This window comes from Anolis carolinensis, chromosome 2, assembly GCF_035594765.1.
Source record: "Anolis carolinensis isolate JA03-04 chromosome 2, rAnoCar3.1.pri, whole genome shotgun sequence".
In the NCBI taxonomy this organism is placed as follows: domain Eukaryota; kingdom Metazoa; phylum Chordata; class Lepidosauria; order Squamata; family Dactyloidae; genus Anolis; species Anolis carolinensis.
In genome coordinates, this window is record NC_085842.1 from 40,123,527 (window position 1) to 40,411,884 (window position 288,358).

A 288,358-nucleotide genomic window follows, 5' to 3' on the forward strand; every position below is an offset into this window, starting at 1 on the left:
AAATTACTATGTAGCATTACTGCATATTAAACTACTCTTTCTGTGAAATTTGTTGTATAACATGATGTTTTGGTGATTAATTTGTAAAATTATAACCTAATGTGATATTTAATAGGCTTTTCCTTAGTCCCTCCTTATTATCCAACATATTCGCTTATCCACTGCCGGCCAGTTTATGTTGGAGAAGTGAGACTCTATTGCACTTTGGCCACATCATGAGAAGACAGGAAAGCTTGGAGAAGAGAATGATGCTGGGCTGGGACAAGAGAAGGTAACTGAAACATTAATGCTAGCTTCCAACTGACAAAAGACTCTTGTCACACCGTGGACTCTCCAGAGATATATATATATTTCCTTTCCTTGCCTAGTTTATCCATGCCTCACAACTTCTGAGGATGCCTGCCATAGATGTGGGCGAAACGTCAGGAGAGAATTCTTCTGGAACATGGCCACACAGCCCGAAAGACAACCCGGCAGGCTGTTAGGAATTGACGTCCAGAACACCTGGAGGGCCGAAGTTTGCCCATGCCTGTTTTAGAAACACTTCAGAAACGAAATCCCTCAGTTCTGTAATGACTTTTGAACCACTTTTTAAATGGACTGCACATCCCTGCTGCCTACAGAGGGACTCCGTTTGAGGCCGGGATGGGACGGGCACCCACCACCAAGCCCTGTTGCGCGTCAAGGGCGTTCTTTGGTGCGCTTCCTGCGGGAGAGAGAGCGAAGCTGGCTTGGAAGCGCATGAAGTGAAGACGGGTGGGTGCCAGGGGTGCTGCTGCCCTCGCTGGCGGAGACTCCAGGTCTTCCCTCTCCTTTTGGAGGCAACCCCAGCGTCGGGGTGCCTTGCTTCTTCCTGAGCGGCGTCGCCTCCTTTGCTGGGGAGGGAAGACGCGCCTGCTGGCACTTCGGGGAGAGAGGAAGAGGAAGCGCGTCCTCCTCGGCGCGGCAAGAGCCCCTCCGCCTGCCTGACCCCCTCTCTCTCTCTCCCTCTCTCCCCGCCCAGCTCCCGAGCGGTGGTTGCGCGCAAGCTGCCTGGCTGGCTGGCTGGCACCTCTGCTCTCGCGTCGCCCTCCTTCCCGTGGCTCTCAGGGGCCCCTGGGCACCGCCTCCCGCCGGGCTGAAGTTTGCACGCCAACAAAGCGCCGGGCAGCCATGGAGACCGTCAACCAGGTGAGGAGGAGGAGGAGGAGGAGGAGGGGAGGCGGAGGAGCGGGAGGTTGCCCCCTCTCCCCCTTCCCCGAGGGTCAGCCCTTGACTCCCGCTCTGTTCTTGCCTTCCAGCTGGCCACCAAAGGCAGGTTCCAGGCGGTGAAGGAGCCCTTGGCGTTCCTGCGGGTCCTGGAATGGGTAAGTCGGGCGGGCGAAGGAGAAGCAGGTGCCTTGGTCGGGGAAGGATGTCTTGCCGGCACCCCAGGTTGCTTGTTGTCCAGAGGTCCTGTTTGAAGGGTCGCTTTGCAAGCCAGTTGGGTTGGAACCGTCCTGTTGGATGTCCCTAGTATGGAGGGCGATCTTGCGCCCGCCTGCCTTGTTTTTCTCCTGTGTTGAAGCCCAGCTCCACGTTTCCCCTCCCCTTTTGGAGAGCTTTTCCCAAGGAGGACTTCCAAGGGGCTCGCCAATCTCTCCCTTGAAAGAGTTCTCTGTGACTCTTTGGGCCCTTCCACACCGCCATATAACCCAGAATATCAAGGCAGAACATCCTAGGGTCCTTCCACACAGCCCTATATCCCAGAATATCTGTTATCTGAGTCCACACTCCCATACATTCCAGTTCAAAACAAATCATATGGGATTTTCTGCCTGGATATTCTGGGATATAGGGTTGTGTGGAAGGGCCCCCAATAATATCTGCTTTGAATTGGGTTATTTGAGTCCACACTCCCATACATTCCAGTTCAAAGCAGATCATATGGGATTTTCTGCCTTGATATTCTGGGATATAGGGTTGTGTGGAAGGGCCCCCAATAATATCTGCTTTGAACTATGTTATTTGAGTCCACACTGCCATATATTCCAGATCAAAGCAGATCATATGGGATTTTCTGCCTTGATATTCTGGGATACAAGTCTGTGTGGAAGGCTCCCCATAATATCTGCTTTGAACTGGGTTATTTGAGTCCACACTCCCATACATTCCAGTTCAAAGCAGATCATATGGGATTTTCTGCCTTGATATTCTGGGATATAGGGTTGTGTGGAAGGGCCCCCAATAATATCTGCTTTGAACTGGGTTATTTGAGTCCACACTGCCATATATTCCAGTTCAAAGCAGATCATATGGGATTTTCTGCCTTGATATTCTGGGATACAAGTCTGTGTGGAAGGCTCCCCATAATATCTGCTTTGAACTGGGTTATTTGAGCCCACACTGCCATATATTCCATTTCAAAGCAGAGAATGTGAGATTTTCTGCCTTGATATTCTGGGATACAGGGTTGTGTGGAAGGGCCCCCAATAATATTTGCTTTGAACTGGGTTATTTGAGTCCACACTGCCATATATTCCAGTTCAAAGCATAGAATGTGGGGTTTTCTGCCTTGATATTCTGAGATACAGGGTTGTGTGGAAGGGCTCCCAATAATATCTGCTTTTGGGTTATTTGAGTCCACACTGCCATATATTCCATTTCAAAGCATAGAATGTGAGATTTTCTGCCTTGATATTCTGGGATACAGGGCTGTGTGGAAGGCCCCCACAATATCTGCTTTGAACGGGTTTATCTGAGGCCCCTTCCACACAGCTGAATAAAATCCCACATTTTCTGCTTTCAACTGGATTATATGGCATTCTGGACTCAGATAACCCTGTTCAAAGCAGATATTGTGAGATTTTCTGCCTTGATGTTCCAGGTTATATGCTGTGTGGAAAGGACCTGAGTCCACACTGCCATATACAGTAGAGTCTCACTTATCCAAGCTAAACGTGCTGGCAGAAGCTTGGATAAGTGAATATCTTGGATAATAAGGAGGGATTAAGGAAAAGCCTATTGAACATCAAATTACATTATGATTTTACAAATTAAGCACCAAAACATTATGTTTTAAAATAAATTTGACAGAAAAAGCAGTTCAATACACAGCAATGTTATGGAGTAATTACTGTATTTATGAATTTAGCACCAAAACATCACAATGTATTGAAAAAATTGACTACAAATACATTGACTACTAAAAGGCAGATTGCGTTGGATAATCCAGAACGTTGGATAAGCGAATGTTGGATAAGTGAGACTCTACTGTATTCCAGTTCAAAGCAGATCATGTGGGATTTTATTCAGCTGTATGGAAGGGGCCCCAGACAAATGCAGGCAGTCCCATTTACAAATGACATATTGATTTGAGCCATGGCAGTTGAACGTGGTGTTCAAACCGCATGGCCACAGACCCAAAATAAATATATAGCATTGGTTTTTCCCAATTGGGAGCAGAAGGAAACCTCAAGGGACTGGCCTTGACCTGGAATTCAGTTTCTTTGGAAGGAAATAAGGGGAAATTGGAAGAATTTGCCTACTATGTGATCTAACTGTGCTTACAGATGGACTAAGGGACATAATATTTTTATTACAAGCAGTCCCTAAGTCACAAACATCTAAATAACAAATGACTCATTGTTAAAAACAGGGGTAAGACAACAAGAAGTAAGAGGAATCTACCTTTTAGAAGGGAAATTCGCTCCTGGAAAAGTTAAAAAGGGAAAAATGTCTCCACTGAAACTTTCCCGCCAATCCTTGTTTCCACAATAAGCCAATTTTTTCAAGGTCCACTTGTCACAGGGACAGATTTTCTGGGCTCTATGGCCATGTTCCAGAAGCATTCTCTCCTGACCTTTCACCCATATCTTTGGCAGGCATCCTCAGAGGATGTGAAGTCTGTTGGACACTAGGCAAGTATATCTGTGGGAGAAAAGAACTCTTGCCTGTTGGAGACAAGTGTGAACTTTGCAACTGACCACCTTGATTAGCATTGAATAGCCTTGCAGTTTCAAGGCCTGGCTGGTAGCTGCCTGGGGGAATCCTTTGTTAGGAGGTGATTATCTGGCCCTGATCGTTTCTTGTACCAGTAGTTAGATTTTGTTCATTTTCATGGTTTCCTCCTGTCTGTTGAAATTGTCCACATGCTTGTGGATTTCAAGGGCTTCTCTATGTGGTCTGACATGGTGGTTGTTAGAGTGGTCCAGCATTTCTCTGTTCTCAAATAATATGCTGTGTCCAGGTTTGTTGATCAAGTACTCTTCTATGACTGACTTCTCTGGTTGGATTAGTCTGCAGCGCCTTTCATGTTCCTTGATTTGTGTTTGGGAGTTGCAACAGACCTCACAACCATTGAGAATGCCTGCCATAGATGTGGATGAAACGTCAGGAGAGAATGCATCTGGAACATGGCCATACAGCCTGAAAAACTTGCAGCAACCCAGAATTGGAGGAGTTTGCCAACTATCTGATCTAACTGGATCTACATATGGACTGAGGGGACATAATATTTTTATTACAGGCAGTCCCCTAGTCACAAACATCCAACTTACAAATGACTCATAGTTAAGAATAGGGGTGATACAACAGGAAGTGAGAGGAATCTACCTCCAAGAAGAGAAATTCACTCCTGGAAGAATTTTGGGGGGGGGGGATGTCTCCACTGAAGCTTTCTTGCCAATCCTTGTTTACACAACAAGCCAAATTTTTCAAGATCTACTTGTCACAGGGACAGATAGTGAGGTGAAATCTGGGTTGCTGTGAGTTTTCTGGGCTCTATGGCCATGTTCTAGAACCATTTTCTCCTGACATTTCACCCACATCTATAGCAGATATCCTCAGAAGTTGGAAACTAGGCAAGCGGGGTATGTATATCTGTGGAATGTCCAGGGTGGGAGAAAGAACTCTTGTCTGTTTGAGGCAATTGTGCATGTTTCAATTGGCCACCTTGATTAGCATTTAATGGCCTTACAGTTTCAAACCCTGGCTGCTTCCTGCTTGGGGGGAATCCTTTGTTGGGAGGTGTTGACTGGCCCTGATTGTTTCTTGTCTGGAATTCCCCTGTCTTCTGAGTGTTGTTCTTTATTTACTATCCTGATAGCCAGATTTTGGTAATACTGGTTTCCAGATTTTGTTCATTTTCATGGTTTCTTCCTTTCTGTTGAAATTGATCACATGCTTGTGAAATCTTCTGAACAGAAGCACAGACAGCAAAACAAACACCACAGGGGTAGCATAGGGAAGGATTAATACCCCTGGTGTTTGGCTGGAGCTACACTTAAAAGATGTAGCTGTTCTGATTTTCATACAAATTCAGCTTAAGAACAGACCAACGGAACCTATCCTTTTTATAACTTAGGGGCTGTCTGTAGAGACAAACTCTCTCTTACCAAATTTCTTTCTGTCTTTCTTTTTCTCTTTTATTAAAACAAAGCTCCAGGTTTCCCTTCTCTTTCTGAGAGCTCCTGGCTTCTCCAAAGGAGAACCTCCAAGGGGCCCCAACCTCTCCCTGAAATATTTCTCTGACATTCCCTAATTGGAGAATAACCTAGGGACTAGGCAAACTCTCTCCATGTCCAAATGTCGTCCCCCCCCCATTTATTAAAACAGGTCCAGCTTCCCCCCAAGGTGGCAACCTTTGCTTTTCTGGAAGATTAACTTTCAGGGCGGCTCCAACCTCTCCCTAGAAATGTTTCCTGATTAGATAATCATACCCCTTCACAGAGGCAAATATATCCTATATACTTATGGGCAAGTGTAGAAATTTCAGGCGAAAACCTGGGTCAACTTATGTGAATACAGTATCAAATCTGTCCTACAAATTCATATATAAGTTTGGAAATTTTAATCAAGAAAATCAACCCCAAAAACCTGGCTCAATATTCACAAGTCAGTGTGAGTACTGGACCTTACCTCTTATTTTAATAGGAACCATTCTCTTCTCTGAGTAGAGTACAAAGTGTAAGAGATTAAACCATCTCAAGAGAACCTAAGAGAAGCACCGACCTGGGCTACTCTTTCTGACATGGTGCCACTTCTGGCCTTTTTGATGTCTGGGTGGAAAAATTGTGGCATTGGCTGGCCCTCTAGGGTGGAATTGGTGCTTACCCTTGGCTTATATTGTGCTCATCATATCAAAATATATACGTTTAGCCCCCAAACTTAACCTCACCTTATACATGAGTATATAAGGTACTTCTTCTAGAGCTTGGCATACAGGTTTAATGATCAGATGGTGATTGTTGTAGATGAAGATGGGAATAGTGGAAAGTGCGAAGTCACTAGAATCCTGGAATTGGAAGAGAGAGATGTGTTCCCCAAACTGTAAGCATTTGATGGTGTTTATAGACATATGCTTTTCCTAGAAATTACCTGGAGCAGGAATACTGAGATATTGAATTGGGATCCATCCTTGCAGGTTTGTCACACCTGTCCCTTCCTGAAGGCCTGCATGCCAATCCACTTTGTTGTGCTGCCAGTGTGCAAAAGTACAGTAAATGAAGGGATGGTAGTAGTTGTTGATGAAGCTGGGAATAGTGGAAAGTTTAATGTAAAGTAAATACAGGAATTGAATCAAATTCTGATCTTTTAATTTCCCTTCTAAGCACCCTCATTTCCATTGATAATTTGTCAGAATTTGATTCATATGGGTCGGTTTTCATTAAATGCATCTTAGAGAGTGACAAGGGAAAACAATACAACTTCATTGGACAGGAATTCTGGATATGCCATTTGTTTATTTGTTTATTTATATATTTATGACAAAGGAAATGATACTTGTTCAGGCCTAGGTGGTAGGTCTAATGGTTTGTAAAATGAATGTTATTTTGTGTACTGTTTATACTGAATGTTGTTAATGTAAGTGTAAAAAACAAATACATTTTTAAAAAAAAAGTAAATACAGGAATTGGGGGAGAGAGATGGTGTATACAGGTAGTTCCCAAGTTATGAGCAAGATAGGTCCTGTAAATTTGTTCATAAGTTGAATTTGTATGTAAGTAGGAATGGGTACATTTTTAATGTGCCATATATGCGTGTGTGTGTAGTTTTGGGTAGCATAGGGAAGGGTTAACACCCCTGTGGTGTTTGTTTTGCTATCTGTGCCCTTGTTCAGAAGATTTCACCACACTTTCTGTCCCTGTGATAATTGGATTTTCAAAAATTTGGCTTGTTGTGGAAACAAGGATCAGTGAGAAAGCTTCAGTGAAGCTACCTTTTCCCCATGATAACCCTTATATGAGTAAATTTCCCTTCTGAGAGTTAGATTTTTCTCTCAGCTCCTGTCGTCTCACCCCAATTCTTAACAATGAGTTATACATAAGTTGAACGTTTGTAACTTGGGGTGCTGCCTTTATATATTAACTGGAGAAATAATTATATGATGTTGAATTGGGATTCATCCTTGCTTATGGATACAGAAATTGAGAGAGGGAGAGATAGGTTTCCCCACTATAAACATGTGATGGGGTATATAGCAATTAGCTGGGAAAAGAGTAATGAAATGCTGAACTGGTATCCATCCTTATAGATTTATCACAACTGTCCCTTCATAAAGACCTGTATGCTAATTTGCTCTGCCGTGCTGCTAGTCTAAACACAAATACAGTACATGGGTCTACTTCTCTATCCTACTCACTTTTTGAGCCTTCTTCCAGCTTCTTTTAACCAGATGAATAGTATATTAGATCCCAGTTTCTGGCATTTTTTCATTTACTTGGTTTCTTTGATTCATTTATGTACAAAACAATTAAATGAAGGGGTTTTCTTCCTTATTTCTATTAAATCCTGCTCTTCCTTTTGCCTACTTCCTCTTGTGATGCGTTTAGCAAAAGCAGTCTCTGAGTCTGAGTGGTAAATTGAGGCAGATAATTGGTTGGTGGAATAATGTCAGGGTTTGTTTCTCTGATCCTTATTCAGAGTGAAATCTGCAGGTCAAATGACATCCATTGCCAGTAGGTCTGAAGGAGGAGGAAGAACCTATCTGAACGGAAAGTTCAGATCATGTCATGGAGGATTAATCACATTCCCACTAATGTTGAACAGCTAGGAAATTATGTAATATATACATGTGTTGTGCATGTGTGTGCGTTTACACATATTTAGAACCTTTAGATGTGATGTTGATATATGCAAAGCTCTTTGAGGAAACAATACATTGAGAATCTTTTTTGTCCCAATATGCACTTGGTGTTAAATGCAACGTCTTGAAACATGTTTGTACATGTGACCATATTTTCGTCTAGTTTCCAAGATCTAGTACTCTGCATGAATAACCACTTCGCCTCTTCCCCGATTGTGAGAATACATTGTCGTTCTAATACCCAAGTCCTTGCTAAAGAAAGATACAAATGCCATTGATAATATTGTGATTTTTTTCCACCCCCCCCCCCTTTCCCCAACTATACATCCTTCCTCAATAGTGTGATTATGGGATACATAAAAATGATTTTCAAAAAGTTTTGAATTGTTCGGTTGGAGCAGTCTGTCAGATCCTTGAAAGTTTAATGGTCCCAAAGCTTTATCAATGAGTAATGCTGCATGGTAGTGGCATACATTAATATATTGTTGGAATGTGTTATGCACTACATCTGAAGGGAACCAAGAGTGTGAGAAGGAGAAGCTCCAGAAGTGAGCATTCTAACTGATAGTTGAAATTAGAATCAAAACAATATGTAACTGATGTAATTAAGTTGTGGTGATGGATTTATCAACTTTACTGGGATTATTTATTAGATAAGTGTTGGTGAAATAATCAATTTTTTTTATTTTTTCCCTTTCAATCTCCTATATTTGCTAGTGTTTATATGTACCCTGTTTTCCCGAAAATAAGACAGTGTCTTATATTAATTTTTTCTCCCAAAGATGCACTAGGTCTTATTTTCAGGGGATGTCTTATTTTTCCACAAAGAAGAATTCACATTTGAATTTTTTAAACATGAAATTTTATTATCTACTGTACAGTAGTTGTCATCACAAACCAGCATAACCAAACTGAATCCTTTCAAGAATTTCTATATTATATTTTATTGCTATACTGTTTTTAAATTACTGTTTTAAATTACTGTTCGTATGTAAATTTATGTTGTTGTTGGGCTTGTCCCTGTGTAAGCTGCCCTGAGTCCCTTCTGGGAGATGGAGGTGGGATACAAGAATAAAGTTATTATTATTATTTCTTGTTACTACCTTTATTTCCATGTACAACAATCTATGATATGTACATTTACCGATCCTGCATGCTTCCAAACAAAAACTTTGCTAGGTCTTACTTTTGGGGGAGGCCTTATATTTAGCAATTCAACAAAACCTCTACTAGGTCTTATTTTCTGGGAATGTCTTATTTTCAGGGAAACAGGGTATATATGCTAGTGTTTAATATACATAATAAATAAAAAAGAAATTTAACGTTTAAAATCAAGATCTTTTTCAAAATAAGAAGGCCTTTCCCAAATAATGTTGTAGAAAATTGGTTAACTCTGCAAAGTTTGATTCTGAACTGTATAGTCTGGGCTCCTGAGCAAATGGAGTCTTGCAACACTGGCAAGTGTGGAAATATGTGGATCTTGCAATCCACCGAGACAGTAGCTTTATATAAGATGTTGTTTTTGTACATGTATAGAAAGAGCTGGAGGTAGGAACCTCCACTTGATAATTGGGTACGTCTGCATAGTTGTAATTGTTTTTTGCTATGAGGTTATGAAGTCCCATGTGATTAAATATCCCAGGAAAGAAGGATTTCCATTGACATGGATTTTATAATTGTGTTCCTTTGAATTCACTTCTTGGTTCTTTGCTGACGTCTTCTAATAATGCTGGGAGATCAGGAGTAGGTTGCTGGCATGTCTGTCCCCAGCTCTCTCTATGCACTGAGATTCTCAGCTTGGGAGGAGGGGCCTGGAGATGTTGTTGGCTGATGCTGAGGCATTTGGGGCATGGAAATCCAACAACACAGGAGAGGCCTTAGCAAGGCTGGATGACCATGGTTGGAGCAATTTCAAAATTCTGCCCTCCTTTATGCACTTTTTAAAATGAACCTTTGATACTAGAGGTAAAAATAACATGGAAAGATTGCTACACATAAAAAAGAAAAGCTCTTTAAACATGCTCCACTGAAATTGAATTCAAGACTAGCAATATATGCATGTAAAAAGAAACAACTAATGTAACAATACCAATAAATGAAATTAATCAACTAGTCTTGTGTAAGTAAACAAAAACATTTTCAGCGTTCTAGTTACCAGTTGAAATCTTCTTCCAGAATCTGTCCAGCAATGACTTTTTCTTCATTCAGTTTCCAATTTTCTTATGACTTCTGTGTTAGTAGCAAATTCTATTAATCTATGTTTCAACACGCTGGAGGTAACTGGCAAGGCTAACGTATATGCTCTTGCACTTTATGTGCTGTCATTCAAACATGCATAGTTAAGGATTTTGGAGGCAGCTGCTTTCTACTTTGTCTGTTGTATGCAGGTACATATGGCTATAGTAGGATTGGATACAGGAAAATCCCACTTTCTCCACCTGGATTTATTGCAGACATCCTGCAACTGAGCATGGTAGTTTATTTCTCTAGCCTTCCTTTACCACATCTTAGCTAAACAAGTAAGAAATTTGGGGGCTGGGCAGGCAGGGCCAGCCCCACTATAGAGGCACCTGACGCCGCCGCCTCAGGCGCAGGCCCGGGGGGGGCGCCATCAGGCTGGGCGGGAGGCGGGGCACCGCCCTGACGGTGCCCCGCCTCCCGCCCAGTGCGCCCTGGCCCGTCTGGCCTTTTCTAGCTGGCCAGACTGCAGCGGAGGTCCCTCCAGGCCGCAATCGCGGCCTGCAGGGACCTCCGCTGCAGTCTGGCCAGCTAGAAAAGGCCAGACGGGCGAGCGGGAGTAGCGTGGGAGGCGGGGCCAACTCTGGCGCCGCCCCCCCGCCCCAGCGTGCCCTGGCCCCGCCTCCCATGCTGCGTGGGAGGCGGGGCCAGGGCACGCTGGGCGGGGGGCGGGGCCAACTCTGGCCCCGCCTCCCTCACTATTTGCCCTGGCCCCGCCTCCCACGCAGCGTGGGAGGCGGGGCCAGGGCACGCTGGGCGGGGCCAGGGCGCGGGAGGCGGGGCCGGTGGCGGGGGCGCTTTTCAGCACCCCCACTTCACATTCAAAAATATCTCCGGCCGGCCCTGTGGGCAGGCATAAAAAGCCTTTGTAAAAAGAAGATTCACTGTCGGAGTTTTGCTAACTGAGGTATTCCTATAGTAGTATGGAAATTAAATACAGAAAATACAAAGTACACCGGTTTTCACACAAGAACCTAGTTTTAGCCTTACAGCTTCAGTGAGACTATCAATCTGACCCCATGCATTTTAATCAGTTAATCAAGTAACGTACAAAAATGGTGATGGCCACAGAAGCATCAGGAAATTCAGGAAGTGATGGAAAAGAAAAAGCATTACTGCCAGGAGCAAGCTACAGTACATCATTTTCCTTCAATATGGGGCTTAGAGCAATTGCACCATTGATAACTCAGTCCTACTCCTTGGTTGAAAACTACTGCTGTATGCTTTAACAAAAGCTGATGGCTGAATAGGACTAATTTCAGTGAAAGAACTGCTTTTGGTCAGGGTAATCACTTCCATTGAACAGCAAGTGAATGTCTGTCTGTTGCTGCAGCAGGTGGATTTGGATCTTTATTTGTTCTATACTACAGTATACCAATATAAAGCTATTGTGCATCAAGGATCTACATACTGAGTCTTCTGGAGTTATTAGAATATGTGACGTCTCCTGCTGTTTGGGCAAGGAGGAAAGACCCTCATGGTGACCATGAGTGACTGGCTTAGGAAGAAATTGTGAGATTCTTGTTCTTTGAATCCTATGAGCTTCATTTTGTTTTGTGTTATATCAAATCTACTGGAATTCATGATTATAGTGGCATACATGGTTGTTGCTACTGTTTGCCTTCAAGTTGTTTGTGACTATAGCAAGTCTAAGGCAAACCTATAACAAATGGTAAGATTTGTTCAGAGACTCCTTGCTTGCCTTATATCTACCATTGCTTTCTTCTGAGGCTCTTCTCCTTATTATTGTCCCTCCCCATCCCCTTCTCTCTCTACCATAACCTTAGAAAATTGGCTTCATGATTTTTGGGGCCTGCAGTGAATCCTGGAACATTTTCAAAGTTGAACTACATCCTCTCCTCCTTGGAGGTGTCTGTGGACAACGTTGGCTCTTCAGCTTAGAAATGGAGATGAGCACCAACCCCCAGAGTTAGACAAAACTAGACTTAATGTCAGGGGAAAATCTTTACCTTTACTATCACCACATATAGAAAAAGCTGCACATCTATTTACCAGAGAGTATTGGGTTATACAGGATGAGAAAATACAATTGATTATTAAACCCGAAGCTCACAATTTATACTTTGAAGAAGACATGCTTCCATAGCTGTGTCTATGCCGGGGTGAGAAAAAAATATAGTGTTTTCCTTGTTTCTGAGGAAATTCAAATCAGTGTGTTCTGGGGCATTTCAAATTGAGAAAGAGACAAATGTTCACACATATTTACCATGGACTACTTTCTTAGTAGGTGAAGAAAGTAGGAGGTATGTCTGTCTTAATCTGTCATGCCCACATACACTTTCTTCACCTGCAAAGCAATCCCTGGAATTGTGATCTAGAAGAGTGTGAGATAATTCAGAGCAGTGGAAGGAGGCCATAACTCCAAACAGGTACTACAAGGATGATTTGTTGGCATTTAGATGCCTCTGTCTGCTTTTTGGTTTCTTATCATCAGTATCCTGCATCAAAATGCAGTGTGTGCCGATTTTCACCCCTCAATAGGTATCGTGTTATGGGTCTGTGGATTTTGACTAAACTGTGAGTGGGGCAACCTTTTGGTTCAAAGCTTAATTTTGTCATTAACACCTGGGCCCAGTTTAGTCTGGAATGGTTTGAACTCTTTGTTTGAATTGAAATTCAGTAATGTGGATTATTTATACTTGGAAACAAAATGGTTGTAAACTTTATTTGCTTTTTTCATATCTGCATAACCAGTGTTTTGCTTTGCACCTATTATACAAATACATTTTCAAAAATAGTTTTTAAATAGTTGACTGCTCAGTCTTTCTAATTAATGCTTATTTTGTCTTGACCCTCCTTATAGTGGGTCACTTTCCTACAGCTTCTTGATGACTCCCACTCTACATTTTAAGAAGTACAGTAGAGTCTCACTTATCCAACATTCGCTTATCCAATGTTCTGGATTATCCAATGCATTTTTGTAGTCAATGTTTTCAATACCTCGTGATATTTTGGTGCTAAATTCGTAAATACAGTAATTACTACATAGCATTACTGCATATTGAACTACTTTTTTGTCAAATTTGTTGTATAATATGATGTTTTGGTGCTTAATTTGTAAAATCATAACCTAATTTGATGTTTAATAGGCTTCTCCTTAATCTCTCCTTATTATCCAACATATTCGCTTATTCAACGTTCTGCCGGCCCATTTATGTTGCATAAATGAGACTCTACTGTACATCAAAAAAAAAAAGACAACAAGCAGGCAGACAAACAAATATAACACCACTACTAAGGTATGCTTTGCTTGTTCAGTCAAAATGGCAAGCATAGAGCATCAAATATGATACTGATAGTGATAATACAAATGACAGTTCACTTGAGAAGAAGATGCTTCTATCAGCAATCCTAGTAATTCAAAGTGATATAGTTTGGTTCTTTCATGTGGAAAGCATCAAATTGTGTATTCCTGCATGGCATATACATCTGCTGTGCAGATATTAGAGATGTGCACAATTTTTTCCTTCGTTTCCTTTGTGCTACTGTTTTGTTTCGATCGTTCGTCTACACAAAACGAATGATGACATTTTTGTAGGAAACGAGAGGCGAGATGAAAATGAAAGCCGCACAGTTACTGTGCTTGCTTTCGTTTTCCTTTCGTTTCTGCCCTTTAACAATAAGCAGGTACTGACAGAGGGCTGCTTTCCCATTACAGCTAATGTGTACCAATGGGTGTTAATAATAATAATAATAATAATAATAATAATATAATAACGATAGCTACTCTGGGACCTTAAGCTGAGTCTGGGAGAAGAGTGCCTCCCCATTACATCTGATGTGAGCCAATGGGTGTCAATGATAACATTATATTTATATATCGATATCTCTATCTATCTATCTATCTATCTATCTATCTATAATGATAGCTACTCTGGGACTTCTTGGTGACTCCCAAGAAGTCTGGGAGAGGAGTGCCTCCCCATTACATCTGATGTGAACCAATGGGTGTTAATAATAATATTAATAACAATAGTACTCTGGGGAAGACAGAAACATTTTAAAAGTTGGTGGGTTAAAAGGGGTCGAAATGCCCTCTGTGTGGCGATTTTCACCCCTCTAGCCCAAAAACCGAGGGGGGGGGGTGAGCCTCAGAAGCCCTCCCATTGCCGCCAATGGCACGAAAATTTTTGTGTTTTTCGTTAGCCAGATGAAAATTCATGTTGTATATGCGGCCCATTTTCGTTAGCAGGAACCAAATATGAAAATGAGACGACATGAATGAAACTACACAAAAAACCCCCAAAAAACCCAGCAATTCCATACAAAAGCACAACAATAGCAGATATCCCCCCCCAAATATTCCTGGACAGCAGGGGGCTGAACTGGATGAAATCTTGTGGTCTCTTCTAACTCTATGTTTCTACAAAATCTTCAGACTCAAATAGAACTGTCTCGAAAAATGCAAGGGATTTGCTGCTGTTGTAAGTGATACATTATTTTAATTAATGAGGATATCTAATAGAAATTAAATTTAGTAATTTGTTTGCTCAACGAAATGGGCAAGAAAATTATCACGTTTTCTTTGCTTCACAGTACAAATTAGACTTGCAACAAAATAGTAATATTTGTGCATTATAATTTGAATAAATATGCTGGTTGACAAGAATTGCATGCATGCACATATACAGTAGAGTCTCACTTATCCAACATAAATGCGCCGGTAGAATGGTGGATAAGCAAAAATGTTGGATAATAAGGAGGGATTAAGAAAAAGCCTATTAAATGTCAAATTATGTTATGATTTTACAAATTAAGCACCAAAAACATCATGTTTTACAACAAATCGACAGAAAAAGCAGTCCAAATGACGGTAATGTTACATAGTAATTACTGTATTTATGAATTTAGCACCAAAACATCGCAATATATTGAAAACATTGTCTAAAAAAACATTGGCTACTAACAAATTGACTACAAATATAGAATTGCATAAAATGAACTTACAGTAGCAATGTTGTTGGAAATTAAATCCATAAAAAGTTCAGTCCTTGCTGCGTAGAGAAACAGCCGTGGATCGGGGCAGGAGGCAAACTGTGTTGGATAATCCAGAATGTTGGATAAGCCAATGTTGGATAAGTGGGACTCTACTGTACAAAGAGAAACTAGATGTGTTTTAAAAAAACCCAATCATATTGAGGTAAACTGTACATCCAATGATGGCTGAGTCACTTGGATTGGGGTGGAGTTTGCATTTACTAACTACCAGGCTGCATTTCCTTATCTGAAATACAGACAGACTCAAAAACTAGGGATGGGCCGTGTTAAATTATTTGTTGCTGCAAAGAAGAACAAATAATTTAATCATTTTCTTTACTCACTAACAGACTACTTAGTTTCTGAAGAAGCCTTGTGGAAGGAGAAAGCCACTGACAGCAAGGTGGGGAAGGGGGCTGTCCATATGACATCAAGATGGTGGAGGGAAGACAAGTAAAGACCTGTAGGTTGTAGCTTTCCATGGTCCTCAGCTGATTCTCTTTTTGCCTATTTGGCACATGACATTGAGAGGATGGAGGAGCTGGCAGACAAGGATCTGTAACGATAGCCTTCCAATATCCTTTCCTGGTTCTCTCATACTCATTCATTGTGTGATATCAGGAAGATTTGGACAGAAAGCAGGCACAGTTCTGGAGGCTGTAGCCTTCCAGGATCCTCTGCTGGTTTCTCCATCCCACAGTATTGAGAGATAGGGATAATGCAAGCAAGGATCTGGAGACTATAGCCTTACAGGGTTCTTTCTTGGCTCTTCTTCAGCTGCTTGTAATACAACTTTGGAAAATAGTGCATTTGAAGAGAGGGAAAGAATCAAGAAAGACACTGATGGAGCCCTTACATCCTTTTTTTTCACCAAGTGTGTGCATATTTTTCCATCCTTCTCATAAACAGAAAACTACTCAAATTATTAAACTAGCAAGAAGGATAAATAGCATATTATTCATGAGGCATGAATCTCGTTGATACTTTGCAATCATGGTATTATATAAAGGGATTGTGTGAGGTTACTAAAGTTTTCTTCCTGCATTCCTTTACCTGTTTGCTATATTTGGCTGTACATAGCAGACTTTGAAAAAACAGTGATGATATTTGGGCACTTGTTAATTGTCATGAATTTGGTCTTAGAGCCTTTCTTATTTCCAAATATTCTCTCTCTATGAATAGTCTAACTCAGTGGTTCTCAACCCATGTATCCCCAGGTGTTTTGGCCTACAAATCCCAGAAATCCCAGCCAGTTTACCAGCTGTTAGGATTTCTGGGAGTTGAAGGCCAAAACATCTGGGACGGATGTGAATGAAATAAAGGATGGGGTTGGATGAAACTCAACCACTTTGAAGTGTAAAGCTTTTTTATACCTTCTATGTGTATAATAACATGCTTGTAAAATGATTAGATAGCTTGCTTGAGACAGGAAACCCATTTTGTTATTTGATTGTCCTGGGAGGAACTTTGGCCTTATTAAATCTTCCAAAATTACTGCTTCAAAAAATAGAATAAAGCACTGTATCACCCCTTTCTCCCAGTTTATATTCTGTTCCTTTTAGTGCTAAAGGTCCTTAGAAAACCATAGAATTGTGACATTAAAACACCTGATGGTTTGTTATCTTAAATATACTTTCACAGATTGACCTTTTACTAGAAACAGGCTGAACAATTGTTGGAAAACATTATTAATCACCTAAGTGACAAAAGTCTATTTGAATCAGCCTATACATCACTGCTTCTCTTAGCGCAATGTTGGGATGCTGAAAAATCTGGCAACGGTAAAAACTTTCTGAACTTCACCTAGTCTTAGACATTTATACAAATCTGTTTTGAAGTGTTTGTAGTCGATCTCTGTTTTGGCTTCCTGGGGAAGAAGGGACTTCCAGAGTCGTGGAGCAGCCATCCAGAAGGCCTGCTCTCTCATTACAACCAACTGAGCTAGAGATGGGACCAAGAGAAGGGCCTCTCCTGAAGATCTCAGGACCAGGGCAGGTTCATACAAGGGATGTGGTCAGCCAGATAGCCTGGACCTAAACCATGAACCATCTAGAGCTTTAAAGGTCATAACCAGCACTTTGAATTTTGCCTGAAAACAGACTGGCAGCCAGTGGACCTGTTGCAACAGAGGGGTTGTCCACTCTCAGTAGCCAGCCCCAGTTCGCTACCTGGCTGCATCTCTTTGTACCAGCAAAAGTTTCTGAGCATTCTTCTGAGGCAGCCCCATGTAAAGCACATTACAATATCCAGATGGGATGTAACTAAGGCATGTATCACTGTGGCCAGATCTGGCTTCTCAAGTAATAGGTGTAGTTGACACACACGTTTTAATTAAACAAAGGTCCTCCTGGCCACTACAGATAACTGGGCCTCCAGGTTCAGCGCTCTAGGAGGACTCCGAAACTGGGGACCAGTGTCTTGAATGGGAGTGTGACTCCACCCAGCACATGCTGGATTCCTATTCCCTGGTCTGCCTTTTGATTGACCAGAAGGACTTCTGTCTTGTCTGGATTAAGTTTCAATTTGTTTGTCCTCATCCAGTCCATTACTTATTACAGATACTGGTTTAGGATCAGGGCAGCTTCCTTGGCTTTAGATGGGAAGGAATAGTTGGGTGTCATCTGTATATAGGGGCTCCATACTCTAAAATTCTGAATGACCTCTCCCAGTGGTTTCATGTATATGTTAAATAGCAAGGGGGACAAAATGGAACCACGAGGAACCACACAGGTCAATGGCCAGGGGTTTGAACAGGAGTTCTCCAGCACCACCTTCTGGGTTCATCCCCCAGGAATAGAGCCACTGTAAACAGTGCCTCCAAATCCCATCCCAGCCCAGGAGGATACCATCATCGATGGTGTTGAAAGCCACTGAAAGGTCTAGAACAACCAATAGGGACACACTCCCCTGTCCAGCTCTTTGCCTAGGTCAGCCACGAAGGCAACCAAAGCTGCCTCTGTCCATAATCTGTCTTCAGCTTGTTCAGCTGTATTTCATAACAAAGGAAAACCAGACTGTTTAGCAAGCTTTACAATTTCTGATTAGTTATCAGTGCACTTAAAAAAATGTATAGCTATATTATATGCATATATACCCTGGGTTATGTAAAAATATCTTGGGCCTAAAGGATTCTGAGTGGAAAAGTTTGTGAAGCCCTGCTATAGATTATAAATACACTTACTGGTAAGCAAACTCCATTAAACTAAGTAAACATGTTTAGGATTACATTTTAGTTTTTCTGTTAGTTTCTATTTACAGTTCTGTTTTATGTATTTACCTTTCCATATAATAAGTTTAGAATCCCAGCTTCACTTTTCTGGCTTAACTAAGATGTCAGAAGAGCTGAAATTTAAATTTTAAAATAAGAATTTAGCAGCATTGGCTCATTTTGTATGTTGCTGTAGCAAACTCTACATCAGTTGAAATCCATTGGCACATTTACTGAGAAAGAACAGTCCAATTATACTCTTAATTGCCAGATTTACAGCTGTTTCTTTTTGAGTGCTAAATGGCATGTGATATGACCAGTTCTCTCCTCTCTATTTTTTTTTTTAAGTGCTGATTGCTATTTTATCAAGCTGGTTATAGCTGTTAGCAGGGTTGTGCTTTTTCTTTGCTAGATGCTACTGTGTAAGACACTGAACCATTCAATTTTTAGTACAATGGAACTTAGTACAGTAGAGTCTCACTTATCCAACATAAACGGGCCGACAGAATGTTGGATAAGTGAATATGTTGGATAATAAGGAGAGATTAAGAAAAAGCCTATTAAACATCAAAATAGGTTGTGATTTTACAAATTAAGCACCAAAACATCATGTTATACAACAAATTTGACAGAAAAAGTAGTTCATTACACATTAATGCTATGTAGTAATTACTGTATTTACGAATTTAGCACCAAAATATCACAATGCATTGAAAACATTGACTACAAAAATGCGTTGGATAATCCAGAATGTTGGATAAGTGAGTGTTGGAGAAGTGAGACTCTACTGTAGTTGAGATTCTAAGACAAATCAGAGCTTTGTATTAGCACCTTTGCAAAAGAAAATTGAACTACTGTACACTGTTTCTCCCAAGGTCCTAAAAACCTGCATTGGAAGCACTTTGTCAGTTCAAAAAAATTGGACGAATTTAGGATCTTCCTTCTATGGGCTTTATTCACAATAGGTGCCTGCATCCAATTTTGAATGGTCACCTCCTTACTGCATCAAAGCTCATGTCAAGAAACTTGGATGACCTTTCATCTTCTTAAGGGTGCATGGCCAGAACTTGAAAAAGTTCGTATTTGTTTTGTTTTGCAACTCTCAGAATTGTCTCAGGGCCCTTCCACAGAGCCCTATATCCCAGAATATCAAGGCAGAAAATCCCACAATATCTGCTTTGAACTGGGTTATCTGAGTCCACACTCAAATAATGTGGGATTTTCTGCCTTGATATTCTGGTATATAGGTCTGTGTGGAGGGGCCCCCAGCCACTCTGAGCAGGTGGAATTGTAGTGTTTTTTTCATTCAGTAAAATCTTGCTGCTCCTTGAAATGAGTCTCCCAACAATGAGCAAAGTGCATTTACCAGCTTGGTTTCTTCATCACACTTACTAAAATAAGTGTCCTAGGATGCTTCAAGCCTTTTCGGAGATGAAGCCCCACACCAGCCATCATGTGATGTCATGTGACTTCTGGCGGAGGCATCGCCCCAACCTTGGACACTTCCTCCCAAAACACAGAGACCTTTCCATGTTGTGCTGGCTCAAATGGAGCCAGCACACTTCTGCCCAGTTTGGCCAACACTTCCTCCGTGTGATGGACATCATCCCTTGTGCCTGCTGCTTATTCACACTTGCTGGTGAAACAGTACAGGGGAGGGAGCTCCCCCATGTGATAAGGTCTTTGGTTTCTACTTGCCCTTTTTTTACTGTTTCTGTCTCTGGGTAAGTTAACACTGTGGTTGTTATACTTCAGAATTAATCTGATATGGAGTATATACATTTATTTTTAACTACATTTTATTGATTATTGCACATGAGCTTTATTAACTATATAACTCCTCAGTTTAATTCTTTGTTTACAAGACAATAGTTGTAATACTATCCATATTATCACAGATTGCAGGCCTTTCATCGATATTGGAGAACCTGTATCATCTTTGGAGTCCACTCTATTCTTGTGTGAAAAGACAAAACATTGTTTCTTTTACTCATCTTGTAAAATGGTAAGCAGTGGAAATGCATAGGGATCTTGTAGCACTTAAATACTAATAGAATAAAGTTAGTACCAAAATCTGTCATAGACTGGGGACTTTATTACATGGAGATGGCGAATCGGCATAGTAGTAGCATAACATCATGTGACATATGTTGCCAGTCTATGACCTTCCCACGATGAAGCCACCAATAGCTCTGGTCACACCACATTTGCAGGACTTAGGTTGTACAGTCAGTCTGGAGACTAGTCTGGCAGCATCCACAAAAAAACGTATTAACCTTTAAATAATAATGATAACGATGATGAAAGGTGGCACAGTGGAAGGGTGGAGTTACATTGCCCACCCAGAAGTGTGGTTAAGACAGCTGAGGGCCCTTCTACCCTTCCCTAAAACCCGAGAGGAAGTGGGTTACAATTACCCACTTCCTCCCGGGTTTCAGTCCTCATATCCAACCCAAGCCCTGGGTTTTCCCTTGAGGGATGTCTAGATGCTATCCCAGGTCTACCAAATGTTGACCCGCAATAGCATTTAGTCTATTCTAGGGCTGTAGCCAAGGGGGGAGGGGGGTTAGGGGTTCAAACCCCTCCCCCCCCCCCGAAATTTTTCAAGTTTTAAATAAACCTGATTTACTTATGAATTTTACCTGGTTAGCCAAATTCCCATGAGTGTCCACTGAAGTTTATCTGTTTTGAATGTCCACTGAAGTTTATAGATGGAGCCTGATTTCTAAATTATTTTGCGTTATGGAACTACTCTTCATGATTTGCTTTAAAAAGTTGCAAACCCCTGAATTTTTTTTTCTGGCTACAGCCATGCTTCTAGCCCCCCATCCCCCCTCCAAAAAAAAAAACTACTAGAGGGGCCTGTTGGCAGCACAATCCTCCTGATGTGCAAAATGGGGGGCTGGAGGGGAGGGGGTGGCCACCCTCACACTTCTTCTCACCCCAGGAGCCCAAAGAACCAAGATGGTCCGGGACTGCAAAAGGAGTCCTGGGAGTCAATCCCCACAGGCCCAGCACCTGGAAAGATATGGACTTTAGTATGGTGGTGTCCAGAAAATAGACTTGTTCTGTTGATAGTTCCAGGCTGATGACTGATGATGGGGTAGAATTTGTTGAAATTTTAATGGAATATTTTGAGTGAGTCTTTTCCATGAATCCAAATTATGAAGATACTATCCATGCACCTCAGGTAGAGGAGAGGGTGCAGGAATTAAGAAAGCATTGTTTTAGATCAGCCATGATGATGTTGCCATATTACAGAAGACTTAGGCAGATAGAATTAACCCAAGTGGTTATGTGTGTATTATAGTCTGAAAAGATGTAGACATTTCTAATTGTCTGAACTTGATTAAAACTTTGAAGATTCTGCATTTCAAAAATAAGAACTAGCATGGTATAATGATTTAAGTGTTGGGCTATGACTCTGGAAAGCAAAAGTTCAAATACCCGCTAAGCCATGGGAGGTAACACTCTTCCAGCCTCAGAGGAAGGTAGTGGCAACCTCCTCCTAATAAATCTTGCCCAAAAAAAATCTTAACATTGTAGGGACTTAACAAGAAGAACAATTCAAAAGCACAATAAGAACAATAATGATGTGCCATGATGGCTTTGCGTGCTACATAAGCATAGTCTCCCACATTTTATTTTTTAAAGTATTTTCATTTGCAGGATAATTTTAAGCAATTTTACTCTGGGGCTTAATTTTAGCCAAGTGTGTTTAGGATTGCGAAGAAGTGGGCTGTGTTTTTTAGAATAAAAGTTACGATTTTATTGTGAGATATCAGATTTACTAATTTTTAAGTGTTTGTTGATGACTTAAATAAAACCTGTCAGGCATGTAGCTTTTGATCTAAATAGCTATCTTTGAAAGAAAACAGTAAGCAAAAATAGAACAGGCAGAAGGCAGTTAGTGGATCAACCCGTGATTTTCTTACATCTGGGTAAAACATCTTTCCTCTTCAATGTTGCCTTCACTCCATTCTTTCTGTTCTCCTTACCCTCTTTAATATGCATTTCACTTTGTCTTGAGGCAGAAATTGCAAACTCTTTAATGTACAGATAATGCCAGTGTATTTATCTTCCCATCTGTAGCTGAAACTTATTTTGGAATCATATCATGGCAGTCTTCAGATAATCAGAGCTGACAAGCCTCAACTTTCGGCATAAATCAGCATAAGCAATGGGAAAATTAGAGCAATACTGTATTCTAGGAACACAAATACCCTTTTTGGGTTGGTATAACACATAGAGAACGAATTTTCCAAACTATTTTTTTTGTTTGGGGAAGATTCATGTTCATCATTTTCTTGTGCTCTGCAAAGAAATGTACTCATTGTATGGGGTGGGATAAAGGTTTTCATAAATTTCAATAGGTTTTTAAAGCCTCAGCCAGAATATTGAGAAGCTGCTAAATTAACATGGGCTGACTAGAGTATGCAACATTAATTATCTTCTATTTTTCTTGTTTCATGTATTTATTTCCAGACTCTCTTGAAGGAGGCAATTTTGATTTTAGTGTTTAAAATAGTATAGGACTCAGATATTTCAGGGACTTCACATATACTTAGTTTAATACTAGAGGATGTGCTTTGTGACTCACCATCACCTGAATTTGTTATGAGTAGTAGAAGCAAGGCCTTTATGTTTATGGCATTTGGAATGCAAATCCTTCTTGGTTCAAACTATGTTTCCATTTTAACATGGGTTAACATGTGTTTTTTTCAGAGGGTGAATTTGAGAGTGATTGGGTATACTCTCTCTAATTAAATGAGTTATTGCTGATCTTATTTTGTTCTAGTTTTCTTTCTATTTTGCTTTCTTTTTTATTTTCCACACACTATTATGACATCAAGAGAGAAGCCATCTGAGAATTAGAAAAGTTATGGCTTTCCACAATCCTCTCTTGGCTCCCGTTTGCTCACTTTGTGTGCAAAATTGAAAGCCAAACCAGGATTGGTAAAGCTATATCCTTGCCACCTTAGAGTTGTTTCATGGTAATACAGAAGTTGTCAGAGACCACAGTAATCATCCTTTATGGGCTGCATGGGAGGGCTTTCCGCTCCCATCTCTATCAGATGTATGATTGGTCAGGATACAGGAGAGATCCTACTCAATGATTGCTCTCTCATTGCAGAATCTCTTCCGTAGGAGGATAGATTAGCCCCCTTCCACCCCACTTTCCTTTTGCTAGCATGCAAAGACCATTTTATTTAAATATGGCTGAATGTGGAAGAAAATTCTGTCAGTGATATGTTCTGTATTTTTATCTTCTGTTTTAAATGTATTGTTTAAACGTTTGTACCATAGATTGTTTCAACCATAGTCTATTTTAATCTAAAGTGCAAAACATCATGTGCCCCACATTGGGAGAAGGGTGAGATATAATTACAATACAATATAATATCATTTGCACTCATGAAAAGCAAATAACAGCATAAAGGTCAAATTGACTGTATTGAGTAATGAAAACAGTGGATTGAGCAAGTCTCAACATTTTAAATGCTCAGAGGGCATATCTTTTGATTTCTCGGTGGTCTGTTCTTGACATTACGAGTGGCATGTTCAAATCAAAGGGTCTCTCCAAACTCTCGGATTCTATGCTTCTATTATTATTATTATTATTATTATTATTATTATTATTATTATTATTATTATGACACAGCAAACAAGATATATATGCTGGATTTCATATCACAAAATCACAAGTCGAACACTTCCCAAGTGTCTAGGACTGTGTGATGTATTTTCGGATGATGCGCGCAAATCCCAGCAGGGTGGCCTTTTGCAGTTCAATCTTGAGGTCCTGATAGCGGCTGAGTTTTTCCTTTTGTTTTTTGTCAATGCGACTGTCACCTGGGATGGCAACATCAATGATCCAAACCTTTTTCTTTTCCACAACTGTGATGTCTGGTGTGTTGTGTTCCAGAACTTTGTCAGTCTGGATTCGGAAGTCCCATAGTATCTTTGCAGGTTCATTTTCCAATACTTTTGCAGGTTTGTGATCCCACCAGTTCTTTGCTGCTGGCAGGTGGTACTTGAGGCATAAGTTCCAATGGATCATTTGGGCCACACAGTTGTGCCTCTGTTTGTAGTCTGTCTGTGCAATTTTCTTACAGCAGCTGAGGATATGATCAATGGTTTCGTCAGCTTCCTTGCACAGTCTGCATTTTGGGTCATCAGCTGATTTTTCAATCTTGGCCTTAATTGCATTTGTTCTGATGGCTTGCTCCTGGGCTGCAAGTATCAGGCCTTCTGTCTCCTTCTTCAGGGTCCCATTCGTGAGCCAGAGCCAGGTCTTCTCCTTATCAGCTTTTCCTTCAATTTTGTCAAGGAACTTTCCATGCAGTGTTTTGTTGTGTTGTTATTATTATTATTATTATTATTATTATTATTATTATTATTATTACTTCTAATACCACTAATAATGACTAATGCTATTAATATTAATGTTGCAGTGATTATTTTATCAATTTACAGTACTCCCAAGCCTTTGAATCATCAGGTAATATTGCCTGCTGAAGGGTGCATACATTTTGGAAAGGCACCTTGCAGTTTCTTCTGAAAGTGCACCTGCCAAATGCTTGAAAAAATCCAGATTGTCAGTTTTGTTTTGTTCTGCTTAATGTGATGCTCTTCATTTTTTTAAAAAAAAAAAATCCCAGAGTAGCTTTAAAAAAGCAATAACAAAATTAACAACAATAACATTGAAAGTCTCTGACTAGATAAAAATGAATGTAGCTGGTGTCAGTGATTCGTACCCTTTCAATTATGGTCCCATATCTTTATCAATCACCCCTAATGGGGAGAAAATGGGCTGAAGTTCTGCTGGCTTTTAAAAAATTCTTACATCCATTCTGTTTTAGGAAGATTGTCAGTGCTGTGGGAGAATGTGTGGGGTGATGGCAACTATTAATGATTTTGGCTGCCTTGGGGGTGTTGCTGATTACAACAAATAATGTGTGACCTGGTGGATTTCAGTTCTGATATATTTGAATTTTAATGCTAGCTACTTGGAGAGCTTAGTAGGGTTTAATAATCAGGATATAATTTTAAAAACAAATACTCTTCCTTTTGGTTACTACATGCTAAACTAAAAATATCACACAATTCTGACTAGCAGATAACTAGATTGTGCCTCCATTTCCTAAATCTCTGCAATTATGTAAACAAATAAATGATGCCTTCCTGCCTTTACTTAATAGGTGACCTTCTTTAGTGTTCTGCAGGCATTGTCTCTTTCCATTAGTAGATGGCTACATCGTAAAGCTTCTTGAAGGCTTACAGCTGTGTATTGGATGACACTTGTACGCAAAGACCTTGCTTTTCTCTTTCTGGACATTAACCTGCCATTTTATGCAGTACTACAGACCCTCACATACACATAACCCACTTCTGAGTGGTGAGAAGTGTTTCAGTTCATCTATTGATCAGTTTTTAAAAAGTAGGTCATTGGGGATTTATGGTTCCTTTATGCTGCCAAGCTCATTTACACTGCATTTGAATGTCAAGATAAAGCAAGAATTCTTGGGAATGAAGGGTGTAATAGTGCATACTCCCAGGTGTTAAACTATACATCTTCGCCTGTGGTCTTACCTCATATGAGAGAAATATGGTGAAATATATTATAGGCTTATTTATCTGCTTTATTGGGGGGAGACAAGCCAGAGTGCCATGTTCAGACATCTCGGTAATCAAGCCTTGAGTCCCCTCCAGGGTGAAAAAGGCAGGATATAAATATGGTAAATAAATTAATAAAGATATATGTTTTCTTTAGGCAAGGTGGGAAAATAACACATGAAGAGTAAGGGGGTATTTCAAACTCTAGTTATTGATGACATTATCCAAGAATTGGATCAAAATGCAGTTTGTTCAAACTGCCACCAAAATACACCAAAATGTGGGAGTTTGCTCTAATTCCTCCTACTTTCAGCTCATGATAAGTATGGACTTCTGATAGAAGTGCCAACTTATGAAAATAGGAAAGAACTCTTGTCATGTCATGCTTGTGAGTTTTCTATAGGGATATGATTGGTCATTGCGGGTGGAGGAAGGCACTGAGCTAGAAAGGCTTTGATAAAAATTGATAATATATTTTGAAGCTTTGAAGCAGAATAACATACAGATGTGAGGTGAGACACTGCTAGTTCCAATCTTACTTTAACCTTTGTTCCTGTTTTTCCAGTTTAATTGGATACTTTTCCATTTTTGTACATGAAACAATCAGGGCCAGCTAACACCTCCCTAAGAAAAGATTTCCCCAGGGAAGAAGCAGCCATTACATGCTAATCATTCTGGCTAATTGCAGCATTCATACTTGTCTCCAACAGACAAAAAAAAGGAACAACCAGAAATATTGTATATTCACAAGCTTTAGGAAATAACATATACTAACTACCACGAATTCCTCAATACTTTATTTCCCATACCACCACACGTGGCTGGGCACAGCTAGTTTAATATATACATGAACAGATAGGAGTTTTGCAATAATGTGTCATCAATATGCAAATGACACCCAGATCTAATATTCTTTTTAACCCCAATCTAAGGAGTCTGGGTGTTGGCTTTAAATCAGTGCTTGTCATGAGTAATGGAGTGGATGAAGGTGAATAGTAATAATAATAACAACAATAATAACAATGGCCAGGAGTTCTTTTGCACTTTTAAAGCTTATTCACCAGCTGTAATCATTCAAGAGTTGCCACCAGAGTGCTATTTGGAACAAATTACAACGACATAGGACAGTGATTTTCAACCTGTGGTTCCCCAGATGTTTTGGCCTACAACTCCTGGATATCCTAGCCAGTTTACCAGCTTTTCGGATTTCTGTGAGTTAAAGGCCAAAACATCTGGGGACCCACAGGTTGAGAACCACTGGCATAGGGCAATACCCTTCCCCTGTAGAACACCTGGCTCCCAGTTTGTTTCTGGGAATAGTTTGGAGTTTTGGTTATCACCCATAAAGCCCTACATGATTCAGATCCAGGCAACCTAGTGGACTCTATTCTGCCCTGAGAGCATCAGGAGAGGACCATTAAGTGCAAAGTGTCAGCGAATGAGATAGTGGTCAAAACCATTCTGGGCCCGATCATCCCTAAGGTAAGTGGTTACTGTAGAACTGCCCTGAATTCCATCATTTTCACAAACACAATTGGTGGGCATATGAGAGAGGACCTCTCAGCAGCTGCCCCTCAATTCTGGAAGTCACTTCCCAAGAAAGTCTAAATTACCCCATCCATAGTATCCGCCAGTAGGCAGGCACAACTTTTCATTCCAACAGACTTTTAATAGACAGTGTTTGAAATGAACTGATTAGGGAGTGGCGTCTTGTTTTAAAACTGCACTATTTTAATAATCTTTTAATTCTTTTATTCTTATTAGAGATTTGTAGTGCTTTAATACTGTGATTAATATAATTCTATTTTAATGTTAACTTTTGTTTATTTTTAATGGTATTGTTCTTTTAAACTCTAAGCTGCTTTGAGTTCCAATTTTGTTGGGACACATATTCCGGTAAATATAAAAAGAGCAACAACTTTGGGTTGATTAAATAGGTTTAGGGCAATCACTACTATTTCAGTTTATTTTTTGTAATATGCTAGATGTGATTGTACTGGCCTTATTTACGGGGCATGGTTGCCTTATATCAGTGATTCTCAACTAGTGGGTCCCCAGATGTTTTGGCCTTCAACTCACAAAAATCCTAACAACTGGTAAACTGACTGGGATTTCTGGGAGTTGTAGGCCAAAACACCTGGGGACCCACAGGTTGAGAACCACTGCCTTATATGACGATAAGTGAAATATTTAGCTTTGTTGGAATAATGTGTTATCCCTTTCTTAGAATCATGTTCTAAGGAATATCATAGGGTTCTTTAACTATTTTAACCCAACTGTTAATTCAATAGTAAATGTAAATATATGATTAAACATACTCAAATATTAAATTTGTGATTAGTATGATTGATTGATTTTGGTCTAACTCCACTTTAACACAAAACATTGGATCCATAGTTATGACTCAGTAACTGAGTAACTCCTACTGACCCTTTCCCCCAATCCTGAAAATTAACATTTTGCTACTGTTGTTGTAATAACATTATACATATCAAAATAATGGTAACATCTTAATACTTGATTATATTACTAAGCTGTAATTTCCCTTAAAACATATCTCTTCTACATAGAAAATAAAATATACTCCCCTCTTTTAAGACTAACTATAAAAAGAAAAAAAGCAAGTAAAATTGAGTTCCCATATAATCTCCCTAAAGACCTTATCTTCAATAAAGTGGCTTCTTCTTGTTACTACTTTTTCTATTTTCTATTTCTAGTTTATAGTCCTGTTTCTATTATATTTAAGCTTCAAATCTCATAAGTGTCTTCACATTTTCTTTCTTCTTTTTAAAATGTATAAGGGGTTTATCATTTTAAAAAGTTTTATGAACTTTTTTTATCATCATTGATAATCCATTTCAGCCAGTTATATCATTTTTAAAGACCAAGCTCCTCCTGATGGGAAATATGTATTTTTCTACTTTTGAGCATAAAGTTTTCTTGCAGCTAGAACCATGCAATGTATTCATTTATATTTCAGATTTTTAGTTTGTTTATGAGGCAGGCCAAGTTAAAACAAGATTGTATTTAGATCTACTGTGATCTTGAAAATATCTTGTATCAAGTTTTGAATCAAATTCCAAAATTTTATTTTATTTTGCTTTGTCAGAAGTTTACCATATATGGTCAAAGGTACCCTCATACGTTTTACATTTCCATCAAATATTTCGTTTACAGTACATCTTGGTTAATTTCGTTGGAGTCAAATACTATCTATACAATATATTATAGAAATGTTCTTAAAGATCCACAATTAAAATATTTTTAGATCACATATTTCAGTTGCTGGGAGGAGTAGCAGAAACATCTTCTTTCTCATGCCTTGATGGGAAACTGAACAGACCTCCATGACCTCATCTAGTGGCTGGCTCTTAGGATGGGCTATGGTAGCATTTATAAAGTTTCACAGCAAAATAGTGTGGCACTGAATACACTAAAGTTACAGATCTGTTACTTTAAGGACCCTTCTACACTGTCATATAACCCAGATTATCAAAGCAGATAATCCATATTATCTGCTTTGAACTGGATTATCAGAGTCTACACTGCCATATAATCAAGTTCAAAGAAGATAATCTGGATTTTATATGGCAGTGTAGAAGGGACCCTAGTTAGGACTCCATTACAGCAACCCCACCCCAGAACGTTAGAAGTCCTCATCATTACATATCAAGAATTAAATCATCAAACACACAGCCCGGAAAACTCGCAGCAATCCAAACAATCGTTTTCTGAATTCTCTAAAGAGATCTGATTTATTGCCATAATTCCACTTCAAATATTTCAGCTGGCAGAGAGCATACATCAAACACTGGGGAGTCTCGACTGTTGCAAAGCTTAAGTATCTATTTTGCTAGGAGCAAACAAATCTGTGACTTTTGACTTGAGAAAAGATACAACTCATCAATTAAGCATTACATTGAGCAAACAAGAAGTTCTGGAGGAAAAGAACAAAGAAAAGCAAGGTAGGAATGTAATATTTTAAGTGAAATTTTGAACATGTTAAATGTTAGGAGTCCAGTGTTTTTCCTAATACAGTAGAGTCTCATTTATCCAACATTCGCTTATCCAATGTTCTGGCTTATCCAACGCATTTTTGTCGTCAATGTTTTCAATACATCGTGATATTTTGGTGCTAAATTCGTAAATACAGTAATTACTACGTAGCATTACTGCGTATTGAACTACTTTTTCTGTCAAATTTGTTGTATAACATGCCGGCCCGTTTATGTTGGATAAGTGAGACTCTACTGTAATACTATAAAATCCAGTTTTGCATTGTGAAATACTTTGTTCCTGTAAGGGTTCTTTGCCCCAACTGTGTTGCTGTGGGTTTAGTCTTCTCTTGAAAGAACATGCCAAGATGCACAGGGGCTGAATTTACCATACGTCTTTATTGTTAGGAATAAAGGAGTCTAGAACTACCGCCCTTCTATATAGGGCCTTAGCTACAATATCATAAATCACCCAAGAGCCCTGGTGCCTGGTACTTGCCCTTTCCCATATACCAGAGCCCACCTTCTCCCAAGTCAGGGCAATTGACTTTTTTGGCCGGTAAATGAGTCCTTGGAGCATCCTGTCCTCCCTTTTGGCCATAGGTCATGTGCTTTATGTCAGTACTGGGATGGGTGGGGGCTGATAGTTGCATAGCATGAATGATCATGACAGTTCCTTTATGACGATAAAACCAATTTGGTTTAGAATTGACATATCTTCCTACCATCCCAATTTGACAGGGAAAATCCCAATTAATACTTTGCCTTTTTATTTTTTTTTCCAGCTGTTTTTAAGTTATCTTAGTTCACTGTCCCTGGTGGGCAGTGTGTTAAAGCGCTGAGCTGCTGAACTTGTGGACTGAAAGGTTGCAGGTTTGAATCCAGGAAGCGGAGTAAGCATCCGCTGTTAGCCCCAGCTTCTGCCAACCTAGCAGTTCGAAAACATGCAAATGTGAGTAGATCAATAAGTACTGCTCCGGCAGGAAGGTAACGGCGCTCCATGCAGTCATGCCAACCACATAACCTTGGAGGTATCTACAGACAATGCCAGCTCTTCGGCTTAGAAATGGAGATGAGCACCAGAGTCGGACACGACTGGACTTAATGTCAAGGGAAAACCTTTACCTTACCTAGTCCACTGACAGATAATCCAGGTTATTAAAGCAGAAAATCCAAGTTATTTGCTTTGAATTGGATTATCTTAGTCCACACTGCCATATAATCCAGTTCAAAGCAAGTAATATGGATTTTATACAGCTGGGTAGAAGGGGCCCTAGTTTCTTTTTCCTCCTGTTGTCCCCTTCCTTTTTGTCCTCAGGTTCCTTCAACCGCTACAAATTCAGTTCATAATGGATTGCTGTGAGTTTTCCGGGCTGTGTGGCCATGTTCCAGAAGCATTCTCTCTTGACATTTATGGTGGGCATCCTCAGAAGTGTGAGGTCTGTTGAAAGCTAGGCAAGTGGGGTTTATAGATCTGTGGAAAGTCCAAGTTGGGAGAAAGAACTCTTGTCTGTTTCAGGCAAGTGTGAATGTTGCAATTGATCACCTTGATTAGCATTTAATGGCCTTTGACAACACATTGAATTCATAATGCAAACAATATTTAACTCAAAAGAGGAGAAGGTGAAATCTTGCCATTCCCAGTAGGTTCAGAGAAAAGCACACTTCTGCAGCCTTTCCTAGTTTGTATCTCCTTCCTCATTAATGACTTTTGCCATCTTGGCTAATATTGTTTGGCTTCATATGTCCTAGATTTCATCTCTGAAATATTGTAGGATATATAGCACCTTAAGGTCCAAGTGTTACTTCAGTGGAGTGGATATCTGTAGAATTATAGAGTCATATATTTCTGTTACAAATGAGAAGTAGTGGTCTGTTGTGTGTACATAAGGAAATAGAAATGTTATTTATTTGTTTGTTTACAAAACGTTAATGTTCTTGATTGTTCAAACCTTGTATTTGAAACAGTTCAACGTATTTTGGAGTATTACTAATTTTCATATTTGAAGGAAGCGAAATCTCTGAAGGTTGGCAATAATGCATTTTCATTTCTTTGTGTTTTGCCCATGCTTTATCAGCGGTAGCCAGTGGCTTTTCCCTTGTCCACATTTCATATCTATAAGCTTAATGAGAATATCTATATGCCAACACTAATTGAGCAGACAATCACTCATGTCCAAAATAAATGTTTCCAATGAAATGGCAATTCTCTTTCTCTCTCTTCTCTACCATACACCCCTCCCCCATGTAAACATATTTTTTCTAAGTGAAAAGTGGAATATACTGTTGTTAACAGCTTTTTAAAAAGAACCTCATAGATAAAGTATAGTAACTCTCATGAGACATCATTTCATGAACAGCCCTCATGTAGTTTTGCAAATCATCTTGTATGGAAATAATGTCAGAATGTGTTCAGGCTTTTTTCAAAAATTAAACCATGTGAAGGCAGGAGTCATGGCTTTAAAAGTATGCAGTGTGTTAGTATATGCTGACTGTGTTGTTGTGAGTCTTCCGAGCTGTATGGCCATGTTCTAGAAGCATTCTCTCCCGATGTTTCACCCACATCTATGGCAGGCATCCTCAGAGGTTGAGGATATGGTGACTATTTCCTTCCCTTTTCATTTGAGCTACTAAAATTGGGAATTGATAGTTTCACCTTCTCTATGAACCAGTGGTTTAAAAACTGAGATTTGGAAACCATCTTTACGCAAAGTTTAAAGCTGGATCTGGGTTCTGGCTTGTTTGGACACATTGCTTGCTTGGATCTTACATGCTCTCTGGAGATCAAGTGTGATGTAGTGGTTTGAGTGTTGAGACTGCAACTCTGGAGACTAAGATGTGAGTCTCTGTTTAGCCATGGAAATACACTGTGTGATCCTGGGTAAGTCAAATTCTCTTAGCCCCAGAAAACCTTTTGATGTAGTTGCCTTAGGATTACAATAAGTAGGAAATGACTTGAACCTGTACAATAAAGAAAGAAGATACATAAGATTACTTTTCATCTAGTACACCATTTTATATGTCTGTTTATATATTTTTTAAAAAAATTATTGCTTGAATTGTCATGAGAATATAACAAATGAGCAATGGTGCTGCCTTAGCAGTGTAACTTTGCGCCTACTCTTGACTAATTGTCTTCATTATCCAGCTGTTGAGAATAAATTATGCTGGTGTACATGAAAGCATGCAAGTAGACAGATAGGTTGATGGGTTATTTAGCAATCATGCATGCATTTTCAATGTGGGATGGTTTATGTAGTTAGTTTTGCTTGTTGCTTAGTAACCTGAAGCCAAAGCTGCATTCCAGAGTTGATGGCACCATTTTAGGGGTTTTGCATGTGATGTGGGGAAATGGGAGTATACTTCCTGGAGACTTACAGGAAGTGACATATGCCTTTATAATTTAGGGCATAAAAGGACAGACTTTATTTTGTTCTCCTTTTTTGTCTCTCTTTGGCTCTTCATGCTCTTCCTGTCATGCCATGCTGATGTTACTTCTTGTTAAGAGATATGTAGTATCCTGAACTGTATTCTTTTTTGGAACTAAGATGTTTTTACCTGTATGACCATCATCATACAAGATTGTGAGTAAACATATTTTTACTATTTTACTTTTGATGTCTCTGATGCTTATTTTATATGCATGGCTCTTTAAAGGGAAAGGGAGGCTGGCTATTTTGCTTTTTCTCACCTCTGCTCACATAAACCCCTAGTCTTCTGCGTTTTTGCTACTCTGCATCAATATCTAACCATATTGGTATCATAATCCTAACAGGTTATGAATATATTCCTAATATAGGTGTGTTTATATACAGTGAGTGTGGTGGTATTTCTGAAACTTTTGTAGTTTTATTGCTATCAATAGGCCCTTCTACCTTCTTTTACATTTAGAAGCCTCTACTCCTGGCTGATTGTTTAGCTGAAATTGCTACTTTGGAGCCTTGCTTTGGGTGCATCTACACTGTAGAGTTGAAGCAGTTTGACACAACTTTAATTGCCATGGCTCAATATTATAGCTTGGTGAGGCACTAGCACTCTTTGATCTTGTAAAACTACAGCGCCCATGATTCCATAGCATTGAGCCATGATAGTTGAAGCGGTGCAAAGTGCATTTAATTCTACACCAGGTCTGCACAATATATGGCCCATGAACCGCTTGCTCCTCCTCCGTTTCCAGCCTTGAAACATTAAACTATTTTCTGTAAGAGAATGTGAGTTGCTGTGTAGTACAGATATTTCCCCCTAATTTTGAACACTCGTATCTATAATGTGAAAGCAATTAGCCTGGTCTTGCTAAATTAGTCAGACACTGATACTTTGCAATGGCTACATCTAGGGAAATCAGTATTGATAACTTGTGTCTGTAAACACAATAAAAATCAATATGATCTGTACTTAGAAAAACCCTAACCACAACCATGTAAATTACCAGCCTTTTAGCTTTGTTGAAACTACTGGACTGTCAGTTTGATTTTATTACAAAAGAAATACCTGATGTAGCAGGCAGTCCTATGGAACACTGAGTTTGAAATGCATGATTGGGGACTTAATGTACAGGGAAAGTAGGGACAAAGAGGTGAAAGAAATGTCCTTTGAGGTTATAAAACAAAATTATTGAGATCGCTTTCACCTAACAGAAAGGTTCATAGCAGCACTTCAAGTCTAGACTTCAAAATAATTTTGTTTCCGTGCAATATGTTTTTCTGCTTCCTTACGCTACACTTAATGTATTGTAGTTATGTATGTTTCCTTAGATGAACTAAATCCTTAGCATTCTGTGACGTCAGAATTTTAGATGAATCCTAAATTCTCCCTATGACTCACAGAACAGTTTAGTGACTGTACGAGAACTGATATTTGTATAGAATGTAATCTTTTTTATGTGGAGTTTTGGCATGGTTCATATTGCTATGATCACATAAACTGAAATATTACTTATGTCTAGTCAATATAGTCTTGGTGCTATAAGAGAAAGTAGTGTGTTATAAAAATATCATGAAAATGTTAGGTGAACATTGAACTTTATTTGGGAATAGACTTAATTTGGGACTCATGACTCTGAGTTGAGTAATGAAAGCAAATGGTCAATACTTTAAAGCTTAATGAAGAACAGGGATGAAACAGCAAACTGACTAGAATATAAGATGTAGAAGGGCTGATAAAACAAAGCATCCATGACAGTAATGACCAGTTGACATCTCTTTTGTGACGAGGGCGGCAGTGATGAATTTGCTGATTTGGAGATGATTTCTGTATAGGCTTGTTTAAGGTAAGTTAGGAATGGGGGATTTGGAACAGAAATAGTGGATAATGATCATTACTAATGTCTAGTATTGGATAAATACCCGTATTGATAATTGATGGGAACATAACTGTAAGATTCGATTTCAGTTATTAGGAACTTTACAATGAAGAGTTCTTGTATGAGGGAAGGATGAGTAGATTCAATAGGTTGCTTTAGTAATAACTGCTTAAGGGGAGATTGGAACACATTTTTTATTTTTCTTTGTTCTTTTCTACCTGTATCCATTTTTTCTTTTCCTTCTTTAGTCTCCTTCTTTTCTTGTTTTGTCTTTTTGTTTTTATGTACTATTTTATATATTTGCAAAACTTTAAAATAAGAATATATAAGAAAGGAATATGAGACGAAGAAAGGCAGTTTAAATAAAGCATGTCTTTCACTAGCAGAAGTGTCAGTTAGATAAGAATCTCATTTGTGCACAAAAGGGCAATTCAGGATCTAAGCTATTTTGAAATAATGTTTAGAAATCATGAGCGTGATTTACAGACAGACATTGTTTCCAGTTCACTTGTATTAGCCTTCCTCTTTTACTTGTCCAATATTTGCATTGCTTGGCCAGGACTGTTACTATTGGTTGCTTTTGTTTTTCTTCCAGTTTTGCTTTACCTTAATTTCCTCCTGGTTACATTGATTTATTGCTCTTGTTTGTTGTCAAACATTAAATCAACGAAAATTGCAAACTGACACTATAGCAATGAATATTAGGGAGACAATTCTGAAAATGTTCTGGGGAAGGGTGTAGATATTGGGAATGTGCTAGTAGTAAAAATAGTGTGTTTCCCCTTCTGGTCAAGCTCCTGAAAACCTAATGATTACTCACAAAAATAAATATTTATTTATTTTCCTTCCTCTCTGCTTTCTGCTGCTGGTCTGATGTCAAGAAAACTTCTTAAGAAGGAAAGGGATGTTGAGACATTATAACACAGTTACAGCACTTCAGGCAGTGAGGTTTTAAGACAAACGTCAAATAAAGAGAGACTTGGCAGGACTGAAAAGTTGTTTGTTTTCGAAAGATAGTGGCGCTTGCAGGAATCTGCCAGACTGGCTGACTTCATCCTAAACTGGCAGATGCAATGAAGGACTGTAATCTGACATTTTCCTGTGTCTGATTGGCAAGTGATTTCTCCAACTGCATATTTTCCCCCTATATACGTGCAAAACTGGACCAGCTGAGGTTTAAATAGGTGGGCATGTGCTAGGATGGTAGATGAAGATAGTAGAACTCATAGTAAGACATCTCAACTAGGTCCTTCCATCCTTTTCCTTCAGAAGTTCTAGTTCTCTTTGCTGTGGCATCTAGAGCAGAGCTTCTTAACCTTTTCCACTGTTGACCCCAGGTAAATAGATATATAAAATAGGTATAAAATAAAACATTTACTGATAATAATAAATGAACATTTGTAAGGCTTGCTAAACAGGCTGGTTTTCCTTATTGTGGAGTACAGTTGGAGCTTTTTCTGCAGACTCCACTGTAAATACTACAAGTTGTAGCGAATAGATTTGTGTAAATAGGTGGCATTCAGAAGCTTTTTACTGTTGCCAATTTTTATGACCCCAATATTGAACTAAGTAGACCCCATTTGGGGTTGGGACCCACTGTTTAAGAAGCATTGATCTAGAGGGGAAAGGTGATCAAAAAAGCCAAGATAATTGAAGAAATTCAGTGTGGTAGGGACCTCAAATTTCCTGACAGTTTTCACTGAGCAGTTCTTGCTCTTTTCATGCAAAAATGGTTGAACAAGATGTCCCTGACACTGCCTGGGGTAAGATTTGCCTTGGTCAGATCTTCAAAGGAATGAAGAAAAACAGAAATATAAGGCTGATTGGGATAGAGGTGCAAAGTTTGATTGACTGAGGAATGAAAGAGTTAACAGTTTAACAGCCCACTTAATATTTCAGGCCCAGGTTAGAACTTCTTTTCCTTTTCCTTCTATTGCAGAACCTCTCTGTGCCATGGGGGGTTTTGCAAGTAGGGCACAGGTCTGCAATGGGCTAAGGGAATTGTTTTCTCCCATGTCTGCTGGATTAGATGGCTCCACCGGTGCATATCTGGCATGAGATGGGTCCACAACTTGATGTCCGCTGATTTCATAATATATAAATTAAATATTAATAACGCTAGCAATGTCAATACATCTAATCCCACATTTGTAATGATTTTCCTAATTATTTCAGATTATTATCGTGTTGCTGCTTCTACCAAGAATTTGAAAATTTTCCAGTGGCAGAAAAAAATTAAGCCGGGGTAATTAGGAGAACATTTTGACAAATACACTTGATGACATCAGAATTTGGATTTATGAGAACTTTGGGTTCAGCTGCAGAGTTTTACAGGCACAAATGGGAGTGGTTACTAAAGCTGAATATCCTCTAATGGGGCCGGTTGCTATTTGCCAAGGGGTAAGGCCTAAACACCATAAAGGTACTGGAATCCATTTGATCTTGGAAGCTAAGTAGAGTCAGCCGTGGTTGGGCCATGTGGGAAATTACCAGAGAATACCAGGTGTTGCAGTGCACTGCTTCATAAACTGTTGGTCCCAATCCCAAATGGGGTCCCCTTAGCACAGTGGTTCTCAACCTGTTTTGGCCTTCAATTCCCAGAAATCCTAACAGCTGGTAAACTGGCTGGGATTTCTGGGAGTTGTAGGCCAAAACACCTGGGGACCCACAGGTTGAAAACTATTGCCTTAACACCATGTTGGGGTCCTGAAAAATTTGGCAACAGTAAAAGTTTCTGAATGCCACCTAGTGGGTGTTTTAGACCTTTACACAAATCTGTTGTGCAGTTTTTTCAGTGGACTCTACAAAAGTTGTTTCATAAAAAGAAAAATCAGCCTGTTTAGCAAGCCTTTCAAACGTGTTTTTTCAGTAGATATTTTATTTGTATACCTATTTTATATACCTATATTACTTAGGCGATCCCTCGTTGTCCAAGGATGATTGTCTTCCAGGTATAATGTTCTGGCGGTGGGTACGTAGGTGACTGTGGAGTCCTATTCTTGACCAACATGTTCTTCCACAGTGAAGACATCAGTTTCCGGATGGAAGGTTGTCCCGGTCAGAGTTGACTTGACACGCCTTCCTCTTGACATGTTTCTTTCTTTCACCCTCCATTTGTGCCTTTTCAAATTCCACAGCACTGCTGGTCACAGCTGACCTCCAGCTAGAGCGCTCAAGGGCCAGAGCTTCCCAGTTCTCAGAGGCTATGCCACAGTTTTTAAGGTTGGCTTTAAGCCCAGATTTAAATCTCTTTTCCTGTCCACCAATATTCTGTTTCCCATTCTTGAGCTGGGGGTAGAATAACTGCTTTGGGAGACTGTGATCAGGCATTCGGACAATGTGGCCAGTCCAACGGAGTTGACAGCGTAGGAGCATCGCTTCAATGCTAGTCTTGCTTCTTCCAGCACACTGACATTCCTTCACCTATCTTCCCAAGAGATTTGCAGGATTCTTCGAGGCAACAGTGATGGAATCATTCCAGGAATTGAGTGTGATGTCTGTAGATGGTCCATGTTTCACAGGCGTAGAGCAGGGTTGGGAGGACAAGCACCTTGGTCTCCCTATGGATGTCCCGATTCTCACACTCTCTGCTTCATTTGGAAAAATGCTGCACTTGTAGAGCTCAGGCGGTGTTGTCAATGTTGACTTTTGTTGAGAGGTGGCTGCCAAGGTAATGGAAATACCTATATACCCATGGTCACATAAACAGTTCTTGGGCTGAAAGTGGTTATGAGTGGAAATCCCTGCTGTAGGATATATTTCCGAGGAAGGAACTGGCAAAACCACTGCCGAATATTTCCAGTTTAAGAAAATTCTATGAAATTCATGGGGTCAGAATAAGTCAACAGATGACGTGAAGGCACATATGTGGATTAGTATAGAAGGTAGATTTCAAGCTTTTAATTGCTTTCTGTGAGCCACATTATTTTATTTATGTCCTGCCTTCTTGGCAGCTCCTTGATGTAAGGTTCTGTCCTATTTTTTGAGCTCTGCGCTGCATATTTCTAAATAACAATATACAGTGATTTTTTTTGGGGGGGGGGAATATAGGTTTGACAACCAAAAATCTTTTGGGAGATCCTCTGTTCATCATGATTATTAAAAAAGAATGTGTGAGAGAAAGACTGATACTTGCACACTAAGCACAATCTTTTCTTCTGTCGCTTCAGCACCTTCCCAAGCTGCTTTATTTCTTTTCCTGTTCTTTAGCCTGGAGGGCAATTGGGGGGGGGGGGGATTTCAAAAGATAGACACCATATATGTAAGAGCAATAAGATAAAGACACAGCGCATACCCGGTACTTCTTCTCATCCTTGCTGAAGATCTTGCTGGAGCACATGTCTGCCACAGTTAGGAATGTTTTGATTTGGTTGAGCATTTCCAAGTGCTTCTCTCCAGTTGGTCAGTTTCATTTGTGAGTAAATGTTAGAAGAGAAATAGTTCTGTCCTCTTTTTACCTTATAAGATTCTCATTAAATCAAGAATTTATGGAGTCTCATGAGACACACATCTCTTTCGGAAGGTACAGTAGAGTCTCACTTATCCAACGCTCTCGATTATCCAACGCATTTTTGTAGTCAATGTTTTCAATACATCGTGATATTTTGGTGCTAAATTTGTAAATACAGCAATTACTACATAGCATTACTGCGTATTGAACTACTTTTTCTGTCAAATTTGTTGTATAACATGATATTTTGGTGCTTAATTTGTGAAATCATAACCTAATTTGATGTTTAATAGGCTTTTCCTTAATCCCTCCTTATTATCCAACATATTTGCTTATCCAACATCCTGCCGGCCGTTTATGTTGGATAAGTGAGACTCTACTGTATATTATTCTGCTTTGTTCCACATTCTTTCATTCCACAGAGTAAAACCTCCCCCACTTAGTCTGAATTGCCTATTCAGCCAAACTATTTAAACATTGCAATATAAGCTGCAGTAACCCATTTCAGCACACAGCTCTCCCCAGGGGTTCTTTTTGTTTTTAATTTTTATTTTTATTTTCAAATATAGTGCACAATTAAAAACGGGGATAGGTGCAAAAAACACAGGGACAAGGGAAAAATACAAAAAAAAATAAAGAAAGAAAAAAACAAGGAAAGGGGAAGTGAGGGTATAAAGAAAAGAGACGGGAAATGAAGGGATGGGAACGGGAAAAAGGGGCTCACATTACAGGAACAAAAACATAACAAACACATAATAACAGGGAACTACAATCTAAAAGGAAGTAGAGCTTCCATTCTTCAATTATCTTGATGTATAACACTGTATTCAAATTCTCTTTTTCCAAATAAACACCATTATTTAAACTATTACAAATCAGATTTCTTAATATATTCTTCCAGTTTACTCCAATTTGTCCTTCTAGTAGGTTTTCCATTCGTATCTTTCAAAAGGAATGTAAGTTTGTCCATATTTTGAATTTCTTCTATCCTGTGTATCCAAAGATCTTTTTTTGGAGTTTCCTCCGCTTTCCACATTTTCGCGAAAGTCATCCTAGCAGCTGTGGCACAATATGTGAATAAAATATCATTTTTGTCAAATTTAGATTCATTATCTGTAATCCCAAATAAATAATATTCTGGTTTTAGTGGGAATTTCCTTTGTAATATTAACTGTGTTTCTTGATGGATCATTTTCCAATATTTTTTTGATTTTTCACATAACCACCATAAATGATAATACGAGCCTTCCTGAGTTTTACATTTCCAGCATCTCTTATCATAATTTTTATACATTAAGCCTAATTTTTTTGGTGTCATGTACCACCTGTGGAATACTTTCAACCAGTTTTCTTTTAAGTCAGAGGCATATGTATACCTTAACTTTTTGTTCCACATCTCTTCCCATTCTATTAGTTTGATTGATCGTCCAATATTTATAGCCCATTTTATCATACAATTTTTAATTCCCTCAGTTTCTGTTGCCCACTCTAATAATATAGTGTAAATTCTGGAAATTGTTTTCTTCATATTCATCATGATTTTATCCCATAGATTATCCGCCACGCTGAAACCCAATTTTTTATCCTTATTAAATTGTTCTTTTAATTGAGTGAATTGAAACCATGATATACCCGGAAATTTCTCCTTTATTTCTTCTTGGGATTTCAATTTATAACCATCTTTATTTTTACTCAAAATATCCTTATATTTTGGCCAATTTGTCCAACCTAGTATATTTCTTTGTTCAGCTTCCAAGGGTGAAATCCATAATGGAATCTTGTTATTGTAAAAGCGCAATTTGTATTTTTCCCAAATTTTTATTAAGGCTGATCTAATAAAATGGTTGCTGAAGTTTTTTTCAATTTTCCTTTTATCGTATCCAATATATGCGTGCCATCCACGTCGTAGGTCCATTCCTTCTAAAGTCAATATATTTACATTTTCTAAAGTTGCCCAATCTTTTACCCATTGTAATGCACTGGCTTCAAAATATAATTGCAAATTTGGTAATCCGAAACCACCTCTTTTCACCAGATCTGTCAAAATAGTATATTTGATTCTTGGCTTTTTATTTTTCCAAATAAATTTAGCTAACGTTTTATTCCATTCTTTAAAAATCTTATTATTTCTAATTATTGGTAGATTTTGGAATAGAAAAAGTAATTTGGGTAGCACATTCATTTTTATAATTGCAATGCGACCTAATAGATGTTTAAGAATTGCCATTGTTCCAAATCTTTCTTTATCTCTTTCCATTTTACCAGGTAGTTGTTCTCCAATAGTTTAGCGTTTTTTGTTGTTATCCAGATACCTAGATACTTCAATTTTGTTACAATTTTTATATCCGTCATCTCTTGTATTTTCAACTGATTTTTCTTACTCAAGTTCTTACCAAGCATTTTTGTTTTTTCTTTGTTTATATAAAATCCCGCTAATTGACCAAAGTTCTCAATTTTCTGTAACCATTCTTGTATTTGACTTCTGGGTTCTTCAATTATACACATAATATCATCTGCGAAGGCCCGAATTTTAAAGTCTTGATTTCTAATTTTCAATCCTTTCAATCGATCGTCTTGCCTGATACTTCTGATTAGAATTTCAATTGCAAAAATAAAGATTAAGGGTGACAGCGGACACCCTTGCCTCGTTCCTTTACTAATTTTTATTTCTTTCGATTGTTGTCCATTTATTAATATTCTAGCAGCTTGTTTGTTATAGATTGACTCTAGCGCATTTAAAAAATAATAACCTAAATCCAATTCTTTGCCCAATAATTTAAAAAAATTCCAATTTAATTTATCAAAAGCTTTTTCAGCATCTAAGGACATCAACACTACTTCCTTTTGGTGATGAAGCTCATAGTATTCAATGGCATCAATTATACATCTAATATTATCCTTTAAGTTTCTCTCTGGTAAAAAACCATTTTGTTCTATTCCAATCCATTCATTCAAAAAAGTTTTAAATCTGTTTGCCAATATAGCTGTAAAAATTTTGTAATCTGTATTTAAGAGAGAGATAAGTCTATAATTACATACTTCTAATTCATCTCCTTTATCTTGAGGTATTGTTATTATATCAGCTTTGGTCCACGATTCAGGAATTTTTTTCTCCTTCAGAGCAGCATTCATTATCTTCGTTAGCCAGGGTAGCAATTCATCTTCCAGAATTCTATAAAAATATATAGGAAAGCCATCTGGCCCTGGTGCTTTATTGGGATTCATTGTTTTCATCACTTTCCTAATTTCTTCTTTTGTTATTTCCTTATTTAATTCCTCTCTCTGGTAGTCCGTAATTTTCTGAAGCTTTTGCTTGCCTAGATATTCCACAATTCTTTCTGGGTTAATATCTTCATCTTTATATAGGTTAAGATAAAGCTCTTCAAATTCTTGCATAATGTCCTTGTCTGACGTCAAAGTCATCTTCTCTTTCTTTATTTTTGTAATTAATTGTTGCTGCTTTCTTTTTCTTAACTTCCGCGCTAGCCATACTCCCGGTTTGTTAGTGTTCTCAAAATTGTATTGTTTTATAAATTTTAATTGATTAGCTGATCGCTCTAATTCCAAGCTTCTTTTGTTATTTTGCAGGCATCTAATTTGATTTACTAAGTTAATATTTGTTGGATTTTCTTTTAACTTTCTCTCAGTATTGTTCAGGTCTTCATTAATTTTACTTAATTTTTGAAATTTCACTCTGTTTTTCTCAACTTTTTGCTGGATAAGGTGACCTCTAATTACTGCCTTATAGGCATCCCAAATCACTTGGTCTGTAGTTTCCCCTGTTGCGTTTACCTCAAAGTATTCTCTTGTCAATTTTTTTTATTTCTAATAATATCTTCCTCTTTTTTGAGCAAATTGTTATCTAATCTCCATCTTTGACTTGCTTTCTTATGATTAATTCTCAAAAGTAATGGACTATGGTCTGACTTGTCTCGGGGTAAAATATTAATTTCCTCTACTTTTGTGCACAATGAATTAGACAGCCAGATCATGTCGATTCTCGACCAAGTTCTATGCCTATGGGAATAAAAAGTATAATCTTTTACTTCCGAATTGTTCATCTGCCAAATGTCTTTTAAATCAAACTCTTCTTTCAATTTCCTAAAATTTTGTGGGATAAGTCTTGTCTTTTCTGCTTTTTTTTTTTGTCACCTTGCTTGTATACTTTTTCATCTCCATTATGCCATTAAAGTCCCCTAAAATGATTAAATGATCAAATTCCGACCCTGTAATTTTTGCTCTGAGTTCCTTTACAAATTTAGTTTGTGGACCGTTGGGGGCATAAATGTTACAGATGAGTATCTTTTGTTGTTCAATTGTAATTTGCACTGCTAGCATTCTGCCTTCTAGGTTTTTGAATTATAATGTCGCCGGAATGTTATCCTTTATATATAATACCACCCCTCTCTTTTTTTTGATATCTGAAGAAAAAAATCTTTACCGAGAGTTCTATTTATCGAATGAGAACATTGCCTTTGTGAAATGTGTGTTTCTTGTAATGCGATAACATCAAATTTTCCCTTTCTTAATTGTGACATTATTTCCTTCCTCTTACTTGGTAAATTTAAACCGTTCACATTGTTAGAGTAAAATTTTAATTGTCTAGAAAGGTTACCTCTATCCATGTCTAGCTTCTTCCACGGCTTCTACTTCATGTATTTCTCTTCCTTCTTCCATTTTCTCTTCATCCTCCAACACTATCACCGGTTCCCTTTCCACCTCACTTTCTTCCTCTTCCTCTTCATCTTCTATATGCAATTGTTCTGGTGTAGCAATCAATGTTCCTTCTTTATTTTCTTTTATCTCTTTTGGGGACTGAAGCCTGGCTCTTTTGGGTTCTTTCCTTTTGGTAGACGAGGTCGGAGAGGGTTCAGGAGGGTTGTTTTTTCTCTCTCTCATTAATTTCTGGTAAAAGTCTTTTGCCTTCTCTACGTTGTTAAGCCAATGTTTCTCTCCATACCACGTTGCCATCACTCCCTCATTTCTTTCCCACCTAAATCTTATTTTCTGTCTTTTAAGTTCATCCATGAGAAAAAAGTATTTTTTTCTTTTATCCAAGGTGGACTGGGGAAATTCTTTTAGTACAATTATTTTCTTGCCTTTATAACAAATAGGATTTCTGTTATTATTTATCAGAACTTCATCTCGGACCCCTTTTTTTACAAAATTTATAATAGTATCTCGTGTTGCCCGATTTCTTCTCGAAAAATTTGTTTGGATTCTGAATACTCTATCAACTTCATTTTCTACGTATTCTTCCTCTCTCTGGAGTAGATCTGCTATCATTTTTATTACGATTTTCCTTATGTTTTCTCCTGATTCTTCTTGTATATTACGAAATCTCAATTGAAAGTCCTTCTCATTTAGTTCTGTTTTCTCCTGTAATTTTTCTATTTTAGTATTTTTATCCTCCAGCCCATCTACTCTCTTTTGAAGTTTGGAGTGTAATTTAGAAATTTTTAAATTATCAGATTTCAGATCATTTATGTCTTTATGAGTTTTTGCCATTTCCATTTTCAGAAGGCCAATCTCCTCCTTAATCTCTCTCTTCATTTCCAACATCTCTTGACACATTTCTCTTTGTTGTAAAGAATGCTTGTATAATTAAAGTTGGGACTCTTTCTGATATTCTGTTTGCTGCTCTGCCAGTTTCTGGATCTCCTGCAATATATGTTTAAGATTTACTTCCTCTGCTTGAGAAGCTCTTCTACCCAGGCCTTTGTATTCTCTGATGTCCTTTTCAAATTTTTGTTTTGCTCCCGCCATTTTTTTATTTTATTTAAGGGAATTCTTTCCCCCTAAATATTAAATTTAATTGTGATTAATTGATGATATTTTTTAATTTAATTCAAATTTAAATTCAATTATTGATATTATAATTGTTTTTGTAAATTAATAAGCTAAATAACCAGGACCATTTGATGTATAGTTATCTAATTACAGTATTATTATTTTAATTTCCACCATCTATTCCTTTATATATAATTTGCTCACAATTCTAATTGTCTTGGGACTTAAAGTATATTATTTTGCACTTCTGTTGCTATCAAATGAGGTGGCTGATTCTCTAATAAAATCAATTAATAACCTTAGTTCCAATCTATCAGTCTTTTCCAAAGTTCCCTTCTTCTATTTATTCTTTAAGTTTCACTTATTCGATATTTTCTGGTCCTTCTGTCCGTGTAGCCGTATTTCTGTCTCCTTTTATTGTTTTTGGCCCCCTCTATATGTTCTCTTCTGTGGCACAAATAACCTGATGCCACTTACATTCAGAGATTCTCTGTTGGTGGGGGGTGTCTTCCTTTACGATCTTTTTCTATGATTCCCGATCTTCAGTCCTCCACAGTGTTACTACAAAACTTCCTCCAAAATCTCAGTCTAAATCACTCAGTTGCGGACAGCCCACGGACTCTAAAGGCCGATGCACCACTTAACCTTCCATTGCTGCAAACTCCTTCGCCCTGTGGTGCTTTCAGACCTTCTTCCTTTCCGTAGCTTTTCAGACTTTAGATTGTTTACACGAAGGCGCTCTAGTCATAACAAGATACCATTCAAGGTTAGTAAAATGGCTCACTTGTCCTTTCGGGTTCCCAGTTTGTTTTCTGGCTATATTTATATCTCACCTTTCATTTCCATTTTCAAGTTTGATACAATTTTAATGCAGCTAATAACACTCAATTGACTTGAGTTTTAATTCGAATTTTAAAGGGAAAGCCCAATGGAGATCTTGGATTAATCCCGGCTATTCTTTCTTTATTTCTTATTTTCCAATCAAAGTAAGATTTATTCGCTCTTCTTTTGCTACCAGACCCGTTCCCCTCGGTCTCCCTGAGGGTCGGATCTACGGTGCAACGATGCGATGGTGTTACAGTTAATCAGTTAATCAGTTTTGTCTCTGAAGCCTTAATGTTATGGTTTTAGTTCTCTGATTTTCTTTAAAGTTACATATTCTTCATTTTGAGCATTTAAGCAACGGATAGTATTATAGCGAGTACTACTCACAGTTCCCTTTTCTATTCTTGAGTCTTCTCTTTGAGACGCTTTTAAAAATGAGCTGGGCTGGCAGTTAGTGTGGGCTTTGCGCCTACTGCCGTTATCGCGATCCGCGCTCCCTCTGCGACCGGACCCGTTCCCTCGGATCTACACCCGAGGATCGGATCTACGGTGCTTTCCGGGCCTTGCGTCCCTTCTCACATCAATCCGCGAGAAGAGGGGAGTCCAAGACTCTACCCGATCGCATTGATAATGGAGGCTTGCCAAGAGCCCTCAGCAAGTCCATCCTGCCGCCATGAGAGCTCAACCGGAAGTCCTCCCCAGGGGTTCTTGATATGTTTCAGTTTCCTCTTGAATTGGGATGTAGGGGAAATAGAGCTTTTGGATCATCGAAATTCACTTTTATCTAAACTTTCAAACTACATAGGTTCCAGTACTTCTTATATACATCCTAAGGAAGATGTCAATTTATCTCCACAAACTCACAGCTACTACTGCAAGAAGGGGAAGACTTCAGAAAAGATGTTTGACTAGGTTGGTTCCTTGGGTACCATCAAAAGGACTGTTGGGGAGGAAAAGCTAATGAGGTCCCTTGGCAAAGAGCCTGGGTTTCTAAGCTCAAAAGTTATTTTTTTAAATAGACTACGAATAGAGTAAGGATGCAGCCACACTGTAGAATCAATACACTTTGACACCACTTTAATTCCCATATTCAAAGGAAATGCACCCTCTAAATAATAAACTCTAATAAACTCTAAGTAATTATGAATGAATTTATATTAAATATCTTTTCCAAGCAATCTCGCAATGCCAGCATATTGCCTCTCTATCTTATGCCATTCCAATAAAGCTAGGCAGGCTGTGTCCCCCCCCCCCCCCACCAAGACAGTCTTAATCAAATCACCTTTGGAAAACTATGTAGCTCTTGGACATGTGTACTTGGTCTAACTAATACTCTAATAATGGATCAGGAAAAGCTTATTGTATGCATGGGTTCTAAGCACACCCCATTCCCATTGATAAAATCTCTCCTGTACTCATGAATTGAAACCTCTTTCCATTAATAAATTCCTATTTCATTGAGAAACTTCCTGATATCATTGAGGGCTTTTTTCCAGCTTACATTTATACCATCTGGACTGTCCACTGTTGGGAATTAGTATATGTGTTGTGGACGATGCTTAACCCATTGAACTGTTGATCACCTGCAGTTTGCTTATTGTCCATTGGACTATCCCTTTGTGTTTACCTGGACTGAGCCATTGAGTCAATCACAGACTCTTTTACATATTTCCTCACTGCATTCCTGATTCTCATGTGGGTCTCTCAATAAACATAGAATTCAAACTGGCAAATGAAAGCTCCTTGAATTTCCCGCCACCAAAAGAACCAAGCACAGAAGCCATTTCACTGAATTTCCAGCCAATGAGAACTCAGATCCTGGCTGTGCCAGTTTTTAGCCAATCAGAGGCTGCCGTGGGGATTCTGAGTAGTTGTAAAAGTAAATAGTAGGCTTGCTCAAATAATTCGTTTTCCCCGTTAACCGTTATTAATTCGTTATTTTCGTTTGTTTTGAAGCAATTTTGAAGCATTGGTTGTCCACACGTCTGGATATCGCGGTTTCGAATCGCGAGAGGCCGTTTTTCGTTATGTTGTCGTTTTTTTCGTTAGGAAAAAAAAGCTTTTGCAAATCACCCAAACTCCCACCATTCAGGCCCTTTCCTTTTGCCCCTCAGCAAAAGGGGCGTCACGGGCTCAGCCAATGGGAGGGGGCGAGGGGGAAGGAGGCTGAGGAGGAGGAGGAAGACGGAGGGGGGAAATGGCCGCCGCCGCCGCCTCGCCTCAGCTCAGGCCTGGTGTCTCTCTGTGAGGCGGGAAGGCGGCGGATGGAGCCGGGAATGGAGAGACCGAGAGAGACAGAGAGGGGCCCGGCGGTGAGGTTTTGACGTCTGTGCGAAGCTAGGCAAGTGGGGTTTATATATCTGTGGAAGGTCCAGGGTGGGAGAAAGAACTCTTGTCTGTGGGAGGCAAGTGTGAATGTTGCAATTGGTCACCTTGATTAGCATTGAATAGCCTTGCAGCTTCAAGGCCTGGCTGCTTCCTACCTGGGGGAATCCTTTGTTGGGAGGTATTAGCTGGCCCTGATTGTTTCCTGTCTGGAATTCCCATTTTCTGGGTGTTGTTCTTTTACTGTCCTGATTTTAGCTTTTCTGTAGCTAAAAATGCATATAAAATTGATTCTATAGGGAGGATAAATGATTGGATTTCAACTCCTACAGCTTGGCTTTCTCTGCCAATAATGGTACCCATCTTGGATATTGTAAGGGATTTATTATTATTATTATTATTATTATTATTATTATTATTATTATTATTAGACCTTGCTCCCAGGAAGGTGCCTTCGCTGTGGCTCCCAACTTATCTATCTACCTTTCCACATATTCTCCACATTGTGTGTATGTGTATGTATATTATATATACATGAGCCCCGATGGCGAAGTGTGTTAAAGCACTGAGCTGCTGAACTTGCAGACCGAAAGGTCCCAGGTTCAAATCCCTGGAGCAGAGTGAGTGCCCGCTGTTAGCTCCAGCTTCTGCCAACCTAGCAGCTTGAAAACATGCCAATGTGAGTAGATCAATAGGTACCGCTGTGGCGGGAAGGTAATGGCACTCCATGTAGCCATGCCGGCCACATGACCTTGGAGGTGTCTATGGACAACACTGGCTCTTGGGCTTAGAAATGGAGATGAGCACCAACCCCCAGAGTCAGACATGACTGAACTTAACTTACCTTTACCTATACACACACACACACACACACACACACACACACACACACACACACACACATTATGCAGGGACTATATATATATTATATATATATACACAGTATATATCACACACACACCAATTTAACAAAGTTTCAGCCACAAAAACAAAGTTTCTGAAGTAGAACAATGACTTTCACAGTAAAGACAACCCAATTTAACAGGAAATAAGACTTTCAAACCAGGAACAGATTTCTGCAATTATTAAAAAATGGTCTATTATAAAAGCTATGAAAATTCGCCAAAAATCAGAGGATAAGGGAAATGTTCCAAATTTTGGTGAGCTATCAGTGTTAAATGTGTTCTACCACTGTACCAAGTTGGAAGAAGATCACTCAAAAAATGAGGGTGGGAGAGTCCTGTAAAGTCCTCTCCCTCTGTGCTGTTTTTGGGGATTGCGCATGCGCGTCCGCCATTAACGAATTAATTTAGAAAATAACGAATTTTCGTTAATTTCGAATTTTTTGGGGGGCCAAATTCGGAAATACCATCAGAAACGAAAAGCTGCCCCCCTCTAGTTTTGAAACGAGTTTAGAATCAAATTTTTGGTGGATCGATCAAGCCTAGTAAATAGATATGCTTTGTATATTTCAATGCTTTATGTCAGTACTTTGGGTACTAATCTGCTGTTATCCTCTTTGGCCATTGAGATTAAAAGACCCCTGTTTTTGCATTCACTCCTATATATTTTCAATCAACCTGTGTGTTGTTGAAGGCTTTCATGACTAGAAACTTTAGGTTGCTGTGCGTTTTCTGGGCTGTATAGCCATATTCCAAAAGCATTCTCTCCTGATATTTTGCCCACATCTATGACAGGCATCCTCAGAGGTTGTGAGGTTTGTTGGAAACTAGGCAGGTTTATATATCTGTGGAATGTCCAGGATGGGAGAAAGAACTCTTGTCTGTTTGAGGCAAGTATGAATGTTGCAATTGGCCACCTTGATTAGCATTGAATGACCTTGCAGCTTCAAAGCCTGGCTGCTTATTGCCTGGGGGAATCCTTTCTTGGGAGGTGTTAGCTGGCCCTGGTTGTTTCCTGTCTGGAATTCCCCTGTTTTCTGAGTGTTGTTCTTTATTTACTGTCTTGATTTTAGAGTTTTTTAAAATACTGGTGGCCAGATTTTATTCATTTTCATGGTTTCCCCTTTTCTGTTGAAATTGCCCACATGTTTGAGGATTTCAGTGGCTTCTCTGTGTAGTCTGACTTGGTGCTTGTTAGAGTGGTCCAGCATTTCTGTGCCTTCAAATAATATGCTATCTCCAGGTTGATTCATCAGGTGCCCTGCTTTGGCTGATTTCTCCGGTTGAATTAGTCTGCAGTGCCTTTCATGTTCCTTGATTCGTGTTTGGGCATTGCATTTGCTGGTCCCTATATGGACTTGCCCACAGCAGCATGGTATACGGTAGACTCCTGTAGAGGTGAGCTTATCTTTTGCTGGATGTAGCATTAGTTGGATTTCCTCAGCGGGTCTGTAGATAGTTTGTAGGTTGTGTTTCTTCATCAGCTTACCTGTGTGGTCACTGGTTCCTTTGATGTATGGTAAGAACACTTTTCCTCTGGGTGGATCTTTGTCCTTTCTTGTTCTTGGTCTTGCAGCTCTTCTCATGTCTGTGGTGGAGTATCCATTGGCTTGCACAGCTCAGTTTAGGTGGTTCAGTTCACCTTGGAGGAGGTGAGGTTCACAGATTTTTTTTGCACTGACCACAATTCATGAGTATAGGTGAAAATACAGGCCAAGCGACATCATAATGTGGTCAAGTTGCATAAAGTTATTAATAAGAAAGAATCCATGAACTTGGAGAAGCAAAACAAAAATATCACAAAAATACAAATATAAAATTTCTATTTCTATAAGCTTGATGGGATAAGTTTTTACTTGATGGCAGAAGGAGACAAAGGAGGAAACCATCCTAACCTCCTTAGGAAGGAGGCTCCAAAGTCTAGAAGTAGCTATCAGGAGGGCCGTCTTCCTTGTTCTCCCCAAATGTACCTAAGAAGGCTTTGGGTCAGAGAGAAGAGGCTCTCTTAGAGATCATACAGTTCTAACAACCTCATATAGATGAATGTTGTTGTTGTTGCTGTGGGCTTCCAAGTTCTTTATGACTTATGGCAACACTAAGAGGAACCTATTGGAATATTTTCTTCTCAATATTTTTTCAGAGGAGGTTTGCTGTGTCTTTCTCTGAGGCTGAGTAGGTATGACTTGCCAAAACTAACAAAATGAAGTTCAACAGGGACAAATGCAAGATACTTCACTTCGGCAGAAAAAATGAAATGCAAAGATAGAGAAAGGGGGATGCCTGGCTCGATAACAGTATGTGTGAAAAAGACCTTGGAGTCCTCGTGGACAACAATGAGCCTACAATGTGATGCGGTGGTGAAAAAAACCAATGGGATTTTGGCCTGCATAAATAGGGGTGTAGCGTCTAGATCCAGGGAAGTCAATCAACCCCTCTATTCTGCCTTGGTCAGGCCACACCTGGAATACTGTGTCCAATTCTGGGCACCACAGTTGAAGGGAGATGTTGACAGCTGGAAAGATCCAGAAGAGGGCAACTAAAATGATCTAGGGTCTGGAGAACAAGCCCTATGAGGAGCGGCTTAAAGAGCTGGGTATGTTTAGCCTGCAGAAGAGAAGGCTGAGAGGAGACATGATAGCCATGTACAAATATGTGAGGGGAAGTCATTAGGGAGGAGGGAGCAAGCTTGTTTTCTGCTGCCCTGCAGACTAGAATGCAGAACAATGGCTTCAAACTACAGGAAAGGAGATTCCATCTGAACATTAGGAAGAACTTCCTCACTGTGAGAACTGTTCAGCAGTGGAACTCTCTGCCCCGGACTGTGGTGGAGGCTCCTTCTTTGGAGGCTTTTAAGCAGAGGGTGGATGGCCATCTGTCGGGGGTGCTTTGAATGAGATTTTCCTGCTTCTTGCAGGGGGTTGGACTGGATGGCCTGTGAGGTCTCTTCCAACTCTACGATTCTATGACTCTATGATTCTATTAGATCACTATGGGTTTCCATGATTGAGCAGGAATCTGAAGCTGGTTTCCAGAATTCAACACTCAAACCACTTCATACCTCCTCTCATATAAGGAGATAAAACTCTTCAGATAGCCTTGACCCAGGCATGATTTGTTTTGTTTTGTTTTCTGCATACAAAACATAATGCTATACTTTTGGGAAAGTAATCTTTCACATGCCAGTCTCTCTACAATGTTCTGCTCTTCAAAGTAACAGCACAGCAGAAACAAAACCGGCTCACAGTAGGTACCTCCACCAGCCAAGACACATTTATATAACTAAATCAAATTATAGTATGTGAAGGACAAAGCTTCCAGAATTTTGCCTGATTAATTGTGTAGATTAAAAGGAAATAGTGTGCATGAGAGAGACGATTTGTTCACATAGCTTAGAGGTGGAACACATTTTGTAGAACAGTGCAGAATTAGCTTTTAAGTGCTTCATTGAAGTTTTTCTTTAATTATTTCATTATGCTCAGAAGAAACATAGTGGGTGAATCAATATGCTTAATTATAACATCTAAATGCTAAGAAATTAGTGAACGGACTCTTACTTCTCTTGGGAGGGAGGATTAATCTTCCTTTACTCAATTTCAAATGCCTTATGGAAAAAATATGAAAAGCTTATCACCTAGGAAACATATGGTCTTAATCGCATAGGTCTGGCACGTACTTACTGTAGATTTTCAGGCAGGAAAAGGGCTTTTATTTAACCGGTCTCTTCAGAAGTGCAAAAATAGGCAGGTTACCATATCTTTTTATATTTATTTTGGAAATTAGGGAAAAAAACTGATGCAAACAAGCAGTCTGTATAGTTGATTACTGTACTTAAGGAAGAGATAATAATACGCAGGGATTGGGCTTTTTTCTCTTTTTTGGTGAATGAGGGTACTTTAAGCTTTAGTATTTGTTTCAAGAATAACCTTATAACTGTAAGCAATACCTGTCTTCCCCCATTTTTTTATAAAAAAGTTCAAAAAGTTTTATTCATTATTTTATTTCATTGGTCAACATATGCATAATATTCCAAGGCCCAAGGTTAAATCTCATTTATTTTGAGTGATTTAGGTATGCTCAGCCTTTCTCAGTGATATTGATATGATATTCATGGGAACACTAATGTTTCCTGTTGAAATCCATGGGTCTTAAAAATGATGAAGACTGGCCATGTTTGAAGAGTATGGTGGATTTCAGAAATATCACAGTATAAGTCAACACAGTGATGTTGATCATAATACTATATTGGAGAGGTAGGGTTTCCAGGATTGATGTAAAATTTAGTCAGTGCTTTGTGGCCTTGGTAAAGAATGGTTCTTTATTCCTTTCCCAGTTAGGGCCCATCTACACAGGTCACATGGATAGGCTCAGAGGTGAATGGTCTTCATGATGTCCATATGGCGCAAAGGGTCCATTTGTTGGCTTGGTAGCCTTGTCCCATAGCTGGAGCAACAAAGTGATCAGAAAAGGGAAGGAGGAAAGAAGGGAATGATTTGTCCTTTCCTCCCCCCCTCTCTTTCATATTGCTTCATTGCGCTGACTATCATCACTAGAGGTACTGAGCAGCAACAACTACCATTTTCATGCCTCATGGTCACTGATAAAGCCAGATTGACACAGACAAGGTAGGGTGGTTGACTGGTGCCTGTACCACTGGGTCATGCAGATGCCATCCAGCTACTGGGCGAGTTCACATGTGTGAACACCAGCCAGCCCAAACCGGCTTGGTAGCTGGCTCTGTGGACTTCGGCAACACTGATCTGGAATATCCAACTTTGCATCAGCGTTGCCATTTGTGGTATCCATAGATGGCCCCTTAGTGTCTATTCTCCTGAGGCTTCGAAGTGTTGTTGTTGTGTGTCTTCAAATTCTTTCTTACTTATGGAAACCCTAAGATGAATGTAACAATAGGTGTGTGTGTGTGTGTGTGTGTGTGTGTGTGTGTGTGTGAGCACACACACACACACACATGCAAAATGTGTTCAGAAGGAGTTTGCTATTGCCTTCTTCTGAGACTGAGAGCATATGATTTGTCCAAGGCCATCTGGTCTGTCTCCATGGCTAAGTGGGGATTCAAACCATGGTCTCCAAAGTTATAGTCCAACATTCAAACTACTACATCACTTTGGCTCTTTCTTTTACATCGTGCTTCTGAGTAGAACATTTCTACCCCACTTTTCTCTATCCTGAAGGGGACTCAAATTTTATTATAAACATTTAGTTGCATTCGCGCATAATCATTCTGTGAATCATGCTTTTTAATATGAAAATGAAGGATTTCTAGCTTGCAAATGTAAAGGAAATGTAGGATGTGGGAACTATTATGGAATACCTTGTAAGCACATAGGCACAGAGGGGTTTTCCCACTTCCACAGAGGTTTTGAGCCCATAACCCAAGCAAACGTGAAGGACTGACAGTCTTTGATTTCTTCATTACCAAACGCAAAATCAGCTGGACAGGATTATGAATATTTTTGCACATTTTTTCCAGTCCTTTGCTTTGTATTTTAGGGAGAAAAACAACAAGCTTGGGCTTTCCATCAAAACCTCCCATTTTATCCCAATGGTTTTGTGTAGAGACAGTGTGTTTTGTGTGTGTGACATTCTGAGCAATGCAGCATGCTTTATTTTTGAGACCCCTAGTTTCAAAGGGATCCTTAACTGCAACAGTTGTTAGTAAGCAGAGAATATCCCATGCTTCTCGGTTTCTTTGCTGTTTCTCACTGGGGCAGTTCTCGCCAAGCACTTTCTCCATCTGCATGCATAAGCCCCAACATATACCATATGGTTGAGATTCCCCAAGGCCCAACATTCCCAAGAGCCAAAGCTGTAGGAGCAGAAGGGAAAATGCACATAGAGTGCAGAAAGAAGAAAAAATAAAAAACTTAATCAAGATATTTCTCTCGGCGTGTGCATTTATGTATTTGTTTAGAACACACAGAACATCAGTAAAATGGTTCTGGTGTTACTTTTATATAGAATTTCTCTGTACTTTGCATTATTTTCTTATTTTCAAATATACCCTACAGTTTTTTTGGTTGAACAACGGTATCAGCTCATATACTCTGAGTGTAAAATAAATACGTTATGTATGGTGATTTGCTAGCATCTAAGCATGATCATGAACCTTATGTGCCATACAGAAGCAAGGGCAAGGACTTTATAGTATAAACTCCTGCTAGAACACCAGTTTTTCTTGAGCTACAGTTCTCATTATTCCTGGCCATTGTCATATTGACTGAATCCTATGGAAGCGTAGCTCCCCCCAGTCCTGCAGCACAAGATGAAATATGAAGTTCCAGATAATAAAGTGATGTCATATTTTGTTCATTTTCATAGTTTCCTCCTTTTTGTTGAAATTGTTTACATGCTTGTGGATTTCAACGGCTTCTCTGTGTAGTCTGACGTGGTGGTTGTTAGAGTGGTCCAGCATTTATGTGTTCTCAAATAATCTACTGTGTCCAGGTTGGATCATCTAGTGCTCTGCCAGGGCTGACTTCTTAGGTTGAATTGATCTGCAGTGCCTTTCATGTTCCTTGATTCGTGTTTGGGCAATGCTGCATTTGGTGGTCCCTATGTAGACTTGTCCACAGCTGCATGGTATATGGTAGACTCCTGCAGAGGTGAGAGGATCCCTCTTGTCCTTCGTTAAACATAGCATTTGTTGGATTTTTTTAGTGGATCTGTAGATAGTTTGTAGGTTGTGTTTCTTTATCAGCTTCCCTATGCAGTCAGTGGTTCCTCTGGGTGGATCTTTGTCCTTACTCTCGTGGCTTGTTCTTGGTCTTGAGGTCTTCTGGTGTCTGTAGAGCCGAGTTTAGGTGTTTCGGTTCCCCTTGGAGAAGGTGGGGTTCATAGATTCTTTTTGCACGGTCTGCCAGGGCTTTAATTGTGCTTCTTTTTTTGACTTGGGTGATGGTTGGAGTTTTTATGTACTGTAGGTGCCTTATCCATTTGTGTAGGTCGTCTGTAAACTGTGTGGTCCAATTGTTGACTGGATTTACAGATGACTAGGTCATCTAGAAATGACACTTTTCCTTCAATTTCTTTTTTCCATGGTGAATTGGATGGTTGGTTGGAAGCATTTAAGGTGGTCCAGGAACTTGTTTAGTTCTTCCTCTCCATGGCTCCAAATGGTGAAGGTGCCATCCACATATCTAAACCATACAGTGGGCTTTTTTGTTGTTTCCAGGGCTTGTTTTTCAACGCGTTCCATGTAGAAATTTGCTATGACCGGGCTTAGGGAGCTCCCCATGGCTACTCCATCTTTCTGTTCATAGAATTCATTATCCGTCTGGTTTGATTGTTTACATTTTTCTTGATTTGATGGAGTTGCAAGTATTTGTTACATTTAGAATTCATTTTATATATACAGTAGAGTCTCACTTATCCAAGCTAAACGGGCCGGCAGAAGCTTGGATAAGCGAATATCTTGGATAATAAGGAGGGATTAAGAAAAAGCCCATTAAACATCAAATTATGTTATGATTTTACAAATTAAGCACCAAAACTTCATGTTATACAACAAATTTGACAGAAAAAGTAGTTCAATACTCAGTAATGTTATGTTGTAATTACTGTATTTACGAATTTAGCACCAAAATATCACGATATATTGAAAACATTGACTACAAAAATTCTACAATATCACGATATATTGAAAACATTGACTATATATATATATATATATATATACACACACACACACACACACACACATACAGTAGAGTCTCACTAATCCAAGCCTCGCTTATCCAAGCCTCTGGATAATCCAAGACATTTTTGTAGTCAATGTTTTCAATATATCGTGATATTTTGGTGCTAAATTCGTAAATACAGTAATTACAACATAACATTACTGAGTATTGAACTACTTTTTCTGTCAAATTTGTTGTATATATATATACACACACAGTAGAGTCTCACTTATCCAACATAAACGGGCTGGCAGAATGTTGGATAAGTGAATATGTTGGATAATAAGGAGAGATTAAGGAAAAGCCTATTAAACTTCAAATTAGGTTATGATTTTACAAATTAAGCACCAAAACATCATGTTATACAACAAATTAGACAGAAAAAGTAGTTCAATACGCAGTAATGCTGTGCTGTAATTACTGTATTTACAAATTTAGCACCAAAATATCACAATATTTTGAAATCATTGACTACAAAAATTCGTTGGATAATCTAGAACATTGGATAAGCTAGTGTTGATAAGTGAGACTCTACTGTATATATATATTTAAAAAAGTAAATGATGTATTATCCATTTCACTTCTTCCTGTTTTAAATTGTGGTTGGTTTGTGTGCCCTTTTGACTGTCTGTGCAACATGCATAAAGACCAGGGACAGACCAAAATAAAAAAGCTTCACCTGATTTTTGTGGCCATGAAAATCCGCTGGAGATAAATTTCTATTATCAAAATAAATTACGGTTTTTTCTCCAAATAATTTTCATTGAAGCTTGCAATAATGTTTTGATTTTGTATGATCGTGCATTGTTGTAAGCCTTTTATTGTGATGATTTAGACATTGATTTCTGGCATATGCCTGGCATGTAGCACACATGACTCACTGAACACCAGAATTACTTCTTGTGTGTAATTACTAAATGTTTTCAAGGAGGAAAAGCCCCCTCCCCTGCTTAAGCTTCTGAACCCTATTTGCAGTGGCAGCAAGAAGTAATTGCGCATTTTGCTGTTTAAAAATATTTTCATGCTTCAGAGACTGAATATAATGATAGAGACTGTATTACATTTGTGGGTAAGGCAGGGGTGAGGAACGTGTGGTTCTTCAGATGATGGTTGGATGGCTACTCTCACCAGCCTTAGCCTGCATAGGTGAGCTATTGTACCTGCCTGGGTTAAGTTATTACTTGCATCACTGAGGACAAAACAACATTTTTAAAAGACAGGAAGGAAGGATAATCAAAAATGCATTTGAGATCATATTCTATCAACATCAAGTTAGCAAAAGTGTTTTATTACTCTAACTCTATTCCAAAAATTAAAAAGCTATTTAGGATGCTAAGTTAACTGTGTACTAGGGCAAATCTGAGAGAAGACTGGCAAGAAAATGAGAAAAAAACATCTCTAAGGAGTCATGTGAGAATCAGTGTGGTGTTGTGTTTAAGCACTGGAGATCAAAGCTTGAATCCCCACCCGTCTACAGATTTACCTTGGGCAAGTCACATTCTCCCGTCCTCAGAGGAAAGCAAAGGCAAACCACCTCTGAAAAAATCTTGCTAAGGTGAAATTATAATAGGGTCGCCATAAATCAGAAACAATTTGAAGGCACACAACAACAAGAATGAGAATTATGCAGTTCCCCAAAAATGTTAGATTGTAACTTCTTGGGAGGAGAGCAATGATCAACCTCGATAAAATAGTGAAGAGTAGAGACATCACACTGGCAACAAAGGTCCACATAGTTAAAGCAATGGTATTCCCCGTAGAAACCTATGGATGTGAGAGTTAGACCATAAGGAAGGCTGAACAAAGGAAGACAGATGCTTTTGAACTCTGGTGCTGGAGGAAAATTCTGAGAGTGCCTTGGACCACAAGAAGATCCAACCAGTCCATACCCCAGGAAATAATCGGCTGCTCACTGAAGGGAAGGATATTAGAGGCAAAGATGAAGTAATTTGGCCACATAATGAGAAGACAGGAAAGCTTAGAGAAGAAAATGATGCTGGGGGAAATGGAAGGAAAAAGGAAGAGGGGTTGACCAAGGACAAGATGGATGGATGGTATCCTTGAAGTGACTAGCTTGACCTTGAAGGAGCTGGGGTGACGATGGCTGACAGGGAGCTCTGGCGTATGCTGGTCCATGAGGTCACGAAGAGTTGGAAGTGACTGAACAAATAACCAACAACAACAACAACTCCCAGCCTTTCTTACCAATACTTAGGGCTGCTGGTATTTGTAGTCCAAGGACATCTGGATGCAGGGGTGGTTCAACCCGTTAGGCCAAGTAGGCAGTTTCCGAAGGCGCCATCCTGTGGGGAGTGCAGTTGAGGCGCCTCTTGAGGCGCCTCAAAATGCCCCTAATGAGCAGCTTCTTTTTTGTCTTTTTCCCCCCCCTCTTCGCTGGGAGGGCGCACTCTGCCTCCTTCTCCCAGGCCCACGGCACTGAAGAGCCATCTCTGGCTTGAGAGATTTCACCAGGGATGATGGCTTTTGCACGACATGGGTGATGATGAACCCAGCTATATCCCAGCACCCTGATTCCAATAGGAGAGGCCAGAAAAGGAAACCCCGAATGAGCATTTCCTCCCTTTTGCTGACAATACTGTCCTGCTTCAGGGAAGAGTGAGTGGGCAGAAGAGACACAGAAGAAGAGCGGTCTTCTTGGCTCCCTTTGGGTTTCGTTTCTTCGTCCCAAACCCGGAGAAACGAAAGAGAAAAGGGAAACCCACCCAGGGCTCTCCCCCCTTCATGGGTCTTTCCCAGCCTTGGATTTGAGGAGCACAGCACGTGGTTGGCAGGAGCCCATCCTCCTCCTCCTCTCTTTCTTCTCCCAACCCACGCCAACTCCTTCCCAAAAGATCCCCACCCCAAGGAGATGCAGATCTGCGGCCGGATCAAACCGAAACAGAAGAGGAGAGAAGCCAGAATGCTGGAAAGAGGTCAGTCAGGCCTTGGATGGCCACCCCATTGTCTGGACTGGCACCCCAATAACTGGGCAGGAGACAAGGCATGGGCAAACTGGGTCCCTCCAGGTGCTTAAGCAGCTGAGGGGGGAAAGGAAAGGGCCTGAGGTTGCGAGGAATGATGGGAGTTGAAGTCCAAAACACCCGAAGGGCCCTGGTTTGCCCATTTCCTTGATCTTTGCACCCACCTGATTGCAAAGCTTGCATTGCCCCTTAAAATTTTGTTAGGCACAATCCATCTTCATTGCTAAACTGACTCTAGTTTGGAGATTGGATGGTCCTCTTTGGGCTTATCACTATTTAAGGATGACTAATTGATGGATTGAGGGTTTCTTTCCACATGTTCAATCAGGTTTGGACCTTAAGCTTTGGGGCTAGCTAGGGAAGAAACCCTACAAAGTTAAGATTCTTTGTGATGGTCTGCTTTAGAACCACTCTGCTCAAACAATAGGCTGTTTGTGTTGTCGATGACTACACCAAAAGGCTATTGGTGTTGTGATTGTTTCAGACTTATGGCCATGTTTCAAAAGCAACTCAATTGGCTTTTTGTGTTGTTGAAGGCATCCATGGCCGGAATCACTGGGTTGCTGTGAGTTTTCCGGGCTGTATGGCCATGTTCCAGAGGCAGTCTTTCCTGACGTTTCACCTACATCTGTGGCAGGCATCCTCAGAGGTTGTGACAACACAAAAAAAAGCCTATTGGGTTGCTGTGATTCTTTCAGGCTGTATGGCCATGTAACAAAAACAACCCAATAGGCTTTTAGTGTTGTCAAAGGCCTTCATGCTGCGAGTTTTCCGGACTGTACGACCATGTTCCAGAAGCATTCTCTCCTGACCTTTCCCCCATATCTATGGCAGGCATCCTCACAGGTTGTGAGGTCTGTTGAAATCGAGGTAAGTGAGGTTACACATCTGGACCTGAATATATTGTATAAGACTTCTATGATGATGATGATGATGATGTCCAGGGTGGGAGAAAGGAAGAACTCTTGTCTGCTGGAGACAGGTGTGGATTTTGCCATTGGCCACCTTGATTAGCATGTAATGGCCTTGTAGCTTCAAAGCCTGGTTGCTTCCTCCCTGGGGGCATCCTTGGTTGGGAGGTGTTACCTGGCCCTGATTGTTTCCTGTCTGGATTTCCCGTGTTTTGAGAGTGTTGTTCTTTATTTACTGTCCTGATTTTAGAGGGTTTTTTTTTTAATACCGGGGACCAAATTTCCTTTCGGTGGCCTTTTAATTCCTATGGATTCCTAAGGACCCTCAGGGCTCTTCCACACAGCCATATAACCCAGAATATCAAAGCAGAATAACCCACAATATCTGCTTTGAACTGGGTTATCTGAATCCACACTGCCCTATATCCCAGTTCAATGTTTGGTGCTAAATTCACAAATATAGCAATTCCTACATAACATTACCGTGTATTGAACTGCCTTTTCTGTTGATTTGTTGTAAAACATGATATTTTGGTGCTTAATTTGTAAAATCATAATGTAATTTGATGTTTAATAGGCTATTTCTTAATCCCTCCTTATTATCCAACATTTTCGCTTATCCAACACTTTTATTTTTCAGTGATTGGTTTTGAGGGGGGGGGGCGCCAAAATTCTGTTTGACTACACTTGAAAATTACCTAAGGCCAGCCCTGTCTGGAGGGCTGTACAATTCCCAGTCCTGACAGTCCAGGACAGATAAGTAGGAAGGGAAGGTACTTTAGGAAGCAATAATTATATTTTTACTGTCCTCTGTAGGTGTTTGTAACTGTTCTGTGCTAATAGTTTCATTAGTCGCATTTTTACGAGGAAGTGTTTTGAGAACAGTAATCCACCAAACAAAACCCAGAATTTCAGTAGGAATTTGTTTACTCAGTCTTTCATCTTGAAACTAGTGTATCTCCATTTATTTCAGCTTCATGTCTGGGCCTTGAAAACATGAAGTAAGTGGTAGTGTACTATTTGTGGCAGATCCACACCTAGAACAAGTCCATTTGTTAGAGTGCCCTGAATTAAGTGTACACAATTCAATATCCACAGTTTCATGTAGCCACATCCTACCAAAAAATCTGAGATAGAAATATACAGCTGCAAAAATATGCTTGTAATAGTGATACCTCATCTGTGCATCTGCTATAAATAATGATAAATGGCTAGGTAGTAATCAGTAAGTGACTGATTCTTGGTGGCAATTTGGAGCTGTTTCATTTAGCTCTTGTAATAGCATGTTTTAAGGGACCACAGCTATAAAAAGGAAATGCAAGCTAATGTTGTTCCTGTTCATTAGCCTGGATATATCAAATGTGACTTAAAATACTCAGCTGCCTATGAGACGTGAGTTGCCTCATCTGGACTAACAACATGGCCAAGTGTAAGTTCAGCGACTTATTGAGCTATGTACTCTGCACATCTTAAGACTTACCTCCTTGCTCCATCCTAGGATATGGGTGGATCTCATTTCCAAAACAGCTGTTACTAGAACTTCTAGTCAAATGCTGGAAATAAAGCATTTTAGTTATATAGCAGTGGTTCCCAACCTTTGGGCATCCAGGTGTTTTGGACTTCAACTCCCAGAAATCCCAGCCAGCTTACCAGCTATTAGGAACTGTGGGCACTGAAGTCCAAAACACCTAGAGGTCCAAAGGTTGGGAATCATTGTTATATAGGAACCTTTAGGGAATCCATTGGAGACTGGAGATGTAATATGAAATATATCATGTTCTATGGGCAGCCCTTGTCTTGTGTATGGCTGCATTTTTATACTGCTGAACAGTTATGGAGCCATATGAGATGGAAAGATTTTTGGAATCAAGTGAAGCATGGGTGGTATTTCTTTGTATTAGGTGCTGCTTACAATTATTTTGTGTTAGATGCTACTTAATTTTATTACAATTAATATATTGAATATTATAATAACAGCAGAATAATTTCTTGTAGACTGCAAAACTCACAGCAGATAAACACTAGCTGTTTCTAGTAGAAGTTACAAGTAGGCTTGCTAGAGTGAAAAGTGGAGAGACTTCCCGTACTTGCAAAGGTTGGATAGAAACAGGAATTTCGAGGTAAAGCTTCTTACCTGGTTGTGTGATAAAGAAACACAAGGTAAAATCTGCTTTTTAAAACACAGCAATTAAAGGTATAGCAGCCCTTTCCAATCTGGCAACCCTGATAGACACAAGATGGGTGCTTGTATTATCTTTCTAAATATGTTCACACATGCTACCAGCTGGAGATTGAACGAGAATGAATGAATGAATGAATGAATGAATAAAGACAAATGCTCATCAGTATCTTTAAGATTCATATATCCTGTCATGTAATGTAGTGATCACATTTGCCCTTAAGTTCTGGATGTAAGCTATTAAGTAGAATGATGTGGTCTCCTCAGGCAGTTAATGCAGAGGGGCAATTGTGAAGTTGGAGGAGAAAGCCTTAGCCTGGATCTACACTGCCATATAATCTAGATTATCAAAGCAGAAAATCTGTCTTTTATATGGCAGTGTACGTGGGGCCCTACATGTCACATAGGGACTATGGTGACTGGATAATTCTTGGTCAGTAGGAGAATGTGCCCAACTCCTCTCAAGAAGGTGGAATTAAATGAAGTTAAAGCTTTATCCATGACCGAAGCTTTATCCTTGGCCAAAGCCATAAACTTTATTCAACTCTACCTTCCTGAGAGGGGTTAGGCACATACTCCCACTGACCAAGGCCCCTTCCACACTTCCTTATATTCCAGGATCTGATTCCAGAATATCTATTTATCCTAGATTATAAGGCAGTGGAGACTCATATAATACAGTTCAAAGCAGATAATCTGGGGTCAGATCCTGGAATATATGGCAGTATAGCTCCAGCCTAAGAAAGAACCTCTCCAAACTCTGTTTGCTTGCCCTACAGAATTCTGCAGAGCAATAACCTATCTGCCATTTTTCTGCTCTGTCTTCTATTGTGCCCCTCACATCCCTTTTTAGGAAAACAACATATTTTGTGGGAGGAAATATGGGGAGCTTCATTCTACTGATGCTGTCATTGGTGCATTATGTTGTACTCCCACTCCTTATCTGGAAGCAGTTCTGGGGCTCCATGTACTGGCTGCTGCCATTTCTGTTCCCTGCACCCATCTTTCTTTGGCTTTCCTTGGTCTTTCAACAGGCTGGTAGTGAGGAAGCTGGCAGCTCTATCCAAGGAAAATCCAATCATGTCACTCTAGCTATGGCTGCATCCTCAGCCTCTTTTACTTCCTATCACCAAATTATTGTATCTGTTCAACCGGCGTGGGCTCTAAGTTCTGCCGGGTAGGCCCTCCTCTCAGTCCCACCACGATCGCAAGAGGGAGAGGGCCTTCCCAGTGGTGGCTCCCAGCTTTGGAATGCCCTCCCCAGGGAGATGAGGCAGGCCCCTACACTGTCTACCTTTCACAAGGACTTGAAGACCTGGATGTTTAAACAAGCTTTTGAGAATGCCTAGTCCCCTAGATGTTCTATGCAATTGTTGTGCACTCTTGCACTTTAATCCATGCCCTCGTCCCAAGGCTGCACCTTTGCACTTTGCACCTTTGCACTTATCCCATTCCCTTTCCCATTGTTTATAGTCTGGTTGTGTTTAGTTACTTACTGCTAGATGAGTGCTATTTTAATTGAATTTGAAATTGTTGTTTTATATGCTTATTGTTTTATTGAATTGCATTTTATATTTTATAAATTGTGACACTTCCCAAGTGTCAAGGACTGTTTGATGTATCAGCAAATAATGTGTGCAGACCTGAGCAGGGTGGCCTTTTGCAGCTGCCAGATGGTAATTTTGCCAGAGCCAATTATGTTGCAGCGCAGGCCAAGGTCTTTAGGCACTGCACCCAGTATGCCGATCACCACTGGGACCACCTTTACTGGCTTGTGCTAGAGTCTTTTTCCTCCTCCTTCTCCTATTATTATTATTATTGTTATTATTATTATTATTATTATTATTATTATTATTATTATTATTATTATTATTATTATAATATTCTGAAATTCTTGATGTGGCATGATGTAATAAGATTGTCTCTGTGGGTGAGTTTTTAGACCATGGCCCCTATGTGGGGCAGGAAGCAGAAATGCCACCAGAAAAGGGAAGATAGGATTCCTCCTTAGCAATACTTTAAAAGATTTCAAATGTCCCTCTGTGTCATATTTTTATTTCAACTATCTGTCACAGTGGCTCAGCCAAACACTCCAGGAGCATGGCAGCTATTCAGCATTCTTGTACATTGATGCCATTCAAGCCTCATCTCTGTGAGGCAGCCTTCTCTAGTGTCTAAGTATTTTAGGTGATTTTAAGTGACTTATAGGTTCAATTCTATTTTAATATTTATATGTTATAGATTATAGTTTGATATTTTCTGCTTTGGGTCTCAGTTAAGAGAGAAAAGCAAGATATAATTAGTTAAATCATCATCATCATCATCATCATCTTCATAATCCAGTACTCTCAAATCCCTGACATCCCCTGAGAACATCCATCTAAATCCAATTGAGTCACACCTTCCATTGTTGTCTGGAAGTATACAACTAACAAGTATGCCCCTCCTTGATATATCCTTTGGCTTTAGGATTCAGTAGTGTGTTCTGTAGGTCATCAGCCCATCTATGGGACTGGAGAATACTTCTCTTCACACCCATCTCCTGTTGGGTTGTTTATTTCTCCAATTGAGAAGAGTAAGTTGCAGCATCTGTGAAATATCTACTGGACCCAATCCACTTGCCCTTGTGAGACTCTTTTAGTAATAGCATCAGTTGGTCATTGGTTTCTTTATTTATGCAGTTGCTCCAGTTAGTCTGGATTTCTTCTATTCTTTCCAGTCCTGCTGGGATTTTTATTTTTTATTTTCCCAGTCTGTTGTGGGATCTGCTTTTCTCCCGACATCAAGTTCTGGAAGTGAAGGAAGTCTCTTCTTCCCAACTGGAATTGGGATCTCCACTTGACTCTGATGCCTGAAGAAAAAAGGGCTAACTCTTTCCTATTGAGTCTCTTGACCTGTAGAAACTTCACATGTAGAAGCTATAGATTTAAAAGCCTTTCTTACATTTCACCCTTCATTAAAAAGTGTGGGTAGATTTGAACACTGCAGTTCATTTTGTGGCCAACAGGAAACTGAAAGTTACTTGGGAAGGCCAAGAGCTTGAACACTGTTTCCATCCTAAATATCTTGGTGTCACCTTAGATCGAACACTAACATATAAGAAACACTGCATGAACACCAAGCACAAAGTAGCTGCATGCAACAACATCCTGTGGAAACTGAATGGCAATGCATGGGGTGCAGACCCACAATTAATAAGAACATCAGCCCTGGCCTTGTCTTACTCAACTGCTGAGTACGGCTGTCCTGTCTGGCACAAGTCTGCCCATGTGAAGCAGGTGGACATAGCACTGAACAAAACATGCAGAATAATCACAGGATGCCTTAAACCTATACCTGTTGATAAACTCTACAAGTTAGCTGGCATTGCCCCTCCTGACTTGTGATGGGAAGTTGCTGCTAACTGTGAGAGAAATAAGGTTGAACATTGTGAAAGCCATCCACTGCATGACTATCAGCCTCCTCCCAACAGACTCAAATCAAGGAAACTAAATAGTTTTAGACCAGAAACGGGCAACAGCAACCGCATTGTCCGTAGCTTTAAACAACTCCTCCTCCGTGCATGAGGCAGGACATTGTGGGCAAGCATACATATGCGGAGTTGTTTGTTCTGCTCCACAGTCACACAAGATGGAGGATTCCTCCAGGTAGTGCCACCTTGCCAGATTGTCTTTTGATCTGCCCACTCCACTTCTGAGTCTGTTCAGGGACTTCCAAGTTGCCCATTCTTGGTTTGCCCCTGGAGGAAGACCCTCAGTTAGAATTGCCAGGTTTAGCTGCCCAGAGGGACACCCTTGCTGCTGCTGGAGGAACATCAAGAGGAGTGGTGGTTCTCATGAAGCCCTTCCTTGATTTGAGTCTACTGGGAGGAGGCTGATAGTCATGCAGTGGGTGGCTTTCACAATGTTCAACCTTATTTCTCTCACCGTTAGCAGCAACTTCCTGTCGCATGTCAGGAGGGGCAATGCCAGCTAAATTGTAGAGTTTATCAACAGGTGTAGGTTTAAGGCATCCTGTGATTATTCTGCATGTTTCGTTTAGTGCTATGTCCACTTGCTTCGCATGGGCAGACTTTTGCCAGACAGGACAGGCGTACTCAGCAGTTGAGAAAGACAAGGCCAGGGCTGATGTTCTTATTACTTGTGGGTCTGCACCCCATGAGCTGCCAGTCAGTTTCCGCAGGATGTTGTTGCGTGCAGCTACTTTGTGCTTGGCGTTCGTGCAGTGTTTCCTATATGTTAGTGTTCGATCTAAGGTGACACCAAGATATTTAGGATGGAAACAGTGTTCGGGCTCTTGGCCTTCCCAAGTAACTTTCAGTTTCCTGTTGGCTTCACGGTTACGTAGGTGGAAAGCACACACTTGTGTCTTGGCAGGGTTAGGCTTCAGGTGGTTCTCCTTGTAGTAGCTGGAGAGATCTTTCAAGGCATTAGTGAGTTGGTTTTCAACTGTTTCGAAATCTTTCGCTTGTGTTGTAAGGTCAAGGTCATTAGCATATATAAAGCTCTTTGTGAGTGGTGGTAGTGGCTGATCCTTCGTGAAGATGTTAAATAAGGTCGGTGCAAGAACGCTGCCTTGGGGTAAACCATTCTTTTGCCTCCTCCATCTGCTTTTCCGGCCCTGAAACTCCACATAGAAGCTGCGGTTTTCCAGGAGGGTCTGGACAGTTTTTGTAAAGTCAAAGTCCCGGGTGATATGGTAGACTTTATGCAGCATTTTTCTATGTTGCACCGTGTCATAGGCTGCCGTAAGGTCCACAAAAACTGTTCCCGTAATGCAGCCTTTCTCATAGCCTTCCTCGATATGCTCAGTCAGATGAAGAATTTGACCTGTACAGTTTTTCCCTGGTCTGAAACCTGCTTGTTGTGCAATAAGCTTGGGTTCGATAACAGGTCCTAGTCAATTTAATAGCATCCTCTCATAGACTTTATATAGATGACATAAGAGGGAGATTGGTCAGTAGTTCCTGGCATTGGAGGCATCTTTACCAGGTTTTAAAATGGCAATGATCTTAGTTTTCCTCCATGCTCTGGGAATCTGTTTGTGTGCCAAGCATTGATTGTAGAATTTCAAAAGCCAGTTTTCAGCTTTGGGGCCCAAGTGTTTGATTTGCTCCATCATCAGGTCATCTAGGCCAGGTGCTTTACCAGTCTTACATCGCTTGATGGCTTCTCTGAGTTCTTTCAGGTTTAGAGGAGAAGACAACTGGTGGGTTTCAAGTTCTGGCACCCTGTTGATTTTCATCTTTACTCTGCTGCAGTTAGTTTTCCCATTCTGAATTAGCTGGTGAGCTATCTGGTCTGGTGTCACGTTTGCGTGTCCATGGTTGACCAGAGGGTCACTATCCAGGCGTCTCAGCAGTTGCCAGGCTTTTCGGCTACTCTTGGACATGTCAAGGTTCTCAAGCAGCTCTATCCAATGGGCAACTTGGAAGTCCCTAAATAGACTCAGAAGCGGAGTGGGCAGATCGAAAGACAACTTGACAAGATGGCACTACCTGGAGGAATCCTCCGCCTTGTGTGACTGTGGAGCAGAACAAACAACTTCAAATATGTATGCTTGCCCACAATGTCCTGCCTCATGTACGGAGGAGGAGTTGTTTAAAGCTACGGACAATGTGGTCGCTGTTGGCCATTTTTGGTCTAAAACTATTTAGCTGCTTGTGATTTCCTTTATTTCATCACTTTTAAATTTATTTATTATGCAATGTTTTGACACGAAATAAATAAATAAATTTTGTGGCAATATTTTATCAATTCTCTTATATGTCATGCACTCTGCGAGGCTGCTCTTTAATGTTGTTAGAAAGCTGCCACTGATTCAGAGTGTAGCAGTCAGTTTAATCTCTGCATCAATGATTCATCTGGTTCTGGTTTAAAATCGAAGTGCTAATACTTTGGAGTCTCAAGAAAGCCCCCTTTTATATTTTTGTTTCTTCACTTTAGGACGAAAACCTTTAAGCAATCCTCCTAAACTAGTCTTTTTGGGGGCAGCACTTAGGCTTTGAAACTACTTTCCGTACTATGTAGCAGATAGAAAGGGTTTTTCTTTTTTGTCACTTTAGGAGTGGTTTCTTGGAGTGTTATCTTTAGGGAAGGACAGAGACTCAGGGTCCTTTGACGCAACCATATAACCCAGAATATCAAGGCAGAAAATCCCACAAAATCTGCTTTGAACTGGGTTATCTGAGTCTACACTGCCACATATTCAAGTACAAAGCAGATAATGTGGAATTTTATTCAGCTGTGTGGAAGGGGCCTCAGTCTGCTAAGAAGCACCCTCCTTTAGCATATACATATGAGGGACTGTTCTGAATTTTTTGATGTACTATTAAATCTATATTTTAGTTTTAATAGCAAGTGTTCAGTATTAAAATTAGATGCTTTAAAATTTATTTTGTTCTACTAAATACACATTTAGAGGAGCTATATGAAGTTGTGACTTTCCTCTGTCTTGATCAAAAGAGAGAGTGAAAGAGGAGGAAGTGTGACAGAAGAACTCCCTGAGAATTGAGTTCAAAGGGGCTGATTGCCTTATTATGTTTATCATTGATGCATGCAAATTGAAAGTTTGAAAGATAGTTTAAGATATCTTAGAATCATAGAACTGGAAAAGACCACAAGGGCCACCCAGTTCAACCCCATGCCATACACTCTTTCAAGTACTCTTAAAAGATGGCCATCTTGTAGCTGCTTAAAAGCCTCCAGAGAAGGAGACCCCACCACACTCTGGGGCAGCATTTTCCACTGTTGAACATCTATGGCATGGGGTTGTACTGGAGGCATGCAAGAAGACTTCTGCTATCTAAGTTCTCTCATTGCCCTTACAGTAAAGAGGAAACACCAGTGTAAAGAGAATCCTTGTTTAGAGCAACACCTTTTTCAGCGGATAGTTCGGGCTTTCTTTTAGTTACAAACATTCTGTAATTCAGTCTTGTTTTGTTATTGTTTTCCTTCCAGGACTTTAATTTTCTCCTGACCAGCAATGTCATGCCCAGAGTGTTAATGTGGGATTTGTGTATTGGTAGTGTTTAAATGAAATTTGTGTCTTGTCTGTATTGCATACTGATTGATCATCCAGAGTGTACTATAGTCTGGAAAGAGTTAATTGTCAAGAAGCTGTGATGTCCTTGATGTGTGGCTGGAGCTGGGGAGTATCCAGACACAAGTGTTTGTACATTGCTGATTGCGTTCAGTTCTGAGTTGAGACGAGTGCTATCTGCCTAGAGTGAGAGTCAAGTCCTGTGTTGGTCCATTGTCTGCAAGCCTGTTTGTCTTTATTATTACTGCTTACAGTAAAACGATGTCACTTAGTTCTGCACTCCACTGCTTCCATCCAACTACTGCTGCGCTGCAAATTACTCTGACACAGAGCCCATGCTAGTGTGACATATATTGGAATGGGATGGGTAGGTGGGAGGGAAAGAAGCTATGAAGTTTTTAGCAATCATCAAGAGAGAAAATACTACATACAGAAGGATAGTTGGGATAGTTAGGTTGTAAGGTTTTAGTGAGTTTAATAAAGGTTTACAAGGATATTGATATCTGAGTTTTACTTATGACCAACATATATAATTTTGTATTGTAGTGTTATGATTTTGTGTGTGTGAACCTTCAAGTCCCCTGTTGACTTATGGTGTCCCCATGAATTTCATAGGGTTTTCTTAGGCAAGGGGAACTTGTTGTAATTCTCCTCTATGAATGTTTGAAAAGTGGAGCATAAATTTCAGATAAACTGACACTTAAAGAAAAAACATCAACATTCATAGAATAATAATGTACAGTAATCACAGAGCACATCTGACTGTTCCTGGTAGGCAATACTACTGTATTAATCTGTTTCTTTTATGTTCATTAGATAACTAGATTGGATCTTAATGGCTGAATTATTACACAATATAGTAATGGCTTGGCCATTGAACTATAACTCTGGAGGACCATGGTTCAAATCATGGCTTGACAATGGAGACCCACTGAATGACCTAGGGAAAGTCACATATTCTTAGTTTTGAACTGGGTTAGATAATCTGGGATAATCTGATAATCTGAAAACCTGGTGAAACTACTTGAAGAGCAAGAGTTTTTCCTGAAATTATCTGACTTAATTCCTGGAAATGTTCCCTCATCCTAGTCACTAGATCATACCCCCTCCCTGGGGTCTCAATTATACTGTGCTAACACACTCAACACTCTTTTGTCTACCTAGGTGGCACCCATTATCCTGACAGGAAGAAAACTATTTCAACACAATATCTGTCACCCAGACACAAGCCTTCAAATAAACTAATGATATTGTTGAAGGCTTTCATGGTCAGAATCACAGGGTTGTTGTGTGTTTTCTGGGCTGTATGGCCATGTTCCATAGCTAGTATCTATTATATACTTCACAACCTCTGAGGATGCCTGCCGTAGATGTGAGTGAAATGTCAGGAGAGAATACTTCAGGAACATGTCCATACAGCCTGGAAAATACACACAAACCAATGACAGTTTATTAAATTTTGCCCCATGCCTAAGAGCCAATTAGAAACATCAGCACCTTCTCCAATTACATGATGAATCCTAGCCAGCAATCTCTGGAGCCTATCAGTCTCTTTGTTTTGTATATTTGTCAAAGTGCTATAAATAAATTCATATGTTTACAATTGCAGTTATGTCAGTCTTTGGAGCACAGACTCTGTTGACATGGTGTTTTGGCCAAAGGAGAATAAAGCCTCTAATTTTTGCCTTCATTCCCTCTGTGTCTTATTCAATCCTTTGGGAGCGTGATACACCAGGCTCCAAACCTGCGGTCCTTGTGGTAGCTGAATTCACACAACAAATCTACAACTCCCAGGTTTCTGTAGCACTAAGCCATGGCATTTAATTAATTAATTAATTCTACAGCGTAGATGGACTCAGAGTTGAATTTCTTGTCATGGAATAGCACAGTTTCTCAAAGGAAATTGCACAGTTTTATATTTTCAACAATAGAATCATGAAAGAGAGACGCCTAGTGAGAAATACGAAGGAAAAGTGTTAGCTGAAAAAGGCTGGCTAAGCAGCTGTGTGTACCTTTTTAGTATGAATGAGAGGCAGAGGGGAAGAGTCCTGATTATGAAATTCTAGGTAGCAGCTGTGATGCACTTTGGAGAAGGAAAACCAGATGGTTAAGTGATTAACTTGTCTCCATGGAGATCACAGAAATCAGACCAAGTTTCAGAGATGTAATGAACATACTGGGTTCTGATTTTTTACACACACACATACATATATATCAGTAAAATAGTTTGATGTACCAGGTTTGTTTATAAGCTTTTTAAAGAAAATATAGTTGCTTATTTGACATGGTGCAGACAGCTTCAGTAAACCTTCTTGTCACAAACCTGTGCTCCTCCATCTGGGATACTTTAGGAAGAGATTGTTCCTCCAGCAAATTGTTACAAATTGCTGGATCGTACAGATGGGATGCTAAGTGTTGTCCTAGCAGAATGTTAAAGATTATGTCAAGGTTAAAAATGAATGCACATACTAATGCTGTATACATTTGTTTAATAGTTGCATAAAGTCAACAGTTAAGTCCTCAGCCGATTTCAAAATGCTAGTTTTAAAAATGATATTTTTGAAATGATAGTTGTTATTTATTTTAAACTATTAAATACTCTGTTTCTAGAATATATTAAGACGTTGTGCAACACATCTCACTGATGCTTCAGTTGTTTTTTTAAGGGAAGGAGTGATGCCTTTTTGGTGGTGGCACAGTCTTTCTGGAAATCTGTATCTAAATACCCTGTTTGACCTTTCAGGAAGTCCACAAAAAAAAACCTATTTAAGAAGATGTGGAATCATGTCCACTGTTGCATTCTGTTATGTAACTGGGATGGTTGCTTGATATGCTGTTTGGTTTTGGTAGCTTAAAATGTTGTAATTTTTAGTTGTATTTTGCAACATTAATCACAATGGCTGTCTTACTGAGTCAATTGCTGAGGTAAATATTTTAAAATAAGGGAATGATATGTACGTAGCTGGTTGCCCTTGAGAGGTGCAAATAGATTTTTTGTTTGTTTGCCTAACTGACCCCAAGGGAAGAGTGCTTTTGTAATAACACTGTGATGCTCGGACTTAGATTTTAAATTTCTGGAGGAGAAAATGAAGGGGGAAGCCAGAAGAGGATGAGTGCTGCATTCAGGAGATTAAGTACCACAACAGAAATTGACTGCTGGTACTTTAGAAGTCCTATCTTCTGAGCTGATTATTCCACATGAATTGGTCCAATCTTTGGGCTAAAACAGACATAATGACCACAATACAGGTGGTACACATACACACACATGCACAGATTAAGTATCCTTTATCTGAAATGCTTGGAAGCAGAAGTGTTTTGAATTTTTGGGTTTTTTTTTCGTATTTTGGAATATTTACATATTTGTAATGAAATATCTTAAAGATGGGACCAAAGTCTAAACACAACATTCATGTATGTGTCATGTATACCTGATATGCATAACCTGAAAGTAATGCTATACACAATATAATTTTTCTACAATTTTGTGCATGAAACAAAGTTTGTGCACATTGAACAATAAGAATTGAGGCTATCATTAACTCAGTCCACTGATCAGTCATATCTGAATTGGAGGTTCTAGCAGCTAATATTTTTATTTTAAAAACAGTGTGCCATTATAATTGTAATCAATTTCAGTATGACTGAAATGTCCCACAATCAAAAACTATGAAGATATGACTAGAGAGAAAGAAAATGCCATGCTCCAGCTGGAAGACTCCTCCAGTGGCCATATTTTCCTGCTTCAGTTTTTTTTAAAAAAAAGACACTAACTACAGACCTCATCCTCCAACTTCCTGATAAACTTGTCTAATATTACCATCGGTGCAGTCTTATGTCACTAAGTTTAGGACAATCTCATACTACTCTGTCAGGCCTGTGGCTCCATATCCTCCAACTCTCCCAATTTGGCAAGGACAGTCCTGATTGATTCTTTGTTTTCTCACTTTTTCAGCTGCATTTAAAATGTTCAATTTTCTCTCTCCTCTTTCTAGTGTCTCATTTTGTCCTAAGCATGCTTATTTTTGTGCAAGGTAAGCTCAAAGAGCAAAAACAGGTGAGATAGTAGAAGAGGGGGTGAGATCTTGCCCTTTCCACTGGACTCAGGCAAAAGCAAACTGCTGCACTTTCTCCTGACTTGTGTGTTCTTCGTCTTTTGCCATTTTAAGTTTTGATATTGCTTGATCACATGTGTTTTCATCTTTGAAGTGATGAAAAGTATGCTCATCCCACCAATTCATCCACCAAGCAGAACTATGGAATCTGTATTTTCCATTGAAACAAAACATTGAGACTTAGGGCCTCATCACATTGATGAGGTCCTCCAGATCGATTTCACCATGGTGAATCGGAGGGCAGTGGGGCAATTCCACATGGTAGCCCTGTTCCAAATGGAATAGGATAGGCTCCCGTGTTGCCGCCTCAGTGTTGTTGTATGTCTTTCGGGCTGTGTGGCCATGTTCCAGAAGTTCCAGAGTCTACTGGATACCATGCAGCTGTGGACAAGTATACATAAGGACCACCAAACGCAGCGCCCAAACAAGAGTCAAAGAACATGAAAGGCACTGCAGACTAATTCAACCAGAGAAATCAGCCATAGCAGAGCACTTGATGAACCAACCTGGACACAGTATATTATTTGAGAACACAGAAATGCTGGACCACTCCAACAACTATCATGTCAGACTACACAGAGAAGCCATTGAAATCCACAAGCATGTGGGAAACTTCAACAGAAAGGAGGAAACCATGAAACTGAACAAAATCTGGCTACCAGTATTAAAAAACTCTAAAATCAAAACAGTAGATGGGAACCAACACTGTTTATCATTCTGAACAAAAGTCACCAGTGAGGTGCCACAGGTTCTGTCTTAGGTACCAGTGTTGCTTAATATTTATTTTTATTTACTTAGATGTAAATCGAGGTAGGATAAATGAAAAGCTCAGGTATAGGATGGTTGACACTTGACTTGAAAGAAGTACATGTGAGGAAGATCTAGGTAAGTGTTAACACTGTCATGGATTTGCCAGTGTGATTTTGAGCTGCATCAACAGGAATACTATCCAAGGGAAGTACTAGTGCCACTCTATTCTGCTTTGGTCAGATCTCACCCAAAATGCTATATTGAGTGCCAGGCATCACAGTTCAAGAAGAATATTGATAATATGGAACATTTTAATTTATATCCTAACCTAATGTAAACACTGTATTGATGTGGATGGATGATTGTAAAGTGGGATTCTATACTGGTTGCTGACCATAAATAAAGATTTGATTTGATTTGACTAGAACTCAAATTAGTAGGTTCAATTACAAGAAAAAAGATCCCATCTAACTATTAGGAATAATTTATTTACTTAAGAGCCGTTCAATAGTGTAATCAATTGTGTCAGAGGATGATGGGCTCTCAAGTTTTGGAGTCTTTAATCAAAGGTTTGGTGAGCACTAAGAAGTGCACGTATTCTAATTTTTTGTCCACTAAGTGAATTATTTCAAACACTTTCTTCCATCTGGATTATCAGATGATTTTGTGCATTTACAATTATTTTCGCATTTTGGAAAAAGAACAAATGCTACAACATTTGTACTGAAAAGTGTATTGTGCACAAAAATGGAACTTAATTACCTGGAGCTATCCTTTACTCATAGCTTTTTTATAGGATACCCTACCTAGAAATGTTCATAATGGCCAAGATTTTGTTTAAAAATGTCAAACATTTTATAATTGTTGTGTGCAACCACATCTGCCTTCCTTTAAATAGCAATATTCCTTACCAGTCTTATATTATGTCAGTTTCCATTACAGGTTTCAGATTTGTACTTATACTTTTTGTCTTTTTGTTTGTGAACTAAACTAAAGACCTTTCTTTAAAACAGAAAGGTAGGCTATAAATAGCGCAAATAAAATTGAATAAATAGAAAATTTTCACTGTAAATGCCAGTGCTTTTATTTTTGCTCACTGAGTATTTGAGTTTATATATCTATATTCAGGGCCTGAAATGTTTGTGCTCTGGCAACCTTACACGCACACACATATATAGGTAAAGGTTTTCCCCTGATATTAAGTCTAGTTGTGACTGACTCTGGGGGTTGGTGCTCATTTCCATTTCTAAGCCGAAGAGTCAGTTTGTAGATACCTCCAAGGTCATGTGGCCGGCATGACTGCATGGAGCGCCATTGCCATCCCGCCGGAGCGGTACCTATTGATCTACTCACTAGTGTTGTGCTTTTGTATGGAATTGCTGTTCATTTGTGTAGTTTCATCCGTTTCATCTCATTTTCGTATTTTTACCACTAACGAAAATGGGGTGGCTATACGAATTTTCATCTGGCTTAAGAAAAAATGAAAGTTTTCAGACCATTGGCTGCAATTGGAGGGCTTCTGAGGCTCCCCCTCCCCGCTTGGTTTTTGGGCTAGAGGAGTGAAAATCACCACATAGGGAGGGCATTTCGACTCCTTTTAGCCCACCAACTTTTAAAACGTGTGTGTCTTCCCCAGATGCTGGTGCCTCACCAAAGTATAGATCCCAGGATTTTTTATAGTATTTAGCAATGACCATTAAAATGTGTCAGACTCCATTCATTCTACAGTGTAGATGCACCCTCTCTACACCTCTAGAACCAGCCTGCTATACCCTTGCTGCTTCTTTATACATGGGTATTGATCATAAACATTTTCCTCATTTTGCTGCTGTAATACAGCTGAACATTTTTTCTAAGTATTAGTTTCTAATAGTATCTACTTTTTAATATTTTAAATATATTGTGCTACATTTTTTTTACTCATGAGCTATATTATCTGTGGTATAGACAGGTAACTGTAATTGGTCCAGAGGCCAATATTGTATTCCTACCATGGATCACAGCACCTCCAAATTTGGAGATTTGTTCATCCAAAATCACAAACTGGAAATGACTAGAAGTTAATTACCTGCTTCTTTATTTTAGCTGTAGCAGTGGTTCTCAACTTTCTGAATGCCATGACCCCTTAATACAGTTCTTCATGTTGTGGTGATTCCCAACCATAGCATTATTTCCATTGCTGCTTCATAACTGTAATTTTGCTACTGTTATGATTTGTTATATAAATATCTAATATTCAGGATTTACAGGGTGTTTGAAAAAGAATTCCCTATTCACCATTTGAATTAAATGGTGAATAGGGAGTTCTTTTTCAAACACCCTGTATTTTCATTCACTGGACCAAATTTGGCAAAAATACCCAATGCGCCCAAATTTGAATACTGGTGGGGTTGGGGGGGGATTGATTTTGTCATTTGGGAGTTTTAGTTGCTGGGATTTATAGTTCACCTACAATCAAAGAGCATTCTGAATTCAACCAATGCTGGAATCGAACCAAACTTGCAAGAGGGCTTTTGGTGAGAGGATTCACCATCTGTTTCCAAAAAGAAAGAGAAGGACAGGCGGAGAGATCTTCAGCCTTCTCTGCCAAAGGGGTTCCTTAAGACCATTAGAAATACAGTAGAGTCTCACTTATCCAACACTCACTTATCCAATGTTCTGGATTATCCAACACATTTTTGTAGTCAATGTTTTCAATACATCGTGATATTTTGGTGCTAAATTAATAAATACAGTCATTACTACATAGCATTACTGCGTATTGAACTACTTTTTCAGTCAAATTTGTTGTATAACATGATGTTTTGGTGCTTAATTTGTAAAATCATAACCTAATTAGATGTTTAATAGGCTTTTCCTTAATCCCTCCTTATTATCCAACATATTCACTCATCCAACATTCTGCCGGCCCGTTTATGTTGGGTAAGTGAGACTCTACTGTATGTGTTTTCTGATGGCCTTCGGTGACTTCTCTGAAACCCCCCTCACAACACCCCCCCCCCCGGGGTCCGGACCCCCAGGTTGAGAAACACTGAGCTATAGGAAGAAGAGCCTTGTATTACAATCAAATATAAGATTTTCTCTTTTATATTACAGCCAAGGTAGAGAAGCCTTTCTTCACATTTCCATAATAAAAGTATACCTACCCTCCCATAAAAGCCAAATTAAAACTAAGTATACAAGACCAGGTCTAAAACTGTATGCAAATATAAAGATGCAGGCATGGGAAATGATGCACACAAGGGAATTCTTACTTACTGACTTGTGTGAGATGGGACAAGTCTTAAAGTATCCTGGCCCTAAGCCACTTAGTGCTTTAAAGGTTAAAATGGGCACCCTGAAGTAAGGATTTCTCTTAATCAACATAAGCTCTTTGAAGCAGGGATGTTTTGTCTCCCCAGGTGTCCGTATCTTGAACAGATCCGTAAGGGAGTTTGTTTGAAAAGGATGATCTCTCCTTTTAACTGGAGGCTCGGGGATAAGCTGCATATTTTGCCTTGATCTTTCTTTTCAATGATGCCCAAATCACTTAGCCCTCTTAACCTTGCCTCTGTGAATGCATGCATAATGAAGGTGTTATTCTGGCCTATTTACTCTAGAGGCAATCAGGGCATAATTCAATGTTGTAGAAAGGCAATGAATATCAGTGTTGAGGAGAAACTTGCAGGTAGCAGAAGCTGGTAAATAGAAACCTCTGTGGAAAGAGTTCACAATCTAAGCATGATTGGATTGGTTAATTGAAAGGGAAATAATAATAATAATATGGAGGAGGAAGATTTTGTAATAGGAATGTGAGCAGTTCATACGCCTTTTATTTAGTTATTTACTCATATGCCATCTTTCTCCTGGAGTGAAACCCAACATGGCTCACAAAAAGAATAAGCTTGAACCTAAAAAAATGAAAAACACAGTTAAAATCATCACTGTAGGTTTTAGCATATGTAGGGGATGGGGGCTATAGGGAGAACTGGGAATTACTATTTTTTATGCAAGTAGTGGTATTATGTGGAGGAGCCCCAGTGGCGAAGTGTGTTAAAGCACTGAGCTGCTGAACTTGCAGACCAAAAGGTCCGAGGTTCAAATCCCGGGAGCGGAGTGAGTGCCCGCTGTTAGCTCCAGCTTCTTCCAACCTAGCAGTTCGAAAACATGCCAATGTGAGTAGATCAATAGGTACCGCTCCAGCTGGAAGGTAATGCACTCCATGCAGTCATGCTAGCCACATGACCTTGGAGGTGTCTACAGACAATGCTGGCTCTTCGGCTTAGAAATGGAGATGAGCACCAACCCCAGAGTCAGACATGACTGGACTTAACGTCAGGGGGAACCTTTACCTTTACCTTAGTGGTATTATGTGATTTCAGCTCTGCTAAACTGTGGGTTCAGGGGCCTTGGGTGTCTCACTTCCCAGAAGGCCGAATGAGACACAGAGGGGTTGAAGGCAAAATCAGAGGTTTCATTCTCAATGGCTGGAAAGTATGTTAGTAGATAGCTCTCGAAAGAATTGGCATCCCTCAGTGCAAACATGCAGAAATATTTATAGCACCTTGACAGCAGTTTGAAGTAAAGGACTCCTCCTGCCCTGAGTGTCGATTGGTCCAGGTTGTAGCAGGCTAGGATTTGCAGGATGGTTGGCTGGGATGCGATGTCTGACATTGTTGTCAATTAACCTTCAGGTTTGTAGGGAAATTTTTTAAAAATGTCATTGCTCAGTTTGATGTTTTGTGGCCGTTACTGGTTCTGCATCTAATGGGGTATGTGAAGGAAAGAATGTGGATGGATTTGAGGTAAGGGAGGCTAATGATGGCAGTTTCCATAGCCTGGGGGGGATGAGACAGTAGTCTGTGCTGATGAGACAATGGGCAGCAATATGTTAGTCAGCCTGAATGGGTCCCCACGATGACCTTTGGTTTGACTTCATTGTTAAGTGCATAGAGACATTGTTAGGGAACTCTGGCATGTATGGGGTTATCTCCTGAAGACCTAGGTGTGGTGGGAAAACATTCTAATGAACTTAATGAAAGGTTACTAGCAGACAAGGAAAAATTCAATGCATACTGTCTATATATCTCAATGGAGCCACAGATAATAATTCAAAATTTTGGGGTCCAATTTCTCAATAACAGTGGGATTCAGAAGAAGTCAACCATTGGGTCTTGTTCTATATGTGCATGTGCACAAATATCTATAAGAAAGATGTAGATTTTGTTATTGCTTATTTTTCTTGAAAGCATTTTTAAGCAAAGGAAATTATTAATATAATACATTAATAATATATTCTTGGAAGGAAAATCAGCTGAAAGTGGGTAGGATGTTCAAAATGTTGCGGGTGGCTATTTGCAACGTAGTATCTGGAAGAGCTTCTTAGGTACTGTGCAGCAGATGCCCATGCCACTACCTTAACCTCAATCCAAGTGGGAAAACGTGTTGATCTGCTATGGAAATAATCACTCCTTCTCTCCTAATCAGTTTTATTTAAGAGTTTTATTTATTTAAGTTAAGACATGGCTCTTTGACCCAGGCTTCAGAAATCTGGTGCAGCAACAGATATGAAGATATGGAACTGACCAATGAAACAGCCTGACTACGATCTTGGATTACGTGATTTACTCTGTTAATTATTATAATTGTGTTTTAATTGTATTTTAGTGTTTTATTATTTAAATGATTGTTTTTGTACTTTTGTTTTTAAAGGCATTGAATCATTGCCACGTTGTGAAGCCACCTTGAGTCTCCTCTGGGGTGAGAAAGGCGGGGTAAAAGTATTGTCAATAAATAAATAAATAAATAAATGGGGAAATATGTGGTTTTGGGAGAATTTGTTGGCGTGATGTATTGTAGGTGCATTCTAGTTGGCTTAGAAATCAACCTGAGAAAAGAACAGCATATGGAAAGGTTATGTGGTGAAGCAGATAGTACATTGGACTTGACCTATAGGTGTGAAGGAAAGAATAGCAGAAGGGAGTGGATGAAGCTGATAGCAAGTGACTTGTGTGAAAAGTGAAGAAGGAAGGTTTGCACGAGAAGAGGGAAAAGAGCCTGATATAGGGCTTTGTAACTGCAGTAAAAAATAGAAGGCTGCAGGTAATCAGTGTAAAACTTGTATTGTGGAGAGAACAGAATGAACAAGATTGATTTGAAAGCGCTGTCACATCATACTTCCAGGGCTAATACACAAATTAAAACTTGTTTATACATCAGCCCATCATCTTGATATCCTTGTTGGTACATATGAAAACATGGATTTCTACAACAGAGTGGGGAATATCTTTGGTTTATCAGATTACATTTTTTTCATGACTAGAAACTCAGGATCAATTAACCAGAACCACAGACAAAAAACAGTTATGGATTAAGCTGCCGAGATATACCTGAGGTTCCTGGTGAGGATAGTGCCTGGTGGGGATGTTTTATATATAACTATGGTGTGATGTTCTATTGTCTTTGTCTGTGACTGTATATGCTTAATGTTCCACCCTTTCATGGAAAAGGTGTTATAAAAATAAATATCATACTCAGCTGTCCACTTTCACTGGGATTAGGAGCAAGAACCCCAGTGAAAGTGAAAAACAGCTAATAAACACATTGCTAATTCTTTTACTGGAGAGAACACCTATTTTTTTTTACTGGCAATAACACCAATTTTTTACTGGGGGAAATTTCTAGGTCCTTCAGCATGACACTATGATCAGCTTCCACCAGAAGCTTAAAAATACCTAAAGAGATATCATGTCCATAAATCTCCAGGTCCTCCAGCATGGCTGAAGTTAGATGTACCATAGAGTCTAACAGGAGGACCTAGAGATTACTAAAGTTAACAAGGCATCATTTATTTCATGTAACAAAAATAGGATTCCTAATTATATGTGAAAATGATATTAAATGAAGGGTCTTAGAACTGATCCCTCTCGCAATATGCAGGGTTACTATCTTGGACCTACAGTAAAATGTTTTAACTACCATTGACCTGAGTTGTGCAATTAGATTGCAAATTAAACCCTCATCACTCTGGATGCCAATGAATTCTGTCCCCATCATACCTTAGCAATAGCTAGACTAAGTACTGCCATGGTCTGCAAAAGCACTGTGCTGTGTGTGTTAACTGGAAAATGAAGTGCATGAAGCCGATAGCCTGAGCCTGCAAAGACCTGGGGATTCAATTTGATACTGTTTCTGTTCTGCTGCTGCAGAACCAGTTTGGACAAGGGTTTCAGTGCTGGCTGAGTACTACTAGAGACCTTGCTATTTTGAGGCCTGTTTGCTCCTGGAAAAAGGACTGTTTATGGACTTCTGTAAGTGATCAGAGGGACCATTGTAAATACTACTGTTTTTTTATCTCTTGGAATCAGCAAAGTTCTTGTATTTTTGTTCTGCAAACCTGAGTGGCATGTTATTGTTCTGCGGGTGACTCTGGATTACAGGCACAACGTAACAAGTACAACTGCAGTGATCTGGACTTAGCAACATCTGGAGATGCTCAGTTTCCTCAGTCTTGAATCAAGCAATGGTAGGAAGGGATTGCACAGGCTATAATTTTAATGTTATCGTTCTTTTATCTATGGTGTATCTACAAGTGAAAGAGCAGGGAGAGGTTTTATTTATGCTCCATGAATCTATTTGTCTGGCTGTGGACGTTCGTTCCATTAAGCAAAAATAGATTTATCTCTTTTTACATCCACTGATTAATAACCTAAGTGACACTGTCTTCAATATATATGTATATGTATATCAGAATGAACTATTTATTGAGCATGACCTTTGCTCAAAAGGGTCCATGTTTTCTTTGAACTATCAGACTCTAATTTCAATCTGTTCATGCTAAAAATATAGCTTTCAGTGTAGCACTAAATCAGCTCTTGCTACAGATAATTGGAGCTTTCTTGTCCTGGGTATAGTTCAGCAGACACATCACACTTCTGGTTTTCATAATCGGATTGAGCAAGAGACGACGATGTTGAGGGAGGGGAATATCACATAACAAAATGAAGGACCAATTGTGCCCATTAGCACAAATGATTCACTGAGGATGAGGCATGAAACAGGGTAATGTTTTCATCCTGTTCTAGGTGAAAAAAAATACAAAGTAGAGCCCTGTTAAAAATGTAAAATTTATAGAATCACATTAATTTTCTGAGTAGGGAAATAATATATGATTTCCCTGTAAAGCAAGACTGAACAAAATAGGTTCTCCAGGTTTGCTAGTGACTTTTGCTTAAACTGAACCTGAATATGTTGTCGAAGGCTTTTATGGCCAGAATCACTGGGTTGCTGTGAGTTTTCTAGGCTGTATGGCCATGTTCCAGAAACATTCTCTCTTGACATTTCACTCACATCTATGGCAGGCATCCTCAGAAGTTGTGAGGTCTGTTGGAAACTAGGTAAGTGGGGTTTACATATTTGTGGAATGCAGCGTGGGAGAAAGAATTCTTGTCTGTTTGAACCAAGTGTGAATGTTGCAATTGGCCACCTTGATTAGCACTGAATAGCCTCTCAGCTTCAAAGCCTGGATGTTTCCTGCCTGGGGAAATTCTTTGCTGAGAGGTGTTAGATCCAGGTGGTCAGTTGCAACATTCTCACTTGCCGCCAACAGACAAGAGTTCGTTCTCCCACCCTGTGGTCCTTCCACAGATATATAAACCCCACTTGCCTAGTTTCCAACAGACCTCACAACCTCTGAGGATGCCTGTCATAGATGTGGGTAAAACGTCAGGAAAGAATGCTTCTGGAACATGACCATACAGCCCGGAAAACTCACAGCAATCCAGTGAACCTGAATACATGTTGTAACCCCTCCTCCTATAAATTGATGTTGACTTGAAAGTGCAGAACAACAAATAGGTGAAAGATGATTGAATGAAAACGAGACTATAAAACTTTCTTTGACACAAGCAAAGGTATGGTTTAAGAGTTTTCTTTTATAATGTCAATCCAATATTTGTTTTCACCCAGTTGAAAAAGCAGTCAGATTTTTGAGAGGAAGTTTTGCCTGCAGAGAACATCTTTTTAAAATCTTTATTTCTTGCAACCAGCAGCAGGCATACATATATCATTTCCATGTCTTTTCATACAGACTGTTCGCTTCGTGACATTTCTCCTGCAAGAGCTTCCCAATAAAATTCATGTGTCCCCAGTAGCATAAACAGTGGGACACGATGTATTAATGCTCTAATCCAGCATTTTACAGGGGCTGTGCCTTTTGTAACAAATTGGGAGATAATCATGAGATAAAGACATTCAGCTCATTGAAAGAATAAGCAAATTATAGAGTAGAATAATATCAGAAAGATGATCTCCAGTTGGATTGTATATTGACTGAACTTCAGTGAAATATTTATTCTTCTGGAAGCATGGCTTAACTTGGATTTCTTTAAATGCATGGAAGAATTGCCTGGATGTTGTTACACAAATGATAGATAATATTGATTTTATTTTAAATTACAGTTTACAGGAGCTGAAGGGAAATAAATTAATTTAAATGGATTGGCCTGAGTATATATATACATTCGAGTTTATCAAAACTGTCTCCTTCTCCCAAGTATAATTGTTAGTTTTCTGGTTAATGGCTTATTCTGTCCAGACATTTTCTGGAAGCCCCTTTTCTATTTCAACAAACAGGAAGCTGTTTTTATCATGTTTGTCAATAAGTAACTCTGAAATGTGGACAAAGCTAGTATAGTAGATGTACATTGTGCTATTCTCCCATGTTTTGAAACCCATTGAGGAGCAATACATTGTGAAGAATTGTGTGAGCATTTGAAGAAGTTGCTCAAATGATTTTGAGGGTTCTTCTCCTGGAACAAAGAGTGACACCCCCCCCCCCTTGTTTCCACTCCAACAAAACAGATGTCTTTAAAAGCAAAGTTGTTTTAATCCAGACCTACAGGAGTGATACTGGAAAAGGAAGCTGAATAAAGAGCAGCCTATATGAAATAGTGCTGGTGCTGGTGCTGGTGTGAACCAACATCCTCGGCGTGGCTTCCATCAAAATAAAACACTGTGGCAAACATTTGATGCCAGTAGTAACATATAACAAAAACAGATTCAATAAAATTAAAGTCACAAGTTAAAATAAACCAGCATAGTACATCTAAAACTTTACACATAATTTTTTAAAAACATTTTAAAAATTTCACTGAAAATAATTGAGCTAAGATTATGTGCAGCTTACAAATGAAGGCAGGTGTCCAACAATTTGGCGGAGGTATATATCAAGATGTAATTAATTGTCCTCCTCTCCATACGCTAAATGCATAAATGAGTTTTTAAGGAGAGGAAGGAAGGGGCCATTTTTAATTCTTTAGGGAAGGAGTTCCAGAGGCGGGGGGCGACCACAGAGAAGACCCCTTCTCTTGTTCTCACCAGCCGTGCCCGAGACGTGGGTGGGACTGAGTGCAGGGCCTCCTCCACTGATCACAGTGCTTGTGGTGGTCTGTATACGGAGATGCAGTTTTTCAAATAGTCAGCGACTTAACTGTTTAGGGCTTTATAGGTAATGACCAGCACTTTGTATTTAGCGTGGAAGCAGACCGGCAGCCGGTGGAACTGCCGTAACAGTGAAATTGTCAGCTCCCTGTATGGCACTCCAGTCGCCAATCTCTCCCGAACTATCTTCAAAGGCAGCCACATGTAGAGAGTGTTGCAGTCGTCCAGACACGAAGTAACCAAGGCATGGACTACTACGTATGGTCAAATCTGGCATCTCAAGGTATGGCTGCCTTTATAGCACCATAAGATTTGCCATCCAAAATATAAAGGCAAAATCTCGTAATGTTAATCAGTTAAACAAAAGACAACCTCACTCAGAACCATTATAGCAGAATGGTTAAAGAAAGATGTTACCATATATAATATGCCACAAAATATTCAGTCCTCCTAGCCTAACGTTTACTGTTAATGTTTATTTTTCTTTTATTTATTTTTGTTCCCTTTGTTTGTTATTTACTGAACTGCTTGTATTAAGTACATTAATGTTGTAAATGTCCAGCTACCTGTACACAAGCTGACAAAATGTTCAATCAAAAATAAAAATCAAGAAAAGGAAAAAGTTATAGGAAAGTTTTTTGGTCAAAAAATATAATCAGAGAAGTATTATTATACCACTATAATGCTAATATAAAGATATTTCTCCAAACATTTGAACTGACAACCTATCAGTACTTGTGACAGCTATCAGTATGCTAGGGTTTGTTTGAAACACATCTTTAAATGAAGCTCTCAATTTAAAAAGTCTATCCCTTTTTGGGGATTCTACCTGATGTTTTTCTTCACCTCCCTGCCTCTTTTCCTAACAGAAAGATAGAAAAAAAAACTCTTGGGGAGCATGTATTCTGCTCCAATTAAATGGCAATACTATGTATGAAGTGCTTCTGTAATTAAAAAATACTCCCACTCACTTGTGATGTCACTGTGATCTTGGGAAAATCAACCTATGTCTATCTGGCTAGCTTACGCTACAGAGATGTTGTGAGGATAATATGGGAGAATCCTCATACATGTGTTAATGCATTCTGACGTCTCTGACCTTTTAAAGAAGGCCTGCTGGTCTGCTCTGATACAGTGCTTTATATGCCCTGTGGCCTATTCTTGCTTGGACGCAGTGCAATAAAAATGTTGCTAGGTATCTAGGCATTAGAGGCTTTATGAGCCACACTTACAAATCATGATTTGGACTTTATTGGAGTGTTTTCACTACAATTAAGTGATAAAGGATAAATAACGTACTTTATTTTTGATAGCGGCAAATGTGTTTAGAATTTGTATTTGTGTGCGACAGATTTGTTTTTGAATATATTATTTAGGTTTTGTTTATGGAATGTGGTGTATTTGGATCTTCCTACTTTTGGTATTTAATCTTGCTTTACAATTGCTTCACACTCAGGATAGTTATGAAGGCTCAGGTACAGAAGATTTTTAGGCATAGACAAGATATGAGGAAGCAGAGGGAAGGCAATCAATGTAAACATTAATTTGATTTCAAATGCTCTAATGGAGAAGGCTGCTTCTGGATTTCCACATTGATTCTCCTGAATGGACAAACTATTCCTGCATAGCAGGAGGCTCTGATCAGCTTTGTCCCACTCTTTGACCATGGTTGGTCAACTCTTTTGATAGGGTGGTTCTGCCTTCACCGACATATCAGCAACCCCAGAGTAATGCAATTGAGCTGAGCTCAGCAAAGCCATGAGGATGAACCGGCTCCAGTTCTATTAGATTAACACGTCACTAATCTGATAGAAAATTGTTAACATATTAAAGCTGCTTAAATATAAAATGTTAGCTTGACACAAGAAAATTGTATGATTTAGATATATTAGCAAAGCTACTGGCCTAAGGCAATGCTGCATTAATAAACCACAACAACTGATCCTTAAATGTAATAGGATTGGAGGTTAGGGTTATTTGGACTCATTTTCTTTGTCTTGTAGTTTCTGGGCCTTTGGGGTACAAAAGATCCTCCTCCTCCTGCTGCTGTCTTTCTCCTATGCACACACATGCAAACACATGCACAGAGTGAAAAAAAAATAAAATTAAGTAAAATAATTAATTGGGGAGTCTTTGATCCTTTGTCTCCATCCTCTTCCATATGGTTTGCTCACAAATGCATTTTCATCCTCCAGTTATTGTTATAACTTATCCTGAGTTATAGGATTGTTGGGTCTCAAAGGATCCAGGCCTGGGAGATTGTCCAACTCTAGATGATGGCTCCTTCCCTGTAGCCTGGGCAATTGTAGATTGGATAGGAATATACATGTAAAAATTGTGGAGGACAGACAGCACCAAGCACAGAGAAAAGATGAATATTGAATCTAGGCAAAGACCTGTTGAACCCCAACAAGGATTTGTACAATCCACTTAATATGTCCAACCACATACCAGTGTGGCTGAGATTTCATCTGCTAGTATGATAACTGCATGTAATTCTATAGGTATGTAACCTGTTTACTGAGTGACTATTTATTTGTTATTATTTATTTATTTACCATGCTTGTGTCCTGTCTTTCTTAACCCTGAAGGGGACTCAAGGTGGCTTTACAAAGGCAACAATTCAGTGCCACATGTGTACATACATCAATGAATAACATTGATTTATGGTGACCCCATAAATGTAATGGGATTTTCTTAGGAAGAAATACTAAGAGGTTTTTTTGGTTTTTTTGTTTTGTTTTTTTGCATCTTCCTTCCCTTGAAATATGGCCTATTGCACCTGGTATTCATTGGCACTCTCTCATTCAAATACTAACTTGATCTGACACTGCTTTGTTTCCAAGATCCGATGGGATCTAGTGCCTTAATGGTATTTAGGTTGATTACAAGAGAGCATAAGTATCATAAGTACTGCAGTGTAACAACTAATTTAGGATCAAAGTTACAAATGTCCTCTAAATTCTTACTTGAACTCTCACCACAATCTCAGCTACCACTTAACTGAATTTGTATTCCTAATTGGTATTTATTTTTCTCTATTCCCATTCCCTGTCTCTAACTCTCCCAATCTATCAGTTAAACCATAAAGCCTTTTATTTTTATACATCCTCTATAGTACTCCTTCTAAGAATTCCAAGTAATGTTATTGAATGACTCTTTCAAAGGCAGACTTCTCTCTTCATCTTCTTCGGTATGGGATATAACCTTGGATCACAATTCTCATTCACCCAGATTGAAGAGATCCTTCTGAAGGTTTATAAGAGCAAATTGCAAGATCAGAGCCGATCTTTCTTGCCAATAAATACCTCACAAAAACCCTAAGATAATTACATTTAAATTGACAAGAGGTTAGACCCTTCCATCTCTAAGGATCTATGCTTCTGTGGACTCATTACTAGAAGCACCTTGTGGGAGAGAATAAAAAAACCTGTCTTCCCTCATTAAAATACACTGAGCAACTCAATAAGCATTTACTTGTCACCTGTTAGAGGTGAGTTTCATTATCTTTCAGGGACAAACATACACAGCAATTGAGGCAGGAAAGGCAAAGAGAAACAGATGGCCTCTGTGGTCAGAGATGCTTTATGTAACTCTTGTGCCATGGCACCAGGGGCATAAACCAAAGTGCTGTGGAAAGACAACAAGTCTAGCTACTCATCCTGAGCAGCACCTGTCACCTGCTTTCTCATCTCTTCAGCCTTTGCCAAGGGCAGGATGTCCTGTACCTATGGAATTGCTGACAGATGCCTGCCCAGCATTTTAAAAGAAAACCATGAAAGACATTTCTTAGGCAGCTCTTTTCCTTACATAAAAAGATAATCATCCATCCACACACACACACACACCCTCCTTTACATTTAACAAGACTTTAATTTCCTTTTTGGCCTCTTTATATATTTATAAACTATTATTTTAATTGATTGATTAATTAATTAATTATAAAAGCATGACACCAAGAACTGTTTAAATGTATTACACTGTGTTGTTCAGTAACAATTACATAAAGAAGTATTTTATACACATAGAGGGTTCTTGTTATCTGTCAGGTTTTAGTTCCAGAGCCCTCCTTGGATACCCTCCAAGGATATTCAAGCAGCATTATTTCCAATGGTGTAAAAGGGTGTCCTTTATATAAAATGGCAAAATCAAAGTTTGCTTTTTGGAAAAAAAATACTATTTTCAAACCATAGGTAGTTGAATCCATGGATACAGAGTCCATGGATATAGAGGGCTGGTATATAAGTTATTGATTATGTAATCTATCAAGATATATTTTTGAGATCCTAGAGGTGTATAGTCAGAAGGATTTCTTTTAATGTTAAAATAATGGAAACTTTCATTACATATGTTACATATCAGGAATTAACACATTAAGTTATAAATTAGAACTCTTTTTTTGATAGAGTTACAAGCTTAGTAGATGCAGGGAACGCAGTGGATATAGTGTATCTGGATTTCAGTAAGGCCTTTGATAAGGTCCCCCATGACCTTCTGGCAAACAAAATAGTCAAATGTGGGCTAGGCAAAACTACAGTTAGGCGGAACAATGGCTTCAAACTACAGGAAAAGAGATTTCACCTGAACATTAGAAAGAACTTCCTCACTGTGAGAGCTTTTCGGCAGTGGAACTCTCTGCTCCGGACTGTGGTAGAGGCTCCTTCTTTGGAGGCTTTTAAGCTAGGTGGCTATCTGTCAGGTGTGCTTTGAATGTGATTTTCCTGCTTCTTGGCAGGGGGTTGGACTGGATGGCCCATGAGGTCTCTTCCAACTCTATGATTCTAAGAGGTAACTTGATTAATGTTTTTTTTCTTATTAAAGAGATTGTTAGAATGTTAGCATTGATATTTCACTGGACTTAAGGTATTAATTCAGGTACTGATTAAATACACAGTATTAAGGGAAGATATCATTTAGTTGGCTGCTTCCCCAAAGCATAGTTTTCTTGCTTGTGATGGGAAACTATTTCTCCCTTCATCTCTCTCTTTTGGCCTCTCACAGTTGAAAGTTTGGATCAGATGAGCACCTTGGAAGAGGGCCTTTTTTCATTCCATGTGATCCTCCGATGTTCTACAGAAGGACCACATGGAGGTCCCTTAGATGTCCCAGTAATCTGAAATTTGAAGTTCTTAACATTGAGGCTTTCTCTGGATATACATGGGAATCAGTGGACCAAAGAAAACATAAGGAAAGCAGCTAATGTTATACGAGAGGGTGAAGGGGAATGCATGGTGGAGGGGATGAGAAATGGTGTTTTCAAACAGTCATACAACTATTTGTGTATTTTCAAGGCTCAAAACAGGGATGGAGCAAACAGTGGGTAATATTTTTTGTGGTTGTTTTTCATGTGATAATGTAAATTTAAACCCATGCTTAAAAGGAATTATTAGCAAATAACCTCCTTCTTTTAATATCAGTGTAAATAATATTACACTGATATCCCTTGAAAGGAACTCAACTGAAATATGTAATTGTTCCCAGGTGAACTATTAAATTGGAAGGCTGATCACAAGGTGCCAATCTTCAAACTGTGTGAGGGTAAAGATCCAGAGACCAGCTCCGAAGGACAGTTACTTCCCCTGATTGCATGATCCTCAGGAGCAGTTCCAGATTCGCATCTTTCACCAAAATGGGTGCCTAGGGTGCTTGCTGAACTTCATTCTTTCCCTCAAATCTGCCAATAAGGACTTACTTTAAGGCACTACCCTTATCCAATTTTAACTCCCCCCCCCCATGACAGTGCATAGTTCTCTCCGAACTATGCATTATAGTTGTCCTCACTTTTTATTTGCCAAATACAACAACGACAGTAATACATCTGGAATAATAATCTAGGAAAGCACATCTGAAATTATTCCAATACATTGTTCACAAAACAAAAATTGTGAGGACAAATTCACAGACCTGGAATCTTGAACCATGTTATAGCATACCTTTACCTATAGATTGGCTGCTGGGCAACCTTTACTAGCTGACTTCACTCTTCCAGACTCATTTTAGGAAATTTTATAATTATTACAATTTTTACTGGGATTTTACAGGTATTGTTGGCAAATTGGTTCGTGGGGATAATAAACGCCTCACTGGATCAGGGATTTTTCCCATCTACCTTAAAGCAGGCATTGGTTAAACCGATCCTGAAAAAGGCGTCCCTTGACCCGTCGGTTCTTAACAACTACCGGCCAATTTCAAACCTTTTTGGGCAAGGTTCTGGAGCGGGTGGTCGCCTCGCAGCTCCAGGGGTTCCTGACAGAGACCGACTATCTGGATCCATTGCAGTCTGGGTTCAGACCCGGTCATGGTACGGAGACGGCTTTGGTCACCTTGGTGGATGACCTCCGCAGAGAACTTGACACGGGGAGTGTGACCCTGTTGGTTCTCTTGGACATCTCAGCGGCTTTCGATACCATCGACCATGGTATCCTTCTGGGACGGCTCTCCGGAATGGGTATTGGGGGTGTTGCTTTGCAATGGCTCCGCTCCTTCCTGGAGGGCCATTCCCAGTTGGTGAAGCTGGGAGACTCCTGCTCGGACCCCTGGCCATTGACCTGTGGGGTCCCGCAAGGTTCTATTCTGTCTCCCATGCTTTTTAACATCTACATGAAACTGCTGGGAGAGGTCATCCGGAGTTTTGGAGTTGGGTGCCATCTCTATGCAGATGACACTCAACTCTACTACTCTTTTCCACCAAACTCCAAGGAAGCCCCTCGGATCCTTGACCGGTGCCTGGCCGCTGTGATGGACTGGATGAGGGTGAATAAGCTGAGACTTAATCCTGACAAGACAGAGGTCCTCTAGGTCAGTCGTGCGGCCGATCGGGGCATAGGGTGGCTACCTGTGCTTGATGGGGTTGCACTCCCCCTGAAGGCGCAGGTCCGCAGCTTGGGGGTCCTCCTGGACTCATCGCTGACGCTTGACGGTCAGGTGTCGGCGGTGGTCGGGAGGGCCTTCGCACAACGAAAACTTGTGCGCCAGTTGCGACCGTACCTCGTGAAGTCTGATTTGGCCATGGTGGTCCACACCTTAGTCACCTCCAGGTTGGATTACTGCAATGCACTCTATGTGGGGCTGCCCTTGAAGACAATTCAGAAACTTCAGTTGGTTCAGAGATCAGCAGCCAGATTAATAACAGGAGCAAATTATAGAGAGCGGTCAACCCTCCTATTTAAACAGCTCCACTGGCTACCGATAAGTTTCCGGGCCCAATTCAAGGTGCAGGTTATTACCTATAAAGCCTTAAATGGTTCAGGACCTGCCTATCTCCGTGATCGCCTCCTCTCCTACGAACCAACGCGAGCCCTGAGATCATCCGGGGAGGCGCTCCTCTCGCTCCCGCCTTTGTCTCAAATGCGGCTGGTGGGGACGAGGGAGAGGGCCTTCTCGGCAGTGGCCCCCCGCCTCTGGAACTCTCTCCCTAAGGAGATCAGGTTAGCTCCTTCCCTGCCCATTTTCCGCCGGGAATTAAAAACATGGTTGTTCCAGAGCGCGTTTGAATGAACAGGCCCAATACAGCTGGCATTAGAATACTTCTCTCTGTTTAAAAGCGTGCGGCACTTTATCACTCATTTCCATGACACAGCACTTTATGAAACCTGTCCCCGCTGGTTTGTTTTTCATTCTCTGATTTTATTGTTTGGATTTTAATGTATTTATTATTTATTTTGTGAATCGTTGGAATGTTTTTGGTCAAATGTCTTGTGTTGTTGTTTTCGGGCTTGTCCCTGTTGTGAGCCGCCCCGAGTCCCTTCGGGGAGATGGGGCGGGATATAAAAATAAAGTTTATTATTATTTATTATTATTATTGTTATTATTGTATTATAGTTTTTATACTTATGTCATGTATTTATACTTGCAATGCTTCTGTGAGTCACCCCGAATCCCCTTGGGGAGATGGTGGCAGGGTACAAATAAAGATTATTATTATTGTGGTCTGCCTCAGCCTCGTCCCAGCAAAACTAGAAATTGCAATAATATAAACTCTTGATTCCTACCAAAAATGGTTTTAAATTCTCAGATAAGATGCTTGTGTTAGAGGTAAATGGCACCCAAGGAAACTTCTGGAGGCAACCATCTTCCTTGAGGAGGGAGCTGTTTTTGATGATGGGTTATGAGAGTTATAAAAATGTTTTTAGGCACTGCATGTGAACTGTGGTGTGTTCTACAGCACTGGTAGGTAAAGGTAACGGTTTTTCCCTGACATAAAGTCCAGTCGTGTCCGATTCTGGGGGTTGGTACGCATCTCCATTTCTAAGATGACGAGCCAACGTTGTCCGTAGACACCTCCAAGGTCATGTGGCCGGCATAACTGCAAGGAGCGCTGTTACCTTCCTGCCGGAGCATGTTGTCGAACTGCTAGGTTGGTAGAAGTTGGGGCTAACCGTGGGCGCTCACTCCGCTCTCCGGATTTGATGACCTTTCAGTCTGCAAGTTCAGCAGCTCAGCGCTTTAGCACACTGTGCCACCGGGAGCTACAGCACTGGAGGATGGAGTAAAAATGTAAGAATAAAGTCATGTTTCAGGCATTCAATTTACAAATCTCACAGCTGTCAGTATAAATTTTTGGGTTTTAGATTTAATTTTAATCCTGCTGACTCTTCTGTACTAGCTTCATTATTTCTTTGGCTTTTAGTGTGTAAGCTTACAGTACTAAGTACACGTGTACTCAGAATTAAGCTCCATTGAATTAGAAGAGACTTTCATCCAGGTTAATGGATACAGGACTGCATTCTGAAACTGGATTATATAGCAGTATAGAATCATAGAATTGGAAGAAACCACAAGAGCTATCTCGTCCAACCCCCTGCAATTCAATCAAAGCACCACCGACAGACGGCCATCCAACCTCTGCTTAGAGACCTTCAGAGAAGGAAACTGAATTCCAAGGTAGCAAATTCCACTACTTAATGGCTCTTACTTTCAGAAAATTCTTCCTAATGTTTAGGTGGAATATTTTTTCCTGCAATTTGAATCCATTGCTTCTTAATTTAGTTTCTAGTGCAGCAGAAAGCAAACTTGCCTGCTCCTCAGTGTGACTCCTTTCAAATATTTAAACATTATTCTCACGTCCCCTCTCATCTTTCATTTCTCCAAGCTAAACATTCCCAGCTCTCACAGCCATTCATCATAGGGCTTGCTTTCAGATCTTTGACCACTTTGGTTGCTCTTCTCTGGACACATTCTAGGTTGTATTCCTTCCCAACCATAGTACTTAAGAAATATGGGACATTGATTTTATGTAGAGACACATTGGACTTTTCTGTGTCTGGCTTACTGCTAGGGTGTTTGCCATCCGATTTTTTAAAATTGTGTCAGAAATGACTTGAAAACATACGGCAAGTCATTTCTGGTGTGAACGAATTGCCCCCCTACAGAGACGTCACCTAGGGGACACCTGGATGTGTTACCATCCTGCTGGGAGGCTTCTCTCATGTCTCTGCAAGCTAGAGCTGACAGATGGAGCTCACCCATCTTGCGGATTTGAATTGGCAATCTTCAGGTCAGCAACCCAACCTTCAGACAGCATAAGAGTTTAACCCATTGCGCCACTGCGGCTGGCTATCAGAATGGACCATTGGGAATGGCCATGGATTTTGAGGTCCCTACCACTGTGTATTTCTCCTATTACCTTGGCTCGCTTAGTCGCTTCTTCCCTCTAGATCACTGTTTCTTAAACTGTGGGTGCTAAACCAAAATGGGGTCCCCTTAGCTCAATGTTGGGATCATGAAAGAATTGGCAACAGTAGAAGGTTTCTGAAGGCCACCCATTTATTCAAATCCGTTAGCTACTTCTTGCAATGTTTACAGTGGACTCTGCAAGTATATTCCACAAAAAGAAAAATCAGCCTGTTTAGCAAGTTTTTCAAATGCAGATGTACTATCATTAATGTTTGCTTTGATACCTATTTTATGTATCTATCTATTTTATATATAAGAGAAGGCAACCAAGGGCAAGATGGATGGATAATATCCTTGAAATGACTGGCTTGCCCTTGAAGGAGTTGGGGGTGGTGATGACCGATCGAGAGATCCATGAGGTCATGAAGAGTCGGAAGTGACTGAATGAATAAACAACAAATCTATACAGCATATCTGGCATCACATAAAAAACTCTCAGGTGGAAAGGGGTCGTGAGTGGAAAACATTTAAAAAGCCCTGCTGTAGAGGGTAAGGAGAGGTATCGTTTTGGAGGAACTGTGATCCCTCCAGTCCCAACATCCCGAACAACAGAGATGTGACTGCTACCTACAATTTTATCTTTTTAGTTCTAAGAAAAAGCCTTTCCTTATTTTAGATTTTAGATATAAATTAGTAGGCTTTCAAATATATTTTTACACTGTTTGTTCTTACTGCACTGTGCAGCATTCTTGTGGCATTTTGTAATGCAGAGAGACATCTGGATCTGAGATCATTTCTTAAATATACCCAAGCCAATAAGTATGTAAAAGAATGCAGCCTGTTCAAGAGAGCAGTGATTCATGCAGCGATACGGTGTGCACCTTCCTCAGATATGGGTAAGTGTTTCTGCAGCAAGAGTTATTGAATTATTCAGTCATAGCCTATTGGAGAGATGTGACAGAACAGTGTTCTTTCAAAAAGTGCTGATAGAAAAGTAGCAAATCCAGAGCACAATGAAAACTGCATAGACAGACTTTTCTGTAGATGGATCACTTGGGCTTATTGGAGCCTTTATTTTTTTTCATTTATTCGTTTTTTATGACCTGTCAGCTATTGAAGCATCATAATGTTGGAAGGCTCTATTGGAAATCAAGACGCTTAACCTAACCTGGCTTTGTATGGATTTTGGGGTCCATGGGCTTTTTAAAAGTACTGTGGTCTTTTTGAGGGGTGTGAAGATATTTGAAGGCATTACATCAGAGCGTTCCAAACATTTCATGTTGGTGACACCTTTTAGACAGGCATCATTTCGTTACATAGTAATCCAGTTTCACTAGCAAACCAGAGCTTAAACCAATACTCTATAAGATACAGACACAGACATAAACTGTAATAACGAAATGTATGGGGACACAACATATTTCATGTAATTCTTTTCAATTTTATGATTTATTGCTTATTTTACATAAACTCAGGGGTTTGTTGTTACTTGCTACATTTGTGTGACTGCAACTGACACATTAACATGTAGCGATAGACAGTTTGGAAAACTTTGCCTTACATGAACTCAAATTTTCTGGGCTTAATCATATCCAGCCCTTTCAGGCTCTTCTTATATGACGATTTCTAGACACTTCACTATTCCAGATGCCTCTTTTTAAAATGTTGTTCACTCATGGGATTCAAGTATGTTTTCTCCTCCTTACAGATTGTGAAATGTTGTTCTAAATTTCTGAGTAGCCTTATTGCTTATCATCTGACTTGCTTTTGTTATCCACTCATCAGAACAGAAGCTGAAATTTCCTTGCTACTTCTTATTTGAAGTTCTTGTGTAAATTCAGTTTTCTTCTAATGGGCCAACCAGAAATGCAGAAATCAGGCGATAATCACTTTTGAGACAAACAGTTGTCAAATCCAGGCAAGAAAATTTCAACCCCATTAGCAACAGAAAAGATAACTTCCCTCGATCCAAGCTGATTCTGTCCTGGGTGAGGATACCTGTTCCTTTCTTAGGCAGAGAACATCACGGTTTTCAACATACCTCTGTTGCACCTAGAAATATCTTCTAGATGATGTATAGGCAAGGTAGGTAAAGGTTTTCCCCTGACATTAAGTCTAGTCATGTCTGACTGTGGGAGTTGGTGACACTCATCTCCATTTCTGTAGTTAGCTGTAGACGCCTCCAAGGTAATGTGGCCGGCATGACTGCATAGAGTGCCATTACCTTCCCGCCTGAGCGGTACCTATTGATCTACTCACATTGCATGTTTTCAAAATCCTAGGTTGGCAGAAGCTGGGGCTAATAGCGTGAGCTCATTTCGCTCCTCAGATTCGAACTGCCAACCTACCAAATGCAGCTCCCTTGAAATTTTTTTGCTTTGAATGAATATTGGAATTTGGGGGAGTGTGTCTGTAGAAGGGGATCATAAATACAGCCAAGGAAAAGCAAGACTGCAATCTGTGCAGTAATTGAAAATTTGGGTTCTGGTGCATTAATAGATGATAATTGTAAGAAACACGTCGTAGCAATATTATTCCACCCTCCATGAACAATTGTAGTTCTTTCTTCCCAAACTGCAGCTGTATTAATGAGGCAGGTGTTTTGATCAGTGATGTGTTTTTACCTTTTCTTTTCAAAAATCCTATTATCAAGCCAATATTTTATTTGATCAAGAATTTAGTGACACCTGGTGGTAGACTACATATTGTTCCATATAAGATTGCTTAGCAAATTATATATAGTCTGGGTTGACCCACTTTTGCTAATAGATTCCTTTTTAACCTTGCTTCTGTGAAAATCATTTTGTTTCCCTAATGAAAGTGTGTGAACTGTAGATAACGGCAATATGCTGCGGTGGTAATACAGGCTGCCCTCTTTTTTTCCTCCTCAAAATAATGTAGAAATATGCCTTGAATAATGAACTGCCTGTCTTAGTATATGCAAACTGATTTTATACAACATACATGCACAAATCCTTATCCAGATACATACAAGCACATACCTTACAGAGGAATACAAACTGAGCTTCTAAGGAACATGGTCTCACCTCTCAAATAGGGTTAGATACCTTATACATTTATAACTTGTGTCTACCAGAATCAGTAACTATACATTTGTTATATGGTTTCTTTTTCAGTTTGTTGTTTTATAATAATTTGGCAAAATGGGCCAAATGTGGAGGAGACAAATGCATGTAGGAGAGGCAAAAACTGAAATGTACATCCCAGACTTTTGAGTACTTAACCCATAAAGATTTGTCCTTGATATTTCTGTGTATGTAACCATATTAGCAATGAATTTTATTTTTTTGCCTATTTTAATGAAAAACACCTAATCTTTGATAGACTACATGGCAAACAGATGTGACATAGTTTTCCCCTCCTAGAAATAGCTGTACTTGCTAAGCTTGGCCAGGACATATAGGTGATTTTGGTCAACTAGCTTTTTGAAAACTTAATAAGATTCACAAATTACAGATCTGAGAAACAAATGCCTTGCAGATTGAAAAATTCCATTGAGGTAGGAAGCAAAACTTGCAGATCTCACTGTGCCTATATTGTTCAGAAATAGTTGGGGATTCCAGAAGGTGTGTCTGTAACTTTAGATAATTGATGCTGACAATCAATACTTTGCAATCTGACACTAAAGTTGCATCGTGTACTTATAATCATAGAGATGGAAGGAAAGTAAGGGCCAACTAACCCAAACTCCTGCCATGCAGGAACACACAATCAAAACACTCCCAATATATGGCTATCCAGCTTTTGCTTAAAGACCTCCAGTGAAGAGACTCCACCACACTCTGAGACAACATATTCCACTACCGAACAGCTCTTGCCATCAGGAAGTTCATCCTAATGTTTAGGTGGAATCTTTTTCCTGCAGTTTGATTACTTGTCTGTTTTGGATCAGTACAGTGCAACTAATTTAACGGAATCTTGAATAACCAATCAAATTTGGATCAGTTTGTACAAGCTCTGTGTTGTAGCCCAGCAGTAGTCAAAGCAGTCAGGAGCTGATGGGTTCACTGATGACTTAGAGTGGTCTTTCCTGAGATTCATTCTGATGCAGGCCCTGGGATTAATTCTCAAACAGGGCCAGAAAGTGAAACTGTTTTAGACAGAGATGCAGGGCAGGAGAATGGAATTATTATATTATACTTCTGAAGATGCCTGCCATAGATGTGGGCGAAATGTCAGGAGAGAATATTTCTGGAACATGGCCATACAGCCCAGAAAACACACAACAACCCCATTATTTATTTATTTGTTTGTTTGTTTGTTTTGTTCCACCTTTCTCCTAATATAAGGACTCAAGATGGCTAACAATAAATATAAATTAGAATAATATGAGTACATTGAAATATAAATATAACAAATCACTTCTGTTTTTTAATCTCCTTTTTTTGATCAACTTCTGGTTTGCATTAGCTGCATTGTGAAGCTTCTTGTCAGATATCTTCAAACTGCTCCACACCTTCTGTCACCTTTTTCAAACACTGATCAATCTCACCTTATAATTTTCTCTTGTTTACCATGTTTCCTTTACTATGTATGGAGGGGCTGTCTTCATACGTTATAGAGCATCAATGCTAGTGGTTCCTGGGTGCTTGCTGTCTTCCAATCTCCAGCCAGGTTCAAAATTTGTTGTGCGTCTGTTCTTCTCCAACGTCCTAGATGCTACTATTCTCCCCGGCAACCATTAAAACCATTAACCATTAAAATGCATTAAAACTATCATTCCCATGTAATTTCTACCTCTGGTAAAATCACAGACTGATATAATCACAGAGTTGGAAGAGACCACAAGGGCCATCCAATCCAACCCCCTTCTGCCAGGTAGGAACACACAGTCAAAGAAGTTCTTCCCATGTTTAGGTGGAATATTTTTTCCCCCTGCAATTTGAATTTGTTGCTCCATGTCTTAATCTCCAGAGCAGCTGGAGACATCTTTTCAAACCTTACCTTCTCAACCACAGTATATTTCTACCAATTTTGCATTGTCTTTTTTCGTTGCTGCATCACACTTTTGAGTCATGTCCAACTTGTTGTTTACTAAGACTCCTGGATCCCTTTCGCATAGATGGTCTGTGAATTTCATTTTTTTTCTGCCTAAATGTAGCACTGTACATTTTTCCTTGTTGAAATTCATTTTGTTAGTTTTGGCCCAGCTTTCTCTATTACAAACATTTACCATATCATGCATGCCAGTATACGAGATAAGTGTTTTAATCTCTGAATAGATGGAATGATGAATCCATTCTATACTTTATTCATACAGGATAAAGTTGTAAAGGTACTATAATGCTGAACTAATGACATGTATTAGAAATATCGAAATGTCACCCAATACTGAAAAAGTCTGTTAATATCTTGTTTGCATTGCTCTCAATGGATGCTTTAAAATTGTCTAAGATGACAGCCCACATCAGTGCAATACACTGCAAGTACCATATTCATCATCATCAACATTTAATTACTTATTAATCGCCCTCCATCCAAGATGCTCTAGGCGATTTACAAGATAAAATTGTAAAGGATAAAAATACATACATACAAATATTAATAAAATTAACATAGATTAAAAGCTCTAGTAAAGAGCTAGGTCTTGAGTGCTAGGATAAAAGGCCCTAACTCACGCATGGCTCTCATCTGGGGTGGCAAGGCATTCCATAAGGCAGGGGCAGAAATAGAAAAAGCTCTGCGTCTGGTCCTTTCCAAGTGCACTTCTCTAGGACCCGGTACATAAAGTAAGTCTCGTTGGGATAGTCGTTGCGACCTCCGATGATGGGAGAAGGAGAGACGGTCCCTAAGGTACGATGGGCCCTGGCCGTAAAGAGTTTTAAAGGTCAGAACTAGCATCTTATATAGACCACGGTAATCAGTTGGAAGCCAATGCAGATGCTGCAGCACTCGTGTTATGTGGCATTTCATGGGTGTTCAGTGTTTGTTCTTGTTATTTGCCATCAAGTCAACTTTGTGATCCCAGTATCGTGTGCTTTATAAATTGGGAATGTGCTGCTTATGAGTCACAGAGATGGGGAAGAGCAGGATTACAATCTTCCTTCACTGAAGCAAATGAATCATATGGTACATCAGGGCCTGGTTCCTCTCACTTATTAACTGGTCAGTTTCTTTCTCCAGGAGCTGCACAATGCCTTAACATGCTTTTGGTCTTTGACATTTTTCTTGATATCTCTCTCATCAACAAATAGTGAATACAAATCTAAATCTCAGGGAAAAGTGACACATTGCTCTCCTTAGCAGAAAACTATTTCATACCTTCTAGCATTTCACAAATCAACACCTGCACACGTATGGCCAAACAAGATCAGAGTGCGGTCAGGATGACAAAGGTCATTAATACAGAAGAATACACAATCTAGGAGAGAATGTAACAATTTGCATTTGCCTGAACTGACTGGGAATGACAGAATTTAACCTTCTCTTCTCATTGCCTTCCTGTTGAATTAAGTGAGTGCAAATTACTTTTATACTTTGAACTCGGTTTTCAGCATTTGAACCAAGCAGAGGACAAAAGGAGAAAGTACAAGGTGGAAGACAGAAAAACTGAGACATTTTAAAATTATCGCAAAAAGTGGCATGACAAAGGATTAACCAGAACTGTCCCTGCCAGATTGTAAAAACTAGAACAGTAGTTCCCAAACTAAGGCCTGCGGGCCAGAAGCAGTTCTCCAAGGCCATTTACAGCAACAACAATCTGAATCAACTTGAGTGTCTCATCAGCTAAAAGCAGGCCCACACTTTCCATTGAAATACTGGTAAGTTTATGTTGGTTGAAATTGTTCTTCATATAAATATTGTATTGTTCTTACATGTTTTTTTATGCTACGAATAAGATATGTGCAGTGTGCGTAGGAATTAGTTCATATTTTGTTGCAAACTACAGTCCAGCCCCCCAACTGTCTGAGGGACCATGAACTATCCCTCTGTTTAAAAAGTTTAAGGAACCCAGAGATAGGGAGTATATACTTTGATGAGTTACTCTTAGGAACCAAGTAAGTTTAGATAGCTTATTTATTTATTGTGTCAGAAGCGAACCAGGGGTACAAGTTGTAATGTATTTGAAAACACAATGTTAAAAAAAACTTGGCATTATACTAACCAGAGGCACTCCAAGTGGCCAGCTACTAGTCAAAAGACATTTAGTATAATGCCAAGTTTAGATAGCTTATGTTTGTGTTAATATTTATTTTAAGTGCAGGCATCTATTTCTTTACTTCTTTCTGCTTAATCCTTTAGTAACAATATTAAATTGAAAATTGACTTTAATCCATTTGTTCATTTGTTTGTTTCTTGCCTAGCCCCAGGTTCTCTAGCAGACTGTTTTTCAAACTTTGTGTCTTGCTCAGTGTTGGGGTCATGAAAAATTTGATAACAGTAAAAGGTTTCTGAATGCCACCTCGACATTTACACAAATCTGTTAGCAATTGTATACCTAGGATCACGCAAATAAATTTCAGGCCAAAAGGGATCACACGTGGAAAAGTTTGAGAAGCCATGCTCTAGAATAATGCTTAGTTTGTAGTTCTTCAGACTGTTTGGTAGAAATAAGGTAACTTTATTATTAAAAAATGTAAAGAAAACTTGGGAGAAGAGATAGGTCATAAAGATATAGATAGCCTGCATTCTCATATATCCAGGACATAAAGAGTTGTTAAAAGTGTATCTGGGACTGGTTCAGAGTACTGCTGCTTTGGATTGGCCCCAGATTCAGTGGAACTGTGTATATGCTCCATCCCTGAACTTCAGCAGCAGTGGGATCAGAGGCCAGACTTTCCAATCAGGCTGAACCTGATCCAGCTGCACTGGATGGTCACTCTTACCCGGACTGTTGATCTTGTCATTGCAGCCACTGGTGAGGAGCTCTGGAGAGTTCCCAGCTGCCACAGGATGCCTTTGCTAGTATCACTAAAGGCCCCAGTGTGACCGAGAAGAAGGAGGGGTGATCACCATCTCTTTCCCCCGGTTCTGATTATGCCTTTAGTGATGTCAGCAAAGGTGCTGAGTGATGGCCGAAAGATAAATGGACAATACAGCATCAAGCTGTCTGCTTTTCCCTCTGCCATGGGATGCAGGGGAAATGGCACAATGGTGACTGGCCTTGTGAATAGCTGATGGATTAAAATTAAATCAAAAGCAAGGTATAGGGCTAGTGTAGAAAAACCCAGACACTAAAAGAACCATGACTATCAGTTGGTCTTCCTTTTAGAACTGGAGATGTAGACCTCAGAGGTGCAAAGCACATGTTAAGACATTGATGTTGTACTACTGAGTGATCCAGAATGGCAGTGGACATCACTGCCACCTGGATTGGACAGGAGGGAAAGCATGAAACAAACAAACTGTTGTGTCTTGTCAGCGATGGTACATTGTTATAGGTGAGCCATTATGATTAGTCACAATGTCATCTTAAATAAAGATAAGTGACCACCAAATTGCATAATCCAAAATTTTCATTTTAACATGATTGATTTGTGACTGGGTGTCTTGGGCATATAACTCAATTTTGAACAATCACAAAAGGTCTCTTCCTCCCTTATACGCACACACAAGAAAAAAATCAATTCTCACTGTATTAGCCAAACATTAATTTTCTTAAATATCTTAAACAAGATGAAAATCAAATCAGTGCGCTTTGAGTTCACTTCAATGTGTTTAAATTCTGTATTCTTGAATAAACGTTAAGATTTGCTAAATTATGCCAGAACAGAATCGTATGTGTTAACGTTTGACAAAGTGAAGGCTACCGTAATTTAATGTCATATTATTGTGACTAATATACTTGCAGGAAGGCATATTCTTTGGTAGCTGTTCTTGGAAAAAAAAACCCTTTAAAACAGTTGTATTGGAGGCTGGAAGTTGTATTGTTCACCTGCTGTTTACTTTCTTCGAACTGAGTGAGGTATTATAGAAATAAGGGATTATTAGGAAATGTGGATATACGTTGTGGAATGTGAGTGTTATGCACGGAATGTGTAGTTTCCCCTAACAGGCTTACAGAAAGTGTCATTTCAGTAGTGATGTACAGTAGAGTCTCACTTATCCAACATAAACAGGCTGCCAGAACGTTGGATAAGTGAATATGTTGGATAATAAGGAGAGATTAAGGAGAAGCCTATTAAACATCAAATTAGGTTATGATTTTACAAATTAAGCACCAAAACATCATGTTACACAACAAATTTGGCAGAAAAGGTAGTTCAATATGCAGTAATGCTACGTAGTAATTACTGTATTTACAAATTTAGCACCAAAATATCACGATGTATTGAAAACATTGACTACAAAAATGCGTTGGATAATCCAGAATGTTGGATAAGTGAGACTCTACTGTATTTTGGAATAGCTCTGGAAGAGAAGCTGTGTCCCATCATAAATTTTGAGTATCTTGCCAATGAGTCCAGCTTTTAAACTGCCCCAACCTTCCAAAATGAATACACTAATTTATGTCCCTTAGAGAATTGCAGTAATAATCTTTCTATGGAGATAAAAAGATGCATTAGTAAACGTCAGTCTTTGCTCTTCCCCCAACCCCAATTCTAAAAATATGAATTGACCTGTTTTTACAATGTAGTGAATAATAATTAATGAGAGTATTTTAGTTTACTAATCTTTAGCTTGCCCCGAGAATGAGTGAAAAGATTGCAATTGCATTGAATTAATTTTTATGGCTAATACCTTTGGAAATAGTTTGATATTTTGATTTGATCTCCATATTTATTCATAAACCCATACTGCATATGGAAATTATAATGCGCCTATACTCACAAAAAGAGACACACACAAACGGACAGACACAGACTCACATTCTCTCACTCGCACACATACATGGCGAGATATTTTCACAGCCATCTGAAAAAGAAGGTGACAGCAGTGAAAAAGCAACATGTCACGTAACAAAATGTTCACTGTTGCTAACACTTAGGATTTTTGTTAAAAATCACATCTTCTACAGTAACACATTTCCCTCTCTTTTAAAACCGTAAATCCTGAAGCCACACTGAAAAGCACTGCTTGTTAAGATCTGGGTCACAGGCCCAAAAAGCAGCTCTAACATTTGTCAACATTTTGAACATTACTCAAGATCGAAGAATGCTAACATACTCACATATATAGCTGCAAATTGGGGAGGGGGTTAGCTTTCAAAGAAAGCAACTCAATTTTCCATCCCTATAACCTCAAAGAAAACAGCCAGTTAATTTGTCTCCCACCCCACAGATGACTTCAAATCAATAGTTGCTCTGGGTTGTTGTGTGTCTTCCAGGCTGTATGGCCATGTTCCAGAAGTATTCTCTCCTGACGTTTCACCCACATCTATGGGTAGTTGCTCTTCAACTAATTCATTCCCCATTAATTTCCTGCTCATATCCTGCTCTTCAGTTCAGTGCAAAACAACCCCCAATTCATAATTGAAGCAATGACATACTTTGAGGGGATACTATGACAGAAAATGCGGGTAGAACTGTGACTCAAGATTATCACCATAATATTTTGCAATAACTTTCAACAAAGACCCAAAGCTTGTCATTTCCACTCAAATCAGGCTTGCTAGGCTATTCTGATATCACTGCCACACAAAAAGAGGGATTTTACCCTTCCAGTTTAACAGTAAGAAACCACACAGACAAAATGCCAATCTAGTCTATTGGTGTCTATTTCACCAACCAGAGGACCATGGGCGCTACGTATGGACATGAATGCAACAATATTCCTGATGATTCAGGAAAACGTGGATCTTTTATTCAAGGGTATACTGTTTGTGAGCCATTCGTAGAAAATTTATTTGTTTATTTACTGTACTGTACAGTATTTTTATTCTGAAGGGAACTCAGAGCAACTTACAAAAATGCATGATTCGATGCTGTATATACATAAATACAACAAAACAAAACATAAACATTAAAATAAAAAGTTAAAAACATCTCAATTTTAAAACCAATTTATTAAAATTTGCTATTAGAAGACAACAAATTACTTTATTCAAAAATGTCCTTATTTATTTATTTATTTACAGTATTTATATTCCGCCCTTCTCACCTCGAAGGGGACTCAGGGCGGATCACATTATGTACATATAAGGCAAACATTCAATGCCCATAAACACATCAAACAGAGACAGAGACAGACAGACAGATGCAGAGGCAATTTAAACTTCTCCTGAGGGGATGTTCGATTCTGGCCACAGGGGGGAGCAGCTGCTTCATCATCCACTCTGACGGCACTTCCTCATTCCAAGTCATAAATTAGTTAAACTTGCCTCCCCACTTTTATAAGTGGTACCTTATTTCCTACTTGATAGTGTCACGCCCGTGGCAACGGAGCACCAAGAACCAGACGCAGAGACCAATATCTATCTAATATCTTTATTAAGTAAATATATAAAAGTAATAAAAACAAGTGAAGAATATAGTTCAGAAGCAGACCTATCAAATGAGGTCAAATATAGTCCCAAAATGTATTGTCCAATAAATGATATTAGAGTTCAAAGTTTATAATCCAATAACCAAAACACACACTATTGCCAAGCAATAGTGTGGGGAAAATGCCCAGAGTCTTTGAAATCCAAAGTAGCTTGAGAACAAGGCTGGAAACAAACTTGAATAATTAAACAAGGTCCGTGACTAGGAACAAGGCGAAACAGAGATTCTAAGAACAAGGTCCGTGGCTAAAAACAAAGCTAGGCAAGGAACTGGGGTTGCGAACTTTGCGAAGTCCACACAAGGCTGGAAACACGAAGTTGCTTCTGGAGCTGCTCTGTTGACTCCGCAACAATTCTAACGTGCCAGGCACCTATATTGGGGTCTCGTTTTCCCGCCAACGACCTCTTTCCCTAGAGAACGGGAAACGAAACCCAACTTTGTCCAGATGTGAAACTCCTTAGAATTTCCCAAGGGAAGCATGGCTAATCAGCCTGTTGTTTAGCTGCAATCTGTAAGCTCCTGCGAGTCTGTTCTCTCACTCCCCTGTCTGCAGAATAGGACTGTCTCCTAGGGAACGGGGGTGAGGAATCCCCAAGGTCTGTTTTACTGGGTTCTTGGGCAAAAACATCCGGCAGCTGGAAAGATTCCGGCTCTTGTTGAACCGGTGAAAACCCCATGTTTTCGTCTTCATCTGTCACGATGGCACTAGGAGCAGGACTATAAGGCCCATGAGGCATCACAGATAGATGCAACTATCTTTCGGGTTCCTAGGTCAGCAACGAGCAGAGGCTATTTTTTATTTTTAATTGACGGGTGCTCACCCCGCCGCGGGCTGGCCTCGAACTCATGACCTCATGGTCAGAGTGATTTATTGCAGCAGGCTGCTCAACAGACTGCGCCACAGCCTGGCCCCCTATTGGGCATATTGGGATAACAAATATACAGGTTGCGTATAGCTCATCCAAATGGTAGGGATCAGAAATGTTTAGAAATTTATACAGATTTCAGAATACCTTGTACATACAAAATGTATCTTGGAGAACAGACCCAATTCTAAACACAAAATTAATTTATGCTTCATATATACCTTAAACACATAGTCTGAAGGCACTTCTATATAGAACATTTTAAAATAATTTTGTGCATGAAAGAAACGGCTTTATAATACACTGAGTCACCAGAAAGCAAAGATATTACTCAGGCACCCATGTCTGGAATTTTGGAATATTTCAGATATCTGAATAAGGGATACTCAACCTGGATCACATATGATTCCCTTGTAAGATCATCTGGGATGGAGGCCCAGTTGTCTACATCTTGTTGTAATACAGTTTATAATTCAGCACTGCATTTTGTAGTAATGCACTATTTTATTTTGCTTGTTCTGTCTTTCCAGTGTTTACTTTCACTGGATAAGTTCAAATCAAGGCAATAAAAAGAACAGAAGGAAAAATGTTTTGGTCATTGTCCTCAGGTCTATAGCAAACACAGCCAGCTCCTGGAACCTAATTTTTGATCAACAGAAGCCACAATAACCCTCCAACAAAAAACACATCTGGAAATAGCCAAAACCTCCTTTAAAAAAGCAACCATCTTCTGCAGCATAGGGCAGGGGCAGGAACAAGGTGCAGGGGGAGATATGTGAAAAGAGAATTCAAATCTTCGAAGTTTCCAAGCGTGACAACTTTCTCTTTTTTCTATTTCTCTTTTTGCTGAAAAAAATTTAACTAGGAAGGTCTGGGTGGGGGGACTCCAGGAGTGACTGGTGCTGCTCATATACTGCATGATTATCACCTCCATTTATACTGTCTGATTGTAGCATAGTAAAATTGACTTATATTTTCCCCATGGTGCATAATTTTGGAAACCTCTCGGTAATGTGGTGAATCTTTAAGCTAGTGCCAGTCCTTATTATCTGGGTCTGTCACTTGTCACTGACTGTTCATTCAGGGATAACATGAGTTTTTGATATGAATACTGATCACTCATGCTGATGAGTACTACTGATTGCCATTCTCTGAGTATTTAAATGTTGTTAGAATGCTTTTGGCTCTTTCTTGCTGTCTCATTGCCTTGAAAACCTAACTTTATTCCCCAGAAAAAGGAAATGTGCATGTAGTGGAACTTGGTGATTATTTTTTAGGCACAGTGGATTAACTGCCCAGTGTTCACTTTAAATACAGAAGGGCTCTTGTCTCCGTTAAACTAGGCCTGCATTTTTAGAGCTCAGCCAAGGAGATAATTCAGTGAAATAAAGATGTTAGTTACAGAAGCATGGATAAAGTAGCAGAGCTCAGCAGACGACACAGTGCAGCACAATGCAGCACAAGGCCCAAGATGTCCTACAGTTTGAAGTGAGAAGTTAAAACACTTCTTGATACACTTGGTAGGAGAAGGAGGAAAATAGAGTAGCTGGAGGAAAATATAGTAGCAAAGAAGGAAAGGATGATTACATGCCTGGCCAGCTGCCTGAACAACTCTGTTTCCAGGAACAAGAATGCTACACAATGGGATATTATATGTCTGCTCAAGAAGTGATGGCAACATCAACTTTAGACCTTGCAGCCCTGCCATCACCACTAACCAGTTCTTCTGTACAGAGCTAGCTGCTCTTTGACTATGTAGCTCTGAATTGTCATAGCTCTCTGGAAAGGAAAGAGGTATCTTGAAAAATCGCCTGTTGCACAGGTTTTGATATTTGATCTGATTATTCATGGATTTGATTTAAAGTATTCTCTCTAAGAATCTGTAGGTGTTTTAGTGTGACTCTATGGTCAACTTCCCCCAGTCACATTGCAGAACCTAGAGAGTTAAGAAATAACATCTTTCTAGGAATTCTGGGTCTGCTAATGCAATTCTGTAACCAAGCTCCAATGGAAGTTAGCCATACAGGACCTAAAAATTCCAGGTAAAAATTAGCAAGTTCTTCATTGTTTTTCCTGTTTGTGGTGTCTTTTTGTTCCTAACTCCAGTGAATGTGAGGGCTGATTATATAGGTGGTTTACTAGGCAGCCCTCCCACATAGTCTGGCTCTAAAAACTCACAAAGTCAAGTATCCTAGAAGCATATGGCTTTATATAACAAAACCAGCTGAAGAAGACCATGTGGGGTCTGCAGCTCACAACATCTCTGTCTTCTCCTTCTTTGCGGAACCCCAATGTTGAAAATTATGTATGAAAATTAGCAGGACCATAGCCAGAAAAAAAATTGGGGGGGTGGGGTGAAACTTTTTTAGCAAATCATTAAGAGTATTTCCATAATGCAAAATCTATAACCTTCAATGGAAACTAAAGTTAGATAAACTTCAGTGGACACTCATGGGGATTTGGTTAATTAGTTAAAATTCATGAGTAAATCAGATTAAAAAAAAACTCAAAATGGGGGGGGGGTCTGAACCCCTAAACCCCTCTCCCCCCTTGGCTACAGCCCTGATCAGTAGCAACTCTCCAGTCTTTCCTGGATGTAAAATCAGCAAACTTGGAACTTTAAGCATCCCCACATTGGCAGCTTTCTTTCACTTTCATGGATTTGATTCCTGGAAAGCTTGTGGCTGCTGCTTAATAACTAAATCGGCATCCTTGCCGCATTCCTTCTATTGTCCATCTCTCTCTCCCTGCCAACAGATTCTGCACCTCACTCCCTTCCCCTCTCCATCGTGATGCCTCATCCAGATTTTGAACCCCTTTCTTCATTGCTCCATGTTGGGAGTCATCCTGGACTACACAAGTCTCATTTATTAGACAGGTAGTGGGTAGATAGACTGAGGGACACCTCTCTAGAATCCCATGCATGTCCAAACAGGCTTTGCTGTTTTCTCTCTTCTATCCTTTTACATCCACCCCCTTGCCTTGTTGTTTTAGTAATGTGATCTCTGCAGGAATGAGGTTACATCCTCTATGTAGATTGGAATTTTTATGGTCCAAAGAGAAGGCACAGACCATGCGGTCAGCTGCCATTCCTTCCACATACTTCCCCCTTTTGTCTTCCTAGCAAGTAGGATGCATTTTGCCCATCTCTTAGGCAAATGTAGCTATCTAGAAATCTTTGTTATTTTTACCTGCCTACCTGCCTTAGAAGCTAGCTTAGAGAGCTAGTTAGCTTTTTCCTATCTACAATGGATTTCCTTTTACCTTAATAAATACCTTTTGAACTTTTAAGCTGACTTTGCAATCCTTTGCCATCCTAAAGAAGAAAGGCTTTCCCTAAACTCACCTCACATAAGTTTCCTGCTGTTTTGGATGCGTGCTTCTGCACTCTGCTATAGTCTTGGGAATCTACCTCACAAAAGAGGGTCATTTTGAGCTTAACAGCTTGCAGATTCTCAACACTCCATCTAGGAGATAACAATGGTAAAAAAGAGAGAAAGATTAGATGGAGAAATAGATGGCACAGTGGTGGCACAATGTGTTAAAGCACTGAGCTGCTGAACTTGCGGACCAAAAGGTTCCAGGTTCAAATACCAGGAGCGGAATGAGCACCCGCTGTTAGCCCCAGCTCCTGCCAACCTAGCAGTTTGAAAACATGCAAATGTAAGTAGATCAATGGGTACTGCTCCAGCAGGAAGGTAATGGCGCTCCATGCAGTCATGCCGGCCATATGACCTTGGAGGTGTCTACGGACAACGCCGGCTCTTCAGCTTAGAAATTGAGATGAGCACCAACCGCCAGAGTTGGTCATGACTGGACTTAACATCAGGGGAAACCTTTACCTTTACCTTACTTAAGAGTTAATTATTTTCATCTCAATGAAACTTGCTTCTCAGGCAATGCATATAGGCCTGGCCAAAAAGAAATCAGTGGAGAGAGCAGGCTGGCTTGTTTTTTATCTTGCAAACATGAATAGTTAAATTTCCCACATAGCTTTATGCCCAAAGTAAATCATAGCCAAAAAAGAGCACAATACATTTTATTTTGTCATTGGATTTGCACAGACTATCCAGATTATGCTAATATGGCCAGCACTTGGGGAGTTAGCAATATTCAATGTGAAAATCCTGTCTAAACATTTTATGTTTATGTAAAATATCCAGATAGGGTAAAATGTTTGTATAATGAATTCTTTTGTGTGCCTTACATAATTTCCTTGTGATGCCCTTATCTCCTTGTACAAGTAGAATAAAGTTTTCCAGAAGGAGAGGCGCAAAGGTGGAGAGCAAACAGAAGACGATGAAAATACACAATCACAGATCCAGTGAGGCTTTGCGATTTTGCAAAAGTAATTGAAGTAGAAAACTGTTCAGAAGAAAGGAGATGGTTGGCTTGAATATACATCCACATGAATCAGATGAATGAAGATCTTAGCTTTTTATTCAGAGATTAAGATTAAGAAGTATACCAATTTTCAGAGAAAACCAAATAAAAGTGTTTGTTCTGGTGTTATCCTGAAAATATTGCAGTTTTCTCTGCATCTTTCTTCAATTATGCTCCAAATAGGAAGAGACCAGATACTTGAAAATGCTTACTGCATACGAGACTTCCCCTCATCTTCTCCCAGTTCCATTTCTTGCTTATGGAGAAGTAACAATAGGGTAATGTTAGGAGAAAGGAAGGGAAAGTAATAAAAAGCAAGAAGTAGACATGGGCAGTAAAGATGCCAAAATGTCACAGACGAAGAAAGCATTACTGTCATACCTCCCTAATTTTTGCTGTTTTCTTAGATCGGGAGTTTCCAAATGTTTGTGACCATGGAGCCCTTTTTGAAGCAAAAAAAATCTTGTAGAGCCCCAAGAAATGTTTAGTATTTAGTTCTGTCTGTGTTCTATGAGGTATTTTACACATGATACGTATACCGAAATGCAGAGCCCCTCACAATCACTCACGGAGTCCCAAGGTCTCTGCAGAGCACACTTTTGTAACCCCTGTACTAGATCAATATTTTATTTTATTTGTTTCCTGACCCAGAAATGGGTGATGCCCAGAAATACACATGAACACACAACCACCATTTGCTCTCTGGACACTGGTTTTTTTGAACACACAAAAACATACATCTCATGCCAACACACAAACAAGCAAATAACCAACCAACCAACCTCCCTCCATTCCTCTCCTTGTGTATTTGGCACTACAGAACTTCTTAAAGCAGAAGTAGTGAGGAAAAACTGTAGAAATGACTTGAAGAAATTAAATAGTTTAATATCTACTATGTAAATTCTGTTAGGAGTAGGGAAACACAAAAACCAATTTCAGAGCACTTCAATCTTCTTGGCTATTCCATCTCTGACCTCACAACAGCTGTCTGTAAACAACGAAAAAACTACAAAGAGAAAAACAGAAGAATTGGAATACATTTATGACTTCCAGCCCATTGAAAGATGGTTTATCAGACATTATAATTACTGGCACACTACACATACTATATTATTTTTTTAATGCAGTAAAATCTCACAGAACTGGCAAGCCCTGGCACTTAAGTGATGTAACTGGAGGTGTTACCAATGATGCCATGGATTTTAAAGAGGCACAAATAGAAGGAGAAACACGCCAAGAGGAAAGTGTGTCAATCAAATCCTTGTTGTGATCGCCTTCCAACTGGAATCTGTGCCATCAATGTGAAAGACCATGTGGATTCAGAATAGATCTTCACAGCCATTTAGGGCCCACTGCCAAGACTCTACTGCTGGAAGATAATCATACTCGGCCACAAATGATCACCTATGGTGATAACTTATATTATAACTCTAATTAATACCACAGCCTTATAAGTCCCTACTTGGCCAGTTTGTTACATCTCCTTTCTAGGTCCCAGCCAGTATCACATTACATTACAGTAACTCCCTCCATTATTCATATACAGTAGAATCCTGGTTATCCGATTTAAACAGGCAGACCCCAACTCGGGTTACCCGGATAACCCAGATTGTAGGTCCAAGCACCTGACGGAGGGAGAAAACTTCTGGCCGCTCAGATAAGACAGAGCCTTGGTTCACCGAGATTTTACTGTAGTTATCTCCTCTTTTAGGAGGCTACATCTTCCCGTCTTTGTTTCCCAATGGCCATGGTAAAAACTTACCACTTCATCACCATATCCACAAGTTTTGCATATCCATGGCTTTTAAAATACATGGTCTTGTAAAGGTCTATTCCACTCTGTTGTGGAAAAGGAGCAAGACAATTTTGCTACATTTTAAGAAGAACCTGCAGTCTTTGCACACCTCAAAAATATTTGTTAATAATCACTGCTAAAACAATGATCAGTTTGTTTCTTTTGCATTGCTATACCATGTTATTCTCACTGATAAAGCTACAGGGATATAGAAACTAGTTAGTTAAAATAAATCCAGTTGTATATTTAATTGAAAATTTCATAATATAAAGGAGCAATGCAATTCAGTTTATTTTAAACTTAAATTTTTAAAAATTATAAACATTTCTCCAGATTTAAAATTACGAGTTAATTAAATGACCCACAGTGCTACAGAGCCAATAACTACTGTGTTATTCAGCTGGTCTTTAATTCTACATTTGTTTATTTGGTGTAAAATAAAACGTTTACTTTGAATGTTGGATTTGGATCCAGTTCTCTTTAGAACCATGAAATCCAATTTTATAACACATGATAAATGGAAACTTTGTTCATTTTAGTATATTTTAGTTGCAGCAATAGATCCAGGACTTAGAGCTTCAAAATTCAGTTACCACGTACAGATGAGGAAGTTATACAACAAAAGAGGACTATCTGGATGCAAACACTTTTTGATGTGCTCCCTATTCTGTGCTCTTAGAGCCCTTTTATGTTGATGGTTTAAAATATTTTCATCTTAGACTTTTTTGATTTGCTCCCTATTGTATGCTCTTAGGGCCCTTCTACATTGATGCTATAATGCTGTTTGAAGCTGACTCAAGGCTGTAGTGGATACAAAAAACACATTGACAATGTGCACTGGAGCTCACTTCTAAGGATATACAAAGCATTGAATAAACTCTCAGGAAAGTCTTGAGTTCAACCAAACACATTTGCTGCAACAGATGCCAGTGTGTCCCAGATCCAGGGCAAAATCAAGTTCATAAAATGTGGAACGCATTGTAGATACTAGTGTTGTGCTTTTGTATAGATTTGCTGTTTGTTTTGTGTAGTTTCATTCATTTTCTCTCATTTCCGTATTTGTTCCCGCTAACTCAAATGGGGCACTTATATGAACAGAATTTTTGTCTGGCTTACGAAAAAAACCAAAATTTTCGGACCATTGTCTGCAATGGAAGGGCTTCCTAGGCTCACCCCCCCACACACACACACACAGTCTTTGGGTTAGAGGGGTGAAAATTGCCACACATGGAGGGCATTTCAACCCCTTTTAGCCCACCAAATTTTTAAATGTTTGGGTCTTCCCCAGAGTACTATTGTTAATAATAATAATAATAATAACAACAACAACAACAACAACACCAGTTGGCACATATCAGCTGTCATGGGGAAGCAGCCCTCTCTCAGACTCAGCTCAGGGTCCCAGAATAACTATTGTTATTAATATTAATATTATTAACACCCATTGGTACACATCAGCTCTAATAGGAAAGCAGACCTCTGTCAGTACCTGCTTATTGTTACAAGGCTGAAACGAAAAGAAAACAAAAGCAAGCATGATGACTGTGCGGCTTTCATTTTCATGTCACCTCTCGTTTCCTACGAAAAGGTCATGATTTTTTTTGTGTAGATGAACAGTCGAAACAATAACATGAAGGAAATGAAGGAAAAAATTTTGCACACATCTCTAGTTGATACCTCCCCTGCTGAAGTGCATTATAGGGCTGCTGAAAAGCACTCCAACCAAAAGCTGGGCAGCAGGGGGCTAATAGCCTCTACTGGGAATGGTAAATCATTCTGCTGCTACTTCTGTCCTGTTTCCTTTTCCCTACTCTGTCGCCCACTGGTGCACTTATGCACATTTCTCTGAGAAATGTGGGGGGAGTGGGGAGGACCTTACAAATAAGCTTGAATCCAGGTTCCACAGTAAATGTAATCACTTTCTTGACCTCGAACTGATTTCAGGCATGGTAGCCTGATCACTTGTGCAATGAAGTTGGTTCCAAGATGGATTATAATGCCAGTGCAGACGTACTCTTAGAGAACCAGAATAGTAGGTTCTAGCTTTAAAGAAGTGTAGTTGGGTCAGACAATGAATATCATGTTCTATTGAAGAGGCCACATTTCACATCATCTTTATAGACACTGTCGTCGTCGTCTCACTCGTTCAGTCATTTTCGACTCTTCGTGACCTTATGGACCAGTCCATGCCAGAGCTCCCTATCGGCTGTCACCGCCCCCAGTTCCTTCAAGGTCAAGCCAGTCACTTCAAGGATACCGTCCATCCATCTTGCCCTTGGTCGGCCTCTCTTCCTTTTTCCTTCCATTTTCCCCAGCATCGTGATCTTTTCCAAGCTTTCCTGTCTCCTCATGATGTGGCCAAAATACTTCAGCTTTGCTTCTAATATCCTTCCTTCCAGTGAGCAGCCGGGCATTATTTCCTGGAGGATGGACTGGTTGGATCTTCTTGTGGTCCAAGGCACTCTCAGGATTTTCCTCCAGCACCAGAGTTCAAAAGCGTCTATCTTCCTTTGCTCAGCCTTCCTTATGGTCCAGCTCTCACATCCATAGGGTACTATGGGGAATACCAATGCTTTCACTATGCGGACCTTCGTTGCCAGTGTGATGTCTCTGCTCTTCACTATTTTGTGGTATCATCTGCATATCTAAGGTTGTTAATGTTTCTTCTAGAAATTTTAACTCCGGCCTTGGATTTGTCAAGCCCCGCATGTCGCATGATGTGTTCTGCGTACAAGTTGAATAGGTAGGGCAATAGTATACAGCCCTGCCATACTCCTTTCCCAATCTTGAACCAGTCTGTTTTTCCGTGGTCTGTTCTTACTGTGGCTACTTGGTCTTTATACAGATTTCTCAGAAGACAGTTAAGGTGACACTGTAGCCAAACATATTAAAATCAAAGAGAGATTACTGTGGAGGGGAGTTCCAGGTCTGGTGATGAAGCTGACCATTTTCTTAAATGTCCTGTTCAGATCAGATTTATGATCTCAAGAGAAACCTGATATGGCCTCAATACTCTTTTCCTGGCTTCACAGACTGCAGAGTGATATGTCTTTCTGTCCCAGTTTCAAGACATACAAGGCAGTACAAGCAGTGAGAATGAATGCATTTTGATTATTCTTTCTTCATTTCCAAATCTTTATATTTCTCTGTGTTCATTTTACAGCATTATAATGCAAACCTCTGTGTGTGTTATATTTTCTTCTAATCTCATATGAGACCTTGTTAACATTCTGGTCATATACCACATCTTAATAGCAGTACATTCCTTAACTGGATTCAAGTGGAAATAACTCCAGTAGGTGTAAAATAAGCAACAGATGGCTACTCTCTACTTCTGCAACCTTTCGTGAAAATACAGTTTCTGCCTGACTGTTGGAGGATGGAATGGAAGAAAATACATGTAATAAAAGCCTTCTCTCTTTATTGATTTGTCAAAATATAGCTGTAGGAGGAAGAAGGCATCAATTTATGGAGATGGACAGTCTACTTAGTCCTTTCCCTGCTGGCCATCTTCACACTCTTTTCTCTTTCACCCAGTGCCATTTTTCTTTCCCATGAGGTTCCATAGACATGTTTATAGGGTTATGGCAGCCAAGAGGCATAGTGTATTGAATGAACTGAATTTCATATATTCCTTCCTGAAAGCACAAACGCTAGGAAATGCCACAGTTTCTAAGTTACTACTAAACCTATATCTAGAAACCTGGAAACATATTTGAACTATGTTTTTCATGTTGAGGAAAGCACTTTGATCCTGAAAAGGATTGTTGGGGAAATAAATGAGCAGGCCTTCCCATTCTTGTCTCCAGATTGCAGCCTGGGAGGATTACTTTTTAAAAATAAATACATAGGTCCCACTGGGGCTTTGTTACATATGCTTGCCGATATTGCGCAGTTTGTTCCCGTTTGCCTGCTTTTCTACAATCTTCTTAAAATGGTACTTGACTTGTAAGATTAATTACAGAGTCAATTAAGTGGTTGTCACTGTAGGATTTCTGATAGGAAAAACTCAACTCCATGTGACTAATAAGAGAAAACTGAAGAAGTGCCTTGAGGCACTTGCTGCTGAAAAAAATCTTAGCTGTTATTGTTGCATTTTTAGATCTTTTAGGATGCAGAGAAGTTTGAAAATGTGCTACCTGTTAGAATTGTTTCCCCATCCCACAAAACAGAAGTGATGCTCTCTTTAGAGACAGTGCAAGAACAATAAACCCAGTTTGCAACTGCGCTGTAATTTTTATCTGACAGCTTCATAAAAATATGTAAACCTAGGCAATTAAAATATGAAAATTAACTCTAGCCTTTTGGGTTCATGATGATTTCTTTTCCTCATCCTAATCCCTAGCTGCTATTCTAGGTCACAGCTGATATAAAACTGCTGGGAGAACATACAGTTTCTTTGGCATTTCTGTATTGCTTCTCTGTTGTAAAAATGAGAATCTGAGGTAGGGAACAGCAAATAAAAATACAGTGGAACCTCAACTTACGAGTGTCCCTACTTACGGATGTTTTGAGTTACAAGCTGCTGCTCGCCGTTTTGCTTTGACATACAAGCAGTGTTTTGAGTTATGAACTAGCGCCAGAGGGTGCTGTAACGGCAGAGGGAGTACTAGCGTGAGAGGGAGCACCAGCGCAAGAGTACATGGCTAAGGAAGCAGCCTCCAAGCCTCATGCTCTTGTCCTCATTGGGCAATTGTCAGCTCTTGTCCAGTTTGGGAGACTGCTGTTTGCTTTTATCTGCTTTGAGGAAATTTGGGATAGTTGATTTTGTGTGGCTTTGTTTCTTGGTATGTTTGGCTTCATGAAGAGAGAAAGGGAAAGAGAGCTGGAGAGAGAGGGAAGCTGGAATGAGTACAGTATAAAGAAAATGATACTTCTGCCTCTTCACTTTGTGCTTTCCTGCCATAACATTGTGCTTCTATCATTTAAAAGTTGATCTTTCTTTTTATGGTCCCATCTGAATGTGCAGGTTTTGACTTGTTGTTATACTCACCAACACACATTTTGCTGCCTTAAATGTGCTTCCTTGCCACAACTTTGTGCTTCCGCCATTTAAAAGTTTATATTTTTTTATTGTTCCATGTGAACATACAGCACATTTTCTTGTTTAAAAACCCATAACAAAAATGGGAGGGAGGGTTCGGGCCCCCGTAATGGATTAATAGCATTTCAATGCAAAAATTTGATCTGAGATAAGAGAGATTTGAGTTAAGAGCTTGGTCACAGAACAAATTAAACTCTTAAGGCATCACTGTAATAACTTTTAAACTGAAAGGGAGCTTCATAAGAATCGTAAAAACAGTGTAATCCATGGTATACCTGTAAAGATCAAAGGTCTCCCCATGGTTCCCATCATCCACAGTTTTCCTTACACTGGAAAGACACAATGTGCTGGCAGCACTGAATAAAAATACAGTTAAAATGATTCACTCCAGTATGTTAAAACTAAATGGGGGAGAATACATAAATGACATAATTATTTTAAAAATACTGTATACTGAAATACGATTCTCTTTCATAAAGGTGACATGGACACTCATAGCAGAACACTGAGGAGCAGTGTAAGACTTAGCATATTGTCAATACAGTAGAGTCTCACTTATCCAAGCCTCGCTTATCCAAGTTTCTGGATTATCCAAGTCATTTTTGTAGTCAATGTTTTCAATATATCATGATATTTTGGTGCTAAATTCATAAATACAGTAATTACAACATAACATTACTGTGTATTGAACTACTTTTTTGGTCAAATTTGTTGTATAACATGATGTTTTGGTGCATAATTTGTAAAATCATAACCTAATTTGATGTTTAATAGGCTTTTCCTTAATCCCTCCTTATTATCCAAGATATTCTCTTATCCAAGCTTCTGCTGGCCTGTTTATCTTGGATAAGTTAGACTCTACTGTATTTCCAAAAAAGACTACAAATTACAGGTTATGGCTCTCTCTTTCTTGTCTGTAAAAGAAATGAAGATGAAAGAGAAATTGCAGAGCCATTTGAATACTTTAAAATGCAATTTTGATGAGTACTAATTTTGTAAACCCATGTTAAACCAGCTCTTTAGCTTAAGGTTTCATAATTTTGTATGAGTTGACACTGGCATGTTCATTACAAGTGGCTTGAAATACTAAATGATTATTCATAGGAAACAGTGGTCATGGATCAAGCATAAACACTTGAGGAAGAATGTATTTCAGTGGAGGAAGTTCATACAATCAGCTACGGGTCACCAAATGCTTCGTAATTAATTGTGTGGGCTGTTACATTCCATTTCTGTATCCGCTAATAGAATTCCATTAATGAAGCTGAAACAAAGCATCTGATAAAGAGGATGCACACAAGGCACTCCGGACTATTCTTTTTATCTTAGGGTTAGCTCTACAAGAAAGTATTCTATTAGCTGTGTGTTAGATTTGCATTGCGAGAGAGAAAGGTTATTAGTTGTGAGTACCTTCAAGTCATTTCTGATTTAGGTTGATCTCGGAGGCTGAAGGTTCTTCTACACAGGTACAAAATGTGGGTCAGGAAAGGGCATCCTGACCAGGTGCAGCAGGGCTGGGCATGGGCTCAGTTTCCCACCCTTCCAGCCCCCTGATCCTCTACCATGACAAAAAAAAACCCTGCAGAAAATCCTCCCTTACTGTTGCTGCAGGTTCTTTACTTCCTGATTCCTTGTCACTCAGGGATCAAAGGAGACCAGGAGAAGTAGACCCCCCTCTCCTCCTCCGAAGTTCAGTTGCTTCCAGAATGATGAAGAATCAGGAAGTAAAGACTCCACAGTGATGGTATGGGAGGAATTTCCATAGTTTTGGGAGGCAATGGAGGTGCTGGAAAGAGAAAGTCACTGCCATCCCACCTTCCTGGACTGCATGAGATCAGGGAACATGAGATGACTGTGGCGATGTGATCCTGGATCCTGCATGGCAATCTGAGATGGCAGTCCCCACTGCCCCAGCACTAGGACAGGTTTAGTTTTTGCCACGGGATTTGGACCTTCCCTGGTGTTTTATAAACCCAGGGACAAGCCAGATTAAGTGGCTTATCTCAGGTTCAATAGCATTAGGCTGTGTGCATTGTATGGATGCACCAGGTTAATGTGATTGCTAAACTGCATTATTTGACAGTTTAGATTGTGCCAGAGAGAGTGCCTTGCCCAAGGTTCCCCAATGGATTTCCATGATTGTTGAGTTGGGATTTGAATCCTGGTCTCCAGGGTCACAGTCCAGTGTTCAAACCACTACACCATGTTGAAACCTTTGTTAAACTGAAGGGCTGGTATGCCTGATATTTATTCTCTAGCATCCCTTGAGTTAATCGTGTGATTTGTTCAGCCAGACACAAGGCATTGTTCCTGCTGCTTAGCGATAACAAATGATACAGTTTTAATGTGTTGCAGATGTCTGTAATGGTGCATCAGGACCGTGGCAAGCTTCCAGAGAAGGAAACCTCTGCTATTGAAACTCGCGTGTCACAGGCTGGAGCCGGAAATCAGCTCAGCCCATAATTGCATACTTTTCAAGGGTGTAAATGGATCCAAAACCCTAAATCTCAATTTGAGGTACATTGTGCAGATGTTGGTCATTAGGACACTTTATTTGCTGCTCTCACGTTCTCTTCCCTCCTGCCTCATTTGCAATCACTTTAAGCGGCAGGGGTACATACGAGCATGAATAATTTATGTGAGAACATAATGATTGCCTGGATTTGAGGCACGTTTTTCTTCCCGGATTGTTCCGATGCTATCGGTCCGCTTGCCATTTTATTCATTAGGGACAATCTCGTACACTATGAAATAAAGATAAAGCTCCCATTTGGCTGACTTGATAAGAGTACTGTGCTTTTAGTAGAAAAGAAGACTGCTTGCAAACACACATTTGTGGTCACCACAAACCAGAGTAGGGCATGCTAAGACAGTGTATCCAAAGCACACTTCACACTAGAGATCAGAAGCAACAATCCCACAGGGACAAAAATATAGTACGAGCCAATGGCTGTGTGAGGTTGTTGGCAATTTACAAATTATGATCGAACAATGATACAAATTAAATCTTCTGCAAACCTTACACCACTTACTATGTTGACAGCTTTCCATCCCTCGAACATTCCCCATCTGTTCTATTTTGGACCACAAAATATTTGACTAGCATTTTACAGGCAGAAAGAGGACTGAATACCCCTATAAACAAATAAGAATAACATCTTTGTGCAGGTTGTCCTCCACGTTTGTGGATTTAATTTTTGTGGATTTGATTATATGTAGATTTCATTAATATGTTCTCTCCAAGAAGTTATAGATCCTTCATCATGACTATATGGTCAAATGCAACCAGACAATGACTATAGGATCACACTGGAAGAGCCAGTGATTCATAGAGAGAATACTTCTCTAGGCATTTGTGGCTCATACATAATAATTCTGTGGTCAGTCTTTGGTGGAAGTTGGCCACAGGGTCATGCCGGAGGACCTAAAATGCCTAAAGAAGTGTTCTCTCAGCTTCAAAAAATAGTTTTGTAAAAAATCCATGCTGGAGGAGCTAGAGGTTTATAGAGAGTACACTTCCCTATGTAATTGTAGGTCCTCCAGCATGATTCTAAGGTTAACTTGATTTTATGGCACATAGAGAGACAGAAACACATGGCCCTGTTGTGTCTGTGGTTTAGTAAAGCAAAAGTCCAAGACAAATTTGTATACTATGCTTTTACAGAATGTCTGCTTCAGCAGTATATTGCTAAACATTGTGAACTTCTGGCAGAAGTTTTTTTGCCCCGGTGGCGAAGTGTGTCAAAGCACTGAGCTGCTGAACTTGCAGACCAAAAGGTCCCAGGTTCAAATCCCGGGAGCGGAGTGAGCGCCTGCTGTTAGCTCCAGCTTCTGCCAACCTAGCAGTTCGAAAACAAATGTGAGATCGATAGACACCGCTCCGGCGGGAAGGTAACAGCGCTCCATGCAGTCATGCCGGCCACATGACCTTGGAGGTGTCTACAGACAACGCCGGCTCTTCGGCTTAGAAATGGAGATGAGCACCAATCCCCAGAGTCAGACATGACTGGACTTAACGTCAGGGGAAACCTTTACTTTACCTTTTAATGAATTTCATAGGGTTTTCTTAGACAAGGAATGCTCAAAGGTGGTTTTACCAGTTCCTTCCTCTGATATTTGTTGGTAATCTCCCATTCAAGGACTAACCAAGGGCTTATATTGCTTCGTTTCCAAGATCTGACAGAATCTGCTGCCTTTAGAGTATTTAGGCCATTTGCTTTATTTCAGTATTCAAACAATAAGCTAGTAGTTTAACCAAACACCAGTAGAGGGCGTATATGCTTTCAAAAGTGATGGCATACAGACACTCGTTTAATTGCAAAGGTGGTGGTTTCATGAATTCTTTCCACGTTCCTCTGCTAGCTATAAAAGGAGTAATTATTTTACTGTATAAAATAATTAGGCTTAAAAACTTGTGAAATGAATTCTTTTTTACTAAAGAATGTTATTGCTAGGTTATTCAAAGGGGCAGCTGACATTTGCAAAGGGCTTTGTGAACAGTTACCAGGAACTTGAATGCTACATGTGAAGTGAAGTTTAATGCTTATTTTTATGTTAATACAGCAACTGCTGGGATTTTAAAAAATGCCTTCCACTTCTAGTAAGAACTCAATTATAAATGTGAGGCAACTATTCAGGTGAGGCAACTTAGGGCTTCATCATAAAGGCCAGGTGAAGCATCCCGCTTCGCCTGTCATCCGGGAGTGAATCTGCAGCCTCATGCGAGCTTCCTCTTGGTAACACTTTCCCCATCACATGGGGAAGTGTAGGTCTCTGTCCATTAGACAGGGATAAAGTGTCCTAGGATGCTAAATTCTTCCCATCTGATAAGGTACCGTTTCCCCAAAAATAAGACAGTGTCTTATATTAATTTTTGCTCCCAAAGATGTGCTAGGTCTTATTTTCAGAGGATGTCTTATTTTTCCATGCAGAAGAATTCACATTTATTGTTGAACAAAAAAATAACATTTATTATATACTGGCCAGTAGCTGTCATCACAAACCAGCATAACCAGACAAACTGTGAATCCTATCCAGAATTTCTTGTTACTACCATTATTTACATGTACAACAATCTATGGTACGTACATTTACCGATCCTGCATGTGCTGGTGTTCTGTTTGGCGGGCATGCTTCCAAACACAAACTTTGCTAGGTCTTACTTTCAGGGGAGGCCTTATATTTAGCAATTCAGCAAAACCTCTACTAGGTCTTATTTTCTGGGGATGCCTTATTTTCGGGGAAACAGGGTATATAGAAACATTGGAACCAGCACAAAACAGGAAGCCTCCCATGTTGGGAGGAAAGCGTCTGGCAACACTTTCACCCCAGTTGGGGATGGAGCCTCCACAAGAAGTCACACAACGTCGTGTGATGTCTAGCATGAGGCTCCGTTAATTAGACAGGATGAAAGCATCCTAGGATACTAAATTCATCCCATCTGAGGAGGTCGTTATTCACTATCCAAGCTGATTTGCTTGCATTCCTATGAGGAGAACTGCAGCATGCCACAACCACAGTTCTGTTTACTCCCCATTCAGCACACTTTCTTTCCCCAAATTAGGAAGAAAAGCCATCCTTCAGTAATACATATGGCTTCCATGGCCCCTGGCATACAAGGAATCTAAAATCCAAACCCATGTGTTAGTTCCAACTGGAGTGAATCTATTAAATCATAAATGACTTGGTAAATCAAGTCCTTGATTTAATGTCAGCTCTGATCATTCATTGGGTCAAGTCTAGCTACAACTAAGAATGGGATATAGATCAGAAGTAAAATCATGCAACTGTGTAGAGTAGATATAGACTACAAGCTGTGTTTGCCTTCAAATAACCTGTTGACTTATGGTGACCACATGAATTTACTAGGAGTTTTTAAGTCAAGAAATATTCTAAAGTGGCTTTATGTGTTGTTGAAGGCTTTCATGGCCGGGATCACAGGGTTGTTGTATGTCTTTCGGGCTGTGTGGCCATGTTCCAGAAGTATTCTCTCCTGACGTTTCGCCTACATCTATGGCAGGCATCCTCAGAGGTTGTGAGGTATGGAGTGGTTTTGCCAGTTTCTTTCTCTGAAACATAGCACCTAGTATTTGTTGGTGTTCTCCCATCTAAGTATTAACCAGAGCTGACCTTACTTAGCTTCATAGAGCAGGTGAGATCTGGTGTCTTTAGGACATAATTGAATAACTGGAGGAGGTAATGGATTGGATGGAGAAAAACAAATTGAAATTGAATCCTGATGAGACAGAGGTGCTTACCACTAGGGGTCTTAACTTGGGGATGGAAATGTGTCAACCAGTTCTGGACAGAGTCACACTTCCCCTGAAAGACAAGGTCCACAGCTTGGGGGCGCTTCTGGATCCATCTCTCCAAATGTCAGTCCAAGTTGATGCAACCGTCAGGAGTGCCTACTACCAGTTTTTGCTGATATGCCAGCTATGACCCTTCCTAGAGTCTGAGGACCATACTGGTATCCTCAAGGTTGGACTTCTGCAATGCTCTATGATTCTATTATCATAGCAAACAATAATCTCAACCCATGGCAGATACCGAACGAGAGACTCCCTCCTGAGCACATAGGTGACTTGGAAGACTGCATTTGGGCACCATGAGATGCAGAGCCAACCTTAAGAAATGGAACTATAAAGTGGAATCCATGGCATGCAAGTGTGGAGAAGAGCAAACCACAGACCACCTATTCCAATGCAGCCCTGCCACATGCTCCACGGAGGGCCTTCTTATAACAACACCAGAGACACTCCAAGTGGCCAGCTACTGGTCAAAGGACATGTAGTGTAATGCCAAGTTTTTTCTTTTAACTTTTTTTGTCTTGAAATACATTTCAACTTGTGCCCTCGGATCGCTTTTGACACGATAAATAAATAAATAAATAAATAAATAACAAAGAAACGAAGGAAGGATGAAAAAAATAAGTTCTATAGCAAAAGTGACAAGCAATGAACAGAAGAATCAAGAAATGTAACAGGTGAGTGGAGAGAAAGTAAGACATTTGTTATGTGAGACATCTCAGACTAATTGTTTGATTTTGACTTTCAATATAACAAGTGATCTCTATATTCGTCACTGAAGAAGACACCAAACAATGAAAGGTGTCAGGCTCTGTCATGTTATTCACTTATGTGTCTTTGCTATCAGTCTTCTATGGCTGTCAAGATTCATTTCTAGCAGCTGTTGACTTGTGTAGGATTGCATGACTCTTGTGTTAAAATGTACCTGTATATAGATATTTGCAACAAATCATAAATATTATGTACCTAAAACAAATTGTATATTTAGGAAGTTAAAGGGTTGTTGTGTGTTTTCTAGACTGTATGGCCATGTTGCAGAAGTATTCTCTTCTGATGTTTTGTCCACATCTATGGCAGGCATCCTCAGAGGTTGTGAGGTATATATATACCCAGAAAACACACAAAAACCCTGTGATTCCAGCCATGAAAGCCTTCAAAAACACATTTAGGAAGTTAGTTGAACATGTTTTTTACTATTTATACTGTAAAAAAGACATACAATAACAAGCAATCTGTTATTTGCTATCAAGTCAAATAATTTGTTTGTTATTTGCTATCAAGTCAAATCTGTTGTTAATTGCTATCAAGTCAATTTTGTTTTTTGATGAATGAGAGACTTCCAACTCACCCTGTTATCCACAGTCCTGCTTGGGTGTTGTACATTCAGGAAAACCATGGTTTCTTTGAGTCTATCTACTTGCAGTGAGGACTATCTCTTTTCCTGCTGCTTCCCACTTTATATTATGCTACTTCTACCAAGTTTGGAATCTCCTATTCGTGTAAAACATGGCAGCTAGATTGGTTACAGTAACATCTAGGAGTGAGCATATTACGCCCATATTGAAGCCACTCCAATGGTTGTCAATTAGTTTCTAGGCAAAGTACAAAGTGTTGGTTATGATCTTTAAAGCCCTGATGATTTGGGTCCAGGTTTTCATAGGTTGCCCTTAAACTGTGGAATGACCTGCCAGAAGAGGTCTGACAGCTAAATGAGCTCTCAAAATGTAAGACACTGTTAAAGACTGATCTCCTTCAGCAGGCCTACCCGGTCAATGTTAAACTATGAATTTTAGCTTTAGATCTTAGTACTATTCATATTTTACTTTGTTCTGTGCAATTTTAATTTTAATTACAGTGTGTTTTAATGTGTTGTCAAAGGCCAGAATCACTGGGTTGCTGTGAGTTTTCCGGGCTGTATGCCTATGTTCCAGAAGCATTCTCTCCTGACGTTTCACCCACATCTATGCCAGGCATCCTCAGAGGTTGTGAGGTCTGTTGGAAACTAGGCAAGTGGGGTTTATATATCTGTGGAAGGTCCAGGGTGGGAGAAAGAACTCTTGTCTGATGGAGGCAAGTGTGAATGTTGCAATTGGCCAGCTTGATTAGCATTGAATAGGCTTTCAGCTTCAAAGCCTGGCTGCTTCCTGCCCGGGGAATCCTTTGTTGGGAGGTGTTAGCTGGCTCTGATGGTTCCCTGTCTGGAATTCCTCTGTTTTCTGAGTGTTGTTCTTTATTTATTGTCCTGATTTTAGAGTTTTAAAAATACTGATAGCCAGATATTGTTCATTTTTATGGTTTCCTCCTTTCAGCTGAAATTGTCCACATGCTTGTGGATTTCACTGGCTTCTCTGTGTAGTCTGACATGGTGGTTGTTAGAGTGATCCAGCATTTCTGTGTTCTTAAATAATATGCAGATTGGGTCATCAAGTGTGCTGCTATAGCTGTCTTCTCTGTCTGCAGTATCTTTCATGTTCCTTGATTCATGTATTGTGTTTTAACTGTGTGTTCTGCCTATGCCGTATCCGACCTCAAGCTGAGAAGAGAGATGGGTAACAAATAAAATTCATGAGGAGGAGCAAGGGTGCATTCCAATGGCATATGGAGAACTGCATAACTTCCTCCCTAGTTTAGATTCATGTTACTGTACATGTATATTGAGTGTGTCCCTTCCCCCATGCAGCCAGCCAGTGTCACTCCAGGTGGCAAGTGATGGACACTAGCCATATTGCACCCCATGGCTGCTGCTATGATGAGAATTGGAGAGGATGGCAAGTGCCATTCGGTGTCCCCAGGCTGCCCAAGCCCTGAGAAAATGGGATGGCCATGTAAACAGTTGCGGCTGGTTCTGTCTCAGAACCAGCCCAATTGTTATCATGGGACCAAAGTAACAGTTTACTCCAAATTTTCAGGGAAAATCCGGAGCAACCCATGACTTTTGTTAATGAGGTTCAAGACCATGTTAAGTGGCCTTGGGTCCCTGTCAACCTAAATCAGCTCCATGCCTCATACCCTCCCCCTTTTTTCAGGTCACTGTAGATGTGCCCTAGGACACTGTATTCTATGTTTTACTGTAAGTGGTGCACATAAATTATGGAGAACTAATGGATCCTCAGTATTTGCAGTGGTTTTCCTAGCATATATTTTTTACTAGAGTGTTTTAATGTTTTTACAAAGCAGCTTTAATATATTTCATTTATTGCTGGTGCAAAACTCTACAGTTACCCCTTAATCTTTCCCTTCTTGGCAGATGCTGCTGTCCTGATTCACCCAACATTGTAATAAAGTAACACTCAAATTATGTGCCATAGTAAAGCAACCAAAGTGTGGGCAGAATTTTAAGCCCTCGGCAAAGTTAAGTGGGCAGAGAGAGAGAGTTACGTGCTTCAAATCTCCTGCCTTGTACTCTTGCTTCCACAATGTCTTTGGTTAATAGCTGGGTTCATTTAAAATAATATCAAAAGTTCTGTTTGAATTGATATAAATATTTGCATTTTGTAATTTACATCAAGTGAAAAGATCTGGAAGGCTGAGTTACGCTGAATCCATTTTTCTTTCTGCGGAAGCGATGGAATTTTAATTGGCTTTACTTCTCATGTGCATTAACCCATGTGTAATATCCGCTTACATGTAGAATTCAAGGAGAATAAAGCAAATCCTTCCCAACACATTAAAATTAGTGCTCGCAGGAAGACCTACTTTTTTTTGAGGCAGATATTTTCTCAAGACAGCCCATTTATGAATTTTCACAAAGAAAAGAAGAGGGAATTAAGTGGCCCTTTTAAAGTTCTTTGGCACAGCCATAATTTCTCCCTGCAAAAAAATAAAAATGTGTCAAAAGCAGATGAGCCATATGCACTCAGCTGAGATATCATTTAATTTAAAAATCCAGAAGGGTAGCTGTATTAATCTGTTATACCAAATGCAAACGGTATCCCATGGAACCCTAAAGACTGACAGATTGATTATGACATAAGCCTTTATAGGCCAGAATTTCCTAGTGTACAGGTTCAGACAGCCTCTAAACCTTTGGGCCAACTGAGAAAATACCAAGAGGAATGTACAAGCATACTAAGCAAATGTATTGTAAAAGGCTTTCATGGGAATCACTGGGTTGCTGTGAGTTTTTCGGACTGCATGGTCATGTTCCAGAAGCATTCTGTCCTGACATTTTGTCCACATGAGTTGTGAGGTATATTGGAAACTGGGCAAGGAAGGTTTATATATCTGTAGAAGGTCCAGGTTGGGAGAAAGAACTCTTGTTTGAAGCAGATGTGAATGTTGTAATTAATCACCTTGATTAGCATGTAATGGCCCTGTGGCTTCAAGGCCTGGCTTCTTCCTGTCTGGGTGAATCCTTTTTTGGGAGATGTTAGCTTCCCTGATAGTTTCATGTCTGAAATTCCTCTGTTTTCTGAGTGTTACTCTTTATTTACTCTTTAGTCTGACATGGTGGTTGTTAGAGTGGTCCAGCATTTCTGTGTTCCCAAATAATATGCTGTGTCCAGGTTGGTTCCTCAAGTGCTCTGCTCTGGCTGACTTCTCTGGTTGAGTTAGTCTGCAATGCCTCTCATGTTCCTTGATTCATGTTTGGGCAATTGTGGTCCCTATGTAGACTTGTCCACAGCTGCATGGTATACGGTAGACTCCTGCAGAGCTGAGAGGATCCTTCTTGTCCTTTGCTGAAGGTAGCCTTTGTTGGAGTTTCTTAGTGGGTCTGTAGATAGTTTGTAGGTTGTGTTTCTTCATCAGTTTCTCTATGTGATCAGTGGTTCCTTTGATGTATACTAAGCAAATGCTTATCTTTTCTAAATAAGAATATTAAGCTATTTCAGGATTTGAGAAGATCTGCAGCTCAGAAATTATAACTTTCTGTCTGCTGTCCAACATCCCAAATTTGGAAGCTCATGCCCTCCAACATTTCATGGATGAAAAGCAGGTCATTGTGTGGCCAAGGAACATCAGAATATGGTCTGGATGGGAAGCAGGCAGAGGTTTGGGCAGTTTGGTTCCTTCTGAGTCTGTTGTGTGTGCTCAAGTCATTTCTGACTTAACAGTGACACTATCACCAGATTTTCTTGGCAGAATTTATTTCCCAGTCTCTTCTGAGACTGGGAAAATGTGATTTGTCCAAGGTCACCCAATGGGTTTCCATGTCCAAGCGGGAATCCAAACCTTTCTCCCAGTGTCCTAGCCCCACACTCAAACCATTATCCTGCTATGGGTACACCTACACTGTAGAATACATGGAGTTTGTCACCACCTTAAATACAATGGCTCCATGCAATAGAATCCTGGGAGTTGTAGTATGATGAGGCACCATCAGTCTTTGACAGACAAGGTTACAGACCTTGTAAAAGTATAACTTCCAGGATTCCATAGCACTGAGCCTTGGCAGTTAAAGAGGTGTCAAACTGCATTAATTATATAGTGTAGATGCCAAGGAAAGGGAAATATTTCACTTACCTTATATCACCAAATTAAAGGCACCATCCAATGTAAGGTGCACTCTAATTCTGAAGCTCCAATTTTAGGAAGAAACAATTTTCTCAATTTTTCTTTAAATCCTCTGCATGCACAATATCATTTTTTATTTCAATTCATCTTTGTAATGTAATCTTTTTTTGTGGGGTGAAGAGGGACTGTGAAGAGACACAGAAGTCCCCTGGTGGCACAGTGCGTTAAAGCGCTGAGTTGCTGAACTTGCGGACCGAAAGGTGCCAGGTTCAAATCCCTTGAGCGGAATGAGCGCCCGCTGTTAGCCCCAGCTCCTGTCAACCTAGGAGTTCGAAAACATGCAAATGTGAGTAGATCAATAGGTATCGCTCCAGCGGGAAGGTAACAGCGCTCCATGCAGTCATGCCGGCCACATGACCTGGAGACATGTATGGACGCCGGCTCTTCAGCTTAGAAATGGAGATGAGCACCAACCCCCAGAGTCGGTCACGACTGGACTTAACGTCAGGGGAAACCTTTACCTTTACCTTTTATGGGCCTCTAAGGGTGGCAGGCAGTGACACTTAGCCAGATTGCCTGGTTGAGGACAAAATAGTGGGAAGCTGGCAGAGCCATTGAGGCTAGGGCCCTTCCACCTCCTCTTTCAGAGGTAATACAATTAAAGGAATCCCAAAACAAGTAAATTTAAGGCACTATTGAATCTAAGTTGCACCCCATTTTTGAAGCCCCTTAAATAGAAAATATGTTTCTTAAAGCTGATAAAATACAACACTTCTCTCCTCTTCCCTTTTCTGAGTATAGTGCAAACTACTTTCATTCTTCAGACTCAGTTTGCATTAGGTGAAGAAAGCAGAGGAGAAAGAGGAAAAGTGGAAGGAGGAGGATGAAATTGGGACATTTTAACAAGCAGCTGAAAAAGTGGAGCAACAGAGTATTAATCCAGAAGTCTGTGCCAAACCAGGACAGTTGGAGATTATTTAGTTTCAAGCTTTGAAGCTCTCACAGCAGGGATGCCTAGCGCTGTTAAAGCTTATCAGCTCTCACACCATCAGGAACCTTATTTTCTGCATAGCTTGGAAAATCACTTTGTTTGGCTTCAACTCCCCAAATCCCCCACCCCTCATAAACATTGTCAGGGTTTAATGTTGAAATGACTTTCCATCCCACTGAGCCACATACTCACGTAAAACACATGAGACAGAGACCCTACTTACACTCTTAAATGCATTTATAATATCAAGGTGACTGCCCTATATTGACTAATACATAACATTAATCATATTTTCAACTCCAATTTTATTGTTTTGGGAAGTAAATGTTTAAACTTCATGAATAGTAAATTGTTTTTTATTGCCTTCTGTGCATATTTAGGAAACCTCTAGCAACCCTATTTCGCAATGGCTTTTATTAATCTGAAATCTTAAGTGTCTTGAGGCATCAAAATAACTTTAGGCAGTGCTAGAATTTTGTATAGCAAAAGGCACTCATATTAATATCATCAGTTCCTTTGATCACAGTTTTCTACTCAGTTTTCTGTAGAATGTAAAAATAATGGAGTTAATATCGTTTAAAAATAAATCCAAGCAATTAAACTCAGCCTTTTCTTTTGGGATGTAGCATTTTCTTTGTAATAATGGATTGTGCTAATTATCAAAGTGCTTTAAATAACTTCACTAAGCTCATGCAGTTCTGTCCAGTTATTAAATTCACCTTAAGGTTGGATATTATATATTCAGTTAATTAAACTGGAAAAAGTAATGAGCAAGTTTTAAAGAGATATGGAGGGGGCATAAATTAAGTACTGCAAACAATCTTCATGTTGCAGTTGCAATTATTTAACATTAGCTCCAGGATTTCAAAATGCAGTTATGGTTAAATATTATGATTCTCTGTGGGCTCATGGAGCCCCTGTTGGTGTAGCTGGTTGAAACGCTGAGCTGCTGAACTTGCTGACCGAAAGGCCAGTGGTTTGAATCCAGGGAGTGAGGTGAGCTCCCACTGTTAGCCCCAGCTTCTGCCAACCTAGAAGTTCAAAAACATGCAAATGTAAGTAGATCAATAGATACCGCTCCGGTGGGAAGGTAACAGCGCTCCATGCAGTCATGCTGGCCACATGACCTTGGAGGTATCTACAGACAACACCAGCTCATCGGCTTAGAAATGGAGATAAGCACCAACCCTCAAAGTTGGACACGATTAGACATAATGTCAGGGGAAAATCTTTACCTGTGTTGGCTCACACATTCTGGAAACATTGATAGGATGCATCTACACTGTAGAATTAATGCAGTTTTGCACCACGGCTCAATGCTATGGATTGCTAAGGGATTGTAGTCTTACCACGTTTTTAGCATACTTTGTCAAAGAATGTTGGTGCTTTACCAATCTACAACCTCCAGCATTCCATGGCAGTTAAAGTGGTGTCAAACTGCATTAATTCTATAGTGCAGATGCATCTGTAGCCTTCACTAAAGAGACCATGGTGGAATAATTAGGAATATACAAACTGAATTTACAGTTTCTGTAGAAAATAGTGGTGTGTATACCGGGAAAGGGGGGGGGGGGTTGGTAGAACAGGATAAAGTTTAGCTTCTGGTCCTTTAGAATAAATGTGATGGGTAAAAGTTCTGAGGCTCCAGTGACTTCCCTTCCAGATGATAAGATTTTGAATGAAAAAGGCCTAAGGATAAAGAAGACAATTGTATAATTGCTTATGTCATTATATGAAATCAATGCAGACCAAAAATCTAATGTTTCAGTGGTGAAGTTCAAGAACTTTCTCCCTTATGCCAGTTTATGTATTTCTGTGCTATCCCCAAAACTGGTTCTGGATTTTTTTTCCAGAAATACCTTTAGAGGTTCAGATGGCTCTGTAACGTGGAGGAAGATTGCTCCCTTCCACTTCTACTGATTTCTGTCATTCTGTCATTCTGCTACTGTCATTCTGCTACTGATAAATCCATATTATCAAAGAAGATAATCCAGACTATCTGTTTTGAATTGGATTATATAAGTCTACACTGCCATATAATCCTGTTCAAAGCAGATAATCTACATTTCATATGGCACTGTAGATGGGGCCATAGTCCTTTGCTAGATTCTGGTCATAGTGCTTACAACGATATTATCTGGACTATCACCCCAGATATGCTTTGATCCAAAGGTTTTCTTTTCTAGACAAGCCCCTACACTACAACACTTTAGAAAAGAGTTAAAAATTTGGTTTTTCCAACAGGCATTTGTTAACGTTTAGACAGTAACCAGAACTGATTGCCAATCACTTAGCGCCTTATATCTACATTTTGTGCATTCAGCTGGGCTGCTGTACTGATTACATGGATCTTTTAACTGATTCTGTACAGGTTGTTTTATCCAGTTTGTATACCTGGTTTATGTAATGTTATTATTATTTTCATATTGATGTATTTTATGTTTTTATGCATTATGTATTTTATGTATGGCATCGTTGTGTGCTATTTTGTAAGCCACCCGAGTCCCGATGGGAGATGGTGCCAGGGTATAAATAAAGTTGTTATTTTTTTATGACACAGCAAACTAGATAGATATGCTGGATTTCGTATCACAAAATCACAAGTCGAACACTTCCCAAGTGTCTAGGACTGTGTAATGTATTTTCGGATGATGCGTGCAGATCCCAGTAGGGTGGCCTTTTGCAGTTGGCAGATCATGATTTTGTCAATGTCCGTTATTTCCAAATGCCGGCTGAGATCTTTTGGCACGGCACCCAATGTGCCGATCACCACCAGGACCACCTGCACGGGTTTCTGCCAGAGTCTTTGAAGTTCAATCTTGAGGTCCTATAGCGGCTGAGTTTTTCCTGTTGTTTTTCGTCAATGCGACTGTCACCTGGGATGGCAACATCAATTATCCAAACCTTTTTCTTTTCCACAACTGTGATGTCTGGTGTGTTGTGTTCCAGAACTTTGTCAGTCTGGATTCGGAAGTCCCACAGTATCTTTGCGTGCTCATTTTCCAGTACTTTTGCAGGTTTGTGATCCCACCAGTTCTTTGCTGCTGGGAGGTGGTACTTGAGGCATAAGTTCCAATGAATCATTTGGGCCACATGGTTGTGCCTCTGTTTGTAGTCTGTCTATGCGATTTTCTTACAGCAGCTGAAGATATGATCAATGGTTTCATCGGTTTCCTTGCACAGTCTGCATTTTGGGTCATCAGCTGATTTTCCGATCTTGGCCTTAATTGCATTTGTTCTGATGGCTTGCTCCTGGGCTGCAAGGATCAGGCCTTCTGTCTCCTTCTTCAGGGTCCCATTCGTGAGCCAGAGCCAGGTTGTTGTTGTTGTTGTTGTTGTTATTATTATTATTGTTATTATTATTATTTCTTCATGTAAACTTCTTCTGTTTACATGCTCACATCAGTTTCTGATCCAGAGCAAACATTTTTGCATGAGAAAGTTGATGGCTGCCCCCTGTCAAAAGAAGCTGTGATTTAGAATCATAGAATCATAGAATAGTAGAGTTGGAAGAGACCTCATGGGCCATCTAGTCCAACCCCCTGCCAAGAAGCAGGAAATCGCATTCAAAGCACCCCCGACAGATGGCCATCCAGCCTCTGTTTAAAGGCCTCCAAAGAAGGAGCCTCCACCACAGTCTGGGGGAGAGAGTTCCACTGCCGGAATTATTATCTGGTTTATAACTCAAAATAATGTAGCATAGAGCAAATGGTGTTCTATTATTCCCATAAGACTCTCCTGCTCAAATGCTTCATGGAATATCAGTTTCTGGTTCAATGGGAAAATGTTGCGTGAGAAAAATGAGTGCTGCCCCCTATCAGTAGTAATCCATTCACATGAACTTGTTAGGCTACACTTTGTCCATATTCAAGACATTTTAATGGCTTGGTTGAGTTTATATGCTGCAGACTGCATCTTTCTTACTTGCCAGATTTCTTGTCGTGTTGCTTACAGCTCCGATAAACTGCAGCACCTCCCTGCAAGGGAATTCTTCTTCTACTTGGTTCTTTGGACCCAAGAACAAATTTCAGACTAAATACTATGAAATGCCCTCCCATTCTAAAATACAAGTGAAACTTACAACAAAATGCTGCAGTGTGGTGTGTTCGTCTTTAGGATTCTAGTCATCTATGCCTTCATTCTCAGTATTCAAGATATCCCATGTCATTTCCTCAACTAAATATAGTCGTCCATTTCTCCCATATCTAATCCATATTCCAGCTTTCCATGGCCACTGAATATGGTCTTTCCTAACAACTATGCTTTGGGGCACAGTGGGTTAAACCCTTGTGCCAGTTGACCTGCTGACCTGCAGACCTGAAGGTCAGTGGTTCAAATCCAGTTTGAATCTGCGAGACAGGGTGAGTTCCCGTCTGTCAGCTCCAGATTCCCACGCGGGGAGAAGTCTCCCACAGGATGGTAACACATACGGGCATCCCCTGGGCAACGTCCTTGCAGACGACCAATTCTTTCACACCAGAAGTGACTCCAATTTGCCTCTGACATGATAAAAAATAAAAAATCCCCTCCCATGAGGACCTTTTTTTGTATTAAGTACAAAAAATTCCAGTTTTCCCAGTCTGCTGAAATCTCCCCATCAGTTATGTAAGGATTCACACTCGGTGAATGGGTTTGCTTTTTGAGTACAGCATTTCAGCCCTGTTGCTGTTCCACTTAGCTTTGGAAAGAGAATGCATAGATTCAATGGAAAGCTTGCTTTGTTTGTATGCAACTCCTTTTGTCCTTAAGTGTCAGCCAAAATCACTTGGCTTGTTTTATTCATGCCATCTCCATTTTCCATCCACCTCCATTGTCTGCCTTCAGGATATAAACTAGCTTTTTTGTTTTGTTTTGAGGACACACGGCATAAGAGTTTTTGGAAGGCTGATGTATTTGTAAAAAAAAGCCTTTCTAAATATGCTCAGCTTTTAGATTAAAAGAACTAGATTGCTTTCCATATAGTGAATCAGGGCAAAGAAGCCAGAATAGGCATTATCTAACCTATTAAATGTAGCACCCAGCCTTGTTTCAAAGAATAATTAACTAATGTGAATGATCTTCAGTTTGAATCACTGTGGAGATGGAGTGTTTGTGTGTTCAAATGTTCACACATTCAGTCTCATTTGCCCTTGAGAGAAAGCATGGTTTTCCTGATTATCCTTTAAATAATCTCTGCAAGAATCATAGAAACATAGAATTGGAAGAGACCTCGTGGGCCATCCAGTCCAACCCCTTGCCAAGAAGCAGGAAAATCGCATTCAAAGCACCCCCGACAGATGACCATCCAGCCTCTACTTAAAAGCCTCCAAAGAAGGGGCCTCCACCACACTCCGGGGCAGAGAGTTCCACTGTCGAACAGCTCTCACGGTCAGGAAATTCTTCCTAATGTTCAAGTGGAATCTCATTTCCTGTAGTTTGAAGCCGTTGTTATGCATCCTAGTCTCCAGAGCAGCAGAAAACAAACTTGCTCCCTCCTCCCTATGACTTCCCCTCACATATTTATACATGGCCTTCACCATGTCTCCTCTCAGCCTTCTCTTCTGCAGGCTAAACATGCCCAGCTCTTTAAGCCGCTCCTCAAAAGGCTTGTTCTCCAGACCCTTGATCATTTTAGTCTCCTGTTCTCCAAGAACCCTCAAAGATGATGGTCAGTGGTTCCAAAATAACTTCCGCTAGTTCCTTCAACACTCTTGGATGTAGTTGGTCAGGCCCTGGGGACTTGAATTGGTTTAGAGCAGTCAGGTATTCCTAGATGACTTCTTTCCTGTCACTCTATGTTGCTGTGGTTGAGGACAGCTTTCTTTTTGTGAGAAGACTGAGGCAAAGAAGGCATTAAGTAGTTCTGCCTTTTTCCTATCCCTTGTCAGCATTACCCCATCTTCTTCTCACAGAGGCCCTATCGCCTTCTTATTCTTATGGTGTTTTTTACCAACGTAAGCAAAGAAGCCCAAGAACTGATTATATGCCATGAAGCCTAGATGTTACCAGACCCTCCCAAATATTATCTCCAGATTTGATGGAAACTGGTTCAGGTATTTACCTGTGATAAAGAAATAAACAGCCTGACATGGGTTGGTAGCCTGATAGTCTCAGCTAGAATAGACCATTGTTGAATGGTGTGTTGACATGTAGACGAATTTACAAACTAAACAGGTCTATTCTAATCAGCATAAAAGTAGTGTTTAGATGAGAATGTCCAATAACACAATACATTTTGTTTCATTTATATATTATTTCCAGTGCTGCAAAGCAATTAAATCTCACAGTTATAATTCTGAATTGGTTGTGTCTATCTAGATGGTGAATGACTTCATGAATAGATCCATGAAAATATGTTTACCAGCTTTTAAGAATTAAAAATGACAACATGTTTACAAACTGACTAATACAGACCACTGATCTCTGTGAAGGCTCTTGCTTTATATGCCCCATAAAGTCTGGGCAATTGTAAGGGAGGTTGCCATATCTTAACTAAGTCAATCCAACAGACAAGTCAGACCTTTTTGTTTTTTAGGTTTCTTTCACACTTGCTTTACCCTAACATCTCTCTTTTTTTTCTTCTGCACAGACCTTCTACATATCAATCATGTAAACCTATGCACCCTCTGTTTTCATCGAGGCTTGTTTTTGTTTTGTTTTTTAGAATTGTTGATAGATCTGTTGATTATAGTTATACAATATTTTGATGATATCTTGCTTTTACTATTCTATATTCTATTGTTGGGATCAGTAATGTGAAGCTCACATTTTCAAAATAAAGCGACATTGCCTTGTTCTATTCAATCAATATATTTGATGAAGAAATACAAACAGTCATGATGTGAATACATTCACTTTATGCTGAAATTCCTCCATCTCCTAACCTCTCTCTCTCCCTTTCTTTTGTTTTATCAAGGTTTTCAAGCTCACACATTATTGTATAAAAAGATGCTTGATGGAATCTTATATAAAATTCAATCAAGGAGATTGGCCTTTTTTTTTGCATTTGTATGACTCAATACAATATCTGTGTGTATTGGTAATGTAGAGGGGAGGTGAAAAATTATGCATTGAAAGCTAGTTGCAAAATATGATGCAAAACGTAATGCCCCGTTGGATCCTGCTGATTGATTGAAAGAAAGGAAGAAATTTACACTGATTTCCCATTTGCTGCCATAGTATAATATGTGCCTTGAAAAACTACACAATATTGGGGAATATTCCAGACCAACATGGGAGAAGTTGCAGTGGAATCATGAGAAGGTTGTAGGGAAATCATATCCCTCACATTTTTGCCAGTAGGAATTCCTAGGAGTCAAGCATTATGATTAATCTCCATCTTTTCAATGAATCCGACTGATCTTTTTCAAAAGCTATCCTAATTGGAGGCCAAGAGTGTCTCCTGGGGGACTGAATTCCTTAATTTAACTATAAACTGTGAAGAAATACTACCATTTGTCTTTCTGATTCTCCAACCACATCTCTTCTTAAGATGATCCAGTTTTGAGTGTTATAAGACCTCATGATAAACATCTTCCCATCTGTTTTCTTCACATTGTGGATACTAATTCTAATTCTACATACAGTAGAGTCTCACTTATCCAACACTTGCTTATCCAATGTTCTGACCCAGGTGCTGTGATGTAGGGGAACATTAGATGGATTGGAAGGAGTCATCCATCTGCTATGAGATCAATCAAAGCACGTTATTTGAATAGATATGGGAAGGAGAGAACCATGAGTGTGATCTAGTTCCTATGTATACAGTCCTCAAAAGTCACAGGTTGCATATAGGAAATCCGTTTCCCACTTTTGGATATGATGACGTCCTTAAGCCTGCTATAGGTGAGTTTGACCTGAGGAGAAAGAAATGTAGAATGCAATAGGCAAAGCCTGAATGGGATAAAAAAAAATTTGGCCTATTACAGGTTAGCATGACCCAAGCAGACAGAAAGCTACAAGGAAATGTGGTCCTAGCTGACAAAAACATAGGCATGCTACAGATTAGCTTGACCTCAGCAGACAAAAAGTTAGGCTTGCTGCTTGCTTTCCTGCCTGCCTGCCTACCTGTCAATAGCAGGACATTGAGAAAGGTTGCAGATCATCAACAATTGGTGTCAAATGGGCATGGGAAGCTGTCCTCCCCCACTTTTCTCACAGCTTCTTCCCTTTACATCTTCTCCTGCATAATTTTTTCCTGGCATGAAGGAACAAACTCCCTTAAAGGCCTGGAGTCGGGCTGATGAAAGGATTATTTATTATTTTGTGTCAAAAGCAATGCATAATAAATACGTTTTAAAAAGTAAAGGTTTTCCCCTGACGTTAAGTCCAGTCGTGACCGACTCTAGAGGTTGGTGCTCATCTCCATTTCTAAGCCAAAGAGCCGGCATTGTCCGTAGACACTTCCAAGCGAAGTGGGCAGATCAAAAGACAACTTGGCGAGGTGGCACTACCTGGAGGAACCCTCCACCTTGTGTGACTGTGGAGCAGAACAAACAACTCCACATATGTATGCTTGCCCACAATGTCCTGTCTCATGTACGGAGGAGGAATTGTTTAAAGCTATGGACAATGCAGTTGCTGTTGCCCGCTTTTGGTCTAAAACTATTTAGCTGCTTGTGATTATTTTATCACTTTTAAATGTATTTATTGGGGGGCCCTTTGTGGTGGCGCAGTGTGTTCAAATCCCAGGAGCAGAATGAGCACCCGCTGTTAGCCCCAGATCCTGCCAACCTAGCAGTTTGAAAAAATGCAAATGTGAGTAGATCAATAAGTACCGCTCCAGCGGGAAGGTAACGGCGCTCCATGCAGTCATGCCAGCCATTCTTCTATACAACCATTAATGGGACAGGAACAAACCTTAGTTTCCAGACTGGCAACCTTCTGTGCCTGGCACAGAAGACAGGCAAAACAGCATTGCAGCTGGACCATCACCTATCACACAATGCCATATGCATCCGTCTATTGGGATTCTCCCATCATTTGCCACCTCCTACAAATCAATAGCTTCCCACCACACTATGCTACCTCCATAGTGTCATGAATTACTTCTGCTTCTGTGCCAAAATGCCAGCAGTAACATGATGTCAGTGAGTGGAATTCTCCCCCTCACTATCCTCAGGTTGGTTGCTTTGTGTGTGTACTGCTAGAATTGTGCCATTGTGCCAGTAATAATAAAAATAATAGTGCAAGTTATACTAGGGCAGAGGTAGTGCAGAAAGGTATGTGCAAGACAAAGATATGTGGAAGACTGGCCATGGATTGGTGAACTGTGCACTGCACTACTGAAAAAAAGTGTGAAATCAAAGGTGCACAATTCAGTGTGTATGTTGTAGTTCAGCTTGTGATAGTGTGTGATTTCAATGGGAATGATGGGGTTTCTGGGCATGTGTCTGATGACAATGGGAATTATGGTTTTCCTGACAGGCCTGGCTCTGAGAGGCCTGAGGTTTCTTTTGAACAGAGTGTGGATGCTCAAGGCCAAATTCCTGAGAGAGACCCTCACTTCGCTTCTGAGTCTACTTAGGGACTTCCAAGTTGCCCATTCTTGGTTTACCCTGGAGGCGGACCGTCATGGGGGCCATCCAGTTGGAATTGCCTGGTTTAGCTGCCCAGAGGGATACTCTTGCTGTTGCTGGAGGAACATTAAGAGGAGTGGTGGTTCTCATGAAGCCCTTCCTTGATTTGAATCTGGTGGGAGGAGGCTGATAGTCATGCAGTGGATGGCTTTCACAATGTTCAACCTTATTTCTCCTACAGTTAGCAGCAATTTCTCATCGCACATTCGGCGGGGGGGGGGGGGGGGCAATGCCAGGATTATTCTAGTCCAGAGTTTTTCAAAATTTGCCCCTCCAGACATTTTGGACTTCCATTCCCACAATTCCTAACAGCTGATAAACTGGCTGGGATTTCTGAGAGCTGAAGTCCAAAACACCTGAAGGAACACAGTTTGAGAAATGCTGCTGTAGTTATTCTCCAAGTCTGGAGCAGGAACATCCACTTCCTACCCTGTTTCCCCAAAAATAAGACATCCTCTGAAAATAAGGCCTAGTAGAGGTTTTGCTGAATTGTTAAATATAAGGCCTCCCCCGAAAGTAAGACCTAGCAAAGTTTTTGTTTGGAAGCATGCCCGCCAAACAGAACACCAGAGCATGCAGGATTGGTCAATGTACATGTCATAGATTGTTCTACATGAAATAATGGTAGTAACAAGAAATTTTTGATAGGATTCACAGTTTGTCTGGTTATGCTGGTTTGTGATGACAAATACTGTACAGTATATAATAAATGTTCATTTTTTTTGTTCAACAATAAATGTGAATTCTTCTTTATGGAAAAATAAGACACCCCCTGAAAATAAGACCTAGTGCATCTTTGGGAGCAAAAATTAATATAAGACCCTTATTTTTGGGGAAACACGGTAACTTACCTTTTTATGTGCTCTGGTTTTGTGCACAAGTCTTACTGCTCTTGTTTTTCCTAAAGAGGTTTTGCAATGTCCAGGACATTTATTTTTCAAATTGAAAACAAACAATTGAAATATTGTTTCCATTTGTAAACAATAGTAAAGGTGGTATCATGGCTGGTTTTGATTTTAGATGCTCGCTGCAAAATCATGCTTGTAATTTCCCCCCTAAGGAAATGTACTGTCTGTACACAATGTAACAAGAGCTCCCAAGAGGGCTGATTTATTTATGAGTCTAACCAAACAGCTCTCCAACTTGCCTAACTTAATTGCTTTTTAATGTTGTTAAAGGGTGTACCAAACAATGCACATGTTAATCAGCTGAGTGACCAGAAACATAAAACACTCAGCCCTCTGTACGAGAGACCTTTTATTGAAAGCCTGGAGAAAGCAGATATTTTCATTGTTTGTTTGTGTAACTACTTAAAGATGAATGTCTATGTTTATCTCTTCTTAGCTTGCATTGTAAGGAACTGTGTACTTGTTCATAGGTTTATGGCCAAGAATTACAGTATGTACATATTGGGGTTGTTGTGTGTTTTCCGGGCTGTATGGCCATGTTCCAGAAGTATTGAACATTAAGTGCTGAATCTTATCCCCCAAGTAGATTTGGCACCTTGGATAGCTCTTGTAAAGCTCAAATTAAAAGTCAGAACGAAGTCACTGGCCTACTGACAGGCATGCCACTATAGAGCAATTGTGCCTTTCTTCAGAAGCTGCTCAAACATTTTTCAGCATGAAGGTGTCACACATCAATGTCTCAATCATTTAAGAGTATTCATTATTCTGTCTTGTAAAATGATGTCTCTTGATGTCTCCTTTAATTTTATTCCACTTAAAACTATTGTGGTGAAGGTGATGCAAGGTATTTTATCTAAGTTGGCAGTTTCAAAAATGTAAGTTATTACAAAGACATTTGCTACCAGGATACTATCAAAAGAGTTTTTTTTCTGTGGCTGTGTAGAATAATTTGCCACCTCCACCAATTACACCATGCAACAGAATTTGAAAAATTTTCTTTTCCTAGTTTGAAAGTGTCATCTCCTGTTTAATTGTGTGGTACTTACTTTGCAAGTAGTAGTTATATTCCAAAAACTTTGTTTTTGTGGCTGCCATTTTTAACCTTTCAATGTGCAATTTCTAACCTTTAATAAACTTTCCCCGTGTTTTATGATAGAACCAACTAGGAATTGACATTTATAAGCCAGGAACAAAAATAGTGTCACGCAGTGCTATTTCAGGTTATGAATTTCTACTATCTTTGCAATGATATAGCCAAGATTATGGAAACGTATAATGTACAGATGCAGAACCCATGGTCCATATACAACTTTCTCGTGTGTGTTGCTTACCCCATGCTTCCTTCCACTGTTGAATGTGTTACACACACAGCACCAGTGTCTGGGCTACAGAAGCCTTCACCATGTGTATTTCTTAATAGGGATACAGAGAGGTCATTGTATTTCACATTCAATATGACCTTTTATTAAGTCTACCCAGGTACAATTATGCAAGTATATGATGTATGAAGGAAGCTCTGTCACTGGACCTTGCATTGAATCCCTTTGATATCTCAGCAATAAAAGTTCAAGACCTCACACTTCAAGGGGACTAAATTCTATTTCTGCCCTGCTACCTTCTCAAACTCTTTCTTAGACTCATATTCATCTAAGCTCCCTACTCATTAAATGCAAGGATTGAAGAGAATTTCAGGAAATATAAGGTGATTGTTTTGAGCAGAATTTTGGAACCAATGTTTGTCAAGCCCCATCATCATGGGCACTAAACCATTGCCTGTGTTGCCAGTTTGTAGGCATCATACTTTGGCCCATCTTTTGGCTCACATGCCTGGATGGTATATTGTTATATGCATCTACATTAATGCAATTCAACACAATTTTTAACTGTCAAGGCTCAATGCTATGGCATCTAAACAGAAGTAATTCTAATTTGTAGACATACTTACTTAGGTGACCCCTCATTGTCCAAGTATGATGGCTTTCCAAGTGCAGTGTTTCCAGGTGGAAGGTGGTCCTGGTCAGAGTTGGCTTGACACACCTTCCTCTTGGCACGTTTCTCCCTTTTGCCCTCTATTCATACCTCTTCAAATTCCACAGCACTGCTGGTCACAGCTGACCTCCAGTTAGAGCGCTCAAGGGCCAGGGCTTCCCAGTTCTTGGTGTCTATGCCACCGTTTTTAAGGTTAGCTTTAAGCACATCTTTAAATCTCTTTTCCTGTCCACCAACATTTGGTTTTCCATTCTTGAGTTGGGAGTATAGTAACTGCTTTGGGAGATGGTGATCGGGCATTTGGATAATGTGGCCAGTCCAGTGGAGTTGATGGCATAGGAGCATTGCTTCAATGCTTTTGCTTTTTCAAGGCTTTTGCTTCTTCCAGCATGCTGATAGCGTACATTATAGAAGCACCCTTTGAGGAAAAAGAGCTCAGCATCTACAAATAATTATTCTTCGTGTGCTGTATAACCATAACCTGAGTAACCCAAGTACCATTACAGATAGATAATTATTAAGAACTAACATTTGCATAATGCAGCAACCTCTAACATTGTTTATGGCATTATTTGCATGCTCCGTTAAATCAGCTGTCCCTCTCTGCCCCCACACTCTTGATCCCACTTCCAGTGGACACAGGTGGGCAGTCAGATGTTTGAGAAAGTAATTGGGTACATTTGCACACTCCCTGGATGGAATAGCTTGCCCGGTTTTAGTTGCCATAGCACTTGAGTGTTCCTTCAATGTGAGAAATAATTATGGTGATTATAGAATGGGTCCCCCACCTTTTTTGTTTTTTGGACCAGCTATTGCAAGTCGTTTTATTTCTGGTCCAGAATTCATCACAAATGACACATTAATTGTACTTGAGGAGAAGAGAAGGCTGATCTTTTGCCGAGAAAATTACTGTGAAGCAAAGCCCCCAGAGGTGCAAATAAAAAGTCAGTGGTAGCAAAAAAAAATAAAATAAAGAGTGCAAAGAAAATAATTCAATGACAGTAAAATAAACTCTGTTTTGGCAGATGTCCAGTAAACATCTGTTGTTTTATTGAGTATCACCACCTCTGTGCCATTTTTCAGTAACAGGGCTCACCTATTGTTACCTAGCACTTAAATGCAAGGATTCCATAGCATTAAGTCGTGGCCGTTAAAGTGCTATCAAACTGCATTAATTCTACAGTATAGATTCACTGCTGGTTCCAGGAGCTTGGAAGCAATATCGTACAGATGGAATATAACATCAACTTTGCAGTAATTTGCAATCAGTGGCATAACAGGGCAGTGTTTGGTTAATAAAAGTGCTAAACTGAGTTGTAAGTTGGACTCTGTTATAATGCCGGTGAATACTGGAAAGAGATCTTTTTATGGGTCACATTCAAGCCTACCTTTTAAGTATCCTCTTCATATAATGTCCACTTAAGAAAGAGAAAATGCTCTCGAGAGAATCCCAGTACTTTTCAGATTCCAAACTTCGTCTCATTTGCCAGCTCCTGTTGATTGTAACTGAATGAAGAAGATTTTTTGTGGTCCTTCTTCACAGAATAGGAAGAAATACAAAGTACTTTAAAAAGATGGGCCTGATTTGAAATCACTGTATCTCTGCAACCATGAGCTGCCTATAAATGAAACGCTTGCCATTTGAAAGAGTGGGCCATAGAGTTTCAAATGACTGCCACTAATTTCCTCTCCCAGCACACAAACGACTTCTAGCCTAATGAAATATTTTCCATTTATGGATTTATTTATTTATTTTAGATTTGCTTCTGGCTCACAAAGCTTAATAAAACTTGATAACTCGTATGTAACTTTTTTGTGTAATTGTAACATGTTGCTGGAGCCCCTGGTTGTGCAGTGCCTTAAAGTGCTGAGCTGCTGAACTTGCAGACCGAAAGGTTGCCGGTTCGAATCCAGGGAGCAGAGTGAACACCCGCTGTTAGCTCCAGCTTCTGCCAACCTAGCAGTTCGAAAACATGCCAATGTGAGTAGATCAATAGGTACCGCTCCGGCGGGACGATAACGGTGCTCCATGCAGCCATGCCGGCTACATGACCTTGGAGGTGTCTATGGACAACACCGGCTCTTTGGCTTAGAAGTGTAGATGAGCACCAACCCTGCAGAGTCAGACATGACTGGACTTAACGTCAGGGGGAACCTTTACCTTTACCTAACATGTTGCCATCGTGAAATATATTGCTTTGAAATTAGGCCCATCATTTTGAAACACCCTAGAGTTTTATCAGAAATAGGTACCAGTGAAACCGAATACACGGCACCTTGGTTGGGCAGTCAGTGAAACGGTATCTAGCCCTCTGCTGAGCAACATGAATTTCAGCTGGAAAAAGTCAAGTGACTATAACTATTCATCTAGCAACTAGTTGTGCAGCTGAAAAACAGCAACACTTTCAACCGGAGAGAAAAAGAGCCCATTTTCTAGTTCAGATCATTCAAATTTTTGGAACTATTTCTTTTTAAAAGTACACGTTAATCAATGTTGTTATATATTTGTAACAATGAAAGCACTATGATCTTTCTTAATTCGTGGTTTGTAGTTTCCTCATACAGCCACTAGAGGGCAACAATGTCTTCACTACAACACTGCCTTGGTACATGATGCATTTTGGGCTTTTTAGTGGACCTAATAAAAAGATCAGTGTTTGGTGTATTTTGTTGTATCCTGAATTTACATGGAAGAAAAGACATTATGTTTTTCTTGGTTCTGTTTTGATGTGTTTACAACTTCCCAGCAGATTTTAGAGATCTGATGAGAGACTATAACAAGACCATGTTGTGTATGAAGAATAAATTATTGGCATGGGCAGTGTTTAACTTCTGGTTTTTGAGAGCTCCTGAGCCTTGGCATTTGAATCACAATTGTCTTGAGTTCCCATCAAGTTTTCCCTCCCTTTTTCCCCCCTGTGCTCCTTCAGAAGCTTAGAAGTCTCCCTGTAACAGTATGAAATGGGGGATAAAGTGGCACAGAGAGCAAAAAGGAATCCACAAAAATTGCATCTCCTTCCATTCTCCTTCCAACTATATTGTTTTACTGACAAGTACTCACTCATGGAATAATAAGGAATTAGATATCATTAAACATTGTATTATATACAATAAATGAATATAAATGTCAGATAAGCAGTTACAAATCACAATCAAACTGTTGCACACACAGTATGATGCGTGGTAGTTGCATTCACAATGTAATAAGTTTCCTTGTTTATTTTCTTAATTCTTCGTAAAGGATGAGGAGACCCCTGATCCACAACCGGTTTTGACTACATATAGTCTGGTGGTAGGATCTGCAAATATTGGGTAACATTAATACAATTGTACAAAATGTTTTCTTGCCTAGTAAAATTAACTAATATTAATACATACTACTTACTTTTGTTACTTAGTTCCAACAATTCTAGAATGTGATCAATGAACTCCACCCTGTAAAATCTTTCATAGATATTGTGGAACCTATTGGGAACATACAGTGGCTTACAAGTTGTTTTCTTAATACATTAAACACTTGTCCTTTTTAAAATGAGCATGTAAACACCAGATTTTCTGCTTAAAATTATAATATTGTGTGATCTTTCTCATTAATAATCTGCATCATCTGACTCAACCACACACTTTGAGCCATGCTCTGATAGGACTCATATACAGTAGAGTCTCACTTATCCAATATAAACGGGCAGGCAGAATGTTGGATAAGCAAATATGTTGGATAATAAGGAGGGATTAAGGAAAAGCCTATTAAACATCAAATTAGGTTATGATTATACAAATTAAGCACCAAACATCATGTTATACAACAAATTTGACAGAAAAAGTAGTTCAATACACAGTAATGCTATGTAGTAATTACTGTATTTACAAATTAGCACCAAAATATCACGATGTATTGAAAACATTGACTACAAAAATACGTTGGATAATTCAGAACATTGGCTAAGCGAATGTTGGATAAGTGAGACTCTACTGTACATGAAATGTTGGAGGTTATGGGCTATTCTACAAATGGAAGGTGCCCATCCTTTGCAGATTTGACTGACTCTGTTTTTATATGGGTTTGTTATGCTTCAATTCTCTCCCTTTTTTAAAAAACATTCTTTTTTTCTGTTCAGGAAGGGGTTTTTTTTACAACAAAAGTGTGAAACACCACTGAAAAGTCCACAAAACTTGGCTGAAAGAAAACTTGAAACTTTTTACAACTGCATTTCTCTCATGGATATTGATCTGTAGAAATTGACTGACTGATGCTTCTTTGTTAATAGGTGATGCAATACGTCCTCTTGATGAAAAATGAACACAGGTGCTTAAATGCCTAAATTGGGGGTGTGGCTATGGGAGAGCAAAATGAAAGCATTTCTCCCAACCTTATAAGAATTTATCCCTTTGATGAAATTTTCCTTCATGCCCAAGTTTTCTAATATTACTGAGTGTGAGTCGTTCAAAATTGTTCACACCTAGAACTCTTTTATGTGATGTGTTTGCATTCCCATGACCATTTTGCCTGCCTCTTTTCTTCGGGTGCTTAAACTCTATTTCATAGTGCTCTATTCAAGTATTAAGATTACTGCAATGCTAGATATTTGGCAAGGGAAGGAAAATTACATGGAGGAGATGAATTATTTTGTAGGGAGGGTCAATTTTTTATTTCCCCCCCATTCCATAGACACATTCCTATAGCCTATACATCCACAGCAGACATCCCATTCTTTGTACATGGTGCACATAGCCACCATATATGAAAACTGAAATCTTCCTTTTAAATTCACCTACAGAGGTTACAAATGTTCTTGTCTGGTTGTTGCTGCTATATGCCTTCAAGTCATTTCCAAGCTTAAAATGAATCTATCAGGTGGTTTTCTTGGCAAGATTTGTTCAGAAGGGGTTTATCTTTGCCTTCTTCCAAGGCTGAGAGAATGTGCCATGCCCAAAGTAACCCAACTGATTTCCTTGGCCATGGGAGGATTTAACACTTTTCTCCACATTCATAGTCTAACACTTTAACCACTACCATGCTGTCTCTCATAGGTTGTCTTACCTCAATGGTTCTCAACCTTTTTTTTATTATCAAAGGCCACTTTGATCAAGGACCACTTGATCAGAGACTAGAGAACACTCTCCAACATTAGTACCAAAAGGGTTACGAATCAGTTTTTGGTTGTCTTTAGATTCGGTTTGGTTATTTGGGGTTCTGATTCAGAAAATTGCATTGGGTAGACCATATCAGCTCTAGTTTCTGATACAAAACATATGCTATCCAGTCGTTGCCATCTGCTTGCTCACAGAAAACCATATTTAAGAATCTAGAGCTGATGTGGTCTATCCAGTGCAATTTGCTAAGTCAGCACCCCAAATAATTCCAGGAACAGGGCTAAAAATAAAGACACCAAGGTGCCCTCACTTCCAGGCACCACATGGAATGGCTCTGCTCAGGGGAAGGGAGGAAGAGGAGAAGCAGCAGTCAGGAGGCTTGTTGTCACGCCTTTTGTGGGTAGTCAGGCTCTCCACTCTCAGCATTCCTGTTGCCTCAGCACTATAAGAGGGTTTTGTGCGACTAGTCACTCTCGTTGCAATGTTGTAGTAATGGTGAGGCCACGGACCATATTTTAGTTCTTGGGGACTACTGGTGGTCCACAGATCACAGGTTGGGAACCACTGTCTTACCTGATAGTCAGTGGTAATTGTATATTTTAAGCTGGGGAGTAACTGCTGCCACACAAGGCATGTGGCAGGTGGAAGTATCATATGTTGGACTCTCAATGACCCTCAGAGGAACCAAGAACTTTTCCCTATCTCCATCTATCCAAAGCTCAGCAGGACAAGCCCTTGCTCTTTCTCCAAGGATAGAGTTTAGGTTTTTCTTCCTTTAATATTGCACTGCATTTTGGAGGCACTCAGACAATACCTCTGAAAATTAACACAACATCCCACAGGTCTGGTAAAGAGAGGGCCATCAGATGTGTTGAGGGAAAATGTAGGGGGAAACCTGCATGTAGATCTGTGGATAGGATTGGGAATTTGCTGCCCACTAGGACTTCCATATTCATTTTAAAACCATGTACCTATTTATATGGAAAATAGCAGATGATGCATGACGTCAGCCGAATAATACTGAGAAAGGGCAACAATTTATATAGAATACATTGAAAACACATTTTGATGCGGCTGGGGAATGTGCCATATCCCTTTCATTGATTATGTTTTCAGGTTCCTTTCTCACTTGGATATTTTTGTTTTGTTTATATCTTACCTTTTCCCGATGAACTCGAACTTTCATAGAAGTTCTTTGATTTGAATTTGCATCTTGCATTCACTCATTAGTTCCCTTGATTAGTTCCCTAGCCTAAAATATCACTGATAAGTGACCAAGGAACTGAGAAAATTGATGTGCTACACTTTCACGTAGTGCAGGCATTTTAAAAACAACAACTTTGGTGGATATATTTAGTTGCTGTATTCACACCAGCAACATGAATCATATCCTGGTCACCATTTTCAGCCCAACACAGTCTTATGGCGACTGAGTCATTGCATTTAGTGTTTTAATCAGTGTATAGTTTGTTTCCTCTAATGAACTACATCTGTTCCTTCTGTTTCACCAGATAAGATGTCTACGTGCTTTTCATTATTTTGGAAATTATGCCATGTGTTGCTAGACTGAGGGTGCAGCCACTTTACCTGACACCACTTTACCTGCCAGTTCCTGGAAGTTGTAGCTTTAACAGTAGAGCTCATCTTCTAATGGGGAGATGGAAAAATGTTCAGAGAATGCACAGCTTTTCATTGGGAGTATAGCGCTTAGATTGAGGGAAGTCATAGTCCCACTCTATTCTGCTTTGGTCAGACCTCAGTTTGTCAATATCCCAGAACTGGAATAACACTGTGTGCAGTTCTGGGATATTGAAAAACTGGAACATGTCTAGGGAAGTGTGCCCAGAATGGTCAAAGACCTGGTAGCTGAGTTCTATGAGGATTGGCTGAGGGAGCTGGGTATGTTTAGTTTGGAGAATGGAGGCTGAGAGGGAACCTGATAGCCATGTTTAAATCTTTGAAAGGATGTCATAGTGAGGAATAGGCAAGCTTGTTTTCTGTTGCTCTGGAGACTACAAAACAGAGCAATGGATCTAAATGGCAGGAAAAGAGAATCCACCTAAACATTAAGAAGAACCTCCTGAGGGTAAGAGTGGTTTGGCAGTGGAATTTGCTGCTTTGGAGTGTGGTGGAGGATTTTAAGCAGAGGCTGGATGGCCATCTGGTGGGGATGCTTTGATTGTGTCTTTCTACATGAAAGAATGGGGTTGGACTGGATGACTCTTGGGATCTCTTCCAGCTCTAGGATTCTATGATTCTAGAATCACTTGCTTTTCATGCAAAAAGTGGAAGCTCAGTCTGTGGCACCGAGACTGAAAAGGACTTGTTTGAAATCCTGGAGAGCCACGGTTCACTAGCATGCTCATATATCACCACAAACGATGGTAAACAAATTTGGTGACATGCCATGGTTGGTTAACCCACCCTATGCCACACTCTGAATACATGCTTTTTTTAGTTTAAACCTAAAACTGTGGCTTGTATTTGACTTGTTTCTCCAACTGACAAAAAGAGTAAGAGGGAAAGAAACTAAAAACAAACTGGAAATGACCCAATTTACTTGGGCAGCTGCTATGTAATCCATGGCCTCATTAACCACAATTTATCATGATATGTGAATATGGCCAGTACTGTACTTGACAAACATAATCTATCTTGGTAGAAGGCAATGTTCCAGGTTAGAGACAGAAGTTGAGAACAGACAAACCATAGACTTCAGGTAGCCCCAAAAAACATTTTTTGGCTATTGCAAGCCCCAGCACACTCCCAAAGCTCCCATATACTCTTTCTATATATGTGTGTGTGTGTGCAGCATTTCTCAACCTGTGGGTTGGGACCCCTGGGGGGGTCACGAGGGGGGGTCAGAGGGGTCGCCAAAGACCATCAGAAAACACAGTATTTTCTGTTGGTCATGAGGGTTCTGTGTGGGAAATTTGGCCCAATTCTGTCATTGGTGGGGTTCAGAATGCTCTTTGATTGTAGGTGAACTATAAATCCCAGCAACTACAACTCCCAAATGTCAAGGTCTATTTTCCCCAAACTCCACGAGTGTTCACATTTGGGCATATTGAGTATTCGTGCCAAGTTCGGTCCAGATCTAACAATGTTTGAGTCTACAGTGCTCTCTGGATGTAGGTGAACTACAACACCAAACCCTTCCAGTAATTTCTGTTGGTCATGGGAGTTCGGTGTGGGAGGTTTGGACCAATTCTGTTGTTGTTGGGGTTCAGAATGCTCTTTGATTGTAGGTTAACTATAAATCCCAGCAACTACAACTCCCAAATGACAAAATCAACCTGCCCCCCAGTCCCACCAGTATTCAAATTTATTTGTGCCAAATTTGGTCCAATGAATGAAAATGCATCCTTCATATCAGATATTTACATTATGATTCATAACAGCTAAATTACAGTTTTGAAGTAGCAACGAAAATAATATTATGGTTGGGTGTCTTCACAACCTGAGTAACTGTATTAAGGGGTCGCAGCATTAGGAAGGTTGAGACCCACTGATATGTATGCGTGTGTGTGTGTGTGTGTGTGTGTGTGTGTGTGTGTGTGTATAGAGAGAGAAGGGAGTGCTATTTGGAGACAATTTGTTATAAGAAAATTATTCAACTACACCATGAATAAACATGATTGCTTCTTCACAAACACCCCTAAAATTTTAATATCAGATGCAAACTAGCTAAAAGTGGAACTGAAAGTGATGTGACATCCCTTCTAGCGTGATGTGAATAGAGTGGTGCAGCCTATTCATAAAACCATGTCCCCAGTACAATTCTCCTTCCCTTTTCTACAGGGATGAAATTAATCAACAATAGTTTCAAGACAGGCAAAAGAAAATAAAAAATGCTTAAGTGGTTTATGGAATTCACTGCCACAAGATAAGATGATTGCATTAGCCTAGAGAACTTTAAAAAGGAATTACAGAAATTGATTGTGGTATACTAATGACTAAGACATCTGGCTAAAATGAATCTCTATGTTCCATTGAATAATACTATGGAGCAATAGCTGGAAAGAGTTATTGTTTTTGGAACATAAGCTACTTCACATACTATATTTATTTTGCCTGCCTTTATGGTTATGTTTCCTTACACATTGCTAATATTTTACAGACGCATTGTTAGCATCAAAATAAATTAGTTTAAAAAAGAACCCAAATGCAACTTTTCAAAACACAAAATAGGCAAGATCTAATGAGCTGGTGTGTTACTATTATTATACCGTACATATTTCTTTGTTTCTTGCATTCATCTCCAAAATACAAAGTGGTTCACATTCATTAGTATCATGCTTCAGGTACTGGATCCCACACTTGGGAGATCCAGATTCTGGATCTACTGATGTGTGTATAAATTACTGTATGAACTTGAACTGCTTGCTTTATCTCATTGTGTCCTAATGGTCTGAATTGTTGCAAGAATAAAGGGAGAGGAGAAGAAAGAAAAGACAGAGAAAAAGGAGAAAGGGAATAATTTTACTCATTAGAGAAACTACATAACTTTCTATTTCACTAATAAATAAATAGAGATATACATAAAGGGAACTAACAGCCAATAATCTAACACAATGATTCCTATGTTTGAATGTCCAGATGTTGGACTTCATTTCATAAAAGCCCAAGTTTCACTGATGAGGGATTCTGAGAGTTTTAGGTTGTTTCTATACAAGAGAACTAATGCAGTGTGACACCAGTAACTGCTGTGACTCAATGCCATGGAATCCTGGGATTTGCAGTTTGGTGAGTCGTCAACACCCTTTGGCAGAAAAGGATACAGAATTAAGAAACATCATTTTGTAGATAGGAACACAGCAGAAAGAGCTTTCCTTGGAGCCATGTAAGGTGCAAATGTCTTCAGCTTCCCGGATAGACCCTTCAACGCCCCTGCTTTCCACAAGTATCAGCCATTCCTCAAATGGCAACCTTTCTTGGAATATAGAAATTTAAGTTTTGTGAAGCCCGCCCTGAACCTTCTCAGCCAACATATTTCTTTCACATGTATCAGGAAGATAACCACTGCGATAAGTGAGGGAACACTATATGCGGATATAACATATGAAGGAATCTTTGTTGTTGTTAATCCTTTTGCAAGTTGGCCAAGTCTTAACCCTTATAGCATTCCAACCTGGTGTCCTTGGCAAAACTATAAGTTCCCTGGGTTGTTGTTCCCTAATTAAAAAAACACACCATAGTGTTAAAATAAAGGTAAAGGTTTCCCCTGATGTTAAGTCTAGTCGTGTCCAACTCTGGGGGTTGGTGCTCATCTCCATCTCTAAGCCGAAGAGCCGGCATTGTTTTAGACACTTCCAGGATCATGTGGTCGGCATGACTGCATGGAGCGCCGTTACCTTCCCGCCAGAGTGGAACCTATTGATCTACTCACATTTGCATTTTTTCAAACTGCTACATTGGCAGAAGCTGGGGCTAACAGCGGGCACTCACCCTGCTCCCCGAATTCGAACCACCAACCTTTCTGTCAGCAAGTTCAACAATTCAGTGGTTTAATCCGCTGCGTTTCCTCCCATATACAAAAGCTTCCAAATCCACTGTTGTTTTGTGATTGTCATTTCACCTGCATTGCAAGCACCTTCTTTTTTCACCAGGTTGAGGATGCATTCCTATTTAGCAACAAACTATGCTGATAATAATCATCATTTGTTTATTTGTTACCCATCTTTCCTCATGGCTCCCTCCTCCCTGCACATTGAAGGGGAAGAAATCTGAAGTATATGAAATATCATCCAAAACCGAATGTCAGCATAGAATTCTGTGTAGATCCAGTCTATTGGAGGGTAGGGGCAACTGTAATACAGCTCAGAGAAAAAGTTCTTTAAACATTCTGTTCCAGGCAGCAACTTGGGGGTTTTGATTGGCAGGTATTCTTGTGAAGCCAATACTACAAGTTAAGCTATGAGTAAAATAATTATTCTTGTGTGGGAAGTGGAATTGGGGAAAGCAATTAGAAGTTTAATAACAGCTTTATGTTAGCTGAATAGTTGAAAACTTGAAAATACAATTGACGGTAATTAGCTGATTTCTACTCCTTAGGAACTACAAAAAAATCACAATAGCAATGCATCTTACACCTTCCTACCCTTCATTGTTTCATGTTTCTGCATGATTGGTCATTTATTTTCAGTGCTTTGTGTTTGAGAAAGGAATGAAGAGAAGTTGTATCTGGAAACTAGCAAAGAAAAGATGTGTGGATGGAGAAGAATAATGTTAATATGATGTGATACTGTCATGAACTGTGGAGTAAGCGGCTTTCAAGGGCTCAGAAGGTTTATCAAGGTTTATCAGTCTTGTTAAGACCAGTGGGACTGTGGCTAGAGCCATCTATCATCTATTTATCAATCAATCAATCAAATATTGTGATGATCGATTTTTTCTCTTTTTTTTATCAGTCAACCATCCCTGCTGTTCTCAGTGTGAGATTTGCTTCACAATGGGAAAAAATTTTATTAGCAGAGACATTTTACACAAATCCAAAAATGTGGATTTCGGTGGAGGGGGAAAACATCATTCATTTCATTTTTGTACTAGATACAAGAAATTTCACAAGGGTTAACAAATTGACAACAGCCAGTCTCACTGTGAATGAGTTGATTTTGATTTATTTGCATCTCTTAATTACAATGTGTACATTTTACTGGATTGGCGGCATGTGAGAGTGATTTTGATCAGGAAAAAATGACATTTAAGAAAATTTTCAGGATTCTGCGTATACTTTGCTTACTTTAATAGAGTCTAATTCAACCACAAGATAATACAAGAAAAGGAATCCTGGACCAAGTTTCCCCAAACTGTTACTACTTAAGAATTATAGTGTTTTTGTCAATAACTTCTTCAATAAATCCTTCTTATGGGTTCACAATGGCTTCATCTCTGATGTTCAAAGAGGCAGAGTCCAGTGATAAGATGTCAATCCAAATGTCCTGTGAGTCCATGGGGGAAACAAGAAGCCAGAGTGTTCATTAATGTACTCAATAAAGACCATCCAATGAATGTGTCACTTTTGTTGGGTCCATGTCATTGTCCTTGTATTTGGTGGGAAGCAAAACAAAGAAAGATTATACTTCCCAATGGGGAATGATGATGGCTTATAGTCTAGTGCCAAAGCAGTAGAAAATACCTGAAGATTTTGTGGATATACATTTTGTGGATATGGACTACAGATTTTGTGATTCAAGAATACAAGCAAGGTGAAAAATACAATCTTATGTGCCTAGTCACTTGGATGCTAGAAAGTTGGAAAATGTATTAAAATATCATATATGTTCATGTATGTCAACCTTATGTATACATCAAAGGTGAATTTTGGGGCCGAAAGTTATGAATTTTGCTATGACTCATGGATAAGTCTTGGGAAGAAGAAAAGCACCAATGCTGCCTCAGAGAGATCAGCAGATCCCCAGTGTTGTCACCATTTCCCTACTAAAATGTCTAGACTTATATGTGAATATATAGTGTATGCAGCACTGGCTTCCCAAATGTTAAAGCTGACATCTGTACCTTTCTCTAACGCCTTGACTGTAATACTGAAATAAACTGCTTTCTATCTCAAATGAAAAATTGTGACCGTTTCCCTTAAGAGGCTAGGATACAGCTTTTCCCCCCAGGTATTGCACTGAATGAAATTCTTAGGAAATCTGAAAACTGAAAGTGACTTATGACATGACTGTGAAAACAGAAAACCTCAGAAAGAACTACATAATGCAAGAGAACAAGAGGTCCTGAAATTTTCTACCGCACTAAGCACTCTGCATCGTATATAGCTTGGTCCTTTTGTGTTCCAATTGATACTGGTGTAAATTAGGAATAATTTCACTGATGTCAGGGAATCAGGTATGCAAAAACATGCTCATTGTTAAACATATTTTCTTTTTCTTTTTTAGAAAGTGGATGCCAGAGGGCTGCTAGCTTCTCTTTACATTTGTTGTGCCAGAAATCTCTCTCTGAAACTAACGTACATAAAAGTGTGTCAGCCATGTTTTTCTCATTACCATTTCAAACTTCAGCAGCAAGCTATGGGTTGACGCATGTTAGGTGACATTTGCATTCAAGAATGAATTGGCGAGTTCTCAAGTAGCATGCAATTTGCAAAAGGAAAGGTAAAATTATTTCCATTTGTATTTCAGATTCAATTAATTTGGATGCTCTGCCAATAAATAAAATAAAAAATTGGGAACCAGATGTAGGGAAAGTTCCCCAGAGAGTTTTGCCAGAAGTGTTATTAGAAAATGCATATTGTCATCTCCTTATTTTACTTGCAGGGACTTAGTTGTCAGCCTGTTAAGAGTGTAAATACCTTTAGCCTTATGAATATAATCAGAGATTCTGAATATAAACTAGATTTGTTTCCAGAAAGAGAATAGGGCTGGTTGTGTGCTTGCATGGTTCCAGGCAGTTTTACAAGCTGAGCCAATTGTCTTCCAGGTTACTTCTCTAAGGACTTCACTCCACAAGAGGAGCAAAGCGGGTGGTATTGTCTTCTTTGCATGGCATTTCATAGGGTTCCATCCTAAAAGAAAACAGAATCACACAGAATCACCTCATCTCCTTTCTAGCTCAACCATTTCAACAATACTAACACACTTTTCATGGTATCGTTCCCCTAACATCTGTGGTTCTCAATCTGTGAGTCCCCAGGAGTTTTGGCCTACAACTCCCAGAAGTCCCAGCCAGTTTACCAACTGTTAGGATTTCTGGGAGCTGAAGGCCAAAACATCTGGGGACCCACAGGTTGAGAACCACTGCCTTAAGTCCTTACACCGGTTGTTCCCAACCTTTGGACCTCCAGGTGTTTGGGACTTTGGCTCACACAATTTCTAACAGCTGGTAAGCTGGATGAGATTTCAGATAGTTGAAGTCCAAATCAACTGGAGGAACAAAGGCTGGGAACCATTGCCCTACACTAAAGGAGGCAGGCATCCTTTCCTTTTGAGACCTCACTTTCCACGGGATCATTCCTTCCTCTTAGGTTCCTACACTAAAGAAGACAGGCACAATTTTTAAACATTTCTTTCAATGGGGTCTATACTGTCCTTAAACTACTAATAGAAACAGAAGGAGCATTAGCAGGCCGCCCATATGAATGCCCACACTGAAATGCCACAAAGTAATTGGACAAATCCACAACTTCCCATCACAAGGAAAAATACCAATTTTAAGTGTTTCTGTGCACAGCAAAAGGCTTGGAGTCAATTTCTGCCCATTTTTTAAATCCTCCCATTTCTACATGCTGCAGAGACAGAGTCCTTTGAGCAACCATTGTAAGCAGCCCTAAGTAGTTTGTTGGGCTCTGCGAGAGTCCGTCTTTGAAGTGTATAGAAACAGATAGAAATTGAGGAAAACTTCCATATGTTGGGGTCCTAAGAGTGTATCTGCAGCATAATTATAGACCCTTTTATGCTACTTTAACTGACTTTAACTTTAACTCTGCATTCATGGGGTTTTCTGTTTGGAAAGGCACTTAAAATTGTCTGCTAGTGAGTTTTAGGCCACTCTGCTCTGAACTACAGCTCCCTAGAAACCCCACTTAAGATACCTTAATCCCTCCCTTTTCAAAAAACCGTTGCTCCTTTAGTTTAAAGGTATTAGTTAGAGCTCTCTAGAAAGGAATTACAAACACCTGACCAAACTGAAAATCCTATCATGCCACACATACCTGAATTGTAAAGAAATTCAGGTATAGCATATGAAACTATGAAGTAGTATAGTTGCACCCTAAAATAACTTACTGTAAAAATAAGAAAGTGTTAAGAATATTTACACAAAGAATCCTAGAGAAGGGTCCTGAGAAGTTTAAGAAATCGGGCAGACACATTGGAATATTTCACAATTTAGATCATCACACAAGAGAGAGAAGTGAGTGTATGGTGCACAGGAACCTAAATGTGATGTGTGGAATATTTATAATATTTTTCATTTTTGTAGGCAATGCGAATAACAAGGCATACAATAGAGACTCAGGAAATTATGCATGGAGAAAATATATATGGAGAAGTTTTTCCTCCATTCTGTTAACTGCTGTCAATTACAGTTTCAATGTATGGCTAGCCTTATGAATGGGAGACTTCCAAGACCTCCTGTTATCAACAGCCAATACTTTGGTTACAGATCCAGCTTCATGCCATGTATGAGATCTCAACTGGGAAAAACTCATGTTTGAGAAAGCTAGGCACCCATTTGAGGCCCTGGCAACATGGTGGTGTAAAAGAAAGGAGCAACACCCACTATTGTTCTATGGAGGGGTTGTAGAAAGAAATCTGGCATCCCATTGCAAATATTTTTCATCATCCTAGATCTACACTGAATTATGCTGGCCTTCCAGGTTATTTTCAGAATCTTTTTTGGTGAATATTGAACTTGTCTTCTCAATGAGCTGCAGTATACCATCCTCTGAACCCTCAAGCAGCTCGGAACATACAGAATTATGGTCAACTTGTATACTTCTGTCTGACTCCAGGAAGCAATCTTTGAGTCATCTTTTAACATGAAGTTTCCAACTGGCTTCAAAGACCACCCCATATACAATGTGTTGTAGGGCTACAGACAGAAGGATAATTATAATCATGATATCCCTGCTTTGCATTACAGATGTGCTGACTTAATCAATGATTCACAGTGCAACTTTATACAAGTTTATTTGTGTTGAGACATTTGTTCCACATTAGTGTATTTGGGATTTTGATTTGAACCCTGTTATAGTCAGATGCCTATGCTTTTACTACTGCAACTCATTGTTGAAACAATATTTTTTAGGTAGCAACATTGTGGGAAATTCACACATCATATAACACAAACAAAACTGATTGTGACTCAAAACAGTGACTTGACATATGCAACTGAAACATTATGTTTCTTATTTTAAAATTCCATAGAACCACCTGTAAAACAACCATGACTATGTCAATAAGAAGCACTGTGAATAGCTTTTCTTTTTGCATGCTTTGCTTGAATAACTAGAAATCAAGTTGGATTGGAGCTAGGACTTGCTTCCAGGGAAGGAAGATGTTCCTGCTTTATTTCCAAAGATGTTTCTCCTTCTTCTCTGTATTACAGTTCAGCCAATTCAACATTTGAAACAGTAGCTCAATGGACTCTTATAAGAAAGAGGGAACAATTAAGACAACTTCAATCAGCCTGGTTGCATGTGCACTGTTTAGCTTTCGAAAAAATTGCCTAGGCATACAATGTTTTGTCTCCTTGGACTGAACAAGCATCTTAGGGCTGTTCTACACAGGGCCAAAACTTGTGATGGGTTCCAGATCTTTGCAGGTGTGGGCCCTGTGGGGATTGAGTCTGTGGGGATTGAGTCTTAGTGATCCCAAGGGTAAGTTCCCACTGACATCCCATTTTTTCAGGGTCTATCTGCTCAGTGAATCGGGATGGCAAAGCCTCACACCCTTTTCTATTTTAAAACAATTTAAAAGCAGAGAGTTGCAGTTCCTGGATTCTTTAAAGCACTCTACTGTGCCTAGAAATTATGCAACAGAGCTTTCAAGGGGGGGGGGGTGTTGATTTAATATGGGAGGGAAACCACACACACACCACATGATTTGGCATGGGAGGGAAACCACACACCATGAAAATCACAGGATTTGGACCCACTGTTTTGCCTAAATCCAAGTTCCTTTCAGGGTTTAGTCCTGTTTGGAAGAGCCCTCAGATTAATCATGGGATTTTGAAAGAAATAAAGAGCCATGGAAAAATTGGAAGCAGGATGTGTCTTCTACTGGATGCAGATCTGAAGAAGCTCCAAAAAAAGTCATTTGACATTCTTGTTTGACCTTGACTTGGATTCTTTCATACTATTACATGAGTAAAGAGCATCTGCACTCCCCACACAAATTCCTGTATTTGCTGCTAGCAGCTCTGGAAGTCCATAATGGGATCTCTCAGGGTTTTTAGAACTTAAATCTATAAAGTTCAATGAGACATATGGGGGAAAGATTGAAATCAGGAGAATTAAGAACATTCCTAATCTAATTACAGTGAGTTTGTGGTAAGATTGTATTTTTTCCCTTCGATGTTTGTCCAGACAGTGGTGTGTTTGTATTTTTTCCCTTCAATGGTTGTCCACTGTGCAGAAATATGATTGTTGGTCTGTCTTGCATGTTGTTATTTATTGTAAAACGCCATTGTAAAATGTACCTGAACTTTTAACATACAACGACTTGTGTGTGTGTGTGTTGTATTTTAAAATACAATGTTGTTTTATTCATATCTCACCCCCTTTCAACTAAGCAGCCATTGCCTATGTATTGTCTACTGTGAAAAACCTATTCATATGAGGCAACTGTGCTATATTCAAGAGGAATCTGTGGATTTTCTTTTCAGTCAATATAGTGTGTTTTTATTTTGCAGAGTTGGCGGGAGAAAAGAAGGAGCAATGGTCTTGCTTCCAAATTACAACTAAACATTCTAGCGATATTGTGGGCATTAAAGTAGCTTTTATAATTTCAGCTTATTTTGTCTTTAGATTCAGGATGTTCCTGCAAATATCTCTATGGGAATTCAGATTAAGTAATTCTCTAAGAAGAGGGATATAGCAGTATTGTGATGGCACGCTGGGGTAAAAGGGAATTTATAATGTCTGGCAATGGCTATACCCGATGGCTATCAGTATACCCTCTGATGTACTTCAGTTCTTTAAAATAAAGACTCTTGAGGCAGGATAAAGTTAACCAAATAAGTTTACTGGAAACAAAAGGCAAAGTTAACTTCAGTCAGGGTTATTGAAAGGCGAATCAAAATAATATATTACAAAGACAAAGTTTGTTGGTTGAACTTAGTTACACTGATAATAAATACTTGACTATATTCATATATTAGGTAAAATACTTGACTATAATGGTGGTAAGTCACTTGGTAAAATACTCGGCTATTGAAGGTAGAATACTGGACTATATTGTTGGTAAATACTTGGCTATAGATATAATACAGAACTAAGACGGTAAAGTACAGAATTATGGTGAAGTACGCTAAGCTATATTGGTAAAATACTATTTTGGTGGTAAAATACTAGACTTTGCTATGGTAAATTCTGGACTATGATGACTATGTGGTAAGGTACTCTAAGCTATGTTGGTAAAATACTATTTGGATGGTAAAATACATGCTAAGGATGCCTGTCTGGATTGCCAAGGCCAAGGAACCCAGACAATTTCTGGCCTTCTCCTCTAAATCTCTGACACAGAATAAAAAGGAGGGAAAAGCCTTACAGGCAAGCTCTGAGTCAAAAAAGGGTTAAACCAACTGAGCCAGGCCTCTAGGGGGGTTTTAAGCTCCACCCTTAAAACTAAGTACAAATGGAAAAGTCCACACCAAAGGGAGAGCTAAACAAGAAAATGAAGCAGAGGAGGAAGAAGCTAGGCCAAGACATCACAAGTACCATTTCCTATTTCTACTTCATTTATCTCATGTTTTAGACATTGGAGTGATTTGGGAAATACGTTGTTTAAAAATATATCAAAGAAAAAGCTTGGCTGCATGTGTAATGCTATACTCCAGTCTGTAAGTGCCATTGTCTTATTGTGTATGTTTTGCACTGGAGCTCTCCCCAATTTGGGCAAATAAAAAAGAACTTTCAGTTTTTTATATAAAGATATGCCTTTGATGTTCTAAATTGTAGGATAGTTCATGTTTCCCTCCAAAATGAAAATAATAATAATAATAATAATAATAATAATAATAATAATAATAATAGCAGGACCTCAAGACTGAATTTCAAAGACTCTGGCAGAAACCAGTGCAGGTGGTCCCGGTGGTGATAGGTACACTGGGTGCCGTGCCAAAAGATCTCAGCCAGCATTTGGAAACAATAGACATTGACAAAATTACGATCTGTCAACTGCAAAAGGCCACCCTACTGGGATCTGCGCGCATCATCTGAAAATACACCACACAGTCCTAGACACTTGGGAAGTGTTCGACCTGTGATTTTGTGAAACGAAATCCAGCATATCTATCTTGTTTGCTGTGTCATACAATAATAATAATCTGCTCGCATTATTCACTAACTTGGGAAGTGTCCGACGTGTGATCCAACAGCCAGCAGAGTGTCTGCTATGGACTCATCTTGTTGTGTTTCAAATAATAATAATCATCATTTTAATTTAAATGTTTATGTTAATTGTATATTGTTTTTAAGGCATTGAACTATTGCCTACCTGTAAGCCACCTTGACAGAATAGAGCCTTGAGGGACCCCACAGGCCACCGGCCAGGGAGTCGACCAGGACTCCCCCAGCACCACCATCTGAGTCCATTCCTCCAGGAAGGACCGGAGCCACTGTAAAACAGCCCCATCTTGGAGAGCTGGTTCAGAAGGATACCATGGTCAATGGTATTGAAATCTGATGAGCGGTGCAGGAAAAACCAACAAAGATACACTGCCTCTGTCTAGTTCTCTTCATAGATCATCCAGCAAGGCGACCAATGCCGTTTCAATTCCACACTTAACTTTAAATGTAGCATGTGGCAGCTAGCAGGCTTTGGATCTCATGTTTAGGGAAAAGCTTTATATAAATTAGGTAGGTAGGTAGAGCACCTGTGCTTATTATCTACTGGTCTGCATTTTGATGAACAGTATCATTCTAAAAATGCAGCCATTTTCCATCTCACTCTACTCCACTGCTTCTTAAATTAAGTGACCCAACCTCAAATGGGGTCCTCCTAGCTCAATGTTAAAAGAGATAAAGGTTTCCCCCTGACGTTAAGTCCAGTCATGTCCGACTCTGGGGGTTGGTGCTCATCTCCATTTCTAAGCCGAAGAGCCGGCGTTGTCCGTAGACACCTCCAAGGTCATGTGGCCAGCATGACTGCATGGAGCGCCGTTACGTTCCCACCAGAGCGGTACCTATTGATCTACTCACATTGGCATGTTTTCGAACTGCTAGGTTGGCAGAAGCTGGAGCTAACAGTGGGTGCTCCCGCCGCGCCCGGGGTTTGAACCTGGGACCTTTCAGTCTGCAAGCTCAGCAGCTCAGTGCTTTAACACACTTCACCACCGGGGCTCCTAGCTCAATGTTAGGATCACAAAAAAATTGGCAACGGTGATGGTACAAGACCCACTTACACAAATTTGTTAGTAACAATATGAAGTGTTTACAGTAAACTGTGCAAAAATGCTTCAGCTATACTCCACAAAAGTAAAATCAGCCTTGCAAATGCAGATCTAACAGTAAATGTTTGATTTGTATATCTTATATCTGGGGTCACTAGAAAAAATTCAGGTGTAAGGGGGTTATGAGTGGAAAAAATTTAAGAAGCCTGAATCTAATTTACAACCATTATCTTACTCTTCTCTCTTTCCTTGCTAAAATTTGATAATGTGCAAATGTTTGTAAGTTGTGCTACGTGAATTTATTTTGAAAATAATTTCTCTGCTAGACCCTGTGGTGGGTGTGGTGCTAGTGGTTGTTCAGCGTCTTCCCTGTCAATTTAATTACTATGCTCAAGAAATCCACTCCTATTTCTCACATTTCCCAACAATTTTAACATCAAATAGAAAAATGTATATCTCTCTTATTTTGCCATCAGCATTTATTCTACCTGAAGCAGAATAACTTCTTGATCTTAGAATGTCAGGTTTATTCTTCTTTGATCTCAGCATTCTTGTCTTCCACTTCCTGTTATCATCAGGAGGACAAATCCTGGTCTGATTATGCTGATCCAATACCATTTCATACAGAAAACTTGCAGAACATAGTCCAATACTTCCCTTGGACTTGAACCACCTCTTGATTAAATTTTTAAAAGCATGACATGCATTAAGTTTATTTTGAGATAGTGCTTGTTTTCCTTTGGCTTTGAAGTGAAACTGAAAAAAGATCTGCCTTCAATAAAAGATTTCGCTCTAACGTTATGTCTTTTGGTTTTTGTGAGTGCATTTACTCAGTGGGATTAAAGTGGGGTTGTGGGTGGGGGACAGTGAAATGACCTCATTTCGCGTCACTAAAATCAAACATTTCTGAAACTAGTGAGTCATCACTGGAAACCAGATCACTTTCAGGCATTATTTTACAATATATCCAGTGTGAAGAACTGAGATGCAGTTCCCTATCACCATGAAGGAATTACTTTTCAATAATTCAAAACTTATGGAAATGTATGTAAGGCAATTTGCTGTGTGCACTCAAGGTACAGGAACTCTATAAGTCATCATCATACCAATGCCTCCTTCACTTTTATTCCAAATTCAGAATGGGGAAATTGTGGGGTCACTGTAGAGATCAGAGTCTATATGGAGATCATGTTTTTACTATCCTAATAGAAAGAATTTATTTCTTGCCTTCTTACAAAAAGGTTCTGAACTGGGACTACAGAAATTCATTGCTCATTCACCCCCAAATAAATACACCTTCCAACAGGAAGTTGAGTCAAATACATAATGCGAGTTCTACACTTTGGGAGTCATTTTGTGTAATACTTGAATCATGTTTTAACTGTTTTTAAATTTTTGTTGTTGTATTTTCTATTTTGATGCATTTATTGTTGTGTTTGGATTTGTTTTTACCGTTGTATTTTTATACTGTTTGGGCATGGTCCCTTTGTAAGCCGCCCCGAGTCCCCTAGGGGAGATGGGGCGGGATATAAGAATAAAGTGTGTGTGTGTGTGTGTGTATTTCTGGCTGTGATCCCAGAATGAAATCCTTGTTACCTGTTGGCCTGTGATCCTTCCAGAGATTGCATTGTAAGTGCATCATTTCCCACTCCCCCACCCCCAGGTATGGATAAGAGCTTCTGCATCCATTTAAAGAAAGAATCACAATTTATCATGCACCATTTGTCTGCTTGGAAATGAATGGGAGCCCCTGAATACAAGAGTTTGATGTATGCATCTTCCACTGCGTGGAGAATATGGAAAGTTTTCCTTGTCTGCATTACACAGTTTAGCATAAGCCTGGAAGGATTCGGTGAGATACTTTCTGAGAAGCAAAGTTGGTCTAAGTAATGAGTGTTGGATTTTTCTTGGGCTAGTTTGGAGAGTGGTTAAGTAAACATTACGGAAGCAGACCAGGCTTTTCTCACCAAGTGTGTAGAAGGGGGAGACTACTAAATCCCTGCCCTTAGACTGTGTAGTCATTGTCTAATAATAATAGGCAATTCCCCCACCATTATCACTCTCCCCCCCCCCCTCACCACACACACACCAGCAAATAAGGCTGTGGCTGCAGCCTGATTGGTATATCATCTCACTTTCCCAGAGCATTGATTTTCCTTGCTCTCTTTTTATTTGCTTCATAAAAAAACAGGGACACTGAGCTACTGCTGGCTACTGAGCAGCTTTTTGGGTGCTTTTCTTTTTAGCATGAGCCAAACGTTGTCTTCTTTCAGATGAGGGGAGCTGGATTATAAAACCTTTTGTAAATGTGTATGGTGATATTTGCTCCGGTAAGTTCACATTGTTCCCTCGGTGGCTGTAACTGTCAGTTTGTGTTGCCTTAAGGAACCTGTTTTAAAACCTGAATCCACCTTTGTTATGTGCGTCTCTGTGAGCAATTGTGTCCTTTATCTGATCGAATTATGTTTGTGTCTCATTTTGTGATGCTTTATAAGAATATCTGGCACTTTGTGTGGAGGGAGAGAGCTTCAGTTAACTTCTGTAGTTCATGAAACTGCAGTAATCTGTGAATAAGCAAGAAATTGTAAAGACATAGATTTAATATATCATTGACTGTTTGGTTTGAAAAGATAGATGATGGATGAATAGGTAGACAGACAGACAGTAGTGTGTTGAAATTAGATGAAAATGAAGGAAAGATTGCATAGCACCATTCAGTAACAATAGGTGAGGTGTAGCTAATGCTGTTCTTAGAAGATATTAAGTTAAATAAGAAAAAAAAGTAAAGTGTTAGAAAAGTAAAGTCTTTGGAGATACATGTAATTTGACATAGTTTATCTTCCTGCAGGCTTTCTACTATAAAGGGGAAAACAGTTTTGCTTCTTAAAGATGTTGTTTTGTTTGGACCTTGTCTAGTCTGCAATATTCCACATGGCAAAATAAAAACATTGCGAAATAGCACACGACATGCAGCACTTTGGAACAGTATATTATTGTGTAGAATAGTGATACAGCAGAAGGGTTTGGGAATGGGAGAAATTGTACAGTGGGATTCTTTGGCTTCTAATACAAAGTTAAGTCACATACAAGAGTTTTAGAGTATTTTTTTAAAGTTCTCACTAGAGTCAGAAACCATAGAAAAATCCAGGAAAAGTCCATTAATTGTTGTGTTATGGTATAGTCTTATTACTCAGAAATACACACAAGATTTGCATTTGTCATACAGTGCTTAGCTCTTATTGGTGGGACTGCAATTTTGTTGTGTTTTCTTTGAAGGTTGGGTGTGCTTAACCAGAAAACTGGGGGAGAGGAAGATGACATGAAGTATTTCAATTGAAAAGCCTGTGTTCTGAGGAACCAATTAAACTATTCAGTTGAAGTTTTTGGGGGACCAAATCCTATTTCTCTATACCAGGATGACAAATTGAGTGCTCCTTTTGTGCAGTGTAGTGTTTTCCTAGTAAAGTGTGACAGTAAAGCATGACAATTGTTACTAGATATAGTCATTTTAGTCCCTATTAATAAATTGTACTAATAATTAAGGTTTTAGAAACTATTTAATATATTCTAAAGCATTGTGTTAAAATACTGCTTGTTTTAGACCTCTCGTATATGTATAGTACTTAAAAATATGTTTATTCTTACAATTTTTCAAAAACAATATGTTTATTCTGAAAAATAACCATGTCATTGTTTCTAAAATATTATACTTAAGCATGATAACGCATATGCCTCAAAAGTGAGAATTCAAAGCATATTTCTGGGTACATGGAGTAATTATTATTTGGGAAAATTTCATATTTCTTTTCACACTGAAAGAAAAACAGTCCTGAATGTGTCGCTTTCTCAATGAGTTTTAACATAGGCTAAGAAAAACAGGCAAGGTGGCTTTATACTTTTAAAATCAATCTCTTTTGAAAGGACTTACTGGACTAACTTGCATGTGTATTATCCTTCACATGACAACTGTCAACAGTTCTGCAATACATTATTGCATTGTTTAAATAGAAGTTGTTTCATTTAGTTCTTAATTCAAGAAGTGGGTTTACTTTTTGTTTCTGCTTACTTACAGTACATTGCTCCTTGTCAAAGCATTGTATTGATGTCCAAACACCAAGTGGACCCTTCGGTAGAAAATTAAATAGACCACCATACTGTGCTTCCACCATGTGAATTACATTGGTACTTTGTCCATAAAAAGAAGACTAGAATGCCATTGGAAATGTGAAAGGGGGAGGGAATAGGGGGAAAAAAAGATGAATCAGTTTGTGCTAATGACTTGACATGTTTGGTTGACCTCATAAAATCTGCAGGTTGGACCTAATGTTAAAATAATTTATTTATTTATTTATTTACAGTATTTATATTCCGCCCTTCTCACCCCGAAGGGGACTCAGGGCGGATCACATTATACACACATAGGGCAAACATTCAATGCCCATAAACACATCAAACAGAGACCGAGACAGACAGGTGCAGAGGCAATTTAACCTTTTCCTGAGGGGATGTTCAATTCTGGCCACAGGGGGGAGCAGCTGCTTCATCATCCACTCTGACGGCACTTCCTCATTCCAGGTCGTAAATTAGTTAAACTTGCCTCCCCACTTTTTTTTTATAAGTGGTACCTTATTTCCTACTTGATAGATGCAACTATCTTTTGGGTTGCCAGGTCAGCAACGAGCAGGGGCTATTTTTTTTTTAAATTGACGGGTGCTCACCCCGCCACGGGCTGGGCTCGAACTCATGACCTCATGGTCAGAGTGATTTATTGCAGCTGCTCAACAGCCTTCGCCACAAGATACCATTGTCAAACCAGCTGAGCCAAGGATATTATAGAAAGAGGGTAATGGAGCCAGTTACCAGAATATACATATTTCTTATTTTTTATATGTATATTTGTGGGCCAGTATGATATAGTGCTTTGAGTATTGAACTACAACTCTGGAGACCAATTTTCAATTCCTTGCTTGGCCATGGAAACTCAGTGGGTGACCTTGGGTGAGACACTTTCTCAGTCCTAATAAACCCCACGAGAGATTCACCTTAGGATCACCTTAGTCAGGAGCAACTTGAAGGCACACAGCAACAATATGTATGCTTTGAAGGAAATATTGCCTGCCTACATCTGGGTCCTTTTCACAATGCCCAATTTATAGTGCTTTGATACTAATGTAATTTCCATGATTCTAAGGAATATTGAGATTTTTTATTCTAAGAGGTATTTAGATTTCTCTGCCAGAAACCTCACTAACTATAAATCCCAGGATTCTGAAAGACACAGACATGGCAGTGAAAGTGGTATCAAAGTGCTGTAACTGTGCAGCGTGAAAGAGATCTCTGTTGAATAACATGACCTTTAGAAGAAAAGCTGGCTAAGGACTTCTGTCACCTTCTCTAGTCTGTGTCAATCATTAACAAATAACATCTGAGATATCCAAAGGTATGAATCAAGCAGTAATGGATTACATTCCAACAGCTCCTTGCAGTCTCAAGTGGTCTATGTGTTTCAGGGATTGGCCAGTGTTTGCAATATCCATGTTATCTTGTGTCCATGGTTGGAACTCAAGGTTTGCTGCCATTGAGGTCAACTGATTTCTTAAGTTAGATCAGTATATACTGTCTTGATTTCACTGGAGGAAAGAAAAGGTATAAATGTGTAAAGGGATTCAGCAATATTGACAACCGCATGCTGCAGACTGCCTACAGCCCCTAAATTGCTCAGCTGTTGTTAGTAAAGAATATTGCTTGACAGGTGATAGTGATATTAGAAATCAATATGAACATTTGCCTGAGTTTACAGAAAATGCTCTATGTCTATGTGAAATGGTTTTTGAATGTAATAGATGGAAGGATAGAGAAGCAAAGAGAATTGCACGCCTTGCTGTCATTCCATTTGAATTGTCATTAGGGATGGAAAGAATAGACAAAATATACAAAAATGTATTTAAAATTATAGAAAATATATACAAATTTTCAACATTTTTCTTTGATAAGAGGAATCCTGGCCTATATGAGACTTGTTCTTTACAATTAGCATGTGATAATTATGTCCAGAAAACTGTTCTCTGCACTGGAAACAGTATTATTTTTAAGCATGTGAATTTTGCGCAGAATAAATTCCAAACTGAACAATTGGAAAACTGGAAAGTTGCAAAAACTTCCTTACAGAGTGAAGAAAACTATTTATATTACTTATTGCATCCTTCAAGAATGAAATTCGTAAAGAATTACATCCCTGCTCCTCACTACCCTGTTTCCCCTAAAATAAGACATCCTCAGAAAATAAGACCTAATAGAAGTTTTGCTGAATTGCTAAATATAAGGCCTCTCCCGAAAGTAAGACCTAGCAAAGGTTTTGTTTGGAAGCATGCCCGCTGAACAGATCACCAGAGCATGCAGGATCGGTAAATGTATGTACCATAGATTGTTGTACATGGAAATAATGGTAGTAACAAGAAATTCTTGATAGGATTCACAGTTTGTCTGGTTATGCTGGTTTGTGATGACAACTACTGTGCAGTATATAATAAATGTTCAAAAAATGTGTTCAACAATAAATGTGAATTTGTTTCCATGGAAAAATAAGACATCCTCTGAAAATAAGACCTAGAGCATCTTTGGGAGCAAAAATTAATATAAGACACTGTCTTCCTTTCGGGGAAACACGGTATATCTCTGGGTTGGTGCACCTATGCTCTAGGCCAGGGGTCCCCAAACTCTAAGGCCCGGGGGCCACATGTGGCCCTCCAAGGTCATTTATCTGGCCCCCGCCCTCGGTTTTAGACTTAGGCTTGACCTAAGTCTAAAATGACTTGAAGGCACACAACAACAACAACAACAACCTTCCTAATTAACTTGACTATTTCATCAGCAAGAAGCAGGCCCACACTTCCCATTGAAATCCTGGTAGGTTTATGTGGGTTAAAATTATTCTTATTTTTAAATATTATATTGTTCTTTCATGTTGCGCATTGTAGATGGTAAACGGAAGCTCTTACATGTGCCCATGAGCCCAGAGTCACCCTGCAGAACAATGACGCACCACTCAGATTTGCAGAACAAATAATACAAGAACTTTACTAATTCCAAGAGATCCAAAGAACAATGGTATTCACAATGGTCCCTCTGATTGCTTACAGAAACCCAGCAGTCATAAACAGTCCTTTTTCAGTCCATAAGTGAAGAATACAGTCCTGGTTCTTCATCCTCTTTTCCTAGTAGCAAACAAGGCCTCAGAAATAGCAAGGACTCTCTGAGTACAGAGTCATCTTCCCCAGGCAGTACTCAGTCACCACACAGCTCACACAGAACAAAAACTTGTTCAAACCGGTTCTCCAGCAGCAGAACAGAAACAGTTTCAAATCAAATTGCAGGTCTTTGCAGGTTCAGCCAATCGGCTTCATGCACTTCATTTTCCAGTTAACACACAAATATAGCACAGTGTCTTTGCAAACCATAACATTTCGTTGGCCTTTTTTTTTGCACTACAAGTAAGACATATGCACTGTGCATAGGAATTTGTTTATATTTGTTTTTAACCTATAGTCTGTCCCCCCAACACTCTGAGGGACCATGGACCGGCCCTCTGCTTAAAAAGTTTGAGAACCCCTGCTCTAGGCCAGTGGTGTACAATCTTTGTTCTTCTGGGTGTTTTGGTTTTCAGCTCCCAGAATTTCTGAGCATTGGGAAAGCTGACCATGGTTTCTGGGAGTTGAAGTCCTAAACACCTGGGAGACCAAAGATTGGAAACCACTGCTTAAAGCCATATTACCAATGTGATTGTTGGGCGGGCTGTAACTGCAATATCTGAAGCACTACATCCAGAAATAGTGTTGTCCCAGGTGAATCGTCTCTCCCTTCTGCAGCCTTTTATTGAAGAGAATGTGTAGACCAGGAACTATTTAGCCACCTTTTAGTGGTGCAAAATGCTGAAGTGAGGTAGGCACAGAGGAAATAGAATGGAATATGTGATTAATTTGGTGCCAGGACAAGGCAATGTCAGCAGGGAAAAACCTGATCGACTTCTGTAGGAACAGAGCTTTGAACAAAAACATGAAACGCCATACTTGAAGATACATAAAGTTGAGCTTCATTTTTTGCAGTAGTGCAGTATGAAGTCACAACCCTATCATTTTCAGAGAGCAATCCATTTCACTGTCACAAGCCAGGTCAAATTACTGTGCCACCATGAACTCAGTCTTAGCTCAGGAAAATGTATAAATTCTCCGGAGTTGGCTGCAAAGCAAGTACATGCATGCACACCTCAACTATGCCCATTGTAACACATGCAATGGGTTGGATAGAGCCCCAAACATGATCATTAGTGTACAGGTAAAGGTTATGCCAGTAATTCTCAAACTTTGTTTTGGATTTAAACTTCCAGAAGCTACAGAAAACTTGCCCAACAGTCAGAAAGTCTGAAGTTAAAAATGTTTAGAGAACCAAAGTTTAAGAACCACTGGGTTATTCACTTCAAGTATACACACTATGCTTGAAGTGAAGAACTAGGAGCCCCTGGTGGTGCAGTAGATTAAACCGCTGAGCTGCTAAACTTGCTGACTGAAGGTTTGGTGATTCGAATGTGGGGAGCAGTGTGAGCTCCTGCTATTAACCTCAGCTTCTGTCAACCTAGCAGTTCAAAAACATTCAAATGTGAGTAGATCAATAGGTACCGCTCCAATGGGAAGGTAATGGTGCTCCATGCAGTCATGCTGCCCACATGACCTTGGAGGCATCTACAGAGAACGCTTAGGCTTAGAAATGGAGATGAGCACCACCCTGCAGAGTCGGACATGATTAGACTTAACGTTAAGGGGAAACCCTTACCTTTACCTTTATACACAGTAAGTGAAAATCATTTCCACTCTATATTTTCTAAATCCCCCCTTATCCCGCCAAGATTCTGGCTTTTTCAAGAGGGCATTTGTGGAACTGACCATTTCACTTTGTGGCCATCACTATATGCTATAGCAGGCCCACCCAAACTGTGGCCTTCCAGGTGTTTTAGACGTTCGCTCCCAGAATTCCTGAGGATTGGACAAGCTGGCTTCTGGGAGTTGTAGTCCCAAACACCTGGAGGACCACAGGTTGTTCAGGCTTGTTTCCTTTTGTCTGTTAAGCAATCTCAGTGATGGAAGCTTTCTTTCTTTCTCAGTGGTATATTTTAAGGCAGTATGGTACCTAATAGCAACCTTCCTTCTTTATTGGGTATAAACATGTCCTGAAATCAGTTTGATAGCTTCAACAGCTGTTAACAGATGGACATTGTCAACTCATTAGCTGGAATGATTGAACCCACATGTGTTGGAAGATTAGAGTAAAAGCTTTTCCTAATTAAAAAGTGGTATCAGTTTACAACACTGTGGCCAGATGAGAAAGAGCTTTCCTTGCATAGTAAGAGGCTGGTCTAAGAGAAATTGAATGCAGCTGCCCATGGAAATATATTCATGCCTAAGTGATAAAGTTATGGCTCATGGTGCTGTTATAATATAATCATCTCTTCTGAGGTGTGAAAATTTTCCTTAACAGTTATTGTGTTTTTTCCACTCCTGATAGAATAAATTTTCTTTCCTGTGCTACCTTAATGTCCAGTCTACAGTATCCTAATGGCTGGTGCTAAAAAGTAGCAGAGTTCCTTTTCATGTATTTCCACAGCAATATAACAAAATTGATTTTATATTTTCTCACCTTGGTATTCCAAAGATGCTGTGATCTGAAAATAAGTCTGGACTTGTGGTATCCTGGGAAGCAGAACAAGGGCCTGAGCAGATTATTCAAGGGATCCCTTTAACATTCTAATTTATCACAATATTTGAGTACTTGAAAGACCTAAGGTGATTTGGTGGCATTTACATCTAGTTGTATAAGATTCTGACTCACCTCTGGCACACTTTGCAGTGTAACACATAACTGATATTTTGTTCACAAGTTTCAAATTAATAATTGTTGCCATCATGTGCAGTTGTTCAAGAACAATAACAAGAACTGGCCACATGAGAAGAGAATCAGAGGCCTCTTGGTGCCATATGCATACATACATTGTGTTATGCAAGTGGAGTGACTTTCATGGACAATGCAGAATGGAAGCTTCTAACTCAGTGGTTCCCAACCTTTTTTTGGCCATGCCCCACTTAAACATCTCTAAAATCTTGAACCCCCTGGCGACATATAACTATTATTATTTAAAAAAAATGTGAACTCCTATTCATGTAGAGGAAGCCTTTTTTGTTTGCAATTTGATGACACCTTTGGTAAAGAGATACAGGCAGTGAAGCTAGGTCCAAAGTTTCAGGATGTGTGTTTTCTGACATTACAGTCGACATCATTTGTTGATGGTTAATGTTGTGTCAATGCATGTTCTTTCTATGTTTATTATCTGTTCAAAGGGTTCTTCTCCCCTAAGAAAATAACACAAGTATTTTAAGGAGCGAGCAAAGTATCAGGAACAATTCTTAGGAATTCAGTGACATGGATGTTTAAATGTGCTTTCAAATAATTGGTCAGTTTTGTAATTTATTACTGTCCAGTCCTAATTGTCTACTGTCCTGATTCCAGCACTATACTCCCACTCCTGACCCTACTATCCTGTGTTTTGCACATGCCCTGCCCTCCCTTGCAATTTTAATAGTCCCACTTCTCAGTTTTTGATGCTCGCTTGGTCTCAGTGTAAGCCACACCGAGTCCCTTCGGGGAGATGGAGGTGGGTTATAAGAATAAATTTGTTGTTGTTGTTGTTGTTGTTGTTGTTGTTGTTATTATTATTATTATAGCAATGGAAAATGTGAGATTTCAATGCTTGAACTGACAAATACTGGATTTTGCTAATGAAAATACTTTGCGCTTGATAACATTAAGTAATGAAATAGAACAACTATCAAGTGGACAACTGTAATATTTGAGGCACATTTGATTTGAGTAATCTGCATCAAATTCAGGGTAACTTCAGTGTCCAACTTCATTGTGTGTATTTGGTGAGAATATGTGAGAATATCCTGTCATCTGATGTTAATTTTTTTTTGCGGCTGATTTATTTATTTTCATACAAAAGTACTGACTTACCTATCAAAGTAATCATGCTTTAGATTTTTTCACAGATTTCTTTCTCCGTTCATATGTAGCACATTTTATTATATATTTTGTATAACTTGTAATGTTAAAGAACACGGAGTGGGGTGTCTGGAATGAAAGTTGTCTTCTTTTTCTGTGCTTATGCACTCTATCCTTAATTCTCTTTGCTTTCCCCACTCCTTCCTCTCTGTTAGTAGCCTTTTCCTCTCTCCATTATCACCAGCTGATATTATTTTTAAAATGTGTATGCCACAAAATACATTTATATACTGTTTATGAGGCCCCTAGAACCATAAGAAATGTAAAATAAATACTGTTAATATTTCATTTTCGAACCCCCCCCCCAATCAAATTGCCCCCCTGTGGGGCATATGCCCCATGTTGGGAACCAGGGATCTAACTGATTGTGGTGGGGCAGAGCTCCATTTATGGTAGGAGGTTAGACTAGATGGCCCATGTGGTCTCTTTCAACTCTATTATTTTATGATTCTAATTTACTTATTTTTCGTGTCAGAAGTGAATTGAGAATACTGTTATAATGCATTAAAAAAAACACACAAACAGAGTTAAGAACTTGGCATTATACTAAATTTAATTTGACCAGAAGCTGGCCACTTGAAGTGCCTCTGGAGTTGCTGTGAGAAGGTCCTCCATTGTGCATGTAGCAGGGCTCAGGCTGCATTGTAATACATTGTCTGTGGTTTACTCTTCTCCACACTCACATGTCGTGGACTCCACTTTGTAGCCCCATTTCTTAAGGTTGGCTCTGCATCTTGTGGTATCAAAGCGGTGTAATTTGACGTTTTAAGTCACCCAGTCTTCTGTATATCCGGGGGGGGGGGGGGGGGAGTTCCTCATCTTGTATCAGCCATGGATTGTGGTTCCGGGTTTTAACCTGCCACTTTTAGACTCCCACTTGCTGAGGTATTCCTGCGAGTATCTCTGTAGATCTTAGGAAGCTATTTCTTGATTTAAGGCATTGTCTTGCTGGCGAAGTGACTTGCAGCATATACGATTCTAATGTGTCCATGGGAATTACACAGTGTGCAAGGAAGTGGAAACTATGTGTATTCACCATTTCTCATACATTGCACTACACTGGTATTCAGTAGTGGGACTGATAGTTCTGAAATACCTTTAACTGCCAGGATTTCACCTTATGAAATCCTGGAATTGTACTTTGATGAGGAGAAATAGAGGCTAAGACATTCTGGAATGACCTTCCGTTAGAGATCCAACAGATAAATCAGCTGTCTGAATTTAAAACACAACAGAAGACCTATCTCTTCCAGTTTTTATCATGAATTTTAAACATGAATCTGGTGTTCACTGTATCTTAATCTTTGTTCTGTGTAGAATTATGTTTTAATATGTGTTACGTTTATAGAATGTTTTAATATGTGCATTTTATATAATGTTTATGATGATTATGTGTTTTAGCTATGTTGTAATCTGCCTCAAGCCACGAGGAGAGGTGGTTAAGAAATACAATTATTATTATTATTATTATTATTATTATTATTATTATTATTATTATTATTGCCACCTGTCAAAAAACTGGAATTGAGTTCCTGGTGAAAGTATTATAGTTCTATCCTGTTGATTTTAGCTGTCATTACTTCTGTAGTCCACATATAATGTTATCCGAAGTAATATACAAGATGGGGATTTGAAGGGGAGAGGTTTGAAGACCTTTGTAATACTTATTGTCAGCTTCCTCCACCCCCCTTTGCACTCCACAATGGCACCTTTGCTCTTTGCAAGATTGTGAATAGCATCTCATTTATTTTAGCTGCGAGAAGAGAGAAGGAGTGAATCATTTATGTCCTGAATAGCAATGTGTCAGGATCGATCGTTGAGCCCTGTTATCACTGAGCTATTCTGAGAGTTGTTCTTCCTCTCCTCTCTGCTATTGAACTTTACAACTAGACAGCCCTGTCTCTGGGCCAATTCTGGCATACAATATTTTCCTCTGCAGGAGAGCACTTCAGGTGATGATTGTGGAGGGCAATCAACGTGGCTTCTTTTAGAAAGATTGGTGAGGCTGTGAGACACTGGAAACTTTCTGGAGGGGGGTGGGGGTGCTTCTACACTGACCATATTAACCAGAATATTAAGGCAGATAATCCCGTTCAAAGCAGATAATGTGGATTATCTCAGTCTACAGTGCCATATAATCCAGTTTAAAGCAGATTATCTGGATTTTATTCAGCCATGTAGAAAGGGCCTGGGAGATATTTCAGCAGACTTATTTCAATGGGAGGTTCTGAAAGAGCAGAACTTGGAACTATTAGATTTATGGACTACAATACACACAACTATGAATTCTAGAAGGTATAATAAAATTATACCGACCAAGGTCAAGATGGATGGATGTTATCCTTGAAGTTACTGACTCAACCTTGAAGGAGCTGAAGGTGGCAAAGACCGACAGGAAGCTCTGGTGTGGGATGGTCCATGAGGTCACAAAGAGTTGGAAGCGACAACGAATAAACAAAATAATAAAATTAAGTATTCCAAGCCTTATTTTCTATGGAAAGAGAATGATATGCCACAGTAGGTTTTTACCTTTAATTCCCTACACTACTTTGAGATTACTTTGGACTTGGTGAGACCATTGGTCCATCAAATTGGCCAGCTGGCCTTGATTCTCTCAAGCAAGTTTTTTTCCTCAGTTTTTCTGTCTGATTTTTTTAAATAGCTAAATCTAAGACAATTCCAGGCAGAACACACTTTTTTAAACTACAGGGTCTTCCTTCAAGTTAGGACCTTTTTATACAACTCCCTCTTCCAATTTTGGCTTACTTTTTCTGCCATAAGACATGATATGTGGTAATAATGATAATAATAATAATAATAACCTTATTGTTGTATCTTGCCACCATTTCCCCGAAGGGACTTGGGACAGCTTACACACAGCACAGAGTGCCAGAAACAGAACATAAAATACACATAACATAAAAACACAATTTAAAAATACAGTTGAATAAAATATATAGGCACATTAAAGAACTACTTAAAACTCAATACTGTAACCATGGGAATGGGATGAAGTGCAAGGCTGCATAACAGTTGCATAGATCAGCTAGGGACTAAGCTTGTTTGAACAACCAGGTCTTCAGGTCCCTGTGGAAGGAGGACAGTGTGGGGGCTTGCCTAATCTCCCTGGGGAGGGTGTTTCAAAGCCGGAGGGGCACCACCGAGAAGGCCCTCTCCCTCATCCCCACCAACCGCACTTGGACAGTAGCAGGACTGGGAGGAGGACCTCCCCGACAGATCTTAGAGCCTCCACCGGTTCATTGGGGAGGATGCAGTCACGAAGGTAGAGAGGATTCGAACCATGTAGGGCTTTGTAGGGAATAACATGCACTTTGAATTGGGACCAGAAACGTATCATCAGCCAATGGAGCTGCTTTAGTAGGGGAATTGTTTGCTCCCTATAGCTAGCTCCAGTTAGTAGCCTGGCTTATGATCTTTGCACCAATTGTAGTTTCCATGTCGCCATCAAAGGCAACCCCACGTAGAGTGCATTTCAATAAGGGATCTGAGCCAGGAACTTCAACATTTTGCCCAACTATGAGATGCTGGGGACAATGAAGTGTTGGCAGATTGTTTCATTGATTCCATCCCCTGTATAATGCAAATCTAGGACTTAGTTATTTTGAAGAATGTGTGTAATCTTCACAAACAGAAGATGAGCAACAACTAACTCCACTCCAGCACTCACACACAAGCTCCAGAAAAGGAAAAAAGTTAGCATAGTTTTCCGTATTAAAAATATGAAGTAGATTTACTTACTAAACAGTGGGTTCTTGGTATCTACTTGGGTTGCTTCTAGGACCCTGCACAGATACCAAAATTCATGGATGTTCAAGTACCATTATATCCAGTGGCTTATACTTACTTAGGCAATCCCTCGTAGTTCGAGGATGATGGTCTTCCAGTAATTTTTCTTGGAAGACGCCTGTTCGTGGTTTTTTTAATGTGTGGAGGTCGGTGCACGGCCGGTCAACACATAGTCTTCACAGAGTGAGGTTCCAGCAGTGGTGTGATTACACAATGACAGTGGCTTCTCAGTCTGTTGCAGCCTTCTTCCACCTTCATAGCTGTTGTAACATGTACCATGTTATCCTCCGCCTGCTCCGCCGTTGAGGTCTTAGGGTCTTCAGATTGTTCTTGGTCTGGATCCTCCCCTGTGGCCACTCCTGGGAGTGCATGACTCCGGTGGTTGTGCCCGCAGTGTCATTGGAACACGCAAGCCCCCTCACCATGACAAGGTGACAATCCATCGAGAGAGATCCAGTGGCATGCTACATTGGCATATCTACTTTCGCATTGGCAGTGATCGGCTGGTTGAATCGTCTGCTTGAATCGTACAGATTTTGCTTATCTTCTTTTACTGCTGTTGTGCAACCCAAGAAAAAGTGCAGCCACTGGGATAGCTTATACATAGGTTTATGGCTCTAGTGTTCAGAGAGTATCATTTGGTGATTACAGTGTTCCCTTGCTACTTCGTGGTTCACTTTTTGCACCCTTGCTGTTTTGCGATTTTTAATAAACACTAAAATAATATTATAAATTATAAAAACTTATGATTTACATTGGTGATGGTCTCAGTTGGGTGAGGGCAGCGGGGCAGAGAAGGAGCCCAAACGGCAGCAGGAGGAGAAGGAGGCGGCACCATGTTCCCCTGCCACTTTCTTCCCTGCTTCCCTCCCTCCCTCTTTCTATTTCCTTCCTAAAGGGAAGCCTAGCGTCCCTGCTTTGCTGATTTTCACTTATCACAGGTGGTCCTGGAACGTAACCCCTTTGATAAGTGAGGGAACACTGTATCTCACAGATTTAGCATTTGGTAGGGTTCCATTCGCTGGCATGCTCTTTAAGGCCAGGCAAAGCTCTCCTCTCAGCCCTGCAGCTCTTTCTCCAAGGACTCTCTAGCCACCATTGACTTCAGACAGAACCAGACTATAGGAAATACACCTTTCTATAAATAATAAAAAGGAAATGTAATAATAATAGTAATAATTTTAAAGGATAATGAAGATCACAAAGCACTGCATTCAGTTCTCAAAGACAGATCCTGCATAAAGGTAATGGGGAATCATTAAAATAGATGATGATGTCCAAAGGCACAATGGATAGGATAATGTTAATGACATTAGTGGCATCATTAGTTCAAAATCTTCTTGAATGAAGTGTAATGGCAAATGAGCAGTTTAAATTCTATACAACAGTGTGATGGAATCCTTATAATGGCTGTCATTAATGCTCCTTCCTCCCCTGTTGACGCTTCTGTCTTTTTTATTTCCTTGACTGCATCTTCACTGTAGATTTACTGCAGTTTCACATCACTTCAACTGTCATGGCTCAATGTTATGGATTTATTTATTTATTTATTTATTTATTTATTTATTAGACTTGTATACCGCTACTCCCAGTTTGGCTCAGAGTGGTTTACAGAAATAGATTAAAACAATAAACTTAGCTTTAAAATAACAATAAAAACAACAATAAAAACAACAATAAAAAAAGACATAGCCCCGGGTTTTTCATCCATTGAAAGCTTGTCGGAAGAGCAAAGTTTTGCAGAGCAAGGTTTTGCAGAATCCTGGGATTTGCAATGTGGTGAGAAATGCCTCATACAACTCCCATGTCATTGCAGTAAGAGTGGTATCAAATGGCATTAATTCTACAGTATTTGTGTATTTGTAATCACTGTCGAGCGACTATTATGCTTAATGTTATTACTTTCTGATTTTTAAATACAAAGTGTTATCAGAGAGATTGCTATTACTTTTACTCACTAGTTGCTTGCGTTCATGTTAAATCTTCCCAAGAAAACCCTGTGATAGGTTCACCTTAGGGTAGCCTCAGTCAGAAAGGACTTGAAGGCACAAAACAACAGCCATACCCCAATTTCCCCAAAGAATTTTGTTTCCCCATGGGGATGGGGGTGACTTTAAAGATGGAGACAAGTGAACAAGACTTTCATGTTGTGGTGCTCTTTATGGTCACATATGAAAGCCCATAGTTGTTCTCATTTGACTTTAATAATGTGACTGCTCACCTACACTCAGGCCCCTTCCACACATCTGTAAAGTCCACATTGAACTGGAATATATGGCAGTGTGGACTCAGATAACCCAGTTCAAAGCAAATATTGTGGATATCTGCCTTGATATTATGGGTTATATGGCTGTGTGAAAGGGCCCTCAGTCTAGAGCAGGAGTGGGGAACTTGGGGCCTTGTGGTTCTAGAGCTCTCATCAATCTGTGGTGACGGATGATGGTGTTGCTGTCCAAGAACATCTGGAAGGTCACCAGTTTTATACTCCTGGGTTAGAAAATTCTGACACAGCAAAAATAATAATAATCTCAAATCAGCCTCCTTGGTCTCCTTGGCCTATTTATGATAATTACTGCCCTTGTAATGGGATTGGGGTTATTATAATGGGCAAGAGAATTGTCTTCCTCCCATTTCATTATGATGAACTTCATAGACACAAACTTTAGGGAATCTGGTATTGGCTGGTAGCACTTTTATAATCTTGATGGGGTGTTCAAACGCTATCAGCAAATGCAAACAAATAATTGAGATGTGACGTCCTTCCACTGGGAGAAATTGAAACCACACATGGATTGTGCAAAAATATGAAATGTGGTCTAACAGCCATTTGTCTTACAGCTGTGCATGATGGATAAATAGTATCAGATTTTATATCCTGGATTAATATTCTCTTTTGACTATTAATCCTACTTTGATATTTAGTATTCTTGAGAATAGTTTCCTCCATGGACGTGAACTCATTTGCCCAAACTGGGTTATTAAAATGCATTGCTGGTATAACCCCACTGTAATTTATTTTAAGTGCCTCACATATTGAAAGTATGTTCCTTGGGCTAATGGAGAGGTGTTTAGCCCCTGCAAATTGTAAGTGTACACTACTGTAATATACAATTTGCAGAATATTATTTAATCAGAATTAAGATGAACATTTTCCCTTAATAGGTTATGATTGGGAAATGTATAGACATTATAGAAAAGACTGTTGTTTGTCTTCAAGTCTATGCAGGCCCTAAGGCAGGTGTTCTCAACCTGTGGGTCCCCAAATGTTTTGGCCTTCAACTCCCAGAAATCCTAACAGCTGGTAAATTGGCTGAGATTTCTGGGAGTTGCAGGCCAAAACACCTGGGGACCCACAGGTTGAGAAACACTGCCCTAAGGTGAATCTATCACATGGCTTTCTCAGTCTGAGAATGTGATTTGTTCAGGGTCACCCAATGAATTTTCATGGCCAGCACTCAAACCACTTCAGAATGCCCTTCAGCCATTTAGTAATGCAACTGGGACATGGGGTTAAGCAAGAGTGTAGTGAAGATGGCAACATAATCAATGAGGAAAAACAGGCCAGCTAGGAGTTGTTGCAACAGCTTGTTTTTGCCAACCCTAGCAAAAAGAGCAAGACTTTGCCTTTTTCAGTGCTGAGTTAACTGAATTTAAACTATTTTGCACTTTGCACTGAGCGGCTGAAGTGGGTTGAGGACAAATGCAGAAAATTGGAGGAAAGAGAGAAACTAGAACATTTTAAAAGCAGCTGAAAAAATGTGGAATTAATTGAGGCCCCATCTTCACTGCCAAATAAAAATCCAGATTATCTCCTTTGTACTGGATTATAGGGCAATGTAGATGCATATAATTTAGTTCAAATCAGATAATCTAAATTATCTGATTTAATAATCTGGATTATATGGCAGTATAGAAAGGGCCTAAGACAGTCCTTGTTAAATCAGGACCATTGAAGGACATGAGAAATATCTGTGGCAGCAGCATTTACTATAGCTAATAAGGAGTAAATTAAATAGTTTTTCCTTGCCTTCTAGAAATTAACATCAAATTTCCCAGCACGCTACTCTTGTGCAAGGAGCCCCTGGTGGCGCAGTTGGTTAAACCCTTGTGCTAGCAGGACTAATAACTTGAAGGTTGGGTTGCTGACCTAAAGGTTGCCAGTTCAAATCCAAATCGGAGAGAGCGCGGATGAGCTCCTTCTATCAGCTCCAGCTCCATGTGGGGACATGAGAGAAGCCTTCCACATGGATGGTAAAAACATTAAAACATCCGGGCATCCATGGGCAGACGGCCAATTCTCTCACACCAGAAGCGACTTGCAGTTTCTCAAGTCGCTCCTGACATGAAAAAAAAACCTCTTGTGCAGTACATTCCTATACATTATGGTTATAACTATGCACCTGTGGCCTTCCAGATATTGTTGAATTACATCCCTATCATCTTTGGGAGCCTAGCCAGGGTCGGGTGGGATCTGATGGGAGTAGTAGTTCAACTCTAAACCCTACTCCCCAGCTCTGCTCAATATGGCATTATTGTTGAAGTCAGTGGGCTGAAATGATATGAATGTTATGACTCTGTACTATGCTGACAGGCTTGGCCCCGGATCAGTTTGACCAAAAGTGATTTTAATATTCAGTGGTCCATTTCTCGAAAACAGAATGGGGAGGAGGGATCCGAAAAGCTGGGCAAAAGAGATCAAGAGAGCTGGATTTATCGGCTACTGGAGAGGATGGAGTTAAGTCTGAGGCAAAGGTCTGCCATGAGGTTCCTGGAAAAGATGGGATTACCTGCAGTGTCTTTTCTCCCTCCCTGGCAGTGAAGTGTCAATTTCTTTTGGAAAAGTTCCCTGGGCTCTTCTTCCATAGAGGACCTTCCTGGGAACTTGCTTTCTCAGCAGCACTTGCATGGGGCGGGCATTGAAAAGTCTCTGAGTTCCTCTCGGAGCATGATGGGAGTTGAAGTTTTTTTTATCTCTCTCGCTCTATTTCTCAGTCAATAAAAGGCTTGGTTGTAACCATGCTCTGATTGGCTGAGAATGGACACAACCGGCGACTACAATTCCCAGAACCCTCTCTTGCAGTTTGTCATATTTTGAAAAATGTTATGGTAAAAGCTTCAAATGATTCTAAAAAATCAATAGGTTGGTGAATTGTTCTGAAACTTGGTAGTCCTGCAGTTATAAAAGGAGTGTAAAATCGAGGTAGGTTTCATGCAGATAGGCATTAAAATGACTGAGGATTGAGCCTTTAAAGTTTCCCATCGTAGCCAATGGGCCAACTTTGCCGAATGAAAATGGTAACACTCTTCCCAATTTAAGTAACTTCCCGGTAAACAGAATGAGGGGTTAGCCAAAAATGGACCCCAAAACGGCATGCCTTTTGTCCGAATTGTACAAGTCCAATGCTGATGCCATTATTTACATTTATTGATATTCCCCACCTGTCCTTGGATTCTCTTCTGAATAACAAAAGTATCCAAATGCCTTGGTATGTTGACTTTTAGTTTTGTCCTTACAGCTCCATTTGCTGTCTGTGATCAGGAAACTCCAAGTTGTCTTATGCGCTGTTGACACAATGTTCCTCTATTAAAATTGTCCTGAATGTTATATGAGTAGAATCAAATCCAATAGAAACAATCTAGTATGTCACTGTCCAAAGCCCATTATACATTTATTGTATGTAAGATGGACTATTAAGCATAGTTCAGTCTCAGAGCACCTACCATTTGTGCTGAAGGCTGGAGGTTCAGTCACTTGTATCTCTGGTATCAGCAAGTTTTTAAAGGCTCTGTTGATAGGACAGCCCTAGATTTGTTGTCTATCAAAGTAAGCAGTCAGGGGATAGATGGAGAAATTGTTTGATTCTGTGATGCTATGAACTGGGTAGTTTGAACAAAGACTTTGGTTGGTTTCTAACTAAGCTTCCAAGGAAGCAAGATTGTGGCATAGTGATTTGAGCACTGAACTTTGGAAAATGGGGTTCAAATCCACCTTGGCATAGAAACCCACTAGGCGACCTTGTATGAGTCACAAATTTTAGTCCCAGAAAACCCTGTGATACATTCACCTTATGGTTACCATAAGTCGGAAATAAAGGCATACAACAACAAAAATCATTAGCAAAACTGCAAGTTTGGAATGAACGCTTTATGATCACCGTGAAGACTAAGATCTTCTGGGGAGGCCCTATTCTTAGTCCTGCCACCATCATAGGTGCGTTTGGTGGGGAGAGAGACGGGGCCTTCTCAGTGATTGCCCCCCGGCTATGGAACTCCCTCCCTGGTGAGATTAGATCAGCCTCCTCCCTCCTGTCCTTCTGAAAGATGGTAAAGACCTGTCTGTGGGACCAAGCCTTTGGGGCAGTGCAATGAGGCAATAATAGGAAGCCTACTCCACTGACTGGAGCCAGCATGGTATCCTAAGTTGGTTTAAACAGCCAATTGTAAAGTAGATATAACTGATTTTAATGTTTATGTATATTTATAATTATTTTATGTCCCGGCATGGAGTGCTTGCTGTATATATGTTGTGCTCCGCCTTGAGTCCCCTTTGAGGTGAGAAGGGCAGAAAACAAATATTGTAAATAAATGAAATATTGTCCTTGTTCTCTGTTTCACAGTGAAAGCACAGGAGATGTCAAACTACTTTTGGGCATGAAGGGATGAGCCCCCATTTTCCACATGGACCGAGGACCACAACTGCTTTGCAAACTCCAGCATCAGTGACCCATTGAGTCTCCTGGAATGTTTGCTTTCCCTTTGTTAATAAGACATTGTAATCTTGTAGCAAAATATATATCCCACACTTGGTTTAAGAAATGGCAGGTTGTTTATAGACTGGAGTACTTTGTAAAACAGTCTCTTTTATTGTTGACTATGAAAAAGGCTGCTTTGGTAACTATCCTAAATGTAGAGCATGGACTAGCCCTTACCCTGTTCCCTGTGCCATTGTTGTTGTGCAATACAAGCTTGGATTGGGACAGAGCTTGTGTCTGAGTTTTTAGGATACGTTGTTCTGTTTCCATGTGTAAGAAGGCACAAAGATATGTCTTCTGGCACATGGAGAAGCTAGCAAGCATAATAATCCATTAGGTTAGAATACAATTGGGTTGCATTCTATTTCTATTAAAGTATAATGAGAGAGGAGGACCAGTATTCCATTATGTGGTTAAGCTAAATGGTGTATTCAGGGGTGAGGGAAAATAGTTCTTCTAGAATAATCAATGGGAGATGGAGAAGATAAAGATTTTTTTCAAAAGAAAAAATGGGAAATTGTCTCCCTGGAATTAAGCTATTATGCAAGTGAGATTATTAGAACATGATGGTTACACTGTTAAAAATGCGCACAATGTTAAGTGCCATCATCCATCGATTTAAGGTTCACATTAAGAGGTTTTCATCTTAAAATGTAAAGTACTAAATTAAAGCTTGTGCTGCTATACTGGAAGAACTCTTTAATGGAAAGCAGAAGAAATGTAGATACTGTAAATGTGCTCTTGCCATCTCTCTCCCTTTTCTCTCCCTCTCTCGCTTAAGCTACACAATTTGCAAAGCGCAATATATTTTTATAAATTGCTTCATTATCAATTAACCTACACAGAATTTAAATATTGTACTGCACTCTTAGATTAGATTCCTGGTGCAAATGTAGAAAATCTTCGGTTCCCAAGATAAATAGCCCATCACATAACATCACTGAACTTAAGGCAGAACACTGAATAATGTATAAGGTAAAGGTAAAGGTTTCCCCTGACATTAAGTCTCTGGGGGTTGGTGCTCATCTCCATTTTTAAGCCGAAGAGCTGGCGTTGTCCATAGACACCTCCTAGGTCATGTGGCCAGCATGATTGCATGGAGCCCCATTACCTTCCCGCAGAAGTGGTACCTATTGATTGACTCACATTTTCATGTTTTCGAACTGCTAGGTTGGCAGAAGCTGGGACTAATAGTGGGGGCTCACTCCACTCCCCAGATTCGAACCACTGGCCTTTTGACTTTCAGCAGCCCAGTGGTTTAATCGGCTGCGCCACCGGGGGCTCCGAATAATGTATATTGATGTGGAATAATACATATTGATGTGGGAAAAATGAGATTAAAACCATACTCTCTAACATTTCCTTTATTGTATTTAACACATTATGGAGCTCCTAGTGGCACACCGGGTTAAACTGGTGAGCTGCCACACTGCCATATAATCCAGTTCAATGTGGATTTTATACAGCTGTGTGGAAGGGGCCGTAGGCTCATATAATCCAAAAACAGATATAATCTGGATTTTATGGCAGTGTAGAAGGGACTTCATATAATCCAGTTTAAAGCAGATCATCTGGGATCAGATCTTGGAATATAGGGTCACCCTAAGTCTGAAATGACTTGACGTCACATAACAACAATCCTAATTAACTTCACTATTTTATGAGCTAATAGCAGACCCACACTTCCTTCTGAAATACTGGTAAATTTATGTTGGTTAAAATTGTTTTTCATCTTAAATATTGTATTGTTCTTTCATTTATTTTTGCACTGCAAATAAGATATGTGCCATGTACATAAGAATTCATTCATGTTTTTCTCAAACTATAGCCCATCCCTCCAACAGTCTGAGGGACCATGAGCCAGGCCTCGGCTTAAAAAGTTTGAGGGCCCCTGGTAAAATGGTTTGAGTATTGAATTGTGATAGTGAAGATCAGAATTCAGTTCCCTGCCTGGCCATGGAAACCTTTTGGGAGAGTCATGCACTCTAGTCCCAGAAAACTCTGTTATAGGCTTGCCTTAGGGTTGCCATAAGTCAGAAGTGTATGACACACAACAGCAGCAACAACTTGTCTTCTACTAAGCTGGACTTTCTTCTTTCTGCTTTGAAGTTTGAAGTTGCAATCTGGGAATCATGGCACCATATGATGCGCTGTTTCTCTAAACAAATTAAAAATAGACTTTTAAAATATTGCCATCATGGTATCACAGCTATTGCAACATGTGTTTCTCCTGTATAACATTAGAAGCAGTGGTTGACATGATAACGATCTATGACACACCTCATCCCCTACTAATTTGACTGTATGAACTCTCAGGCCACTTCCACACAGCTGAATAAAATCCCACGTTTTCTGCTTTGAACTGGAATATATGGCAGTGTGGACTCAGATAACCCACTTCAAAGCAGATATTGTGGGATTTTCTGCTTTGTTATTTTGAGTAATATGGCTGTGAGGAAGGGCCCTAAGATAGTGCAAAGAAGACTACTTTTGTTTCTTGTCTTGAGCATCTGAATTGTGGCAATGTTCTGAGATCCTTTCTGCGTCTGCTATACATTTATTCCATTGCCGTGCTGGCCTACTAAGAGTGGAATCATCTGGATGTTTCACTTTTAAATAAATAAATATATCATAACTTCATCAAGAAACTACACAGTGTGAATTAGATTGAACGCTTCCCCGCTGAGACAGATGCTTGAAGTCAAACGGCAAAAGCCAGTAATTTCATCACACTACATAAGTACTCCATTGACTTACTTTCCTGGATCTCTTTTATGTCAGCTGGAGACAGGTAGAATATGACTCCATGCAGGGTCTAATGTTTTGCAGCCTTCTTTTTTCCTTATAAATTGAAATATTTTGAGAAGCATGACATTGGTGCTTAATCTATAGTCCCGGTAATGCCTTTAAAGTCAACCAAAGGCAGTAATCAAGTGGAGCAAACATTTTCTATTACTTTTTGTTGAAGTAATGAAGTCGAATCTATTGTTGTGTGGCCATCTAGCTACTAAATCTAAAAACCTTTTCTTTCTGTAATGCACTTTCACCAGGTATCTCAAAACCCTTTGCTGCCAGAAATAAAGCCATGCTGCATTAAGGTACACTTACTCAGTGGTGTTCTTAGTCCAATAAACAAATAGTCCCTTAAAAGTTAACCATAGCAGGGAAGTCAGATGTGGGAGTCTGACATATGGTAGTTGTGTGTGGATGCAAGTCACTTGTATATTCCTGTATATTTATGTAGTTTTCACTGCAGCTAATGTTTAAAAGGCCACTGGTTTGTATAGGGTAAGCTACTATTCTGTGAGTGTTAAAAATAGCTATCAGTGGCAGCTGATGTTCACTGGTGATGATAGTATACAGTGTTCCCTCGCTTATCGTGGGGGTTAGGTTCCAGGACCACCCGCAATAAGTGAAAATCCACGAAGTAGGGACGCTATATATTTATACATTATTTTAGTAGTTATACACTATTTTAAGTCTTTATCAATCAATCCTGTGTTGATAAATCGCCGCCGCCTCCTCCCGTTGCTGCTTGGGCTCCTTTTCTCTCCCTTCGGCTTCTCCTTCCTCTCTTCCTTAGGCTGCAAATTGTAATTTTTTATGATTTATAATATTCCTTTAGAGTTTATTGAAAAACCGCAAAACAGCAAATCCGCAAAAAGCAAACTGCAAAGTAGTGAGGGAACACTATATATGACAGGATAACCCATGGCAGAGCCAGCTACATTTGTAATGTACCTTCTTGGTGTTGCTAATGGCAGCAGGAGGAAAAAAGCCACAGGCTTAGCAATCATAAATGAAGGCAGATTTGGAGAAATAACCTCCCAGATTTTGTACTTCTTTTACATCCCCATTGTTATGGCAGTAGTTTAAATGCTTTTTATTGGCAGACTTCCTGAGTGGAATGATTTTTGTCCTATTATTACTAGTTTAAATCTCCGTGTTGCGTTGGATGCTTTTAGGGTGAGCAGCGATCACATTTCTCAAATAACAAACAGTGAACCAAATGTTGATTGGTTAGGATCCCTGCCTCTGATGTGATGAGTTCAAAATCAGAGACAGCATGGTGTAGTAGTTGAATTTTTCTCAACTACTACACCATGCTGTCTCTGATTTTGAACTTCCTGAGAGGAATGATTTTTATCCTATTATTACTAGTTTAAATCTCAGTGTTGCGTTGGATGTTTTTAGGGTGAGCAGTGATCACATAATCTCTAGATTATGACCCTAGAGAGCAAAATTCAATTTTTCACTTCATCAAGAAGGCCATTTGGGCATCTTTGGGCAAGTCAAAGACTCTCAGCTCCAGGAAACCCTATTGGAGGTTCGCCTTTGGATTGTCATAAGTGGGAAATGGCATGAAGGCACACAACTAGAAGAAGAAAAGCATGGCTACACCTTCAGATACCAATTGCCCTGTGGAAATGTTTCCATCTCCCAGACTGGCTTCCCACTCCCAATTTAGGCATTGTAAGTTTGAAAATGGCTTCCAAATAGTTATGAAATATTAAAACCACTTATTTCAAATACCTATCCTATATTTTACATATTTTTGGAATCTGTAGAGCATTGTGTCAGCCAGAAAACCTTGGGAATAGGACAGATAGATGTGAATATATTTAGCATATGGACAGTAGCTTCTGATCAGTTCTCTCAGTGGCTTTGCATACATATTAACGAAAAAGAAGGGGGGATGTGCAACCATAGCAATTCAGGGAATGGGTGAGAAAAATTCACTCTGAATTAGAGACATTCATGAGTTCTGATCTGCTCGAGCCCACTGAATTATTTGATTTGTTTTGTTTTTATCAATTTTAACACAAAAATAAAAGTAGCACACATTCGTAAAGAAAGAGAGAGAAAAGGAAAATCGAGAGAGAAAGAAGAAAGGGAGAAAAAAGATATATAATTAATACACCGTACGGCTTTCATCCCCCTCCAAGTCCTGTAATGCAATATAATGAAGAAGAAAAAAGAAAGCATATACCATATTTTACTACAATTAAAGATCCAACAGAATAAGCCTACTAAAATTACTAAAAACCATAAACCAGATAATATTTAATCTTTAAATTTCTTATTGCTCAAAAAAAATCTGTAAATGGTTTCCAGTCACACAACTCATCCCTTTACAAAGGGGATCAGTTGCTGTAGCTACAATTATTGTTGTAGGCATTACATTTTATTTAGTAACATGTTGTTTTGTTCCTGCATTTTTAATCCTCTTTGTGATTTCTTTGTTTAATATAAATGTGTTGGTTTCAGAATGTTTTGTAATAGACATCATGCCACAGAGAAATAAATGCAACTTGACTTGACATGAGTAGTTTCTAATCTTTCACAAAAGTCTTCAATTGGATTATACTTTTGAACCCACATTACTTTGGCTTTGGGGAATAATTCAGCAATGTTCACAATCTACTCTTTTATTGCTGGTTCTTCCATCCATTGGGCTGCAACTGCTTTTACAGAATCAGCTCACACCTCTTCCTCTTTCTCTATTACTTTACATTTTACTGGGCATTATTGTCTTTTCTATGGAGTTGTGCTACCAGATGAAATGTCCAAAGTAAGGCAATCTCAGTTTAATTGTTTGGGTTGTAGTGGCAGATTGGGCTTGATTTCTTCTAGACCAGTGGTTCTCAACCTGAGGTCCCCAGATGTTTTTGGCCTACAACTCCCAGAAATCCCAGCCAATTTACCAGCTGTTAGGATTTCTGGTAGCTGAAGGCCAAAAACATCTGGGAACCCCAGGCTGAGAATCACTATTCTAGACCATAGTAACCAGAGACGTCAATAGGTATTTTGCCTTAGTAGGCAAAATAAATTTTGGTGCCCCCCCCCACGCTGCGGGAGGAGTGACTGCGTGACGCAGGAGGTGTGGCCAGACCTGGCCCCACCTCCTGTGCCGCGTGCACCCTGGCCCTGCCTCCTGCGCCGTGTGCCCTGGCCCTGACTCCCGCGCTGCATGGGAAGCAGGGTCAGGGCACATGGGCCACAGCGGGGAGGCCCAGCCAGCCTGGATGGGCCTTCTTCTTCAGGCCTGAATGGGCCTTCCAGCCATGGTGGGAAGGCCCAGGCCCGAAGGAGAAAGCCCATCAAGGCTGGCTGGGCCAGACCGTGCGGCACGGGAGGCTGGGCCAGACCTGGCCCCGCCTCCTGTGCCACGCACCCTGGCCCTGCCTCCCGTACTGCGTGGGAAGTGGGGCCAGGGCATGTGGGCCACGGCGGGGAGGCCCAGTCAACTTGGGTGGGCCTTCTCCTTTGGGCCTGGATGGGCCTTCCCACCACAGCGGGAAGGCCCAGGCCCGAAGGAGGAGATGGGGAGGGGTAAGCGTCATCCTCCCGGGGGTTCGACTGCGCCCCCAGGACCATGGCGCCACAGGCAAATGCCTCCCTCCCCGGGCGGTTGGACCGCCTCTGATAGTATCCAAAAGCTGTTTTCCAGCACCACATTTGAAATGTGCTGATCTTCCTTCCAGTGCTCTTCATCTTCCATTTTTCGTACCTTTATATGAAAACTGGAAATACTCCTGAAATCCTTTTGTATTTCAATGCAGTTCTATGGTCAGCTTCCAAATGTAAGACCTAGAGATTCCTTGAGAGGTGTTCCAACTTTCATAAAGATCTAAAAACATGGAAGTTCTGCTGTGCTTTTGACTAGACAATCTGGCCCCAACTAGGACATAAAATCTCATCCTTGCACTTTAGTACTATTCTCTACCCAAAGATATTATGCTCCATTTTACATTGACCTACATCTCTAATTTCATGAGTCCGCCCACCTGTGCCCAGGAACTGTTATTTCAGGTTCATTGGTTGGTTCGATGGTTGCTTTTATATTTTGTTATTGTTTTATTTTGTTTTATGCTATTGTCTATGTACTTAGTATGTTTATATTTTAACTATGTTGATTGGGCTCATCTCCATGTAAGCCGCCCTGAATCCCTTCAGGGAGATAGAGGCGGGGTTCAAAAATAAAGTAGTAGTAGTAGTAGTAGTAGTAGTTGTTGTTGTTATTCCATCAGGTTAAAAATATTAGGTATTTTTATTTGCAGTTTTCCCATTATATTCTGAACTGTGAGTCCATATTATCTGATAGTTATGTTTACCTGTTACATCAATACACCTAATCAACATGTCCTTGGGTGTTTAATGATATCCAGATTATGGCTGAGCACATGAATATAGCATAAAGCAGAAAATGGGCCATGTTCAAAAGTGTACAGTAGTAATGATTTTCAAACAGTGATTTTCAGTCTGAGAGCAATCCCAGTGAGGCAAACAGGTATGTCCCTATTTTCATCTCTGGAGCAAGAATGGCAATATACTTATTTTGCATCTCATTGCAAGAATACCCTATTCTTTGCTGCAAATCTTCTGTGACATAATGCACCCTAATAAATCATTCAGCTAGTATATCAATGTTTGTGCACTTAATCACTTCCCATGGAAAAACACACGGAGAAAAGTAATTAACCAGCAAATTCTGTGTAGATTAGGTATGCCTAATCCTGGGAAAACATTAGAAGTAAAGAAGATAGAGTGCCAAACATCTATCAATTCCAATGGGCTCATGGATTTAGGTGTGTCTAACTCTGTATAATTAGTCTACTAATTGCCCTCGGTTTCTCAGCTAAGGGACTTGGGAGAGCTTACAGAAGGTATATTCAATCCCTTTAGAATATTTACTTCTTCTGCACTATTCCACCCATCCATAACAATTTCATTTTCTATACTGGCAATATTAGGAATGCCTCAAAATGGACAGCTCCTAGCAGTAGGAGTAAAAAAAATCAATTGCTTTCCCTCCTAGTTATTCTTTTTCATGGTAAGAAACAGAAGAAGCAGTAAAAAAAACATAGAGAAGATTATAGATGAAAGGATCATTTACTTTTCCTCCTTCTTCCCTCCTAAAATTCTGAGAAAGAGGAAGAATTCTTAGCAATATTTTTTTTTTCAGGGAGTTCCCTCTATCTCTGTATGTGTCAGCTTCCAATATTTTTCTCTGAGTTTCTGGATATCACCATCCATAGAATCATAGAATCATAGAATAGTAGAGTTGGAAGAGACCTCATGGGCCATCCAGTCCAACCCCCTGCCAAGAAGCAGGAAATCACATTCAAAGCACCCCCGACAGATGGCCATCCAGCCTCTGTTTAAAAGCCTCCAAAGAAGGAGCCTCCACCACAGTCTGGGGAAGAGAGTTCCACTGCCGAACAGCCCTCACAGTGAGAGAGTTCTTCCGGATGTTCAGGTGGAATCTCCTTTCCTGTAGTTTGAAGCCATTGTTCCGTGTCCTAGTCTGCAGGGCGGCAGAAAACAAGCTTGCTCCCTCCTCCCTATGGCTTCCCCTCACATATTTGTACATGGCTATCATGTCTCCTCTCAGCCTTCTCTTCTGCAGGCTAAACATGCCCAGTTCTTTAAGCCGCTCCTCATAGGGCTTGTTCTCCAGACCTTTGATCATTTTAGTTGCCCTCCTCTGGACGCTTTCCAGCTTGTCAACATCTCCCTTCAACTGCGGTGCCCAGAATTGGACACAGTATTCCAGGTGTGATCTGACCGAGGCAGAATAGAGGGGTAGCATGACTTCCCTGCTTTTTTTAGCAGCCGCATCATATTGTTGGCTCATGTTTAACTTGTTGTCCACGAGGACTCCAAGATCTTTTTTGCACACACTGATGTCAAGCCAGGCGTCCCCCATTCTGTATCTTTGCATTCCATTCTTTCTGCCGAAGTGGAGTATCTTGCATTTGTCCCTGTTGAACTTTATTTTGTTAGTTTTGGCCCATCTCTCTAGTCTGTCAAGATCATTTTGAATTCTGCTCCTGTCTTCTGGAGTGTTAGCTATCCCTCCCAGTTTGGTGTCGTCTGCAAACTTGATGATCGTGCCTTCTAACCCTTCGTCTAAGTCATTAATAAAGATGTTAAACAGAACCGGGCCCAGGACGGAGCCCTACGGCACTCCACTCGTGACTTCTTTCCAAGATGAAGACGACGCATTGGTGAGCACCCTTTGGGTTCGTTTGCTTAGCCAATTACAGATCCACCTAACCGTAGTTTTGTCTAGCCCACATTTTACTAGTTTGCTGCCAGAAGGTTGTGAGGGACTTTGTCGAGGGCCTTACTAAAACGCTACATACATTCAATCACCCTCAGGGAGACAGAGCAGGTTATAAATAAAGTTTTTATATATTGTTATTATTCAATGCACATACTAAGACAAAGTTGTATTTGTGTGTTGCCTTTCTCCCAGAGTGGGACCCAGGAAAAGTAAATGATACTAGATTTTCTCAAATTGGACCTGGTGAGATAGGGCTGCTGGTATCCCCAGCTATTACCTGTTAAATGGAAGCCATCAGGTAGACAGAGCCATTAGACTTGTCATCAAGCACCCAGGAGAAGAGGCATCAATCAAGATTGTTGTTCTTCTGTGCCTTCAAACCAACTCTTGATTCATGATGACTCTATACTAGAGTCATTTTTTTAGAGGAGGATTGCCATAGCCTTCCTCTGAGATCAAGGGAGCTGAATGGGAATTCATGGCTCAGTGAGGATGCAAACTCTGCTCCTCTGGAGCTATAGGGTTTAACATTCGAACCAATACATTCCACTGGCACATGAGAACCTACAGAACTACAATTGTGTCAACATGAAATGGAAATGAATAATTAGAATAATAAAATCAATTAGTGGAAATGGGGCCAACTCCATACACAGGCCCCATCCACACTGCCATATAATCCAGTTTCTGAATACAGATTTAATGCATTGAAATAGATTATATAATAATAATAATAATAATTATTATTATTATTATTTTATTTTATTTTTATACCCCACCACCATCTCCCAAAGGGACTCGGGGTGGCTTACATGGGGCCAAGCCCAATCATAACAGACATAATAAAACACATCAAGTGAAACAAGTCAATAAAAACATATTAATAGCAAATCAATAAAACATGAATTTGTTAAAAACATCAAAGACGCATAAAAATAAATGTATGGCAGTGCAGACTCATATAATCCAGTTTAATGCCGTTGTTCTGCATTCTGAAACTGGATTATATGGCAGTGTAGTTCTAGCTTCAGTGCAGGGATCTCCAGCTAGCAGGTAGCTGACCAGCTTCTTTTTTGAAGACATTTAGGGGAAGAGCCCCAACCACCTCTCTAGACTGAACCATTCTTACTGTCAAGAAATTACTTCTAATATTCAGTTGAAATCTGACCTCCCTTTAACTTCAAACATTACACATGATCCTAACTTTTGGAGCAGCAAATTACGAACTTGTCTCCTTGTCTGTTTGACAGCTCTTGAGATATTATAAGTGTGCAATTATGTCACCCTGCAGTCTTCCCTTCAACAGGATGACATGTCCATTTCCTCCAACCTCTCTTCATGTGTCTTGTTTTCCGCACCTCTTATCATCCTTGTTGCCCTTCTCTTAGCATATTCCAATTTAGCCATATATCTCAAGCACCTGTTTGGGGGAGCTAGGAACTTCATTAAAAGTTTTGTGCTGAGAATCTTCGGTGCGGTGTCAACTTAACTTCTGACTGGGAAGCATCGTCCTCTCTTGTTCCTGTTTTCCAAGCGGCCTGACGGTGCGCTTACTCTGGAGTAGACTTGGTGTTGGTTTACCGGGGAGAGCTGGCACCACCTCAAGGGCATCCTTAATTGGCTCTGGCACAGAAATGTCAACAGGAGACATCTGGGAAGGAATTGAATCTTGCTCACTTGGGAAAAAACCGAAATCATCTTCAGTTTGGTCAGCAATAGCTGCGGGGTCAGGGGCCAAAGGTGCCTGAGACATCACACAGTCCACGCCAGAGCTTCCTGTTGGCCGTCACCTCCCCCAGCTCCTTCAAGGTCAAGCCAGTCACTTCAAGGATACCATCCATCCATTTTGCCCCTGGTCGGCTCTTCATCCTTTTTCCTTCCATTTTCCCCAGCATCATTCTCTTCTCCAAGCTTTTTTGTCTTCTCATTATGTGGTCAGAGTACTTCAGCTTTGCTTCTAATATCCTTCCCTCCAGTGAGCAGTCGGGCATTATTTCCTGGAGTATGATGACTGGCAAAAACCTTTCTGTCAGTTGGTTTACCAAAACGAAAAACATCCATACCAGTACAAGTTATAATGTTTTACAGTCCTTTTTTATTCAAACAGGAGTGGGTGTGTCTCTCTTAAAATATAAAATTCCCATTCTTGAATTTTTACTACAGGGACAATATAATGTAAAATGAAACCTAAAAATTTTCAGTCTGAAAAATTGCACACGGATAGCTATCCACAGCACCTTCAAAAGTATTTTAGGCTCTACGTAGCTAGAGCCCCAGTCCATCTGTGGGGAAGACCATCTCATTCACAGTCCAAGTTATAGGCATTTTAATTAGCAAATTAAAAAGATCTCCCTGCTTCTAGAAATTTCCAATTCTCTCCCAAATACATTGTTTTCTGACTTTGTCTAACAATTTGTAGCTGTGTGATTAACACCATTTTTCACTGCTGCTCCATGTACAACCCAATTAATTCCAAGAGAAGAAAAGCTCCTACAGCTTTAGAAGAGAAAATAATTGAGCCTCATTTACTCATGATAGGTTTATTGTTCATGACATAGTGGTAACAATTATAGCTTCACTGTAAATATATAGCAACAGAACACACGCTGAGTCTCATCTTCCCTTTTACCTGCCAGCATCTCAGCTTGTCAGCTGAATCTAACCAGCCCTCAATTAATTGTCCCATTAACATTTTATTATGTTCTCATACTATTCGGAATCTGTGAAAAATAGATAACCACTTCAGATATAACTACCAAAATAATAAAAAGCATTTCCTTAGCATACTATAACCAACTTTTAATGTCCAGGTGACCTTGAATCAATATGATGTTGTGGCCTTTTGAGTGTTGCTGTTAGGTGTCTTCAAGTTGGCTGCAGCTTATGGATATCTTATAGTAGGGTTTTCTTGGCAAGATCTTCTCTAGAACTGAAAGACTGTATCTTTCCCAAGATCACTCATTAATTTTTTGTGACTGAGAAAGGATTAGAAACCTGATGTTGCAGAGTTCTCATATAATACTCAAACCATTCATCCATGTTGACTTTTCAACATTACTGTATCTTTGTTAAATGAACTAACAGAGCAATGGCTCTGCTTCCATTGTTATAATTAGATTATAACTCCAAAAATATTCCCTCTGAGAAGTATTTGCGGGCTTCTCTATGTTTCTCCAGTGTAATTGTATGACTGAAACTGCATTATATGGTCAGTGTAGACTCATATAAAGCAATTCAGTGCAGTTAAACTACGTTATATTAGTTTACACTGACCATATAATACAGTTTCAAAGTGCAATATATGGCAGCATAGATGGGGTCTAGTCTAGTCAAAATGTAGGGTTCACTATTTTTCACAGTTTCAGGTATCTACAGGGGTCTTAGAACATGTCCCCTGTAGAAACAGGGGTCGTACTGTACCTCGTCATATTATGTCTGTCTGAAAACCCTCAGAGTTAGGATTAGTATTCTAAGGCCCCATCTACATTGCCATTATAATACAGATTGAACTGCCTTGAACTGGATTATATGAGTCTACACTGCCCATATAATGCAATTTAATTCAATTATAGTGGCAGTGTAGATGGGGCCTAAGGACAGTTCTAAATGGAGAAGTTTATAGCTGAAGAAGGAGAAGCAGACAGGGACTATAAACTTGTTAGAGCAGCACTAGGACAATAGAAGAGAGGACAGAAGGTGAAGGACTGCAACATAAGGGAATGTTACCATAGATTTACAGGGTTTATAAAGATAGGTTAAAGCCCCAGCTAGCTTTCTCCTCCTAGACTTGCTAATATCACACTTAAATTCTGCCCTTGATCTCCTTGCAATAAAAGAAAGATGCCATTATAAATCCATCAAGCTTTTAAGGAGACAGAAGAGCTACTGTTGAAAGTAAACAGAATTCTTGTTTTTTTCCAGTACTGTCTATCCAACCTGTAGCTATTGTTGTAACCCACCTTGAGCCATGAGGAGAGATGGGTAATAATAATAATAATAATAATAATAATAATAATAATAATAATGTTATTGTTTTTGTTGTTGTTCTTGTTGTTATTATTATTATTATTGATACAACGACATGGTCTGACACAGCAAACAAGATAGAAATGCTGGATTTTGTATCAAAAAATCACAGGTCGAACACTTCCCAAGTGTTTAGGACTGTGTGATGTATTTTCGGATGATGCGCGCAGATCCCAGTAGGGTGGCCTTTTGCAGTTGGCAGATCGTAATTTTGTCAATGTTTATTGTTTCCAAATGCCAGCTGAGATCTTTTGGCACAGCACCCAATGTGCCGATCACCACCAGTACCACCTGTACTGGTTTCTGCCAAAGCCTTTGAAGTTTGATCTTGAGGTCCTGATAGCGGCTGAGTTTTTCCTGTTGTTTTTCATCAATTCGACTGTCACCTGGTATGGCGACATCAATAATCCAAGCGTTTTTCTTTTCCATAACTGTGATGTCTGGTGTGTTGTGTTCCAGAAATGTCAGTCTGGATTCGAAAGTCCCACAGTATCTTTGTGTGTTCATTTTCCATTACCTTTGCAGGTTTGTGATCCCACCAGTTCTTTACTGCTGGGAGGTGGTACTTGAGGCATAAGTTCCAATGAATCATTTGGGCCACATAGTTGTGCCTCTGTTTGTATTCAGTCTGTGCGATTTTCTTACAGCAGCTGAGGATATGATCAATGGTTTCATCGGCTTCCTTGCACAGTTTGCATTTTGGGTCATCAGCTGATTTTTTTATCTTGGCCTTATTTGCATATTATTATTATTATTATTATTATTATTATTATTATTATTATTATTATTTAAATACTTGCTAATAATTAAGCCCAGGTTTTAGCTGCAGTTTGTCTCCTGGGGAAAATATTTCAACATTTGTTGTGTATGTCTATGTGCCTCCAAGTTGGTTGTTGAGTTGTGACCATATAGGGAACGTATGACGCCCCTATTAAAGCAGCTCCACTGGTTGCCGCTAAGTTTCCGGTACCAATTCAAGGTGCTTTAATACTACAGTAGAATCTCAGTTATCCAACATAAACGGGCCGGCAGAATGTTGGATAAGCAAATATTTTGGATAATAAGGAGGCATTAAGGAAAAGCCTATTAAACATCAAATTAGGTTATGATTTTACAAATGAAGCACCAAAACATCATGTTAGACAACAAATTTGGCAGAAAAAGTAGTTCAATATGCAGTAATGCTATGTAGTAATTACTGTATTTATGAATTTAGCACCAAAATATCACGATATATTGAAAACATTGACTACAAAAATGCGTTGGATAATCCAGAATGTTGGATAAGTGAGTGTTGGATAAGTGAGACTCTACTGTAATTGCATAATCTTGTTTTATTTTTTCTCTTTCACCTGCTTTATCTTCTTTCTTTTTTTGTATCTTTTACTATTGTTGCATGTGTAGACATTGGTCTCCATTCTGCGAGAAAGGTGGCCATTAGTCAAATAAATGGAAAAAGAAATGAAATAAAAAGATGATTGTGGCCTGGAAGGATAAGGCTTTTGATTCAGGAGACTCATGAGCTCCGGTGACTGAAGTGAAGGGTGCTTCAAATCCATCACAAAACTGTGTTCTTTTTTAATTTCCTCATTTCTGAGCAATTTCAACTGAAGAATGAAACTTTGCTGTTTCCTCTTCTTGATTTCTTTAAAATTTTCAGTGCCCCCATGGCTAGTTTGGACATTTTAAGATGTGCAAGTTAGGGCCTTGCATTTCCTCTCTTTTACATTTCAGAGATAATATGCCAAATAATGATTTATGTATTTTCCCTACATGGGAGTAGATAAGTTCCACACCATGAATTTATAACTCTGCAGAAGATACCTGAGTTTAGTTCAACCTATCAGAAGAGATACACACAAAAGCACACAACATTCAAACAGCATATATTCTTTTCAGTGCCTTCTTTGAATGCCCCAGCTTGCCTCCAGAACATTGTGATTTTCCCTTTTGTTCAACAACAGGCATGAGTCCCAACTGAATAGAAATGGAAAAGGCTAATTGCTTGCAAAGAATCTCTGGTAATCTGTGGTATCCAGACCACAGCAAATGTCATATAGGATTGGAGAAGGAACCTACTATAAAGGTAAATGCAGGGGGGAGTAGGACTTGCTGTATGTTGTTACAGCATTTCCCCAGACTGATACCCTCTTGCTGTTTTGGACTCAAGTCCCATCATCCTAAACCAGTGCTGGCTACAATCATAGGAGTTGTAGTCTAACTCAGGCCCCATCTACACTGCCATATTGATGGGGAACTGGAAAATACGGATAGCAGCTCATGTAGACCCATACAATCCAGTTTAAATTAGATAACCTGAATTCAAAAACTGGATTATATGGCAGTGCAGTTCCAGCCTCAACTGGATAGCATCAGGTTGGGGACTGCTTCTTCTAAATAAAATGTTTTTGCCATATTATTGTAATTATTGCAGCCACAAGTTCAGGTGAATAAAATAAAAGGAAATACTCAAGCTGCTTTTCTTTGTTTCTTCTAGTTTGTTTTACATTCTTTATTGTATTATCCACAAAGAAACCTATACATTGGACCAAAATGTCATCCTTCCTGAATGAATTCAGACAAGGATATTCCCGGATGTCCATCCCAGATGAGAATCTTGCTAATATCACAAAGCTGGCTTGACTGTAGCCTTCATGAGAACTGGAGGGGACTCCAAGACTCAAAAGCACAGCAGAGCCTGGAAGATCTGGGAAATATTGTGATAGATTTATTCTCTTGAGATCTCACCCAGCCATAAACACATTAATGTTTTTTCAATGATCTAGATCAATGCTTCTCAAACTCTAGTCTCCAAGTGTTTTGGACTTCAACTTCCAGAAGCCTCAGCTGCTTTGGTCAATAATCAGGGGTTCTGGGACCTAGAAACTAAAATATCTGGAAGACCAGAGTTTGGGAAACACTGATTTAGATGATGGGTTAGAGAGTGTGTCAATGCAAACTAGTTTTTTTTCACAGATAAAAACTAATATAGGGCAGTGTGATGAGTCATGGGCCATGTAGTCCCGTTCATGGCACTGTAGTCCCAGATGAAGAGGAGAACTTGGGTTTTTCACCGTCTCAGTCAGAATTGGAACCTTCCCAGCCAGATTTGGGAACCTTGCACCTGCAAGAGATTTGTCTTCCAGAAATCTGTCAAACAAGCCCTGAGTCTAAATCTCCTGTGTTTTCTCGCCACGAGTTTTGTAAACAACAGAGAGGAGTTCAAGCGGCCTCTCGTAGGAGTGCTAGGATAGCTGCTAAGAATTCAGCTGATTAAGCCTGCTTTCCATGGGAAACCTTAAGGAGTCATGCATCTGGACTCAGAGATTAGCTTTCGTTTCTGGTTCCCCAGAGAACTGCTCTTTGGTGGGAAAACTAGACCCTATTTAGGTGTTTTACCCACAGAGGGATTTTGCGGAGTCAATTCGTCAGCTACTGGAGTGAGTTGTGTGTGGACAGCGCGCTCCGTTTCCAAGCCTCGTTCCTGTTTCAAGCCTTGTTCCTGATTCCAAGCCTTCGCTCCGTTTCCAAGCCTTCGTTCCCGTTTCCAGCCTTGTTTACCTCCACGGACCTTGCCTTGTTTTCCAGGACTCAACCTTGCCTTGTCTTCCGGATTTTGCCAAGTAATTCCACGGATCTTGTTCTCGCTCCTCGTTCCTTGTTGCCTTGTATCAAGCCTTGTTTCAAGTTATTTCCTAGCCTTGCTCAAGTTCATGGACTAAAGGACCTTGTCATCTCCCCTCACTTTGCCTGGCAAAGTGAGTGTTTCGGTTATTGGATTACAACTTTGGACCTTAATATTTCATATTGGACATTGTTTTCTTGGACTAATTTTGACCTTCCCTGAAAGGTGTACTTCTGGACTATTTCATACACTTGCTTTTATTAACTATATATATTTCCTTAATAAAGATATTAGATAGATTCTGGCCTCTGTGTATGGTTTTTGGTGCTCTGAAGCCTGGGTCGTGACAGGCAGCTACCTATTGTAAAGTTGGAAATTTATCAACCTCCAGCATGTAAAGAGTTTGAGATATCTTAACAGAGAGCAGCAAAAAGAAGTGTTCAGTAACTCAAATCTCCTAATCTCTTATCCGTTATCATAATATTTATGAGGTGTAAATGGATATTCTTAAGGGTCATGCCATCTTCCTATCCTCATATTCTCTCAGTTCTACCAAGAGTGAAACTAGCTTTGATCTGTGTTAGCTCAGCTTCCTTATCTCCAGTGAGCTTCTTATAGTAAAACCTTTATTTTTTCCTTTATGCATTGATGTCTTTGCTCCTTTATCAGAATAGCTGTCAATCCCCCATATTCTTTCTCCATCCTGTGACAGACACAATGAGTCCTTGGCAATTAAGGAGATAATTCAATTCATCTTGGGGGGGGGGGGGGCATAAGATGTGGTCCCCATTCTTAACGTGGAAATGGTTATATTATTCTACTTATAGCATACAATGAAAAAGATATGATGAACATACTCTCTCACAAACACAATATTGATCATCATAGGGAAAGCTTGGACTGAGTAACAATATAACTTTCTAATAGTTTTGCCCAATGCCCATTGATTCCATTCACTATGGGGTTTGTGTAATGAGAGCTTGATGCTTTGGGACATACTTGTGCCATTGTGTGTTGCATTAATATTACTGCATTAATATTGGATAAAAATCCTAAATACTCCTTTAGATACTTGGTTACATTCTTAACCATCTGTGCCCAGAAAAATGAGAGAGTTGGCAAAAGAATGGCTCCTGATTGTTGTTGTGTGCCTTCAAGTGGTTTCTGACTTGAATCTATCTTAGGATTTTCTTGGCAGGATTCTTCAGAGCAAAGTTTGCTTTTGCCTCACTGAAGGAATGTGACTTTCCCAAGGTGACCCAGTGGGTTTCCTTGGCAGAGCAGAGTTTTGAATCCTGGTCTCCAAACCACTACACCACACTGACTCTCAGTCTCCTGTTTAGGAACATAAAAATCAATGGTGTCTGGTGTTATCTGTGAAAGGATTTCCTAAATATGGTTCATGCTGCTAAAAATAAAAATTTGTGCAAAATGGCGTCAGTGTGTCTTAAGAGGGGAATATTAATGAGGCTTAGTCTGTATAGGTCTCAGCGTGAAACAATCTTTATTGGTGTAGTTAGCAAATAAGGATTTTTAGTAATGTTTCTTTGGGGTTTTTTGTTTTGTTTGCTGCTGCTTTTTCTCATATTGTCAGCTGCCACTGACTTTTTATATGTATATGTGTATGTGTGTGAATATCTATCTAGTTTCAATTCTAAATGAAAAAGGAAATAGAACTCCTTTTCTCCCTCTTCCCAAAATAATTGTAGTTCAAAAGCATTATATTTTGTGGGATTGAAGACTGCTGTTCAAAATCATAGCACATCATCACCTTTTGATTTTGATTTAACAGTAATGGCATCTCCCTTCCTCTATAGGTCAGCAGTTTTTGCACTGCCATCCAAATATTTACACATGCTCAATAAATACCCACCATTTGGTAGGGAATAATCTATTTACCCGTACGTCATCCCATTATTTAAGCTGCTTTTAGACTGTCCCAGTTTCTCTCTCCTCCTCTTGCTTCGATTGCTGGAAACAGAGTTCAGAATGTTGCCCTTCCCTGTAGGTTCAGGCAAAAGCGAACAGCTGCATACTCACCTGACTTATGTGTCTCTCCCCATTAATACCTTTTGCAATTTTGACAATGTTACTTTACCCACAAGTGTCCTGCTTTTCAGCCATGAAGTATTGAAAAAGACACTAAAGGGATTCCTTTTCTTTCCACAGCTTTTTGCAATCTTTGCATTTGCAACATGTGGTGGCTATTCTGGAGGACTGCGGCTCAGCGTGGACTGTGCAAACAAGACACAGAGCGACCTCAGCATTGACATAGCCTTTGCATATCCATTCAGGTAATTCATTGTCATTCTTTGCCCTTTGCATAGGAAGCTGTAACACATAACAGGTCACCGGAAAAGTGCTTCTGCCAGTAGTGGAAAGGCTGTCATTGTTTGGTATTGATATGAGTTTTTTCATTATCAATGCTTCTGGATGTCAAGATATATAAATAGACATGGTGATTAGGTATCATTTATGAGAGTAATTCTGGATGCTGCTGCATTAGAGCCCATGAGCATTCCTGGAACATAGATTTTCCTTAGCTAGCTGGTAATGGGGCTTCTACACAATACCCTAGTATTTGTTAGATGCAAATAAGCAATAACACTTGTATAAAGTGGTTAATGAGAAGAATCTTTGTTTCACTTTTCTATATACAGTAGACCTGCTTATTGCGCGAGCTTGTTAAACACACTTTTAGTAATACATTAAAAGCTTTGAAAACCATAGAATTGAGTTGAAGGACCTATAAATGTCTAGAGACATGTTATCTATGGTCTCCAGCATGATTTAATGGCAACCTCCAATGGATCATCGGGTGGAATTTAACCATAGAATCATTCTGGAGGCCTAGACAATGTTTTTCTAAGCATCTGTATGTCCTTCAGCATGATTTTCTTAATTTTGTCAAAAGCGACTTGAGAACATACAACAAGTCGCTTCTGTGTGAGAGAATTGGCCATCTACAGAAACGTTGCCCAGGGGACGTCCGGATGTGTTAGCTGGGGAGCTTCTCTCCTGTCCCTGCAAGCTAGAGCTGACAGATGGAAGCTCACCCTGTCTCACAGATTCGAACTGGCAACCTTCAGGTCAGTAACCCAGCCTTCAGATCAGCAGTTCAGCCAGCATATGGGTTTGACCCATTGCACCACCATAGCTCAGCATGGTGCTATGGTATGCTACAGCCAGAAGCCCAAGATAATATTCATTTCAGGTAAGAAAAATAGGGTTCCTGGTTTTACGCAAAAAAAATTGTATTATACAAAAGAAAAGAGAGCTTCCATGGATCTCCAACTCCAATAATGGGTGTCAGGTTACTCACATGTGAAAGCCAGCTTTTGAAGGCATTTCAATGCAAGTATAGGCCAGCTTCTTTTGCTTATATCCTCTCGTTTCTTTAGATTAATTTCCTTAGACAATAAACTTAGGTTTTTTTTTCTATTTTAACCTCCCAAGAGCATCCTGAGTAATTACTCTTGCTTCCACCACAAGCTCACATTGCACTCATTCTGCTGTACTTGGCTTAATATTGATACCAAAAATTCCTACAGAATTATCCAGCAAGATCTTTCCCTGTGACCAAGGCTATTTAATTGGACATTTTAATTAAAAAGTTTTAACCATGTATATTCATCTCATTTTTAAAAATAAAATTATGATGAACAGAGATGGGGAATTAATTATGAAGACTGTGCTAGTTGTCCCCATTTAAAATATATTTTTAATTCTGTAGCTAGTTTCATATTTCTATGAAAAACATTATAAAAAGAGTAAATCAGAGACTGAAATGAAGTGAGACAATTATGAGAAACTTTTGCTATATATATTAAATTACATGCATGAGTGGACACTCACAAAAAAATCATCTCTGAAAATGAATATAGATAAACCACCCTGATAATAATTCGAGAGAGTAAAGCTTGCATGGAAGCAACCTTTATTATACTAGTGTGTGTGTGGTGGTGGTGGTGGGGTGGTGGGGTCATTATGAGAGCAATGAAGACTGCCTATATATATGCACTAAGATAGGCAATAGTGAAGACAGGGCTGAACTGGGTGTGAAAGAATATGGAATAAAACATCTGAGTCACCAAGAAGGAGGTTAGTGAATCCAAGAGATGAGTTGACCCTCCACTTCCATGGGTTTCACACTTGCAGGTTTGATTATTTGCAAGTTCAAAACTGCTGCCTCTTGAAGTTGGTGAATGAGGGGGACTGTTTTTTGAAGCATGCATGTCATGAGTCTCTGCTCTGCACTGTATCACCCTCCTTTCCCTGGTGGAAGGAAGACTTGTGGCACACAGAGAGGAGGAGGAGGAGGAGCCCGGGCCACGCCACTTTACTTACCTGCAGATTGGTCTCCCCTTCCTCTTATTGTGTGCCCCAAATTTCTGATCTGCCCTGAAAAATGAAAAGGTGTACCTGGAGGACAGGAACATATGACACATAGGAAGAGGTGGTAGAACCAGATCCACCAGGTAATTGAAGGTGCAGGTGTGAGTGGACTGGTTCCTCTTCTTCCGCTGCAAGTCTCTCTTCCACCTGGTATCTCCCTACCTTTTATGGCAAAACAGAGACTAAAATCATGCAGGGAAGAGGTGAAGTCAGCCCTGTGCCACTTCACTTACTCCACAGCTCCAACTCCTCTGTTCTGCCTATACAAAGGAAGAGGAGTGACAGGGGAACCAAAACATACAAAACATAGGGAGAGAAGGAGGAACCAGATCCATGTGGTCACGGTGTCTCCTTTTCTTCATGTTTTCCTACATGTTACCGATCCCTTCTTCCTTCCTTTGGTCAGATAAAAGAGAGACTCACACCATAGAGCAAGAGGAAAATGAGCTGAAATCCACAGGGTAACTAAAGTGGCATGTGGGACTAGCATCTCCTACACCTCGCAACCACAGTGGCGGACCCTCATACCCCCTTCTCCAGAGACATTCATGGATCTTCCATTTTTGAGGGGGAGTATTGCCCCAAATCTCTGTGAAAGTGGAGACATGACTATGTTCTCTGCCACTTCTCAACCACTTCTGTTGAACTTTACAATGCTTACCCGCAAAAGAGTGCTGAGAGATTAGAGGAGGTCAGTGGTTCTTCTAGATTCTCCCAGGATGGACCAAGCTCTTGCCTTTCACCACTTACTCAGAAAAGGGAATGTTTCTTTTTTGAATGCCTTGGTAGGTGGTCACTGAAGTAGCTGCCCCCCTGAGGCAGAGCTGGTGCTTTTCTTTCACTGTGGAATGACCCTCGGTTTATCCATGGACAATATAACAATTGATAATTGTGACACGTAATATGTCCATGACTATATACGAAGTTGACGTATACTTGGGTATATATGGCATGGTTTAAATTATGGAATCTGTGGGTGATGTCAGAGAGATGTTCTGCACAACTTGGCCTTTTGGCAGACCACTCCACCCCCCCCCCCACCCCCCACCCCACACACACACACACTAAAGGTTCAGAAGTTTTAATTTCTCAATGTCTGAGATAAAATGCCTCATAAAACACATTTATATAACTGAAATATGCTTCTGGTATATTCATTATTAAAGCATAATGTCCTCACATGCAAATGCAATACAGAATGGAGAAGCCATCTGGATGGCGCTTTGCCCTCCTCCTGACTTCTAAACTATCAGATCATGTGACAAGCTATAGAAAGTCAAAAATAAGCTGTCAATAAACAACCAAGTTATAAAAAGTCCATGCTCTAAAAGTGAGGTCCAAAGATATGCACTTCTTTTCATAGAATTCTGCCCAAAGAAATATTTTTAAAGAAGAAACTACCATCTGTCAGCAAAATAGCTTTTTCCATCAAAGATCATTTGCTGTTTTACTTGAGAATTCCATTTATGCTTGTATTGATAGTAATGGCATTCACTAAATAGATCAGAGCAGCTGGTAGACTTGTGACTTGTCAATTTCCACAATATTTATGGCAAACTTGTACTTAAGACTTCTATTAACCTTTATTACAAGTGCGAGCTTTTCTTTTTGCTAACTTTGCTGCTCTGTGTGGCCTTTCATCTCTTGCTTTTTTCTAGTATTCATGAAGCAGGCTCCGAAAATTGAGAAATGCAAATTTATATGATTCCTTTCCAAGCAGGTCATTTTCATGAGCATTCTTTATAGAATAAATTATGTAAGTGAGTGGGAATGTTCTTGAATAGGAATTATTATTTAAAATATTCATGTATATGCAATATTAATTGTACACATGCGCGCACACATGTTTGTTAAAGAAAGCTCAAATATAACCTGCTTCAAGTGTGCTGAGGAGCGATGGCTGTTTGAGATACCCAGCAATGATTCCCCATCTGAATACAGGGGGAAACCTGAATCCTGGTGCAGAATTCAGGATTTCCCTTTTCTTTGTTTTGTTTTTTTAACCCAGGGAGCAGCCATTAAGCTGCTTTTCCCAGGTTTAATTGGATCAGCCTGAGTGCATTTTGTAGATGTCCACAGGCTGATCCACGCTCATACTTACCTTAAAGATCTGGGTAAAAGATGCCTAACTCAACAATCACTTGGAGAGCCTGTTCACAAGTATACTGACTTAGATACAGAGGTGGTCATCCATTATTAATTGTCATCACATCAGCTTCAATTTAGATTGAATCTGTGAATGCGAGACTTCCAAAACCTCTGTGTATGAGAGTCAGTGACAGTTTTTATCAGCTCCTGCAAAGGTTTAGGGCTGTCTTGACTGAATCAATCCATCTGTAATGTGGTCTTCCATTTTTTCTGCTGTCTCCCACTGTACCAAGCATTGTTGTCTTTTCTGATTATTTATATCATCTCACTATATGTTCAGTGTGCATATACCTGAGATTGTCATCTTTGGAATGTTGGAGCTTGATTTTCTGTAGGGCCCATTTATTGATCATTCAGGCAGTCAATGTTATCCACAGAACTTTTCAAATATGTTAATACCTATCAGCTCTCATCATAGCTCCACTTTCACATAGAAATTGAAAATATTATGGGAGTATCCAGAGGTATCCTAGGACACTGATTTATGTAGCCCCACATCACCCATCACACAACATAAGCTCACTTCTGGCAAGGCTCCGTCAATGAACTGGAGCACAATTGTTCTAAAATGCTGTGCACAGAACATAGGAGACTTCCCATGTTCCATTGGAAACCATGGGGCCAGCACAGGGGAAGCCATGTGGTGACGCTTCTCCACATGTGACGGAGAAGTGTTGCTGCTGGTGAGGCAGAGTGCCAGGACTGCCCCGCTGCCCCGCCAATTCGCCATGGAGGCTGGTGAATTGCCCCACCAGACCTCATCAATTAATGTGATGAGGTCCTAAGGCAAGGGATACTGGCAAAGTACATTTCAATTGACATCTTTTTCACTTGTTTACAAGGTTTAGGTAAATAGCTCTTTCCTCAACCAATTACTTCTTGTTTGCGCTCAGGCAAGGACTCCCCACTCATTCAATTTAGTTGCATTTTATTTATTGATAGCATTCCCCCATCTGCTCGTCTTTTGCTATCTTTTTTTGCACCAGAAAAGACACACTTCTTTTGGATAAAGTTTGAAAGAAATTTCGGGAGCACAAACACAACTCTTTCTAGAACTGAGTCACACTGGTAGATCCAGATTTTACAATTTTTGTTCCCCCTTCTTTCCATGCCATCAGCACAGCCGTTGACAGTCATGACAGCTGCAAGTACACTAGGCTCCCTTTTGTTTCAGGTTCACCCCCGCACCCTATTCCATTGTCAACCGGTAATCATAAATCTGAAACAAACTAGGAAAGACATACTGTTTGGAACCAGATTTATTCTCACCCAGATGCTGTCAGGGGAAAGGGTACGATGTATGCCCCCTTTTTACATAAAGTCACTCACCTGTCAGGCTTGAAAAAAGGTTGGCATGGCTGAAGTTTATAGAATCACAGATTGGAAGATTTACTTTGCCTCTGCAGTAACCAATGCTACTCAGGGTCTTATTGACAAAGAATTGGAATCTATACATTTGTTGGCAAAGCCAAATCCAGCTCTGTATAATGTCTTAGTACAACTGAAGAGAAATACACAACAGTGCATTTACATTGTATATAAATGCAGTTTGGCCCTACTTTAACTAACATGGCTTAGTGCTGTGGTGTCATGACAGCTGTAGTTGTATAAGATCTTTAGCCTTCTCTGCCAAAGGGTGCTGGCACCTCACCAAACTACAACTCCCCAGGGTCACATAGCATTGAGTCAAGGCGATTAAAGTGATGTCAAACTGCATTAATTCTACAGTGAAGATGCACCTCAAGATATGAAATCAGAATACAAAACTGCAGAAAAGTAAGGATTTTGTTCTCTGATCCAGTAAATTTGAAATTCCCCATTGCAAACCTGAGACAAACACAGGGTGAAGTCTGAAATTTCCAGAGCTATTGATTGTACAATGTATTTCTAGTTCATTGTTGCAATGTTATTAAATGTTTCTTAACATCCCAGGTTTTCAGAAGTTTAAAACACGAAAACACAAAAACACAAAAGCAGCATTATTTAATTGTCCAATGTCCTATTAGTTTGTGCATCTTCTTTTGCATTCAAAGGGATATGTGGTTTACATGTCACCTTTCAGCCTCCAAAGTGCTCCTAAGGTGACTTACCATTTAAAACTGACAATTTAAAGATTTTAAAGTATCCTCCACATTGCACTGAAAGAGAGAGAAAAAGGAACCGAAACATTTAATAGCATGTATAAGTAGTTCAAGGATTTCATGAGAATGATGTGAAGGTTTGTGCATGAAATGTGGTAATTGGGAGAGTATTAGTGGGAATGATTAAAAAAATACACTGAAAGTATCTGTATATTATGTATGTCTCTTTGCATATTGTAGATATAATTTGCCAAGTTGATAAAAGCAAATGTATACTTCTAAAGGAATATTGTTTTTAATGGTCGTATTATTTTGTGTGTGTGTGTGTGTGTGTGTGTGTGTATGTATGTGTGTGTGTGTATATATATATATATATATATAAAAACAGGAGGTGGGAATCAGTCCTATAGATGTTTTTGGATTGTACAGCCAGGCATTTCTTACCATTAGAAATGTTGGATAGGGCTACTGGGACAACATATTGCAGTATAACAACAGAAGTAATGTCCACAAAAAATCATATGGCTCTCTTACGAAAGATTAATGTACAAAATAATAGATCCTACCTTCAAAACATGGCTACCTTGGGATGTATTGGCCTACAATAGCTTTAAACCCTAGACGAATTAATCAGTGTCCATTTCTGGCAACCAAGCACATAACCCATATCAATTCTGGCTTCCATTGGGCATATAGATTGCTGTGGAAAGGCTACTGTGTTGGCTGGGCAGACATTTTGCCCCCAGAGAAAACCCCAGACTAATCCAGCAGAAGCCCCGTCAATGTAGACGTGTGTGTGTGTCTGTCTGTCTGTCTGTCTTCAAGTGACCCCATACATTTCATTAAGTTTTCTACCAGCAATAAATGTGTAGAGGGATAAAGGAACCAACCAAATTTATGACTGGAGTAAGTCAAGAGAGACCTTGCATCTTCTACTTCTCCTTTATGGAAGGAATACTATTGGTATCAGTAGGATGGAGGGCCCTTCCTCATAGCCATATAACCCAGAATATCAAGGCAGATATTCCACAATATCTGCTTTGAACGGGATTCTTTGAGTCCACTTCCATACAATCCAGTTCAATGTGGATGTTATACAGCTGTGTGGAAAGGGCCTGAATACTTTTAAATGAAGAAGAAAAGGAGAGTGAACTATCTCCTCCTACCTTCTGTCCTAAGTAACATGAGTTGATAGGTCCTAGAAGGGTTGCTTCCACTGTGACTCATTGTCTGGTCCTGCTGGCGCCAGCTAAGTACGCTACAGTTTGGATCTCAAATTCTAAAGTTCTTATAATTAAAAAAAACCCTACATTTCAAGTGATAAGACATGGAAAAGTAGACTCTAGGGAAGATCCCACATAGTTTTTAGCATGGTGTAAAAATACACCAACATAGTTACCCTGAAAATCACATTTTTTTTATCATGTCAGAAGAGACTTGAGAAAATACTGCATGTCACTTCTGGTGTGAGAGAATTGGCCATCTACAGAGACGTTGCCCAAGGGATGCCCAGATGTGTTACCATCCTGCTGGGTGGCTTCTCTCATATCTCTGCAAGCTAGAGCTGACAGATGGGAGCTCACCCCATCTCATGGATTCAAACTGGCAACTTTCAGGTCAGCAACCCAACTTTAAGGTCAGCAGTCCAGCCGACACAAGGGTTTAACTCTTTGTGCCACCGCAGCTCCTTATATCACATAATAAATACATATGAAAGCTATTTAGGATTAAAAGTTGATAAATTTAATTCCCCAAAATGTAACTAATGGTTTCAGGAGAAACTCATGGCCAAGAAGGAATTCAGTCCCAGGTTTTCAGGGTCATAGTTCAACAGTCAAACCACTGCCCTGAGCTGGTCATTAAAATCTTCTTGAGAATTAACCCATGTTCATTACTATTATTTGAGCCATTCCAGTTTGTCTGGGAGAGCATCTATTTGTAGACTGGAATGCAAATTCTCTTCCATCACCCACACTTCCTTATACAGTCCTAAATTTGATCTACAAGACTTGGTCTAGCCATTGTTTTGCACATTTGTGTTCAATAATGCATCAGTACATTTGAAGTTCTGAAGCTTGGCAGACTAATTATAAAAACTGCCCCACCAGGACGGCCAGCAAGGAATAGGTCAATGCTTTTATGATTATCTTCCACAGTTTATTGTCACATCATGGTCCCGGCAGCGCCATTTTCTATACAATCGAGGGGATTTCGCGAATAGCTGTGCTTAAGCAGCTGCTTTAGTTTAGTTTTTTTCTTCATAAATTGTTTGAGTTTGGATAGGGGATTAAAACATGCAAGTAAATTAATGTTGTGCCCTGGTGTGCAAAATTTGGAAGAAGTATCCTTCAGGGTGCAGAAAACTCTTGCTGTGACATTTTTAGCAGCTCAGTTCCCTTTTCATTTTTAATGAATATCTTCTAATACTAGTGGAAAGAAAGCCCCCGACTGTAGTGACTTGTTAGAAAGGCAAAAATGTCCATGTTTGTTGAAGGTGTCTTCAGTAAGTGTCTCTCCTTATATTCATGATAGTGTTATGGGGCTGTGGCGCAGACGGGAGAGCAAACCAGTTGCAATTAACTGCAATGAATCACTGACCAGGAGGTCATAAGTTCGAGGCCCGCTCGGAGCTATGTTTGTCTTGTCTTTGTTCTATGTTAAAAAGCATTGAATGTTTGCCTATATGTGTAATGTGAACCGCCCTGAGTCCCCTTCGGGGTGAGAAGGGCGGAATATAAATGCTGTAAATAAATAAATGCTGTTAAATTCCCGCTCCCAACTTGGCAGTCATAATTGTTCTCAGCTGCAAAGCTGATCTCAACGAATTTGCTTATTATTCCAATATACCACTTTGGAATCATAGAATTAATTATTTGGGGAGATGCTTGGACTTCTCTGTGCTGTGGGTCAGGGGCAGTAGACTAAGGCTGCCTAGCAGAGAAAACTTAATTACCTCACCTAACTGCAACTCCCATAATAGGAGTGAACCCTGGCAGTTAAAGTGGTATCAAAATGCAATAACAATCTAGTATAGATGCATACTGAGATATATTATTCCTTTCACACATTATGCTACATCCTTACAGGAGGACTGTCTGTTGGGAATGTGTATTCCTACATGACAGGGTTGAAGTGAATGGCCCTTGTGGCCTTTTTCAACTCTATGATTCTATGAGAAGCCAAGATATCAATTGGTTTTCTCTACATTGATCAGGAAAACAGATTATGTGGGATCTGGATTTACTATTAGGCACAATGAGGCAGCTATTGTAATTTGGAATTAAGTGGAATTCAGTGTCATGGCAGCAGTGAATTAGTCCAGACTTGACAAGAGCTGCCCAAGGTGCTGAACGTATTGTGGATAAGGTTCAGCACCTTGGATAGCTCTTTAAGAACTGAACTAAAACTGGAGCAGATTATCTGCCTCAATGACATCCAAGCCATCCATCAAGGTATGACATGCTTACTTGTTATATAGTATTCTACTCCTTGTATGATAATAACTCTTTCCAAAGTCCCATGACAAAGAATACCATTCTATCCACATGAAAACAAAGGGAAGTAAGAAACTGGAAACAATATTTTCTGTAGAAAGCAGACCATATTGCGATTTGCCAACATTTTTTAAAAAATATGGAAATGATTGCATAACTTCCAAGCAACTAATAGACAAATAGATTGAAATAATACCCAAAACTCTACATCACAGACATAGTTAGAAATTCATAATGACTGCATTTCCAGACTTGACCTCCCAAATCACTGAGCACTGGAAGTCTGTTCTTCTGTCAACTAGGCTACTATCTTATTTTACTTTAGTGGTGGTTTTGTTTTAATGGATTGTTTACTGTTTGCTTTTATGCCTATTGGACTTTCTGTCCCATATGTAAGCCGCCCCGAGTCCCTTCGGGGAGATAGTGGTGGGGTATACAAATAAAGTTATTATTACTACTAGTAGTACTACGGCTCTTAGTCAGGTTACTGCTAGATGGTGTTTCCAGCTTGCTACTACCAAGTGATTTCAATGTGATGATGATTTGCATGTGGGTCCTGCTTCTGATTATCATGCCATAGTCTACTGGCTGGGGGTGTGTGGAAATTGTATCCTGCACCACCCCATTTGCCAGCACAAGAGACCACTGTTACTTGGTGTGGCTCCTGACAGTTCAGGTAATTTGTGTGGAACAGATCAGCACTTCCAGCAAAAGTGCTGTCATAATAATCGTAAATATTGAACAGTTACAAATATGTAAATCTAGCTTATACTCTTGTTGTTGCTCTACAGGATGCCAGTCAACAATATTAAGACATCAAAGTTACATCAAATAGATGTTTCCCACTTATTTCCAAAAGCATACCATGATTGAAGCAGTGAAACAGCACAGTCAGGAAGTGCTCAGTCTTTAAAGTAAAGTGTGGAATAAGAAATAAGAGAATGCTCCAAAAAGTAGAAAACTTCCTACAAAAGAGACAAAACTTCCATTCCAGAGTATACTAAAGCTATCAAATATTACCACTCCAGATATTGTTGGATTACAATCCACATCAGTCCTCGAGAGTATGGCCAATAATTTGATATCATGAGAATTGCTGTCCAAGATCGGGAAGACCGAATGTTACCAATCTCTGCTCCAAGGTAATTGTTACTGAGGGTGCATCTACATTGTAGAATTAATGCAGTTTGATACCACTTTAACTGCCTTAGTTCAATGATATGGAATCCTGGGAGTTTTATAGCATCATTAGCTTTTTCTACCAAATAATACTTTGCCTCGCCAAACTACAAATTCCGGAAATCCATATCAGAGCTAACCCAGCTTAGCTTCCAAGATCAGAAGATTGTGCTGCTTTTAGGGTGTTTAGGTTTTATGAAGTTAAAATAGAAACAGATAAAATCCCATGTTATTAAAACATATAAAAGGTAACATATAATTGTGCTATCAGTAGAATTAAAATCAATTTGAAGGCATAACCATTAAAAAGCATCAAGTACGGACAACACAGGACAATATTAAAAAGCCTTTTACCATGAGCAGTTAATAATAATGATGATAATAATAATAATAATAATTTTATTTCTTACTCGCCTCTCCTCATGGCTCGAGGCGGGTCACAGCACAATTAAAAACACACCAGTACTATAAAAAGACTACAAACACACTTTAAAATAGTTCCAAAAGATCTGCTGAAAGAAATAAACAAAATTCTTTGCTAACAGAATGACACCAGGGATATAACCCATTTGGCTTTTCTATGAAGCCTGGAACTAAAATATTGTATGAATCTTGATCCAATTCCAGAAATTATTCAACCTTGGTAAGCTTGGTAAGAGGAGATAAGAGGATTATCCCCCATTCAAACTAAGGCAACTCAGGAAACTCCTATGTTGTGATCCATGTGAGAGCTGAGTTTTTCCAGGCTATGAAGTTGTCTTTGAAAAACTATGAAGTCCTTTATTCCTACCAACTTATTCCAGAAGAGGGTCTGATTTTGCCTGTGATTAATTCATACTGGATATAAGGGGTCAACTTTTCAAAATATTGACTCTGGTAGGATTACTAAACTACATTTATCCATTATTTGGAGAATTTACATTTAGTTTTGTGCTCAGCCCAGTGATGGATAGGGTATGTAAATTATTATTCAATCGACATTTTTGATGGATGATTCTTTGTAGTCGAAAAAAAATTGACAAGAAATGTCGAGTAGGAGACAACGAGATTTATGCAGAACAGTTTTTCAACCTCTGCTGTAAAAAATGTCATCCATTAATGCATTGTGCTGGAACTTATCAATTGTCTGCATTCCATTACTGCACACTTCTCAAATTATGTGTAATAGTTTTCATTCCTAGTTTTTAAATTTCAAATAACTTTGGTGTTTGAGAATATCGTGGATTAAAACGCTTAAATTGTATGTGTATGTGCTTGTATATTTGCTTACACAGCTTTGCATATGTTTACTGGATGTAAGTGTTCCTATGCTTTTAAACATGCGGCTATCACTTGCTTTAAATGGTAGGCTAAGGGATATTATTAATAAGCCAAAGGGTGGAGTGCATAAAAGAGGCACTAAAAGCTGAACCTTGAGAAATGGTGTGAAAGCCCAAGTATTACTTGATTTGTGATACCTATAAATATATGAGGCAGCAAATATTCATTAGATCTGATAATGTCCATGGTGCTTCATTATCTTACATTGAAGTTTGTCTACTTTTAGAGAACGTTGTTTTCTGAACTAAGTAAGCCTGTGCCTGACAGTAGTATGTAATAATAATAATAATAATAATAATAATAATAATAATAATACTTAATTTGTGGACTGCCCTATCTCCCCGAAGGGACTCAGGGCTGTTTGCAACAAAATAAGCACAATGGAAAAGGTTCAATGCCAAAACAACAAATGACAAAAACAGACTCAAAGTTATAGAATAACAACTTAAATAAACAGACATGATGCATCACAAACATTTACAACATGACAAGATTTTAAAAGTCTTAAAAAATTACACCAAAAATATGAACAATAAGCAGACAAGGGATGTATAAAGATCAATTGATCTTCTTCCTTTCCATACGCCAGAGGGCATAGGTGGGGTTTTAGCAACTTTTTGAAAGTGAGGAGAAAGGGGGAAGTTTTTAGTTCTTTTGGGTGGGAGTCCCAGAGGCGGAGAGCAATCACGGAGAAGGCCCTCTCTCGCGTTCCTACCAGGGGTGGACAGGGGTGGGACCGAGAGCAGGCCCACCTTTGCAGATCGCAACACTCGAGTCAGTTTGTATATGGAGATGCAGTTCTGCAAATAGTCTGGGACTGGACCGTTAAGGGCTTTATAGGTAATGACCAGCACCTTGCATTTAGTCTAGAAGCAGATCAGCAGACAGTAGAGCGACCACAACATGGGAGTCATCCTCTCATGATACGGTGCTCCGGTTAGTAACCTGGCCGCCGATCTCTGAACTAGTTGCAGCTTCCGAACTATCTTCAAAGGCAGCCCAATGTAGAGAGTGTTGCAATAGTCTAGTCAGGAAGTAACCAAGGCATGGACTAACGTGGGTAGATCTGGCATCTCAAAGTATGGGTGCAGCTGGCGCACAAATTACAAAAATGTACTTTAAAACAGATAGATATTCCCCAGGGCCTTCAAATCATGCCTCAAAAGTAACAAGTAAAAATTATTTGCTACATACACACACATAGATTGTGCTATCAGTTATGACATTATTTTGAAGCATGAATGTTGTTATATTCTCATTACTTACAAACGCAATCTGCAGTGTGTTACTTTATTGGCTGGAAGCCTGTTGATGTAGTTCACTGTCATGTATATATAGGCAGTGGCAGCAGGGGGGAAAAGTCTGTAGGTTTGCATGCTGGGAAGGAGGAAGACACTGGAAAAATAGATAGCTCAGAGCTGGCAGGTTTTGTCTGCCTTCCAAAGCCCCTACTGTGTGCAACTCTCAAATAAGTGCAGCCTCTAACTAACAAGTTTCTGACCACAGTCATCAATCACAATGCATTTATTTCAAATTGTGTATAGTGTGTGTTTTGGTTTGGCTGCTAAAAAAGACCAGGTTTTTCTTTTCCATCAGCATTTTATGATTTTTGTCTCATTTTCTTCATCTAATGCCACCAAAGTTGATGAACACCAGAAAATTGATCATCGGGCATATAACTTTTTCCCCTGTAAATGCTGTGGAAGACAGCTTTGGAAATATCTGATGTTGCTGGATTGAAAAAGAGGAAACAGTATATCCAAAAGCAACCTCGGCTCTCTTAAAGAGCATATATGACATTGTGTTGCATCAAATTTTAGCAGAACAGTGATGTTTGATGAAAACTCTGATCATTCCCAAAACTGTAAAGAATTGCAATCTCTTTTGTGAGACCAAGGACAGATCTACCCTGACCCACTTTCCCAGGGCCAATTTGTCATGGTGTATGCTGGATCAACCCTTGACATAGGCACCCCCGGCTGTTGTGGAGGCAGGAGGTAGTCTCGACTGCCCAGGGACACCAAACCCGGTTTATTGTCACTAGAAAACTCCTGTTACTGTCCCTTCCCATTCTCCATATCAGCAGTCTCCAGCGTGTTGCAGCAATCTCCAGGCATAACATGGGCCCTACAAGTTGGCCATTGCCTGCAGTGACATCTATTGTAGCAACAGGGCGATGACAGAGATGGGAGGAGGAGAGGAAGAATCAACCCTCTGTTCCTTGCACCTTTCCCCAATTGCAAGTGACTGCAGACCAATAGGACCCATGCCATGCCTGGAGAACGGGAGGAGATGGTATTTGCTTACCCACAACTGTAGGGTGCCCAAGTTGAGAAAATATGGGATGGCAGTGAAAACATTTGCAGCCAGTTTCATCTCAGAACTGGCCTAACTGTTTTCACAGGCCCAAAGTTGGGGAGTCCTCTGAATTCTGGGCCAGAATTTGGAGTATCCCATAACTTTTGTTTACACAGGTCAAGGCTACATTAAGACCCCGCATTACCATGGGTCAGCTCTGTGGGGCATCTGGCTACCACAGAGCTAATCCAGAGCCCTTTTGCTTGGTCAGTATAAATGTATCTTTAGATTACTTTCCAGAATAAAGGCAAAGGTGTTTCATGGAGGGCAAATATTTACCTGGATCCAGCAAGATATAGAAGGAATAAAATCCAAATGGTTGTATTTTTTTCACAAATTTTGAACAGCTACGAGTGCAAAATGGGGACATCAGTTTAAATCTTTTCCCCTGATTTGGAATGTTGTAAGCATGGGTTGTTTGTGTTTTTACTTGCAAGTGCTTTTGTTCTTTTTTAAAAGAGAGGCCATTAAATTGTCATTCATGCACATTGAAGTAGTACAGCTCCCACTGTAGGATTCTGAAGGACACCCAAGGATTCTATCATTCTATTATTTATATAGATGAGTTCATTGTTTGGTACCAGAAAAAAATGTACTTCTCCATCCAACTGTTCACAATTTTACAAAGAAGGTAATCTGATATTTTGATGGAATAACACTATGTAACATGATTTTTGTTCCTGAGTTATAAATGTCATTTCCTAATTGGTTCTATCATAAAAACATAGAAAAGGTTTATTAAACTGCAAACACTTGTTCTTGCGGGACATCTTACAGCACGTTTGCTGTTTGCTATTTTCAATGAATACTCACAGAGTTTGTGGCAGCCACAAAAATGAAGTTTCTGGAATATAACAATTACTTTCAAAGTAAGTATTGCACAGTTAGACAGGAATAACACTTTCAAACCAGGAACAGAAAATGTTTCAATTTTTGTTTACATACATACTCATATATAAAACTAGACATTTTCATTTAAAAAATCGACCAAAACATCCTGGGTTGTCTAGTCAGCCAATGTAAGTCCTGTTCCTTAGCTCTTATCCCCTTCTCAGAATAGAATGGAAAAAATTGAGAACTTAGTCCATCCCCAGAAAATCTAAATGAAACACCAACCTCTCTACTCTCTTTACCATGGCATTTTCTTTTGGCCTTTTTGAATGCCTGAGTGAGAAAATGGCAATAGTGGCCAGGTTTTGTTGGCATTGTTTTCCTTTGCTTCATCCCTTACATCCTTTATTACATATTCCTAAATGACTTATCCATGAGTCATATCAAAATCCATACTTTTAGCTCCAAAACCTGCTCTCAACCTGTACGTGTGGTTGACTTATCTACAACTGTATACAGTATTTTTTATCCATGCTTTATTACAGTATCAAAGAAACCATCAGATATAATTTCCCATTTGTACAGCAGAGCATTTTACAGGATGTTTAATTGTATTTGCTTTCAACCTCATAAAATGTTGAGTGGTAAGTCAGAATGATTTAGTCAGAATTTTTTTTTTTTTTAACGAGAGTAGTGAAGTTGTGGAAGGCTGCAATTACGCCAAATTCAAAGCTAACCCAAAGTGACACATCACCTCCCTGTAGGTGGTTTTTGAACTTCTTCAACTTGCAATGCTCCTTTTATAGTGAACATTTGAACTGCTATGGATGAGTATTTTTACACAGTCCAACATGGGTTTCTGTTCATTCCTTGTAGCTGTCACGTTCTTCCTATGTGTATCTGAGCACTTGATTAAGATCAAGCTCTTGTAAGCATTCATTCACTATCAAGGCTCTTCATTATCTCAGGCAAATTTTATTTATTTATTCATTTATTACAGCATTTCTATCCTACCCTTCTCACTCCTGAAGGGGAACTCAGGGTGGCTTACAACCAGATATAAACAGAATATATAAAAACAGTTACAATACAACAATAATAAAACATTAAATTAGTTAAGTTAAAACATCCAAATTATTCATTCTGCACTTGGTCTTCCTTTTGGCTACTGCCCATTTATATACCTATGACGTTATGCCAGCTATGGGATAGGGAGAAAAGATTGTTTCACAATCTAAAGCAAGATGGAATGCAGTTTTTACAGATTCACTCTTTCTAGAGGCAAAGAAAGAAACAAAAACCAAGCAAACAAACAAAACATAGAGGTGGCAATAGTCCTTGTCAGCCTGCACATCACTATTTTGAGTGACATTTGGACAAAATTAAAAATTCCTTTCTACTATGATCATAGTTGGTAGGGTGATTTGCTGCTGAGAGTGAGGTTGGGAACAAGCTAATTGGACACAGTCCAGGCACACCTGCCCTCTGTGGAAAAGCCTTATATTGAGAAATAATATTTGTCTAAGAAGGTATCTGTGTTGTAGAATTAATACAATTTGACACCACTTTATTTGCCATGGTTCAATGGACTCATGGGAGTTGTAGTTCTCTGATAAAGAGTATTAGTGCCTCTCCAAACTACAACTCCCATGATTCCATAGCATTGAGCCACAGCAATTTAAGTGGTGTCAAACTGCTTTAAATCTATAGTGTAGATAAGAGAGCACTAAGATTTTAAAGCAGTGGGCCAGTTCACAGTCACTCAGACTTTGGGGGGGATATAGTTTGAAAAAATAACAACCAAATTCCTATGCACATATCTTATTTCTACCAGGGGTGGGGGAGCATGAAAAAAAAATACAATATTTTAAATGAAGCACAATATAAACTAACATGAACTTACCAGTATTACAAAGGGAAGCATGGGCCTGCTTTTGGCTGATGAGAGAGCAACATTAATTAGGATTGTTGTTGTTGTTGTGTGCCGTCAAGTCCTTTCATACTTAGGGTGGCACTAAGTCTAAAGTTTAGGATAGGGGCTGGGTAAATTACCTTGGAGGGCCTTCGCTTGGGGACCCCAGTTGTAAATGCACCATTTTTCAGCTGTTTTTAAAATGTCTCAGTTTTTCCATCACCTCCTCCTGCTTTTCCCCATAACATTCTTCATGCAAACTAACCTTAAAGTGCAAAAGTAGCTTGCATCTGGTCAAACCAGTAGCAGAGAAAGGAGAGGAGGTAGAAACTTGACCTTCCCAGTAGGTTCAGGCAAAAGCAAACTGCGACAATTTCCCCATTGCCTTTTCGGTCTTCCTAAGTTTTCCCATCCCGAGGAGACTGATATTGCTTGACCACATTTGTTCTAGTTTGCATCTGTGAAATATTGGAAGAGATACAAACAAGTAATTACACGAAGAATATACACAAAACTAAACGGTTCCAACCCAGCTTACTTGTCCAAACGTGTTACCCACCATGTAATTTAAGATCTTCAGGGGAGGCCCTGCTTTCGGTCCCGCCAGCCTCACAGGTGTGGCTGGCAGGGGTAAGAGACAGGGCCTTTTCAGTAGTGGCCCCCCGCCTATGGAACGCCCTCCCAAGTGAAATCAGGCAGACTCCCTCCCTCTTATCCTTCCGTAAAAGAGTTCAGACTTGGCTGCGGGACCAGGCTTTCGAATAATAGTGTCAGCATCAATTACAACATATGTTTCAGGAAATAAGTGACAGACCCGGTTTGCACTCAAAATGTGCCTAAATGTATATTTATATGTGTATTTATGAATGTTTTAATGTAATCTAATTTTACATTGAATTGAAATGTTATTGTAATTGTTATATATGTGTTTTATACTGTAAGCCGCCTGAGTCCCCTTATTGGGTGAGAAGGTTGGGGTAGAAATACTGTAATAAATAAATAATAAATAAAACGTGTCTTTTTATGACTGACTGTAATTTTCAATGCCAACCTTATTGCAAAGAGAAGCAGCAAAGATGTGAATGTTTTTGAAACAGTGTGATTTATAAAGGATTAATCTGGCTATGGTTCAAAGGGTGCTTATAAATGAAGAAATCCAGATCCTACTGAAGTGTATGGGATTTGAATCAGTCTGTTTCTAGTCTCCATGGTCCAGTATGCAAGATACATATAAAGTGGCTGCATTGCTGCTTGCCAGATATGTTTTTTCTTCTGTTCCCAAGTCCATGTTCTGTTTCAAACACCCGCAGTAACCTTGGCAGCTTTAGAAACAGGCCTTTGTCTCCATGCTTTGCAAAATTGCAGAGACAGATGCTAAGAGAGATTTCCTCTTCAATAAGAAGACAATAAACCCTGATGAAGAGTATTTGCATAATTGAGATAGAAAACCTTAAAGACCAGTCAGAAAACTCTGATTATGTCCAGAAGCATTCTTATTATTCTTTAAAAGTTCATCCTTTCGCTCAAATATTTTTGTCTCTTTGGGCTGGAAAGAGATGCAAAAAAGTAAAGAGGGAGACCACTTTGCCTGTAGGACATCACAATACCATGCCCTCAGTCATTTCACTGATGAAAACTGGGATGCAGATGGTCAAGCAACCTCAGAGTATGGTCAAGATAGCAAAAGTGTTTAATGAGGAAGAATACACAAGCTAGGAAATGCTCCTTTTTCATAGCCTCCTGAAAATGACAGAGACTGCGCTCTCCTTTCCTTTTACTCTTGCTGAGTTTATTGAGTGTCAGCTAGGACCCAAAACTCTGAGTTTGATCACAAGTTGCTCCTGGAGGCCAAGATGACATCCAGAGATGTGTAGTTTGTAATGTTAGAAAAAACCTGTTTTACTTCTCATTATAAGACATTGGGGAATGCTCTGGAGTTTTGGTGAATCTTCTCACAGCCCCTTCAGAGTTAATGTGGATAGCTGTGCTAGTTCTAATCTGAACTAATCCGTTGTCCACACAACCAGTGTCAACATCCCCTTTCCATTTTGTCCATGGTGTAGAAAAAAGAGCATCCCCCTCAGTCAGACTTGTGTCACCACCTTGTCACTCTGGCAGATGGTCATGAAGCTCCAGAGAGCTCCTGCCCATTGACAGGTGCCTTGACTGACACCAACAAAGGCACCTGGTGCTGTTTAGGAGCTTCCATGGTCATCTAGTGGTGATGACAGGGGACTGGCAAGGCAAGATCCTACAGAACAAACTGGTTTTGGCCCCAGTGGATGGTCTAGACTTCACCTCATTGTGGGACAAGAAGGGAATGTTGTCACTGCAGGACCAATCCTAGGTATTGCTACTCAGAACCAGCCTTGGATTCAGCAGTACATGTACATTTTCACTTTGAACTCAGTCTGCAATAACCAAAGTGAGCTAAGGGGAAAGGAGGAGGAGAGACAAACTGTCACATTTTAGAAGTAGTTTAAAATGTGGAACACTACTTTTGGGACTGTCCCGGGCTGTGGCGCAGGCTGGTAAACAGCAGCTGCAATAAATCACTTTGACCATGAGGTCATGAGTTCGAGGCCAGCCCGTGGCGGGGTGAGCACCCATCAATTAAAAATAAAATATAGCCCCTGCTCGTTGCTGACCTAGCAACCCGAAAGATAGTTGCATCTATCAAGTAGGAAATAAGGTACCACTTATAAAAGTGGAGAGGCAAGTTTAACTAATTTACAACGTTGGAATGAGGAAGTGAGGAAGTGCCATCAGAGTGGATGATAAAGCAGCTGCTCCCCCTTGTGGCCAGAATCGAACATCCCCTCAGGAGAAGGTTAAATTGCCTCTGCGTCTGTCTGTCTGTTGTCCCTGTCTCGGTTCAATGTGTTTATGGGCATTGAATGTTTGCCCTATGTGTACATAATGTGAGTCCCCTTCGGGGTGAGAAGGGCGGAATATAAATACTATAAATAAATAAATAAATAAATAAATAAATAAATAAATAACAACCTCATCACATTGAGATGGGAAAATGCAGGTGACCATCCTTTTAGTGTAGGGAATTGCCCCTCTAGATCAGTGGTTCTCAACCTGTGGGTCTCCAGGTGTTTTGGCCTACACCTCCCAGAAATCCCAGCCAGTTTACCAGCTGTTAGGATTTCTGGGAGTTGAAGGCCCAAACATCTGGGGACCCACAGGTTGAGAACCACTGATCTAAATCATTAGCTGAGAAAATGCAGCAAGAAACATTTGGGTGGGGGATATATGCCTGTCCCTTTATTAAGAGCCACATTGACATCCACACAGAAATAAGTCAAACTTGATTTCAAAGGGCCTTAGATGAAACAAAAGTCAATATTTGCACATAATATGTATGCTCAAGACTGAGTTACTGTAGATCATATACTGTAGGTCCTATCTAACAATGTATTTCTTTATATATTTGCACCGGCTTTTGAGGACCACAAGTTGGGAACAATTGATCTAGCTCTTGTGGGATGTTCTAGGTCAGTGGTTCTCAACTTGTGGGTTCCCATATGTTTTGGCCTTCAGCTAACAGCTGATAAACTGGCTGGGATTTCTGGGAGTTGTAGACCAAAACACTTGGGGACCCATAGGTTGAGAACCACTGTTCTAGAGCTAAAGCCATAAGCACTCTAAACAGCACTTTAAACAACTCAACCTTCTCACTTGGACTGAGACCAAAGCCCTTAAAATGTCAGAGTTTTTGTCTCCTTCTCCCAACTTCTCCCTCTCTCCCTGACTTACTTCATATATGAAATATTGAAGAGTATGAAAATGGAATTCTATTGCTGTGGAACTCCTCCATCCTTGGCATTGTCTGTCCCCAGCTCCCTCCTTATTTACATTTATGACTTTTAGCCTTTGAATCCTCCCCTCCCTACCCTCTGGCTTCTATACTTTTTTGTTGTAGGAGAACTGGATGTAACCCCTGTTCTGTGCTAAACTCTCTCAACCCAGCACTGAGATGCCTGGAAACCCTACTGAGGTTCCTCACACAGGCTGAAGGGTGAAACGTCATTGGCCAGGGCACAGCACTCCCTGACAACCCACTACAGTTAAATACCATTCAGTCATATTGGCTGAATTATTTATTCAGAGCTTCCTCTGACCTCCAGATCCACCCAGTTGCTCGAGAATATCTCCCAGGTGCTTCAAAGCTGCCAGAGTTTAGATTCTTTTTAAAATTCCAGTTGTCAAATCCTTGATTTTGACTCACATGTCTCTTTCTGATACCCTTCATTTGCTTTTTGATTCCCAGGACCTTTAATAATGTAACAAATCCAATAAGCCTTTCAAGACAGGTTTTGCTTAGAGAATTATTACTACTGCTATCAATAGTAGCAATATTATAAAATGGATGTGTCTGCTAAGATGAATTTTGCTCTCACATTTTGCCTGTTGTAATGTCTTCATATTATTTATTGTACTTCTTACGTTTAGATGTCCTTTGTCAGTTACCAGTCTCTCAAGGTGGTTTACAACAACAAATACAGCAGATGAACTAAAGCAATCAGTGTGTAGAATCATGGCTTGTAAATATGTTTATAAAATTCCAATAACAATATTTGATTTTTGCCATATTATACAAGAGACATCATTTTACAATACTGTTGTATATATTGGTCCTGGAACCATTAGATACCAAGGACTCACTGGTGTATCACTGGGAATGGTCCGTGTTTCTATCCTCCCTGCATCCCTGATCCAGGAGAAAAAAGAAAATACATCTACCACATGGTCTTCAGCCTCTTCTGCCATGTGACTTTCTTCTCCTGGGAAAATAGAGGAGCAGGAAAGGACAGCCAACCTTTCTCCCTGGGCTTCCTGAGGAAGAGATAGCTGTCAAGACACCCACCTTCAATTCCACATACGGTAGGAATCAGTGGTGAACATCTGCACTGAACAAATACAGAGGAAAGCCCGAATCCTGATGCAGGATTGAAACTTTCCCATGCTTTTTAACCCATGATACAGCTGCATTAAGCAGCTTTCCTAGGGTTAAACTGAATCAGCCTGTGTGTGATTTGTATACGCCTGCAGGCTGATTTGGGCACTTCTAGCATGACCTAAATCAGCATTTCTCAGCCTGGGGGTTGGGACCCCTGTGAGGGTCACGAAGGAGTGTCAGAGGTGTCACCAAAGTATTTTCTGTTAGTCATGTGGGTTCTGTGTGGGAAGTTTGGCCCAATTCTATCATTGGTGAAGTTCAAAAGGCTCTTTGATTGCAGGTGAACTATAAATCCCAACAACTACAACTCCCAAATGTCAAGGTCTATTTTCTGCAAACTCCACCAGTGTTAAAATTTGGGCATATTAAGTATTTTTGCCAAGTTTGCTCCAGATCCATCATTGTTTGAGTCCACAGTGCTTTCTGGATATAGGTGAACTACAACACCAAAACTCAAGGTCGGTATCCACCAAACCCTTCCAATGTTTTCTGTTGGTTACGGGAATTCTGTGTGCCAAGTTTGGTTCAGTTCCATCACTGGTGGAATTCAGAATGCTCTTTGATTGTAGGTGAACTATAAATCCCAATAACTTCAGCTCCAAAATGACAAAATCACAAACACACACACACACACACCCCAACCCCACCAGTATTCAAATTTGGGCGTATCAGGTATTAGTACCAAATTTGGTCCAGTGAATGAAAATACATCCTGCATATCAGATATTTAGATTATGATTCATAACAGTAGCAAAATGGCAGTTATGAAGTAGCGATGAAAATAATTTAATGGTTGGGGGTCACCACAACACGAGGAACTATATTAAAGGGTTGTGGCATTAGGAAAGTTGAGAACCACTGACCTAAATGATCAGTGTAGAAGTGTCCATAGAAAGCGGTTCCAAATCTGAGTGAGGCTTCAGTGGAAATCTGGGGAGGGGAGCAAGGATGGAGTTTCAAACCTGGGCATATTGCAGTGGGAAGATGAGGAGAGGCATAAGAAGAAAAGACTTTATAACCTGGATGTTGCTTTGATCCGGAGGTGGGGAGTGGAGCAAGAAGGAAAAGGTTTCTAGCCTGAATGTTGTTTTTATGGTAAGGTGGAGAGGGGAGCAATGTAGAAAGGAGTTTCAATCTAGGGTGTTGCTTTGATGGGAAGGTGAGGAGAGGAGAGTGATAGAGGGAGGAATTTAAATTTTTGATAAGGCTTAGATGGGAATGTGGGGAAGGAAGTGAGAGACTGGTGCTGTTGGAAAGAGCATTGGAGAGATAGGGCAGCAGAAAGATTGGTGGAACTAAGCAATAGCTACACATTTCTGAATAGTCAAATTCATGAAAGTAAAAACTGGAAATGTGGAGGGGCAACTGTACTCATTTGAAGAAAACAGTAGTTAAGACACATCAGTTCATCCACTGAACACTAAGATGAAACCTGGTGGAACACATTGTTGGTCCAAGAGGCAAATGTATATATAGTCAATCAAGAGCAATTTAGGTCAACATTAAACTGGGAAGCAGCTTGGATTTTTTGTAGGGATGCATTGTCACTCACATGCATCTATCTTCTTTTCTGATCCAACTCACTTTCCTCTCATTCCTAATTTTAGGTTGTACCAGGTGAATTTCGATGCTCCCACCTGTGAAGGCAAACGAGAAAAGCTCTCACTAATAGGCGACTTTTCTTCTTCTGCGGAATTCTTTGTCACAATTGCAGTCTTTGCTTTCCTCTACTCCTTGGCAGCCACGGTGGTTTACATTTTCTTCCAGAACAAATACCGTGAAAACAACAGGGGACCTTTGATTGTAAGTGTGTGTTGCCTCAATGCTGACAGCTTAATCCCCCATGTATTGATTTATTTATTTTGCTTTGCTCTTTTAATGTCCTCTCTTTGGTTTGGTTAGTATGGTTCCAGTTATTGTATTAGGGTATATAAGAAATAAATAAAATATCTTTATCTAAATGATATGTGATAAATTATATAGACATTCTTCTATGCAGGCCCCATCTACACTCCCATATAATCCAGTTTCTGAATCCAGATGATCTGATTTGAACTAGATTATATGGCAGTATAGACTCATATAATCCATTTCAAAGCAGATAATCTGGATTCAGAAACTGGATTATATGGCGGTGTAGATCCAGTCCAAGTTCTCAGACAATACTGCTGAATATAGCGAGGAGGAATGCAAAAGAAAGGGATGAATAGGGACTTTTTCGATGTCAAATCAATGTATCCTTCAGCATGTGATTAAAGCTTGTAGATAAGATGCATTATACAGGTGTTGAGATGTGTGTGTGTGTGTGTGTGTGTGTTTTACCATCCTTGTGGGAGGCTTCTCTCATATCCCCGCATGGAGCTGGAGCTCACAGAGGGAGCTCATGCACACTCTCCCTGGGTTGGATTCGGACCGGCAACCTTCAGGTCAGCAACCCAACCATCAAGTCAGTCCTGCCATCACAAGGCTTTAACCCATTGTACCACCAAGGTTCAGAGACAAGATAATAACAAAATATATAAGCCTTTTGCTGAGAGTGGGAATCTTAATCCCTCTTCCATTCCCCCAGGTGCTCCTACATGTTTCAGTATTGCAAGTAAGTAACGTCTAGTGCATGAAAATAAATTAAAACATCCAGTGGAGAGGGGAGCAACAGAGAATGCACCTTTCAGAAGTTTTGTCAGTTTTAAGAAATAGTCAAGAGAGAAGGAGGTGCATTTGCTAATTGGAACACAAAATAATATAGGGTTGTTAGAATATTAATTGGATGAAGTGTTCTAAATATAAAACAAATAGCCCCCGATGCACCTTGAGACTGATTTAATATAGGATGTAGTATCAATACTGGGAATACAAAAATTTCAATTTCCCCAAAGCAACAAAACTCCTTTATAACATTTTAGTAATTAAAAAAGAATAGCACTGCAAAGAGTATTAATGATTCTATTGCATACATTATTCATGAAAAGATAAATAATATGTTTGGGGATTTTTGTGCAGATTTTAAAGCAAACTTTTTCCATTGCAGGTTAATATTTATTGCTATTCATGTGGCAAATTTTGTTGTGTTTTGTGCCTTTAAGTCAGTTCTGAATTATGGTGTCCCTAATTATGGGGTTTTCTTGGCAGAATTTGTTCAGAAAGGTTCACGTTTGCCTTCCTCTATGGCTGGGAGAGTGTCACTTATCGAAGTAGGTTTCCATGGTCTCCTAGTGTCCTAGTCCAGCTAGTGTCCAACAAACACTGCTGGCTCTCGATACAACACTGGTTCCATTAAACATTGTTATCTAGCAAATTCCATCCCCAACAAGTACCTGTCTTCTGTTAAGTTTAATGGGATTTTCCCATTCAAAATCAAGCCCCTGGCTCCCCCCCCCCCTCCAAATCTTAATGAGTCTTGCATTATAATGTGTGCTCATTGGGTGCCATTTCCTGTTCTGTCTCAAGCATTAATCACCTTGGGTTGGCTCTGCCTATATTACTTGGACAGAATTCCTTTGGAGATATGATATACCTTTTCGATTATGAAGTATTTTGGAGCAGTGAGCAGTAGTTGGTGGGGTTGCAGAGGAAGCTCCCTGCTCCAAGCACGTTGGGAACCATCAGATTAGCTTTCTTTCTGGACAGCGACAATGTTCTGTGATACCATTCTCCCCTTGTCTCCATTCTCCATGGCACCTACGAAATTTTCCTCTATGCCAATGACACTGCCTAGTTACAGAAGCCAATTTGATTGTGACAATTTATTTTATCGTAATGTCCTGTTATTTCACCATTATTTTGCTGTTCCCATGTTTATTGATTGAAACTTGGTGGGAAGAATGAATCACTTGCTGGATATGGTTTCCTCTGATAGCACTTGTGGCATCCTATTTGACTGACTTGGGCGGATAAAGTTCACTTTCACAAGGGCTATTATTATTATTATTATTATTATTATTATTATTATTATTATTATTATTATTACCACCCCTCTTCTTGGCTGGACTGGATGGTCCGTGAGGTCTCTTCCAACTGTATGATTCTATGATTATTTCTTCTAAGGGGACTCAGAAATAAAGAAACTCCGTGAAAGTGGGGAAACCACAATTGTAAAAACTTCCTGTTTTTAATATGAAAGAATGTCTCTCTACAAATATCTAGATCCCACAGGATAATTCTGTGGCCATTTTCCATTAGATCAGAGTTTCTAAATCTGGGGGTCGGGATACCTGGGAGGGTATCTGGGGGGGAGGTGTCAGAGGGGTCGCCAAAGACCATCAGAAAACACATACAGTATTTCTGATGGTCTTCTGAACCCAAATCCCTCCAGTATTTTCTGTTGGTCATGGGGGTTCTATGTGGAAAGTTTGGCCCAATTCTATCATTGGTGGGGTTCAAAGGCTCTTTGATTGTAAATAAACTATAAATCCCAGCAAATAAAACACCCAAATGTCAAGGTCTATTTTCCCCAAACTCTACCAGTGTTCACATTTGGGCATATTGAGCATTCGTGCCAAGTTTGGTCCAGATACATCATTGTTTGAGTTCACAGTGCTCTCTGGATGTTCGTGAACTACAACTCCAAAACTCAAGGCCAATGCCCACCAAACCCTTCCAATATTTTCTGTTGGTCATGGGAGTTCTGTGTGGCAAGTTTGGTTCAGTTCCATCATTGGTGGAGTTCAGAATGCTGTTTGAATGTAAGTGAACCCCCCAACCCCAACAGAATTCAAATTTGGGAGTATCGGGTATTTGGTCAAGTGAATGAAAATACACCCTGCAGATCAGATATTTATATTACAATTCATAACAGTAGCAAAATTACAGTTGTGAAATAGCAACAAAAATAATTTAATTGTTGGGGGACACCACAACATGAGGAACTGTATTAAGGGGTTGCAGCATTAGGAAGGTTGAGAACCACTGCACTAGACGTTGTTCATAGAATTGCTCTGAGTGGCTTAGAGATTTCTAGAAAAATGATTTCTAGATCTTCAGGCATGACTCTGTGGTCACCTTCTGGTGGAAAGAATGTATTAATGAAATCCACAAATAATCTTATCTGCAAAAAGTAAACCTGCAAGAGTTGAGGGCCAACTGTGTATATATTGGTTTCACCAATTATGTTTTAAAAAGAAAGAGTGTGAAACCTGCCTTGGTACAAGCCCTGAGGCTGCCTTCCTTAGTGTACTGCATTTTAATAGGGCTATGTAGATGAAAACATATTCAAGATCTCAACAGGCCACATTCATTATATAGACAACTGTCATGACAGTGGGTGAACAATCTACTACATGTTTTTTTTTAATTGACATTTTATAGTCATGGGCTATACCAAATCTCAGACTAATAACCTGAACATTCTGACACTCTTTTGACTCCCATTATTTTCAGGGGGGAAAAATAATCCTGATTAACAGAGGTGCCTCGGCTAACTCATCTATTTTGAGTAATGTATTTCTAATTCATAAGCATAAAATAAATAACAGCAGTAAGCCATGCAAACACTATAGTTGTGACATTTTGATTACTTACAGTCTGTGAAAATAATTATAATAGTTATGACAGTCTGCATAACTCAGACTTATGTTTTCAGATTGTCTCAGGAGGAAACATATACAAATAACCAGAAAGGTGTGTTAATGGAAGCTTATTTATATATTTATTTATTTACTCCCCCACCACATTTTCTTCATTATATTAAGTTCTTATTCGAACTTCCTTCCTGAAAAGCAAAATAGGCTGAGGAATAATGAGGCTACTGCTCTCCTTCTTCTTTGTTTAGCAGGTAGGATGACACAAGCAGTGATAGATAGAATTGACCCCTTTAAAGTACACTACAGCCCCATTCTTAAGAAATTTGAGAACAACATCTCTCAACTCCAAAATAACCCAGATACCACCATTATAACTGGGGTACAAAGCACCACATGTTGTTGCTAACTGCTATTAAGTCACCTTCACTCTTTGATGACCCCCAAGTCCCACTCTCATCAACTGCCTTGCTCATATCTTGCAGATTCATAGCCATTGCTTCCTTAAGTTATTCATCCATATACAGCCCTCCTCTTTTTCTAGTGGTTTTATTTTGTATTGTACCATCTGCTTATTTTATGCGTTGTTTTAGGCGTCTTGTGCTATATGTAAGCTGCCCCGAATCCCTTCAGGGAGATGGAGACGAGGTGCAAAAATAAAATGATTATTGTTATTAAGTTATTAATGCTTCTACCTTACCAAGCATCATTGTCTTTTCTACAGAGTTGTGTCTTCTCATGATATGCCCAAAGTACAGCGGTCTCAGTTTAGTCATCTTGGCTTCTAGGGAGAGTTCAGGCCTGATTTGCTCTGGGACCCATTTATTTGTTCTTTTGGCATTCCAGATACACTCCTCCAGCACCACATCTCAATTGAGTTGATTTCCTTCCTATTAGCTTTCTTCACTGTTCAGTTTTCACAACCAAGGAGTAGTGGATAGACAACTGCAAACATTCTTAGAGACAGTGGTTATTTAAATCAATTTCAATGTAGGTTTAGATTTGACTTTGGAATTGACTCAATCTTGGTTGCCATGGTGGAGAGAGGAACCAAGGGGACTGCCATTTCATTCCTCACAATCTATTAGTGGCTTTTGCTACCATTGGCTACAGCATTCTCCTGGAGTCTGTATGTAACATGAGAATCAGAGGCTTTGTATAGCAGAGGATTAAAAGCCAACTAAGGATTATGATCCCAGGGTCCATGGTATCCTGGGTGTGCATCAGGTTTATATGAAGCCACTTGAATCAGTCATTCAGAGATATGAAGCAAGATGTAACCAAAATGAAAGATAGCTTTGTTTCTCCCTAAGGTCTGAATCAAATGAGGCCATGTAGATGCAAGCCAGTAAACTGAGCTTGTATTCCTACAGCCAACATGGTTTGAATGTTGAACTAGGACTCTGGAGACCAGACTTTGAGTCCCTGCTCAGCCACAGAAATCCACTAGATGACCTTTGGTATATCACACTCTCTTACCTTCAGAAAAAGGCAAAGAAAAAACCCATCTGGACCAAATCTTGTCCAGAAAATTTCTTAAGTCTTTCCGTAGATCACAAACAACCTGAAGGCATACAACAACAATAATCCCTGCCCCATAGAGGTGATGTGAATAAGTCGTTCTTAAGTCTGCGAAATATGCCAATCACCTATCCTGGATGGAAAGTTGCTCTCCTTCTGAAAGAGCAGATGTGCAATCCAGAGGGGGTCCTGGATTAATCACCATCACCTCAGGGGGCTTTGGTGGTTAGGGATTCTTTTTACCAGCTTTATTGTTTCAATAGCTGCATCCATTCATGGACCAGGCATAGCTATGGGGACCTATTCACAAGCTTTTGAATGAAAACTATTTTGAAGCAGTGTGCAGTGGGAGAGGATATTGCCTCTTTTGCTGAAAACTATTTTCCCCAGGCATGTCACATCCAAGAAACCAATTTAGAGACTGAGCTTATTCTACATTTATAATACTGACATGTATACTTTCATTTATAGAAAACTATTGCCCTAAATCCTACTGTTAGTCCTGCCTAGAATAGACCAATTGAATCTATGGGATTTACCCTTTGTGTTAACTCACCATTCAACAATTAGTTAAGTGGGTGTACTCTAAGTGAGACTAATTGAGAAAATGTAGTCTAATGTTTTTAACTACTGTCAAATGAATGCATGACCTCTGAAATGATACCATCATGCGAAGGCTTGTCCTTCTGGCCTTTGGGATTGGAATGTAGCTGCCTCTATCCTTCCCTACCAGCACACACCTACAAGTGTCTGATTGCTTTTTTGCAGGACTTCATTGTGACAGTGGTATTTTCATTCTTGTGGCTTGTGGGTTCCTCTGCTTGGGCGAAAGGACTCTCTGACGTGAAGGTTGCAACTGACCCAGATGAAGTGCTCTTACTGATGTCAGCTTGCAAGCAGCAGTCCAATAAGTGCTTGCCTCTGCGCAGCCCTGTTATGTCCAGTTTGAATACTTCAGTTGTAAGTATTGCTATTTTATTTTATTCCATGAAAGAAAGAAAAAAGTCAGTATCTATCACCAGTGGAACTAGTACCATCCTCTGACGTCTCATACTTAGATTCTGACAACCCTGTGGAACAATGTAACATCAGATGCTGGGTAATAGCAGCACCCTTATGGTTCATCCTCCAGGAGTAAAGTTAAGAGGAGATAAAATGGCACAGCCAAGTAGTTGAATTAATGTTCCATTCTGCTTCTTCTTTAGGTCTTTGGATACTTGAACTTTATACTCTGGGCAGGGAATATTTGGTTTGTTTTCAAGGAGACTGGCTGGCATTCTTCGGGCACGAGATACCCTCCAGACACCATGGGAAAACAACCCAGCAGCTATAATCAAGGTGGCTACAATCAAGATAGCTTTGGTCCAAGCAGTGGCTACAACCAACAGGGAGGCAGCTTTGGCCAGCAAACCACATATGGTCAAGTGGATGAATTTGGCCAGCAGCAACCTAGTGGCCCAACGTCATTTGCTAATCAGATTTAGCGTTTGCAGAGTCTGGAGAGTTCTTGAGTGTTTTATGTGGAAAGTTCAAACACAGTGGCAGGCAGCACATTTCTGAAATGTTTAAGTAAATATATCAGAATTTCTTCTAAGTCAAAGGTTTACGGGTGTTAACCATAGAAAGCAGGCTGTGGCTCTTGTTTGTTCATACATGATGCATCTTCTCCTTGTGAATAGATGATTGATGATATACTCATCACAGGTGTGAATTGAAGTAAATAACTGTTTTATGTACTGTATAGAAACCTTTAACGGTAGTTTTGTATATGTATGGTAGCAGCATTTTGTAGCCTGGAGTCTGTAGTATAAATTATGCATAACACAATTAAATTAGCATTAGGACTTCTTCTACATTTTAGTGAAAAGAAAAATGTATTTTCATATGATTTCTGATTAATCTATCATAATGCATGCACTGCAACTCCTCCGTTTTTAACATTGCCTGTCTATGACAGTTTGTTTGTCTAGTTCAATTTTTAATGTTTTGCTGCTGGAGAATTTTGTTTGGCATTCTTTCTGATTAGCAAATTTGCAGTGTGTCTTAGTGCATGAAGCTGCATAATTCCACAACAGAATGTGATGGACTGTGGAAATGGGATTTATTCCGTATCACCACTACTCTTTTTAATTGGTTTGCTTGTTTAATATAATGTTTTAGATGATGTTCTCTGTGTATGCCTATTTTATATATTTTACAGAGTTCAATCAATGGCTTACCCAAATCCTGAATACAGCATATAATTAAAAACTGTTTTCCTTCAAAGGGCATTCAGAAATATCTGCTGTAAACAGACCATTTTTTTCTGTTTAATCAAGCACAGTATTCCTTCTATGAACCCATATTTCTATTGATGTTTTGTGACTCTTTGAACGTGATCTGTGTAATATAAGGACCAAGTAACTGTGTTTACATGTTTACAAAGATATTTATTTCATTAGGGTAACAGAGGTGCAGATATCAGTAAAGTGAAACTAAGTGGGGGGAAATCCCACATCGATAGCTCGTGCAAAACACTACAAAGAGTAACTTTGCCTATATTGCCACTGATGATGAAGAATGTTTTCTCTCTATGCTGTCTCAAATTTGTCCAAAGTCTGTTCAGTCTGGCCATTGAAATGACTAATGGATTTGGTGCTATCTGTAAGTAGGGGGAGAACGTCAAATGAACAATATCAGCAATCAGGAACACAGGGCCAGTTCCTTTGCAGGGGAGCATAACTGAGAGAGCCTGCTGATCTCAGATTGTGACTAAACTTTTCTAGGGGAGAATTAAAAGTTTCCATTCCACTCTTGTTCTGCAGGGAGTTCCCCTTATCTTCAAGGGAAGAGAACATAATCAAACATCAGCTGCTAGATGGGTAATTCACCCCTTTTTCCAACAACAAACAGAAGTCCACATACTTAGCACTCAACATCCATTATGAAGCAGAACCTAGTTTGAGAGCAATGTCTCCTGTAATGCAAGAAAACACTGAGTTTTAGCATCCATAGTTCTGTAAAAAGAGTTCTGGGTTGCTCCCTGAAATATTGCCTTCTGGCAAAACTGGCCAAAATATTTCTTACCTAGCCAGATCAAGTATTAGTGCTCACTGGTGCATGCTTTTATGTGCATATCTAGCATCAAGGTGGGAGTTACGAGCAGAATTTTGTCATAGCTCCGTTTAACTGATTCATCCCTAGAGTGACAAAAAGGTTGACACCTGTTCAGGAGACAACAGCAAAGAGGAGGTTCATTTTAGCCTCCCTTTTTCTTACTCCGCTTGCAGCCTACAGAACACATACCACTGGAGAATTAAAAAACTGAACATCTGCATTTCTAACTAAAAGTGTATTCGTCTATGATATCATTGTATGAGCTGTAAATGTTCAAAGCATCTTTTAGCATAAAACAGCATAGTCACTTAAATGATTGTTGTAACCAATGTATGGCTGCTCAGTGGATGAATCGATATTGTGATATATCTATTTGACCCTAATAAATAAAGGTTTATTGCATACAATGCTTGGTTCTCTTGCAACCCTGCAAGCCAAAGTGCAATCCCAGGGATTTCATGTCTCTTCTGAAATCCTTGATTCCTTCAGACAGTCCAGTTTCTTACCTCTCAAGGACAAACTACCTGTTCTTAAATACTCAAAATGTTGGGGTGGGATGCACAATATATCTCTGAGATGTGGAATAAGGTGCTTCTGCTACAGATGAAGCTACCCACCATGACCCAAGAGGGACAAGGAGGAGGATGTGTCCCCATGGACCACTTCATTTCTGCTGTGGATCCTGCTTTCTTTTCCTCTTCCTTTATGTGTTTTTGACCCAGGAAAAGGAGGAAGGTACTAGTCAAACAGGTGCATGTTCCACATAAAAAGAGGAGGGGGGATTACCCTGCCCACCCACAATGTTACTTGCCCTGCAGATCTGGCTCCTCTTCTGGTGTGATACCCTCAGTATCACTCTTCCTTTGCCCAAGCAAAGCAAACATTTATGGCACACAAGAAGGGAAAAAGGAGCTGGATCCACAGGATATGTGAAGTGGCATACAGGGCCAGCCCCTCCTCTTTCTGCATTTGCGGAATGTCTATTTCCCTTGGGAAAAGAAAGGGAAGTACCGGGTGAAACAGGAACAAGTGGCATGCCCACCTCCTGAATAGCCCCTCCCCTCACCTATTGAAGACAGGACTATAACAAAATTACACACACATACACACTTTTGGCTTTGATGCCCTGCCTCAGACATGACCATTTGCTCCCAATATGACCAGTGGAGAGTGGGGGGAGGACAGTGGAGAAGAATCTATGTTCCTATAGCTGAATGTGCAGTAATGGCATCATCCTTCGAGACTTTGAAGCCTCCTGCCACCCAAAAAAGTTATTGGCTAGTAAGTGCCCATGTTGCAGAAGATCCAGCAGCTGAAAGGGAAGAGCTGCACAGAATATTGCAATACATCTCACAATGTAGAATATAAGTGGCAGTAAGTACTGTAGTTTGGAAGGAAAATTCAGACTTCAGTTTGTAAAAGCCAGAGGTATGTAAACTTCTATTGGGCCATCTTACACTGCTATGAGGAGCCCCGGATGGCGCAGCAGATTAAACCACTAGGCTGCTGAACTTGCTAACTGAAAGATCGGCGGTTCGAATCCAGAGAGCAGGGTGCGCTCCTGCTGTCAGCCCCAGCTTCTGCCAACCTAGCAGTTCGAAAGCATGCAAATGTGAGTAGATCAATAGGTACAGCTCTAGCGGGAAGGTAACTGCTCCATGCAGTCATGCTGGCCTCATGACCTTGGAGGTGTCTATGGACAATGCTGGCTCTTTAGCTTAGAAATGGAGATAAGCACCAACCCCCAGAGTCAGACATGACTAGACTCAATGTCAGAGGAAAACCTTTACCTTTACTTAAACTGCTCTGAAAGTATGTAACTAAGTAAGTATGTTATACATTACATATTATATAATAGTATAGTGGTATAGTTCAATCTAGTAATATATAATGCTAATATTGTGTTATGCTAATAATATAATATATTGTATGTACATACAGCTGCTCTGAGTCCCCTTCGGGGTGAGATGGGTGGGATATAAATGTAGTAAATAAATGCAGTAAATAAATAAAGTCTGACATGACTTGAAGGCACACAACAACAACAACAATCCTAATTAACTTGACTATCTCATTGGCCAGTAGCAGGCCCACGCTTTCCATTGAAATCCTAATAGGTTTATGTTGGTTAAAATTGTTTTCATTTTTAAATATTGTATTGTTCTTTTGTTGTTGTTGTTGTTGTTGTTGCACTACAAATAAGACATGTGCAGAATGCATAGGAATTTGTATTTTTTTTTCAAATGATAATTCGGCCCCTCAACAGTCTGAAGGATTGTGGACTGGCCCTCTGCTTAAAAGGTTTGGGAACCCCTGGTATATAGTAATTGCTTGCTGGTTATAGTGTGGGGAGAGAGAGAGAGAATTCTCTAAATTACAACAGCTTCAACAGAGAAGACAGCCTATAAAGCTGAGTAATATTGCCCAATAAACCTTACTAGCAAGGGGCAGGGAGTGTTCTTTGCAGGTTTATCTGTGCAAAAGTATTACTTTTTAAACAACAAATGTTGTATCCCATCCAAAAAACTAAATGCAAAACAATAGGCTTGCTCAAATAATTCGTTTTCCCTGTTAACCGTTATTAATTCGTTATTTTCGTTTGTTTTGAAGCAATATACGGCATTGGTTGTCCACACGTCTGGATATCGCGGTTTCGAATCGCGAGAGGCCGTTTTTCGTTATGTCGTCGTTTTTTTCGTTAGGAAAAAAAAGCTTTTGCAAATCACCCAAACTCCCACCATTCAGGCCCTTTCCTTTTGCCCCTCAGCAAAAGGGGCGTCACGGGCTCAGCCAATGGGAGGGGGCGAGGGGGAAGGAGGCCGAGGAGGAGGAGGAAGACGGAGGGGGGAAATGGCCGCCGCCGCCTCGCCTCAGCTCAGGCCTGGTGTCTCTCTGTGAGGCGGGAAGGCGGCGGATGGAGCCGGGAATGGAGAGACCGAGAAAGACAGAGAGGGGCCCGGCGGTGAGGTTTTGACGTCTGTGCGAAGCTAGGCAAGTGGGGTTTATATATCTGTGGAAGGTCCAGGGTGGGAGAAAGAACTCTTGTCTGTGGGAGGCAAGTGTGAATGTTGCAATTGGTCACCTTGATTAGCATTGAATAGCCTTGCAGCTTCAAAGCCTGGCTGCTTCCTGCCTGGGGGAATCCTTTGTTGGGAGGTATTAGCTGGCCCTGATTGTTTCCTGTCTGGAATTCCCATTTTCTGGGTGTTGTTCTTTTACTGTCCTGATTTTAGCTTTTCTGTAGCTAAAAATGCATATAAAATTGATTCTATAGGGAGGATAAATGATTGGATTTCAACTCCTACAGCTTAGCTTTCTCTGCCAATAATGGTACCATATCAAACTAAACCTCCCAAGATTCTGTAGCAGTGAGCCATCTTGGATATTGTAAGGGATTTATTATTATTATTATTATTATTATTATTATTATTATTATTATTATTAGACCTTGCTCCCAGGAAGGTGCCTTCGCTGTGGCTCCCAACTTATCTATCTACCTTTCCACATATTCTCCACATGGTGTGTATGTGTATGTATATTATATATACATGAGCCCCGATGGCGAAGTGTGTTAAAGCACTGAGCTGCTGAACTTGCAGACCGAAAGGTCCCAGGTTCAAATCCCGGGAGCAGAGTGAGTGCCCGCTGTTAGCTCCAGCTTCTGCCAACCTAGCAGCTTGAAAACATGCCAATGTGAGTAGATCAATAGGTACCGCTGTGGCGGGAAGGTAATGGCACTCCATGTAGTCATGCCGGCCACATGACCTTGGAGGTGTCTATGGACAACACTGGCTCTTGGGCTTAGAAATGGAGATGAGCACCAACCCCCAGAGTCAGACATGACTGAACTTAACGTCAAGGGATACCTTTACCTTTACCTATATATACACACACACACACACACACATTATGCAGGGACTATATATATATACACAGTATATATCACACACACACCAATTTAACAAAGTTTCAGCCACAAAAACAAAGTTTCTGAAGTAGAACAATGACTTTCACAGTAAAGACAACCCAATTTAACAGGAAATAAGACTTTCAAACCAGGAACAGATTTCTGCAATTATTAAAAAATGGTTTATTATAAAAGCTATGAAAATTCGCCAAAAATCAGAGGATAAGGGAAACGTTCCAAATTTTGGTGAGCTATCAGTGTTAAATGTGTTCTACCACTGTACCAAGTTGGAAGAAGATCACTCAAAAAATGAGGGTGGGAGAGTCCTGTAAAGTCCTCTCCCTCTGTGCTGTTTTTGGGAATTGCGCATGCGCATCCGCCATTAACGAATTAATTTAGAAAATAACGAATTTTCGTTAATTTCGAATTTTTTGGGGGGCCAAATTCGGAAATACCATCAGAAACAAAAAGCTGCCCCCCTCTAGTTTTGAAACGAGTTTAGAATCAAATTTTTCGTGGATCGATCAAGCCTACAAAACAAGATGTACATTTTGTGTAAAATATGTCCCAAACAACAAAGCTTCTTGATCCTTCTGGTCAGAGTTTCTGATATTTTTCAAATATTTTTAAATATTCTTCACATTCCTACTTCTGAATTACTCTGTTAAAAGGTGTTTTCCTAGGCATAAAGTAGATTTGGGATTGTCCCTACGATTCCTTCCATAATGTAACTTTTTTCCAAAAAATTTAAAAAAATAGATTTAGAGGTGTCAGAAAATCTAGAAGGTTAAAAATTGATTGCATAAAATGGCATGGGGTCCACAGGAACCAATTTCCCCCTCCCATAGGATAATGTTATGGTTGCCATTGGACTAGTTGGTCCAATGCCACCTCTGCTTCTCAATGGATGATGTTATCAGTCTGTGTCTATCTATGGTGGTGTCATCAAGTGCCTTCTCAATCTCCTCCAGTCATCACCAAATATGAAATATCCAGTAGAAGTGGCTATCATAACACAACAATGAGCCATTGCAGTCGGGGGAAAGCAGAACCAGTTTCCACAATGACATACATACATACATACATATATATATATATATATATATATATATATATATATAAAATAAAGAATTGTGCTTGTGTATAACACAAGCCCAAACACTCATCTAATCTTGGAAGCTAAGCAGAGTCAGCCCTGGTTAGTACTTGAATGGGAAATGACCAACAAATACCAGATAGACAAAGATACACCCAGAGCAAAAGTGTTCTTACCATACATCAAAGGAAGAATGGACAGCATAGGGAAGCTGATGAAGAAACACAACCTACAACCTATCTAAAGACCCACTAAGAAAATCGAAGGACCCTCTCACCTCTGCAAGAATCTATCATACATCATGCAGCTGTGGACAAGTCTACATAGGGACCACCAAACGCAGTGACCAAACACAAATCAAGGAATGTGAAAGGCACTGCAGACTAATCTAACCGGAGAAGCCAACCATAGCAGAGCTGTTGATGAACACCCTGGACACAACATATTATTTGAGAACACAGAAATGCTGGACCACTTTAGCAACTACCATGTCAGACTACACAGAGAAGCCATTGAAATTCACAAGCATGTGGACAACTTCAACAGAAAGGAGGAAACCATGAAAATGAAAAGAAACAATAACCCTAGCTACTTGTATTTAAAAAACTCTAAAATCAAGACAGTAAATAAAGAACACCACTCGGAAAACAAGAGGAATGCCAGATATGAATCAATCAGGGCCAGCTAACACCTCCCAACAAAGGATTCCCCCAGGCAGTAAACGGCCAGATCTTGAAACTGAAAGGATATTCACTGCTAATCAAGGTGGCCAATTGAAACATTCAATCCTGCCTCAAACGGACAAGAGTTCTTTCTCCCAACCTGAACATTCCACAGATATACGAGGGCTATCCACAAAGTAGATTACGTTTTGGAATTTAAAATGAACAAAGTATAGGAGAAAACATTTACCATATGCAGTTGAAAGCCAGACCCAAATACCACATATCACGTAGTCGCTATTCAAATCTAGGCGCTTGCACCCTCAACCGTTTCCAACAATGGGGTGTGGCTGGCAACGCAGCATTGTGGGAAGGGCTGACCGGCTGGTTGAGGATGCAAGTGGCAGAGTTTAGTGGGGAAGGATTTGCAAAGCTCATTCATCACTATGGTAAGTGCCTAGATTTGAATGGCGACTACGTGATATGTGGTATTTGGGTCTGGCTTTCAACTGCATATGGTAAATGTTTTCTCTTATACTTTGTTCATTTTTAATTCCAAAACATAATCTATTTTGTGGATAACCCTCATATATAAACCCCACTTGCCTAGTTTCCAACAGACCTTACAACCTCTGAGGATACCTGCCATAGATGCTGGTGAAACGTCAGGAGAGAATGCATCTGGAACATGTCCATACAGCCCAGAAAATTCAACCCAGTGATTTCGGCCATGAAAGCCTTCAACAACAAATACTAGATCCCTTAGGCTATATTTCAGGGGAATGAACTACCAAATCCACCTCTATCTTGCCTAGAAACATCCTATAAATTTTGTGGGGTCACCATAAGTCTTCACGCAACTTGAAGGAACACACACACATATATCATTGACAGGGCACCGGCCATAATCCAAAACATCTTTATGGCATACTCCTAAGAGAAAGTGAAAAATTGCTACAAGGATGCTGACCTCATGGCCAATGTGAAATCAGCTTTCTTTTCTGGGGTTTTATTTCCAAAAAACTGAAGACGATTGTAGTACAACACATCTTGCACATTCCTTGCATTTCTATTTTTAAAAAGTAACTGTGGGAGGCTGGTCTATAAGGAGAAGGATGGATCTACATTGATTGTCCTTGAGGTATCTCGCCATTTGGAAATAGTTTTTTTTTTTTCCTTTCAGCATAGGGATCTCATTCTAAAACATGCCTGGAACTGAAATGATAAATAGTATGTCTCTCTCTCACTGCCAGAGATAAATTGTAATTCCGCCTAAAATGACATTTTATCTACTCTTTTCTTCAGAAGCAGTGATTAGTACTTTAATCATTAGTGACCCACAGAGCTGGATTTCACTGCCAGAACTGTACACACAGAGCGTTGTCACCCAACAAGCATAGTAGAGTCTAAGCAGAGTTTAAAGAACAAGCAAACTATTACGAGACTCTGTGGTTGCACAGAATTGTAACAGCCTGCTTTAAAGTAGCCCTTCTCTTTGTTTGTCTTTGAGATGCCAAGTCTAATTTTTGGTTATATGACAACAAAGTGACACATTTAGCTGAATAGAAGTGTTGTGGGTATAAGTAAAGGTAAAGGTTTTCCCCTGACGTTAAGTCCAGTCGTGACCGACTCTGGGGGTTGGTGCTCATCTCCATTTCTAAGCCGAAGAGCCGGCGTTGTCCATAGACACCTCCAAGGTCATGTGGCCAGCATGACAGCATGGAGCGCCGTTACCTTCCCACCGGAGCGGTACCTATTGATCTACTCACATTTGCATGTTTTCGAACTGCTAGGTTGGCAGGAGCTGGGGCCAACAACGGGCGCTCATTCCACTCCCGGGATTTGAACCTGGGACCTTTTGGTCTGCAAGTTCAGCAGCTCAGTGCTTTAACACACTGCGCCACCACCAGGGGTATATTTGAAAATAAATAAACTGTACAGAAAGAGTAGTAGTGGGCCTGCTGGAGTTTGGTCCCAAGACCAAAAATCCATGGATGTTCAAGTCCCGTTATATAAATGGTGCCCCTAATAGAAAATGGCAAAATTAAGGTTTGCTTTGGGGAATTTTTAAAAAGTATTTTCAATCCATTAATTCTTGAAACAGAATTTGTGGATACGGAGGGCTGTTTGCACTTAATATACTCTTAATATAATGTGTGGCTAAATGGCATAAATGCCTGTAAATGTTACAAATAAAGACTACAAGAAAACGGAGATTGCGTTCAGCAGTTAATAAATGATTCTGCATCTAAGATGGTTTCTCTTCTCAGCTGAAGCTTGGAAAAAATGCACTCCCCTATTAGAAGCGAAATTTAATGGCTCAGATTCTTTGATTTTTCAAAACAACCTTTTTATTTCTTTAATGCACTCAAGAAACATCAAAACAATTCAAATGGATGTTTTATACAGCTCTGTCTTCCTAAAAGCAGAGTGAGGAGCAACTGAGCCCAATTTTGAGAGGACTGTGTACAATGATGTAAGAGCAATGGAGAAGAAAACCCTCTCCTTCATGCCTCTAATGATCAGACGGCTGTGGGCTACACAGGTTCAATGTTTTTCCCCCTTCTTATATATTATTTATAGGATTCATATCACACCTTTCAGGAGAAGCTCCCTCATGCTGATTTGTGGCAGTTAATGAAATAAAAACAATAAAGCCACAAAGAAAAACAAACAGAAGAATAATTAGATAAAAACAGAACAATTCCAGACTATGGATTTCCAAAACCTTTAGGGAAAGCATTTCTTATTTATTTCTGAATCTTACAAAAGTCTTGCTTTCAGATTTTTCTAGAGATCCCTGAAAAGTCTGGTGGAACTAAGTAGACAAACTCACTGAAAAAAACAAGGGGCAGCTCTACATGGACCTGATCCAGAGTGCCGAATGTCAAATAGGATCTGGAGTGGTTTGCATCGCCATCCTTCTAGCCGTTGTGGAGGTGGGAAGGAGTCTTGACCATCCAGCAGTGCCGAAACTGGCTCAGTGCTGCTGGAGAGCCACCCTAACAGTTGCCTTCCTCTTCTCATTGCTGTGTCCATCAGGTCCGACATGAGTGGTAACCATCACGGCTCATCTGGATTCACAGTAATACGGAAGAGGGTAAGGAGGAGAGGACAAATTGTCCCCTCCTTTCACTCCTCCCTTCTCCAATCATTATTTTACTCTGCCGACATTGCTCCAGCTGTTGTGCAATGGACACTAACCACATTGTGCCCAGTGGTGAGTGCCATCTCATGTCCCCAGGCCACTCAAGCCCAAGGAACATGAGATGGCTGTGTAAACAGTTGCAGCCAACTCCATCTCAGAATCAGCCCAGCTGCTTAGATGGCCACAAAGTCACAGTTTGCTCCAGATTCTCAGAGAGAATTCAGGGCAACTGACAACTTTTGTTGTTAACATGGTTCACAGCTGTATTAAGCAGCTTTGGCCTGTGTTAACGCAAAACAACTCTGGTGGGATCACAAACTTGCAAAGGTAATGGAAAATGAACACGCAAAGATACTGTGGGACTTTTGAATCCAGACTGACAAAGTTCTGGAACACAACATACCAAACCTCACAGTCATGGAAAAGAAAAAGGTTTGGATTATTGATGTTGCCATACCAGGTGACAGTCGGATTGATGAAAAACAACAGGAAAAACTCAGCCGCTATCAGGACCTCAAGATCGAACTGCAAAGACTCTGGCAGAAACCAGTGCAGGTGGTCCTGGTGGTAATTGGCACAATGGGTGCCGTGCCAAAAGATCTCAGCCAGCATTTGGAAAAAATAAACATTGACAAAATTACGATCTGCCAACTGCAAAAGGCCACCCTACTGGGATCTGCACACATCATCCGAAATTACATCACACAGTCCTAAACACTTGAGAAGTGTTCGACTTGTGATTTTGTGATACGAAATCCAGCATATCTATCTTGTTTGCTGTGTCATACTATGTTGTTGTACGTAAGTACTGTAGGTGATGTAATATTATCTTCTATATAAACAACTTTTAGTGGCACTTGTTATACAAGCTGCAAACGAAGGGAATTATGGTGTGGTATTTAACATCAATATAAACTGGGTTTGGCTAGAAACAGTGGTAGATCATAGCCCCGTCCCTATGGAATCTCTTACATTTACTAGTAGTGTATATTGCAATGAATACTTTACTCAAGGTATCCACTATTTGTATTCTCATTCACTACAATAGTGTAGTTCTTAACACAAAGGAATACACTTAGCAACACTTGCAAAGGTATTACGGAAAAACTATTCCTATTTATGGTTTAAGTGCCAATATTGTCAAATAGAAATAAAAACCAAACAAAGTCTTATAGTTGACTTGATAACAATCAAAATTGCTGTCTCAGCATTGAATTGAGTCAAATAAACAGTTCTTAACATGCAGATGTACAATAAGGCAACCCTTCACATAAGCCTTAACATAAAGCTGTTACCAATGGTAAAAAGCAATTGAAAACACAACAATTAATACATCAAAGTATAAAATACAGCATCAACAATCTAAAAACATAATTAATGACCAAGAGCAACATAGTTGGCAATCATCAAACTAGAGGGTGAGGGATAAAGTTAACATAGTGCAATATATTGGGATTACTAATATAGCATGGGACAGCGACAAAATGCAGGATGCTGGGATATAGATAATAGCAGGGATTCACTCTGAATGATCTTCTTAATCTTCTCATCTCCATTTCTAAGCCGAAGAGTCAGCATTGTCCATAGACACCTCCAAGGTCATGACTGCGTGGCGTGTTAGTACCTTCCCACCTGAGAAGTACCTATTAATCTACTCACATTTGCATGTTTTCAAACTGCTAGGTTGACAGAAGCTGGGGCTAACAGTGGGAGCTCCCTCCGCTCCCCGGATTTGAACCGCTGACCCTTTAGTCAGCAAGTTCAACAGCTCAGCAGTTACACCCACTGCGCCACCGAAGGCTCCATTTTAATATTACTGTTTATCCTGTTTAAAAATTGACAAAGTAGGATTAACTAATTAATATTTAAGAAATGATGTTCAAACTCTCATCCAAATTAACATGGGCATTTACAACCAACTTTCAAGAATAAATTTCTCACACAACATTTGTGGTGTCATTGCTCAGTCCAAACCAGTTATCTGACCCTCAAACTCCATAGCATCTTAATACATCAATACAGGCCCAAATCTAAAACATTAGATGCCTTGCTGCAGTGCTGGTGAAAAATTGGGATTATTACTCATGCTTGATGTCAAGGCTTTCTTGAGTTTTCCAGCAGAGAGCAGACACATTTCTATGTAATTTAAGCATGTTAACTGAAGGGATAATGAGCATGGATTACATGTAGTTTGGCAGTGACACTGCAATTATAGGCTCTTTTTATTCATGAGCCTTCAAGAAGGCTCGAAAAATCTAAGGAAGTTTAAATATTTCCAAGGGGGACAGGAGAGTTGTTTGAAGCACTAAAAATGTTGTTTGACACACTAAAAATAGGGAAACAAATAAGGAGCCATATTCTCCCCCTCGGGATTGGGGACAGATAATTAAAATTCAAGAAGAGTGAAAGTGGCAAAACATCTCTATTCACTTCAGCTTCAGTAATTTCACTTCTACTGTATGAGGGAAATTGTTTAATTCTTTGGACCATCTGTTGCGGCCTTCTTACATTACAGAAAGTGCCATTACAGATAAGTTTGTCACTAGTACTTATACATTCATGGGAAAGAGAACCTAAAAGTTTAATAGATAAAGATGTGTGACCTTGAGTTAAGGGATCTCAGTAAAAGAATATATGGAAGAGACAAACAACAGAGATCCTACATCAAACAAAGAGCCCTTTCCACTTCTACTCCCGTACAAGACAACATCTCAGGAACAGCTTGTGCCGCAATAATAATAATAATAATAATAATAATAATAATAATAATTTAATAATAATAATTTTGTGATACGAAATCCAGCATATCTATCTTGTTTCCTGTGTCATAATAAAATAAGAATACTACATCACACAGTCCTAGACACTTGAGAAGTGTCAGACATGTGATCCAATACAGCAGCCAGAAGAGTGTCTGCTGTGGACTCATCTTGTTGTGTTTAATAATAATAATAATAATAATAATAATAATAATAATAATAATAATAATAATAATTATTATTATTATTATTATTATTATTATTATTATTATTATTATTATTATCAACACGACGACGTTGTATGGCACAGCAAACAAGATAGATATGCTGGATTTCGTTTCGCAAAACCACAAGTCGAACACTTCCCAAGTGTCTAGGACTGTGTGATGTATTTTCTGATGATGTGTGCAGATCCCAGTAGGGTGGCCTTTTGCAGTTGGCAGATCGTAATTTTGTCAATGTCTATTGTTTCCAAATGCCGGCTGAGATCTTTTGGCACAGCACCCAGTGTGCCCATCACCACCGGGACCACCTGTACTGGTTTCTGCCAGAGTCTTTGAAGTTCAATCTTGAGGTCCTGATAGCGGCTGAGTTTTTCCTGTTGTTTTTCATCTATGCGACTGTCACCTGGGATGGCAACATCAATGATCCAAACCTTGTTCTTTTCCACAACTGTGATGTCTGGTGTGTTGTGTTCCAGAACTTTGTCAGTCTGGATTCGGAAGTCCCACAGTATCTTTGCATGTTCATTTTCCAATACTTTTGCAGGTTTGTGATCCCACCAGTTCTTTGCTGCTGGGAGGTGGTACTTGAGGCATAAGTTCCAATGAATCATTTGGGCCACATGGTTGTGCCTCTGTTTGTAGTCTGTCTGTGCGATTTTCTTACAGCAGCTGAGGATATGATCAATGGTTTCGTATTATTATTATTATTATTATTATTATTATTATTATTATTATTATTATTATTATTATTATTATATGCCACCCCATCTCCTCGAGAGGACTCAGGGCAGTTTCCAACATAAAGCAAAACATTCAATTGCCAAAAGAAAACCATACAACAAAGTTAAACATAATAAACATAATAAAACAAGAACTTACAATTCTACTAAAACAACCACAAAATTAAAATCCAGTTTCAATATACTCCATCAACTGGTTCAAAATACCAATGACCAGAACTTCAGATTTAACATGGCCAACTATGAGGGCTATGCAAAGATTAGTGCGTCAGAATATCATAGCATCCAGAAGTGGATAAAGTGCAGAGCAGGATCCTAGTTGACATTCGGGGAGAGCGTGGGGGGGGGGGGGGGGGTTAGAGACTAATCCTGCTTGGAAACCTGCAGGAGCCACCAGGTTTTCAGTTCCTTGCGGAAAGAGAACAGTATAGGGGCTTGCCTGATCTCTCGAGAGAGGGTGTTCCAGAGTCGGGGGCCACCACCAAGAAGGCCCTCTCCCTCATCCCCACCAGCCATGCTTCTGACGGTGACAGGAGCGAGAGGAGAGCCTCCTCGGCAGACCTTAGAGCCAGTGCTGGTTCGTAAGGGGAAATGCAATCACAAAGATAGGCAGGTAATACGGAAAAAAACAACAGCTATTGCCCTCACAAATGTGTAGTCTGCATGCTAGAGATCTGCTCTGATTTGTGTGTGTGTGTGTGTGTGTCCTATGCCCAATCCAGGTGCTACCAAGTCCTGAAGAGTGTAGCCGAAAAAAATCTCCAAGTTGAATTATGAACTTTACATCTCTCCTCTCTACCCCTTCATCCTAGATTCACTGTTTAGCCTCTGTAGCCTCCATATGGGTAATTTAGTGGCTGGTGGAGAATGGAAATGATCAGACTGTGCTCCAAAAGATTCATCTACTACAACTATTAATCCCCATAATTAACTTACTTACGGTACTACATTTACAAAGTTGCTCCTAAGCACAATTTCGCTCTTCCAGTGGTACTCAAGCAAATGGAAATAAATTTGTTTTGTGATTCTATTGTCAGTCTGTTTCACAGCCTTGTTAAGGTTAAAATTACCATGGTAGTTGGACAGCATCATCTCTTCTATGATTCTATGCTGCATTAGTGGATATCAACTGAGATGTGGTGTAAATCTGAGATTGAGGAAAGGCTGGTTCTGCTTTATGTTTACAACACCTGCTGAGATTTGCCAGTGTACTCCCAAAGTCTGATCAGATAGTGTAAGCATTCTACTTCTTGCTGAAGTAATGCAGGCAGATGCTTTTCTGATCTTTCCTTTCCAGCTCTCAATCACCCATTAAATTGCCATTTTGGGGGGGGCGGGGGACTGCTTTGGTTAACAGTGAGTTTTGGAGGCGGCAGCTTCAGTTGTTACAGTCATAGGTAGAGAAAACCTCCACAACAAACAAATAAAGGCACATGCAGGGACACATTGGATTTACCCTTGCTTATGCCACTAGCACAGGGTTGTTGCTGGGATGTTGTCTTGTATGGGGTTCTTAACCTTTTTTGTTCCATTGACCCCTTTGCTACTCAGATGAAAACCATGGGCCCCTCAGAATATTTAGGCAGACAGCTTTATAGCACTCAACATCAACATCTCTTTGAATTAAATTTAAAAACATGTCGATTTCATAATTTTAACACGTGATCTCCTTCTGTTTGTTATTTATTCCGTGTTGTCAGATAGTTGGCCAATTACGTTGCACAGTTGTTTGTACACAGCAGGACTGTTGATCACATGTGATCTAGCGTAGCGTCTAACAACTTCTGTCATTTCACAGAATGGATGAAAGTAAGCAATTTTTCTAAATATGGAACAACTGTAATGTGATATGAAATGAATACTACAGTAATGTATTGCATACATTCATGAGTGAAGGAAATGCTAGATTTCAGTTAGAGGTCCAAACTCACAGACTCCCTGGTTAAGCCTAAGGGGCCAAAGGCTTAACCAAACTCTCCCCTTTAAACAGCCTTGCAGAAGGAAGAGCATTACACAAAGAAATACTACATACAGTCCCAAAATTATACACAAGGTAGGTTTTGTAGGTTTGTTCTTAAGTTGAATTTGTTTGTAAATCGGAACAGGCATATTTATTTACTTATTATTTACAGTATTTATATTCCGCCCTTCTCACCCCAAAGGGGACTCAGGGCGGATCACATTATACACACATAGGGCAAACATTCAATGCCCATAAACACATCAAACAGAGACCGAGACAGACAGACGCAGAGGTAAGTTAACCTTCTCCTGAGGGGATGTTTGATTCTGGCCACAGGGGGAGCAGCTGCTTCATCATCCACTCTGACAGCACTTCCTCATTCCAGGTTGTAAATTAGTTAACCTTGCTTCCCCACTTTTTTAAAATAAGTGGTACCTTATTTCCTACTTGATAGATGCAACTATCTTTCGGGTTGCTAGGTCAGCAACGAGCAGGGGCTATTTTTTATTTTTAATTGACGGGTGCTCACCCCGCCACGGGCTGGCCTCGAACTCATGACCTCATGGTCAAAGTGATTTATTGCAGCTGCTCAACAGCCTGCGCCACAGCCCGCCCCCTATTTTAAAAGTGTAACACCAGCATATTTGTGTGTGTGTGTGTGTGTGTGTGTTTTGGATAGTATAGGGAAGGATTAACACTGTTGTATTTGTTTTGCTGTTTGTGCCCCTGTTCAGAAGATTTCACCTCACTTTCTGTCCCTGTGATAATAGGATTTTGAAAAATTTGGCTGGTTGTGGAAACAAAGATAGACAAGAAAGCTTAAGTGGAGACACCTTTTCCCTATGATAACTCTTTCAGGAGTGAATTTCCCTTCCTAGGCATAGATTTCTCTCACTTCCATTTGTCTCACCCCCATTTATGAGTTTTTTGTAAGCTGGATGTTTGTAACTCTGGGATTGCCTGTATATATCTCCTTCAGCTGTTATACATAGAATCATAGAATCATAGAATAGTAGAGTTGGAAGAGACCACATGGGCCATCTAGTCCAACCCCCTGCTAAGAAGCAGGAAATCGCATTCAAAGCACCCCCGACAGATGGCCATCCAGCCTCTGCTTAAAAGCCTCCAAGGAAGGAGCCTCCACCACAGCCCCGGGGAGAGAGTTCCACTGTCGAACAGCTCTCACAGTGAGGAAGTTCTTCCTGATGTTCAGGTGGAATCTCCTTTCCTGTAGTTTGAAGCCATTGTTCCGTGTCCTAGTCTGCAGGGCAGCAGAAAACAAGCTTGCTCCCTCTTCCCTATGACTTCCCTTCACATATTTGTACATGGCTATCATGTCTCCTCTCAGCCTTCTCTTCTGCAGGCTAAACATGCCCAGCTCTTTAAGCCGCTCCTCATAGGGCTTGTTCTCCAGACCCTTAATCATTTTAGTCGCCCTCCTCTGGACGCTTTCCAGCTTGTCAACATCTCCCTTCAACTGTGGTGCCCAAAATTGGACACAGTATTCCAGGTGTGGTCTGACCAAGGCAGAATAGAGGGGGAGCATAACTTCCCTGGATCTAGACGCTATTCCCCTATTGATGCAGGCCAGAATCCCATTGGCTTTTTTAGCAGCCGCATCACATTGTTGGCTCATGTTTAACTTGTTGTCCACAAGGACTCCAAGGTCTTTTTCGCACACACTGCTGTCAAGCCAGGCGTCCCCCATTCTGTATCTTTGATTTCCATTTTTTCTGCCGAAGTGAAGTATCTTGCATTTGTCCCTGTTGAACTTCATTTTGTTAGTTTTGGCCCATCTCTCTAGTCTGTCAAGATCGTTTTGAATTCTGCTCCTGTCTTCTGGAGTGTTAGCTATCCCTCCCAGTTTTGTGTCGTCTGCAAACTTGATGATCGTGCCTTCTAACCCTTCGTCTAAGTCGTTAATAAAGATGTTGAACAGAACCGGGCCCAGGACGGAGCCCTGCGGCACTCCACTTGTCACTTCTTTCCATGATGAAGACGACGCATTGGTGAGCACCCTTTGGGTTCGTTCGCTTAGCCAATTACAGATCCACCTAACCGTAGTTTTGTCTAGCCCACATTTTACTAGTTTGTTTGCCAGAAGGTCGTGGGGGACTTTGTCGAAGGCCTTACTGAAATCCAGGTACGCTACATCCACAGCATTCCCTGTATCGACCCAACTCGTAACTCTATCGAAAAAAGAGATCAGATTAGTCTGGCATGACTTGTTTTTGGTAAATCCGTGTTGACTATTAGCAATGACCGCATTTGTTTCTAAGTGTTCGCAGACCACTTCCTTAATGATCTTTTCGAGAATTTTGCCTGGTATTGATGTGAGGCTGACCGGACGGTAATTGTTTGGGTCGTTCTTTTTTCCCTTCTTGAAGATAGGGACCACATTCGCCCTCCTCCAATCTGCTGGGACTTCTCGCGTTCTCCAAGAACTCTCGAAGATAATTGCCAGTGGTTCTGAAATAACTTCCGCTAGTTCCTTCAGTACTCTTGGGTGTAGCTGATCTGGCCCTGGGGACTTGAATTCGTTTAGAGAGGCCAAGTGTTCCTGGACAACTTGTTTCCCTATTTGGGGTTGGATTTCCCCCAATCCTTCGTCCAGTCCGTGTTGCTGAGGTTGAAGATGGCTTTCTTTTTCTGAGAAGACCGAGGCAAAGAAGGCATTAAGTAGTTCTGCCTTTTCCCTGTCCCCTGTCGCCATCACCCCATCTTCTCCTTGCAATGGCCCTATCGCCTCCTTTTTCTTCCTTTTTCTACCAACGTAAGCAAAAAAGCCTTTTTTGTTGTTTTTTATGTCCCTGGCAAGCCTGAGCTCATTTTGCGCTTTAGCCTTGCGAACCTTTTCCCTACAGGTGTTGGCTATACGTTTGAATTCTTCTTTGGTGATTTCTCCCCTTTTCCACTTCTTGTGCATGTCACTTTTGAGCTTTAGCTCAGTTAGAAGTTCTTTGGACATCCATTCTGGCTTCTTTGCACTTGTCTTATTTTTCTTCTTTGTTGGCACTGTTTGCATTTGCGCCTTGAGTATTTCACTTTTGAAAAACTCCCATCCATCCTTAACTCCCTTGTTTTTTAATATCGGCGTCCATGGAATGCCGCTCAGTAATTCCTTCATTTTTTGGAAGTCAGCTCTCTTAAAGTCCAGAATGCGTGTTTGACTTGTCTTAGTTTCAGCATTCCTTTGTATTGCAAACTGCAGGAGCACATGGTCACTTGCCCCTAAGGATCCAACCACTTCAACTGTATTGATCAGGTCTTCCACATTTGTTAAGATTAGATCAAGAGTTGCGGATCCCCTTGTTGCCTCTTCTACCTTCTGGACCATAAAATTATCTGCAAGGCAAGTGAGGAATTTGTTGGACTTTGTACTCTTGGCTGAGTTTGTTTTCCAGCAGATATCGGGATAATTGAAATCGCCCATGACTACTATATCTCTTCTTTGTGCCTGTTTGGTCAGCTGTTGACAGAAGGCTTCATCAAGTCCTTCATCCTGACTCGGAGGTCTGTAGTAGACACCCACGACAAGATCTTTTTGAGTCCCGGTTCCCTTGATTCTTATCCAGATGCTTTCAAGCTGGTTTCCCGGATTACAGTCTTGCATTTCTTCTGCAACGTAACTGTTTTTGACATATAAAGCTACTCCCCCTCCTCTCCCCTTTGTTCTATTTCTGTGAAAGAGGTTATAGCCCTCAATGGTTAAATTCCAGTGATGGGAGTCATCCCATCAGGTTTCAGTGATGCCTATGACATCGTATGTGTGGTGCTGTGCTAGGAGTTGGAGTTCGTCTTGCTTATTTCCCATGCTCTGAGCATTAGTGTAAAGACATGTTAATAATGCCTAATTGTGTGTATGTGTGTTTATGTACATGTATCACTTCAAGTCACCTGTTGATGTATGGTAATCTTAAGAATTTCACAAGGGTTTTTTTTTTAAGGCAAGGAATACTCGGAGGTGATGTGTCATTGCCTTCCTCTAAAATATAGCCTACATCATCTAATATTCCTTAATGGGCTCCATTCTAAGCATTAACCATGGCTGACGCTGCTTAACTTCCAACCTGTCCTTAGCCATGTCAATGCCAGGTTATGTATATTAACATACATGCAAAAGAAATATGAGCATTCAAGTTTTATAGAAATATACTGACTGATGTAGCAATAGAGTACCCACGGAACACCAAATGAGGTCCACTTGGTTTGGTTCTCTAAGTTTGGGTGCCTTTATGTATTTTGTGTATGTTTGTTTCAGTCAGTGTTTTATTTTGCAGAAACTAGGTCAGTGGTTCTCAATCTGTGGGTCCCCAGGTGTTTTGGCTTACAACTTCCAGAAATCCCAGCCAGTTTACCAGCTGTTAGGATTTCTGGGAGTTGAAGGCCAGAACATCTGGGGACCAACAGGTTGAGAACCACTGATCTAGGGGTTTCAAGTTCTTAAAATGGTCTGAACTTTCCCTGCTTATTACCTATGGTCACTGCTGAAATAAAACAACAGAAGGGGAATGATTCCATGTGGTAAGTCCTGCTGTTATCCTGCTGTAATTAAGATTTTACCTCCTTTTGTGATAAACTCCTAAAAGTTGTGGTATGATTTACTTTAGACAACATATCAATGTCAGCCTAGGACCAGATACTTTCAATAAAAATTCAGAACAAAAAGTTTGAGTTATGAGTTCCAAATGCCTAGGAGTTCAACTAGTAAGCACAAAATCTAATACCTATCCTAATATATGGCATCAGTTTTAATATTATGAGAAAGAAAGGATATTTGCAGCTCTTAAAACTAGTGAGGAAGTGAGTGAACTAGCAGGGGGTAACAACAACTATTTCCAGACCCTATGCTATAAATGCTCCATCTACCATAGCTATTAATTCCAGTAATTAATTGACTTACTTTCATTGACAAAATTGCTCCTGGGCACAATTTGACTGTTCCAATGGTGCTCAAGCAGATTAAAATCAATTTGTTTTGTGATGTTATTTTCAGTCAGTTCCATAGAACATTTAAGGTGAACATTATCAAAGCAGTCTTATAAGATGCTGCATTAATGGATATTAACTGAGCTGTGGCATAAACTTAGATTTGACAAAATGAGGATAATCTGGTAACATATTATGTTTCCATTCTTTTAAGGTGCTGCACCAGCCTAATACAATAAAGGATTTATAGCTATGAGGTTGTTTTATTGCTTTCCATAGTTGGTGCCATGAGATAAACATGAAATTGAGGGGAGGGAGCAGGAAGAGATATTATTGTCTTGAAAGGATTAAGGGGTTAAATGTTTTCCCCCAATTCACTTCGTATGAAGAAACTCACAAACATAACACAAACTGTGCATTGTACACCTAAGAGAATCCAGGGGATCTTATTCCTCGAGAAGTATGTACAACTGTTATTTTAAAAGGCTTTAAGAATTCCTCAGGACTCAAATCGAAATATTATCCTTACATTCATGAAATGTGCTATACAGAACATTGAATCAACATAGGGTTATGGTTTAAGCATTGGATTATGACTGTTGAGACCAGGATTCGATTCCCCACTTGATAATGGAAATTCACTAGTTGACCTTAAGACTAATCACATACCTCAGCTCCAAGAAATTCAATGATAGGTTAACTTTAAGGTTTTCATAAGTCAGAAAGGTACACAGCAGCAAGAAATACTGAATTTTGAACCCTGTTCCTATTTTCCACCTCATTCTACCAGTATATAATAATCACACAGAAAAGATTCCAAGTGCTCCTTTCTAGCACCATGTGTGGAAACACACTGAGTCTTGTGCATTGCTGTTTCCTCTGTGGTTTTGTTACTCCCTTTCAGACTGATTTATGCAGCCAGAAACTGAAAGATCTCAGAGCATTTCCATTATGGATAGACCTGGCTGGCAAACAGGTTGCTCCACCTTCACCTTCCATGGTACTAAAGGTTTGTATTTCTCTGTTTGTAGTCATGTAAGTTGCTTAGAGAGGATACACCGTTGCCCAAACATAGAGGAAAATGTGTGGCTGTACGTCCAGTACTGGGAATAAAAAAAACAACCCTTCTAATCAGTCAGGGGATATTTCAAAGAAAAAAAGAAACAACACTTCAACAAAAATGCCCAAACAGTGAGTAACAATTCTGTTCTTTTTTCCTCTCTAGTAAATTGCCATTTAATATCCATTTGGTTGCTTTACATTGCATGTCTGGGTAGTTGCACACATGTGACAAACAAGCCAGAGGATTCACAGCTTGTGAGCTGGACTATAATGAGTTTATTTCAATTTTGCAAAAGCAATCATACTTTTTATTAAGTTTTTAAAGCTCGAGGGAGAGTAAGAAAGCCCTCCCACAGCAAATTCTCAGTACATTTTTAAAAACAAATTATTTATTTTATTTTCTTCGTATTTGCTTTTCTGAAATGTACAAATTGCATAAGTGGAGTTTCCAACTGATCTGTCATCAAAGACTGATCAGGATCATAGCGCAAGTGATGTACAAACAAAACATGTGTCCTGCCTGGATTCCTGCAAGTCAGGTGCTCTTGTCTACTTACCTTCCACTGATCACGTTTCAAAATTGTTGGTGGATCTAGTTTCCTGTATTTTTGAACTACACTAAGAGCCTGTCTAGCTTAATTCATACGCTGAATTCTCTTGCCCTGTCCAAAGTATCCCTCCATGTATAGCCGCAATCCATGAATTCCTGAAATAAAAATTAAAAATACGTTCAGGGGTTGGATTTGAAACCAAAGCTGTCCAATTTTTAATGACTTGTGGAAAGCTATGAATGTACAACTGTTAGCTTTAGCCAGGGCTGTAGCCAAGGGGGGGGGGGTGGTTAGGGGTTCCCCACCCCTTAAATTTTACAGGGGTTTTTTTTTTTTAAAAAAAAACTGGTTTACTCATGGAGTTTATCTGTCTTGAGTGTCCACTGAAATTTATCGATGGAGCCCGATTTCTAAATTATTTTGTGTCATGGAACTACAGTGTTCCCTCACTTATTGTGGGGGTTACGTTCCAGGACCACTTGCAAAAAGTGAAAATCCACGAAGTAGGGACAATATATTTGTGTTGTTTACAATCTCACTGGCAAGTAGTGTTTCTGTCCCCTCCCTGCCTCTCAAGCACGCGCATGCCTTGTGAGGTGAAAACAAATCTGCTTCAGCCTCCTTTTCTCTCCCTTCGGCTCTTCCTTCCTTCCTTAGGCTTCTCCTTAGGAAGGAAGTAGAAAGAGGGATTTATAATATTATTTTATGATTTATACTATTATTTTAGTGTTTATTAAAAACCACGAAACAGTGAGGGCAAGAAAAGCGAACCACGAAATAGTGAGGGAACACTGTACTCTTCATGATTCGCAAAAAAAAGATTCAATTCCCCCCCCCCCCCCCAAAAAAAATTTTCTGGCTATGGCCCTGGCTATAGCTAATGCATATATGAATGATGAGTCACGACATACATATCCTTAGCTCTGGAACAGCTGCTTTCTAGCTTTATTCAGAATGTATTTATCCAAAATGCTAAGCCTATTTAATGCTTTTATTGTGTGCCTTGAAGTCATTTCTGGCATAAGGCAAACCTACCATAGAGTTTTCTTGGCAAGATTTGTTCTTAGGAGGGATGTCATTGCCTTCTTATTATTTTAAAAGAATGTGTCTTGCCCAAGGTGACATACTAGTTTCCCATGGCTAGGCGTGTATTTGGACCCTGGTCTTCAAAGTCTAGGTCCAACACTCAAACCACTACACTATTTTAAGATATAGAATTCAGCACCTTGGATAGTTCTTTTAAATTCCAAGATGAAATCCAAAAGAGATGTATCACTTCCGGCATGGAATTCATTGTCCACCAGTATACTGGTGTACAGTATACTTTACTAATATACAGATATTCCACTATCTCATAACAAAATTTGATCATTTCAAGTAGCCTTTTATTTCTTGAAAACAATATTTATAAAGTGTTCTCTTAAGTATTAAAAAAAGAATATTATGATTACAGAAGATTACACTTTTGACCCTCTTGAAAAAATATGGGCAGTGGATCATTTCTAACAGCATTAACCATCCAGATATGCCAATAATATGTCTGTGTTTAATTTCCAGTATTCCCATTCCCAAGCAGCTGGCTTCCATAAAAGGTAAGGCAGTCTACACTACGCATCTGCGCCTCCGGTGGCCTAGGGGATAAAAGCCATGTGACTTGAAGGTTGGGTTGCTGACCTGAAAGCTGCCAGGTTCGAATCCCACCCGGGGAGAGCGTGGATGAGCTCCCTCTATCAGCTCCAGCTCCATGCGGGGACATGAGAGAAGCCTCCCACAAGGATGGTAAAACATCAAAAACATCCGGGCGTCCCCTGGGCAACGTCCTTGCAGACGGCCAATTCTCTCACTCCAGAAGCAACTCTGGTTGCTCCTGACAAGGAAAAAAAAACCCAAAAAACTACGCATCTGCTTATTTTGGGATGTATAAGAGGAGCAATCTTTTCTTGTGCAACAAATTACCAACTACACAGAGCATACAACATCTTTACCTTGAAGCCAAATATACAATAAATTCTTAGGCTTCCAATGGGGTTAATTTTCTTTTGCTAAGGCTATAGATATTTTTGTCTTTAGATGCATTGCTCTTACTATCACAGCAAATCTAATAGCTTTCCCTGGAGAGTAAGTTGCAGCTGGCAAAAATGCAATGAGGGGAACTCAGAGTAAGGGTCAAAGAATGTGGCATATTCAAATTAATTTACAGAAGAGTTTCATTGTGGGTTCAGAGACCAGCAGTGGGAACCATAAAATACAGATTAGACTGGACACAGAAATGAATGGACCTCTTAGACCTGGCTCAACATCAGCGGAAGGAGGTGTCAAAGCAGACCACTTCAGTCTAGTAGGCACCAGACCACACTGTTCAGTATTCCATTATGTGGGGAAAATGCTCTTAAATTAGAAAAAATAGCAGGATAGAAAGAAGCTGTACCAAAGTGAGAGCAGTTAAAAGTGGCCTTCCCTACCTATAGTTTGACGTGGCTTTGCTTTAATCTACAGGGGTCAACAACCAGGATTTAAGGCCAAAGTATAGTATCCCCTTCACCTTTACTAGGGTTAGGGGCATGGAAGCCTTGCAAAACTGCAAAACAGTGAATAAAAAACTGATTGTTTTTCTACCTGAGAGAACACCTCCTCCATTTTATCCCTGTGGTCTTCTTCTGCTAGAGGTTGATCATAGAATAACGTGGGAGGACCTAGAGATTCCTTGAAAGAGTATTTTAATTAAATCCATGAATAATCCAATTATCCAAAAGTCAATTGTGCAAATGCGGAGAACTGACTGTAAATGGATTTGTCTTTGCTATTCTTTTGCCGATAATCCCACCTTTGAGAGGTCATTCTTTTTCTTGGGATTTTTCTCATCAGAGTCTAATCTTCATTCAGAATCTTTTTAATGTTTACATGTTGTTGTTTGTTATATATTAGTTTTTCCATATTTGATTGATCAAATGTGTGCATGTGTTTTATTCAGCCATTATCACAAAATGCAAGTTATTTTGAATCATATGAATATATCATTGCTCCCATATACAGGTCTGGCGCAGCAAGTATAGCAATTGTGATATTCATCTACCTTATAGGGTTGCTGTCACAGCAGTTCTTATACTTTTGATTTTGCAGGGAGGTAGGATATAGAGAGGCTACTATTTCACTGGGACTTAGTAGATTCAAGTCTTCACTGATCCATGAATCTCAGTTAGTGACTTGATCCTTAGTCACTCACTCAGAGCAATCTGACCCTTATAGAGTCATTGTATGCACAGTCTATTGCCCATGTGCTTGCTTGCTGATTGACAGCTCCAAGGCCTCCAATATTGGATGGACAGACCTAGTGCTATTATAGGCATATTGCAAAACTACATGCCATCCACACCAGGCTGGCTCAGCCCAAGCCCCAACTGGATAGTCAACCTCATATAAGAGCCAAGTCAGACCTAAGCTTGACGAATACCCCTGGACTCCAACGATTTTTAGAGAATGGTTTTGTTTTGGTGACCTTCCAAAATTATTTCCCTCCCCAGCTCTAGAGAAAGGCTCTGATCTTGAGAAAGCAATTGCTACAGCAGCTTTGGTTTTTGACAACGCTGCAGATGCTGATGGGAAACTCAGCAAGTCTGATGCAAAACAGCTACTCGAAAGCCAGTTTATACATTTCATGCAGGTAAGAGGGGCAAAATAAGTTGGTCTTGAGACTTTTTAGCCTTAACTTGCCCCCTGTGACCTCATTCAGTGACTAAGGAAAATTTCAAAGATTTTAAACCCAACTTTCAGGCTCAGTGAAAGGACACCCTCTAAAACTTAATTACCTTATCTAAAGATTAAGTCTGTAACACACACACAATGGGGGAGGGGGGAGGGGATTTAAAACAGTTTAAGTATGACTGTTTAAAGAGTACGTCCAACGGAAAAGACATTAAGGCTCATTTACACCAAAAAGAGATGGATTTACAGGACACAAGTAGTCATGGGCAGTTCAGTCACAGATGGTGCCCCTAAAATGGAAGTTATCCTGGTTCATCATCTTTACCACACACCCCCACCTCCAATTTCACTTATAAGTAGAAGATTTCTAAGTTGAAAAACTGTATATGGTTTTAATTTTGATTAATGGGTAATTTCTGCAGATAGTCTGTTATTCTGCCTTTTCTTGCCTGTTGATCGTTTTTATGTTAATATGATTTATGTTGCTTTCTGGCCTTCATACTGGTTCTTTTAATTAATTAATTTCTTCCCCCTCTTTTTAAGAAAAAGGAACTCCATTTTATTAAGTTCTAGCTCTCATAACAGTTGTTGTAGCATTGTCAATATCAATCATCAGACCATATTTGTTCTTTTCACAGATTTGTATCTTTGGCATACACACACTGGCACATTTGTTTCAATTAACAGTTACTGAAAAGCTGTATTTGGACTAACATATCTCACTAGTTGTTTAATAAGCCAAGATAAGAACAATCTTTTTGTTTACACACATAACCCCTTCCGTCCTTCTCAGCACAAGAAAAACAAAACAAAACAAAGCAGTAGGATATCTTTAACAATGCAATCTGAGAAAAATCCTCTTTTGAGCACATAGATCACATGTGTCAAACTCAAAGCCCCTGGGATGAATCCGACCCATCATGTCATTTTATATAGCCCTCCAGATGCTGGACCTGTATTCCTCATCAATAAACATCATGACTAGAACTGATGAGAGTTCTGATACAGTAACACTTGAAAGGCTGCCGTTATTCTGTTTAGCCAGGATACTGGGGCTTGAATTTTGGTACAAGGCTTTGATGTCTGACTTTAAAATGCCCTTTAACCTTTCCCTGGCCTCAGAGTCAGAAGTGCTGTTGGGTTGCAATTCCCATTATCCACATGGCAGATAATAAAAAGTGATGGGAGTTGACATTCAATAACATATGGGCATCCAAATTAGGTAAAAACCAAAGAGCACTGACCACTATGTAAAAAAAATTATAGTCCTCTGTATCCATGAATTTAATAGTCCTTTAAAGCACGAATTACATGAAATATTTTAAATAATATTTTTAAATATTTTAAAATAATTTTTAAAAATATTTTTAAATATTTTTTTAATTTTTTAAAAATAATTTTTAGTAATTCGTAAGCAAAAATCACCAGTGTGGACAAGTCCAATTTTAGAGGATTTCAGTCACCAGTGTGGACAAGTCCAATTTTAGAGAATTTTTAGATTTCAGAATTCCAAATAAGGGACACTATTATACCTCTCTTAACTGCCCTGACTGCATCCTATGTAGTTTGGTGAAACACCAGATTTCTCTGGCTGAGAATTCTGAATGCTCCTATTTCAACTGCAGATCCCCAAAACCCATGGTATGGAATCATAGTTGTTGAAGTGGAATCTATAGAAAGTCTACAGACAGTCCCCTAGTTGCAAATAGGTTGAATTTGTTTGTAAGTTAGAACAGAAACATTTTTTTCAGTGTAGCTCCAGCCAAAAAAAATCTACCCCTATTTTTGGGGTTGATTTCTCTCACTTCCTGTTGTCTCACCCCCGTTTGTAATTATGAGTGGTTTATAAGTCAGATGTCTGGAACTCGGGGACTGCCTATAATTGTGCAGCAATATGAAAGGGTCCTTGCTTGTAACTCATTAAACCAAGATGTGATAGAGCAAGATTAGAACCTTTCCTTTAATGTAGTTACTTTACAACCTTTCTGAAAGCAATTCACTAGTTTAATATATTCCTTAGTACACTGCTAATGATGAAAGTCCTTTCTATTTTCAGCCATAAGCCAATTCACGTTATTTTTACAGGGTCAGGAAACCAAACCAAAATACCAGGAAATAATTTCTGCTCTTGATGAGAACAAAGAGGACAAAATCTACTTTGAAGATTTCATGGTTCAGCTGCTTAGTCTCACCCTGATGTCTGACCTTCGTCAAGAGATCCAAAATGTGCGAAAAACTAAGTGATTAAGAGTATTTAATAGAAGTCAAAAACCAAGCAGTGGGGGAAAGAGAATATGATTTTAGGGAAGGAGCTAAAGCTAGAATTCTCTCTAATAGATTATCATAAATTTGCAGGAGAAAAGTCAGAATGACTCTTGGGTCACAATTTCAATATCCAAGTTTTGATGAGAAATGAGAAGCAGAAACTCGTGTTTAGTCTCTGCTAATTGTAAAAATGTTTCTTCAAACATAGTGGACCTTACGTCTTTGTAAATATGCCCAGGGTTGAACTGTAAAAGATAGTCTGATTAAACTTCGCAATGATTTTTTTTGTGTCAGGAGATACTTGAGAAACTGCAAGTCGCTTCTGGTGTAAGAGAATTGGCTGTCTGCAAGGACGTTGCCCAGGGGGAGCCCAGTTGTTTTGATGTTTTTACCATCCTTGTGGCAGGCTTCTTTTATGTCCTCACATGGAACTGGAGCTGATAGAGGGAGCTCAGGCGTGCTCCCACCGTGTTGGATTCGAACCAGCAACCTTCAGGTCAGCAACCCAATCTTCCAGTCAGCAGTCCTGCCAGCACAAAGGTTTAACCCACTGTGCCACTGTGGGGCTCCTTTGCAATGATTTTTTTTTTTGCAATGATAAAAATCAGGTAGTGACCCTAATAGAAACAGTTATGCATCCTAAAGGGACTGTGCAGAGTGACCTCCAGGAACCTTACAGCAGGGGTGTCCCTCCAGGTGTGTTTGCCTCCAGATATTATTGAATCCAATAACTTTCACCATTGACTATGCTAGTTAAAGAACATGGGTGTTCACAACATTTGGAAAGGTGCTCATTGCCAGTTCTTGTTTAAGGGAATACATATTCCCATTCACACTGATGTACAGTATAGATGGGATCAAAATATGCATCTTATATATTGTGGGCCAGGGTGGAAGGCATTACAGTGTAGTCCCAGATGCCAAAGAATCAATGACTTGGAAGAGACTCCCCAGTCCAACTCCCCTTGCTATGAAGTAATATACATTCAAAGCACTTCTGACTGATAGCCATCCAGCCTCTGCTTTAAAAACTCCAGAGGAGATTCCACCACATTCCCAGGCAGCATATTCCACTGCTGAATAGCTCTTACCATCAAGAAGTTCTCTCTAATGTTTAGGTGGCATCTCTTTTCCTGAAATTTGAATCAATTGCTCCATGTCCTAGTCTCCAGAGGAGCAGAAGACAAGCTTGCCCCCTCTTCACTGTGATGTCCTTTCAAATATTTAAACATAGCTATCTTGTCCCCTCTCAGCCTTCTTCTCTCCAAGGTGAACATACTCAGCTCCCTAAACCGCTTCTCATAGGTCTTACTTCCAATACTCCCCTTATTAAATTGCATTTGAATACCCATGTGATTTAGGATACATAGCAATAGTGCCTACTGCCTACTTTACACATTGCCTTGAACACACAATCAGAAGTAGGATATGTGGATCTGTTGCACCCCAAGGCAGCATGAGCACTTGAAAACCAGACAAGAGCCAATATAACACACTATATCTTTATTAAAGCAATTATATATCCAAAGGGAATTAGGTATAGCGTCTGAGTAAGGAATAGTTCTTTTTAGAAAGTCAATTGTAGTTCCAAATTGGTAAAGGAAAAGGTCCGATATTATAATCCACAATGAGAACTCGATAGCTCTCCAAAGAAATCAAAGTGTCCATGAGTTGAAACAGAGAAACAAAGCTGGCAGAAACAGAGTTCAATCGACTGGAAATACTTCGTAGCAATCAAGGCAGCAAGGTTGTCAAGGCTGAGGCAAACTTAAATCAGGAACAAGGAAACAACTGGAGTAAAGTCTAGGTCTACTTGAGAATCGCGACACGGCACGGCCCGACTGGAACTGGATAAACTTGGCTTGGAAACAAACAAGAGCTGGAGACGGAGAACCTCTCTCAAGGAAGAGCTATGTTGACACCGCAAGAAAATCTACTCAGCGAAACACTTTTAACAGATTCTGAACTGTTCACAATTTAAGGAGTACAAACTCCCAAAACTTTCCCATGGGAACACTAACCATTATCCCATCTATTTGCCAGTCTCTGGCCCTGACGGACCCCTTATTTTGCACTTCTCTCCCTGGTTACAAAATCTCTACGATTAAAAACCCCGTTCCCAGGCGTCTCTGCAACATCTGGCTCTATTTGCGAGGGAGGAATTGAAGAATCTTCCCCAATTAGCAAGTCTCCAGAGCCAATATCTTTGGGCACCTGCAGCTGCAAAGGCCCCTCCGTGGAGGGTGAAATGTCAGTATAATCCTCAGCATTATCTGTGTCAAAGTGCAAGTCCTGAAACACTGCAGGCCCTGGTGCCATGGCTGACTGGGATCTAACAGAATCCCTTCTCCACTATCTGTACAAAAGCTTTGCATGAGTCAGTGAATGGATCAACATTGCACTGAATAGTCCAGTCTCCTTGATATATACACTGACTAGGCTGTCGTATAGTAAACTTTGTTGGGAAGTGATTGTTTTAACATCAAGAGCTTGTGACACTGCAGTTATGCAATTAAATGCTAGTTTATTTCAAAATTGAACAATCATTTAGAGTTGATTGAGTTGACCATTCCAAATCCAGAGTATTGCATTCTATATGATCCGTTTTCCTTTTTTAAACTTCTAAAACGCTGGAATGTTAAAAATCATTAAATAATCTTCCAACAATGAACTAGTGATTAGTAGAATCTCATTCTGATACATTAAAACCAAGGTTTTGTAATGAACAGTTCTGGAAATGTACGTTTGTTTCAGATTTGCAATGGGCAAATTCAAGTTTACTGGATTGGGGATCAGAATCACTATTTTTCTGCAATGTTGTATTCTAAGAACCCTTCCACATAGGCCCAAAACTTTTGATGGGTTTTCTCGATTTACTCTGGATTAAAAAAAGACACCTGGAAAGATCTGGGTTTTACTGCAAGGTCTGGATCCTTCCAGGTGTTGGGCCTGTGGGGATTCTTGGGACCCCCTTCCACAGTCTTGGGGGTAAATCCCCATTACCATCCCAGTTCTTTGGGCTCTAAGAGCCCAAAGGAGCAGAATGGCACCTCCACCCTCCAATCCCAGCCCCACATTTCTCTGGTAAACTTACAGGAGTGGCCTGGCTGTATCCTCAGGCACCTCAGAGAAAGCTTCTGACACATCAAAATGACACATCAGAAGCTTTGGAGAGGGGAAGGGAAAAATCAACCTTTGGTCAAGCTGGGAGGGAATGTAGCCATCTCCCCCTGGAAAATTCCAGGGTTTGGAGTTACTGTGTGGCCTAAATCCCAAGAGAAACTAGGATTTAAAATCCCAGCTCCTCTAAGGATTTTGGCCTGTCTGGAAAGGGCTCTAATTTGATGCCTTGGGTTACATCTACACTGTAGAACTAATGCAGTTTGACACCACATGGCTCAATGCCATGAAGTCATGAGAGTTGTAGTTTGGTGAATTACCAGCATTCTTTGGCAAACAAAACTTGTAACACTAAAGCTTCCATGATTTCATAGCATTGAACCATGACAATTAAAGCAGTGTCAGGCTATATTAATTCTACAGTGAAGATGTAAATTCAGCCTGATATAATCTGTTCTAAAGTTTACAGTTAATGCATTAGCTATCATTAATAATAAAGAAGCTCATGAAAGTTCATGCTTTAAATAAGAAATGTGAAAGAGCAAAGCACAGAAAAGTACTGAATTCGCTTATTATATCAACAAATACACTTCCAGGCATCCAGAAATTGGTCCTTCTAGCTTCCTCCTAGCTACTTGGAGACCTGCTATGAACCAATTTTGTGACAGCTGGAATCTCTCTTTTCAGATGTCCTGAAAATTAGTACAAAGACATTCAGTGTGGAGTAGGAGGGAGTGGGCAACATTTTCTACCTTTATGTTATTCATTGAAATGTCAGGTTTTAGGGTGACAGCTCCAAAGCAGCCTCGAGCCACTGTATCTCTTAAGGCTGTACTCCCCAATTCATTTAATTGGAAGAAAAGCCCACTGATCACAGTGGGACTTCTGAATAAAAATAATGTTATGAGGCTAAATCGCTACTTACTCATACCCTCCAACATTTCACAGATGAAAACTGAAAGATGCATGGTTGAGCAACCTCAGAGTGTGGCCAAAAGGAAGTGGCCAAGCAACAAGTGGGCAAAAGTTCCTGATGAGGAAGAACAAATCAAAATGATCATTTTAAACAGGAAAACTTTGGAATGTATGTATTGAGTGACAGGACGTCTTCAAAACAGATCAACAAATACAATTGTAACTGTCAAGTCAATGGTGCCCCTGGCTTAAAGGTTAAACTATATGGTCTGGATGAAGGCAGCAAGTATATAACCTTGCCATCTTTTCTTTCTCCTTCTCTGTGACTTGGACTTTTTCTCAGAGTGGATTTGAAGGTAACTTGTAAGTGCTGGAGTGTAAATGCATTCACTAGCAGTTTTGTGAGCACCGAACTTCCTCAAATAGAACCCAGGATATGATGGCCTGAACCCTATTGGTTAATCCCAACTAGAGCAGAACCAGTGAATCTATTCTTGAATAGCAAATCTTGTCAATTCAAAGAGTCTTTTCTACTCTTTGGACAACTACATCAGCGAAAATGGAGAAATATGGAAAAAGATAAAAACAGAAAGAACAAAGTGAAGACTAAGAAGAAGGGACTAAATAAGTTACCAATCACTTCTAGAGTATAGGAGTGGAGGAAAAGGAAAAGAAAGATAACCACGACGGAAAAGAATGGACGACAAAATAAAAAATTCCCCATCTCCCATTTCTTCCCTTTCCCCCCTCCTTTCTCTTTTTTTTTCTTTTTCTTCTCTCTCCTATTGTCTTTATTCCCTTCTTTCCACCCCATCCCCTGGTTTAACCTTATTTTCCCTCATAGATGGTTTTAATGGATATCCCCTTGAAAACCCCCAATAAAGATGATTTAAAAAAAAAAAAAGAGTCTGTTCTACTTGAGTTTAGCAATGGGATTCAGGGCACATCCATTTTCCCATTGTTGGAGATAGCCTACAAGGTCATGGCAATGTTGGATTAGAAAAGGTGATTTGGGGAAACAAAATGGTCTGGGTCCTCATGGCAAGCAGCATCCCACTAGTGGCATATGTGCAAAGTAAGTATGGCATTTGTGTACATCTATCTTTTTTGGGATGGGTCACAGGAGGACTATTTTATAATGCTGAATACACACACACTTGGACAGTTAATGAGACCTGTGAGGTGCTGGTACTTTCCAGAAGATAAGGAGGATGCAATTCAAACTGTCATGATGCAGCTGCTCTGGACTTTAAAGGGAAGTGAAAGAAAGGTGCCCCCATTCTATGAGCACACCCTTTTGTTTTTTATCATATTTAGTTAAGCCCAGCAGCTTCTTTGAAGGTTACTGCAGTTGCAGACTGCAGCAAGGAAATCAGAAGACTTCTTGGGAGGAGAGCAATGACCAATCTTGATAAAATAGTGAAGAGTGGAGACATCACACTGGCAACGAAGTACCACATAGTTAAAGCAATGGTATTCCCCGTAGTAACCTATGGACGTGAAACCTGGACCATAATGAAGGCTGAGCGAAGGAAGACAGATTATTTTAACTGTGTTGTTGGAGGAAAATTCTGAGAGTGTCTTGGACTGCAAGAAAATCCAACCAGTTCATACTCCAGGAAATAATGCCTGGCTGCTCACTGGAGGAAAGGATATTAGAAGCAAAGATGAAGTATTTTGGCCATATCATGAGAAGACAGGAAAGCTTGGAAAAGACAATGATGCTGGGGAAAATTGAAGAAAAAAGGAAGAGGGGCCGACCAAGGGCAAGATGGATGGATGGTGATTGGCTTGATCTGAAGGAGCTGGGGGTGGTGACAGCCAACAGGGAGCTCTGGCGTGGGGTGGTCCATGAGGTCACGAAGAGTTGGAAGTGACTGAAAAATCAACAACAAAAGTAGCTTCTTCACCTTCAGCCTGCTTCCTCTTCCTTCTGCTCCTCATCAGTAAGCATCAACTGCTAGAGTAGAAGTGAGGGTCCCTCCTGGGTCTGGGCAGCTCCCAGTACAAGGGGAAGGCATGCAACTGTATAGAAAGAGTGTGAGACTCCACCTGCTTGTTCTAGGATCCCGGTTGCTGTCTGCATGCTGCACTTTGCCCTTTCCAGATGGAGTGGATGAGAAACAAAACCATCTCTCTTGACCTATACTCCTTGGAACAGATTATTATTATTATTTGGACTATTTCTATCTCAGAGTCACCAACCAGCATGTCTGTAGGAGGAAGAACAACTGACTATTTGCTACGGCCTTGGTATAAGATGCATTTTTCAGACATCAGCTCCATCTCTTCATGGGAATTTTAATCATCATGCAAATATAGCTGAGCTGTAATTGTCAACATTGTGCTCCACTTCCTTCTTAGATCTTAATTAACCTTGAAATCTTTGCATATTAAACCTTGTAGGTGCAGATGAATATTCAGGAGTGAAGTAGGGTGTTCTCGGGTGAGTCTGCACAGCTGGCATGCCACATTCTCATCTGTTTTATTTAAAAAATCTACATTTATTAGACCCCACATTTCTTCCAGGCTTAGTCCCCACTGCCTTCTCCCTACCCCTCTGCCTAGCTCCTTTTCTGCCTTCTCTGGGATGAAAAGTTGGGGTTTTTTTTGGTACAGCAGAGGAGGCAGGAAGATCACTAAAGAGACTTTGAGCCAAAGCTGCAGCACCTTCTTCCATTGTATCTGAGCAGGCTTGGAATTGTGTGTTACTGAATTGGAGTTCCCAGCACTCCTCATTATTGACTATGCTAGTGAGTGCTGATTGAGCTTGAAGTCCAACCATATTCTCTGTATGAAGGGGAAGAATGTAATCTTTAAGAGCTCATGAGAGCTTGAGATAGCATTGGCTTCTGGACAGCGGCGAGCTTTAAGTTGGAAATGTGCAAAAAAATAAATAGAAATGTTAAGCCAACCCATGACAAAAATATTTTAATGCTTCCCTTTTAATAAGAAAAAAGACAGAAATTCTAAGTAATGGGTTTGAAAGAAAATTCACTTAAAAGTCTATAAAAGTATCATTGCTACTCCAAGGTTTCCAACCCCTTCATTTCCTCTCACTTGCCTAAGTAGAGGTGGGCGGATGGTCCAGGTACTTTGCCATGCACTTACTTTCTTCAAGCAGCAAGAAAGAGAAATTGGGATGGGAGGAATGGCTCCTTCAGTTGCAACCATTAATGCTAATGTAAGATGAAAGCATATAACTTTAAGAGAAAGATTTAGCTGTGAGCTGACAGAAGAAGAATTGCATTGTGGCAACCTGTAGTTCTCATCGGTTCATAGCATCTGGAGCCTGATGGCCTACAGTTTCCAGAAGAATAATGCCCTAATTGATTTGACTGCATTGTTCTTAATTTTGATCTTGCCTTTCTTTCAGGAAGCTTAGGATGAAGTATACCATTACCACTTTGTCTTTTTTTTTTACCCTACAACAAGAGATGGTGACTGAATGAGCATTATGGCTAGAGTTGCCAGTTCAAAATCACGCCAGGCCCTGAGATTTTTGGCCCAACCCCAAGACTTACATTTGCTTACTTAGAGAAATGGGATAAGGAATATTTAATTTAGTCTACTTGTTTCTAGCCAGAAGGCGGCAAAACAAAAGAGGACCATACTGCAAGTTTCTTCTGGTGAGGGAGAATTGACCATCTACAGAGACTTTGCCCAGGGGATGCCCGGATGTATTACCATCCTGCTGGGAGGCTTCTCTCATGCCCCCTCAAGCTAGAGCTGACAAATGGGAGCTCACCCCAGTCTCGCAGATTTGAACAGGCAACCTTCAGGTCAGCAGTTAAGCCCCCACAAGGGTTTAACCTATTGCGCCACCACGACTCCTGGTTTTGCACTGATAGGGAAGAAAAAAAGATGCTAACTTAGTAAATAAATATATAGACCTTCTGTAAAGTCTTTTCGATTTTCAGCAACAATCCATCCTTGAAAACTGGAGCAAGCTTCTGAGCAAGCTGAATTGCAGTTACACACTGTAGCAAACTAGCTGAGCTGGAGAACTTTGCACAGTTTTTCTATTGCTTCAAATTGAGCTCACTAAAGCTGGAGAATATGTACCATTATCTCCCACCTGGAGATGACCCATGGAAACTGGGGACTCAAGGCTAGACCCTGAAATCTCTAGCTTTAATGTGAGATAAAATTGGGCACCATCCCTTCAGCTGTTCCTCTAGTGACCCTGATACAAATGATTTTGCTCCTACTGATGGCAGGGGCTTGCCAAGAGCAATCTATACAATAGCAATGGGGAATCAGCAAGGAGGGGAATTTGGTGATGGCAACAGCGTGGCCAAAGGTGCCCATGGGAGTACAGTTGCACATATCCTCTTTGTGTACCTCCAGCTTAGAGAAATGAGAACACCCAAATTCGCTTTGGGGAAAACAACGGGGATATCAAAGTAGGGCGGGCTCAAAGCCGTATTTCAGTCACCATAGTTCGAACTACAAGACACAGGGCCTTCTATTTCCAGAGCCATTCATGGAGAGAAAGAATCTGTTCCAGTTAATTGATGAAATCTTTGAGCCTTCCTTTCTTGCCTGCTATGGCTTGTCACCTAAGAAATTATTCAAAATTATGATACAACTTTCCACTAGAAAATGGATAGTTGACAGTATAGAAGAACACCTGTTCAGAGTGTATATTGGGTAGGAGGGAAGCTGAAGCTTTCTAATTCTAAGGTAAAGGAATCCGGTGAAGCATGATCACCTAACAGAAATGAAGCTTCATCACATATTACAAGCTAACAACTTCCTATCAGTTAGAGGTAGAAATTGAGGACTAACCAGTTCAGTTAATCTCAGCTGGGTGGTGGGTTTTTTGTTTATGTTTTATTTGGTTGTGGTTTTTGGTGAGACACTCATGGATGCCAACAATCTAACCACTCATATTCCTTAGGCTTTGCACTGTTGGTCTCTACAAATTTCCAAAAACCCTGCCTTGAGCAACTGCTAGTCTAGGCATGTTCTGACACTCAGAAAGTATATGATTTGTTTTTCTTTGCTTTCCCAACAAACCTGAAAGACATTTCGAGAAGCAAATGATGAAGAGCGGGGGGAAGCTGGCTGCTTGCCAACTTCACCACTGGTTAAATCAACCACAAAACAAGCATTGGGGTGAATTATCTCCACTGCAAAGCCTGTCTTACTGTAGATGTTTGCCTCTTCACCTTCTTCTGGTCATTACCAAAGAGTGTCATGGTGCTTATAACAAACAAGCACACAAAAACCCAAATGAAACTATTCCCACAAAGAAATGGCTATCAGTCAAAGATCAGGCAGCCACAGCATCTGTTCAGAAAACCTGATCTATGCCATATAATTAGCCTTTTTCCCTCCTAGGGAAGCAAAGTGGCAGGAATGAGTATATATTAGTACCTGGAAATGTACCAAGGAAAAAATGTAGTGAGAACTGGCAGCTTTCCAACACAGGCTTGTAAACAGATCCTTCCTTCCCTTTTTAGAATATTTGCTACTTTTAGAATCCCAGTACTAAAGAGAAGAATATTATCGGACAATGTGGGAGAAATGAAAGAACCTGAGATTCCTATGTCCACACTCTGTGCACCCTGAGCATCTTCATGATGATGGTGATTTGTTTTACTCAAATATTTATAACTTACCATCTAGCCAAAGAGGGTGGCTCATAATCCAATCAATTTAAAACAAGTAGCAGTAACAATGTGCATCCTGGATAGTATCATTAGGCTCAAAGTTCCTAGACTGTATTTCAGGCAATTATAATCTGGGGTCCTTGGATTTGTTTTTAGAAGTACAATAATGATGATGATGATGATGATGATGATGATGATGATGATGATGATGATGATGATGATGATGATGATAATACTGTAGTCAGGATTAATAATAAATTTCAGGTTTAATTTACATGTTGGGTGAGTTTATCTATACTGTAGTTACCACCATTCTCAGAAGTTACATGGTCCCATTTCTTGCTAAATTAGAACTTCCTGTCCTTTGAAACCATTCTGACAATTTCCAGTAGGGATATGGAGCCATGATTTCTTTATGTATGTATTTATTTATTTACTTCATTTCTATCCCACCTTTCTCTACCACAGAGGGGACTCAAGTGGCTTACAAACATTAAAATACATTTCAACAAAATATCAACAATCTAAACATGAGCAATTAAAACATATATCAATTAACTGAACAGATTAAAACCAAATAAAATGCCGAGTCATGATCTCATAACATTGTGAAAGTCGAACATTGTGAAAGCCACTCACTGCATGACTATAAGCTCCCTCCCAGTAGATTCAAATCAAGGAAAAGCTTCATGAGAACCACCACTCTTCTTGATATTCTCCCAGCAATAGCAAGGGTGTCCCTCTGGGCAGCTAAACCAGGCAATCCCAACTGGATGGCCCCCCATGAGGGTCTGCCTCCAGGGGCAAACCAAGAATGGGCAATTTGGAAGCCCCTAAACAGACTCAGAAGTGGAATGGGCAGATCAAAAGACAACCTGGTAAGATGGCACTACCTGGAGGAATCTTCTACCTTGTGTGACTGTGGAGCAGAACAAACAACTCCTCAATGCCCTGCCTCATGCATGGAGGAGGAGTTGTTTAAAGCTATGGACAATGTGATTGCTGTTGCCCGCTTTTGGTCCAAAACTATTTAGCTGTTTGTGATTCCTTTATTTTATCACTTTTAAACTTATTTATTATGCAATGCTTTTAACACAAAATAAATAAAAAAATGGTTTCATAACCAAATTGTTTCTAAAATCCATAGTGCATGTTAATGTCTGATTCTGTAGTTTCATATTCAGCAAACGCCTGTGAGAAATGCCAGGTTTTATGTTTTTTCCTAAATTCCAGGAGAGATGGGGCCTGCGTGATGTCACCAGGGAGGGAGTTCCACAGCCGAAGTGCCACCACTGAGAAGCCCCTGTCTCTCATCCCAGCCATCACGCTTGTAAAGAGTTTGGGACAGAGATCATAGCCTCCCTAGAGGGAGATGCGTTCGGCCAGGTAAGTTGGACCAGAACGGTATAGGGCTTTATAAACCAAGATCAACACTTTAAATTGGGCTCGGTAGCAAACTGGCAACCAGTGGAGCTGACATAACAGAGTAGTAGTAATGCTCCCTGTATGCTGCCCCAGATAGAAATCTGGCTGCCACCTGTTGGACTAATTGAGGCTTTCATCTTCAAAGGCAGCCCCACATAGAATGTGTTGCAGTAGTCTATACGTGATGTAACAAGAGCATGGATCACTGTGGCCAGGTCTGACTTCCCAATTTACGGGCCCAGCTGGCGCACAAGTTTTAATTGTGCAAAAGCTCCCCTGGCCACCACTCAAATCTGAGGTTCCAGGCTCAGTGATGAGTCCAGGAGAACTCCCAAGCTACGAACCTGCATCTTCAGGGGAAGTGTAACCCCATCCAACACAGGCTGTAACCCTATACTATTTTCAGCCTTATGAATGACCAGGAGGCCCTCTGTCTTATCTGAATTCAATTTCAATTTGTTCACCATCATCCAGACCATCACAGTGGCCTGGATAATCTCTCTTTGCATTATTTCAAACGTTTCCTTTCTGTCATGTATTATTACAAAAGGTTTTGTCCATTTTCATTGTGAATAGCAAAATGGTCCTTGGTAAACTGTTTGAAAACCTTTAGAACTATTATGTTTTTTTGTTCTGCTTTCTGAATCTTTAATAGTATGCACTATTGAAAAACTCAACTGGATGTAGGAGAAGAATGAAAAGCTCTGGATAATTTAGGGGGAGTTGGTTTTGTTTATCGCACGTGTTTTCTCTGATTGTACTTCAATTTTCTGGTTTTATAGCATTTCAGATTACCTGAGCTGCACACAAAGGTGTACAATACAATGATAAATTTTCATATTCGGCAAACTGCAAGTCGTCTTGTGTCTACAGAAAGTCATACACCATGTTCTTTCACCTCACCCCAAGACTGCTTAGTCTCTATAGGCGATCCCTCATGGCTGAGAATGATAGTCTTCCAAAGGTAGAGTTTTGGTGGTGGATTCGTAAGTAACTGTAGATACCTAGTCTGGATCTGCATTGTCTTTTGCAATGGAGATAGAGATTTCCAGATGGAAGGTGGTCACCACAAGGGTTTGTTTGATGTGCCTTCCTCTTGACACATTTCTCCCCTTTGCCCTCCATTCATGCCTCTTCAAAATCCATGGCACCGTTGGTAACAGCTGATCTCCAGTTAAAATGCTTGAGGGCCAGGGCTTCCCAGTTCTCAGTGTTTATGCCACATTTTTTTTAGGTTAGCTTTAAGCTTGTCTTTAAATCTCTTTTGTTGTCCACTGGCATTCTGTTTTCTGTTCTTGAGCTCAGAATAAAATAGCTGCTTTGGGAGAAGGTGATCAGGCATTCGGACAACTTGGCCAGTTCAGCAAAATTGAAGGCAGATGATCATAGCTTTGATGCTGGTGGTCTTTGCTTCTTCCAGAATACTGACATTTGTCCACCTTGTTTTCCCAAGAGATTTTCAGGACAAATGGACATAACAAAGAGTGATAAAAAGGTTAGTAGAACAGGTGGATGAAATATCACCCAGAAAGACTGCAATGAGCAGCGGGTTAGACTAAGTGATCCATGAGGCTCTTTCCAACTCTATAATTCTATGATTTTATAACTTATTTTATTAGCTTTCAGACTCCAACTTCATTCTTCTGTGTTTTTAGTGGATCGTGTTTTGGTGCTGAACTTGTTGTTTCATTGCTGACCTTTCTGCTGATTATTTTATTGTAGGTCTCCCTGCACCTTTGCTGATGTTGTCTCTTTTTCCAGGTTTCAAATTGATCCCTTTAGCCCCTGCTGTGAGACATCTTGGAAGTGCTTGTTCTGAAAGACAGGACTGGATTTTTTAAAAAATACTCAAACTGGTAATGCACATCACAAGAGCTAACACTGCAAGTCAGACAAGTACAGTAGGAAAGCAGGGTTGCCATTTTTTCCCCCTTTTTTAAAATAGAAGCTAGCCATTTTAAACAATGAAGGAAGAGAGGGAGGAGATGATTTTTCTATCCAATCTCCATCTCTTTCTAAATAGTGGTATCTTGGCCAAGTGCAAAATTAGTGAGTTTGATAAGGTACAAACTGGATGGAGATTCAGTTGACCTTTGTGCTGCAGGAGATCAATGTGATCTTCTAATCATAAATCATAAAACAATTCAGTTGACTCATTTTCTATGGCAAGAGAATGGCATTTGCCCACACAGTAGGAAGAGTTCTGAAATGCAGTTTGCTTTTTTGACACTCTCAGCTTAACTATATAGATTTTTTTTTTGTGTCAGGAGCGACTTGAGAAACTTCAAGTTGCTTCTGGTATGAGAGAATTGGCCTCCTGCAAGGACATTGCCCAGTGGATGCTCGGATGTTTTGCTATTTTTACCATCCTTGTGGAAGGCTTCTCTCATGTCCCTGCATGAAGCTGGAGCTGATAGAGGGAGCTCATCCGCGCTCTCCCCAGGTTGGATCCAAACCGGCAACCTTCAGGTCAGCAACCCAACCATCAAGTCATCAGTCCTGCCGGCACAAGGGTTTAGGCCACTGCACCATTGGGGGCTCTAACTATATAGATTCAGAGGAAGGAAGTTGATAACCAGAGTTTTGGACTCAGGTTCATGCAGTCTTTCAACAATATGGGCATTGCACATGCTGGCTGGGGGATTGCAGTCATCAAGAATTCCTTTTTGTCACATTAAATGTTTGTATTTTTCACTCTGAGTTGCAGTTTGGAACTGAAACCAGATGAAGCACGTTGCTGCTACATGCCTTCCAAGTGAAAAGCAATGTCTGATTTCACTGCTTATTCTAGTGTGGGAAACATAGATGGCCACAACTTTTATTTTCAGAATTCAGTCAAGGCCAGATGTTTAAAAAGAAAAGAAGAAGGAGATATTGAAGACCCAACATTCATCCAGAAAGAAGACATAATGTACTTGTAACATATTAGTTTATTTTTTAAGACAGTAATATTTGAAGAAATGGGAGTGTAAGGCCAAGGCAGGCCACATCTACAGTTGCCCAAATCTACAGTGTACTAGTCACTGATTCCATTCTCCACTTTGTCCTCCAGCCCCAGACCATTTAGGCCTATCTGCTTTCTCCACTCTCATGTCTATATATGCTGTAGGAGGTGGTCATCCATCTTGGAATCCCTTCTCCTTGCACAAAATGAACTCTTCAGGCCCCAGAGGAAGGTTACTGTGATAGTTGTCACAATCTGCTAGAAACAGATGCATGTCATTACCACAAGGAAAGTGAGCTAAGCTGGAGGTAATGCCGGGTTGCAGAATGGAGGCACCATCCAGTTATGATGCATTCTATATGATGTTGCCAATTACATGGAAATGCCAAAGTTAATGGTGGGAGGGCAATGTGCCTCTTCCCAAACCACACTTGAGGTAGCATCAGCAGTCATAAAATATGGACCCCTGGAAAAAGTCAGTTCACTTTATAAAATTTCCCAGCTGCCATACTGGCCAGCAGCAGTTTTTATAACTTAAAAAAATTACTGTCCCCCAGAGTGTAGGGTGATGTCCTGTGGCAAATTCTCCATAACTATAAACTCTTCTCCCCTATCATAGTAAGCCCTAAGCAGGTTACCGACAGTGTATCTGGGATTTTCAGCCAGAGCACTCTTGTGCCTCACAGACTACAAATCCCAGGATTCCATAAGATGTTGCAATGGCAGTTAAGTGGAATCATAGCATTATAACTATGCATTACAAAAGGGACTCTCATGTAAGCTAAGCAGACAGTGCTAAAATTATACCTTCAACTTTAGAAGCTATGTGCCACTCTGCAGCCTCTCCCTGAAATGTGTCCAACTGAGAGAACTTGGAACCCTCACTGATTGACTTTGCAGCTTCATGGCTACTCAATGCTATTCAAGCTCACAAATTGCAACATTCACACTTGCTTCAACAGACAAGGGTTCTTTCTCCCACCCTGGATAGTCCATAGATATATATATGTACACTCCACTTGCCTCACCTCCAACAAGAGGATACCAACCACAGATGCTGGTGAAACGTCAAGGGAGAATGCTAGTAGAACATGGCCATACAGCCTGAAAAACTCACAGCAAATCACATTCAATAATAGTACAAAAACTGGGAAAAAAAATCAGTTTTTATATGAGAAACAAAGAAAAACCTCTGATGCTGTTCTGAGAAAGTGGGGGTTCATATGGAGAAAGAGTCCTGGAATCATTATGTTTTAGGACATGAGTTGACCAACACTTCAAAATGAGACTAGAAATAATTCTTGCAGATAAAAAAATATTAATGTGACAGGTTCTGTCTGGCCATTCCCGGCAACCATGCGGTTATGACATATCTTTCATAGACAAGATATGTAATGTCAACTATTCTAAACAAAGCTTGGTAAAGTTATTCCATAGGATTTCATCTCCCAAAGCCTCCAAGTAAGCATGGACATGTTATCTAGGGATTATGGCCATTATAGTCCAGACAGTAATTGTGCCAAGGCCTGTACCTGGTGTATTAGGAAATGAAATACAGTCAGATCTCCACATTTGTGGATTTGACTTTTGCTAATTGGGTGATTCATAAATTTTATTAATGCATTTTCCCTAGGAATGCCTGGGTCCTTAAGCAAAACTGTGACTAGCACCTGCACTGGAGGACCTAGAGATCCTTGGATATTTGTAGGTTTTCCAATGCTATTCGATGGTCAACTTCCACAGAGTTGTGCTGGAGGACCTAGAGATTCAATGTGTGTGTGTGTGTGTCTTTTGTTCACTTTGTTTCACTTTCTCAGGGGCCTTGTGCCCCTAATCCCAGCAAATGTGTGGGGCTGATTTCAACATTTTTTTACTCATGAAGATATTTACATCCAGAGAAGGAGATACCTAAGAAGGACAAAATCATCCTCCTGGGGGACTTTAATGCCAGAGTCGGACGGGACTCCGACCTGTGGCCAGGGATCATAGGAAAAGACGGGGTCGGAAACAGCAACTCGAATGACATCTTGCTTCTCATCAAATGCGGAGAGCACAACCTTGTCATCACCAACACGCTCTTCCGCCAGAAAAACAAGCTCAAGACATCATGGAAGCACCCCCGGTCAAAGCATTGGCACCTCTTGGACTATGTAATTACACGTGCCAGAGACCGCCGCGATGTGCTTCTCACAAGAGCCATGACAGGTGCTGATGACTGCTGGACAGACCACAGGTTAATCCGATCCATGATGGCTATCAAGATTGTCCCCAAACGCAGACTCCAAGGAAGAAAAACAAGGTGCAAAATGAACACCCAAGCCCTTCAGGAGCCCTCCAAATGAGCCCTTCTTCAAACAACACTCAAAGATCATCTACCCACAGAACACCCCGAAAATGTTGAGGAACACTGGAACAAACTGAAGACCTCCATCATCACAGCCTGCGAAGAAACCATTGGATACCAAACTAAGAAACATCAAGACTGGTTTGATGACAACGACAAAGAGATCCAACAGCTAATTGATAACAAAAGGAAAGCCTTCCAAACATGGCAGAGAGACACCAACTGTGCTGCCAAGAAAAAGATCTATGCCAGTGCAAAAGCTGAGGTCCAAAGAAGGACCAGAGAACTCAAGAACATCTGGTGGACAAAGAAGGCTGAAGAAATCCAACACTTTGCAGATACCCATGATGCTCAGGGATTTTTCAAAGCCACAAAGATCATTTATGGACCAAGAAACCATGGCATACAGCCCCTACGCTCATCAGACGGAACCAAAATTCTGAAGGACAAAACATCAATTGCACTACGTTGGAAAGAGCACTACCAGAACCTGCTGAATCGCAGCTCCAATGTGGCCGAAGAGACCCTCTCACAAATCCCGCAACAACAAACCAGGGATGAGCTTGCAGCACTGCCTAGTTTGGAAGAAGTCAGCAATGCCATCAGCCAAAAAAAAAAAACAACAAAGCCAGCGGATCTGATGGGATCCCTGCTGAAATCTTCAAAGAGGATGGACCTGAGCTGATACAACAACTCCACCAGCTCATTGAAAAGGTGTGGATGACCGAGAAAATCCCAGTAGACTTCAAGGATGCCACCATCATCACCCTTTTCAAGAAAGGGGACAGAACAGACTGCGGGAACTATCGCGGTATCTCCCTTCTAACCTCTGCCAGGAAAATCCTCGCAAGAATCCTTGCAAACCGCCTTCTCCCTGTGTCAGAAGACACCCTCCCAGAATCCCAGAATGGCTTCCGCCCCTCCAGAGGAACAGTGGACATGATCTTCACTGCACGACAGCTCCAAGAAAAATGCAGGGAACAAAACCAACCTCTGTACATGGCATTCATTGACCTTGCAAAGGCATTTGACACAGTGAATCGCAGCGCTCTCTGGACCATCCTCCAAAAAATTGGGTGCCCTGACAAATTTGTGAACATCCTGCGGCTCCCCCATGATGACATGATGGCAACAGTCTTGGACAGCAACGGCTCCCAAAGTGACCCATTTAAGGTGGAATCAGGTGTCAAGCAGGGATGTGTTATTGCCCCTACCTTATTTTCCATCTTCATGATACTTCACCTTGTTGATGGGAAGCTTCCCACCGGTATGGAAATTATCTATCGGACAGATGGCAAGCTATTTAACCTCAGCAGACTGCGAGCCAAAACCAAGGTCACCACAACATCTATTATAGAACTCCAATATGCCAATGACAACGTAGTCTGTGCGCATTCAGAAGAAGACCTACAAGCCACTCTAAACACCTTCGCAGAAGCATACGAGAAGCTTGGCCTATCATTGAACATCGAGAAAACCAAAGTGCTCTTTCAACAGGCACCAGCTAATCCCTCTGCAATGCCAGGAATACAGCTTAATGGTGTCACATTAGAAAACGTTGACCATTTCCGCTACCTTGGCAGCCACCTCTCCACAATAGTCAACATTGACACTGAAATACAACACCGCCTGAGCTCTGCAAGTGCAGCAAGTGCATTTTTCAGAATGAAGCAGAGAGCGTTTGATGACCGGGACATCCATAGAGATACCAAGGTGCTTGTTTACAAAGCCATTGTCCTCCCAACCCTGCTCTACGCCTGCGAAACGTGGACAGTCTACAGACGTTACACTCAACTCCTGGAGCGTTTCCATCAGCGTTGCCTCTGGAAAATCCTGCAAATCTCTTGGGAAGACAGGTGAACAAATGTCAGCGTGCTGGAAGAAGCAAAGACCACCAGCATTGAAGCAATGCTCCTACGCCATCAACTCCGCTGGGCTGGCACGTCATCCAAATGCCCGATCACCGTCTCCCAAAGCAGCTACTCTACTCTGAACTAAAGAACGGGAAACGTAATGTTGGTGGGCAGGAAAAGAGATTTAAAGATGGGCTTAAAGCCAACCTAAAAAACTGTGGTATAGACACTGAGAACGGGGAAGCCCTGGCCCTTGAGCGCTCTAATTGGAGGTCAGCTGTGACCAGCAGTGCTGCGGAGTTCGAAGAGGCACGAATGGAGGGCTTAAGGGAGAAACGTGCCAAGAGGAAGGAGCGTCAAGCCAACCCTGACCGAGACCGCCTTCCACCTGGAAACCGATGTCCTCATTGCAGGAGAACATGTAGATCAAGAATAGGTCTCTTCAGTCACCTGCGGACACACACCCAAGACACCGGAAACGGAGGACCATCATCCTCGACCTACGAGGGATCGCCTAAGTAAGTAAGTAAGTAACCAGAGAAGGAGACTATGGATTCAACAAATGGCAAGGGAGAAGGAGAGAAAAAGGGGGAAAGTTATGCAAAAGTAGTTCTGCTGTCTAATTATGCAAAATATTTAAGCTCATCATGGTGGTTAATTAGGTTAATGTGAACTACAGCAGGGGGACTTTAAATTGATTTTTTTTTAAACGAAAAGCTTGATGGCTTCCAGTGACCATGCCAGTATGAGACAGGCATGTTGAGGAAATGATGCATTGGACACACCATGGTGTAATTGTGAGCCTGCCAAGTGGTTCCTCGCAACTCTTAGGGCTTGAATTAAATACAAGGACTTGGAAAAGAGCTTGGCCACAGACAAAGGCATTTGGAAAACAACAACAGCCAGGCTTTGTGCTTGATCATGATCAAATCCAGCCTGCCATTCCAGTATGCAACCCAGGCTACCTTTTAAAAACTCTAATGTGTGCCGCATTTGTCATGCCCATGTGAGCATTATGGAGCGTATACAGCTTTATCACACAACGGGGTACCATCCATCCCATTGTGCCCGTGAGTCTCTGGCATTCAATAGAGAGCTCACTCTCTCATTCTCTTTTATGCATGCATTATCCACCTCATCAATACCATATTTGATCTGTCACCATTTGCCTCCTGTGGTTTCTGAGTGCGCTTGACAAATGGAAATGTTGCGAGGAGGAGGCTTTGATTTTTTACCAACTATCATACGTTTGGCTGTGTAACTGTGGTTAAGATCCTGCCATGTCTCTCCCAAAATCCTTTGGAGCCATGGAAAGAAAGACCAAACTTAAGGACAGTCTCTTTTTTACCCACTCTGAATCCTTTGGCAGTAACAGGTTAGCGTGAGCAAATTAATGTTATTTAAACAATTTTGTCTCAAAGAGAATTTTCATGAGAACACTAATTATTCTCAAACTCTTCCCATTCATCATTCAAACAATTGCACTAGGAAGCTGCTAAAGACAATCATGTATATTCATGTTCAGAATCCAAGGAGACTCGGAGCCTAATTAATGTTACTCAGTTATTTCAAAAAAAGAATGAAACTACACAGTAATGGAATGAAAGGGTTTGTAATGCTGCTTTGGGCTGCTTCATTTGATACCCCGCCACACACAGAGAGACCCTAAACCAGATCAGAGTATCAGGCAAACTCAGAGTACACTATGATGATTGCACAACAAAGTATGGTAGAGCATCTTTCCACATGGTCTATAATTAGTTTTGCTTAAGTCACACAAAAGGATCCAGAGAACTGGAACCATTGAATTCCCAATACAGGTTGGGCATCCCTTATCCAAAATGTCAAAATGTGAAATATTTCAAAATCCAAAAATGTCCACATGGATAGCTAAGATAGCGATACCTTTACTTTCTGATGGTTCAATGTACACAAATTTTGTTTCATGAACAAAATTATATGAATATTGCATATAAAATTACCATCAGGCTATATGTATAAGATGTATGTAAAACATAAATGAATTTCATGTTTAGACTTGGGCCTCATCTCCTACGTATTTCATCATGTATGTCTATGCAACAACAACAACAACAATAAGACTTTATTGTGGTCCATGACCAGCACAGAGGTCTATGCAAATACAGTGTTCCCTCGCAATCTCGCGGTTCGCTTTCCGCGAATTCGCTCTATCGTGGAAATTTTTAAAAAATTTTATTTGCTTGTTTACCCACCCCATTGCTGCTGCTTCTCCTCCTCAGGGCTGCCCCCTTGCTTCGGCCCTGACATGTGGCTCTGGCTACCTCTGCCAGGGAGGAAGGAACGCCGCTCTGCTCCGTGAGTGAGCGAGGAAGGGCGGGCGGCACTGGCAGCAGAAGAGCCTGGAAGAGGTGGACAGACTCCTCTTCTGCCGCCGCCGGTCTAGCCGGCCATGCTGGGAAACATGGAGAACTCAAAAGAAGGGGTGGTCCTTCTTCCCGACTTTCACTCCCTCTTCTGCTTCCTCCTCTCCTTCTGCTTATCTCACACCAGGCTTCTTCCTCCGCTAGGCCCAAGGTGCACCTGGCGAAAGAGGCAGAGGAACGGCAGCACCTCACCCTGCTCACCTCTGATGCAGGGGAAGCAAGGCAAAGTAAAGCAAGGCAGCACCGCGCCGCATGTTGTCTTTCCTCGCACAGGCGCTCGCTCCCCCGTTCAGGATCCGCATGCCACAGGCGAAGGCAGGAGAGTGAGCGCGGGTGCAAGTGCCTGTACGAGGAAAAGCAGCAGGTGGCACGTGCTGCCTTGCTTTGCTTTACCTTGCTTCCCCTGCATCAGAGGCAAGTGGGGCGGGGCACTGCCATTCCCCCAACTCTTTCGCCAGGCGTGCCTTGGACCTAGTGGAGCCCGCGCTATGCCACTTCTTCAGGTCTGCGGACAGGGAGGCCGGCCACGTGGGCGCATGTGGGGGGAGCAGGCGTGCAGCAACGCCATCAGTGAGTGGGGGAGGCCGAGCAGGGCCTGACTGTGGGTGGGTCGTGAGGGGAATGGGCCAAAATAATGTATAAATATTAAAATTAAAATAGTGCCGCTACTTTGCAGTTTTTCACTTTTCGCGGGCAGACCTGGAACCTAACCCCTGCGAAAAGTGAGTGCACACTGTACAGGGATTCTAAAATCCAAAATGCTTCTGGTCCCATACTTTTCAGATATGGGATGCTCAATGTGTGCAATGTGATTTAAACATCTGCAGTTTTCTCCAACAAGATTGTGGCCAGTTGCAGAGGCGGTTCAACCACCAGGCTAACTAGGCAGTTGCCTATGGTGCCATCTTGTTGGGGGCGCCATCGAGGCAACTCCTGTCTCCTGTGGCCTGCCTCCGCAAGGTATTGAACAGCTTTTTCTGTTGATTTGTTGTAAAACATGATGTTTTAGTGCTTAATTTGTAAAATCTTAATGTAATTTGATGTTTAATAGGCTTTTCCTTAATCCCTCCTTATTATCAAACATTTTCGCTTATCCAACGCTTTTATTTTTCAGTGATTGGTTGGGGGGGGGGCAAAATCTGTTCGCCTACACTTGAAAAATACCTAGGGCCGGCTCTGGCCAGTTGCAAAATTGCTTGCCTTAAACATCAGCCACCGTGCCTCCTTCTTGTTGTTGTTCCCGTTGCTTTGCCTTCCTGAATTCCCCATTTGCCATGCTAAAAAGTTCAACAGAAATCAAAAACTTGCACAATATTTTTTGACATTGATGTCCGCCCAATAGGTTTTTTTTTTGTCCATTAGGATTGCATGAGTAGAGGACTGCTCACTTAGTCATTATACTATGCCTTTATCTCAGAAAATGACTCCCATAAGCATACAAAAATTTAAAGCAAAATCCAAATCACATTTTACAAAAGTTAAATAACTATTAAACATATGGTTCTATTTAAAAAGCACACCGTTAAAATAATTTAAAACACGTTCCAAACATAATTACAAGATTCAAAAGATGAAAATAAATCCCACTGCATTCAGAACACCCTTCCACAACATAATGTAAGCACCAAAGCCTAAATAAAAAGGTATTTGGCTGCTGGTAAAAGCGAGAGGAGAAAGAAGGGCAATTGCATGGAAGGCAGTTCAACTGTTTTATGGCAGCTTCTGAGAAGGTTCTTTTCTGTGTCTTCATTAACCATACTTGTGATGGAGGTGAAACCAAGAAAAGGCCCTTCATTTGATTACTTACAATTTGGTCTGGTTCATATAGGAAGATATGGTCTTTCAAATAGTATGGAATCAAGTCATATATCATTTCTCTTTTTAAACTGAGCTCTGACAAGTCTTAGCATCACCAAACTACAAGTGAAAGTAATTTATCAAGCTATATATTCATTTTCATAGTGTGACTTTACATTGTTTCTCATACACAACACTGATGACAACAGTATACACCTCCTCAGTGGCATCATTAAGGTTGGTGTCACCCGCTAGAATATCTCATGGTGTCATCCCCATTGATGATCCCCTGATCAGACCAGACCAGGCCAAAATATTGTTACTAAAACGCCAAAAGATTTGACAACATCAGCAAAAATTTTTTTTTAAAAAAACAGCCACACGTTTGTAGTGTGTGTAGACAAAACCACGTGATCTGAAGCATCATTATGATTGGAGAATAATGACAGCTTTAAACAGAGCACATGCACGTTAGAAGGTTAAAAAGTAAATTAACAGAGTTTCATATTCATATAAGCTGGGCTTGTGAAAAATGTTTTTGGCATTATATCTAACAACAGGAATATTTTTATAAAAAGCAATACATAACTGCTGAAACACTGCACAAAATTTCATCATCCTCATTACCTCCCTAAAGACACCAATGTGCCTATCACAACTGGTAGAAGTTTATTTACTGGATGGTCTTAACTAATAATTTGCATTGAATGTCAGTCATCCAAATGGAAATTACCTTTCAAAAATCCCTGGAACAAGGTTTATTATTGCTGAGTTACTGAGGCCCCATGTCTTAAAAATATTAAATTTGTTGCAAAGCTCTAAGTAGCATACATGAAGTATACACACGAGCTTCTCTATTTTATATTCACATTGTTCTTTTCAATGAATAGTTGCTAGTTTAATCACTCTGAACTTCTCGGGTATGCATACATATTAGATGTTGCAAAACCTGAGCCTTTATACCCATTGGGATTCCCTTGCCTGGTCTAAACAGGTTTTCATTGAAGCCAGCATGATGTGATATAGATAAACAAATTAAACTGTGCCACCTAGAGAAATCATTATGAGCAATCTCTGCTCGAAAATGAAAATAAAAATTTCCTGCCTGCAAAACTTGGCATCTGATTTCACTTTTCTAAATTTCATTCCTTTTGTCAGGTATCAAATTCACATAATAAAAGCCGATGATCAGAGGTGAGGATGGTGGGATAAGAATATAGCTGCAACAGGGGAAATAAAAATAAGAAAAAACCTTGCTTACAGCAGGTCTGCACATGTTTTTTTGTGTCTCATTAAACAAAGGGATCTTGTTGCACTTTAGTATAAAAAGATCAAGTTGGTAGTATACACTTTCATCAATGAATTCTTCTGCCTCAGATGCACTTACACAATCACCCGAGGAATTCAGTCAAGGGG

The 288,358-nt window shown here is 40.0% G+C and overlaps 2 protein-coding genes across 3 annotated transcripts; both read left to right on the forward strand.

The window, feature by feature from the left end:
* The first annotated feature begins 770 nt into the window (after positions 1-770).
* On the forward strand, positions 771-237,920 carry synpr (synaptoporin). 2 transcript variants are annotated; one of them, XM_008115004.2, is made up of 6 exons: positions 771-1,170; positions 1,281-1,346; positions 204,863-204,987; positions 228,988-229,183; positions 235,186-235,377; positions 235,623-237,920. In XM_008115004.2, exons 1-6 carry the CDS (start codon positions 1,153-1,155, stop codon positions 235,899-235,901), a joined length of 876 nt encoding a protein of 291 aa, XP_008113211.2. In that variant the 5' UTR covers positions 771-1,152; the 3' UTR covers positions 235,902-237,920. The 2 variants fall into 2 exon arrangements, with proteins under 2 accessions (XP_008113211.2, XP_008113210.1); XM_008115003.3 differs by lacking the exons at positions 771-1,170; positions 1,281-1,346 and adding an exon at positions 166,388-166,637.
* Positions 237,921-256,244: 18,324 nt separating this feature from the next.
* Positions 256,245-264,905, forward strand: sntn (sentan, cilia apical structure protein). The gene is made up of 5 exons (XM_008115002.3): positions 256,245-256,536; positions 257,973-258,132; positions 260,112-260,146; positions 262,076-262,215; positions 264,342-264,905. The coding sequence occupies exons 2-5, from the start codon at positions 258,023-258,025 to the stop codon at positions 264,498-264,500; spliced, it is 444 nt and encodes a 147-aa protein (XP_008113209.1). The 5' UTR covers positions 256,245-256,536; positions 257,973-258,022; the 3' UTR covers positions 264,501-264,905.
* Positions 264,906-288,358: the final 23,453 nt, after the last annotated feature.

Coding starts and splice junctions, on each gene's coding strand:
- synpr (XM_008115004.2), top strand. Junction 204,988..228,987: donor GCCTTTGCATATCCATTCAG/GTAATTCATTGT, acceptor TCCTAATTTTAG/GTTGTACCAGGTGAATTTCG. Junction 235,378..235,622: donor CCAGTTTGAATACTTCAGTT/GTAAGTATTGCT, acceptor CTTCTTCTTTAG/GTCTTTGGATACTTGAACTT.
- sntn (XM_008115002.3), top strand. CDS start 258,023: ATGTGTGGCTGTACGTCCAGTACTGGGAATAAAAAAAACAACCCTTCT. Junction 260,147..262,075: donor GCAGCTGGCTTCCATAAAAG/GTAAGGCAGTCT, acceptor TTCCCTCCCCAG/CTCTAGAGAAAGGCTCTGAT. Junction 262,216..264,341: donor AGTTTATACATTTCATGCAG/GTAAGAGGGGCA, acceptor TTATTTTTACAG/GGTCAGGAAACCAAACCAAA.